At 41.1% G+C, this 242,329-nt stretch overlaps 1 protein-coding gene, 1 long non-coding RNA gene, 1 other non-coding gene and 1 pseudogene across 6 annotated transcripts; 2 read left to right on the top strand and 2 right to left on the bottom strand.

Moving 5' to 3' along the window:
• The first annotated feature begins 77,992 nt into the window (after positions 1 to 77,992).
• Positions 77,993 to 83,165, top strand: LOC114206950 (uncharacterized). The gene is made up of 3 exons (XR_003608762.2): positions 77,993 to 78,274; positions 79,853 to 80,055; positions 82,146 to 83,165. It is a non-coding gene; the product is annotated as an uncharacterized LOC114206950 (long non-coding RNA).
• Positions 83,166 to 90,650: 7,485 nt separating this feature from the next.
• GNG2 (G protein subunit gamma 2) lies at positions 90,651 to 211,617 on the top strand. Of its 4 annotated transcripts, none has more exons than XM_028109399.2 (5): positions 90,651 to 90,946; positions 106,501 to 106,542; positions 160,079 to 160,152; positions 182,372 to 182,487; positions 210,774 to 210,871. In XM_028109399.2, the coding sequence occupies exons 1-4, from the start codon at positions 90,686 to 90,688 to the stop codon at positions 182,478 to 182,480; spliced, it is 486 nt and encodes a 161-aa protein (XP_027965200.2). In that variant the 5' UTR covers positions 90,651 to 90,685; the 3' UTR covers positions 182,481 to 182,487; positions 210,774 to 210,871. The 4 variants fall into 4 exon arrangements, with proteins under 4 accessions (XP_027965200.2, XP_087880712.1, XP_087880713.1 ...); XM_088024586.1 differs by lacking the exon at positions 210,774 to 210,871 and adding an exon at positions 184,607 to 187,667; XM_088024587.1 differs by lacking the exons at positions 160,079 to 160,152; positions 210,774 to 210,871 and having other exon boundaries at positions 182,372 to 182,489.
• Positions 211,618 to 230,351: 18,734 nt separating this feature from the next.
• LOC114205340 (prostaglandin reductase 1 pseudogene) lies at positions 230,352 to 231,512 on the bottom strand (annotated as a pseudogene).
• Positions 231,513 to 239,058: 7,546 nt separating this feature from the next.
• On the bottom strand, positions 239,059 to 239,131 carry TRNAK-CUU (transfer RNA lysine (anticodon CUU)). Its single transcript has one exon. It is a non-coding gene; the product is annotated as a tRNA-Lys (tRNA).
• Positions 239,132 to 242,329: the final 3,198 nt, after the last annotated feature.

Genomic DNA, 242,329 nt, shown 5'->3' with positions numbered 1-242,329 from the left:
TTCAGTAAAATACTCAAACATCTCCTCCCTGTCACTTTTATTTGCTTCGTCATTTCTCTGATGCTTTATATAAGTTGATCGCTACAGAGAATAATGAATAAAAGTAAGCTAACTTCCACTTAGCCCTTTGATTCTTAAGATATTTATTTGAGTTAATGGAGGAGCCTGACCTCTGAAAAGTCCTGCTCAGATGCCATGAGACATTGTGGGTGATGGAGTTATATACTCTCGAGATTAATCGAAGGTCTACAAACAGGGCACAGCTATGATTAACCAACTCATTACTTAAGATGGGTGTTTACCCATCTGGTGTCAACGGTAGTCAGTTAAGGTCTCCTTATGTTATTACTGTCATTATGGCAAGAGATGGATTTCATAAACACAGTTCCCAACTTAGAAAGGAATTATGTTCCAAGTTTGCTTTTAAATTTGTTGCTTGGTATTTACAACACAACCTCCCCAGCTTCCCTAACTAGCCCACAAATACCTATTCATCCCAGAGATACTATTGGAGACGATTTTTTTCTACGAATTAGTAACCCTCAACAAAGAGGCCCAGAGTATAAATAAGGTAGACAGAGTGACCCCACAACCAGATACAGAAGACCAGTAATTCAATCTTCAGGTTTTACTTCTCAGAGTATATCCATGCCCAAGTGTAGATAGAAAAAGCAGTTTGCCTGGGTGGCTCAGTCGGTTAAGCGGCCAACTCTTGATTTCAGCTCAGGTCTTGATCTCAGGGTCGTAAGTTCAAGCCCCAAGTTGGGCTCCACTCTGGGTGTGGAGCCTATTTAAAAAAAAAAAAAAAAAGTAGAAAAAAGCTTCAGGCAAGCCATGTCAAAATAAAGCCGCTCTCAGTCAGTTTCGACCTTGGGGTTCCTTGAGGGATGCTTCTAGGGTTTTCCCAATCACACGCCCAGGCCCCAGTCCGGAGCTGCCCAGCCCTGCTCTGCCATCATGAAAGAGTCAGCAAGAACGAAGCCAGCCCCAAAGGTCAAGTCACAGGCCCTCTTCTGATCCACAGGTGGGAGGGAGAGGATGGGTCTAGGAGATACTTGCAGAAGCAGAAGCCCCAGGGGCTTATTTAGACTCTATCCCTGTGTTGTTATAGAGTATAAATAAGATGCGAAGAAAAAAGTGAAGGAGGCTCTACAGGGGCCTTTAAATGCAACAGCTAAGTGAATGTGGAAGACCACAAAAGCCGCTGGAGAAATTAAAAGGCGGCCTAAATTAATACCCCCATGTTCCTAAAAGGAAAGACTCAATAAGATCAATTTTTCCCCATCAATTTCAATCAAAATCCCAACAATGAAACATCTTAACCAGGATGGAGTAAGAGGACAAGTTTTACCCTCTCACCTTACTTCAACAATAGACAGTGCAGTAGAGTCAGCCCCCCACCCCCACCCCCCGCCCCAGCACCAAAGACAAATAAGGTGAGCCTTGCCATTGTCCCAGTTTACTGCCTGGAGAGTTTCCAGGCCACCAAGGGAGGAGGGACCCAGGCAGATCCCAGTGGTCTCCCAGAACTGAGGAAGCAGGGTGGGTAATTGGGGAGGCCAACGTAGCTAGAGTTCACAGGACTGAGTACCGGACGAGAGAGCGCTGCCCCGAGCAGTGAGGAGAAGCGGGAGAGGGCGAGCGATGGAGAGCGCGCGCATGCGCTCTGGGGGTCTGCAGGAGTTTCTCCCCGTCCTGGGCTGAGCGCTCAGTACACAGACTGCTCCATTCTTCGCCTGTCATCTGGGCCGCTTTCCAGCTGCGGAGTGGACTAGTCACAACAGAGCCATAGGGCCTGCAGAGCCCAGTCTATTTATTCTTTGGCCCTTTATAGAAAAAAAAGCGCCAATTCTTCATCACTGTCCTTAATAACAGGAATTCTATGGTGTTTTTTTTTTTTGCCTCTGGAAAAAATGTTCTTACTGGGTCTGTATTTCAAAAAATGCTGGGCTATTCCTTGTAAATAAATGTCTTCGGTGAATTCTTCACTGAATTGATTATTGATATGAGTGGGTTTAAATGTACCAACATCCTGTTTGATTTTACTTGTCCTCTTTTCTGTTCCTTTTTTCCTCTTTGTCTTCTTTGGGCTTAATGATTTTTATTTCATTTTCTCTCTTATGCTTCTTTGTTTTGTTTATTTATAGTGGTTGCTTTAAAGTTTATAGTATACATCTTTAAGCTCTCATAATCCACCTTCAAATAATATTACACCACTTTAAATATAGTATAAGAAACTTACAACAGAATACTTATATTTCCCTTTCCTGGTCTTTTTGCAGTTGCAGTACATTTGACTTTTTACATATGTTATAAACTTCAAAACACACTGCTTTTATTCTTGCTTTAAACAGTTATTTTTAAAAAGAGATTTAAAATATGAAAAAATGTGTTTTATATTTACCCACATATTTGCCACTTCTGGAACTCTTCCTTCTTTGTGCAAATACAGTGTTTCATTTGGTATTTTCTTTTTGCCTGAAAGATTTCCATTGACATTTCTTATACAGATCTCCTGGTGTTGAATTGTTTCAGCTTTTGTAGGCCTACAAAAGTTTTTATTTCAGTTCTAATGCTGAAACCTCATTTTGGAAAGGAACGCAAATGTGTAATTTACATGTTGAAACATAGGTGTATGGTTATCTGTTTAATTTCAAAGTTTAGTTTACTTTCACTCCTGCCACAGGAATATTCTGGTGTCCATAAATCTAAAAATAAAATTATTGCCAAGCTTTTAAAAAAAAGTTTTCATTTCATTTTTGTTTTTGAAAGAGGTCTTTGCTGGGTATAGTACTGAACAGCACTTCTCTTTCAATATTTAAAAGACTTGCTAAAATTAAGCTCTGTTAGGACCAGAGAACCTTTAGTCCTAGAAGAGAGAGAATGAATGCATGTACCAAGTGGTTATCTTATCTTCCATAATAGGAAGCTGGCAGATAATATTGCAAATTGAAAAAGCACTATACAAATATTATGAGACTGTTACTTGAAAATATGAGGCAAATACTTTTCTTCTAGAACCACCTCAAGAACTGAAAGTGTTAGCATCTGGGGAGGGAAGAGGAAAGTGCTCTTTTTTTTTTTTTTTTGTTAGAGGCTTTATAGATCTATTGCTTTAAAAATTTAAAAATTCTTTTTAAGAAAATAAAACTGATTTCAGTCACTAGCAAAGAACCCTGGGTCCCCAGAGACCATAAAGAGAAAATGATCAGCACATGGAAGCAAGTGGGGTAGGGAGTCAGGCTTCCTTTTGAGGAGTGGGCTGTTAAGTTTGCCTCCAATGAACACAGTGTGGGCATAAGCCCAGGAGGTAGAAGGGAAGAGGGAGGCTGTTCCTTTGGGCTTGGACTCTTCCTGACAATGCCTGCAGGCTATTCTGGGAGGTGTTGGGCTATTAATGAAAAAGACTTCCCACGGCCACATGGGAGTTTGTAGTGAAAGCACCAGAAGGCGGGATGAATCTCCCTTTCTCCCTGCACATTGGGACATGTGGGGTTGATGCCCAGTGAAAGTGATCTGGCTCCCGTTTCCTTGGTGAGAACAGTCAGCAGATGGGTGTCTGGTAACTCAAAGCCTTTATTGAACCGGCGCAAGTCAATTGCTCCACCTGGCATGGGGTTGGGGCTTACTCAGGTTTCAGCCGCCCGCCTTGGTGGAGGGCGGCTAAGACAAAAAAAGTCGGGCAGAAGACAGAACCTGAGGCAGGGCATGCAGAGGGAGTGGGTGGAGACACAGACGAGGCCAGCATCGGAGATGACTATAAGTAGGAGACTGTTGATCAGTCTATGCCCTCGGTTAAGTGTTCACAAACCTGAATGAGTCTCAGGAGCTCCCAAGAAGCTTTTTTTAAAACATAGATTTATTTCCAGGCCTCACAGCCCACCAGCGCATCAGAACCTGCAGGGGTGAGGCCCAGGATTCGGCTGTGCCTGCTCATTCCTCTACCGCCGCCCCCTGGAAGCCCTGCTCTGCGGGTTCCAGACAATTCCAGACCACTCCTGCCTGGGGCCCCAAGGCAGTCCTCTCCTACTTTAGCTTTCTCTTCTTCCTTCTTTAGTAGCAATTCAGATGCAGTAGAAACTTTCTGAAACCCAGGGGTAAAACTCTGCTTTTTGCCAGGGGGGTGGACAGCATCTGGCAGTTACAAATTCGTGCTATAGGAGAAGCGGGGGCTTCCTGGGAAGGGTGGGAGCAAAGCTCTCCTATAGATTGTTGCCACTTCTGTACCATCGTTCATCTTCAGTGAGAAACTCAGAAAGGCCCCTGAGGGGTTCAAACACAAACCGTTCTTTCCCCTTTGACAGCCTCCAAGGTTGGGCAGGCCCGGCCATTGCGCTTCTGCTCAGCACCAATAGAGGGCGCCCAAAATGACAAGGCCGGAATGGGCTGGATTCAGTTATGGAAGATAGGAGCTCTGCTTTGGCAACCCAATTCGTCTTCTTACCCAGAACTGGCGAGATGGGATGGTATGAAGAGTATGCTAGAGAGCAAAGGAAAGCTTCCTTCCCTCCAGAATGGGCAGGCTGTGATGGCTGGATTTTTTTTTTTTTTAATCTGTGCCACCAGACATCACATTTAGGTTCTTGGGACTTCCACAGATGATTCCCCCGCTGGATTTTGGTGTTTGTAGTCACAAAGGCCTCCCCAGCAGAGCCACACTAATCCAAAAGCTAAAATAAATCTTCTATGATGAAGGTTAATGGTAAACTTAGAAACTGAGCATCAGCAGAGACTTATCTTTAAGAATTGCACCAGGTTATCAATTTTAGGAGGGCAGAAACCATGTCATTCTTGCTCACACCTGCATCCTCACCAACTAGTGTCACGTGACTCAAAAAAGTTGTTTGAAAATGTTGAGTTAAGCAACAAGAGGAAGTTTGGTCGCTGTGGGCCAAGGTGCGGGATGGACTTGGTTGAAACTACAAGAAAATACTCTCTACCTGGAACATTCCACCTCAGGTCCTTCTCTTCATTCCAACCTCAATTCCATGACCCCTCCTCAGAAAGTTCTTCCCTGAACACCCAACTGAAATTGGCCCCTCCATTGCATCTCTGCCCTATTACCCTATTTATTTCTTTAATAGTACCGGTCACAATCTCCAACTCTCTGATTCACTAATTCAATTATTATGCTGTCATTTCTTGACTCCTATACCATAGTAGCAGCACTATGAGGGACACAACATTATGAATCTGGCTCACCCCTCCCAGCAGGCTCTTGGCACAGAAGGTACTCTGTGAATCTGAGTTGAGTGAATAAAGTAAGAATCGATTAGGAGAAGAAGAAACCTTCCTCTATTCTAAAACACATTTTGTATTGATTCTGGAACTGGGCTGCATCTTACAACGGATGAGCATATTTGATGCCGTATTTCACTCCCACTTCTCCCTGAAAAGCTGTTAGTACATCAGGGTGCTCGTGTGGTAAATTTTGTCTTAGCACCAATGAAGGACAACAAACACCATCCTAAGCAGAGAGCTTAGCTGCCTCTAATCCAGAATGCTTTTTCAGAGCAGTGAGGAGGAGGGAGGGACGTCAAAGAGGATGACATAAGGAAACCAGTGCCCAGAAATGATTAGAAGGAACACAGCGCATGAAGGACATCAGGAGGGGGTTGGGTCAGCCGCAGTGGTCTTCATCTGGCACCAGGGAGTATCATCCCCACCATGGTTATTCACGTGGCCAGAGACCACACATCTGATGCCTCATCCCATGGCCTGCTTAAGTCCTGGGCTAGACACAAAGCCAAATCCCTCCACGTACGGATTGCCCTGGTTTGAACTGCTTAAAGCGTTGTGTTGTCAAAGTGTGTTCCTGCACTACCTGCCTCAAAACCCTCAAAGAGTTCGCACACGATGCAGATTCTTGGGCCCAAACCCCCGACCCGGAGAGTCTGCCCCCAGAATCAGGCCCCAGAATAAGCGCCGCCTCCCCCACCCCTACGTGATTCTTAGGTGCGTGGTTCTCCAACTTAATGGAAATGAGGGAATGATTCCCTCGCGGGCCTAACTCAACTCGGGGCAGCTTCTGTGACAAATGGGAAAGGAATCCCACACGCAGTGCTGGACACGCTTGGTTGGCTGAGTCTGGGTGCGCGGTCAAGCCGGCCGGCAGGCGGGCGGGCGGGCGGGAGGAAGGGAGGGAGAGCGGGGGCGGAGCTCAGCCTTGGGGTGTCCCTGCCTGTTCTCAGCCGCAGCCTGACCCCTGGCGGTCCCAGCGACTGGCTCGGCAGGAAGGACCCAGGGCTTGGGTGTTGTTGAGATTCCGGGAGAAGTTACCCTCCACCTCTTGGCGCTCTCGCCAAGACTGGGAGGCTTTGAGGAGGGGGTGATACGCAGTTAATGGATTTTCCGAATTTCTGTATTACCGCCGTTGCTTACTCATCTTGCCTCCCCCACCCCCAACGTCTGCAGGCAGCTTCTTAGCTGCATATCTTATCCGAAGGAGGAGGGACAGAGAGAGAGAGAGAGAGAGATGGACAGGAAGCTGGGTGTTTTTACAATCATTTTTTTAAAGGTTGGGAAGGGGACCAAGGTTTAAAAATCGCGACCAGGCACAGGTGTGCTCCGGCGCTGCTTTTCCCTGGTTAGCGTCCCGGGCGCCGGGCCTCTCCCCGCGCCGCGCCCCTCCCCGCGCCGCGCCCCTCCCCGCGCAGCGCCCGGGAGCCCACTGAGCGTGCAGCCAGCTGGCCCCGCCGCTGCTGCCCCCCTCCCTCCGCTCTTTGGGGCTCCCGGCGGCTTACCCAGCCCTCGGGCCCTGCACCTGTTGAACTGGCAGAAGTTCGATCCCTCCCGGGTTGCCGGTGGTCCTAAAAACAGGTAATTCAAAAAGTCTCTCACACAATCGCTCTTTCTCTCCTTTTCCTTTTTTTTTTTTAAAGATTTTATTTATTTATTTGAGAGAGAGACAGAGATAGCCAGAGAGCGAGCACGAGGTAGGGAGGGGCAGAGGAAGAAGCAGGCCCCCCGCTGAGCAGGGAACCCGACGCAGGGCTCGATCCCAGTACCCCGGGATCCTGACCTGAGCCCAAGACAGACACAAGTGACTGAGACACCCAGGTGCCCCTCTCCTTTTCCTTTTTAATTCTCGGTAATGTGTAAACCAACAGAAATAGATCACTTGACTTTTTAATAGTGAATAATAATAATATGCTTTTGCATTTTCAGAACTGAATTATAGAGCCCAATTGGAGAAATCATTATTCTTTTGTCTGGTGGTCCTAGAGAAGGATTAGTGTAGCAGGCTAGCAAACACAGAAGTGAGAGGCTCCCCCTGAGGGATGGCGTGGTGGAAGGAGAAGGCAGCCCAAGTGTCAAGGAGTCTGAACTCTTGTCCGGTTGACTGCAACCCATTTATTCGGTCATTTCCCAAACTTTACTGAGAGCTCTCTAGGAGGAAGGCATTGAACAGGATGCTAGCAAGACAAAGAAAAGTAAGAAATATGGCTCCTACCCTCAAGTTACTTTCAGTCTTGTGGGAGGCTGTAGAAAGACATATAAACCAAAAATTAGCCAGCTGTTTGGACCATGAGTTTCTCTGGCATATTTAATTCTTTGATTTGCTGTGTGACCATTTTCGTTGCCACTCTCCATTCATAGCATGCATAGAAACTTACTCAATTCTCACGATAACCCTGTAAGGGAGGGCCTATTATTATCCCCATTTTATGAATGAGGACACCGAGTACTTGGGGGGATCAGATCACGTGCCCAAGGTCACATAGCTGGTGAGTGGTGGTACCAGAATCCAGAGCAGCGTGACTCCGGAGCCCAGGCTGCTAATGATAATGTTCCCCAGGGCCTTCTACTTCTCATCTTGTTTCTGCTGCTTTGTTGCTTAGAGTCAACTTCTTAAACTCTCCCTGACAGCTTATCTCTACCCACTTCTCCATCCTGACATTCTTTCCTCCAGTGGCAGAGAATAAGGTGCACATCCTGCTGCCAAAGCTCATGCCGCCCCCATCTTCCTTCCTTCTCCTCCAGACCACATCCACTCATCTCCTTTCTTCTAGACCTTCAATTCATTATCTCTGCTCATTCCTTCCCCTCAGCGCATAAACTTGTCAGAGGCTCACATTTGCTAGCAAACCTACAAACAAATAAAACACAATGCAATAAAAGCGTCCTATAGCATACACCTATTAGAAATGCTAAAATAAAAAATATCGACAATACCAAATGCTGGTGAGAATATGGAACAATTGGATTGCTCATAAATTGCTAGTGGGAATGCAAAATGATACAGTTCTCTGGAAAATAATTGGTAGTTTCCTATAAAAGTAGACATACACTTACCATATGATACAAAAATGGCAAATATGCCAGAGAAATGTAAACGAACATCACAAAAACTTCTACCCTACTGCTACACAATGTCCATAGCACCTTTCTGTGTAGGAGCCCCAAACTGAAAACAACCCAAATGTCTTTCAAAGAGGTGAATGGCTGAACTGTGTGGTATTTCCATGTAATGGGATACTCTCCGGTAATAAAAAAAAAAACCCCAAACTCTTAATACCTGCAACAACACTGATGGTCTCAAGGCTGAGTGAACAAAAGCCCATCTCTAAATGTTAAATACTCTGTGGTGCCATTTCTATCATATTTTCAAAATGACAATTGTAGTGATTTGTGGTCACCAGGGGTTGGGGCCCTAGGAGGGAGCTCTTTGTGGTGATGGAATAGTTCTGTATTTGATTGTGGTGGCACAAATCGAGGCCGATGATAAAGTTACAAAGAACTATTCAAACACACATAAGTGCCTGTAAGAACTGTCGAAATTTGAATAGGTCTATAGGTTGTAGCAATGTCCATTTCCTGGTTTTGAGACTATCGACTATGGCAATGTAAGATATTACTCGTGGGTGAAGCAGAACCTCTTTGTACTGTTTTTGCAACTTCCTGTGAATCTATAATGATTTTTTTGAAAAAAGTAAAAAAAAAATGCGTATACTTTAAAATCAAACAAATAACAAGGTTTTTTTTTACCCTATATCCCGTTCAGCCCTGCTGGCTCCTCACTCTGCGGGCACCACTCCGTCGCCCACCTCTCTCCTCCCCTTCTCAGCCTGTGCCACCCAAAAGGCGATCTGTTCTTGTTGTCTCCACTCTCTCAGCTTCCCTTGGCTCTGCAGTCCACCGCCCTCAGCCTGCTGCAACCTCCCCGTCACCAAGCAGTATGGAGAGGCCACAGTCTTGATCTTGCTGGGTCTCTCTGCTGCATTAGCACCATCGACTCCTTCGTTCTAATCATTTGGCGTCTATGGCAAAGCACTCTCCTGCTTCGACTTACACCTCCCTGGCCATTCCTTGTCTGTCTCCTGTGTGGATTTCTCTTTCCAGTAGCTTCTCCTGTACTTCTTATCCCTTCACTGTCAATGTTAAAGGAATCAACGCTGACCCGCTCCTTGACTCTATTCCGGGACCATCTCGTCTACTGTCCTGGTTTTAACCACACTTATCCGTTGCTGTCTCCCAAATAAATACTACTGCTCCAGACCCTTGATCAGGTTCCGGCTGTAACTACCTGCCTGCTGGTCATCTCTAGCTGCATGTCCTCTGAGCACTCCAGACTCAGCATGCCCAAATCCTATTTTGTCACCTTCCTTCCAAATCAGCCCTTCCTCCTGACGCCACAGCTCCTTACTCTTGTAAGCCGGACACTTAGGAGTTGCCCTGATCCCTGACTTTCAGTTGGTTGATGGGGCCCTCTTGCGTGAGCCTTCTCAGTGCTCCTCTCTACGCCTTCACCACTGTCCTGGCTCAGGCCACATCATCTCCCGCCTGAGTTACTTCAATCGCATCCCAACTGGTTTCCCAGGATACAGGACTATCTTTCCTTAATCTGTCCTTCCCCTTAGGGGTAGAGCGATTTATTTAAATCATAAACCGTCTTCATCAAACTTCAGGCGTTCAGTCCATCCCTTAGAGCCAGAGGCCCAGCTCCCTGTCACAGCGCTGCTTCCTCAGTGGCTCTCTGCGTTTCGGTCTCTCGTGCCCCAGAACGGTCTGTGCATGTAGCTTGCCTCTGCCGTCCCCCACCTCTGGCCTGCACGTATTGTGTCTGTGGAGGACGTTTTTCCTCATGCCAGCCTCACTCCTCTGCCCACCTAGGACTAGCTAACTCCCACTCAGCCTTTGGAGATCATCTCTAACCTGCCCTCCCCTCAGGTTTATGTTGCAGTGATTTGTCTGTGTGTCTGGACCACGTTTCCTCACGATTTCCTAGGAAACATGATGACACCGGATTTAAGTGCAGGCCTTCTCATCACTTTAGGCAATGGGAATATTCTCTTCTCTGCGAGTGAGATGCATGAGCTGCTGGGGAGGTATTACAAATGCTTTAGTCTCCATGATATGCCTTTCGCCAGCTGGTAGATTGTAAGTGAGGAGGAAGGATCAGGAAGGAAGACGGTGGCCCTGTCAGCAGAGGGCTGTATGGAGCCGCGGCTCACAGGAGGGGCAGGACCACTGCAGCCCAGGCCTGGGCCTATTCCAGGTGAGATACAGAATAAAATGGACTCCCAGATCCAGGTGCTGGCATCGCAACCACAGCAAGTAATGTCTGAAGTGGATGCTCAGCAGCAGAGAACATGGGGGGTGGGGGGGGTGGGGAGAACGTGAGAAACCCGTCCTTGCCGTCATGGGAAAAGAGATAAGGAACACGGGTCTCTATGGGAGTAGAAGAGGAACTCAGGAACGTTACACTCTGGTCAAGGCTCGAGTAGACCCTCAGGGTCCCCGATAGCCCATTCTGGAGTGGGGAGCTCTGACAAGAATATGAGCGAGGAGGGAGGCAGCAGGACCAAGGGCGGACACCAAGAAGGCTCGTCCCACCACTTCCGCTCCGGGTGCCCCCAACACAGCCTTTCTCCCGTCACCTCTCAGGCGAGCAGAATCTCCTTCCATGCTCTTTGCTTTGTCCTGAGCATTTTTAAGAGTGAAGGAGGCAACTTTTTAAAAATAAATGCATCTTCTGATTAGAAATATGCCTGATTTCAGACTTGCACTGCGGCGTTCCCTTCCCGAAAAAAGAGGGTTGTGTGCCATCTTGTGGTTGAGGGGCATCACGACAGCGGTTCTGCCCCCGGAGCATCCTTTCTAGTCCAGCACTGGCCTTACCTGCTGTAAAGCTCTGGAAAGGGTTCTGGTTCACGGGTAGGAGCAATCAGAGAATGCACCCCTAGAGAGACACTGGGGACTGAACTGGTAATGAATGGCATCGGAGTACGGTCCAAAGGGATTTTTCCTGCAACCGGTATGATTTTATCTCTCTAGGTGCCCTTCTCCATAATTAATAAATGAACTCCAAAAAAATGACCTTGCACGGTGGCAAGAACGCCAGACCGAGAGCTAAGATACCTGGTATCTAATTGCCCCTCTGCCACAGACTAGCCACGGGAACCAGCAGCAGAGAATAGTGTAGAAAGAGTACTGAACTGGGGCCAGGAGCTTGCTACTTAAGAGCTACCACAATCTAGTGTGTTAACACTTTGAGCACCTTCGTGTGCCAAGTGCTGTCCAAGGTACTTTTTATGTTTCTTCCTCATAGCCATGCGGATAGTGGGTCTAGAAGTCAGGAAACTGAGGCTCAGCAAGAGTGAGTGAGGTGTCCAAAGTCACAGACTCAGTGAGTGACAAGTCAGAATCTGATCAGAAGACTGACTCCAAAGCATATGATCTTCATTTTTTAAGTTTATTGTATTGTTATGATTTTTTGTCACATGAATGTGGGGAAGTTAGTGGGGGGGGGTCACACAGAGGCCAGATGGTTTGAGTTTATTGTGTCCCTTGATGATCGGGCAAGTGTGATTTCCACCTGAGTGCTCTCTTAGTCGCCTGTGTGTTCTCGCCCCTCCCCATCCGACTTAGTTTATAAAGGCATTTTTAAAAGATTGAACTACCTCGGCTTCAAAAATCAAGTCCTTTGATTTCTGAAGATAACAGCTACAACCTAGAGAGAGAACACTGTCTGTGGGATGCATAGTAAAATCAGGTTCTTTACAGGGAGGACGAGATGCTGTACCTGCCACTGGTGTGGTACTTGTCTCAGGAGTGTCACTGCAGGGTCTCAGCTGTGACATGCTTGTTATTACTGTCCCCTGAGGGGACAAGAAACTTGTTCAAGATCAAAGAACTAGGACTTGAACACAGGCTTTTTAAAAACAACTTTATTGAAATATAACTGAACTATAATAGACTGCACATATGTAAAGTAAAACTTGGCAAGTTTTTACGTGTATAAAATGGTGAAACCATCACCGTAGTCAAGATAATGAATATATCTGTTATCCCCATAAATTTCCTCAGCAGCTTGGGAATCCCTCCCCCTGTGCTACCCCCTCTCCTCTCCAACCCCACACTACCATCTCCAGGCAAGCTTTGATCTGCCTTCTGTCACTACGGTCTTCATTTTATTCTTAAAGATTTTATTTATTTTTGCACGGGCACCCGAGAGAGAGAGAGAGAGAGAGAGAGAGAGAGATAGCGCACGAGTGGCGGGGAGGGGCAGAGGGGGAAGCAGGCTCCCCACGGAGCAGGGAGCCTGATGCAGGACTCGATCCCAGGACCCCAGGATCATGACCTGAGCCGAAGGCAGATACTTAACCGACTGAATCACCCAGGTGCCCCTGGTTTTCATTTTATACAATTTTATATAAATGGAAGCATACAGCACACACTCTTTTTTGTCTGGCTATATTCATTCATCATACTTTCCCTGAGATTCATTCATTTTGTGTGCATCAGCAGTTAATTTTTTTATAGCTGATGAATATTCCTTTATATGGATATACCACAATTTGTTTATCCATTCCCTGGCGATGGGAATATAGATTATTTCTATTTGGGGGCTACTCTGAATAAAGCTGTTATAAACATTAATGTACAAGTCCCTGCCATGGACATAGGCTTTCATGTCTTTTAGGTAAATAGCTAGAAATGGAATATCTGGGTTATATGATAGGTACACGTTTAACTTTTAGGAAACAGTGGAACGGTTTTCCAAACTAGTTATACATTTTACATATCAGTGGTTCCAGAGTTTCAGTTTCTCCACATCTTTGCCAACACTCGCCGTGGTCAGTCTTTTCATTTTATACATTCCGGTAAGTATGTAGTAATATCTCACTGTGCTCTTAATTTGCATTTCCTTGATGACTAATGATTTTAAGTATCTCTTCATGTGCTTATTAGCCATTCATATATCTTCTTTAGTGAAGTATCTATCCAAATCTTTTGCCCATTTTAAAAATTAGGTTGTTTGCTTTTTGAGATTTATGAGTTCTTTATATATTTTGGATATGAATATCAGATATGTGATTTTTCAAATACTTTTCTCATTCTGTAGATTGTCTTTTAATTCTCCCAGTAATGTCTTTTGAAGAGTGGATGTTTAAATTTTGACAAGGTCAAATTTATAAAATTTGTCTTTTATAGATCATGGTTTGGGTGCCGTATCTAAGAAGTCTTTGCCTAACCCAGGTCACAAGGATTTTTTTCTAAGTCTTCTAGAAGTTCTGTGATTTGCGGTTTTACTTTTGGTCTTTGATCCATTTTGGTTCATTTTTACATGATGTGAGAGTGTATTGAATTTCTTATTTGTGTGCTTGTTTGCAAATGGAAATCCAGTTGTTCTGGCACCATTTATTGAAAAGGCTATCCTTTCTCCATTGAATTTTCTTTGCATCTTTTTTGAATATCAATTGGCCAGATATATGTAACAATATTTCTAGAATCTCTGTTCTGTTCCACTAGTCTATTTGTTTATCTTTATGCCAATACCATACTGTCTGATTACTATAGCTTTGTAATGAGTCTTGAAATCAGGTAGCATAAACCCTCCAAATTTGCTCTTCTTTTTCAAACTTGTTTTGACTATTCTTGTTTTTTTTGTTTTGTTTTTGTTTTTTTGTTTTTTGTTTTTTTTTTACATTTCCATACGAATTTTAGAATCAGCTTTTCAATTTCTACAGAAAAGACTGCTGAAATTTTGTTAAGGATTGCATTGACTTTACACAGGTTTTAAGACTCACCTCATTTGTAAGAAATGTCTCAAGAGTCACAGTCCTTTGTTTTCTAATGTTCATATTTTTGAAAACCTTCCTTTCTTCCTTTTTCTTTCTTTCCTTCATGGTTTCAGGTGGGAATTGTAAATCTCACCCCTGTTATTCCATCTTGACTGGAAATGGCAGATGAGCAAACCAAGGTCTTTGACCCCAAATCCTGTGCTCTTCCCTTAAGAAGCCTGATGGAAGAGCAGCTGGGTATAGTCTTACTTTAAAATAAACAAACAAAAAAGATTTTTATAAAAAGTTAAATTTTATTCCTGTTATGACCTTCGATAAATGTTTAAAACCCTGTCCCCCACTCCCTGATGTGACTGGGTTACTACACATCAATTTTTAAAATCCCAAATTTTGATTCTCATACATTAAATCTATTCTTTTTGTTCAATTTTTTGTGTGGAAAGTCACAAAAAACCCTAATATTGGAGTAAATTTACTGACTTGGAGGAGACACTATTTCCTCTGTAATTCTGATAGTTAAATGCTACAGGACATAGCCATTTAGTATGAAAAGGGGGACTGGTTTTTCTGATAAATCTCATCCTGTCGTGAAAGAGCAGAATCCAGGACTATGGGATATTGGTGGTTCCAGGCAGAAACCCTAATGATCTGCTATACATACTTAGCTTTTGACTTCATTAACCTGGAAATGAAACTGTTGGGGAAGCTAATCTAATGTCATCCATTAAATAAGAAAAATAGAAATTAGATCATTAAAGTGAATGTGGCTGGTGCCAAGGTGAACATAATGAAAAATACTTTATTACTCTCCCTTATTTCAAAGCAGTCCTTTAATTAAGATTTCTTCCCCCAGCGAAACTAATTTCATAAGTTTATACAGCCAGCACATTTCAATTTGCACCTCCAGAAAGTAACCCTTTTGCATTATAGGGAATTTATGTTTATTATCCAGGAAGGAAATGAGGCTGGGAGGCAAGAGAGACACCTCCGCGTGGTGGGGTGATGATTGTCCTGTCCAACCTTGGCACGCACGGCCAACAGTTACATTTCCAATTCCTCAGACTAAATTGAGCCTTATCTACTTTTCACATCAACAGCCAGTCTAAGAAATATTGCTGGAGATAGCAGGCTGTCTCTGGATTTTATCCCTCCTTGAATTTGTTGATGAAAGTGGAAGCCTGAATAGCAGTATCATTCTAGTTGCTGGTTTCCATGAAGATGGGGCAGCATAAATTCAATAACTGTTCAGAATATTAATTTAAGCTTCAGCCTGACAGCCAATGATCACTGGAATATATAGTACTGACCCAGCTGCTCAGCTCTTTTAAAATGACTTAATTACACAGTCGGAACAGCTGCTAGCACCAGCCAAAGACACAAGGAGAAAAAAAACAACAGTTTAAAGGAGAAACAAGAGAGGATTAATTTGTGGTCTAACTCATTAAGACCTCCTGCTGTCACCCTTTGCCAAGCCACTGAGCCTTCACTTCTTAGAAAATGATCACACCTCCAGCTACTCTTATTAGTTCCCTTGATTTTGCAGAAATCATCACAACACCCAGGAGTCATGAGAAGCACCTGGAGCATGTAATCTGTTCCAAATGGGAAAAGCCTTCCCAGGGGCACCAGGGATGGTCCGCAGAGCCTCTACCCTTCCCTCTGTGGTGGAAAATCTCCCTCTCGATGTAACTACGCAAGCCCAGGGTGACTCACGTTTTTTCCATTCTCCCCCTCCTCCTTCCTCTCATCTTTCTTCCTCCCTCTTTCCATCCTTCTTTCTCCCTTCCCTCGTCACCCTCTGGCTGCTGGATTGAGGCAGAAGATGGGGTGTCAGACACAGTCAGATGTGGAGCTGCTGCCAATGCACCTGCCCAACAATCTGCATTCCCCACTCATTCAATCCTTACAAAAACCTCAAGAACAGGCACTTCTCCCCATGACACAGGGAGAGGAATTGAGGCTAAGAGCTTCTGTCATTCCTGTAAGGCCATTGTACTGATTAGTAAGTGATTTCTTTCTGTTTCAGAACCAATCTTTTCTGTGATGCTGAGGCCTGGACTCTGCAAACCAAATTTCTGCTTTATCACTGGCTCTTCGTTGGCAGGCTAGCAGGAAACTGTCGTGCTGGGCAAGGGAGAAGGGACTGCTGCTTCCTATTTGCTTCCCAGTAAGGTCAGCATCTCGCCCGTAGTGGTTTTCACCTCTGCGGCAGTAACTTCCCGCATCCCCAGACCGGGCCCTCAAAAATATCCGCGTCAGTCAACTCAGAGGTCCGGGTCCCAGTTATAAAGGGCTCTGCTCCGAGCTTTGAGGTTCTAATGTCCTCCGCCTCTTCTCTTTGCCCTGCTAGCCCTTGGGGCAGTCGCTGCTTTCTAAAGTCACCATCTGTCTGTGCCTCAGTGGCCTCTTTTTTTTTTTTTAACCTTTTTGCATCTCCAGCACCCATTGAACCAATTCCTCTGTTAAAGTCTTTTCTGTTAAAGTTACTGGCTTAGTTTCTGTTTTCCTAATACACAGAGCATTAGGATTCAAAACCAAATTATGTTTGACTCTAAATCCAGGCCCTTGATCCCTACTCTGGGCTATTCCCACCTGCTCCCTTTTGCTACCTGTGGCAAAGATACATTGCTTTGATCAAACTGTACTCAACCTCCTAATCCTTCTCCTAGGCCCGTCTGTGCACCACCTTATAAAAACCTAGTTTTGTCAAGAACCCTGCTGAGTCAGTTTAACTAGAACCTTCCGCCCTCGATATCTGATCAGGCTCCCCATGCTCCACTACCCACCCCCCCCCCCCCCGCCAGGTGATGTCTGCTCACCGTGACCTGTCTTCAGCAAGAATTCAGCTGGGTCAGTTTCACCAAACCCCCCTCACCCCAGATGTTTCCTCTCAGTAATTTTCTATCTACTGACCCTCACCGTGCTCCTTGCCTATAAATTCCCACTTGCCCATCCTGTATTCCGAGTTTAGCCCCGTCTCTCCTCCCCCCATGGTCCCCATACATTCATGATGGTCCTGAATAAAGTCTGCCTCACCATCTTCAACAAATATCGTTAAAAACATTTTTTTTCATTAACAGTGGCATTCAAAAAACACTTTGAATCAAGTATCATTAGGAACTCAAGTTACAGTCTTTGGGTGCATTCTTTGGGGAAAGTCCTAAACATTGTCATATTGATGACTGAAGATTCCATGCACTGTTAAATGGTTTGGAAAGCACCTAGCATAACATAAGTGAATATAATAGCCTCAGCTAAACAAAATGGAGCTCTGATTAATATATTCCTAAAAAGATCACAGAATTGACACATTTGCAAGTCATAGCAGTAATGGGAACTTACCAGCCCTCTGAGTTTCAACTGGAAATCTCATTTCTCTAAAAGCAGAACATATGGTATACTTCTGACCTTGTCTTGCTGATAATTTCATTTTGCAGAGGAAGAGAAAGAAACACAAGGAACTTCTCTCCTAGATTTAATTCTGACCTTGGAGGAAGAAGTAAAAACTAGTTATTGAAGCAGAAGTGTAGGAAGCTGGGGAGGTGGGGTCGGGAATCTTTCACATGAGGGGTTAACATGCCCAAGAAAAACCATTCAGGGGAGGCTCTGACATGGATCCTAAAGTCAGCACACAGATCTCAGAAGCTCGGAGGAAAGTGCAGTCTGATCCCATAGCCAGATAATTTGAAAGAAGAAACAGTATAAGAGGGATGACAGGATCTCAAAAATGAAAATCTGAGGAGAGACCTTGACAAGGAGTGAAAGGGACTAGCCTCCCTAAATGCCAATATACCTACACAGCAGTTTAATGAGCTTAATTTATCAAAGGGTTTGACAAAAGATGGGAGAGGTGTATAGCAGATGGTGATCTGTAGATGCCTCTTTGTTACAGGTACCATCTAGAAGTGAGCTATCCAGGTCATTGCCTTCAAGATACTTACCTCCCAGGGAAGAGACAAATAATAAGCCTAAAAATAAGCAATAAAACCATAAATACATAAAGGATAACGGGTAAGTACAATAATGTTATGTGTGTGTGTTAAACTAATTGAAATTGACAATATTCTATTTCATTTTTGACCTACAATGATGGCCATTTCAGATGGTGCAACCTACCATATTGTTGAGGGGTGGGGGTGACATTCCGCATAAGGTCATGAGAAGATGCCTCTCAGAGAAGGTGGCAGATGAGCAGAGACCTGAATACAGAGAGGGAATGAGCCATGTCAGAACAGAAGAATGTTCCAAACTTAGGGGAAAACAAGGTTCAAGATTTTGAGGTGGGAATGCTGGGTGCGTGTGAGGAATGTCTGGAAGTCCAGTGTAGATAAAATAGAGGGATAGGGCAAAAGCAGGAGGACATAGGATGAAAGTGGCAGCCAGAGACAGATCATAGAGGGCCTTATGTGGCCCCCGCGTCGTGACAAAGACTTTGAGTTTTGTTCTGGGAATAAAATGAGAAGCCCTTAGAGGTATGAGAACAGAGATGATGTGATGAATGATCAATCTTGGGAACCCTGTGGAGGGGCAAGCATGGAAGCAGGGGGACTGGTTGGGAGGCAGTGAAGGAGGTGAGAACGGATAGACATTAGGATGTAAAAGTGGCAGGATTTGCAGATTGAATTACAAGTAACAGCTGAGAATGAAAAGCTGAAGATGACAAGAATGTTGTCCTGAGCTCCTGGGTAAGTGGAGCCATTTAGTGCACTAGGAAAGAGAGAAGGTAAAAATTGACTTGGGTGGAAAAAATGAAGAGTTTGATTTTAGATACATTCAATTTAACATTTGTCTCAGATATCCAATTTGAGATAACTATATAAGAAGTTGGATAAACAAATTTAGAGTTTTAGGAATAGGACAAAATGGGAGTTATTAGCATAATGATCTGTTTAATGCAAGGGACTGGCAGAAATCACGTAGGGAATGGCTGTAGGTAGAACAGAGAAGAGGTCTAAGTCAGAGGTCCGGGCACTTCTTTGGAGGCTGTGAGGAAGGGGATCCGGCATAGGAGACTCAGCAGCAGTTGTCGGCGAGGAGAGACGACAAACATACACACAGTCACTCAAATTCCCAGTCCTTGCCACAGCCCTGTTTGGAAGAGGGACCTTTCAGAAGGCATAAGGAAAGCTAGAGAAGGATCCATAGGAGAATCCTCAGGCACCATCAGTTCAAATAAATGTGAGGGTGACACTCCAGGGACTCCCTCCCTCCCATGAGAATGAGCCTCTGTGCGCCCCCTTCTGCCACCCCCTTCGTAACCCCAAGTGAAAAAAGTCCGGTCCACATATTTCAGGTATAAAAACCTCTCTTGCCTTTCCAATGGTCACAACATTTATAACTCACAAATCCTCATCAAAATGCAGTCACTTTCTAGAAGTCCATCAGAAAGCAACTTCCTGCCTAGGGTGTGAAAGATCTGGGTCCAAGGAAGGCCAGAGGAATTCTCAGACACGTATTGGCAAAAATACTAAAAGGCTAAAGATTAAATTAATTAGAAGACTAGACAAAGGAACCAGAGGAGAATCCAACAAGATGATCACAGATAAAGTAAATCGTAAACAGAACCAGTCTGGGCAGTGTTCTTTGGAGACCACCTCTAGAATACAGTCACAGACCTGCCGAAAAGCCTTCTGGAAGAGGCCAGGTCTCTGTCACTTAGGACAACTGGGTCACCGGGACTTGCCCAGCAGTGCTTATCTACCTGCGCATACCCACATCCCTCGGGTAGTCAGAAGAAAAGAGACTCCCAGCAAGAGAGGAGCCAGACCAGTACACACCAATCAGAACCGCCTCCGGATTCAGGGCGCCTCCACCGGTTGCGAAGTAAAATTTTTATTCTAAGTATCTCTGTAAATAAGTCAACAGACAAATGCTGGTCTTGAGAGCGCAAGACTTTTACTAAAGGTATTCAGAAGCATGAATTTAGAAAGGAGTGTTCATCTTGTGCGTTGCTGCGGAGGTAAAATGATGCGACCGCTGTGGAAACCACCTGGCAGTGCCTCATCAAAATGAAACACAGAATCACCGCATGATCCAGTACTGCCACTCTGGGGATTCTTTTACATCTTTCAAAAAAGTGAGGACAGGGCTCCAGCAGATATTTGTACACTCATGTTCATAGCAACGTCACTCACAATAGCTGAAAGGCAGAAGCCATCTAAGTGTCTATCAACAGATGAATGAATAAAAAAATACGGTATCTGCATACAGGGGAATATTATTCAGTCTACAAAAGGAGGAAATTCTGACACCAGCTACAGCATGGATGAAACTTGAAGATACTCTGCTGAGTGAATTAAGCCAATCACAAAAAGACAAATATCGTAGGCTTCTACTTGTGGGAGATACCTAGAGTAGTCAAATTCATAGAGACCGGAAGTAGAAAGCTGGCTGCCAGGTGCAGGGAGGGAGGGAGGTCATGGGGAATTATTGTTTAAGGGGGACAGAGTTTCAGTTTAGGACAATGAAAAGGTTCTGGAGGTGGATGATGTGAATATACTTAATGTCATTGAGTTGTACACTTAAAAATGGGTAAAATGGTAAAAACAAAATTGCAAGGTTCCAAGAGTATAAGGTTAAAAGGTGATTGTTCATTAGGCAGATGTGTGTCAAAAGACTTATCAACATTGCTCAGCTGGAACAAAAGTCTCACTGTTAGTATTAAAGAACCCATTTTACAATATGTGGGAAGTATGTGCATGCAAAACTTGGTGTATATTGTCAGCATATAATGGTTTTGTGTGGCTCACCTTCAAGATTCTTTCCCTTCTCTTCGTGTATGTGAGAGCTATAAATTCATCATTGAAAAATTACAGATCTCAGTATAATTCTGATAGCTGGGGGATAGTGTATTGTCAGGTGTACTGGAGAAAAAAGAACTGGACTTTAAATAATTAAGCCAAATTGATTGCATTAATTAACTTATATCCTTAATCACTAATTTCATTTTTTATATTTCCCCTGACTTTTGGGGGAGGAATAGTCTGTCTCAAAAGCAGACTTTAGTGACCTAACGATTTGAAAAGCAACCAGAGATAACGAGGCAAATATATTTAAATGGAAACATGCCAGCAATTATTAGTTAATTGAAAGTTTTTATGATTTTGGCCTGAGGTCAGTGCTTTTCCTGCTAGGCTATAATGTGGGCAGAGGAGAGTAACAACTTTGTTTCCTTTTTTTTTTTTTTTTAATGAAAGTACTGATGAGTAATTTTGAAGCTTTTATTAAATTAAAAATTAAGAGATAGTAAAAATAGTCTAACAATTTTAAAAATCTGTTATAGCTCAGTTGAGAGATTTTCTTTTTAAATTTTTTTAAATTGAGATGTAATTGACATGTAATATTGTATTAGTTTCAGGTGTACAACAAAGTGATCAACATATGGGTAGGTAGTGAGAGGATCACCGCAATAAGGTTAATTAACATACGTCACTACACATAGTTACAAATTTGTTTTCTTGTGGTTACCACTTCTGAGATCTACCTCCTTAGCAACTTTCAAATGTATAATACAGCCTTGTTAACTATAGTCACCATGCTATTTCATCCCCAGAAATTATTTGTTTTGTAATTGGAAGTTTATAACTTTTGACCTCCTTCACCCATTTCGCACCGCACCCCCTGCCTGTGGCAACCATGAGGGGAATATTATCCAGTCTATGTATCTATGAGTTCGGCTTTTTTTTTTTTTTTTTTTTTAGATTCCACGTTATCAGTGAGATCATACAGTATTTGTCTTTCTCTGCCTGACTTATTTCATTTATGTTCATCTGTGTTGTTGCAGATGGCAGGATTTCCTTCCTTTTTATGGCTGATTAAGATTATATTGTGTGTGTGTGTGTGTATATATATACACACCACATCTTCTTGGTCCATTCATCCATTGGTGGACACTTAGATTGTTTCCATGTCTTGGCTATTGTTGATAATGCTGCAATGAACATGAGGGTGCAGATAATCTCTTTAAGATAGTGGTTTAATTTCCTTTGGCTATATACCCAGAAGTGGAATTTCTGAATCATATGCTACTTCTATTCTATGGTACTTCCTCAACATTTTTGAGGACCCTCCATACTGTTTTCCACAGTGGCTGCACCAGTTTGCGTTCCAACCGACAGTGCCTGAGGGTTCCCTTTTTTCCACATTTTCACCAACACTTGTTACTTCTTGTCTTTTTTTTAATAATTGCTATTCTAACAGGTGTGAGGTAATATCTCACTGTGGTTTTGATTTGCATTTCACTGATGATTAGGGATGTTGAGCATATTTTCATATATCTGTTGGCCATCTGTATGTCTTCTTTTGAGAAATGTTTATTCATGTCCTTTGCCTATTTTTAAATCAAATTGTCTGTTTTCTATCGACTTATATGAGCTCTTTATATATTTTGGAAATTAACCCCTTATCACATATACAGTTTGCAAATATTTACTCCCGTTCCATAGGTTGCCCTTTCATTTTGCTGATGGTTTCCATTGCTTTAAAGAAGCTGTTTAGATTGATAATAATCCACTTGTTTGTTTTTGCTTTCAGTGTCAAATCCAAAAAATTGTTGCCAAGACGGAGAACAAGGGGCTTTCCCCCTATGTTTTCTTTATGGAGTTTTATGGTTTCAGGTCTCATGTTCAAGTCTTTAATCCATTTTGAGTTGATTTTTGTGTGTGGTGTAGGTAATGGTCCAGTTTCTCTATTTTGCATGTAGCTGTCCAGTTTTTCCAACACTACTGACAAGACCATCCTTTCCCCATTGTAAATTATTGGTTCCTTTGTCATAAATCAATTGACCATATATGTGTAATTTTATTTCTGGGTTCACTACGAGGGATTTTTAAAGATAAGTCCATGTGAGATTGGGACTACATTTCTACTGGCAAACTTCATTGGTGGTAGCTATACAATCCCCACAGGATGTATAATTGAGTGGGGGCAGTTCCAGGCACAGTATATTATCATGATGCAGAAAATGTAGATGCTTAATATCAAAACAATACAACCTTTCTCTGTTTGAACCTTATACAAAATATCTGAGAGTATTAAAAAATTGTGTGCAAAAATATTAATAAAAATTGAGCTAATGTAATAATGAAGGTGGAATTTTAACTGAAATGTGCTTTAATTTACCTACATAAATATTTTTAAAAGATTTTATCTATTTATTCATGTATTTATTTGAGAGCAAGAGTGAGCAGGGGGAGGGGCAGAGGGAGGGAGAGGGAGAGAATCTCAAGCAAACTCCTGGCTGAGCATGGGACCCAATGTGGAGCTCCATCTCTTGACCCCGAGACCATGACCCGAGCCAAAATCAAGGGTCAGATGCTTAACTAACTGAGCCACCCAAGTGCCCCTACGTGTGTGCTTTTTATAATCAGTATTTATGAACTCAGACCACCTTGTGAGTAAGAACGTAACCTTGTATTCTGTAATCTTGAATGTATTTTACTAAAAAAAATCTTGATATGCACTTTAACCACATTTTCAATTAATCAAATTAAAGGTTTAGCAGAAAGCCCTCAATATTACAGATTTCTCTGGCACTGGTTTGGTCTAAAGTTAAAATACCTGCCAAAAAGCAGAACTCATGAGCAGGACTTGCTTTGCTTAATAGGTTATACCTCTACATTTTAAGTTTCTGAAGAAATGAAGTCCTTTATTTTATATCTTTAGTATACTAACAACTGATCATTAAAATAAAATAAAATGCTCCTCATTAAGAAAAAGGAACAAGGAGTGAATTAGCACAAGCTCAAAAATAAGATGGAAGAATGTTCCCTTAAAAATTCAAATGTTATAATGACTCCCCAGGGCAAGGGTTGGGAGAAAGTCCTTACACAAGAAGAGAAATAAAATAGAACAAGGAAGATAATACCGTAAGATTTTAAAAATAAAAAATAGAGAACTGACATCTCACAAAAGATGATATCCAAATGGCCAACCAGTATATGGAAGGTATTTTGTTGCCTTCATCATAGGGAAAATGCAAATTGAAGCCGCGTTGCAATACCACTGAGCACCCACCAGAATGGTTAAAAAGGAAAATACAGAAAATATCAAGTTTTGGTGATAATGTGGAGCAAATGGAACCCTTTTACACTAATGATGGATGTGTAAATTGGCACAACCACTTTGGAAACCTGTTCGGCATTATATACTAAAGTTAAACATGTGCGTATTTATGACCCAAAAATGCCACTCCTAGGAACCAATAGCAATGCATATGTGTGTTACATATGTTCCCCAAAAGACATTGAAAAGAATGTTTATAACAGCAGTATTTCAAATAGACCGCAAATAAAATCTGCACAAAAGTTCATCAACGGTCAGATGGATGAAGTGTAAAATATTTGCACACTGTAATGCTGTACAGCAGTAGGAATGAGGGATCTAGTAACTAACCCACAATAGTGTACATGGATCTCACAAAAACACTGTTGGGTGGCAGAAACCAGACACAAATGAGTACATACTTGTGATTTGATTTATTTAAATTATAAAAATTGGTAAAACTAGTCTATACTGTTAGAAACTAAAAAACGACTGGGTTGGGAGGTGGGGTAATAACTGAAAGGGAATGCAAGGGGATTTCTGGCTGCTAGTCGCGGTTAGTGTCTCCCTCTAGGCGCTAGTTATACAGGTGTGATCAGGGTTTTAAAATCCATCAAGTTGCACAGTTATGATACGTGCACTTTCCCGTATGTATGCTATATTTCAAAAAATGTTTAAAAATATGGAGGGAGTGAGGGGCGCCTGGCTGGTTCAGTCCGTAGAGCGTGTGACTCTTGATCTCGGGGTTGTGAGTTCAAGCCCCACATTGGATGTAGAGATTAGTCTAAAAAAATTTAAAATCCTTAAAAAAAAGATATAAATAAATAAGGAGGGAATGAAAATGGCACTATTAACCAGAAAATATAAAAATGGATTCCAAAACAGGGCTTCTACTTGTCATGCTAGGGGCTGCATGCCCTTAAGATCCCCCTGAGGAATGGTCCTCTTGAGGGAGGTTGGGTTTTGCTTTTCTTCTCTGATGGCTGGTGCTACTCTGATAATACCAACCAGCAGATCATAGACTCTGCACTATTTGGAACCAGTTCCCAGATTTTGAACGAAGAGCTGAGAAGGAAGGAAGAAAAAAAAAAAAAAAAAGCATGGCCACCACACTTTCCCATAACGTTTCTACTTATGTATTCTTTTTGTAAATCACATCAGTCCCCCTAAAACCTAAAATGCAGCTACTAGAGCACCATAAATGCTCTTACATGGGGAGTGGGGATAGTATCTGCTGTTCTGGGCAGCACTTTAATTCAAATACAGGACTTTGGTGTGATAATATTTAACACAAAATGTCAATTTGAAAGGGATATATTTTTTACATTATATATATATATATATATATATGGTACATATGTATGTGTGTGTGTAAGTATGCACAAAAGGGTTGGAAACTTACTGATATATATGATATTTCAAAAACAAAGGGAGGGAGCTAGAGCAGGTGAATTGAAAGCATCAACACGAGCTAGTGCTTTATGGCAAGGTTTCTCAACCTCAACACTATTGACACTTGGAGCCCGATAATTCTTGTGGCGGTAGCTGTCCTGCATATTATAGGATATTTAGCAGTATCCCTGGCCATCTAGTGTGTAGATACTAGATGCCAGTAGCAAGTCTCCTCTCCCCAGTCACGACAAGTAAAAATGTCCCAAACTTTGCCAAATGTCTTGTGGGGGACAAATTTGCCTGGTTGAGAACCATGCTTTATGGTACACATTGTGCCTTTGGTTCTGTCATTCCTGCAGCCAAAGTCACAGTCATGTCCGGAGTGCAATATAGACTCCATATTCCAACCCGCCTCACTATTTGCCATGAAAATGAGCCAGAGGTCCTTGGCGGATATTGGAACCAGTCTTAGAGAAAAAGCAAGATAGGCTGACAATATTCCAATACTGTCAGAAAGTAAGAATACTTTGAGAAAGTTCTAGATTAGCGTTAAAATAAAAGAGGATTCCCACTGTTAAGGTAGAAAAAACTAAAGAAGTTTATAATAATAATAGTAATAATAGTAGTAGTAGAGTCCGCTGGAATAAATTATGTCTATCAAAAGCATTATGATATAAAAGTAGGTCATATAAAAGGTATATACAAGGAAGTTTGTGGTACACACAACAGTTTATAGTACTGTTACCAACCCTTTCGCCGCCTAATAAAGCTGTTTATTAATCCATTTAAACTAATACAATTTCTGTTCTAGTTTTAGACAACAACACCTAATATACCAGCCACAACTGATAAATAGAAATAGGAAGGAAACCATTTTTAGGATTGCTCATACAAATCTTACAATTTCAGAGTTGCTTGCAAATCTTAAGTAGGCCAGTTCTAGGACATATGTTGACCATTTAGAGTAGAAGACGTTTTGTTTTGGTACAATTCTGCCCAGCATCAGTGTTGGCGTAGAAGACCCCTGAATTTCCTAATGGATAACATTAAGGAAGAACCAGTCCTAACAAAAGGTGGCCGGGAGATTGTCTGGAGGACCTAAATGGGAACCACAGAGTTGTTCTACTAACCCCACCACCACGGCAAGTACAGTCAGTGATGAGGCTTCTCAAGAGTATGTGTATAAAGGATAGCTATTAAGGAAGCTAGCCTAACCTCACAGCTGCAGAAAGAGGTGAATGCCTATTAATTGGGAAATTAATAGAATTCAGCCAATTCATCTCCAAGTTGGCGGAAGGAGACCTGAACACAAGAGTGAGCATGCACTCCAAACCAACCCTCCGTCGCCTCCAAGATTCCCCCAACTTCTGCCCCTGAGCATACCCTCCATTACCCTGATACTAAGACAAGGAGGAAGAAGACAACAAAACAAACATTGCAAGGACCCTTTGAGGTTCAGGCCAGACTCCCTGGGACAACCTGTCTTGACCGGAGGGCTGTAACATGCCTTCTGAAATGGTTTTTGATAACTATAGAGTGTACTGCTCCATAGTACATGGTATTAAGGGTTAGCCATGATTACTCTGTGGAGAACATTCATTTGATTTTCCTTTGGGAAATTCACTCACATTTGTAATCACATATTTTGGTAAAATGACCTAGTCTTCAGAGCTAACGGACAGGCTTAAGCCAGTCAGGGATGAGTGCGTGACCCAGTTCAGACCAGTGAGATAGAGAAAATACCAGGATTTGTACGGAATGGACCAGAAGGTGGTGGCAAAGTGTGTGGAGGGGGTGAAGTTCTGAGGCCAGAAACAGCTGCCGCCATGTTGCTGTCATGAAGGCAATGGGCCTGATGATGAAGGAACAGCTAAGAGGTGTGAAAAATTGACTACCTGAAGCCAGGACTAACTCCGGACTATTCAGCTCTGGAAATCAGTAATCCCCACGTTCTTTTTAAAATTGAAGCTAGCATATGAAGAGTTTTCAGTGACTTGCAACATAAAGTATCTTAACAAATATGGTATATTCCAAAAATTTTTAGAATACACGCAAAACATGAAACTCAACAGTACAGTTACCTCTGTGGAGGGGCACTGGGAGTCTAGGTTAGGAGAAGGCTTACTTTCCATTGTGTATGCAAATGAACTGCTTTTATGTTCTCTTTGCTTCTTACTGTGTGTGTCTTTCAATGGAAAAAAAGTAGCTAAAATTTTTAGTAAACATGTCCTAAATCTTTGGTTGTCAAACTTAGGACTAGTTGCATCCAGATCATTCTAGGAGCTAGTTCAAACCACAGGTTTTCCCTTGAAGACTCTGATTCAGCAGGTCTGGGATAGGACCCAAGAACCTATATCTTCTACAATTCTCCCACTGATTCCAATAGCCAGCCAAGTGAGGACATCATTCAAATTCGTGGTTCTCAGCCCTGACTGCACATTGGAATAACCTGGGAGAACTTCCAAAAGTACTGATGTGTGAATGCTGCTTGAGAAGAATTATATAAGTCTCTCTGTGGATGGTATCTTATAAAGCTCCCTAGGCTAAACTTTTAAAAATCGAGTAATATTAGCTGTTGGAGAAGACATAGAGCACCTGGAATTCTCATTTATTGCTGGTAGGAATATAAATTAATATAACTGGGGCGCCTGGGTGGCTCAGCTGGTTAAGCGTCCAACTCTGGGTTTTTGGCTCAAGTCATGTTCTCAGGGTGATGAGATCGAGCCCCACCTTGGGCTCCATGTTGGGTGTGGAGCCTGCTTAAGGTTCTCTCTCTCTCCCTCTCCTTCTGCCCTTCCCCACCTGCTTTCTCGCTCTCTCTCTCTCTAAAAAAAAAAAAAAAAAAAAAAAATTTAGTTAATACAACCATCTTGGAAAATGCTTGACAGTATCTACTAAAGCTAAACATATGCCTTCCTTTCAACCCAGCAATTCCACCCCTAGCCATATGCCCAAGAGAATTTGGTGTCTGTGGCACCAAAAAATAGGTACAAGATTATTCACAGACGCTTTATTCATAATCACCCAAAACTGGGAACGGTCCAAATATCCATCAGTGGTAGAGTGAATTTTCAGAATTGAAACATAAGAAAGACTTAATTTTAAATAAAATGTTTAATTACTTAAATTTATGTATTATCTATAGCAGATACACTGGACAGAATCAAAAGCTAAAAAAAATCAAAAGAGAGAGCTGAATGTGGAAAGCAAATTTCTGTCTCATCCCTGCCCTGTAGTCACTCAGTTTCCCTTCCCAGAGCAAGTATGAACAGTTTCTTCCAGAGATATTTCATGCACACAAAAACAGATCTTTTTGCTTCACCCTGAAAAAAAAGCAAACAGTAGAATGAATAAACTGATATATTCTTATGTTGGAATACTACATAGCATATTATATACATATATATATATATATAAAATGTTACATGTAATATAAAAGAGCAAACTATACAAGCAACAACATAGACGAATCACATAGACATTCTATTCAGTTAAGAAAAAAAACCCAGATGCATAAGAATGCATATTGTATGATCTTATTTATATGAAGTTTAAGAGCAGACAAAATTTGTTCATGGTGATGGGAGTCAGAAGACTGGTTACCTCTGGGGAGGCTTCTGGTGTCCTAGAAATATTTTGATCTGATAGTATACACAGGTAGATGCCATTGTAAAAATTCATCAAGCTGCATGCTTAAGATTAGTGAACTTCACTGTGAACATATGTCATATTTTAATAAAAAGTAAAAATAAAAACAAGCAGGAAAAAATAAAATGTAATGGGCAGCCAGGGTTGAAAGCCACTATTCTGTAGCCTCCAGCCTGAAAATGGCATTTAACAAATAGGTCACACTCTGTTTTGTTAGTGAGATTTACCTTGTACCTCTTATTTCTCTAAAACCCCTCTTTCAGTTGACCCCACTGAAATTTGCCTTCTCATTGTTAATTCCCACTGGCCTGGGCGTTAGTGGGAAGGAGTGAACTAAATACTATAAATGTTAAACTATTTCTCTAAACCTCTATTTTGACTTATAAGAATTTCTTATACAATGATAGCACTGGAAAGGATAACTGAAACCCAAAATTGATCTGGATATTTTCCTCTCCTGTGATATTTTCTAAACTGCAATATGGATTATGAGTTGGTTTTTAAATATGGTACACTGAAGAGGTTTCTTGGCATTGTAGGCTGAGAGTGCAATTGATGTGAAAATATCTATCCCTGCTTTCAAATTCTGCTCACAGCTATCTGACTAGGAAACCAATCGCATTAATAGCGTTACAGCGCCAGCTCTGGCACATTCTTGTTTTTTTGGCACATTCTTAATAGAGCACCATACCTCAGGAGGAAACCAGGCTGGCTGAGGCTTCTCACTTCTGCCCAATTCCAGCATCTGAAATGAAAACAAGCAGTCACATTTTTTACTTCAAGCTAAAGATGCCCATTCAGTTTCTGGAATGAATAGAAATCCTGTTCAGATTAGGATTATGAAATTCTTAGGACTTCCACTATTTAAGGTTGGAACCTTCTTTTCCAAGTAGGGGGCTTATCACTCGCCCTAGAAAATACTCTCTTTCTTATTTCAACAATAATCATGAGAAGCTACTCGGTGTAAAGGGCTGTGGTCAGAATACAAAGCAAATGAGGCCAAGCCTTAACCCTGATGGGGTTTATTAGAGGCGCATCACATGTGCAAAAGGAAACATACTCTGTCACAGACAGAGCAAGAGTTAAAAAAACCTAGTTCAGACCGAGTGGCCCAAGGGTTCAGATGTGGCTGAGATCACTTCAGATTAAGAGGAAATAACAGGAAGCCCCTCTTGACAGTCTCCACCCCATGTCACCTTTAAAGAAAGAGCAGTTAGAGGGCAAGAATAATCGAAAAACAATTCAAACCCCACCAGAACCTCTTGAAGAATGTCAAAGGGAACACAAGAGATCACACAAGAGTAAATCCTGTGTCCCCCTCCATTTCTTTCTATTTGCCACACACTGTGGCTCCAGGAGCCGAGTGAACAAAAAGATGGAGCGTGGGAGAGACTGTGACAACCCCATGCTAATTATTCTTGTCCAGTAACAGATGGCTTATATCATCTTCTACAATAAGCCTTTGAAGTTGCTCTTCCTTCCTCTGTGCCCTTCAAAACAATAAGAAACTATACATCTAGCACTTGAATGACACTAGTGATGTGGTTAGCCTAAGTATTTTTAATTCACTTAATTTTTACAACTACCCTCTGAGGTAGATGTCACTCATGTCCATTTTACATGAAGAAACCAAGGCACAGAGGAGTCAAGTAGCTTGCCAGAGTCACACAGCTGGTACATGCGAAAGCCAGACCTGAATCTGGACCCTGAGCCCATGCTTCTTAACCTCTAGCTGATACTCAAATTCTAGGGCACTACTTCTTGGGAAAGTGTTCCATGACAACAGGACCTCACATTCACAATCCACACTCTCATTTAGCCTCAAAGTATTTCTTAATGTCAATATGTTGCCTTCAGCTAAAGCAATCCTGAGGGAGAAGGACAAAGCTGGCGGCATTATACTGCCTGATTCAAAATACACTACAGAGCTGTAGTGATCGAAACAATATGATACTGACGGTAAAAACAGACATTTAGACCGATGGGACAAAATGGGGGACACAGAAATAAATACATCCATGTATAGTCAACTGATCTTTGACAAGGTGCCATAAACAAACAATTAGGAAAGGATGATCTTTTCAACGAATGGTATTGGGAAAACTGGATATCCATGTGCAGAAGAATGAAATTGAACGCTTATTCTCATGCTATATACAAAAACCAACTCAAAATGGATTAAAGACTTAAACACAAGACCTAAGATTATAAAACTACTAGGAGAAAACATAAGGGAACAGCTTCTTGACATTGGTCTGGGCAGTGATTTTTTTGGATACAACCCCAAAATGGGTCAACAAAACAAAAATAGACAGAGGGGACTGCATCAAACTAAAAAGTTTCCGCACAGCAGAGGAAACAATCGATAGAGTGAAGACAACATACAGAATGGGAGAAAATATTTGCAAACCATACAATCTCATAAGGGGTTAATATCCAAAATATTATGAGCAACTCAACTCAAAGCGGGAAAATAACTTGATTTTTAAAAACGGTTAAAGAATCTGAATAGACATTTCCCAAAGGAAGACATACAAATGGACAAGTATATGAAAGGTGCTCAACATGACTCATCATCAGGGAAATACAAATTAAACTACAATGAGATATTACCTCAGAATTGTTACGTTGGCTGTTAACCAGAAAAACAAAAGAGAAGTATTGAGGGTGTGGAGAAAAGGGAACCTTTGTACACTGTTGGTACAGTCATTATGGAAAGAAGTATGGAGGTTCCTCAAAATTTAAAAATAGAACCATATGTTCCAAAGAAATTAAATCACAATGCTGAAGCAATATCTGCTCTCCTATATTCATTACAACATTATTCACAATAGCCAAGATACCGGAACAACCTAAGCATCCATTGATGGATGAATGGATAAAGAAGATGTAACACACATGCACGTGTGTGCACGTGAGCACACACACACACCACACACACACGCAGTGGAATATTATTCAGCCTTCAAAAGGAAGGAAATCTTACCATTTGCAACAACGTGAATGAGCCTTATGTTAAGGTAAATAAGTTAGACACGGAAAGAGCTACTACATGATGTCACTTATAGGTGGAACCTACAGAAGTCAAACTCTTAGAAGCAGAGTAGAATGGTGGTTGCCAGGGGCTAAGGGGTGAGGGAAATGAGCAAATAGTCATCAAAGGGTATAAAGTTTCAGATATTCTGGATGAATACATTCTGAAAAGCTAGTGTGCTGTGCGGTAACTCTAGTTAACAATAGTGTATGGTATACCTGAAATTTGCCAAGAGAACAGGTTTTAATTGTTCTTACAAAAAAATAGTAATAGTGAGGTGATGGATATATTAATTAGCTTAATTAGTTAATTAGTTAATATGTTAATTGTTTAAACATTTCAAGATGTACACATTACATCAAAACATCACATCGGGGGCACCTGGGTGGCTCAGTTGGTTAAGCGACTGCCTTCGGCTCAGGTCATGATCCTGGAGTCCCGGGATCGAGTCCCACATCGGGCTCCCTGCTCAGCAGGAAGTCTGCTTCTCCCTCTGACCCTCCCCCCTCTCATGCTCTCTCTCTCAAATAAATAAATGAAGCCTTTAAAAAAATAACATCGTACACTTTAAGTATATGTAATTTTCATTTGTCAATTATACCTTAATAAAGCTGGAAAAAAATGTTACCCATTTTTGTCAGTTCATGCCATCTCCACGTCTACATTATAAGCTATTGAGGACAGACTGTGACTCCCAGGGCCCATTAGAAATCCCATATCATCAGGGTGCCTTGACCAGAGTATGGGCTCAGTAACATCTGATTCTCTTTTCCTGTATCCCACCCCCTTGTTAGTGCGTAGCACAAGGCTATATCCATACTTGGTAATCCGAAAATATTCCTAGACGACAATAAAGACACTAACTAAATTTATTTCAGAATTTTAGGCATAAGTTCTACATACCACTTTCATCTCTCAGACTACACTTTGCATATTTTGTGCTATAAAACAAATAATAAATAACATCAGGAAAGCTTATTACATAAGTTTCAGATGAATTATGGCAGACTAATAGCAATCTTGCCCCAAAATAACAACTGAACTAATGCATTAGTATGATTACTCTCAGCCTCCGAGTGAATTTAAATCATTTTTCTTCTTCCCCTCTCTCTTAGAAAGAGCAATGATTAACCTGTTTGTGAAAGATTGGAACTGGAAAAATAAGACTGACAACCACAGAGCATGACTAATGGTCAGAGAGAGGGGCTAGCAATACCCACAGAGGTCTGCCCTTGGCTCCCAATTTATTCTCGTAGCTCTACCCCACTCCTTTTGCCACATGGTCTATGTGCTTTGGGCTCTGTGTTCTGTCATATGTGTAGTGGGAGCTGCTGGATTTCCTGCCCAGACTCTGCAGCTGTAAATCATGGCTGCTCAGGGCTGAGTGTGTTGTGTGCTGACATTGGAACTGCCAATATTTAGAATCCTGCTGACAAGCTTCTGCTGAAGGCGTCTCCTTTGGATCTGGAAAGTGCCCTTGTGAAAAAAGGTATTGAAATACTGGGAGTCTAAGTCTTAATAGGATGAATTTTGAAGCTCTGTTAAGTTAGGAAAACTGAACTTCGTTGATTTTTGAGATACCTTTTAAGATGTGGATTTCCAGCTTCATAGAATTAGGGGTTTTATCTTAGGGGTAACACTTTGAGAAGCTGAGAAAGAAGCATTTAGATACCTTCCCCTAAATATCCCTCCTGTAATCTTGCCTAAGTCAAGGCAATTTGAGCAAGGATGACTCCTTAGGGATTATATATATATATATATATATATATATATTGCTGCTTCTAACACCCTCTGCCCTGGAGCCTAAACCCCAGGCCTAGCCTGACTCCTTTGTGTTCTGGACCAACTAAGAAGAACTAGATGCACTAAACACCAACAAGAGATCACATTTATGAAGGCTTACTAAAGCCAGACACTTCAATGCATTGTATTCACTCATTTAATTTTCACAACAACCCAATGATGTAGGATTTCTCTCTCCCTTCTACTCCATTTATGGTTGAACAAACTGAGGCACAGAGAGGTCTAGTAATTCACTCAAGCTCACGTTGTAGATAGGGGGCAGAGCAGGGATTCAAACATAGCCCTCCCCTCCCCGCCCCCGCAAACACTGGGATGTGGCTCTTCCACGGAGGAACACTGGGTAGTGATGGGGGCAATAAGAGGAGGAGGGCGTAGGAGAAATAAGATGGCACAGGAAATCAAAGAAGGCCACAGGTTCTCTGCCACTTCTCCCTTCAGGAGATGGAGTCTGTCAGGGCTGGCCCTGTGATTTCTTTGACCAGCAGAACGTGGCACAAGGGACATTGTATAGGATACCGGCCTAAGTTTTAAGAGGTCCAGCAGCTTCTGCCTTTCTCCTGTTGGAAGCCAGATGTAGGGAAGCCCAGAGTATCCCACTGGAGAGAGACGTCATGTGGAGAAGACTGGAGAACGAGACATCCCCCTGCTTATGTGCTTGGAGGGAGACCATGGAGGAAGAGGAGCGAGGCACCCCAGCTGACAGCACCAAGCCCCCCCGAGGCCTGTGAGAAAGGCCTTCATGGACTTCAAGTCCAGCCCCGCTGCTAGCCAAATGGAGTCATGTGACAGACCCCAAGTGACACTGACAGAAGAACCACCCAGTCAACCCATGAAAGAGTAAGAAATGATAAATCTTGTTCTAAGACACAAAGTTTTAGGATGGTTTGTCACATAGCAATAGTTAACTGATACAGATGGTTATTGAATTACTTGAACTTCAAGTTCCTTCTTGCCCTGAAAGTTGATGGCTCACGAGGTGGGATAAACATATTTGGGTAGAGCAGAGTGCTAGCGTAGGACAAGATTGGAAGGTAAGTTAAGACCAGATGAGGTGGGCCTTCGGGGCCAAGCTGAGGAATTTGACCTTTAGCTGGTAGATTCTGGAGATTTCTGAAGAGGGAAGTGCCATGAGAAGATTGTTTTTTAGGAAGACGAACGTAACAGCAGCATATAGAACAGACATGAGCATACAGAACACATGTGAGAGGGAAGAAGGCAGAAAGACCTGACTGCTGAACCAAAGACTAAAAATGACTGAGCAAGAAGCCACAAAATGCAGAATCAAATATTCTGTCTTTAAAGCACAGATGTTTTCTGCCTTAACTGCAGACTACTCACTCTTTATCTTTTCCAACTGTGCATGCTCTTATTTCAGAAATCCATGGAAAGATACATGGGTTTTGGAATAAGAAAACTTTGGTTTCAAGTCTGTTCTCTGCCACCTTCTAGCTGTGTGACTCTGAGCAAGTTACTGAACCTTGCTGTATCTTATCTTCCTCGTCTGTAAAGTGGACATAATGAAAATGCCTCACACACTCTGATGGTTGTTTTTCTTCCACAGAACAGCCCATGACGGAAGTTTCAGAATGGTGGGTTGTTCTTCTTTTTTGTTTTTTGTTTTGTTTTGTTTTTCCCTTTCACCTATTTCACCCACCCCCCCCACCACCTCCCCTCTGCTATCCATCTGTTGTTCTCTAGAGTTAAGCTTGTTCTGGTCATGACCATTCCAAGCAGGAGGGAGGAGAGAAAATATGGAGGAGCACACGGAAGAAGTTTTATGAGGCTGACCCAGAAATGGCACACACTTCTACTCCTATTCCACTGGCAAGGACTTAGGTGTACAGCTCCAAAGAGGCCTGGAAAAATCCCAGCTACAGTTCCATTCGGTGGGAGACAGAAGGGGAGAGAAGACCTGGGTATTAGTTAACATGACAGAACTACTAAACCAGCCTCAACATCTACCCCCAAACTGCACCCATCTCTTGGGTTGCAGACTGAGCATCAGGATTTTAACAATTTCCTCAAGTGACTCTAATGTACGGCAAAGTTTGAGAACCACTGGCTTAAGCCACCACTACTGCGGTTTGCTATGACTTGCAGCTGAAAGTATTTCTAACTCATAGGTTTTCTGGGGCAGCACTTCTCAACCTTTTGTGTACATTAGAATTAACCTGGCGGGGGGAAGGGGGCTTTAAAATTTTTCGGGGCCTGGGGTGCATTCCAGACCAAGAATATCTGAATTTCTGGGAGTGGGCCTCAGCTACCGGTAGTGTTGAAACCTCCCCAGGTGATTCCAATGTGGAGGCAAGATGGAGAATGACACTCAGAGGAAGAAAATTATTACAGATTTGTCTCTTGTGTACTTCTCTGTCTCATGGGTTAAGCCCACACTTCTCAAAATTTCATGAGCATAGATATCACCTGGGGTCCTTGTTAAAATGCAGACTTTGATTCAGTGGGTCTGGGGTAGGACCCAAGAGTCTGTATTTCTAACAAGTTCCCAGGTGAGGCTGACCTACTCGTTTATGGACCACACTTCAGGCAGCAAAGGGTTAAGCAACCATATCAAGTTCTGGAACTCTATGTTACAATTTAGCAGTTAGTTCTAGGAATAAAGATTTTTGATAATTAGTGAAGACCAGTATATAGTTTATTATTCTTTCCTTCAAGGGAACTATCATCCCATAAAAATACAATGAATACTTTCATATTTCAAAGTTGCTAGAGGGCTGTTTCAAATTATCCCAGGAGACATTCCAAAAAGGGAATATTTGATAGATATCCTCTCTTTGAGAAAAAATGATTTCACCTTTTGTCCAAGGAAGTTAGAAAACTGTGGGAAGAGAAAGTTTGAGTGTTATCATCTTTTATTTTATTTTTTTAAAGATTTTATTTATTTACTTGGCAGAGAGAGACACAGTGAGAGAGGTAGCACAAGCAGGGGGAGTAGGAGAGGGAGAAGCAGGCTTCCCGCCGAGCAGGGAGCCCGATGCGGGGCTCGATCCCAGGACCCTGGGATCATGACCTGAGCCGAAGGCAGATGCTTAATGACACCCAGGCGCCCCATCATCTTTTATGTTAAAATAAAGTTTTCATTTTAACAAACTTAAAGTAATAGGAAAGCATGGACAATAATTTTAGAGAAATACGTAGGAATGGTCTCTTAAAGAGGACACAAAATAAAGAAAGACCACAAAGGAAATGGGTAAATTTGCCCTGGAATTAAAATTTCTATATATCAAAACCCACTAAAACAGTGAACACAGGAGCTACCTCCGTCTCTTCCTCCTCCCATTCTTTCTTGCACTTCCTCCACTTAGGCTCCCCCAGAACTACCATTCCCCAATCTACACTCACCAACCTCTGATCGCCTGCCCTTGGAGAAACCCAATGTTCATTGCTCAAACCTCAGCGAACTCAACTTTATTCCCCAGAGATTATGTTCACTTGATTACAGAATGCCTATATTTTGCTCTTTTTAAATTAATGTTTTAAAATAAATATTATGTGTATGTACTTAACAATTATTTTGTACTTAAGCGTTTATAAGTAAAAAAACCAAAACCCATCATCCCACTCCTTCCCTCTCTTGATTCCTGTTCCCCAATGGCAACGATTTTCACCTCTTTAGCTCTTTCTTTTAATATTTAGGTGGAATAATATTCTTAAATTGCTATCTTGATTTATTAATTTTAGCTCTTACCTATTGACTTCCCACCATTATATAGTAGATTAAAACTGGCTCATCTTCTTCCAGCCCCCCACCTCCCCTCCAAACATACACACACACACACACACACACACTCATGTATGCACACATCCATTTTTTAATTTTATTTTAAAGATTTTATTTATTTATTTGAGAGAGAGAGAATGAGAGACAGAGAGCACAAGAGGGAAGAGGGTCAGAGGGAGAAGCAGACTCCCCGCTGAGCGGGGAGCCCGACGCAGGACTTGATCCCGGGACTCCGGGATCATGACCTGAGCCGAAGGCAGTCACCCAACCAACTGAGCCACCCAGGCGCCCGCACACATCCATTTTCAAGTATATCAGATAACTCTTAATTCCATCCCGAGATTTCGTCTCTCTCCCTTCACCATCTCACTTCACCATCAGCCTGGGAAGTCCCTCTGTCTCTCTTCCATGATGGCCCTCCTATTTCCTAGGATTCATGTTGTCTTCTTCAGTGGTCAACTCCCTTGCAGATCATCCTCATACTGATTGACACGTTGTCTAGATGAAGAATTCCATCTGAAAACGATTTCTCTGGGACATTTTCAGGTACTGCTCCATTTCCTTTTAGTGCAGAACACTACTTACTTCTTTTCCTACTTCAACAGCCCTTCCTTCTTAACTGGTTTTAGTTTGTTTGGTTTCATTTTTTTTTGTTTTGTATTATTCTGTTTTGTTGTTGTTTGAGTTTCTCTTCTTCCTGATGATGTCTACATGTTGATATGCCTCATGGATAAATTCTCCAGACATCTTTTCACCTTATCTGCGCTCACTGTATAGCTGATCTCAATCAGTTCCAAATGTGTTCGATACTCTCTCTTTGTGGATGACTTGCAGATTTCTATCTCCAACCTAGAGGTCTCCCCTGGTGCCATGCTCAGATAAGCAAGTGCCTACTAAACATCCCGAATGTGTGATAGCCATGTCAGACTTTACATATCCAGAGCCAACCTCTTGATTCTTCACGCCTCCCCACAGTGTGCTCTTCTCACAGTCTTTTCATTTTAAGAAATGGTCAATCCTGTCCTTTCAGTTGCCCAGGCCAAAAACCAGGTCAAGTCTTTCCTGACCCCTCTTTTTCTCTCACATTCCACATATAATCTGTCCGCAAATCCTGTTTGTTTGTTTTTTTAATGTTTCCTAATGCTAGTCACTTCCCACTATTTCCGCTGATTACCATCCACGTTCAAGTCACCATCATCTCATTCTTAGACATTAGCAAGAGTCTCCTAACTAGTCTCTCTATTTCTACCCTGGTCCCCCCATGGTCTCTTCTGGACACAGCACCCAGAAAAGGAGTCTAACTTAAGTCAGATCATGTCATTCCTCTGCTCAAAATGCTCCAGTGCCTTCCAGTCTTCAAGGTCTGGCAACATCTATTGTCCCTTGTCCTCAGCTCTCTGATTTCATCTCCTATTTCTCTTTCTTTACTGCAGTCATTCACACTGCCCTCTTTAGCATTCCTTTAATACCCCAAGCATGGGCCTTCCTGGACACTTTCTGTTCTCTCCTTCCAGAATGTGTTCTCCCCAAATAGCCCTGTGGCTCACTCCCTTGCTCTCTTGTTCTTTTCTCAAGTACCAGTGTATGAATGTGACCTCCCTGACTGCCTGGATTGGTTTCCCGTGACTCCTGTAACAAATTACCACAACTAGATGGCTTAAGTCAACAGACCTTTATTGTCTCATAAATCTGGAGGACATAAATCTGAAATCAGTATCACTAGGCCAAAATCAAGATGTCAGCAGTGCTGTGTATCATCTAGGGGCTTCAGGGGAGAATTGGTTCCTTGCCCTTTACAGCTTCTGGAACTACCAGCATTCCTTGACTTGGAGCCACATCACTGCCCCTCTCTGTCTCTGTGCCTACACTGCCTCTTCCTCTTCCCTATGTAATTGTCTTTCCCTCTCGCTTATATAGACACTTATAATTGGATATAAGGCCCCCTGGATAATCCAAGATATTCTCCCTATGTTAAGGTCCTTAATCACATCTTCAAAGACTTTATTTTCAAACAAGTTAAAATTAACCAGTTCCGGGAATTAGGATGTGAATCTGTGGGGCAGGGGAAGCATTTTTTAGTCTACAACACTTTGCCCTCGGGCCCCCAAAGATTCATGTGTCTCCCACATGCAAAATACATTCACCCAATTCCTATATTTACAAATCTCAACCCATTAAAACATCAATTCAAGACCAAAATCTCATCTAAACTTTATCAACTCCCGAGTCTCATATCACATTATCTAAATTATCTAAGCCAGGAATGGGGGATACTCTGGGTATGATCTTTCCTGGTACAAAATTCCCCTCCATGTGACCCATGAAACTAGAAAAGTTATCTGCTTCCAGAATACAATGATGGGACAGTTATAGACATTACTATTACAAGAGAGAGAAAATGGAAGGTAGAAGGGAGTCACAGGTCTCAAGCAATATTAAAATCCAGTAAGGTTTCAAGGCCTGGGAATAATCTTCTGTGGCTCAAGGTGGGCCCGTGGCTCTCCACACACCCCACCCCCCAAGCTTACCACACCACCCTGACTAAAATAGCACTCCCAATCTCTTTCTGTCTTACCCTGCTTTCTTTCTTTTTTTTTTTCCTTTGGTAACACAACCACCTGACACACATATTTGTTTGTTGTTTGTCTTCCTCTTCTCCCAACCATTACTCTTAAAACCTAAGTATCATATGACCTCACTGATATGAGGAATTCTTAATCTCAGGAAACAAACTGAGCGTTGCTGGAGTGGTGGGGCGTGGGAGGGATGGGGTGGCTGGGTGATAGGCATTGGGGAGGGTATGTGCTATGGTGAGTGCCGTGAATTGTGCAAGACTGTTGAATCACAGATCTGTACTTCTGAAACAAATAATGCAACATATGTTAAGAAAAAAGAAAAAGAAGAAGATAGCAGGAGGGGAAGAATGAAGGGGAGTAAGTCGGAGGGGGAGACGAACCATGAGAGACGATGGACTCTGAGAAACAAACTGAGGGTTCTAGAGGGGAGGCGGGTGGGGGGATGGGTGAGCCTGGTGATGGGTATTAAAGAGGGCACATTCTGCGTGCAGCACTGGGTGTTATGCACAAACAATGAATCATGGAACACTACATCAAAAACTAATGATGTAATGTATGGTGATTAACATAACAATAAAAAATAAAAAAAAAAACCTAAGTTCACTGAAGGCAAGGACTGTGTTTTGTTTGTTAGTGTGTTTTCAGTATCGAGGACAGTACCTAGTATAAGGTAGTTGCTCAATAAAGACTTGTTGACTGAATAAATAAATGAGAGAATGAATGATGGAAAAGAAATAGGAACTCTCACTTGTTTCATCTCATGGAGATAAAATTAGCTCCCTCTGGAGAATCCTTTGGTAATATCCAGTAAGCCTGAAGATGTACATACATGTCATCCAGCAAAGCAACTCTTAGGAGTAATGCATTAGAGGAGCTCTTGCACAAATGCCTACGAATATATGTACAAGAACTTTCACTGCTACATTATTTTGTAATAGTGAATAATTGGGAACAACTGACTACCCACTAATATGCTTACTGAGGGCACTAATCACAGGCATCTGAGCCATGCTAAGTGAGGAGCCCTACTGGCTGAGAGTCACAGTGAGGAATACAGCTGGTGATTCTGGTAGAACTAACCCAAAAGAGACTTTGTAGCAAAGGCAGGCAAATTCTTTAATATTTAAGGGGTAAATGTCAAACAGATACAAAAGCTTAAGTGATAGTGGTATCTGTATATTTTTCTAGTTTCAGCAATAGTGCTATTACCATATTCTCTCTCTCTCTCTCTGTCTCTCTCAACCACCCTTCAAATCCATACACACAAACACACACATATGTGTTATAGCACTTGCAGATAAATACAGACATCATAATACTTAATGTCTAAATATTTCAGCTGTATCTCTTAAGAATAAGGACATTTTTTAGGTTCAACCAAAATACCATGTCTGAGGAATGATTAATTCTCCCAGTATCATCCATTATCCTGTCCATATTAAAATTTCCCCAATTATACCAAGAATGTCTTTTATATCCCCCTTTTTAAAAAAAAAAAAATTGGGATCTAATGTAAGTTCATGTGTTACTATATTTGATCACTTTTCGGAGTAATCCCAGCTTAAATGCATATGGCTAAGTGAAAGAAGCCAGTCCGAAAAGGCTACATAGTGTATGATCCCAACTCTGTGACATTCTGGCGAAGGCAAAACTATGGAGACAGTAAAAAGATCATTGGTTGCCAAGGAGTGAAGGGGTTGGGAGAGGGATGAATAGGTGGAGTGCAGAGGGTTCTTTTGGGCAGCGAAGCTTACTCTGTATGATGCTATAATGGCAGATGCATGACATTATACACTTGTCAAAACCCACAGACTGTACAATGCAAATAGTGAACCCTAATGTAAACTATGGATATGATTAGCTAATGATAATGTATTAATATTGGTTAATCAATTGCAACAAATATAAGAAATTAATGCCAGACGCTAATAGTAAAAGAAATTGCAGGGGTTGGGAGAGGGTATATGAGAATTCTGTGCTTTGTGTACAATTTTTCTGTAAACCTAAAACGGCTCTAAAAAAACCAAGGTATATTAAATACAAAAAGAAGGGCAATCCTACTCTTTTTATTACACCATTGTTTTGAAGAATCTAAGACAATTGTCTTACAAGGTATATCACATTCTGAATCTGTCTTATTGTTTGCTCATGGTATTATTGACTTGTTTCTCTTTCTCCTCAGTTCAAGTCTAGAGGCTTGATCAGATTCAGGTTAAATATTTTTGCCAAGAGTACATCAGAGATGTGAACTTCATGTTGTATCGTATCAGAAAGCACATGCTGTCAGATTGCTCCACTTTTGGTGATGTGAGGTTGGAACTTTTGGCTAAGGTAAGATCTGCCAAATCTCTTCCTTGCTAAGGGAACATCTTTCTCTTTGCAATAAATAAACGGTCTGTACAGTGACATTATCTAATTCCCCAGCAAGTTTCACCTGATAGTTTTAACATCTGTTGATCATTCTTGCCTTAATCAAAGATTACATTGGGGGTTGCAAAATGGTTATGTTAGTAATTATCATTATGATAGCCTTTCTTATCTTGCAAGTCTCTTCTTTCTTTTCCCTTTCTCTTTTTTTCTATCACTGTTATTCAGTGTGTTGCCATTAGTGATACTCATTATTTCTGATGCTCTAATTGTTCTGACTTTGACTAGTGGGAGTCATTTGGTCTGGTTCTTGAAACCTTTTGACACAATCCCATTAGCCTTTGAGCATTTTCTTTCTTTCTGAAACAGTATGTCAAGACTCACCTTGTACTTTTCCTGCCTTAGCCGTGGACTCAGATATTTCCCTCAAAGTGCCTTAGTTTCTTTTACTGGAGAATGCTTTTGTACTGTTGTTTTCTGATTATGAAAGCAACGCATGTCATTGTAGAAAATCTGGAAAATAAAGTATAAAGAAGAAAATGAAAAACACTATTACTCTATCATCTAGAGCTAACCCCCCTCTTGACATTTATTGTACTTATTTCCAGGTTTTTAAAATATGTATCTATAGGTGAATATTTTAAATTTAAATTATGGGTGGATATTATATATTTGGTATTATATCATGCTTTCATTAACTATATCCCCATGCCGTTAGCTATTCTTTAAAATCATGATTTTAATGTTTTTTATAGAAACCATGTCTTAAGTTTTTTAATCTTTCCCAGAGCATCACAATACCTATTCTGATGAAACTAAAACTATTCCATAGCCAAGCTACATCGTGAAGCTCCGTTGAGGGATTAGGGTATTAGTCAAGTACCGAAAAGAATAAGGATGGCATAGAATGAATACATGCCTTGAAAACAGAAATTTCCAAAAGGTGGTTTGTTCATGTGAGAATTACCCAAATAGTTACTAGAGTTAGAGTGGGTGCATTTCCTGGAATCTAGGTACTCTAGTGTCTTGAAGACAATCACCTGAGACTAAAATAAATAAATACCACACCAGGGACTATTTTAAGTGTCCCAAAGTCAAATCGATTTTTAAAAAAATATGGTTGACCAACAGGTAAAAAGAGATAACTCTTCTACTACTTCCTTGCTATGTGACCATTGGATGTTATTTAACTGCTCTGTGACTTGGTTTTCTCATCAGTAGACTAGCAGGAGTTCCTTTATTGTGGCAGTTAAGTAATATTTGAAGTGTTTATCACAGAGCCTGGCATACCGTAAGGGCTCAGTAAGTGTTAACAGTTGGAATTGTCACTGTGGCCTGGAATGGTGAGGAGGTCTGAGCTAACATTAATGAAGAGCAGGATTTAGGCTGATGGTGGTGGCACTGAAGGGCCCTCTGGGGGTAAGAGGAAACTCCAACACACAGTTTAAGACACACAAGTTCTGGAGTGAAGCTGTGGAGCAGGATGGGCATCCATGTTATGAAGATTAAACAAGATTGCCCTCGTGATAGCACTGTCATTCAGAGTAAGCATTTACCTCCCCGTTCTTCTTCCTTGGCGTTTTTCTTCATACACAAGTCTAGTGTTACCAATGAGTAGGATTAAAGCATTAGAGGTATTTTTTATAGGGAAAGAGTTGAAAATTTCTCGTTGGAAGTGGACAAAATATCAGCCAAACCCATGCCAAGATGGGTTTTAGTAGTGCCCAAAGAGTTCTTTATAGCTTTGAAATGTTTTTAGTGTCCATCTGAGTGAAAATTCTCTCCATTCTTGCAGCCTCTTTCAGATCAAATCAGTTTCTTAGAGGTACCCTGGCCCCCCAGTGGGCAAAGCACATGCATAGACCACTTCTGGCCATGTGACTACAGGATAATTGCTTAATCCCCTGGGTCCTGACTTTCCTTATCTACAGAATAAGAATTACAACCACGGTATCTACTATACAAAGTCATTGTAAGAATAAAACGTAATGTCACATATGTAGCACCTAATACGATGACAATAACTCACATATATAGGATAAACAACAAATGTAGTATTTATTTATGATGATATAAGGTGGAAAACCCTCTAGTTTCAACATTCAGATCCTCCCATTACAGTGTTTCTTATCCAATTTGTCAGCTAGACCATCTGCCAGAAACAAAGAATGCAATATATGTTAAAAAAAAAGAAGAAGAAGAAGAAGAAGAAGATAGCAGGAGGGGAAGAATGAAGCGGAGGGTGGGGAGGATACATTGCTTTAAATGTGAGGTACTGGGTACCTGGGTGGCTCAGTCAGTTAAGTGCCTGCCTTTGGCTCAGATCATGATCCCAGGGTCCTGGGATCGAGCCCCGCATCAGGCTCCCTGCTCAATGAGGAGCCTGCTTCCCCCTCTCCCTCTGCCCCTGCTCCTCTTCTCTCTCTCTAATAAATAAATAAAATCTTCTAAAAAATTAAAAAAAAAAATAAATGTGAGGTACTTAGATATCAGGAAAGAATCTCCTATGTCTATTCCCTCTCTCGTTATCCATGAAATTTATTCATTAATTCTACAAATTGTATTGAGCACTAAGCTAGGTTTCACTATGATGGATCATGGGCATTCACAGAAGGTACATATATATAAGAATAGGTGAAACTATTCAGCCCCTGTGAGATCATTCAGGGTTGAAATTGGGAATACATGTCTGGTTATAATGCTGCTTAGTAAGCAAGTGTAATATAGGTATCTCCTCTCTTTGAAAGGTCACCTTACTCCACTTTGCTGTTACTAAAGACCTGTATTAGCACCTGTTCTCACTAAGTGAAAGAAATCCAAAGAGGATTTTCATTAAAAAAAAAAAAAAAAAAGGCAGGGGCGCCTGGGTGGCTCAGTCGTTAAGGGTCTGCCTTCGGCTCAGGTCGTGATCCCAGGATCCTGGGATGGAGCCCCGCATAGGGCTCTCTGCTCAGCAGGAAGCCTGCTTCTCCCTCTCCCATTCCCCCGGCTTGTGTTCCCTCTCTCGCTGTCTCTCTCTCTCTCTGTCAAATAAATAAATAAAATCTTTTAAAAAAAAAAAGGCAGGGTAAAAAGTGAAAACAGCATGTTCGGTGATTGTTTTCCAGCCCGTTACAGAGACAGAGGTGCCCCAAGCAGGGAGAGGGGCCCCGCCCAGCTCCTTCCCTGAGAACTACACTCAACATCTCGGCATCAGGCCGCCAGTTTCGAACTGTGCCTCTGAGCATCTGGACTTTATCTCAATTTGCTTTGTGAGTCAGTTAGCGAGACGTACCCTAAGGTATCAGAAATGCCTAAGAGAGGTTCTTTCTGGGGTCTGGAATGCTCAAAAAATTTTTCATGTAAATTAATGGGAATTGCTTCTTCGCTTACTCCATTTCTGCTTACGAAAGCTTTCATAGGAATGCTCTACTTTCGGATAGCGCGGGAAACCTGCATTTGAAAAACTGTAAGATCTAAGCCTTTTAAGAAAACACATCTTCCAAAGAGCCTCAAAAGCAAGGTGGACATTTGATATTTTGTCTGGGAACACAGTCTTGGGATTATCACCGTGAGTGGGTAAAGGACATGGCTATATCCCTGGAACGTTCCAAGTTCCTTTTTGAAGGCTTTGTCATGGCAATAGTGACAGACTCAGGCAACCATGCTCTCAGAAGAGCACGGCAGACTTGGGGACTGGAGCCAGCAATGTGTGCTTAAATCCTGGGTGCCCTGGCAATATTTTGGGAAGGGCTTTCCTCTGGCCCACAGCTTCTAAAAATGTTCTGGGGTTAAAGTTTTGGCCCAGGAGTTGAGGCAGTGTGCTGTAGAAGGCTTCTGGAATAGCTCAGTGACCTCAGACAGGCGACTCCAAGTCCCCCTAAACCACCTGCATAGTTCAGCTATGTTCAGCAATGAACATCTAAACAAGACAAAGAGGACAATTTACTGGACTAATGTGGTAGGGGGAGGGGAAACTATAGAAATGGTCCCACCTGTCTTAGTTTCCCTCATTCATCCATTTACACGTCGTGTCAAGTGCCTTTTATGTAGCAAGCATTGTGTCAGCTGTATGAACCTTGTAGGTTTCAAGGCATTCCTCCCCTTGGGATGAAATGACTCCGAGACATAGTATTACTTATTCGTATTAATTAATTAGTACTGACCGCACCAACCACAGATCATTCACTGGGGTCCCCATCTTTGTAATCCCAGAAGGGACTGAAATGTTAAGGGTCAGGTAAATGCCATCTGCACCAGCCCCAGCTCCTATGATGAGAGAATCACTGGTCTCTCTTCCTCAAGTCTTATCAGAAGTGAGAGTGTTATTTCTCATTGGCTCATCCCCTCCCCCCCCACCCGCCGAAAACCCTATCAGTGAAGATAGTCTAGTATTGGCTCGATTTCTCGCTCTTCCTTAGAGACATAAATTTAATAAATCAGAGCACTCTTCTGGCTGGGTCAGGTTGACCAGGATAAAATTAACATTTGCTTCAGGACACATGTTGAGCTAAACCCTTGTCTGTATCTAAAGTTTTTACCTTCAGGAGGGAGGAAATGAATACTAGTCAGCATTGGAAAATGCTAAATACACAGGCTGATGCTTGATGTACTTTTTCTTATAAAAAGCTGGAGTTGGATCGTCACAAAAACAAAACTTTAAAAAATACCCTCATTATCTGCAAAGGTGCTTTCAGGGGAAGTAACAAACCCCCCAACTCAAACTACATGAGAGAATAAAGAAATTTACATCGTGACAGCACAGGAAGCTCAAGGGTTAGGCGGCCTTCCAAGCCAGTTGATTCAGGGGGGCAACAAAGTCCACAAAGACCAAGGTTATCTTTGTCTCTTCACCCCACAATCTTTTGTGTTGGCATCATCCTCAGGGGAACGGCAAGGTGCCTGCAATAGTTCAAGATATCAAACCTGGACACAGCAACATCCTCTGGAAGGGGAGAGACAGACTCTTCTTACTGATCTGTCGTAGGAGCCTTTCCTCAGAAGCCCCAAACAGATTTCAGCCCTTCCCCCACCCCGTGCCTCACTGATTCCTTAACGCTGGCAAGGGGAATGGGATTACACTTGGCCGATCAGTGCCACCCCCGGAACCCGAGCTGGAATCAGTATCACCTGAGCACCTAGCTGAGTGGAGGGGGAGGGATATCTGAATGAAGTCAGGATTCTGCTCGTGAGGAAGTGGGAGGTTGGATGCTGGGTAAATGACATACAGTTGCAGGAACCAGAACTCAATTTACAAGTGGCTTGGGCCAAAAAGCATTTTTCTCTCATAACATAAATTATTATATTAGCTGGCTGCTCGCATTGATTCAGAAGCTTGATGATGTCATGGTTAGAAACTCGGTGATGCTCTTGACCTTTCCCTTGTGTTTGGTCACCTCTTGGTCCCAAGATCACCCTTCCCACTCCATACATCATGTCCAGGTTCAAAGCAGAAAGAAAGGGGGAAGGGGCACGGGCTGCACAAAGTACCGAGCACTGGAGTCTGTGGGGCATAAGAAAAACTAGACTTCATCTCCCAATTTTACAAGGTTCTACAGTTCACATGGGGAGACAAAACATACCCTAGAAAGCACAAAACAATGTCAGGACCAAGAGGAGCATGCCAGCAACTAGGTAGCTTGCACCCCTGAAGGCAGAAGATCTGTGCCTACTTGTCCTTTGAATAGACATGGCTTTTCTGTGGGGACAGATAAATGTATCAGAGGCTCTTGGATGACAATATTGCCCTGGCAGGGATTCAGGGTGGCTGGAAATAGAGAGAATTTAATGAGTCTAGCAGCAGAACCGTTGAAGTGCAACTGAATGTAACAGAGGACAAGAACCTCTTTGGCGATGACATTGTCTGAGCTTGGTTGGGCTCTCACTCAGGTTTCAGATGGGCAGGGCTGTATTGCTGAGAGCCATTTAACTGACATATTAGATTCTGTAACCATGAGTCAAGTTTGGAAGAAGTTTAAGAAAAGTAGTTATTCTTTAGCTAGTCTTTTGGGTGTTGCCTGTCTCCCATAACATCTTAAATTCAGTAAGGGCAGGGATATATATCTTACTTGCCTTTATACCAAGACCCTAACGTCTGGCACGTGTGGGTTTCCTCTGGATGTTAGTAACATACTTCTGGACCTTAATAATGCCTGAACAGCACTATTACTCCCCAGCTCCCATCTTCTCGCCCATCTTCCCAGCTTCTCTTCCTACCTTGCTCTCCCTTTGTTTACAGATTGGACAGAAGGTCTGGCTCCAGCCGTGGCTCTTGAGCTCTCATTCATTGGCACTCTCTGTAGCACTCAGCACCTCTAACCATAGCTCTCTCCCACTTGGCTTCTGGACTTCACTCTCTCTTGGTTTTTGTTTCTTGAGGGATTCTTCTCAGGTGCCTCTTTAAATGTGTGTGTTCCTCTGAGCCCTGTCCCAGATTCTTGGCTTCATTTCTCACTTTCTACATCCTCCCTGGGTTCTTCACCCAGATTCACACAACTAAGATCTTTGCTTCCGTCTCCCAAACCCTTACCTATTACAAGACACCTCCATTAGTATAGCCCACAGGTACACTGAACTCAACACGACCAAGACTGGGGACAGCATCTTGCCACCAAACAATATTCCTGTCTTATTAAAGGATATCAGCACCTTTAAGCCAGAAGCCTGCAGGTCATCCTAGACTCCTCCTTTGAAAGCATTTCACATGACAGTCACCCTGATTAAGATATTGCCATCTGAATACATGACAAATTACACCACCTCTTCAAACCGTCCATTATGGCAACTCATTATTTTGTGACCCTCGTGTGAAATTTGCCCCCGATGACTCTTCTTCTCCAAGTCAGTCTGAATTAGTTGCCCTACTTCTGGGATCCAAAAGCACCAATAGTAGCCAGTCCCTTCTTCTGTTATAGAATTTACGATTAGGTATTTTTTTAAGGATTTTATTTATTTGTTTGAGATAAGGAAAGAGAGAGTATGAGTGGGGTGGAACAGAGGCAGAGGGGGAGAAGCAGACTCCCAGCAGAGCAGGGAACATGACACAGGGCTCCATCCCAGGACCCTGGGATCATGACCTGAACCAAAGGCAGACGTTTAACGACTGAGTCGCCCAGGCGCCCCGTGATCAGATATTTGAATCATGTGTTTTCTTCTTCATCTTATTCTTGTCTCTATACAAGGCCGTGATTTCCTTCAGGGCAAAAACTTTGTCATAACAATTTTGGAATCTCCAGCAACTGGCATGCACAGGGCCTGGCACACAGGAGTTAGGAAATCAATGTTTGTTGTATGAATTATTTGACAAATGGCTGACAACATTTTTAAACTATAAAAATTCATCAATACATTTTGATCCAAATGGAAAAGAGAAAAAAGCCACCTGTGGTCTCACCACCCAAAATGAACTACAGTCACATTTAGGGTTGTTTGGTTGGTTGGTTTGTTTTTTGAGAGAAAAAGAGAGAGTGAGGGAGGGCAGAGGTAGAGAGTGATAGAGAGAATCTCAAGCAGGCTCCACACATAGCGTGGAACCCGACGTGTGACTCAATCTCAGCTAAGATCATGACCTGAGCTGAAATCAAGAGCCAGATGCTTAACTGACTGAGCCACCCAGGTACCTCTCCTTTAAGTAATTTTTATCTTTACTCCTATGGATGAGATTTATTTTTACCTAAGCATAAACATACTGTATTTAATATTTTGAATTCTGCTTTTCCACTAAGATTATCATAATTTTTTCATATTGTTAAATATTTTTTTCCAGCTTTATTGAAATAGAATTGACATATAACATTGAGTAAGGTTAGGATGTACAATGTGATGATTGGATATACATATATATTGCAAAAATGGTTACCACAATAAGGTTAGCATTTAATACCTCCATCACCTCACACAATTACATTGTGTGAATGTGGTGAGAATATTTAAGATCTACTTTTTTAGCAACTTCCAAGTACACAATACAGTTTTGTTAACTATAGTCATCATGTTGTACATTAGGTCCCTAGAACGTCTTCATCTTCTAACTGGAAGTTTATATCCTCTGACCAACATTTTTCTCATTTCCCCCATCTCCCAGCCCCTGGCAATCAGTGTTCTACTTTCTGTTTCTATGAGCTTGACTTTTTTAGATTCTCTATACAAATGACATCAGTTAGAATTTGTCTTTTTCTGTTTGACTTATTTCACTTAGCATAATTCCCTCCAAGTCCATCCCTGTTGTTTTAAGTGGCAGTATTTCCTTCTTTTTTGTGGCTCATCAATATTCCAGTGTGTGTGTGTGTGTGTGTGTGTGTGTGTGTGTGTGTGTGTGTGTGTGTGTGTGTGTCTTGGGGAACCTCCATACTGTTTTCCATAGTGGCTGTATTAATTTACATTCTCACCAACAGTGCACAAAGGTTCCCCTTCTTCTACATCCTTATCAACACTTGTTATCTCTTATCTTTTTGGTAACAGTCACTCTGACAGGTGTGATGTGATATGTCATTGTAGTTTTGACTTGCATTTCCCTGATAATGAGTGATGTTGGGCATCTTTTCATGTGTCTGTTGGCCATTTGTTTTTTTTTAATTTTTTATTGTTAGGTTACTCACCATACATTACATCATTAGTTCTTGATATAGTGTTCCATGATTCATTGTTTGTGCATAACACCCAGTGCTCCACGCCGAACGTGCCCTCCTTAATACCCATCACCAGGCTAACCCATCCCCCCAGCTGCCTACCCTCTAGAACCCTCAGTTTGTTTTTCAGACTCCATCGTCTCTCATGGTTCGTCTCCCCCTCCAACTTACTCCCCTTCATTCTTCCCCTCCTGCTATCTTCTTCTTTTTCTTTTTTCTTAACATATGTTGCATTATTTGTTTCAGAAGTACAGATCTGTGCTTCAACAGTCTTGCACAATTCACAGCGCTCACCATAGCACATACCCTCCCCAATGCCTATCACCCAGCCACCCCATCCCTCCCACCCCCCACCACTCCAGCAACGCTCAGTTTGTTTCCTGAGATTAAGAATTCCTCATATCAGTGAGGTCATATGATACATGTCTTTCTCTGATTGACTTATTTCACTCAGCATAACACCCTCCAGTTCCATCCACGTCGTTGCAAATGGCAAGATCTGTTGGCCATTTGTATATCTTCTTTGGAAAAATGTCTGTTCAGATCCTCTGCCCATTTTAAAATCAGATTATTTGTTTTTATTAAATTGTAGGAATTCTTTAAATATTTTAGATATTAACCCCTTATCACATATATGGCTTGCAAATATTTTCTCTTATTCTATAGGTTGCCTTTTGTTTTGTTGATTCTTTCACTGAGCAGAACCATTTTTAGTTTGAGGTAATCATATCATAGGATGTTGAATATCATAATTTTTTATATTATTATTCATGGTATCATGAAAAAACATTTTTCTTTCTTATTAAAAGCTGATGCCTACTATGGTAGATAATTTTATAAGTTCAGAAAGTATAAAGAACAAAAACAATCAACCATAATCCCACTACTCAAAAGTACAGTAAATATTTTACATGTTTTATTATATTCACTAAAAAGGAATTTTCCATGGCTGAACTACATTTTATACTGCTGCAGTTTCCTTTTACTATTATGAAGTCAAGAACATTTTCCTGTGTCATCTGAAATATTTCCCAAATATTTTTTAATGACTGCATAATAGTTTATTATATGGTTGCTCCCTAATTTCCTTAACTACGCCACTAATGTTGGACCTAAAGGCTACTTGTGATTTGTTAGAAATTATTGTAAATAACATAGCATTCTCCTACATACATTTGTGTGTGGTTCATAATGTAAATTCCTAGCAGATGAATTAATCTGTCAAAACATATGAATATTTTAAAGGCATTTGATACATCTTGTCAAAATGTCTTCCTGTTGAATGAACTGTTTTGGCCAGTTCATTCTCTCACAAATAAGAAGGCATTTCTTGCTGCCTCTCCCCCAACACTAGGCGGCTATTCCCCATCAGATTGACAAATCTTTAAAAAAAAAAAAAATCAGATTTTACTATTGCCTAAATTCTTATTACTTCCATTGCTGAGGGTGAAACTTGAACATTTTTAAATAGCCATTTATAGGGGGAGGCTATGAATGTTGGGGGGCAGTGCAAATATGGGAACTCTCTGTACTTCTTAATTTTGTTGTAAACCTAAAATTCCTCTAAAAAATAAATCTTTAAATATGAAAAAAAGACAAAAATAAATAAAATGGCCATTTATAAATTGGTTTCTTTTACAAATTGCTTATTCATATTTTGAGGATATTAGTTTTTTATAGAAATATTATAATTTTCCTATTGATTTAAATAAGTTTTCTATATAAAAATATTAGTGTTTATTGATATTTTCACAACTCTTTTTAGTTTCTTGCTTACTCATTAATTTCATTAATAATTTCACATACATATAGATTTTGTTGTTTATGTAGTCAATTCAATATTTTCCTTTATGATTTTTTCAGTTGATTTTAACCTTTTCTAGCAAGGGCTTTCCTAGCCATAAATCAGATAAATCTTTAGCTATCTTTCCTTCTAGTATTTTTATGTTTTTGATGGACTCATATTTAATGCTTTTATCCACTTGAATCTATTTTGGCATGTCATGTGAAATAAAGGTCTAACGTGATTTTTTTCTCCCAAGAGTTAAGCAGTTGGGTAAGCATCATTTTCAATAATATAATATTCTGCATTGTATTGCATTTCAAGACAAGATTGTTAAAATGAAGTCGGGATAATGTTTCTGATGAAATAAGACCTCATAATGTAATTTGGAATATGAGTGAAGGGTATGGCATTCTAAGAGGTGGGGGCAGGTTGAGGCTAAGTATGAGACACGCCTTGGAAGCAGGAAGAGTCTCATTTCTGGAAGTATCTTCAGGCTGGTGCAGGTACAAATAGAAAAAGCAGGAATGTACTTTATAGAACTTTCCACCCCAGGAACATTCACACATAAAAGGATTACTTGAGCAATGCCTAGGTATGTTGCCATTTCCATTCCTGCGGAGGTCTATAAATACAATGAGATGGGAATAAAAGCAGATGGGAAAGATATTATTTTAATTTGCATTATTTCATACCCCAACCTCAATCCTGACCTTATGCTAAACAATGACTCCTATCTCTACAACTTGCTAAATGTATTAAAAACTATAGGAATGCTGTATAAACTGAATGCAGATTTGTCTGCAAAAATCTAGGCTGTTATTATTAATATGCACATTTCACATGTATATTCAAAAGTTGGGATGACTTTCTAATAGGAAAGGAATCACTAATGAGGCCATTCCCTTCACCACAGAAGAGGATCAAGAGTATCAGTACAGATGATGGTGGTCTGCCTTCACTTAACAGATCTGGATTTTGCTGGGAAACTGAGGGAAAACACTTAGCATCACTTGCGAAGGACCTCTGTGTGGTTTGGAAGGCCAAGTAAACTAACATGCCCATGCACAGTACTGGGAAATTTGCCCTGTGCCCTTTTTAGTCATCATAACAGAAAGACTACTTCTTATAATATCAGCATTGTCATTTTGCAGGACTGAGTGCATCAGCAAAAAAAAGAGAGAGAGAGAAAATTTGCAACTGCGTAGATGAGAGCACGCACATACATGTTTGGCTCAACCTTACTGATGAGATCTTGACTTGGAAATGAAACAATTTTGTAATTCATACAATTTAAAAAACAGACCAGAAAACATCACTAAATAAGTAGTTGTCACAGAAACATAACAAACCCTTAAGTTACCCAGCCACAGCCTATATATGAGCTATCCAGACTTTTCTCAAAAAAAAAAAAAAAAATGACAGAATGTTCAAGCAGTACAGAATTCAAACCATATTGTAGTGCAACATTTTGAGGTTTTTACCTTGATTTTACGGTGCTTTTTATCATTTACTAATTGTCTACTAATAAGCATTTCTTAGCTTTCTTTCCCAGCCAGGTTACAGATTCTTGGAGCGCAAAGGCTGCATCATCTTCGTTGTGTGGCTCTCCAGCTTACATGCCCAATGAGTGAAAGATGCTCAGTGAATGTTGGAGATGGTCCTGGTGCTTCACCCACACCTTTCAGTACAGTCCCAGACCAGAAAATGCTACAAGTGCATTTATTCCATGCTGTCGAACAGCCCGAAAGGATGAACAAGACAAGCTTTAACCATAGTTAATATATAATGATGGCAAAAATAACTGGTATCTGGCAAAAAAAAAAATGATTTGACTATCTTAGCATTCAATAATCATGATCTAATTTGTAGATTATCCAGACTCCTTGCTTTTCTCTCCTTTGTGAAGGGAAGTGAGAACAGAGGAGTGCAAACTTTTCAGTCTGGGTGTTAATGGCCAACTCCTCCTATCAGTCTGGTCAGATGCAGGGTTGACCATCTTCATGAACTAGAAGCTCCCAGAAGCCTCTTCTCTGTGTGTACCAAATGACTGAGGCTGGGGTTGGGGGGATGGGTAGTTATTTTTTACATCATATTTGAATGCATTTACTCATGTTTTATTTCTAGCAATTAAAAATGGAAATTTGGTGCAGTGGTAATTTAAAGAACTATGAATTGGTCACTTCTTTAAAATACAGCTGTATCAAGGTAAAATAATCTCATTTTAGAGCATTTCCATCACCTCAAAAACTTCCCTCATGCCCATTTACAGTTAATCACAGCTCTCATCCCCCAACGCTAGGCAACAGCTGATCTGCTTTTGTTTCTATAAATTTGCCTTTTTTAAACACTTCATGTAAATGGAATCAGACATACAATATACAGTCTTCTGCATCTGGCCTTCATCACTTAGGATAATGTTTTCAAGTTTCATCCTTGTTGTAACATAAATCAGTGGTTCTTTCATTTTAATTGTTGAATATTATTCCATTGTATGGATTTACCATATTTTGTTTATTCACCAGTTGATGGATATTTCAAAAGTTTCCATTTGGGGCTATTATGAATAATGCTCCTATAAACATTTATATCTACATCTTTATGCGGACATATGTTTTCATTTCTCTTGTAAAGATTCCTAGGAGTGGAATTGCTGGATCATTTGGTAAGTTTATGTTTGACTTTTTAAGAAACTGCCAAACTGTTTTCCAAAGGGGCTGTATCATTTTACATTCCTGCCAGCAATGTATAGAAGTTCCAATTTCTCCACATCCTCACCAACATGTGGTATTATCTTTTTTTATTATAGTCATTCTAGTGGGTGTGTAATGGTATCTCATTGTGGGTTTAATTTGCATTACCCTAATGACTGATGCTGTTGAGCATCTTTTCATGTTCTTTCCACGGGTACGTATATTCTTTGGTGAAATGTCTATTCACATCTTTTGATTATCTTATTACTGAATTGTAGAAGTTCTTTATATATTCTTGATACAAGCCCTTTACAGGTACATGAGTTGTCAATATTTTCTTCCGGTCTGTGGCTTATATTTTAACTTTCTAAATGGTGTCTTTTGAAACATAGACGTTTTTAATTTGGTAAGGTCCAATTTAGCAGTTTTTTCTTTTAAATATCATGCTTTGGATGTCAACTATTTTTATATTGTGTCAAAATAAGAAATTTATGTAAATGAAACATTTAACATCACATGCATAATATGTCATTTTATATGAATGTACTGTTTGATATTATATTAAGTATATGTTCTGAGGAAAATTAGCACCAGAGCTTTCTTTGCTATCTCTCCTAAATTACTCTGTATTTTGAATAGAAGCAACAGTTGTACTCTGCTATAAATTAGTGGTAAGGTTTTTCACAGCCACGATGAAAGAAATCCCCTATATATCACCTAGCCCTGCAGACCCAGTCTGACACCTGGGCCACAGTACCAATACAGGCACACTTCCTAAGCCAAGGTTTATTTAATTGTATTAGTTGAGCAAACAAAACTACACAGACACTCTTTTGTCTGCCTTGTTGATTTCCTTCCTGGACTGTGCTTCCTGTGTGTGTTTTTGTCATTTTCCTTCTTTTTTGTCTTCCCCTGCCTCTGCTGGAGTTGTCAGCATGTGAATAGGAGACCCTCAAATCCCCAGACAATGGGATTCCCAAAGGGCTGCTGGATCTGTTGTTTCTTCATTGTGCTGACAGGAGCTATGTGCCTGACTTTTGTTGAACGGTGAATATGTGTTGTGCACAAAGGTATCGTTAATATAAAGCTTTATGCTTCTGAGGCATTAGTGCCTCACCTATTGAACAAAGAAGTTGTGTTTTAGAAATAAAGAGAAGTGTGGTGTTGACAGTGTAAGCAGAGTCCCTTGTCACATGGCAAGGCAGGAGGAAAAAAGAAAAAAAATTAAGACCAAGAACTCTGAATACCAAATTCTAAAGCCTCCAAAGGAAGCACGCGGAAGGATTTACTCCTACTTTGGAGTCAGCCATCAGTGGGCAGCAAGGGCTGAGAAATGGTAGCTGGGATGTGTCTGAGAGAGCAATAAGGAAAGGAGGCAGAAGCAGAGTACAGAAAGATGAGGAACTGGAGCAGAGGGTCCAGAGCCGGCAGAGGGGGGAAGGCGAAGGTATACGGAAAGAGGGGTGCATCCTCTGAGATGAAGGGATAAAAGAAAGGGTGTGACTACAGATAAATTTGTTATTTGGATAGAGTGTAAAATTGAAAGAAATCATTTCTGATGGAATCAGTTTTACTTGATGAAGTAGGAGGTCGTCTGAAGAGTTCACAGAGGGATATTGGAATGGTGAAGTTTTGAAATTATTGTTAATTATTAATGATAATTATAGTGAGGGAGATGGAGACTAGAGAGAACCAAGGAGAAGTTAAAAGCCAATGAGTGAGCACAACTAGGGTGAGCCATAGAACGAGAAAGCTATGTGGTTTTCTCCAGCCACACTTGATGGCTAGCATTTAGGAACAATGAGCAGATGGATTGACACAGGTTTCCTGAGGGGAGGAGGCTCACCCAAGGATGCAGGGGAATATCCAGGTGGGAGGTATAGTTTGGGTGATTAACCGTATAGACGAGGATGGGTCGGAGAGCAAGGGGAAGATAGAAGGTCTTGATACCAGCTGTTTCCAAACTTACCTGTACACAGCATCACCTCAGGATCTCTTAAAAACTTCAAAGGCCAAGCTATATTTCAGGTGAATTAAATCAATCTCAGGACATGGGACGCACAAACATCCATGCTTTTCGAAGCTCCCCAGGGAATTCTGATATGAAGGCAATTTGCGAACCACTGGGCACATACATTAGCACAGTGTTCTCAAAGTGTGGCCCCCAAACCAGCACATCAGCATCACCTGGGAATTTGTTAGAATACAAATTCTTGATCCCCATCTCAGACCTACTGAGTCAGGAATTCTGGGGTTGGAGTTCAGCACTCGGGCTTAACAAGTCCTCCAGGTGATTCTCATTTTGTTAAATTTTGACAACTGCTGAATTAGGAGGAAAAGGAATGTTGGTCCTGGTAATCCCTCAAAGAGTGGGTGTAGTGAGAGAGCTAGAAAGACTGGTATCCTTTCCTATCAAGCATTTCCAGGCTGCAACTAGCTCAGCTTTGATGGTAGTGTATTGGATAATCACCCACATATATGTTTAAATACCCCAGAATTATGTCAGATTTGGGCATGGTGAGAAAACTTACGATACAGGCCACATGTCTAGATTTTCAGGGTTTATGGGAGATAGAAAACGGTAACGTCAAGAGGCATAAACTTTGGCAGAGTTTACAAATGGTGGAGAAGGAGCGCCAGGGAGCAGGGTGTGTCCTGACTCCAACCCCTGCCTCCAGACATGCAGGAAAAACAGCAGCCTCCACGGGAGATGGAAGCAAGAGACCGTGCGCCTTTGGGAGAAGGCAGGCTTCAGTTTATGATGGTGGAATAATATTGTAAAGGAAAACTGGAGAAGCATTTTCTGCGGAACGGTGGCTACGGAGGGCATAGTAGGAGGGGTAAAAAGTTTGGAGAAAAGGGTTGAGAGTGGGAGGAGCAGACTAAGGAAGCATAAAGCTACAGAAGACAAAAGAACAATGCAGGAGAGATGTTGGGGTATAGAAGGATGGGGGAAGAAGGCAGGTCCCATTTTCCTTTGAGGCAGTGGCCATGATAATCGGTAGGACAATCTTGGTAAAAACGACTTGGTAAAAACGACTCGCTTCCTCAGCATGAGTTATTGGTGCCTGTGTGGCTGATGGTCCCAAACAGTACTATCATCCCCACCCCCACCCCCAGAGATCTGAGTCAGCATGTGGTGAAAGCCACAGTCCTGGGGAAGGCTGCCTCATAATGGGTGGAGTACTGCAGGCCTCAGGAAGACATGTCACGTTGGATGGGTGGTGGGCGGGCCTGGTCTTCGATTAGCTCTTTCATTTGGGAGACTTTCCACCTTCCCAGAGCTCTGGGTCTTCTACCAGCAGAGATGTGCCCGCCTGAAAATGGTTCCAGGCCCCAGTTGTTATCATAAAGGAAAGCAGAATCAGAAGACCTTGAACACTTTTAGATATAGCTTCTCCTGGCTCTGACTGATAAGGGAAACAGGAGGAGAAAGGGAGGAAGGAATAAATCAAGATGATAACAAAAGCAGAAGAAAACAGATCCTTTTTGCTGGGCTCAGTAGTTTCACTTATGATCTCTCTCTGACTCACAGGCACACAGAATTCTGGAATGAATTATAAGCACATATGAATTAAGTATTCTTACGGCCACAAGAGGTAGCCTACTTTATGGACCAGTACAATTGCTTGGACTGCTCCAAGACTAAATTGTGAAGCTGGTGAAATTTGTTTCTGATTGTGCTCCATTTGGGGGTCTTTTTCCTCTGGAAATCCTTTTTGGGTTTTCCTCACCCTATAGTTCTGTGCTCACCCTTCAGGAACATCCCAGCGGCTCAGGGCTGGAGACAGCATGGAGGGTTACCCTCGTCCTCCCGCCTGATGTTTTGATGTGCAGTCATTACAGATCCTCACTCCCTGAAGCCTCTTAGCCCTTTGTCACACTCCCCAAAGGCTCCTATTACAGTCCTTGGGGACGTCAAGGTCCACGTTGGTGAGACTTTCAATTGCTTGGACTTAGGAATAACCTTCACGTGTGTAACAGCCGATAGGGCCAAGACACTGATCAGCCAGAACAGAACCCACCTCCATGAAGCGGCAGGGTACCTCCTGGCCACCCAGCCTCACAGTCCTCCCAGGGTCTTATCCACCCTGCCTCAGGTGTCCGCTCCCATGGGTATACCCTGCACTTGTCATTGCCATCAGCAGCGACCCCTTCTCCATCCCAGCCACCCTCTGCTGACCTTGCAGTTTCTCTCTCCCACTCTAAACTTCTTTAATTCCAGCAGACCTTTGACACACCTACAGGCTGTGTCCTACCCCCTTTTCTCTATCCCTCCATCCCTCATTCTATCTAGCTCAGATTCCACAGCTCATCATCATCATCACTGGAGCTCTTCTCACTCTCCTCTCTGACTCCAGTGTACTCAGGCGACAGCTCTCAGCCTCGTGAAACCCACCTCATCACACACTACAGACTCACTGTTTGTATAATTATTTCCTACCATCTTAAAAACAAAAACCCTATCTTGATCCCACATCACCCTCCAGCCGCTGAGCCATTCCTCCGCCCCCTTTGGTAGTAAAATCCCTTGAAAGGGTTGTCAGTCTTCACTGTCTGATCTCTTTCCTCTTGTTCTCTGTGGAACTCAGTCTACCAGGATTTCCCCTCCACCATTCCCACAGCACTGCGCTCACCAGGACCACCAGAGACCTCCGCTGCAAAATTCAGTGGACAATTCTCAGTGTTCATCTTATTTGCTCGATAGGTAGCATTTCTTAGCTACTCACTCCCTTTTTCTTGAAGCACTTTCTTCTTTCTGAATTCCAGGATTCCACACTTGCCTGGTTTTTCCCTCCTCTATCATTAGCCATTCCTTCTCAGTGTCCTTTACTGGCTTGTTCCCATCGTAACGACTTCTGAATAGTGCAGCACTTTAGAGCTCAGGCTTTGGACTTCTTCTCTATGTACATCAGTCCCTTACTGAGCTCATTTCTTCTCATGGCTTTAGTTGCCATCTTTTCCTTGATGTTTTCAATTTTATATTTCTAGCAAAGACGTCTCACCTGAACTCCACGCTCGCATGCCAACTGCCTATTGGACATCTCTGCTTGATAGATAACCCGCATCTCATGTTTGACAGGTTCAGAATGGAACTCCTCCTTACCTTCAGATGGTTTCTCCTACAATTCTTCCAGCTCAGTAAACAGCAACTCTAACTACCCTTCCAATTACTCAGGCCAAAAATCATAGAGTCTTCCCTGTATCTTCTTTTTACTCTCAGACCCTACATCTTATCCATCAGCAAACTTCAATATATATCCAGAAGCTAACCACTTCCCATCACTCCAGTTACTTCCACCATGGTCCAGGTTGCCAATGCTTCTTACTTGAGTTATTGCAATAGCTTCTTAATTGGTCTCCTTGCTTTCATTATTGCTCCTCCTCCATTCAAGCTTCAATACCGCAGCCAAAGTGATTCTTTTCAAACATTAGATGGCAAAGTTCCTCCTCTAGAAACTTCCCCAAGGGACCCATTTCACTGAAGGAAGAGCTAAATCCTTAATATGGCTGACAAGGCCCTACAACACCAGGCGTTTCTTTCCCCCTACACTTCTCTGACCTGTGTGCTACTACTCTCTCTTTTGTTCATGCCACGTAGTGGCCTCCTTGTGAGTCCTCAGACGTATCAAGCATGTTCTGGCTTCAAGGACTGTGTACTTGCTTTTCTTTCTGCCTGGAATGCTCATGCTCCAGACATCTGCTTTGCTAGTTCCCCAACTCCTAACATTGTTTAATGCCAACAGCTTTATTGTCATATTCCCAGGAACCACTTGACCTAATATTTAAACTTATCTCCTCACCCTCGGTTCTGGCACTTCTTATTCCTCTTTGCTTTTTAAAAATTTTTCCCAACACCTAACCACCATCCAACACATGTATTTATTCGTTTATTGTATGTGTTCCTCAATAGAATATAATCTCCATTGGGACAGGACAGGAATTGTTACCTTTTTAAATCCCTGCATTGTCCTCAGTACTTAGAAAGTATCTGGGACATATTGTGTGTCCAATAAGTATTTTCTGAATGAAGGGATGAACACAGATGAAGAGAACAATAAGGGCAGCCTTCATCCATAAAACCATCAGTATCAGAAACCACAATCCACAGGGAGAAGTATTATAGTAAAAGGGGTCACAGAAGAGTATCATGTTGCATAAGCAACCAATCCTATGAGAAGGAAGAGAGAAACTAATTTCCTGTTAGCAATCAGATATTATCTGGTGCTTTTTCCTCCTCCTCTCGTGGCCAGTAGGGAGGTGGACTTCAAATGTTAACCTAAACTCAGATTTAACATAAATCTGGAGAAATCCTAATATCATTGAACTACCTCATGGCCAATGCCAACATAGTGTTACATTTCAAAGAAATCAGTCTAATATCTAAAAACTAATTTATACTTTTCTTCCAGTTTTATTGAGATGTAATTGACACACAACACTGTATAAGCTTAAGGTGTGCCGTATAATGATTTGACGTGTGTATATATTGTGAAATGAGTACCACGATAAGGTTTGTTAACATCCATCACCTCATGCAGTTACAAATTCTTTTTCCATGTGATGAGAACTTTTAGGATCTACTCTCTTGGCAACTTTCAAAGATACCGTACAACATTTTTAACAACATTCATCATGTTGTATGTTACCTCCCCAGTACTTATTTATCTTATAACTGGAAGTTTGTACCTTTTGACCACCTTCCCCAACTCCCTCATTCCTCAGCCCTCTGCTTCTGGTAATCACAAATCTGTGTTTTGTATCTATAAGTTCACTTGTTTGTTTTTTAATATTCCACATATAAGTGAAATCATACTGTGTTTGTCTCTGTCTGACTTATCTCATTTAGCATAATGCCCTCAAGTTCTATTCATGTCACAAACGGCAAGATTTCCTTCTTTTTAATAGCTGAATAGTATTGCAGTGTGTGTGTGTGTGTGTGTGTGTGTGTGTGTGTGTGTGTGTGACAACTTATCCACTAACTGGATAAATTTATTGGACATAAATTAATGGAGAGTTAGGTTGTTTCCATGTCTTGGTTATTATAAGTAATGCTACCCTGAACATGAGGATGCAGATATCTCCTTTATGTTGTGGTTTAATTTCCTTCTGATATATACCCAGAAGTGGAATTATTGATCAAATGGTAGTTTTACTTATAATTTTTTGAGGAACTTCCATACTGTTTTCCACAGCGGCTGTACCAATTTACATTCCCACCAACAGTGCACAAAGGTTCCCTTTTTTCCACACCCTTGCCGACATTTGTTATCTCTTATCTTGTTGATGACAGCCATTCTAACAGGTGTAAGGTGATATCTCATTGTGGTTTTGATTTGCATTTCCTTGATGATTAATGATGCCGAACATCTTTTCATGTACCTGTTGGCGATTTGAATATCTTCCTTGGAAAAATCTATTCAGGTTACTTTGTCCATTTTTTAATTGGATTGATATGTTTTGCTGTTGAGCTGTATGAGTTCTTTATATATCTTGGATGTTAAAACCATATCAGATATATGATTTACAAATATTTTCTTTTTATAGGTTGTCTTTTCACTTTGTTGATGGTTTCTTTTGCTGAGCAGAAGCCTTTTAGTTTGATATAGTCCCACTTGTTTATTTTTATTTTATTGCTCATGCTTTAAGTCTCATATCCAAAAAGTCATTGCCAAGATCGATGTCAAGGAGTTTACCCCCTATGTTTTCTTCTAGAATTTTTATAGTGTCAGGTCTTATACTTAAGTCTTCAATATATTTTGAATTAATTTTTGCAAGTGGTGTAAGCCAGAGGTCTAGTTTCATTCTTTTACATGTAAATATCTAATTTTCCCAGGACCATTTATTAAAGAGACTGTCTTTTCTCCATTGAGTATTCTTGGCTTCCTTATCAAATATTAGTTGACTGTATAAGCATGGGTTTATTTCTGGGCTCTTGATTCTGTTCCATTGGTCTATGTATCTTTTTTTTATGCCAGTATCACACTGTTTTGATTACCATAGCTTTATAATATAGTTTGAAATCAGGAAGTATGATGCCTCCAGCTTTGTTCTTATTTCTCAAGAATGTGTTGGCTAGTTGAGGTCTTTTGTGATTCCATTTTCGGATTGTTCCAAAATGTTATTTAAATCTTTACTGAAGTCTCATGAAGAGATACCAAAGTGGAATATACTACACAACATGTGGTATAATTCCTAAAGAATTCTCTACCCTGTTGAAAGCATTATTTTTAAAATTGAAAACACAATTCTTACACAAGTACATAGTGAGTGCATGTCAGAGTTTTATTTTAACTCATTAAAATGTTGATGAAGCCAGTTCAAAGATGATAAGAGGATATAATGTATATGCAGTTAGTGAAAGCAAAAATGAATGAATGCAGGAAGAAGATTGTTAGATACAAAACTAGTTTATTTCATATGGGGCAATAAACCATTATCTTTGGAGTCCTCTTTTCTACTTTCAGAAATAATCTGCCTCTCTACGGGGCAAAAATTATTTTCTATAGGTGTCTTAGTCAACTCAGACTCTCCTAACAAAACATCATAGACTGGGTGGCCTAAACAACAGAAATTTATTCTCTCACAGTCCTAGAAGCTGGGAAGTCCAAGATCAGGGTACCAGTATGATCAGTTTCTGATGCAATCTCTTCCTGACTTGAGGATGGCCACCTTCTCCTCCGTGTATCCTCAGGTGGCAGAGAGAGAGAGAAGGCAAACTCTGCTGTCTTTTCTATTTGCTTGTTTTGCTTTGTTTGGGTTTTTTTTCCCTGGTGTCTCTTCTTATAAGGGCACTAATCATATCATGAGGCACTTCCCCCCCACACACACCATAACCTTACATAAATATAATAACCTCCCAAATGTTTCATCTCCAAATCATACTGGGGGTTAGGGATTTGACATACAAACCGAGGAAGAGCGGAAGGAGGCACAATTCAGTCCATAGCAATAGGCAAAAAACATTTGCATTAGCAGTTTTCTGCGAAGTTGAAAGGCTACCCTTACAAACTGTTAAATGGTCTAATAAATAATTGGTAGTTAGACAACTTTATACCCTTCTGAATTCAGATGACCCTTACCAAGCCCTATTACACAGGGCCCTAGCACAAAAAGGAAGTCATTTCGCCTTTCAGTGTTTGGAAAATTTTTCTTAACATCATTCATTTGCTTCTCTATAGACCCACTCATGACTCAGATTTATGAGGTCTGAAGTTTGTACAGTTGGGGGAGGGGTATTCCCTATGAAGAAGAACATAATATGAGTATGTAAATACGGTCCTTGAGTCCCAGCAACTTAAAAAGGGGTCTGTCCTCGTGAGAACTTCATGGAAAATCCATCTCCAGCCCTTTTGTAACAATTTCCACACCTCCCCCCAAATCTTTCTTCTCTTCTAAACATTCCATAAAAATCTCCATCTTTCACTGATTCTCCTTTCCCCATTCAAAACTCTGTGTGTGTGTGTGTGTGTGTGTGTATTTTATTGTAAATATATGTAACACAAAATTTACCATTTTCATCATGTTTTAGTGTACAACTCTGTGGCATTAAGTACATTCACAATGTCATGCAAGCATCACCAGTATCCATTCCCAGAGCTTTTCATCATCACAAACAGAAACTCTGCATCCATTATACAATAACTCCCACCCGCTTCTGCCCTCGGTCCCTGAGAAATGCTTTTTTACTTTCTGTCTCTATGAACGTGCCTAATCTGGATACCTCATGTAAGTAGAATCATACAATATTTGTACTCTCGTGTCTCGCTTATTTTATTTTATTTAGCGTAATGTTACCTTCCCATTCAAAACTCCTCTCCAGTTTTTCTTGGTCCATGAATTTCTTCGCATGTCTTTCTAAAATAAATCATTGTAACATCTCCAAGCAACTTCTAGTTCTTGCTACCCATTATCTCTTTGGCAAGAGGCAAAAAGAGCCCTTTTTAGAAGAGGATAGGAATTGGATAAGATTGTGAATATGAAGATAGTCATGTGTGCCCCCTTAACACTTTACTCTTTGGGAAAAATCGAATACTTCTTTACACTAATGTGGGAATGAGTAATAAAGCCTAATGTACACCTTTTTAAACAAGAATCAGGAAGCCTTAAATCAAAGGAATGAAAACCACTCTTTGTGGAATTTCAGGTAGAGGGGATGAGGTGTGTGATATTTGAGGGTTATAAAGAATGGCAGTATTGATTCTTTGAAAAGCCACCAGGAACACGGATTCTACAGAATATCACTCACCTGTCCCCATACTGGTTCATCACAGCATCATTCCCGTGTGCCGTCTGCTGGGACGATGAATGAAATCGCCATCCTGTCAGAACAGCCACCACTTCTTGCCACTTCTCCTCTTTTTACAACGATATTGGTGGCTGTCATGGGCAGTATGGGATCCACCGCATTTTCCTAGCTTATGTAGCTGGCTTGAGATGCACTCAACATGAGCAACAGAATGCCTGTAGGTCCCCTTCATCGTGCAATACCAGTTGAGTTAGAAACATGGTCTTATTCTCTGAACAATTACTGAAAGAGACAAAAAAAAATTGGCAAGTAGATTTGCAGAATGTTGACTTCATTCAGAAAGTGCATTAAATAAATAATGCAGTGAGGCTTTTGGAGAAGGTAACTAGGTGAATGCAAATGCCTATTTTTCTATATATAAAAAAAATCCTCCAAAGCATGGCTGGTGCTCAGCATGTCGAATCTGCACAGCAGTGCGGGAGTGCCAGCACTGTGATGGTCTCCATCCTGGGCTTGCCTGGCTTCTGCCTGCCCCAGCTTCCCTGCTGGGGTAAGAGCCACACGGAAGCTAGGCCTTCCCTGGTGACTGAGAACAGAGCTTGTCAACCAGCTGGGAGACAAGAGTCAAATGCTGGGAACAGGTAGCAGATGAAAGCCTGGCAAGGTGCTAATGTTATTCCCTCCAGAGGGTAGCGAGTCAGAAGAAAAGCTTTCCTGCCTTGTGCAACGGGCTTTGTGCTCATGTGCCCTGTGGATGCCAGCGCCACTGGGTCGTGGGTAGGAAAAACTCATGAGGTTGCTAAAGCCACTTTAATTTTCTAGGAGAATCCCTTTTATGGGGAAGAAGGAAAGCATCAGGGACATTGCTTAAGCAGATTCTGGGAACACAATGAGGGCTGTAATGAATGCAAAGTTACTGGGTACATGGCCTGAAGTACTCATTAATAGAATGCAAATGTTCTGGAAATAGATTTTCTTTTCCATTCCCTTTAGGGCATTACATGTATTTCTGCTGTGTCCAAAGAGACCCATTTTCCTTTATGCTCTGAGTTAGAACTCTTTGATCATATGCCTGGTTTAATGCCCACCCAGCTAATGTATAAACGGAGAAGGACAAATTCCGTGCTAAAAAGAGCAGGGGACTCCGATGGTCAGCAGGGTCTTCACCAAAGTAGTGGAATGCAAATGAACAGAAGGCAAACTCTGTAGAATTAGGCTTTAGTGCCTGGAATTATTACCAAGACTCGTTTTTTTTTTTTTTTTTTTTTAATGCCCACTGAGGAATAAGCAAAAGAGGAGACAAAAGAAAGCTTCTAGGCTAATCTGATGTTTATTAATGGCCCCAGGCTCCATGGAAGAGAGTGGAGCTGAGATTCAGTAATTACCATGTGGAGCAGGAAGGAACACTGAGCTAATCATATCAGATAAGAGACATAAAGCCAGAAAATAGGAAGTGAAGAGAAAGACCAAGCATCCAGGTTTCTTATTCTTTCAGCATCCAAACCTACCTTCTTACTCCAGGTCTTTTATCTTGAGAAGGAGAAAAATTACTTTATATTCAGACCTTCAGATCTCCCAGCTCTCTCTCTTTATCTGTAATATTTCAGAGATCCAAGGCTAGATAGATAAATAAGATAGGGGTTTTCAGAGTATGCTCCCTGGTTCCCTCTGCCCTCCCTGCAGGGCCAGAATATCACCCACCACTGGTCTGAGATACACTGACCTGGGCATATCAGCCTCAAACCTGCTCCTTCCCCTGTTCCATGCTCCTTTACAAACACTTAAACAGATGTACCTAAAGAAACAAATCAAGGCAAACTTACAGGATTGTTCACGCCCGCCACTGAACTTACCACTTCCCATTAAGGAAAGACACAAATTTATGAAGCTCCCAAAGTCTCTTCCTTTCAGAATTGGGAATGAATGTTATCATTTAACAAAATAGAAAATCTTAGCTAAAATACTCTGTTTTTCTGTTTCCTACTATTTTGTAAATGTTAGTCTTGCTCCTAATTGTCAGATCTGTCACTGACAGGTGCTTAAAAAGAAGCTCTGATGCTCAAACTTGAATATTGCAGGATGAGATGTTGCTGTGGGGAAGATTATGCTCCAAGTGGATTTGGGGGGTAAAGAGAGGCAGTGTGATGTGACAGGGCAAGCACAAGACTCTGGACTGGTCTCAGCAGTGTCACTAATTCATTCTACTGAGGGACCTTGAACACTTCATACCTCTGTTTTCTTTTATACAAAATGGAAAAATACATTTTATGGTGGTGTTCTGAGAGTCCAATGAGACCATGCATATGAAAAGTTTTTAGAGTTATAAAAAGCCATACAAATACGTGTTTTTATAGTTAACTCCATGTATCAGCTGCCTCCCTGGTACTCCCTCCCTCCCCACAATCCCAGCAAGCACCCAAAAATCACCTGCCATTCGCTTTTGGATAACATGACCAAAATATATCACATCTAACCCACTTCTTCTCATGGTCCATGTTCCTCTACATGCTCTTAAACAGATGCACCTGGAAAAAAAAAAATTATAAGGCACATTTATAGGATTATCCATTCTTGCCCCTAAGCTCCAATTTCCCGACTAAAGAAAGGACTCCAAGCCAGCCTATAGTAAAAATCTTGTTTTTATAAATGCAGTAAAATATTTTAGCATTATTTTTAAAGAATCCTAACATGGATGAAATAAAACATACATTAATTGTAAAACCTGTTATCAGAGAAACACTTCATCTTACATTGTTTTGCATGCCTAGACTTGGAAGAGAGGAAAAAAGTTGGATGAGAATAAGAGCTAAAATTTATTGAACATCACTATGAGCAAAGCACTCTGCTAAGTATTGTCAGATCTAAAGTTAAAAGCATGACTCATTCAAAGGGAGCACGTGCCAAAGACTTTTTAACTCATGAATGAGGGAACCACAAGATGGTTCAAAAAGAATTAGAAAGATGGAAGTATTTATAGAGGCTGAAAAAGAAAGAGGAACACTTGAATAAAACTTGTAGTTTAGGTGTAGATCAGGTTCATGTCCTAAAGGGTGCAGTAACAGGATAATCTTGGAGTTATCTTTCCAATCCAGAAAACAGCTTTATCTCTTCTGGACAAAATTAATTTGCATTTCTCTTTGACAAGAACATTTTGCATCGCTAGCAGTTTTTTGCAAGTTAACTTTTATACTTCTAGAGTTCCAAAATATACTAATTGATAGTAAATAGCAACTCAAACAAAAGTATCCACCTAGAAAATCAGATAATCCACCCAACAGGTCTACACCCAACCCTTGCTCAACACTGAAAAGACTTACAGATTTCCAAATTTATGATGACTGTTTTTAACAGTACTTTATGCATAGTGTATGAGAGCATTTTTGTTATTTTGTGTGATCTACACAATTCTGAAAAGTGGTTATTATTAATTCCATTTACACAGATGAGGAAACTGAAATCAGGGAGACAAAGAAATTTGTTCAAATTCAATATAACAAATGATTACCTAGATCTGTTGAATTATGAAATCCTTGCTTTTCTAGCTACAGTGCCTATATTGGCCAAAGAAAAATGTTTTAATTTTCTTTATTGAGATACAGCATACATATGGTAGAGTGCAGATATGTTAAGTATACAATTTAACGCTTTTTACATATAAGGGGGTGTGTGTGTGTGTGTATGTGTGTCTTTCGCCAAACACATATCACCATGACCCAGATCAAGATGTGGAACATTTCTAGTGCCCCAGAGGTTCTCATGCCTCTTTCTACTCAATAGCTACCAACATGACTAACCCTAGGTAACCATTGTTTTGGACATCTCTCACCATAGATTAGTTTTGTCTGTTTTTCATAAAATGGGTCATACAGTAGCTGCTCTCTTGTGTCTGTTATCTTTTGCTCATAACTATGTCTGTGGCATACACCTATGTTGTTGCATGTGCTAGGATTCTTTTTAAAAAAAACTGTTTGTATTCCATTGTATGAATCTACCCAAACTTATTTATCTGTTCTCTTACTAAAGGGCACTTGAGTTGTTTCCAATTGTTGGTTATAATTTCTAAAGCTGTTAAGAGTATTTTTGTCTATCCTTTCTGTGTGCATGAGCATATATTTTTGTTGGCTGTATACTCAGGAGTGAAATTGTTGGGTTGTAGGTTATATGTATTTTTAGTTTTAGTAGGTACTGCCAAATATTTTTCCAAAGGGGTTGCACCAGCTTACATTCCTACCAGCAGTGTATGAGAATTCCAGTAATTTCACATCCTTAGCAACGCTTGATATTGTCACTCTTTAATTTTAACTATTTTGTGATATGAATAGGTATTCATCTGCACTTAAGTTTGGTACCTTTCCTGTTATAAAAAAAAAGGAAATAATATGATAGTTCTATAAAGCATTAGGTTTGAGAAAGTGAAAGCAAATAATGTTAGCTCTATCTGGAGCGAGTAGATGGAGCCCAGTGCTTCCAATCTGGGGGCTACTTTAATAGGTGAGTGTAACATACTGAAACAAAATTGTGCCTTTCTGATACATTCCCTTCTGTTCATTTTGGGTACCTTGGTCTTGGTGGCATTTACCAATCAAATCTATTTGATAAAAATATTTAGTAATATTAGAGAGCGTCTTTAAATTTAGCACTGTATAAAAAGACTGTTAGGAACCTGATTACTACTGTGTAAAGAACTATGCACCTTTAAATAAATCTAACCATAAATAGAAACAAACTACAATTAATATGGAGAGATCTAACTTCAGAGTGGGTGCCTATACCAAGGAGATAGTGAACACATGGTGCTCAGTAAATGTTTATGAATGATATCGATTGCACACCTCTTCGTTCATTATCTGTTCTGAGTGGAATTTTGCCTTTTTTTGTTGATGTTCAGTGTTTTGTTCTGGCCCATATTAGATCATTTACCTAAATCAAGGCAGACTCACTAATTTACGGAAAATTGGCAGTTTCTGCAGATATCCTGGCTTTACATTTTAAACAATCTACAACTGTATTTCTAAATATGTAGTTATTTTCATTCCTACCACACAAATTAATAGAATTTAGGACCTTAAGGAAGACTGCTTCCTTCAATGGCCAGACTTTGAATTTGCTGTCTCTTCTCTTTATTACCGTGGGTGAGTCTTTGTTGGACAGCTATGATTTGGAGCAGGGGAAAAAAAAAAAAAAAACCCAACAATTAAGCTGCCTGGCTTTAAATCCCATTTCCATTGCTTAACTATGTGACCTTTGGCAAGTAACTTAACCTCTGTGTACTTCAATTCTCTCATCTATACAACAGTCTACAGGTGTTTGTTAAGTAAAATAAATCAAAAATCTTACCTCAAACTCTCTTCACTCAATCACTTGAAAAATTTCTCTTTGGATTCCTGTATGCCCTGTTTGAATGTCCCAGCCTGGATCCATATAACCTCCCACACCAGTGTATACACAACACTCTTAACATCACAAGAGTAAGATGCTCAGCAATGACGGACCCAAAAAACACAGGACGACATGCAGGGATCACCAGTGCATTAAGCTGAGTGAAAGAAGCCAGAGACACAAGAGGCTACATATTGTATGAGTCCATTTATTTGACATGCAGGAAAAGGCAAAACCATTGGGATAAAAACAGATCGGTTGTTGCCAGGGACCAGAGGTCAGGAGAGAAGTTAACTGCAAAGGGGCATGAGGAAATTTGGGGGTGGGGGAGGTGATGCAGCTGTTTAATATCCTGACTGCGCTGGTGGTTAAACAACTGTATGCATTTGTTAAAAGTTACAGAACTATACTTTTTAAGAAGGTACGTTTTGCTATATGCAAATTATACCTTAATTTTTTTAATGGAAAAAAGAACAAAATGTACCACAAAGTGTTTTACCAAAAAAGTCATTCGATTACACATAAGGAGTCCTAGAATATGTGTAGAACCATGTCTAACTTCAGACATGGCCAGTTACTGCAGTTCTAGGACTAGATCTCCAACAATCCCAGAACTTTGGCCAGTTGCAGGGTGATCTTGGAGAATTCATCTTTACTTAACTATCTTGCGGGAAACATTTGCAATGTGCTATCGTTGTTTTACATCAGTTACTTACATCTGGCAATTAGGGGTCTGTTAAGTGCTCAAGAAGGTATAGAAATAGCTATAAGAATGGGCAAGGTGAGTTTCTCATGTCTGATAAAACCGTTACTCCACCTGGTTGGCTTCATCAGTAGCTCTATGTCATTGTCAAAGCCTGGGAATCTGAAGCCTGGACAGGGTCTGAGAGCCTGTCACCTGGCCTTCTGCTTTGCCTGACTCCAAAACTTCATCCTTTATCATTTTAGCATTATGAAACTTCTTATTCCTGTCCTGTGTCTGTTGGCATCTTTCCATCCATCATGCCCCTATGACAGCTATGAAATGTTCCACACCAAAGCCACCTTCAACAGAAAATCAGAAGTAGCTCCTTGAGCCTGTTGGGCTCCTGGAGCTGTCCTTGGGGGCTCCTGTCCCTCCTTAGAGAGCAGAGTCTCAGATCTGTGCTCTAGATGCAGGCCCAACAACTGCCCAGCTCCCAGTCTCTTGAGGGACTCCTTCCTTGGTCCTCCCCCTTCCATTTGTCTCCCAATCTCCTAAAACCCTCTGCATCTTGAAATTTGGGCCTGGGTTGCCATTTATTCCATTGCTTCTGTATTTTTCCTGGAGAGAGCTGAAGAAGGCTTTGGATCCAGTGAACAGATGATGAGCGAAGAAAGCTACGTTTGCCCTTTGGCCCCTCGGTCTAGCACCCAGGAGAAGAGTCTGACTTTTCACACCCCTCTAAGTGACTGCCTTTTGGCGAGACTCCTATGCTTATAGCTAGAAGAGAGCCCTCCCTTCCTTCTCTATAAGTTACATTACATGAGCAAGTCCGCAAAGCCTCTCCTACCTTGCAGTTTTTGGAGCCCTGAAACTAAGTTCAGTCACATGCATGTCTAATGCCAAAAGCCCATTACCTCCCACTGTAGCAAACATGGATGAGTTGGAGCCCTCATGTATCTATCTGATCATTTTTTCTAAGACTAGAGGTCACAGACCCTGACAGGTGGCCAGACATATATAATATGATACCAGTTTAGTAAGAAGATGGGTAGTTCAATAGAGGTCCACCATTGGTAGGCAAATCCACCAAATGCTACAAAATCTGAGATTTGCCATTAGCGGACAACGGGACATGGGGGAAGCTCAAGAGAATAGGGGGGAAGAATAAGGATTGCATCACAGGAGTCGGAGTTTTAAGTTGGGGTTCTTAACGGCCGCTGCATGAATCGGCTGCAACAAGCCCATCTCCAGACAGACTGAATCACAATTTGTGGCAGTGGACCCAGGAATCTGTATTTAAGATATCTCCCCAGGGGATTCTGATGTTTGCCCAGGTCTGGGAACCCCGTGTGCAGAGGCTCTGCCAGGAAAATAGCCCCTCATAGTGCTATGTTCATTCACAGAAAGCTCACAAGGACTCTGGAAGGAAGGTCCTAACACCCCATTTTACAGAGGAGAACACCGAAGCACAGCGGGGAGGTCACACAGCCAGTAGGTGGTGGAGCCAGGATTTGAACCCAGGTAATCTGGCTTCAGACGTCATGATAACATTTCAACAGAATTATTAAAAGGAAATAAAGCAAGCAAAATATGAAGTACATATTAACGTATTTAAGAAAGACATTTAACATGAGTTAACTCTTCACACATTGCACCCAGAAAGTCCCATCAAGGGAAACATGCTAACCTCTGAACATTCCGCCTAAGGAGGTTTTTACTCCACTGCGTTTTATTTTCTCATTGTGTAAAAGGCCTCCTTTTTTGTCTAACCTACATGGACACCATGATGTCATGCTTATTCGCCCTTTTCTGACCTAAACAGTAATGAAATTGAGGTCTTTGGAAAAACTCTCCTATTCAGAGCCAGGACACTAAAAGCTTATTTAGATATGAGACAATTGTCCTGATATTATCTAGTCTAGACACAGGGACTTATGAAAGAAGGTACAATTAGAATCTTTTAGTCTGGAGTTGATGTCTTCAAATAAGTTTCCTAAACCTCTGATTTTAATATGTGTTATTTTTGTAAAGAAAGTGAGGGCAAACCTCTTCCTCAGGTCTTCGCGAGAGCAGTTAACGGTGTTTCTTCTTTCTACATCCTCTAGAGCTGTCAAAGTCAGTAACTGAACCTGTGATTGGCAGGCAGAATTTCTTTTGCATCAGCCACAGAGCTCTGCACACCTAAACAAAATCGCTGAGAAGCGGGCCGCTTACTGTCCCAGCGCAGGAGTGGCATTTCCTGATGTCCCACCAGAATAGTCATGGACCTGTTCGGGGCCCACAATTAATTTATTAAATTTGGCCGATGTTGCCAGACAGATGGCCCCTCTGTGACCCTTTTTCCCAGAGCACAGTTATAGCCAAAACTGAAGACAGACAAAAAAAAAAAAAAATCTTGGTGCCACTAAAGTAACAGACTGAGATGCCATCGCAAGAGACTCATGTTGTTAGAAAGCAGAAGAGACCAACAACACAATTAACTTATAAGTAGCTGAACTATTTCAGGTGATTCCAATCAGTACTATTCTTACTGTGAATCACAGGGAAGGTCTTCAGGACAAAGGGAGGGAAGAGATGTTGTTTTTATACTAATGCAAATCAGTAGTTGTTGAATGGATAGACGAAGGCACAACCATCCACTGTGGTTGTTTTGCTCTTGAGAGTGCTCCTCACCTCCTCTTTCCTGCTCTTCTCCCCCTGTGACCTCCTTCCAAGACATTCTCAGATTTTCGTGCTATGGAAACCACTCAAATATTTTGTGTGTCTGCTCTGCTCTCATCTTCTACCCTACCCCCTTTCAAAGAAGCCTACTCCACATCGTCATGGAATAGATTTTCCAAAATGCAAATCTGGGTTATATCAGTCCTCTGACTAAAATCTTCTGTGGTTCTCATTTTTCCACACTGGTTGAAATGTCATAGAAGGTACTTCCCAAACTGATCCCAGGCAACCTCTGCAATCCACAGAGTACGGCCATTTGCTCCCACTATGCCACACCACAGAGAAATGTCCAAGACCTGCAGTTTCTCCTCCCTGTCTCAGAAACCATTCATGGTTCACAGAATAAGTCATGCTCTTTCCCACCCTCATTCTGAACCGACAGTTACCCCTTTTCTTTTACTGAGCCCTCAGCCACCATCTCAATTGCTAACTTTGTTCTAAAGGTTCTCCTGGTAATCCAGGCAAAATAAATCTCTCTTGTCTCTATGCTTCCTCTTCTCAGTTTCTCCCCTCTGTGCTCCTACATTGTTTACATGGCTGTCCCGGCTACTTGGCCAGTTTGATTGAAGACCCTCAACTTGTTGAGGTAAAAACATGGACCCATTTTATCTTTCCCATGGCTGCTCACCCATTTTGTTCCAGTCGGCTCTCCTTTCCCTCTGGGTAGCAAGCTCCCTTAACAATAGTTCATTCTGTCCCAGAACTCTTCCATCACTTCCGTTTGTTAAGACAATCCGGTCTTGTTAACTATCTCATATTTGGCACAAACCCCTCTCCAGGGCAGACTGGAGAAGGCTGGGTTGGGGGTGCATCTGCTTTCTGGCATGGTCCCCTTCTTCTTCTTTTTTTTCTTAAGATTGATTTATTTGACAGAGGGAGAGAGAGAGAGCATGCAGGAGTGGGGTGGGGCAGAGGGAGAGAATCTCAAGCAGACTCCCCATTGAGCAAGGAGCCAGAAGCAGGGCTCGATCTCACGACCCTGACATCATGACCTGAGCTGAAATCAAGCGTCAAATGCCCAACTGACTGAGCCACCCAGTCACCCCTGACATGGTCCCCTTCTCAAAGGATCAGAGTTAGGAGGAAGCGGAGCAGGAGAAGGTTCCCTTTGTCACTTTTCTCTTTTGTCTTCAGTGGTAATGAGGCCACTGGCAACACTTGTTTCTCACAACTGGTTGGTTGCAGGGGAGGGGAAAGAGTAGTCTTATAAAGAGTCAGTGTGGTCAGATGGAAGCCCCAAAATCCCTATGGAAGGGAACTCAGTCCCAAAAAGTCCCTTAAGCATTGGTGGTTCCTTCCCAAGAGAATCCACAGCAACTCCAGCTGACCTTCCCCCTACCCCCCAGTGGAGGCATCACTCACATCCCTCTTTGCTCCTTGCCAAAACTTTTGCTGAAACAATTGAAAGGTCTTATGGGGCTTATTGTTAAGAGAATTTCACCTGTTATGCCTATAGATGCAACAGTAACATCTTGACAAGAAAAAGATTTGCTCATATGCTCAGGTTCAAAATAAATATTCTAAAAGACACCTAATTTATCCTGGATTCTTCAAAAAAAATTTTTTTTTAAATTTTCTCTTGGCTTTCTTTAGAATCTGTTGGCTAAATTAGGGTATCACATGGAGCCAATCACTTTTTAAAATTTTGTAATTTTAAATCATAAACATTTGTGTATCTTTAAGTTATAATTAGAATTTAAAGAAATATGGCCCAGCATTCTCAAAGTATGCTCTGAAGAATTAGAGGTATTCTGTGACGACATCACTCCATGGTCAGATTCATTTGGGAAACAGCATATTATCTAGAGCCCCTTCCTGAAGAAACACCATAGATACTGGAATATCAAAATCACTGAGAAGCTGTACAGTAAATAAACCCACTTAACATTCTTTAACCTAAGATTTTGCAAAATTATTTGAGCTCTGAATTTCCTGCCCCAACTTTTTACCTTGTGCAACACTTATTGACGCAGTTTGGAACATGCCGGCTTTTGCGATGAGGCAGGGTTGAATGCCAGAAAGAATATTAAGAAGTGCAGTTACTGGGCCTGGCTTTGTCTACTTTGTACCCTGGAGTACCCCAGGCACAGAAATTTATCTCCTGGTGTCACTTCTCTAGCATCTATAAAACATGGGAGGCTTTAGCTCATTGCAGCTCCAACCTTCCCCAAGATAGGCATTCAAAACAATTACCTTGTGATTCAACTGCCAAAAATTAATAGTAAAGCACCAATAGCTCTCTCTATATGTGTTTTTCAGCAAACCTATGGAAATTCTGCCCGATTAGGTTTTGAAAACCTTTATATGAAACATGAGTCAAAGGTAGAAAGATTTTTCTGGAAAAGAAACAACAGATTAATTTTAAACCATTTGGTTCTAAGATATGATGAGAAGTCAAAGAGGTGAGTTATCCACAAATTTAGTTTTTGTATACATAGAGTAATACAAAATATATCACATAGATTTTCATGCCAGTGTTTATTATAGGTATTACTAAACACAATTAACACCCAGGCTATGAAAATCATAGAAATCTGAATTAGTATTTGGCATATTGTTTTATCAGGATGTTACAAAGACATTTAAAAAAAAAGAAAAATTACTGCATTTTATTTCTCCAAAGTTATTGAAGAGAAACCAAAATTCATTGTCAAGCAAATAGTAAATTGAAGCATTTGGAATCTTAATTCTAAAATTATAAAACTCATTCTAAACAATGTTCAAGAGACTTGTTCTTTGTTTTATTTTGTTTTCAATTCAAATTGATTCCTCCACTCTAGTTAAATAGTTCAGATTTCCTCTCTGTGGGACTCAGGCTGATTACTGAGGGGTTCCTGCCACCTGAGAATGGCATCTGTCTTCCTGTCACCATGCCAACTCCACTACAAAGGAGGGATTTCCCCTTCTTTTTCAGTCTTCCCTCCAGTGAGGGAGAGACACACTCCTACCTCAGGAAGAGCACCATTTCGAATTACAACTGTTCCTTTCCTCTGCCTTTGTGTGAGAAAAAGGCTTGCGATGAAACTCTTTGTCTTTTTAAATATGATTTTTGTTTTCTTACTACTCTTACTGACGTCTTTGTGTGGTGCAGTGGCGGGGATCCCACTGCATTTACATGGCAACCAGGAAATCAGTCATTCAGAGTTGTCATAGTAACCAGAGGGGGGGAAGGGAGAAGTCCATTTTATCACAGTAGGCTGTGTCCCTTCCAGGAAGCCTACAGAATTTTTAGCAAGAGGTCATTCTGAATACAACAACAACAATAACAACAAAGACTGCCTGTTGGTATCAGGACAACCGCGCACCAGCATCACAAAGCTCTCTGTAGACAAGGGTGCCAGGGAGCGTGTGGCCAACATTACAAGGAGATAAAGGGCGTTGCCTTCTCCCCTCAGAGCACTGGGTGCTGACTTGGTCTCTTAGCCAGTCCCTACAGGGAAGTCCATCAGCACAAGCTCAGCACGGAATTGCCCAGCTCTTTCTAAAATCTCAGGTCTGCACAGGAAAGGCAGGTAACTGATGTTGTGTAAGCAGGTGAGTGTCTTGTGGGGGTTTGGGGCACAGCTCTGCTTTTATGGTAGAAGAGCCCTGAACGGCGGAAATGGGGCAAAGGGTGCTGTCCCAAGAAGAACGGAAGTGTCTGTTGAGTCTTGTTTCCTGTCACATCTGCTTCTGGGGCTGATGGTAGTCATATTTCAAATTTTTTAAAAAAGAAATCATGTGAGGTTAACCAGTGAGATTATCTTTTACAGACTTAATAATTAGAATCCTCAGCTGCTAGACAGATGGTGTTTTATGACAGATGACAGGCACCCTGGGTCCCGGGAACAGACTCGGCTCCTGGATTTAGTTAGTGTGACCTTTGGGGAGCCAGAACTGACCCATAACTGATCACATTTATAACTAAACCCGAGAACACACTACTTGATTTTTTAAAAAATTTTTCTAATGGCAATACCCTAACAGGCAGGGAAATGGGAAAGTTCCTCTGTAAAGGGAGATCTTCTGTTTTGTAAAGTGAGAAAAAAACCTCTCATCTTCCTTTTTAACAGCAGCATGTTACTCTTTTCCTCTTTTGAAAATGAAATGAACAATGAAGAAACTTGATTTCTGCCCCTCCTTCCTCCAAACTGCCCTCCTCTGCTCCCTGTTTTCATCTCAGTAAGTGGCTCCAGCATTCATCATTCACTTTGGAGTCTTCCTTACTCTTACTTCTCTCACATTCCATTTAGCAGTAGATTCTTACAGTTCTGGCTTCAAAACATATTCTGAATTCAGTCTCTTCTCTCCACCTTTATTACCTATCACACCCACTCTGTCATCTTTCTGAGTTCTAAAGGAGCGTCCTGACTGGTCTCCCTGTTCCCACCCTGGTCTCACAAGGCAAGGCAAGTTAGGTCATGTCATGCCCCTGTTGAGACCCCTCCCAACACACCCCAGGGCTGCGCACAGCACTCAGAATGCAACCATGACCTGATGTGGCCCCTGCCTACCCCTCCATCCTCATACCCTCACAATTTCCCACTTGTGCATTGTAACTCTCTTACGAGGACCTTGCTGTTCTTGAACACACCAAAGATTCCCTCATCTCAAAGTCTTTGCACCTGCTGGACTGCTCTTCCCCACCTGTTAGGAGGCCTGCTTCCCTCACTTCCTTCACGTCTCTAAATGTCCTTACCTACAGGAAGCCTTTTGTATCAGCCTGAGTCTTGGTTGGAAATGAAAGTCACACAAGTTTTAGGAGAATGAAAGGACTTGCTCGCTGTGTGCCGAAATAAGGAAGCCAACGGTGAGATCAGAGGCCATAGCTAGTCTTGAGGGGGCAAAGGGAAGAAATAGTATTGTAGGAACACAAGAGAGCTGAAGACCCTTGGGGCTGCCCAGAACAGAATGCTGAGGAATAAGCCACTGATCTCACTGTCTGTGCATTGGCCAAACACAGCTGGAAACCAGAGTCCAAGGGAGTCTGGGTGACACAGTATTGGGTGCTGTAGAGGTTATCTGTGGTTGTGCAGCAGATTGCTCCAAAATACAGTGGCTTGAAACAGTAAGCCCTCATTATCTCCTTCTGTGGGTCAGGAATTTGGCAGCAGCTTATTTTCCTGTTTCCAGCCCCAGGTCTCACATGAGACTGCATTCAGGATGTCAGTTATTTGAAGACTTGTGTGGGATGAAGGATCCATTTCCAAGATGGCTCACTTACGTGGCTGGTGAATCGTTGCTGGTTGTCAGCCGGAGACCGAAGATCCTCTGCATGTGGGCCTCTCCACAGGGCTGCCTGAGAATGCTCACAACGTGGTGCCTGGCTTCCCCCAGTGAGTGACCCAAGAGGCCAGGGTGGAAGCTACGATGCCCTTTCTGACCTAGCTCGAACATCACATCCAGTCACTCCAGCCCCATACTAGCAGTCCGGAGTCAAGTTGAGAGGAGACCACACAAGGGTGTGCACCAGAAGCCAGTAATAACCGGAACATCTAGGAGATACCACAGCACAGAACACAACAGAGAAGGGTGGAGAATGAATGGAAAAGGATGGGGAAAGGTAGAAATCAGGGAATGGCGAGCAACCCTCTTACTTAAAACACCATATGCCAGGGCTCCTGGGTGGCTCAGTCTGTTAGGCATCTGACTCTTGGTTTCAGCTCAGGTCGTGATCTCAGGGTCATGAGATGGAGCCCTGGGTTGGGCTCTACGCTCCATGTGGAGTCTGCTTGGGATCCTCTCCCTCTGTCCCTCCCCTTGCTCATGCTTGCTCTCGCTCTCTCTAAAATAAATAAAATCTTAAAAAAAACCTGTACGCAGGGCGCCTGGGTGGCTCAGTTGGTTAGACGACTGCCTTCGGCTCAGGTCATGATCCTGGAGTCCCGGGATCGAGTCCCGCATCGGGCTCCCTGCTCGGCAGGGAGTCTGCTTCTCCCTCTGACCCTCTTCCCTCTCGTGCTCTCTATCTCTCATTCTCTCTCTCAAATAAATAAATAAAATCTTTAAAAAAAAAAAAAACCTGTATGCAATCCTGCCACTCTGTTCCCTTTTACTTGGTTTTTATTTTTCTTCACAGGACTTGATGCTGCCTGACATATATTTACTTGGTAACTACAGTGGATCCTTGAACAACATAGGAATTAGGGGCACTGACGCCCCACACAATTAAAAATCCACGCATGACTTTTGACTCCCCCCAAAAACTTTACTACTAGCCTACTGTTGACTGGCAGCCTTACCATAACATAGATAGTCGATTAACACACATTTTGTATATGTATTATATACTGCATTCTTACAATAAAGTGAGCTAGAGAAAAAAATGTTAAGAAAATTGTAAGGAAGAGGAAGTATATTCGTAGTACTGTATGGAGAAAAAAAACCCACGTGGAAGTGGACAGGTGCAGTTTAACCCGTGCTGTTCGAGGGTCACCTGTGTTTTAGTTTTGATTCCCCCACTATCCTATAAACTTCATGAGATGAGATGGAGTCTATTTTGTTTCCTCTAGGCACCTAGCAAGCTTCCAATAAATACTTGTGTATTTAAATGTATAATTTGTATACAATTTTAGATAAAAAGTAAATGTTTTTCAATGAGCAATTCCAGTAACATCCGCACCCTTTTTAAACTAAAAGCTTATCTAGGGCGCCTGGGTGGCTCAGTTGGTTGGACGACTGCCTTCGGCTCAGGTCATGATCCTGGAGTCCCCGGATCGAGCCCCACATCAGGCTCCCTGCTCGGCGGAGAGTCTGCTTCTCCTTCTGACCCTCCTCCCTCTCATGCTCTCTGTCTCTCATTCTCTTTCTCACAAATAAAATCTTAAAAAAAAAAAAAACAAAAAAAAACCGTAAAAGCTTATCCACCCCACCCCACCCATCACCAAGGAGTACCTTACACTACTCAGTGAATTAGAATTTGCCTCTGGGAGCTTTGCAAATGGCACAGTTGCCTCTTAGTCCCGACTCCCTCTTCTGTTAGCTATTCCTTTGAGGTGTAGTTGTCAGTGTTTTCCCTTCATTTTATTTTATTTTTTTATTTTTTTTTAAAGATTTATTTATTTATTTGAGAGAGTGAGAATGAGAGAGAGAGTACGTGAGAGGGGTGAGGGCCAGAGGGAGAAGCAGGCTCCTCGCCGAGCAGGGAGCCCGATGTGGGACTCGATCCCGGGACTCCAGGATCATGACCTGAGCCGAAGGCAGTTGCTTAACCAACTGAGCCACCCAGGCGCCCTTCCCTTCATTTTAAAACCAAGTTTTCACATTTCTCCCTCTTAAAAGTAAATTAAATTGTTTTCTGTTTATCTGGCTCTCAGGTGAGTTCTGTTTTCAGAGGTCTCGTTGGTTTTCGTGAGAAAAAGAAACACTTCCCTCCTAATCTTCCCCTTTTATTTCCCCTCCTCTGCTTCTTCCTGAAATCTGCCAGGAGCACCTGTGGAAATTTCTCGTCCTCTGTGGCACTTCTGAGTTGAAAGAGATTGCTGACCTCTGGTTACCGACAGTCAGAAGAGAACAGAGAGCAAGCAGAAAACATTTCTCCTGGACGCCCAGGGCCACTGTGGAGCCCATGTCTGTGCTGTTTTATCCCAACTGACTGACTGTAAGAAGAAGGCAGGCCTCCAATCTACGGTGAGTGGAAGGAGGTTTCTGCTCCAACAGCCCTAGAGGGTGCGTTATAAATGAACACCTTTCTAGATACAAATCGGGAGAAACGAATCTGTAAGCCGTGAAGCAGGAGTGGAGGACACACACTGGTGTGAAGAGAACACGGTGAGCAGACATGACTTAGTACCACCTGCGTACCCGTGCACCACATGAAATCTACACAGAAGTCTTCGTGATAATTCCTTTTGGTAATGAGGCCTATCTACTCAGAATCCACACTAGAACCAACAGTTTTATCTCTTATTAATATTAAACCTCCTCATATATATGCATTATGAATAGGAATAGTTGAGTTTCTGTTATTCTTGTAATGTTCATTCACTTCACAAAGATTTAGAATTTACTGTGGACCAAGCACCATCAAGGCATGGGCTACTCGAGATAAGCACAGAGTTATCTTCCTAGAAATTTAGGGGTAGAAATGTGTTTTGATTTTCCCATCCCATGATTGTCAGAAATGGTGGGTCTTTGAAGAATTTCCTTAGGCTATTATTCCAGAATAAAATGGGAGTCGGTTTCACTAACAATTAAGCAAATCTATTCATTCTGAACACTTTCACTTCTTCCTTGAAATCGTGTTTCTCTCTAGTGACGTGCCCTCGGTTATGAGCATATACAACTTTTTGTCTCTCTTGACTATATTATTTGAAGTTGTTGCTGCCACTTTCTTCAGATATAAAACCACTGATACATGTAATCCTTAGGTAAGAATACAGGTCATGTAGTTTTCCGCTCTTAAATGTCAGAGTGCCAAGTGTGTTTACTGGGTATTGGTGGGGTTTTTTTTAGTCATATTTATGCTACTACTTTTTAGTTCCTATAAATCCACCTACTTTCTAGATGTAAAATTTGAGGTTGGGGAGTTAGGAAAAATGTACATAAATATTTTAGTAGCAAACAAATGACTTGGCTGTGGTCTGGGTGAATTCGAATATTTTGAGCTGGGAAGGATGCAATGACAATAACTGATCTTGAGCAAGTAACCCATTCTTTTCATTTGAAAACAAAGCCATAAAGGACAATGTACAAAAAATGACAAACTTGCTTACCAACAAGATACTACAGGACTGTGTTAATTTTTTTTAATTACAAATAAATCCATAAATGCTTGGCTTATAATATTCCTCCTTAAATTAATTTGTGTCCCTTACTTGGCACACTTTTGCCTTTATTCATACATGCAACAAATATTTATTGCATACCTACTATGTGATGTGCATTAAGCATCGTGGAAGGTACTAGATATATCACCGAATAAGACATTACCTGTGTATTCCAGAATTCCACATACAGTAGAGGATAGAGAAAGAGAAACACACCATGACAATCAAGTGTGATAACTATAACCAGGAGAAGCAAGAGGTGATTTGTGGAGGAGGCGGTGCTACACCTAATCCCAGTCATTTTCTTTTCTTTCTTTCTTTCTTTTTTTTTTTAAAGATTTATTTATTTATTACCTGAGAGAGAGAGTGAGCGACTGCGGCGGGGGGATGTGGTGTGGGAGGGGCAGAGGGAGAGGGAGAATCCCAAGTAGGCTCCCTGATGAGCGCAGAGCCCAATGTGGGTTCGATCTCATGACCTGAGCCCAAATCAAGAGTTGGATGCTTAACTGATTGAACCACCCAGGCACTCCTAACCCAGCCACTTTCTTTGAGAAAACTTTACATGTGAAAACAGTAATTTCCCAAGGAATTGTATTGTTTATTTTTATCAAGTCAATAATTTGAGATTTCCGCATTTACTATACACCACCCAATTCTTCTCTGTTGAAATTTCCTTGTGTGATACTTAAAGAATGTTGAATAATTTCTTACTACTATAGCTGATATCATTTTTGTAAACATTACATAGGAAGTTACAGCAAATGTTTTGCATTACTGAAGATGCACCTTCCAGTGTACAGATTTGCAAGTAATCAATTGATAAAACTTTATTGGAGCTTTCTACATATGGTGGGACTTCATAGTCATCTGAGCAAATAATGGATTTTCATACTAGTTTAACATTAGTCAGTTGGTAATGTCAGGGTCTGTCCCTTTTTGACATCAGTATCACATTTCCCACCTTGCCATGTCTTCTCATTTTCCGATTTCTAGGGACATTTTGGGTTATATTGTAAGTTGCCACCGTGGTTTGTTTGCTCATTCTCTTAGAATTTTGTAAAATGTATGTTCTTGTGTTTTCACAGTGGTCGGTAGCACTCCTAAATGTCTCCCTAATTGTTTAGGTTGTTTAGATTCAGTTAAAGTCTAATTGTTTAGATTCAGTTAAAGTCAACAAATGTGTCCTGAGTACACACGACATGCCAAATGCTAAGGCAAGGTGCTGAGCACGCAGGGAGGCGCAGCCCTTAGGACTCAGGCTGCTTAGTAGACTGGAGCGGATTCTGCAGGAAAGACAGACTCACCACCCAACACCTCACACCACAGAGCCTTCCTCAATGCCTGTGCTTCTGTTTCTGAAATTCCATCATAGGAAAATTCAAAGTGAGAACCTAGGAGAAAAACAGAGCTGGTGGGGGGGACCAAGGTCATAAGTAAACCTATGAATACTCTTAACAGTAGGGAAATCAACAAAGGAAAGGAAACACCCTTGAGGCCTCCCAACGTCTTCTTTTGTTCTCCAGCCTTTTGTTAACCTATTTACAATCGAAATAGATCACCCTCTCTGGCTGACATATTTGGCCCAGGAAAATCACGTCTTGCCTTTCTGCCTTGCCCGCAAAATGATTGGAGTTCTTACTGTATCGCTTTTCTTTCTTTTTTTTTTTTTTAAAGATTTTATTTATTTATTTGACACAGAGAGACACAGCGAGGGAGGGAACGCAAGCAGGTGGAGCGGAAGAGGGAAAAGCGGGCTTCCCGCGGAGCGGGGAGCCCGATGCGGGGCTCGATCCCACGACCCCGGGATCACGACCGGAGCCGAAGGCAGACGCCTAACGACTGAGCCACCCAGGCGCCCCTCGCTTTTCTTTCAAGACACTTCAGAATGGTTTACTTGTGTGATGTTAATCTCACCGATTCACATCCTTTAATCCCGGTATTCCTTCCAATGGTGGTTTTTCCAAGGCTTTGCTGCGCACCGCGTTCTTTAACCTCTGTCATGCTTCGTTGCCGACTCCCTCTTCTGGATCCTGTTCCTCACTTCCTGTTGCCCCTGGTTTTCTGTGTGGATCTTCAGAGACTTTTTAGAGGGAACAAGTTGTATTTTGCAGAACTGCTGTTTCTGTTTTTATGGTGACAATGCTTTTGGTTTAAGCTCTTTCAACAGCCCGGTCGATGGTCCAGCTCCCGCTTCTGCCACTGGAGGGTCTGGAACATTGTCTTCTTTTGGGGAGACCAGAACTACAGACACGTGGCAGGCAGTGTCCACTCAGGGAGTTTCTAGCCTTCTTCAGCCTGGCCAGGCTCCCCTTGTTTGGCTCCACATCCGGGCCTCTCTGACTTACTTCCAGCTTGGGCTCTGCCTCCCTCCTCATCTCCGGCCCGCTTCCTTCCTGCGTCCCTCCATACTTAGTGTCTTTTCCAGCTTCATAGTCAGCCTCCTCCACTCCCAGCTTCCAGCATCCCTCAGCCTCTGAACCCACCCCCTCCCTTCCCATCAACACTTGGGCTTGTTTTCTCATGAGGTGTTAGGAAAGCGAATTTCTAGAACTCCTTCATCAGTGACAACCTCCCCAGGGCTTTAGGCATGTAACCCATACACATATATATTTGGGTTGATAACCCAAATTGGCTTAGTTTTGGTGACATTTCAGGCAATATCAGAGAAGTATGGGTCGGGGGGAGGGGGTGTGTTTCATGTTATTCCATTTAATCCCCTCATTAGCCCTGCCTGAGCTAAAGGGAAAGCGGAACTCATGCCTTTAACATTTTGTCCCCTAGAGGAAGCCTTGGTCATTCCTCTGCAGATCCCTTATCCTACTAGCTTTTCTCTTTGACCATGAAAGAGGGACTGCCATTTTTCATTAGTGAGAGGCAGCCACTCTCTCTCTTGAGAAAAAGCTACTCTCTGCCTCCCTTACCCTACGACTCTCTTTAAACCAGACATGATTCAGTCTTCTTGACTCCTAACAGCTGGGGGTAGGCTCAGACGTCTGGACAGAGGCAGTGACCCTGTGCCACATAGATCTGAGTGGGACAAGATTTATTAATATGTGAATTCACCTTCTTCCCATTTCACTCTCCTCCCTTTGTGACAGCCACACGTGCACTCCAGGAGTGGCTTTCCTGGTTTATGGCTCCTGTCTGGTACAACAGAACGAGGAAGGACAGACATCAAAACTGAGACATGGACAGAAAAGGAGAGAGCGCTTAGCCAGAGAAGACAAGTCAGTCAAAATAGTAAAGAACTAGTAGGCACGGCGAGGGCGGAGGAGAGAGAGGAACAATATTGTCAAGAGATTGGAGAAGAGTTTGGGGATCTGGCATATGAGAGCCTCTGGGACAGCTGCGAGGTGGCAAAAACTGGAGCATGCAGGAGGGAATGTGAAAAGTGTTTCTGGCTTATAAATTAGTCTCTTTAAAGTTCATCCAGAAATGCAAGTAAAGAACAGCTTTCTTTCCTTTTTTTTGATTTCTTTTTAAAATCTGTTTTTTTAAACTCCCTTTTATTGCCAGATTGTGCTTCTTTATAAGCAATTCTGTGCGGACATAGAACAAGGATTCACCTCTATAACAAAAATTTTGAATGTGGTGCTCCGGTACCACGATTTTCTGCAACTTGCAAAAAAAAAAAAAAATGAGGGATTATTGTTTCTTATCCCATGACCAACCTCTCGTATCAGACCTTTCCCTTTTCTTCCCCAGCTCAGGACCCATAGGAATACAAAGGCAGGTTTGAAATTTCTGCCAACGATGCCTTTTTATTATACAAACATCTGTCCACCACCTGCTCTGTGACAAGCAAAGATGAATGGAACATGGCCCTAATTTTAAGGGGCTCAAATAGCCACAGGTGAGGTGGACATATAACAACTCATCAAAGCCAGGCAGTTCGTGCTGACACAGAGGGAGACTCGAGGCACCGTGAATTCTCCCAGCAGGAAACGCCCGGTGCTGCGTGTGGTGCTTAGAGTAAGCTTCTGAGTGAAGCTGAGTCTGAAGGGATGAGTAGGGGTTGCCAGCGGACCAAATGGAGGGAGGAATAAGGGCGTTTCTGGCAAAAGGAAGAGCATATGCCAAGATGCAGAGGAGAAAAGACCACGGTCCCATGAGAAGCATGCCATGGAGGTGGGCTTGCAACAGGTTGGGTAATAAGGTGGAGTGTAGTCGGGTGACATTCTGCAAGGCCTTGTGTGCCAGGTGAAGGAATTAAGACTTGTGTCCTGTGGGTAATGGGGAGGGGAGATACTGACAAAGTACAGTAGGACAGTGACGGTATCAACTGCTTGTTTTAGCACTGTACTTCTAGCGGGCATAGCTTAGAGACTGGAGGTAGAAGGACAAAGTAAGGAGTCTTGCAGTCATAGGGGAGAGCGAAGCATTTATGTAATAAGACCATGGCAAGGAAATGGGAGGGATTTGGTCAAGGGGATAGTTTGGTGGTGGGAACGAAAGGATGTGGAACTTTCAATTGGACACTGGGTAACAGAGACAAATGGTTTTGATGGTCTTCCTATATTCCTTCTGTGGGCAACTGGTTTGTATTCCTCATTACATGAAATGGAGACTATGGAAAGGAGAACATGCTTTAGTTGAGGCAATATATAAAATTTGGGGAATGTTAACTTCAAGGGACATTCAGCTAGAGTGTGCAGTAATGCAGGAGAGATATCAGGCCAAAACAATGGCCTCTTTATGACCATCAACCTCTTCTACATGGTGGATGTAAGAAATACAAGGTATCAATGCCTACATTTAGGGCCACTGATGAAAGGTGGAGTATTTTACAGGTTTTTGTGTTATGCGTTGATGAAATGCATCAAGGATAGGCTCATATTTAGTTACGAATGGCATGTACTACTAATGGTGAGATGTAATTACATCTCCTAAAAAATGAACACTTTGTAGACTTAGTGTGTACTTACCATGCTTGTGTTAAGAGATCTGTACTGGATTAATTTTCTCTCTTGGCCAAGCTACACCCCCATATTTTTCTTTCTTCTCCAGAAAAAGAGGCTATTAGGACCAGTTGAAAGCAGTGAGATTAATGACAGAAAGAGAAAAAATCTTAAAATCTAGTTTTCAGCTGTGAATGGAGGTTGTGTGGAAGTTCACAGCAATGGCCAGGTGAACCTACTAAGAGTTTTCTAAGGGCCAGACGTAGGAGAGCTAATTAGAAGGCAACAGGCCAAATTCCTGGCGGATTTCATTGTCTGAAAGAGATTTTCCTACGTAGATGTAAAGGTAAGTACCAACCACTCTCTACCGGTTGAGAGAGTATGTGAGAAAGAGAGAGAGAGAAAGGGAGAGAGGATTAAAAAAAAATGAGGGAACTGTTTGAATCCAGAGTTAACGCCAAAATCCACTAGTCTAAAATTAATCAGAGATTTGTTTCCATAATCTTTCCAGTCACCAGTAATTGTGCTTCTCATTTTTTTTAGGCCTTGTATCACATATACTGTATTTAAATTTTTCTTTAAAAGCTCCTGGTAACCTTTGACATGAAGATTTGTGATTTGGTGTTAATTCATGTCTCATTTTCATTGGGTTGCTGGACACAGTGGGCATCTGTGTCCATTCTTTCCCCCTACTACAATTCTGTTTGCTGGTGGTTCAAAAGTAGTTCTTTATTTTTAATCTTAAAAAAATCTATTTTGTAATTTTCTAATGTTAGTTGACATCGGGGTCCTTTTTGATCAAAGATTTCTAGAAAGAAAAGCAAACTCTGTTCATGGAACGTCCATTCAAAACACAGGGTATACTAGGACTGTCTCAGAATATTTCATAGAAATTAAATCCTGTACCTTCCAGGTTAATGTGCTGTGGTCTCAAGGTGGGTTAGGAGTACCTGCTGGAGGGTTAAGGCAAGACTGGATTTAAAAAGGTGGAGTTGGGCTAGGGAGAATTAACTTTCCATGCACTGAAGCCTAGAGAGAGGTTTCTTTACAGCGCTGCCTGGACCTGGAAGGATTTCCCCCCCGCCCCCAGGCCACGTTTAATCTGTAGCTTCCCCAAAGCACCTTGTATTAATATTGAGGGGAGAGTGACTTACAAGCTGAATAAATTGTCACCAAGTGCATGGGGGTTTAGTGGTGAATATACTAACTGCGGGGAATCCAGAAACCAAGGACAGGTCCTGGTGTGACTGCTGACTATCAAAGTCACTTGCTGTCTCTGAGCTTCCACATCTGCTAATACGTACTGAACACTTCTTAAATCCCAGGTACTATTAGCATTTTGTGTACATCTCATTTAATCCTCACATTCTGCTGTGGCATGGGACTATAATCCTCTCCATTTTGCAGATGAGGAAGTCAAGGACCACAGAAGTTAGTTTACCCAAGTGCATATGGTCAGTAATGACAGCTTGGATTCCAATCCTGGTAGACAGACTCCCTTACCCATTAACATTACAATGCGTCCTAAAGTGAGGGCAAAGGACTAGAGGATCGTGAGGGTCCCTAGAGCCCTACCAGTGTGAGTGTGTGGGGGGGGAGTGGGGGGCAGGGGCAGAGATCTATTCCTAGGCTGGGAATACACACCATTCCTTCACAGCCCCGGAGAAACTTTTGGGAATATGTCTTCACTGCTAGGCTACAGGTAGCAGTAGAGGACTTTGTTTGGCTCCCGTGCCCCACAAGGATACTTAAATCAGGGCCATTCCTTCCTGAGCATGTGGGTTAAGTAAGATCTCAGTGGTAGTGGGACCTTGGAGAAATGAAGCGGCTGGAATGTTGGCCACAGAGCGAAATGGTGCAGCTAGAAGCTGCAAGCTGCAGGCTCCCAGCTAGCTGCCTTGTTAGGGACTACAGTAAATCAGGAGCAGCCATTGAAGCTGGTGCTGGATTTCAGGACCCGAACCTGGCCAGGGGCTGTGGACCCCCCAAAACCACCAGCAGCAGCACCATCAACAACTGGCCAGTGCAGGCTAAGAAGCAGCCTGCGTGTGGGGAAGGGGGGCCGGAGAGGCAGTCGCTGGAAGCTGTCGTGGAGGTGAGGGCATGAGAAGGGGAAGGAAGGAACAGAGGCACCAGAGGGACATGGAACAAAGGGGGAGAGGGATTCTGGGCACACTACATGCGAGCAGCGCAGGAGGAGACGAAAGCCCGAGCTTCAACGAGAGGGAAAGAAGAAAGCGGCTAAGAGCTACCAAGAAGAGGAGGAAGTGGGAGATGCGCTGCTTCCTGTAGAAAGCACGATGATTGAAGACAAAGCTGGGTGGGGACCAGTCCCTGGGCTGCAGGCGCCGCTGCTACACACGCACAGCGCACAGCGGCGGCGCTCCGTGGCAGCTCCTACTACGGCTGGGCTGGGCTGGGCTGCGCTGGGCTGGGCTGGGCGGCGCGGCGCTGCGCGGGGCTGGGCGGGCTGCGCTGGGCGGGCTGCGCCGGGGCTCGCCTGCACACTTCTGCTCCCACACAGGACACCAGCCACTCTCCGACCCGCCGCGGGCGCCAAGGTAAAGGGGACGCTTTTCAGCTTGCTCCTTTTTCAGTGAGAAAATGACCACCACCTGCGGTTTTCAGGGCAGATTGCTAAGGGAAGAGAGGGACTTTGCTTCAGGATTGGGGGAAAGGATTAGGATGCGTTCTTTTAGAAGGGCTTTGGAGAATGACCAAATTTGTGGCACATTTGCCTTAAAATATCTTTAGCGCCTAGCTTTGGTCATTCGTCAGGAAAGCATTGCTACATGCAAGGAACCGTTTGCAACCTCTTGGAAGAAAAGCAGGCATCAGTTGAAATCAACTGGAGCTCTGAAGCTGTGGGCTTATCATTTGATCGTTGCAGTCCCCTCATTTTAAGGGTGTAAGTGGCGGAAAATGTTGGTTGCATTGTCTTTCTTACATATTTCACTGAGGTGTCTTCTGTTTTGCAGTATAATGACTGTGACTGAGCTTTTTTTTTGTTTCTTTTTTTTTTTTTTGGTTAAATCCTTTCGTACTCAGAATTTGCCAACAAAGACTGCAATTGCGTATGTGAGGGGCAGTATTTACCGTTTTAAAAAAGGTATCTTCCTCCCTCTGCTCTGTGCCGCTGCTTTTAGGATAGCCTCAGAAATAGCTACCATTTGCCGGTGGGTCTCCTCCTGAAGTTGCATCCTTTCTCAAAGGAGCGTGGCGGGTTTAACTTGTCCAGAATCAGATATGTATGGATTTGATGTTTATATGGATTTTATTCATCTGTAGGTCAAGGTGCATATTAACCTCAGTGAGGGACAAAATGTGAAAGTGGAGCTGGGTTATTTCCTTAACCTGTGTACCCCGTAACCAGAGCCAGATAGTAAAATCAGAATGCAATTTTTGTTCTTTGATTATCTTGAGCAATGGATCCTGTTAATGAGAGTCCATAACCATGACTTGTTCTAATTTATGAATGATATGTAAAAGTCCAATAAATAGGTCCAACAGACTGAAAATGACATTGTGAGATTTCTTTGGCAGGATATGTAGGAGAAAGAGTTTAAGACCCTAGTGAAGCATGATTTAAGAAACTGAGCTTTGTCTCCAACGGAAAGTGTGGGTGAGCAATAAATGGTCATTGATAAAAGGTTTTTTCTTGAATTTTTAGAATGAGAGGAGATAAATTTTCAAAGGAAAGAAAGAATTGCTTATAGTGGAGTAAAAATAGTAAAAAGGTCATATTTAGACCCTCAAATTATTAAAATATAGGTTTTTAAACACTATGCCATTGAGAATGTATATGCTTCCTCCTTTATCACCATTCTCAGTTATGAAGAGCTATAAGGTCTGTTTTTTTAATGCCATCTTTCTGAAATTGATTTGGCGTCTCAAAATTTGTGGTGTAGCGGCACATTTTCAGAGATAAGAATCTTTAGGTACTAAAGAAAAAAATGTCTACTTTTCTGAGGTTACTTATTAAATTAAACTTGTTCTGTGTCTAAGGGGCAAAATATTGCTGGTGTTGAAACCATGGAGTTTCCCTGTGGACTCATTGAATTTAATCAAACCTGTAGGCAAGATAAGTCATTCCATGTATTTCACAGTTGCACTTCCCATTTCCCTCCTAAAGTAAAAAATATGTAAAGATAATCTTCCACAGAGGAGATGGAGGGTAGACCTTGGCTCTAGAATGCTCCTAATTGAAGTTCCATGATCAAGCTGTGGGTCATTAAATGAAGTGGAAAGTTGGGAATCTGGGCTGTATGAAGATGGGGCTCACCCTTGGTACTTACTCACCTACAGGCTGTGGATTCACTAGATCGTGCCAACACCCTGCTTTGTTTGGGGATGTGTAGACAATCTGCGTTATTCTTCCCTGTGTGTTTCACAAAAGAGTAAGAAAATGAAACCTTGGCCCTTAGGCGCAGGAGAGTCAAGAGGGCCCCCTGTTCTCTTTCACAAAACAGCTGAGAGCTGCCTATTTTCTGCAGCACACAAAACATTTCCTTAATTGTTCAATTCCATCTTGAAGCACAACATTAGTGAGTAACAGCTGATCAGTAACTGTGATGGTAGAAGGTTTAGGAAAAAGATAAAAAAGCTCCAGTGCTATAAAATGAGACTCTTTCCACTTGTTCTGGCCATATGGAATATTGAAAGACCTAATACTTTTGCCCAGAGTATTCAGGGGCTTTTGAGGGAGTCGACCTACGCTGAAATTTTAATCGTATGTTTTTTTTCTGCCATATGGCCAATGGCTGAGTGGAAACATGACTCCATTATTTCGTGGCCAGCCCTGGGCCTCATATGGTGGGCACATAGTGAATGTATTTGGTTGACTGACTTGTTTAGCCCACTTCAGAAGGCAGGTCTAACTTTTAAGTATAAAAGCTGTATCGTCAAAGCAGAAAGCCAGTTCAAAAAGACAACTGTGGGTAGAATAAAAGAACATCATGGAGTGAAAAGAACACGGGCTTCCAGAGTCAGGCAGATCTGCCTTTGAATCCTACCACTGGTTTTTACTATTTGCCCCTGTATGTTAACGTATAAACCTTAGTTTCTTCGTTGTAAAGAGGAGTTAATAGTACATAATCAAGGTTTGTTTTTTTTGTTTTTTGTTGTTGTTGTTGTGTTTTGGTTTTGCTTTAGTGTATGACCATGTTGAGTGCCTGGTACGTAGTAGGTACTCAGATGTCAGTTTTCCTTCCCTGGTGGCATAAGGAAAAGTTAGCATATTCTCCACCTTTGCCACTACCTCCAAGGTTCCAGGAGACTTTTTTCTTTAATTGGAGTAAAATATGTATAACATAAAATTTCCCATTTTAACTATTTTTAAATAAACCTTCTGTGGCATGAAGTATATTGACATTGTTGTATAACCATTACTACTTATCCATCTGCAGATCTTTTTCATTTTCTCAAACTGAAACCATTCCCACAAAACAATAACTCCCCATTTGCTCCTCCTGACAACCCCTAACAACCCCCATTCTACTTTCTGTCTCTGAATGTGACTACTCTAGATACCTCATACACGTGGAATCCTACAGTATCTGTCTTTTTGGGCCTGGCTTCATTCATTTACCATAATGTCTTCAGAGTTCATCCATGTTGTAGCAGGTGTCAGGATTTCCTTCTTTTTTTAGGCTGGATAATATTCCATTGTGTGTATATACCACAATTTATTCATTCATCTGTTGGACACTGGGGTTGCTTGCACGTTTTAGTTATAAATAATGCTGCTATGATCATGGGTGTACAATTAATCTGTTTGCGTCCCTGCCTTCACTCTTTTTGGGTACCCAGAATTGAATTGCTGGATCAAATTGTAATTCTATTTAATTTTTTGCGGAATGACCATACTGTTTTCCACAGTAGCTGTACCAGTTTACAATCCCATAGCAGTGCACTGGAGTTCTAGTTTCTCCTCATCCTCACCAACACTTGTTATTTCTCAGGGATTTTTGTTTGTCTGCTCTTGATAGGAGCCATATTAATGGGTATGAATTGGTATTTCTTTGTATTTGTCATTTGCATTTCCCTAAGCATTAGTGATGTTGAACATCTTTTCATGGGTCTATCGGCCATTTGTATATCTTCTTTAGAGAAATGTTTGCTCAAATCCTTTGCTCATTTTTTAATTGGATTGTTTTCAGGGAGACATTTTTAAATGGTGAGATCTCTTAACATAATGTGTCCTAAAGATCCTGATTATAATATTTGTATTTAATCTCCTGCATATACCGGTATTATCCCTGCCCAAGTAAAATACTTCTTTCAGAAGTAACTTTTAAAATCAAAAGGAGAAAGTAAGAAAATCTGCATAGCTCCTGATAATTGGTGATACCAAGAACCTGATAGTGAAATCCAAACTCTTATTGTAGACAGTCACACTAGTGACCCTGCTGGTCACATGTGGACCAGGCTACTACAAAGGAGGCACTAGGGGACTGTTGTTCCCACATCTTTCTAGTTTCCTCTCATTAGCTGGATGAGAAAGAATGCCCAATAGTTGGCAGGGTCAGAAAAAGGGACGAGCATCTAAAATACTAAATTATTTTCCAGCTCTTTATAATGGACAGGATTAACCTATGGAGAAGGGGCTATAGTAGTCAAACAACAATAGATTTCTGAGAGAGGTTTCTACTAACGAAATGTGATTCTAATCTAAATTTCACTTTTGAAAATAGAGAATACTTCTGGGTTTCATTTCCTACTACACATTTCACCCCTGAGTGTGAAACTGGTGAGGCAGTGTGTGGATAAGGCTGAGGGGAGTTGGGCAGCAAGATGAAGGAGGACTCTGTTAAGAGCAACAGTATCTGAGACTTACGGTGTGGGTGTGGAGGTTGACCTTGAATGATTTGAAGAGCTCCTGAATGATCGTACGTGAAATTCTTGTAATGCACTATTTGTGTGTGTTGGTTGGTTGAATAATGAACCCCACTTTGTTTAATTTGCAGATGTTTATTCTGCAATTACTGGGAGGCTCCATGACTGGCTTTACTAGATCCAGGGTGGAGAAGGGAATTACAGAGCTGTGTTAAGACCTAGTCCCTGGCCTGTGACCTCATAAAGTGGTACAACTGAAAATGACCTGGAGATGAGCTTGGCATGTATCAAACTCTCCATGATGGATAATGGAAGAGGCCCAGAATTTAAGTTACCTTTCTAGAGTTGCACAGATGACTAATACCTTACCCCCCAATTCAATCTCCATTTCACCTCCCTCCATATTAGGGCAAATGGGCAGAGAAAGTCTTTACACTTTGTCACTTTTGAAATTGTAAGACTAAATTATTTTCTTTAAAAAGAAGACCGTAATGTTTAAATTTAATATCCTATGTAAGTATGCAGTTTCTGTGTTCAAATTTGTTTAAATGTAAAGATGCCACAGTGGAATTTGAGATTCAGATTTCCAGGTAAGAGCATTAGAGATATATATGTGTTCCCCAAAATTCTTATGTTAAAGAAAATAAGTTGTATTTAATGGGAGTCATTGTTCAGACAGTCTCTAGAAGACTTCATTAAATATTAAAAAGAGGGAGCTCAATCTTAAACTCTAGTGATAACATGTTTCTTAGAAATGGTACCACGGTATGCCAAGGTTTGAGATAAGACAGGATCAGCTCTTTTATCTCTTGGCAAATATATGTAAACAGTCAAGCTCTTACTGGAGAGGCTCGGGAAAACCAGTCCCTTGACCCCTTCCTCCCCGTTCCTTTGGCCTTTCCTTGTCTCCCTGCCAGCCTGGTTGTCAGGGTCAGACCTTCCCACAATCCTCTCCTCAGACACCAGGCACTCAGAGCTAATAAAGAGGGTCTGGAGCTGGGTTCTACTCCACATTCATGGCAACATCAGCAGGGCCATTGCTATTCTTTGAAAACCATTTTCTTTCTTTCTTTCTTTTTTTTAATTTCATATTTTACTATCCCCTATGCATTTTCAATAAATCCATTAAACCCAAGTCCTACCTGTATTTATTACAGGTGACCTCACTTCTGTTTATCTGAGAAGGCATTTATTACAGGCTTCCTCAACCTCATTACTTACCACCTCAAAATTTCTCTCTGTCTCCATTCATTCTCTTCCCTTGTCTTCCTAGGTCAAATTAACACAGCCTTTTGTTCAAGCCAGGAGTAAACTCTCTACTTGGACTCTCCATTCCATTTCCTTTTACTTTGTAGGGGACTATGTTCTGACAATAATTCTGTCTCTTTCCTATGTATTAGGTTTCTTCTCTTTATTGGTCCTTTCCTCTTTGCCTGCAGATATGATTAGTTCACACACATAAATTTAAAATTAAACCTGCTGCCAACAAAGCTTGCCCTTGACTTTTATAACCTCTACTAACCTATTCTCCTTCTACCTGTAGGGGAAGAAAAATAGTTTTCCCACTACCCTTCTAAGTGCTCATCTGGGAACACTGTAACAAAAGGCAGATTAATAAAAGAAAACCAAACAGGTTTATTAACATATATACCTCATGTATACATGGGACATACCCAGGGAAAAGAGAGTAACTCTCAGTGGTGGCTTAGAATTCATGCTGAAATACCAACTGCAGCTAAAGACAGAGAAAGAGGAGTGGAGGAGGCCAGTTATGGGGAGGTGACCAGGAAAAGCATGGTAAATAAGAATAAGATTTTTTATACAGACTTGAGTTCATGCCTGTCTTCTGACTAAGAGTCTAGTGATTTAGTCATCTGTCCCTTTCAGGTAGGAGAGGGAGGCGCCCTTATAACTGGAGATTTCCTTTATAAATGTAAATTTCCCTTACACAAGTGGTAACTTCCAGTCTTTTCAGAATTTCTCCTGTGTCTGCTGTTTCCCAAAATAACCTGCTCAAAATAATCCTTATGTCAAGGAGGCATATTTTGGGGTGGCACATTCTGCCACCCTTCATAGTTTCCTGGAGGCTCCCAACTTCCCCACTGACTCCCAAGTTCTGCTCCCTAAATATGTTTGTACTCAAGATTTGAATTTTCTGCCCCTTAATTTCTCCCTCTCTCTTTATCAAATCCTTTTCTATGATTTCAGTCATTGTCACCATGCAGGTCAGTTCCAAATCTGATCCTTCATCCTGACCACTCATCTACTGTCTAAACTTGTACATCAAGTACCCTGCAAACATTCAGCCCCCTGAAAATGAAACTCACATGTCCAAATCTGTGCTACCATTGCCTTTCCCCACTCAAAACCAGTTCCTACCTGATTCCCCGACTATTAATGACACCCCATTCTCTCAGTTATGAAAACTCAATTTTGGTTTTTCTCAACAAACAGTCCAAGTTGTAGCCAATCCCATAGCTTTTTGCACTGTCATTGGGAATACATCTTGACACTATCTACTCTTTTCCATGTTAATACCTGGTGTCTTAGTTCAGGCCCTCCTAACCTCCAGCTGGGCTGGTTTGTTTGTGTTCTTGCCTCTCCCTAGAATAACTTTTCTACTTCCGCTTCCACACTTCACCCCACAGTCCACAGTCTTACTTCTCTGAATAGCCAAATTCCATTTGTTCTGTAAATGCTTCCTCTTCCATGAAGCCTTCCTTGGTTTCTTCCCTGCCCTCCCCAGTAAGAAACAATCTTTACCTCCCCTGGAATCTTTTGTTCTTTCTTCACAGCAGTTAGCACACTGTAACGTGTATAATGACAATCTGCATTTTTTCCCCTTCGGCCAGCTATTTGAGGACAGTGGCCACACCCAGTTCCATCTTTGTCTTCCTTATAGCACACAAATACAGTTCTATGGGTTTTTTTGTTTGTTTATTTGTTTTTAATTTCAGCTTTGTTGTATAATTGACAAATAAAATGGTAAGATATTTAAAATGTACAATGTGACAATTTGATACACGTATACATTGTGAAAGGATCCCCTCTATTGAGTACATTAACACATCCCTCACTTCACATATCTGTTATTTTGTGTGTGTGTGTGTGAACATTTAAGTTCACAGATGCCCTTTGTTTATAATTCATTTATTTAATGAACTTACTTTCGTCACTTATTTTTTGGTGCAGATTAGGCTAGATACTCTAGGAGCTCTCTAGGAGCTCATAAACTACAGGGGAAACAGGCAAATGCTGACATAATTACAATCCAGTTGGTCAGCATGTCCACAAGTCTTAACCGCATGTCTGAATGTGCCACGTGTCCTTCAAGAGGCCAGGGAGACTTGGATGAATAAAACAGGCCAGTTCTTTGTTTTCTTGGAACTCACATTCTAGTGTTGCGAAGAGATCCAGAAAACACATAAACAAATGGCTTTTAGATCTGGCTGCACATTCAATATTACTAAGGGGTACTTTGAAAAAAATACCCAGGTTCCAACCTCAGCCCAGGCTGATTAGATCATAGCTAAGTTTGGACCCCATCAACAGAAGCACATTATATTAAAAGAAAATATCAGGTAGTGAGAAGTGCTGAGATGGATGAAAATAGAAACAGGTTGAATGATGGGGATCGTGTATAGGATGGTGGTGGTGATGGGAATGTGTAGTCCCTGAAGACCTCTCTGAGGAAGTGACATTTGAATTGAGACGTGGTGAGGAGAATGCCATGTGAGGCTCTGGGGAGAGAGGGTTCCCAAGCAGGTGCAGGTGCCTTCCTGACATGAGGATGGGGTGAAGTTCCAGAGGAAATGTGTCCTTTTCACCTATGTGTGTAATAATCTATGAAATAGGTCTTTCCTCTCCAGAAAGCAGCTTTTCTATTAAACTAGGCAGACTCCAAATGCAGCACACTTGGCTGCTCGGCTGAGTACTTGGTCTGGGTTAAATTTTATTTAGATCAAATTGATTACACAGTCAGGAAGACTGCTTTGTTTAATTATATTTTTCTACACTGCAATCAGCACTACAGGGCTTGTCTGAATTAAATGCCAATGTTATTGTTTAAAATAACCTTAGGAATTTGATATTATCTCTTAGATGAACAAAGTAGAGAAAGCAATGATTTCTGCCCTTAATTCTGTTTGGAGAAGCCAAGGAAAACCTCACAGAGTCATTCAAACCACACAGAGTCAAGCACTCGCTCATGGTTGAATGAGCGAAGATCAACACCTTTCAGCAATCAAGTTGAGAACTAGCATTTGCTGGGCATGCTGTTTGTGCTGCTGTGTGTTGAATACTTTATGTACATTACTGTTTGCCATGAGTTTTAAAAAATCACCCTGTGAGATGAGAAGAGTGTTTTTCAGTTAGGACACTTTTGGCTACTGGTAAAGGAACACCCTACCAAAATGGCTTCAACAGTGGAATTTGCCTCAAGTCATCCTGAAGGAAAGGTAACTCCAGAGTTATTCACCACTGGGCACTGTTCTTAGCAACCTGCGTTCTTTCCTTCCCCCTGTTCTGACATCCTCAGCAGGTTGGTGCACTCTCAGAGGCTGCTCCCCTCCCCATGCTGAGATGGCTGCTTTCAGACTAGCTGCCGGATTTCAGTATCTAGAGGCACAGCGAAGGGACTCATTTCTTTTCATGTACCTCTTATTAGTGTGACAGAAAAGCTGTCTCCAGCTGAATTCCCCCCCACAGTTCACATGCCTTATCTGTAGAGACAAGGCAGATGGAACTGCTGTGATTGGCTCAGGTGTGAGTTTCCTCCTGAGGCCGTGGAGCAGCCCTGCCTCTCTGAAGAGCACAGTCACCAGAGAAAATGTCTGGTTCTGTTAGCAAAGAAGGAGTTAATGATTATCAGGTAGCCAGCCAGTGGAGTCCGACACCATTATTATTCCCAGTTTATAAGTGAAGATGTCAAGGCTCAAAAAGGTTAAAAAACATTAAGATCACACAACTTGGAGTTGAACAGTGTTTCCATGCATTTCCCTTTGAAAAACACACACAGTACAAACAGAGAGCTTGTTTTTGTTAATGGTGGTGACCTAGGTAGACTGGAGAAAGAATCCTGAAAGAAAATACAAAATGGCTAATGTGAGACTTAGTAAAGAATAACCTTCTAAACCTATAATCCCAGAAGAAAATACATCAGGTCCTATAAAGCAATAAGAATGTCATTTAATTTAGACAACATTTAATTTAGTCTTGCATTATTTCCATTGTAAAAACAAACATACATATATATATATATATATAAATTGAGTTTGCCTGACTGATCAGTTAAGTCAATTTGATGTAAATAAAATCCACTCTGGGCCAAGACAGGAGCTAGAAAGGCCAAGGGCTCTGTGTATGGTGTCTGTCAGACTCAAATGAAAGCTTGTTTTCTCTAGAGAGGTGTGTATTTTGTTGATTACAGCACCTGTGAGAGAAGAATGACTAATCTCTGGAATTGCTGATTATGAGTTATTTCGAAAATTGGTTTTCACTTTCCAACTCTGGAGGCAACTTGCACTTCCATTACTGTTGCCTTTTCTTCATGGTTCCTACTTTCCATGGTGGTGGTGGTGTATTTCAGAGGCTCTATATGTAAGGCAGCCCTAGTGGAAAGGGGAAATTTCAAAGTGGAATTGCTAATATTACAGTGTTTTGACCGCTTGTCTTGAGGTGTGCTTTCTTTGCATCCTCATCAGAGCAGACTAAGGATTAATAGTAGGAGTACCTTTTCTGTAATAAATGATGGAGTGCTTCCTACTCATATTTACATTTTTAAACAGGAAAGTGAAGTTAATTTCTAGGCTTTGCCAACAGAGCTCTGCTTAAGAAGAGTACTTATCTGATCTGTACAGAAATGAGAAAAATTGTGAAAAAATTTTAACAGGAAAAAAAAGATCTGTCATTTTAGAGTCTTTTTGGAGAACTGAGCTGATCCTTTGCCATTTTTTAAAAATCTCATAAATGATAGTTGTGTTTAGGGAACATTGCTGTGGATGGACATTAATTTCACTAAGAGAAAGAAAAAAAACCTTGCTATTGAACAGCCTGTAGATTTTCTTTTAATTAAAATAATACAAAAGTTAAGTAAGAAAAGGTGAAAATTTCTAGGTTAAAAAAATTGTTTTTTACTATAAGGCTTAATCCTCAAATACTGTAGTGTAAAGAATAATTTTCTAAGGCTTAATACACAGGCAAGTATAGTAGTTAAAGAACACCAGTTTGGAATCAGAATCTCTTGAGCAAGTTACTTTCTATGCCCCAGTTTCATCATCTATGAAATGGAAATAATAATGACAATACCTACCTCACAGAATTGTCAGGAGAAAATTATATAATGTATTAAAATGTTTATTTAGCATAGTGCGTGACATATAGTAACTATTTAGAGGTATCACTATTCAATTATTGTTGCCACAAACCTGTAGTAGAGCATCTTTTATTCTATCCATGGGATTCTTACCAAATTCTGGCAGAAGTGATTGTTACGGCCCAATATTAGTCACAGGTACAAAGAACTTGGAGGAAGGAATCACCCAAGGAGGACTATTTCTCTGGGGTGGCCAGATGTCACTGTTTTTTTTTTTTTTATTTTAAAATTTTATTTATTTATTTAACTGACAGAGAGAGAGAGAGACAGCGAGAGAGGGAACACAAGCAGGGGGAGGGTCAGAGGGAGAAGCAGGCTTCCTGCTGAGCAGGGAGCCCGACGCGGGGCTCGATCCCAGGACCCTGAGATCATGACCTGAGCCGAAGGCAGTCGCTTAACCAACTGAGCCACCCAGGCGCCCCTGGATGTCACTGTTTTGACTTAAGTGTCCCGTGCACTATTTGTCCAGTAATTTATGCGCTCAGTCATAAATATTTCCAGTTTTCCTTCTGAACTCATGATAGGCTTACTTTACACTTCTCTGTCCACTTTAGGTAAGTGTAGCCACATCTCTTGTATTGGCCAGTGAAATGAGAGTAGAAGTGCTTTTTACCACTTCCGCGAAGAAGCTTCTTAAGAACCAGGATGTGAGTGCAGTCCTTGGCAATTGGCAGTGGCAAAAGCACAGAAATGGGGGCTGCACTCTTGAGCCTGGGTCTTGGAGTAAAGACGGGATGGGCCTATCTACTGACCTGCGATGGACATGGGGTGGGAGTGGGAAGTAAGTTTTGCTGTCCTACACCAAGGTTTTGGGGTTGTTCGTTACCGCACAGTATAACCTAGCCTATCCTGACAGATTCATGCTGGTTACCCCTTCAAACTCTAGAGGAAAAGTATATTATTGGCAATAGTACATAAAATATGTAGCTATTGGGAGACAGTAATTTCTAATGACTATTTTGTGTGTGTGTGTGTGTGTTATATGTTGTGTTATATGTAAACATCAGGAGATAGAGTTTTAAGTTAAATAGATTTATAAGTTTCCATTTACATTTCTTTTAAAGTAACGTTTATATCCAATTCATATGGAGGAAAACTGACATAGCAAAATTGCCAGCCTATTTTTTTTTTTTTTAGAGTCAACCATTTTGCCTAAGTCAGGACTCTGAATTCTAGGCTCAATACTTTCATTGGAAAATGGTCCCTCCCATTGAGAGCTTACTCAGAATGGTGCCTTGTGAAGCAAAGAATCTAAGATAAGATGATAAACTAAGCTACACCCATGGCCTTTGTCTCCAATAAGAAAATGGTCTTCCCTAAGCCCTATGGCACTGTTCCAGTTATAAACAATAACACTACATAGAGGATCTTAAGTAATATGTCTTGAATAAATGAATGGAAGCAGTCCACAGTTTTTCCAAATGCCTGGACTCTTTCATGTTTGCATTTGAAAGATTTATTTATTTATTAGAGAGCACGTGTGCGTGAGTGCCTGCAGGGGGGAGGGGCAGAGGGCTGGGGAGAAAGAATCCCAAGCCGACTGCGCTGAGCAGGAGCCTGACCTGTGGCTCCGGCTTGCAACCCATGAGATCATGACCTGAGCCGAAACCAAGAGTGGGACGCTCAACTGACTGCACCAACCAGGCGCCCCATGTTTGCATTTTAAAATAAACGTCTTTATTTTGGACATTGGTTTAAAAACATCTTGGTACTAAAACTTATATTTATTCTTTCATAACACTTTACATGTGACTGACCGTGTACCCACAGATTTAGGCTATTTTATTTGGATAGTTTTTACTGCCGATTTTGTTTCACTTGATTATTTCATTTGGGTCTCTAAAACTACATTATGAAATACCTTGATTATTTAAATTAGGGAGAGATTAATTATCTCCAGTGTACAAACTCAAATTAATTTCATTATTAACCCAAGTTTTAAATTGATTAATCTTGGAGCGGTTAAGGAACCAAGTGGGTTTTTTTTCATCCTTAAGGAGAAGGGCATATTTGATTTGATGAATCTCTCTCCATCACAGCAGTTATGCTAATAGGAGCAAGAAATTTGCACGAAAACTTTGAATAGCTTTTATAAACCACCCAGAAGCCGGTGTGTCTGGGGCTTCTGGGAGAACAATCTGTGAGTCATTTTAAAAAACAAACACACTCATAATCACAGTGCATGTTGTTACCATGGTAATTAGGCCTGTTGAGTTGGCTTGCTTATGTTCCTGTCAAGAGAAGAGGGGGAGAGAAACCGAGAATTCAGAGCTTGGACTATCAGCTTCTATTTGCCTATTTCAAGAGAGAGTTTAGGGGGTTCTTGAAAACGTACTGGCATAGTCATCCTAAGAGGGAAGTGAGGAAACTCTGGCATCCTGCCTTTGTTATTGAATATAAGTTAGCCATATTAGTGTCGGGTGTTGTGATTCACAGAAGAGAAAAGGACCATTTGGCATTCTCTTGGGGAGAAGGAGGGGGAATAGGTCCTTTATCTGATGTATAATTACATGTAAGTCTCTAGGGTCTACCTGGGGAAGTGTCTTGTGAGCAGGTGCACAGAGCTTTAATGATCTTCTAAAAGGCACCAGATACCACTGGCAAAATGTTATTGCAGATTAAGGGATCTGCATTATAAAGTGCATTATTTTAATATGGGTAGAGACTGGTTTCAGTGAGGCCATTGTTTCAGAGCTGATCCCCAAGTAGATGAGATATCTTTTCTCTATTTTATGGAGTAGATATGACTCTTTTATCTTGGACAGTCATCTTATAATACAGGCCCATGGGCCACAGAGATTAGGGAGGTTATGTGAGCTCTTACAAATCTGTTGCCATTCCAGAGGAAAGTAAAATCAAAATATAATGTTTGTTTGATGGACAGTCAACAGAGTTATTGGGCCAGTGGTTACAGTAGGAGTGAGTCATTATGATTCTATCTGAGGAACAAACAACACCCTTAAATTAAAGGTATGAGTTAGTGCATATAAAGCTGTTTTTTAAGAATGTTTCTAAGTTTACTTTAAGAGGTCTAAGCATCCTTTTAACTGGAGAATTATAATATGTTGACCAGAGTTTTATTTCATTTTTTTAGAGTATTCCTCAAGCAGATATTAAAGCAGATTTTATTTAAAGCTAAAGAACTTTTCTGTATTAAAACTATTTTTCAGAAGGCTTGAAATAAAGTGCCATGAAGTGTGATGAAAAGGTCTTACAAACTCAGGGAGTTGGTGTGTGATTTATGCCCTTGAGAAAATATAATAACTACTTCTTGAAACTGTAGATTTCATTTTTTCTCTCACATATGGACAGAAGGCACATGTTGCTTGAGCTCTATTCTGTGCTATCTTAATTTTCTTAAAATTACTAAACCATGCTTAACTTAATTTTTTTTTCTGGCAAAGTAATTCATGGTGATTATTGAAAATTTGGGGAAAAAATGTGAAGAAATGACCCCTTCTATTAATTAGATTGTTGGTTGAACCGCATGTAACCTATTTCACAGTGGGGCGATAGAAGTTCTTTCTCTTTCACATAATGACCTAGAGGTGGGTGGTCCAGGGGTGAAAAGGTAGCCCTGCTCTACAAGATCATCGAGGGATCTAGGCTTTTTCTATCATGTTCGTCCATCACTTGAGCCTGTTTCTCTTGCTTTTGATCTAAAGTAGCTTGCCCTAAGGATCCCACTTTATGACCAGCAGGAAGGGAGAATGTTGGAAAGGAGAGGGCATGTGTATTTTTCCTCATCATTTAAGGTTTTTATATGCATCATTTCAAAGTTCCATCATGTAGAGTTTTTGTTTACTTAATAAATTATATTACTGATATTCTAACACCTTGGCGATAATTCTTTGTCTACATTTTGGATTTTTTTTTTTTTTATAAAGTCAAGGAGTGTTCTCACTAAGACAATGATTGAGAACATATTTGAGGATCTTGATGAATAGTGCCAAACTATCTCCCTGAGAGGCTGTTAGCACCAGTAATGAGTGAGAGTGCTAGGCACCAAGCACCCTCAGACTGACTTCTTTTGCAAGTCCCACTAATCATTGTTATCCCTAGGGTTCATTCTCTGAAAACAGGTTGTGTTTGGCCCTTGGCTTTTTTTTTTTTTTCTTTGCTGTCATTAATCATGAGATAATGCTTTCCTAACAACTTTGGCTCATTTAAAAGCATATGATCCCTTCTAGTCATCTGGGAATATAATTGGTTGGGCTGAGACTCTAGCACACCCACCAGTCTGAAGTGTCTTTATAGACACAGATGTTCATTTGGTCCTAGGACCCAATGTGAACTTGACATCCTCCGAAGTCCCTGTGGCTAGGGGTGTCAGTGTCTCTACTGCTGAACAGCCTACAGAAACATTAGATACTAAAGATGCCTTTATCATTCCTAAATTGTCCAAATCTACCCTCTTTAAGGGCTAGATACACACAAGTGGAAATCCAGCTCTGTTCATAACTCCTGGAGCAAGAATGTGTTCTGCCTCTGCCCCTTTGCTCCCTGTTGGGAGCAAACCGGGTTAGGTCAGGAAGGAAAAAACTTATTCCTAGTCATCTCATTTAATCATTTCTGTCACCAAGAACTCTGCTTCCCTTGAGGTTCCCAAGCCCACTTTATGTTTCATGTTTTCTTGAAGGCCTTTCTTGTGAAGGGAAGTTCACAAAGAAAGGGACTCTTATTTTCATATCTGTTTCTTAAAAGAAAAAGCGTTAACAGAATGTTTGTTCTTAGCTCAGAAACGTAAGCCTGTGAGACCCTCTGCCCTTACAGCTATTCAGCCATTACCACCAAACCCTATTTATAGAAACACTCATTTGCTTATTCAGCTCTTATGTATCATGTTATTTTTCCTTTTTATAAAAACAACAACAACAACATTCATTTTCCTCTCTGCTTTCTCAACAGCCCAGATCTGCCAGTGAGCCTCAGGCTTTGGGAACTGAAGAGGTAAGAATTAAGGAATATTTTCTCCCAGGAGCTTCTTGAATCTAACCAGAACTTGAAGCAGAAAAGATTATCTTAACTGATCCTGTAGACAAATGCATTTAACATGTGATGTTTATCCATAAGAAATATGCATAGGGGCTTTAGCAAAATTAAACAGGACTTCAGGATTTAAGAAAAAAAGCAGTTATCCTTGAAGATAAAGTCTGATTTCTCACCTAGATTTTCCCATTTTCTTCTAAAAACCTGAGCTGGAGAGCCTTGAGGTCACAACCTGAAAATGTATTCCTATGGTACCATACAGGATTAATCGGTTGCAGCTATTGCAGACATACCCTGTGCAAGACAGACATCATAGTAGATTAGATCAGAGAAGGGTAAGCCCTGTTCTTAATAGATTGGTTATAGACATTGTAGGGGCTTTTCCAGCAGCAACAAACAATAATAACAAAAGGTCAATCTAATGCTGTAGGGGTTTCTTCTTAAAGAAGCTAACTTGGCTTTTGAAAGTAGCTAAAGCCATTTGAATCTGGTTGTAAACTTGAAAGGTCATCATATTGCTGAGACAGGTGATAATGTGTTTGCCCTCCCCGATCTATAGTCAGCAACATGGGTTTTTTTCCCCCTATTTTAAAATTTAACCTCATTAGGAAAAATTTCAAGCTTTTTCCAAAATAGAGTAATATAATGGACTTCCATATCCCCATCACTCAATTTCCACAACTATCAACTCATGGCCAATATTTTTCATTTATCCCACCACCTATTTCTCTTCTTTCCCCATTGGATTATATGTCAGTGATTTGAATTTGGTGGTTGGATTTTTAATTGTTTATTTACATAACTATTTAGTGGTTATAGAAAAGTGCTAATAAAAAATACTACCTACCTATAACCTGATTTAGTTTACTGGAGCTAGTCTTTCATCCATGTATTTATTCAGCAAATATTTAGTATTTGCTAGTATTAGAAACTTAGAATCTCTCGTGTAGAGGGGCGCCTGTGTGGCTTAGTCAGTTGAGCGTCCAACTCTTGGTTTCTGCTCCGCTTATGGTCTCATGGGTTGTGATATCGAGCCCTGCGTCAGGCTCCGCACTTAGTGCGGGGAGTCGGCTTGAAGATTCTCTCCATTTGCCCCTCCCCCATTCTCTCACTCTCTCAAGTAAATAAATAAATTTAAAAAAAGAAAGAATCTGTGATCTAGAGCTTTAAGAAGAAAGGCCTGTGTGAGTATGCTTTTTAAGACCATATATAGCTACCCCATATTGAGGTTCTTTTGGATTTAAGTACTTAATATCTTACAAGTGAGTACAGAGCCATCCCTACATTCTATCAAATACAGTAGTCCCCCCTTATTTGTGGGGGATATGTTCCAAGACTCCCAGTGGATGCCTGAAACGGCACTAGTACTGAACCCTATGTATACTGTGCTTTTTCATATATATATATACATACATATACACACACACACACATATATATTTATACACATGCATACAAACGTATGGTAAAGTTTAATTATAAATTAGGCACAGTAAGAGATGAACAACAATAGAACATTTATAACAATATACTGTAAAAAAAGTTATGTGACTATGGTCTTTCTCTCAAAATACCTTATTGTACTGTACTCACCCTTCTTGTGATGACACGTGATGATAAAATGCCTACATGTGAGAGGAAATGAGGTGAATGACATAGGCATTGTGACAAAGCATTAGGCAGAGGATCACCTGTTTCCTCACAGTTGACCAAGGGCCACTGAAACTGCAGAAAGCAAAACCATGGATAAATGGGGACTACTATATTGCTCATAATGAAGACTGTCTTAGAAGTATTTGATATTCTCTGTCTGATGTTTATGTTGATTTCTTTCATGCTAATGAGTGGACTTTGTTTCAAATCAATCCAGGCAGAGTTTCTCAATGGGAGTTGCTGGCAGGTTGGATGGGACAATTCTTCATTGTAACTCTTTATTATTCCTGTTCTTGGCTCACAAAAGGCCAGTGGCATCTTCCAGTCATTGTGATATCCAGAGCACCCTAAGTAGACATTGAGAACTACTGTGTCTTTGCACACAGTTTTAGAGGGCTTGTCATTTTCCATTCTCACAAGCATTTTTGCTTCATGCAAAATTACTGATTTCAGTTATGCTCAGTGGTTCCTTATATCAGTGGTCATGTGCTAACAAACTAAAGAAAGAAACACAACGAAGCAGACATGTAAAGAAAAATGGTGTTTTGCACTACTGGAGGGATTTTATGCAAATTTTCTCCAGTACCAAATATGTTTTTTTTTAAGTCTATGTAGAGAAGCCAATTAAACACTGGGTAAGAAATGGTCAAATATTAGGGTTTGGAGCAAAATACTACTAAAGCATCAGGCAAATTGAAAAGCAGCAGTGTCAATGAAGGATATATTCATTTTCTGTTTGCTGCCGTAACAAATTATCACAAACTTAGTGGCTCAAAGCAATAAAAATTACAGTTCTGCTGGTCTGGTTCTGTAGGGATTTCACTGGGCTAAAAGCAAAGTATCAACAGAGCTGCCTTTCCTTCTGGAGGCCCTAGGAGAGAATTCTAGAGTCTACCTTTCTTTATCTTCAAAGCCAACAGCATTGCCTCTCTATGTCTTCTACTCTATCTACATCTCTTAACTCTGAAATCTTCTTTGATTTTAAGGCCCCATGTGGTAAGATTTGGCCCACCTGAATAATCCAGGATACTCTCCCCATCTGAAAGTCCTTAATTTAATGTCCCTTTTCCCTTGTAAAGGTTATATATTTACCGGCTCCAGAGATTAGAACAGGGACTTATTTAGGGGCTATTATTCTGTCTGCTACAAAGTGAAAGAGATTAGTTGTTCAGAAAAGCAGAAAGACCTCAGGTGGCAGAGGTAGGAGTATCTAACATTTCATCGTGTAGGGTTGAGCAGGGTTAGGGTTCCCAGATTGCTGAAGCAAGTTCTTGTCTGGACTCTGCAAATCCTGTTTTGTAGATATAGCCCCTGAAGTCTTTTGCTTTTCTTGGAGTATTTGGCATTGGATCCGGTGGGCAGGTTGAAGTCCCACAGCTCCTTTCTTGGCCAGACTTTTTGGTACTATGGGTGTGGCCTCTAGAGAGTGTGCTGCCTTTGGAGTTTCTCTAACTCCGGGGTGTTTGCCCACAACGTGCAGGTTCCAAGGTCTTTGAATAGTACCAAAGAAATTGGAGATTTTTATTTTATGCTCTTATGTCTGCCTGTCATATTATGTTATATGTATTAGGCTCTAAAATGTAGAAATTGGAGGAAAAAATAACATAATATTTTAGAACCTCACTCTAGTGGTATTTATTATAGCTAATTTCAACGGATGGTTTAATTTCCATCATATACCAGGTAGGTCATCCCCACAAAGTAAGAAACCATTTCTTGCCTCATGAGTGAAATAGACCACTGGGTTATTTTTTGAAAATCATCTCTGGAGTAGAATGAGCTGGAAATTTTCGTTGGAGATTTTAAGTTTTTTCAGCTATTTCCGTAGCAAGTCTCCTCTCTATCCACTTCTAGACGTTCCAACAATGCAGATCTGAAGACCAAACCTAGGACTAGCAATAGGGTAAAAAACCATCCTGATTTTTCCAAGACTGGGGGTTTCCTGGGACACAGGACTTTTGGTGCTAAAACTGGGTCAGTCCTGGGCAAATCGGGATGGGTGGTCACCCCCACCAGATGTCTAACAAATGGCTGTAGTGGAAAGTAGCTGTCATGTCCATGAATTGTTAAGATAGAAAATTTTTTTAAAAGATTTTGGTTTTGGGGTGCCTGACTGGCTCAGTCAGAAGAGCATGCGACTCTTGATCTCAGTGTTGTGAGTTTGAGCCCCACATTAGGTGTAGAGATTACTTTAAAAAATTAAAATAAGTAAATAAAGATTTTAAAGTAATCTCTACACACACTGTGGGGCTCGAACTTATAATCCTGAGATCAAGAGTAACTCACTCCACTGACTGAGCCAGCCAGGTGCCCCAAAATGGAAATTTTGATTGAACTAGGTAATGACAACAACCCCCAGCGTTTGGACTGAAGACGGCAGTGACTCCAACTCTTGGAAAATCTGTATCCACATATACATGTTTGCGCAAACCAACTTAAAAAAAAAAACAAAAATCAAAAACCCAAACCCTCAGATTCAGCACTAAGAAGAACCTGTGACATTTAGGAAGTGTTACATTTCATGCCCTACCCTTTCAGTTCTCCAGCGTTACCAGCACCCTCCTACAGGATGCCTTCCGTGAACACATCTTTAATAACTTTGTCACTGAAGTGACCACAGTACCTCACTGCATCTTTTTCAGCATGTCAGCATGTATGGAAAGTATAAAACCTGTTTGGCAAAGCAGCACAGGACTCTGAGTTTGAATCTTGTCTTTTTGTACGACAAAATTGACCTTTCCCCACCTAAGAGGCAGCATAGACTGTCCCGAAAGAGATAAGTATTAGGAAGATGATCTTGAAAGCCTGAGGGGAAGAGATTGGAGTGGATCCTGTCTTAGCATCTTTCGCAGCTCAAGAACTTGGTGCTTCCTAAACCTTCAGCTGTAGAGAGTGAGCTGCTTGCCCAGATCGAAGTAGCTGCGTCTGGGTAGACTCTTGCTTAGTCCTTCCTCCCTGCTTCCATCATACACTGCCCTGTGTTAGCCTCAGCAAGTCAGACCAGGAAAACTGGAATACTGAAGGTCCTAGGGTCTCATTTTTTACATTTCTGTGACCGTTATTTGGATATTTTTGTTCTTTAAGCCACTGGGACAAAGAAGACTGCAAGAACAGTAAATTAGCTTCCCCAGAACAGACTTTTGACTTTCAACACTCTTTTTTGTTTGAATGTATTTTTAGTGTTCCTTGTCTTCCAAACTGCCCTAGTTGGTGGGTACAAGGAATTCTCCTTCAATAACCAGTCCCCACTCCCCCCCCCGCCTTTTTTTTTTTTTTTCCCAAAATAGATTGAGCACTCTCAGTCATGGAGGGTAGGGTCTGGTTTTCTGACAAGAATAGATCTTGGATAGAACCGTGACTTATTTTGATACCTTCTTCAACCCCTTTTTTGGGTTCCTTCCTTCTAGGACAACCAATCCTGATTTCGTTTTGTTAGGACTAGCATCATTTCAGCTTTAGACCTCTGCTATTTTTTTTGTGAATCAAACAAGTTCCAGAAGAAATGAAAGCATACCAAATCATTATGCTGTCATTTAAACCCAGTGTCTTTTATTCTTTGCCAGAGAGCAATTAGAGAGTAAATGTAAATAAGAGGTCCAAATTACTATTCTGGGTACAGGGTTCGTTTGGGGGTAATAGAAATGCCTTGGAACTAGAGAGAGGTGATGGCCACACAACACTGTGGATGTACTAAGTGCTGTTGAATTGTACACTTTAAAATGGTTAATGGTTAATTTTCTGTTACGTGAATTTTACCTAAAACAAAACAAAACTGATTGGATTTCAAGTGGAAAAAGAAAAAAACTGCTTCTCCCTCTCTTTAAATTCTGTAAGAAGTCTTAGCCGTTTTAAGGCGCTCATGTTAAGTTTCTAGACCAAAATTGTTGCTCTATCCTGTCCCATTACTCAGAGAAGATGTTTAGACATAAAAGTGTCTGCAAGGCAGAACTGATGAGGAAGTGCTCCAGGGGGTGAAGGAGGGACATCTCTTGAGAGTTAAGACACTAGTTGTTTATTAAGATGTATAGGTTTTGTCACTAGATTATACACTGGCCTATACTCTGCAAAGCTGATTACAATAGAAATTTATTTTTTAAGTTGAACCATTTAAAACACTGGACAATCTTCTGTCTTTCATGGGATAGACATTGTATCAACTAGGTTGGACAGTTTTTTAATATCCTGTAGTTGCAGACTGCAACTGGATATGATAAAATGGGAAGAGTCCAGATGTGATAACTTTAATGAAATGTGAGCAAGGTAACAAATTTCAGATACCAAAATGCCTTTTATTAAAATATCTCCTTTGACATCCCCAGGGGCTGTCATGTGATCGAAGTCTGATGGGGACTTTTTTTTAAGGGATGCTTACATAAGGACTCACACAATCCTTGGTTTAATTATGAAGCTCTAAGGTTTTTTAATTCCTTCTAGATTTAGAGGCAACCATTTTGACCTTTCTACAGAGATGTAACTAGGCAACCAGTAACCACACTTAGCCAGGGCACAGCTTCCAAACTTCATAGCCATTGCATCATTTAAAAAAAATACCATTTAAATCTGCCTTTTAGCTCTGGCATATGCTGCCATGTAACCTTTAATGTCTTAGAAAATATCATGCCAACCCCCAGCTGTAAAATAGAATGGTTCCTAGAAGCCCAGCATCCTCCGAAGTTAACAGGGAAGTGTGCCTATAAGAACAGCAGTAACAGAGTTGAGAGGCAGCTGCATGCACTGTGCTTTATAGTTGGGAATTAAGAAGGTAGCTTTCATGTCTGGTGTGTGAAGGTGTAAGAGCTTAAAATCATATCCTCAGTGGGTGGCAGTGAACATTCCTCACGATATGATTAATGGAAAACATGTACAGTCACAGAGATGAAAACTGGCTTTTATTCTAGTGAAGTTGATTTTACTTTGCTGAAAGGGTGGTAACTAGAAATACCTAGTTTGATCAGTAAACAAGAACTTACTGAGAGCTTTTTATGCATCAGACACTATACGAGGTATATACTATATTCCTTTCCTGTGATAACCATGCTTTTAATTTAATTAGTTTTTGTACTATGAAAGGAATAGGTGTGTGAGATTTTTAAAATTAAAGCAGTCGAGACAGACATAAATGAAAAATAAAAGTTTCTTTCCAAACACTAATTTCTAGCCCTACTCCCTGGAGGAGCACTGTTAATAGTTTCTTGTGCGTCTTCCAGAAATGTTCATCTTTTGGTTAATCTGTATTGAAAAGGTGAACATGATAAGTGCCACTAAACCATATGTTAGTAATGCTGCTCTTCTGGAATAAATCTTTTAATTTGGAGATGCTACTTGAACTTCCTTTTGAGCTGTGCCTTTTGAAAACTGAAAAAAATGTCAGCACCAAAGTGATGCCAAATGAGCCTGGTGGGAGGGAGGGCCACACGAAGGATGTCACTGTGTAATTTTAGCCTCCCTCAAATTTACATTTACAACTTAAGTAATAAACCTTAAGGGAGTTCTCTATAATTTTCAAAGTCATCTGGAGTACATTATCTCCCTGGATCCTGTTGATGACCCTGTGACGCAGGAATTATTTATTTTATGAAGGAGGGAGCTGTGGTTCTCGGAGGTTAAGTAAGTTGCCCACTAGCACAGCTGACGAGGGACAGGATGAAGACTTGAACCTGAGTCTATTCCAAGTGCTGTTCTTGAGCCAGACTACACTGATAACTGTGAGGAACAAAGAAGCCCATGACACCTTGGTGGCTCCTGCATGACGGGGCTGTGCTGTAAAGCACTCAGAAGATCTGGGTATGAGGCCATTCTGATTCGGCCCTGGGGCAATTTATATAATGCAGTACATACAAATTAGGGTGGCTGGCGCTCTCCTCGCAGTTTCCTCACTGGCTCTGTCTGTTCCCGGTTTGTTTGTTTGTTTGGGTAATACTGGCCACAAGGGTGGGGATTTGACCCAAGCTGGGGAAGCCACAGTATTTCATCCCCAGACCATAGGAGACGGTTCAAAGGGTGGACATGTGACCCAGCGGGGGCCAGTAGGTTCTTCCTCTGGAATATTCCAACCCAAGTTGAGGATGAGGTCCCATCCTTTCTCATCTCAAGGCAGTGAAGTCACATAAGGCCGTGTTTCAGTCTGGTGAGAGAATGAAGCCTGATGCACAGAAGGGAAGCAAACGAGAGAGACAGATAATGGGAAAGGAGAGAGCTCACCAACAGTCGGAGACCATGAATTCAGTTGGTGTGAGTCAATACATTTCCATTTCCATTTTTTACTTAAGCTAATTCAAGTTGCTACAAAGAGTTCTGAATGATATCTCCAGGTCTGTTTTCTCATCTGTAAAATGGGGGTTATGATACTTGCCCTGACTATTTCGGAACTGCTGTAAAGATTAGTTGAGATAATGAATTGGAAAACACGCTGTAAATTGTAAAATTCTGTACAAATGCAAAGGATATTATTCATTGATATGTTGCACTGGCTTAGGAAAAATCAAAAGCATGAATTTACCACTCACTTGGAAAATAAGAAGTGAGAACTTTGTAAGAGCCATCTGGTGTTATGCAAAATTAAATGGAAGCTGCCAGAGTCCTCCAGATTTTTTTTTTTTAATCTTCTTTCAAATACTCTTTGAGTTCTTATAGGCACTCATGATGAATATAAGAATAGAGCTTACCTTGCTGGGCTCAAGTTAATTCAAGAAGTTTCTCTTTTCGATATGTGGCTGTAATCGGTGGCAGACATGCACACACCCACACATGCACGCGTACACACACTCAAACACAAAGCACCATATTAATATTTCAACATTTTAGCTTTTTTACTTAAGAGATTTGTGCTACATGATATTTTGCCTTCATTAGAGAAAAATCATCAAAGAAAATCAGCCTTAAAGTAGTTATGTAGTTATTCTAGTTATAGAATTTTCTTCATTTGGGAATAATACAGTTGGGTTAATTCTGGAGACAGGAGGTTAGTTGTTTTGGGCTTAGATGAGATCAGATCCATCTTTTTCCTTAATGGACTTATATCTTTGATATAAGCTTTCAGTAATCAAAATCTGAGATTATAATTTATGTCTGACACAGGAAGCAGCCCTTCATTTTTATAGCATTTTTTACTATATATGATAATACCTCTCAATGAAGGAAAACAGATGGTACCTCTGAAATCTGCTCTCTTTCTTAGATTTGCCATTTAGGCAGTTTTTATTGTAGCAAACATCTCTTTCTTCATATTGATCGTTAGACTTCCCCAGAAGTGGTTTAAAGTCTCAATCTAAGTAAGTAAGATATGCAGAAATGTGGAAGGCACCATGGAAATATGATTTGTAAGCATGAAGAAGGATGATATAGCAACCTGAAAATGTTTTACGTCTTTCACATTTTAAAATCCAAGAAATGCATCCGCCACCTTTACTGTGCTCGTAAATCTTGTGAATATGTCTTTGCATTACATGATCTCCAGTGCAAAAAGTTTGAATCAGTGGTATTTGAGCTCTCCGTTCCACACCTCACCTAGCCATTGTTTATTTTTGCCTGGGCTTGATATCAACCCCACGAATGTCAGTGTTTTCATATAAATCAAGGACTTGGAGTAAGTTCATTTTCTGAATAAGGCATACTCTTAGCCCTCAGAAAGTGTCCACTGTACTGGAAACAATTGGCATCCTCAAACTGGTTAAACTTAGGAGAGCTTAATAAAGAGCATATTTACGGAGGACATGGGCAGAGTATAGGGAAAGTGCACTTCTCTGGGGCTCCTTTACTATCTAAGGGACTGAAGAGAGGAGGGCTGGGAGGAGAGGCCTCCTGAGAGAAGCTATAGCCTTCAGGAAAGGGGTGGAGCCAGATTCTAATGATCCTGGAGGTAGGGAGTCCCAGGACACCTATACACTGAAATGATCCTTTCTCCCTCTGAAGTGCTTGTGTTCCCCATTGGCCAAACCCACTGGAAGACAAAGAACACAGAAGTCCGCTCCTGAGTTCATACAGTTTAGTTTCCTAGGGCATAGAGCTTGGTGGAATGGGAGGGAGAATGGGTCTGAAGGGGCAAATGAAGATATCTAGCATAGTGGACTTTCCTTGTGAAAGTCTTGCATGAAAGAATGGCATTCCTTCCTCCCCCAAATTTAGCTATCTTACAAAAACAAATGTTGTAACCACCTTACCTTTTTTTCATTAATTTTACTTAATCCCGGTTATAGCCCATGATCAAATGGACCCAAGTACAATGGTAGCATTTGGACAAAGTTCAGCTGTGTATGTGGTAAGATGATCAGGAGGCTGTACAGAGGTGAGGGAGCCGCTCTGGTGCTTGTCCCAAACAGAGGGGGGACAGCAACCTCAACCTAGAGCTCAAGTTTAGTGCTAGGGGTGGCCAAAAGTAGATAGACACCTCAGAGCAACTTGAATAGTCCACATTCTTGGACCTCCCATATTCAAAAGAGGGACCTATCATCCCAATGAAGTATAATGCTCAGCTAGTGAGTTGAATGGCCAGTTTTGTTTTGTCCAGCTTGCTTTTAATCTCAGATGAATAATTTTCACTTCTTTGACCCAGGGACCAGGATTACTTGCCTTGATCTAGCCCAGATTAACTGCTCTGATCCACTGAAAATGAATAAATCAACTGACTCGGACAAATCCCCATAATTGGAGAGGTATTTGTGGCAGCATACCATGATGGGCAAAAGAAAGCAAATGTGGAATACCACAGTGAAGCATGAACCTCTTCTCCAGGCCCGAAAATTCCCTGACTGGGGAAATGCTAGGACTCAGGGATTCCAGAAAAAGGAGTTGAGTCTGTAATAGGAACAGTGAGTGGCAGTGTGGTATAGAGAAAAGAAGGTGGGCTTGTGTGTTAAGATTTAGAGATCTCAGTTTAACATTGATGGCGGCCACCTTGGCAAATTATTGAACTTTCAATCTCAAGTTTCTTTATGTATAAAATAAGAATAATTTGACTTGTTACAAAATTAAAAACCATATATGCAAAACAAAGGCAGTGTTTTCACACAGTAGTCATTCAAATACTTTTTTGGGGGTATACTCACTTTTTAAAAAAGTTTCTTAATAGTTTTATGGAGGTATAATTGACATACAGTAAATGATACATAATTAAAGTTGATGAGTTTTAACTGAATACACCCATGAATCCATCACCACAATCAAGATAATGAACATTTCCATCCCAGAGTTTCCTCATACCCAATAACTATCTTTCCTTTCCATCCCCATCTTCAGGCAGTCACTCATCTGCCTTCTGTCACTCTAGAGGAGTTTGCATTTTCTAGCATTTTACATAAATGCACTCTATATTATGTGTTTTTTTTCCTAGCTTTTTTTGCTCAGCATATTTGCAGGAGACACATCCATGTTGTAAGGATCAGTAGCTTGCTTCTATTATTATGGAGTAGTATTCTGTTGGATTGGTGTGCCACAGTTTGTCTGCTCACCGATTGGAGGATATGTTTTGTTTCCTTTTCCCTTCTTTCTTCATTAATAGTGTAAGAAAAAATTCTCACATATTCCATGTTACCACAGTTGACATTTCCATTGATACCCTCTGGGAGTGGGGTGGCTTACAACAATTGGGTATAAATGCAGATATAACAGTAATTGTGTTTATTAATCCCTGGCATAGGTTGATTCTGAACTGAAGCTCAGTTCCTTCTGCTTCCTTGGCTTTCTTTTGCTCTTTAACAGAAATAAGCAACCTGGAGGTTACAACCCAAATGTCCATCAACCGGTCCCTGGATGAAATTGCGATATATCTATACGATGCAATATTATTTGCATGAAAAAGAATGAAATACAGATTCATGCTTACAATGTGGATAAACCTTGAAAACATTATGCTAAGTAAAAGGAACCAGACACAACAGGCCACATGTTAGATGGTTCCATTTATTGAAATGTCCAGAACAGTCAAATCCTTAGAGACAGAAAGTAGATTAGTGGTTACAGGGGCTGGGGTGGTGGAGGGAGAAATGGGGAGTGACTGCTAATGGGTATGGGATTTTTTGACAGGTTGATAAAAATGTTCTGGAATAATAGTGGTGAAAGATGCATAACTGTGAATATTCTAAAAGTTACTGCACTGTACACTTTAAAAGAGTGAATTATATAGTATGTGTATTATATTACAATGAAGCTGTTATTTTAAAAAGCAGTCTGTAAAGCTTCTTGGAGAAAAAAATCTGCAACAGCAATTAATTTAATTTCCTTTTTTTTTTAATTTGCTAATGGAAAACTTAAGGCTATTTTCCTTATTGATCATGCTGCACCTGCATTTCCAGGTCCTGAGCACCATGTGGAACTTTCTAGCATTAGGAAGTAAAAATGTCACATCTGTAAATAAGTTGTATTTTGGAGGTGGTTCAGTATCATATTGTTTTGGTTTACTTGGGATGATAAGGGGCCTATAGCTACAATGACTTTTTTGTCTTTTCCTTTCCTTTTAAAAATAACATGTATTCAGTTTGTCTAATCACCTTTTCCTCTGGCCTCAGTTAACTAGATGCAGGATATCCTGTCAGTAAAGCATCTTAGCTAAATCAGAGTATTTACCAAACTCCTAACAGCAGTAGACAGAATAGAGTGAGTAAAGTCGAAGTCCAAATATTCAAAATAATCCTTGGAAAGGAAAAGAAGCCGGTAGCTTAGAGTTGGTAGTGAGTCAGTCAGAAGTATAACTTTTATTTCAAGCAGCTGTAGAGGATGGGAATCAAGACAGATTTCCTCCTTTTCTAATTGCCTTCCTTTACCTGGTGAAATACCGCCTTATTTAGAATACCCTTAGCTGCCCCACTACTGTGAATCAGGACCAACACTGTAAAGTCTGGATATAGAACTCCATGTGGTCTGCTCTCAATAAATCAGTGTTTCCTGGGTACTTGCGATTTGTAGTGGATAAAAGTCATTCTTTTCCTACTCTTTGCAATCTTAATAGCCATGGTGTGAGTGCTGGTGTCATTTTAAATCGTAATGGGAATGAAAGGTATGAACCCAGGGTGAAAGTAGAATCCATGGAACTCTACTCAGGAATGTTACCTTTGTTTTTTGCTGTAACTTAGCAAATGAAGTTTTCCGAAGGTGACATGTTGTTTATCTTGGATTTTCTGTGATATTTTGCCCAGCTTCTGGTGCACTACAAAAAAATTGCATAAGAGAAATTTCTGTTTTACCTTGATCCTGGAAGAAGATGGCTCCCGGGGATGTCCATCCATTTATGTAGTATATCCCTCCATTCTAGAAATACATATAGGGATATATTATATACATCCATTCTAGAAATATATATATAGGGATAGATGATATCTATTCATTCTAGAAACATATCCATTCATTTATGTTATAACATCTATAATGCAAAATATGCCGGGAAGATATGTAAGTGACTTCTCCAGTAGTAGGACAGGCTTTGTAGGCATAAGGGGGTGTTGACCTAGATTCTTTCTCTGTGTGTGTGCGTGTGCACGTGTGTGTGAGTGAAACATACCATACATCAGAAGAATACTGCATGTACACACACTAAAGACTACTAATAAAACATGCACACATACATTTCCCCATCTTTTCCCCCCACTAGCTTTATTGATAAGTATCACTTTTAAAGACTCCCATTTTCTTACCGTTGTTCCTTTCCTCCTTTCTCCCCATTCCTAGAAAGCTGTAATCTGGATTTTTATCATTCTCCTGCTTTTTTTTTTAATTGTTTAATTGTTTAGTGTTGCCTGTTTCTGAAATGGAATCATGCCTTTTCTCTCATTTGGAATTTATTCAATATTATGTTTTGATATTCACACAGGTGGATATGTGCAGTTACACTTCATTTATTTTCTTTTTTTATTTTCTTTTTTTATTATGTTATATTAATCACCATACATTGCATCATTAGTTTTTGATGCAGTGTTCCATGATTCATTGTTTGCGTATAACACCCAGCGCTCCATGCAGTACGTGTCCTCTTTAATACCCATCACCAGGCTAACCCATTCCCCTCCCCCCCTCCCCTCTAGAACCCTCAGTTTGTTTTTCAGAGTCCATAATCTCTCATGGTTTGTCTCCCCCTCTGATTTCCCCCCCTTCATTCTTCCCTTCCTGCTATCTTTTTCTTCTTCTTCTTTTTTTTAACATATAATGTATTATTTGTTTCAGAGGTACCGGTCTGTGATTCAACAGTCTTACACAATTCACAGCACTCACCACAGCACATACCCTCCCCAATGTCTATCACCCAGCCACCCCATCCCTCCCAGCCCCCACCACTCCAGCAACCCTCAGTTTGTTTCCTGAGATTAAGAATTCCTCATATCAGTGAGGTCATATGATACATGTCTTTCTCTGATTGACTTATTTCTCTCAGCATAATACCCTCCAGTTCCACCCATGTCATTGCAAATTGCAAGATTGCATTCCTTTTGATGGTGCATAATATTCCCTTGTATATATATACACCACATCTTCTTTATCCATTCATCTGTCGTTGGACATCTTGGCTCTTTCCACAGTTTAGCTATTGTGGACATTGCTGCTATAAACATCGGGGTGCACGTACCCTTCGGATCCCTACATTTGTATCTTTGGGGTAAATACCCAGTAGTGCAATTGCTGGATCGTATGGTAGCTCTATTTTCAACTTTTTGAGGAACCTCCATACTGTTTTCCAGAGTGGCTGCACCAGCTTGCATTCCCACCAACAGTGTAGGAGGGTTCCCCTTTCTCCGCATCCCCGCCAACATCTGTCATTTCCTGACTTGTTAATTTTAGCCATTCTGACTGGTGTGAGGTGGTATCTCATTGAGGTTTTGATTTGGATTTCCCTGACGCTGAGCGATGTTGAGCACTTTTTCATGTGTCTGTTGGCCATTTGGATGTCTTCTTTGGAAAAACGTCTGTTCATGTCTTCTGCCCATTTCTTGATTGGATTATTTGTTCTTTGGGTGTTGAGTTGGATACGTTCTTTATAGATTTTGGATACTAGCCCTTTATCTGATATGTCATTTGCAAATATTTTCTCCCATTCTGTCGGTTGTCTTTTGGTTTTGTGGACTGTTTCTTTTGCTGTGCAAAAGCTTTTTATCTTGATGAAATCCCAATAGTTCATTTTTGCCCTTGCTTCCCTTGCCTTTGGCGGTGTTTCTAGGAAGAAGTTGCTGCGGCTGAGGTCGAAGAGGTTGCTGCCTGTGTTCTCCTTTAGGATTTTGATGGACTCCTGTCTCACGTTTAGGTCTTTCAACCATTTGGAGTCTATTTTTGTGTGTGGTGTAAGGAAATGGTCCAGTTTCATTCTTCTGCATGTGGCTGTCCAATTTTCCCAACACCATTTGTTGAAGAGACTGTCTTTTTTCCATTGGACATTCTTTCCTGCTTTGTCAAAGATGAGTTGACCATAGAGTTGAGCGTCCATTTCTGGGCTCTCTATTCTGTTCCATTGATCTGTGTGTCTGTTTTTGTGCCAGTACCATACTGTCTTGATAATGACAGCTTTGTAATAGAGCTTGAAGTCCAGAATTGTGATGCCACCAACTTTGCTTTTCTTTTTCAAGATTCCTCTGGCTATTCGGGGTCTTTTCTGGTTCCATACAAATTTTAGGATTATTTGTTCCATTTCTTTGAAAAAAGTTGATAGTATTTTGATGGGGATTGCACTGAATGTGTAGATTGCTCTAGGTAGCATTGACATCTTCACAATATTTGTTCTTCTAATCCGTGAGCATGGAACGTTTTTCCATTTCTTTGTGTCTTCCTCAATTTCTTTCATGAGTATTTTACAGTTTTCTGAGTACAGATTCTTTGCCTCTTTGGTTAGGTTTATTCCTAGTTATCTTATGGTTTTGGGTGCAATTGTAAATGGGATTGACTCCTTAATTTCTCTTTCTTCCGTCTTGTTGGTGTATAGGAATGCCACTGATTTCTGTGCACTGATTTTCTATCCTGCCACTTTAGTGAATTCCTGTATGAGTTCTAGCAGTTTTGGGGTGGAGTCTTTTGGGTTTTCCACATAAAGTATCATATCATTTGCAAAGAGTGAGAGTTTGACTTCTTTGCTGATTTGGATGCCTTTTATTTCTTTTTATTGTCTGATTGCTGTGGCTAGGACTTCTAATACTATGTTGAATAGCAGTGGTGATACTGGACATCCCTGCCATGTTCCTGACCTCACGGGGAAAGCTCTGTTTTTCCCCACTGAGAATGATATTCTCTGTGGGTTTTTCATAGATGGCTTTTATGATATTGAGGTAGGTACCCTCTATCCCTATACTCTGAGGAGTTGTGATCAAGAAAGAATGCTGTACTTTGTCAAATGCTTTTTTTGCATCTATTGAGAGGATCATATGGTTCTTGTTCTTTCTTTTATTAATGTATTGTATCACATTGATTGATTTGAGGATGTTGAACCAACCTTGCAGCCCAGGGATAAACCCCACTTGGTCGTGGTGAATAAGCCTTTTAATGTACTGTTGGATCCTCTTGGCTAGTATTTTGGTGAGAATTTTTGCATCCGTGTTCATTAGGGATATTGGTCTGTAATTCTCCTTTTTGATGGGGTCTTTGTCTGGTTTTGGGATCAAGGTAATGGTGGCCTCATAAAATGAGTTTGGAAGGTTTCCTTCCATTTCTTTTTTTGGAACAGTTTCAGAAGAATAGGTATAAATTCTTTAAATGTTTGGTAGAATTCCCCTGAGAAGCCATCTGGCCCTGGGCTTTTGTTGGGGGATTTTTGATTACTGCTTCAATTTCCTTAGTGGTTGTAGGTCTGTTCAGGTTTTCTATTTCTTCCTGGTTCAGTTTTGGTAGTTGATACATCTCTAGGAATGCATCCATTTCTTCCAGGCTATCTAATTTGCTGGCATAGAGTTGCTCATAATATGTTCTTATAATTGTTTGTATTTCTTTGGTGTTGGTTGTGATCTCTCCTCTTTCATTCATGATTTTGTTGATTTGGGTCATTTCTCTTTTCTTTTTGATAAGTCTGGCCAGGGGTTTATGAATCTTGTTAATTCTTTCAAAGAATAAGCTCCTAGTTTCGTTGATCTGTTCTGTTCTTTTGGTTTCTATTTCATTGATTTCTGCTCTGATCTTTATTATTTCTCCTCTCCTGCTGGGTTTAGGCTTTATTTGCTGTTCTTTCTCCAGCTCCTGTAGGTGTAGGGTTAGGTTGTGTATTTGAGACCTTTCTTGTTTCTTGAGAAAGGCTTGTATTGCTATATACTTTCCTCTTAGGACTGCCTTTGCTGCATCCCAAAGATTTTGAACAGTTGTGTTTTCATTTTCATTGGTTTCCAGGAATTTTTTTAATTCTTCTTTAATTTCCTGGTTGACCCATTCATTCTTTAGTAGGATGCTCTTTAGCCTCCATGTATTTGAGTTCTTTCCAACTTTCCTCTTGTGATTGAGTTCTAGTTTCAAAGCATTGTGGTCTGAAAATATGCAGGGAATGATCCTAATCTTTTGGTACCGGTTGAGACCTGATTTGTGACCTAGGATGTGATCTATTCTGGAGAATGTTCCATGGGCACTAGAGAAGAATGTGGTCCCGTTGCTTTGGGATGGAATGTTCTGAATATGTCTGTGAAGTCCATTTGGTACAGTGTGTCATTTAAAGTCTTTATTTCCTTGTTGATCTTTTGCTTAGATGATCTGTCCATTTCCGTGAGGGGGGTGTTAAAGTCCCCCACTATTATTGTATTGTTGTCAATGTGTTTCTTTGCTTTTGTTACTAATTGGTTTATATAATTGGCTGCTCCCATGTTAGGGGCATAGATATTTACAATTGTTAGATCTTCTTGTTGGATAGACCCTTTAAGTAGGATATAGTGTCCTTCCTCATCTCTTATTATAGTCTTTGGTTTAAAATCTAATTTGTCTGATATAAGGATTGCCACCCCAGCTTTCTTTTGTTATCCATTAGCATGGTAAATGGTTTTCCACCCCTTCACTTTCAATCTGGGGGTGTCTTTGAGTCTAAAATGAGTCTCTTGCAGACAGCATATCAGTGGGTCTTGTTTTTTTATCCAGTCTGATAGCCTGTGTCTTTTGATTGGGGCATTTAGCCCATTTACATTCAGGGTAACTATTGAAAGATATGAATTTAGTGCCACTGTATTGCCTGTAAGGTGACTGTTACGGTATATTGTCTGTGTTCCTTTCTGGTCTGTGTTACTTTTAGGCTCTCTCTTTGCTTAGAGGACCCCTTTCAATATTTCTTGTAGGACTGGTTTTGTGTTTGCAAATTCCTTTAGTTTTTGTTTGTCCTGGAAGCTTTTTATCTCTCCTTCAATTTTCAATGACAGCCTAGCTGGATATAGTATTCTTGGCTGCATATTTTTCTCATTTAGTGCTCTGAAGATATCATGCTAGTCCTTTCTGGCCTGCCAGGTCTCTGTGGATGGGTCTGTTGCCAATCTAATGTTTCTACCATTGTAGGTTACCGAACTCTTATCCCGAGCTGCTCTCAGGATTTTCTCTTTGTCTCTGAGACTCTTAAGTTTTACTATTAGATGTTGGGGTGTTGTCCTATTTTTATTGATTGAGGGGGGGTTCTCTGTGCCTCCTGGATTTTGATGCCCGTTTCCTTCCCCAAATTAGGGAAGTTCTCTGCTTTAATTTGCTCCAGTATACCTTCTGCCTCTCTCTCTCTTTCTTCTTCTGGGATCCCAGTTATTTTAATATTGTTTCGTCTAATGGTATCACTTATCTTTTGAATTCTGCCCTCGTGATGCAGTAGTTGTTTATCTCTCTTTTTCTCAACTTCTTTATTTTCCATCATTTGGTCTTCTATATCACTAATTCTCTCTTCTGCCTCATTATCCTAGCACTTAGAGCCTCCATTTTTGATTGCACCTCATTAATAGCCTCTTTGATTTCAACTTGGTTAGATTTTAGTTCTTTATTTCTCCAGAAAGGGTTTCTCTAATATCTTCCATGCTTTTTTCAAGCCCAGCTAGTATCTTTAAAATCATCATTTTCAACTCTAGTTCCCACATCTTACTAATGTCCATATTGATTAGGTCCCTGACAGTTGGTACTGCCTCTTGTTCTTTTTTTTGAGGTGATTTTTTCCATCTTGTCATTTTGTCCAGAGGAGAATAGATGAATGAGAGAACAAAATGCTAACAGGGTAACATGTCCCCAGAAAAATATACACTAAACAAATCAGAAGAGACCTGGAACCAGGGGAAAAGAAAGGGAAAGAATGAAAAATGAAAAAAAAAAAAGAAAGAAAAAGAAAAAAACAAACCAACAAACCAAAAAAACCCAGAATATGATCAAATATGATCAGGCTGGTGCATAGATCAGTGCCACACTCTAGATTTTGGGCGTATTTTGGTCTGTTAGAAGAAAGTGCCTCCCAAAATTTTAAAGAAAGAAAAACTTATACATGTACAAAGATAAGGGTTAATATGATGAAGGGATGGAATATGAATGTAAAGATAAAAATTATAAAAGATTTTATAAAAGGAATTAATAAGAAGTTGGTTGAAAAAAGAAAGAAGAGGATTTAAAAAAAAAAAGGGAGAGAATGTGATCAGGCAGGAGACTGGAACAAAGCCATACACTAGAGATTTAAGGTATATTTCGGTCTGTTAGAAGAAACTATATCCCAAAATGTTAAAGAGAGAACAACTTATATATATATTTATATATATATATAACAAAATAAGATTAACTGCTATGAAGGGATAGAATATGACTCTAAGGATGAAAAATAAAAAAGATTTTTTAAAAGGATTGATAAGATGTTGGTTGAAAAAGGGAAAAAAATTTAAAAAAAAGAAGACTTCATTTATTTTCATCTCTATCAAGTATTAATTAGTATATCATTATTGCTCTTCCACTGTATGACATATACCACACTTGATCCATTCTACCCATTTCGGGTGCTTCCAGCTTCTATCTCTCATGAAAATGCTCTTGTGTACCCTCGGTTCATGTGTCTTAATCTTCAGCCAGGAGTTTTCTAGGACATGTGCTTTGGAGTTCAGTTGCTAGGTCATAGGATATGCAACGTTCAACTTTATTAGGTAATGCCATGGTTTTAAAGTGGTTACACCAATTTATTCTTCATTAGTAGTGTAAAAGTGTTTTTGTTGTTCCCTTGTCATACTTAATGTTCTCTGAATTTTCATTTTTACTAGTCTTTTTGCAAATTATTCTGAAATTCTGTTTTTTAAATAACAAAGAATTGGTTTGAACTAACGTGGTGAAAGAGACAAGGAAATAAATTGGTTTTTGTTTGCTACATTTGATAAAGTTAAATAGATTATTGCTATAGGGGCACTTGGGTGGCTCAGTTTGAGTGTCTGCCTTCGGCTCGGGTCATGATCCCGGGGTCATGGAATCGAGCCCCAGGTGTAGGGTGCCAAGCTCAGTGGGGAGCCTGCTTCTTCCTTTCCCTCTGCTCCTCCCCCTGCTCATGCTCTCTCTTGCTCTGTCTCTCAAATGAACAAATAAAAAAGAAAGAAAAAGAAAATTAAAGACCATTGCTATAGATTTTGCCCCTAGATATAGGTGTTCAAGTAATATCCGGCCTGAGCATCTTAGTTTTTTCTATTTTTTCTTTAATTTTTTTTATTAGATATTTTTAATTTGCATGTTTAACAGGTAAAACAGTGCAGAGATGTATGAAAAGTTGTTTATTTACCGTTTCCTTCCTTATCTCCTCCCTTCTCCAGATAACTAGTGTCAGTACCCTGGGCTGTATCATTTCACATTTTTTTCATGCTCATACGTATGTAATAAACACATGTAGGTTGTGACCTATGAAATTGCCATTTTATTAGATCAGAAGCAGTTGAATATCAGCAATTTTGTATAGCTCCATCACAAACACATATCAGCAATTTCCTACAGTGAAATAACACACACGTGCATACTGTGTTTTTGAAGATTTTTCCAATGTAATTTTACCATCAACTATGTTTTACATGACAAATGTCACATTCACCCAGCTCATTGGTATGGATCTGACTCAGTCATGTTAATGAGTGCATCGTGTTCACTGCATTGTCCCCTGTGAAGAGAAATTAACCTTGTCTCCCTTGGTTGTGGTTGTATATCCCCTGACTAATGTATCTTTATACACTGGTGCTTCACTCTGGTTGAATCCCAGGGTGGAGGTGGGGCATGGGGAGGAGTGTTGTTGAGTCAAAGGGCACATATATCTCAAATTTTAAAATACATTACCAAATTTCTTTCCAAAAAAGTTGTACCAGTTTAGGTTCCCACTAGCAAGTATGAGACTCCTTGTTTCCTGTATTCTGGTGACTACAGGGTATTATTACTCTACTGGGTGAAGAACGCTATTCTATTTTAATTGATATCCCTTGAATTTTGGTGAGGTTGAGCATTTTTTCATATGCTTTTATTGCTCTTTTGCATTTCTTCTGTGAATTTTCATTTCTTATCTTTTGCCCATGTTTCTGTAAAGTTATCTGACTCCTTAATTTATAGGGGACTTTTCATTTATTAGTGATAGTAAGACTTTGCTCTGTGTGTTGTAGTTACTTATTTCCTGGTGTCTCATTTGCCTTCGATTTTGTTTATAGTCTCTTTGCCATACAAAAAAAATATTTTTTATATTTAGTCACGTGTGTATCTTTATGGTTTCTTATCTTGCTTAGGGAGGTTTCCTTTATCTAAGGTAATATAAATATTCTCCTAACTCTTCTTCTAATACTTTTATTGACTTACTTTTTATATGTATATATTAAATCCATCTGGAATATATTTTGTATATGGTGTCAGGTAGGAATATAACTACGTTCTTTCAAATGCGTGTCCAGTCTGATGGCACCATTTATTTTTAAAACCCTCTTTTCTCTATTGAATTGCAATGCCACCGTAGTCCTATATTGTTTCATATATACTTATATCAATTTCTGTACCTTGCATTATAGTTCCTGGCTCAATCTTCTATTCTTGTGTCCATATGATACTGTTTTGATTCAGTAATTTTGTTTTAGGTTGTAATATATAGAAAAGCAACCAAGTCCCATTTTACTCTTCTTTTTCAATATTTCTTGATGTTATTTGGCTTTTTTTTTTCCATATAAACTTTAAGGTCATTTTGTTACAGTCTAAAAAGGGGATAACAACCACTGGAGATTTGGATTAAAACTGCATTAATCATATGCTAATTTGGAAAGGATCAACTTTTTTTGTATTCTTTTTTTCCCCATGTCTCTCTGTTCCAAGTCTTGTTTTGTATCTTTCAAAAATATTTGATAATGGTTTTTAAATAGATACTGAACTTTAAAAAAAAATGTGTTCTTCAGTATATGAGAGTTTTTGTTTCTTTTAGAATTGGTAATTTGGTTAAATGGCTAGATATAAGATAAATATAAAAATATATAACTTTTCTTCTCTTAGTGCTAAAACTTGTTCTTAAACTAAAATACAGAGGAATTCCTAGCTTAGTCCCCAGGGATAGATGTGATAAGCTGACTTAAAGAATATTAAAGAAGAGCTTTGCTGCTATGGGGCAGCATTAATTAATATATCTGAAAGCAGTACTCTGAGCTTGGTTAAGCATGTTATTTCTTCATTTGGTTCTGGATTAGCCAAGACTTTCTTAAAAGTAGGATCTTAACAGAGGAGACTATTTACATTTCAATTTTCTTTGAAACGTAACTTTATCTGTTGAACAGAGCCTCATAAAAACAAAATCTTAAGGTATAAGGTAGATGAGGAATATTACTTATTGTAAGAATTTTATCATCAGTTTAAAAAAATACCTATAGTACTCCTGTATTTACTTTTAAAGAGTAGAATTTACAAGTAAAAATTTTTTAGAAACCAATGGCTTAAGTAGCGGTATAGACAGCCTTCTTCATTGTAAGCTTACTAAAGTGCCAATGAAAATGTCTCAAAAATCTTCAATAAAATAACCTCAGTATCCAAAAATTAAAAAAAAAGTGAAAAAGAATGTTCAAAATAACCCAACTAATTTTTAAATGTTGGAGCTCCAAAGAACAAAATTATAAAAGAATATTAAAAAAATAAACTTTAAAATTGTCTGATACAGAACAACCAAAAAGTCTCAGTTGAAATTCAAGAAAGGACTTAAATATACTCCACATGATAATAAAGAAGATAGAAAACCATGAAACAAAGGCCATGTAGTAAAAATTGCAATACAATTAAGGGCATTTCTAGAAGTAGTAAAGAGTTTACAGAGAGAACTTCCGAATAGTTAATTAGGGAAGTGTGATTATTAACTATAGATTCAAATCTAGCATTAGATGGCTTAAGTAAATATGTATAAATAATGGCAGACCACAGTGACTTATTTCTAGAATTGAGCACAGTGTTTTAACTTAAAAATAATAGAGTAAGTACTTAAGCTAACAGAAGAAATACATTTTAAAGAATCAACAATTGAAGGTAAGAAATGTTTCCAGAATTGATCAGAGGCTTAGACTATACACGGATGTTAACATCTAGAGAAAAATCTCAAGACAATACTTAACAACATTTTCAAACTTTAGTGAAGAAGAAATCTTATAACATCTGGAAGAAAGGCCAGATAATATTCAAAATACTGATTTCAGATGCAGCTGCAATTGAGACCATAAACTCCCCAGGGAAATGAAACATCTGCAGTTCCCTTTATGGAAAAATTATCCAGGCAAGATGTCATTCATTTGGGAAACCTAAAGAAAGATTTTCACATATCTCACCAACCCTAAATAGTCACTGACCTTATGCTTTGGGTCCCAAATAGGAATTTCTTCATACTGTGGCTGCCTTATCAACTCTCAGTACGAGAGACTAGAAACCCTAAGTAGGAAGGATCAATGCTCTGACCACAGGCCTATTGCAGAATAAGACTGTGATTGAAAACTTAAAGGGAACTAATATTTCGAGAGTACTATGTATCAGGTTCTTTAGAATACATCACTTCGTTTAATCTTCACACCTCTGGTGGGAAGATCCCCTTGTTCCAGATGAGAAAACAGTCTTGGATTAAATAACTTGCTTTGTTAAGTAGTAGTCAGAATTTGAATACATGTCTTTCTGACCTGCAAGAAAAATAGAAGTTTCAGAATAACAGTCCAAAGACAGAACGAAATAAGATGGAGAAGGGCTGTCCTTTTTTACTCATTTAAAGAAGCCTAAGAATTTGGGGCTTTATCATGGCTATAACTAGAAATCAACAGAAAAATGAATTTGATGATCGTCATGATTGTGTGCATGTGTGTGTGTTAGTGTACAGATCTGGTTTAAGAAGAAATAGTTTTATTCAATGCTTTCTTCCCAACATATTTCAAAAGAAATGGAAGTATATATTACAGTGTTTAGTTAATACCGGTGGCATGTATTAAGCAAAAGTAAGAAATAGCAAAAATAAGAGGAAATAATGATAGATGATGGTCCAAATATAACAACCATAACATATCACTTATCCCACATGAAAAAAATGCACTTAAAAGGTCATATATTAAAATATAAGGTAGGACTATGATACATTAATTAAACAATAAGGAGACTGAGAATAATGATATCTGAGAACGAATATCACAACAAAATGGCTAAAGGGGAAAAGTGTTACAAACAAAAGGAACAAGCAAATAACACTGACATGCACAAGTGGTGGTATTAGGTTGAGATCTGCTTTGGGTGGCATCATTCCAAGAGTGAAGGTCAACTTATCATGGGGTGTATTCAAAGAGCCCTGAGAGCCAGGGAAGAGCTTTGGCCTCTTGAAATTTAGGAATGAATATTGTATACCTCCTGGTTTACTAACACAGAGTAGAGTTAGACAGTCATGCTTTATCTGCCCTGAGATATAGTGGAGTCACCATTCATTCTCTTACAGTTGGGAAATATATGAGTTTCCTTGGTTTGAACATCTTGGAGACAAAGACACTTCCTGAGGTCAGCCAGCTGTAAAAGAGATTGCTCCAAAGCTGATGAGAATGGAACGGGATTTGGAGGCAGGGTTGCCACATTACACAACTCCAGGGAGAATAAATCTGCGATGCAAAAAGGGTGACATTAGAATTAAGAGGTGTCAGGTGAGCAGATTATACAGTTGGAACCACATTTCTTTAGAATCTGTACTCTGACGGTAACTTCAAGGAGAGATGGATTGAGAAGGTTGATGAAAAAGTTCTTAGGTGGAGGAATTAGTGATCAGCTTTGCTTCCTAGGGACATAAGCCTATCTGTAATGTTGCCTGTCTTTCCCTGAGTAGATTCCCAAATAGTTTGTGATCCCTTCTCACCTGGTTCTGAGACGACAGTCGGTAACTCCTTTGGTGAAAAGCTAGTTGGAAGTGAACCTGGCCCTGCAGACAGAGCATGTGATTGGCTTTACCATGTTTGAGGCCAGAGTCCCATAAGGTTATAACAGCTGCATGTCCCACAATGTGTTGAAGGAATAGTGTTTTAAAGGAAGGTCATGGGAAATAATCTGCATAATAGCAACATTCTTTTCAAGTTCCGCTTTGAAATGAAGCTGTGGGAGGCAGGCCAGTATGAAAGGGGCTCTATCAGCAGAGAGACCCTCTGACTGTAGAGTTAACACTCTTCAGCTCTTCTCTACAAGGTTCTTGCCCTCTGGGTATTGTTTTTCATTTATCCTATTTTCCATCTATGGCTTGGACTCCTCAGGCAAATTGTCTCTGTCCTGTGGTTACATATGTTAGAGACCACAGAGTCTAGTTTACAGATCTCATATTCTGAAAATTTTGGAATGGTATCATTCCAACCATTTCCCCCAAGCTGCCTTTGAAGCTAATATTATTGCTTACAAATGATTGTGAAATATTTAAATTATACAGGAAAGGACTGAGAATTTATTTTTTTTCTTAGCGGTTCTTTTGAATGACTTGCATAGTGAATTTTAATGGGAGAAATAGCTCCTGCATTTAGGTTTTGCTGGGTCTCCCATAGATATGCATTAGAGTAGATACATAGAAATAACACCACAGACCTGGCCAGGAGAAAAGATTGCCCTCATAGTTCTTTTCTTGCTCCCTTATCCCCACTTAATAGAAGTGAAAAAATGCAATACAGTAACATGAAACAAAGATAAAAAGATCACTCATTAAAACAAGAAAGAGAAAATTGTCAAAATAATAGTGCCAGCAAAAGCCCCATGGAACAAACAAAATAGCCACAGAGGACAAAGGAAAGTTCTTTGTCTGAATTAAAAATAACTACAAATGGTAAGATATGCACTGAATACAAATGTGGGGTTCACTGCAGAACCTGTCTGCTCTGTAACTGCGCAGCCCCTGAGATGGGGTGCCTTTGCCACCTTAGGGAACAGCTTCCCAGACAAGTGCCACCAAGTCACTGTCCCCGGCCTTCTTGGATAGACCACTAGAGTACCTGGACATTGTCAGCCCTGCCTTCAAGTTTCCTGCCCCCAAACCATGAGGATTCGGTGGAAATAATATAGGTAGGTGGTCCAGACCAGTATTTAATAAAGACCTGATGTATTTCTTCTTCAGCAGCAGAGAGAGATGGGAAAGAAATGGAAAGAAGGCTATTTGTGATAAAATCTCCATCTCTGATAGTGCCTCCTTAGCTTTCTGGAAACCCATCTCTACTCTGGAATTGACCTTCAAGGACTTGTGTCCCAGCTTGTTTGAGACTCTCCCCTGTCTCTACAGCATACTTCTGGTTCTGACACCTTGCTGACAAATAAGAGTTTACTTCTGGGGTCTTTGGGGGAACTCAGTGTTTTTCCCTGTCCCAGCCCATTTCTGCCCATCTGCTCTTGCATGGCCTTGCCTCTGCCAAGATCCAACCATTCTTGGGCGGAGCCCACAGACTCTGAATGAGTCCCTTCCCTGGGGCTTGGGCCATCCCCAGCCCAGATCTTAGTAGGAACTGAAGCAAGAATGGTACCAACAATAAGGCAGAATTATGATTTACATCAAAATTAAGGGTAGAAAAAGGAAAATAAATATCTTGGGGTTTTTTGAGGTTTTGTTTTTTTTAAATTGTGGTAAAATACACATAACATAAAATTGACCATCTTAACCCTTTCCAAGCGTACAGTTCAGTGGTATTAAGCACATTCTCATTGTGCTACCATCACCGCTAACCATCTCCAGAACACTCTTCATCTTGTAAAACTGAAACTCTGTACCTATTAAATAATAATGTCCCATTCTTCCTTCTCCCCAGCCCCTGGCAACCACCATTCTAATTTCTGTCTCTATGAATTTGACTACTCAAGTACCTCATATAAGTATTTATATACAGTATTTGTCTTTTTGTGACTGGCTTGTTTCACTTAGCTTAATGTCTTCAAGTTTCATCCATGTGTCAGAATTTCCTTTCTTTTGAAGGCTGAATAATCATATTCCACATTTTTTTTTAAAGATTTTATTTATTTATTTGAGAGAGAGAGAATGAGAGATAGAGAGCACGAGAGGGAAGAGGGTCAGAGGGAGAAGCAGACTCCCTGCTGAGCAGGGAGCGGGACTCGATCCCGGGACTCCAGGATCATGACCTGAGCCGAAGGCAGTCGCTTAACCAACTGAGCCACCCAGGCGCCCATATTCCACATTTTGTTTAGCCATTCATTTGCAGATGGACACTTAATTTGCTTCTACCTCTTGGCTATTGGGAATAATGCTGCTAAGAACACGGGTGTACAAATATCTCTTTAAGACCCTGCTTTCGATTCCTTTGGATATATACCCAGAAGTGGAATTGCTGGATCATATAGTAGTTCAATTTTTTATTATTGAGGAACCACCATACTGTTTTCCACAGCAGCTGAACCATTTTAGATTCCCACCAACAGTGCAGGAGGGTTCCCTTTTCTCCACATCCTCACAACACTTGTTATTTCTTGTCTTTTTGATAATAGCCATTCTAACAGATGTGAGGTGATAGCTCCTCGTTTTGATGTGCATTTTTCTGATTATTGAGCATCATCTCAGATGCTTATTGACCATTTGTCTTCTTTGGAGAAAAGTCTGTTCAAGTCCTTTGCCTATTTTTTAATCGGGTTTTTTATAATTAAGTTGTAAAGGAGTTTTTTTTAAAATATATTCTGGATATTAACCCATTATATGATTTGCAGGTATTTTCTCCCATTCCATGGGTTGCCTTTTCATTCTGTTGATTGTGTTCTTATTTGCACATTCGTATCTTTGACATAGTCTAACTTATCTATTTTTTTCTTCTGTTGCCTGTGGAAAACATTTTTTTTCTCAGACACATAGGAAGTTATAAAAATGTATCCTCTACTTGAACGCATGGAAAGTTTCAGTAAGAATTGGGAAATCAGAAATCATATCAGATGTCACATTTTATGACTGTAGTATACCTCACCCCAAAACAGTTATAAGGACAGTACTATATATAAAATAATTAAGTTGTAGATGAGCAGTACCAAGGAAGAAATGTATCACTTTCAGGATTGTTTTATTCTTCATTTATTTCGCCCCTCAAGTAAAGAAAACTAACTGGATAGAGAAGAGAAGGGGTCTACAGTGTTTTAGGATAGGAAGAAGCGGAAGGGCAGTCATGTTTTGGAGAAACTGCAAATGGACAGGTGGTTAGCATATGCTGTTTTATTAATTTCTTACAGCAAGCCTGTGACAGAGGCATGGGTAGTGCCAGTTGACAGGATGAGGCCCCAAGCCACAGTCACTGAGCAGCGGAGCTGGGATGGGAACCAAAATCCTCTTTTTTCCTAACCCATCACCAGGTGAACTAAGTGTGATCTAATTATTAGCAATTTCAGCTGAAATGTTAACACTTGATTGGAGTATAACAAAATTATTCCAAAACTAATTGGTAAAAGTTAACTTTCAAACCATCAAAGAGAAAGAAATAAGGATGATTCAATATGTATTATAATGTCTCATAATTCAAAATAGCATGATATAGAATTAGAAATGGAAATAGATTATTGTGACAGAATAGAAACCTCAAGAATAAGCCTTCATACACTCAGGATTTAATATATAATACTCTGAGCTTAAACAGTTGTCAGGAAAAAGCAAATCATCATTTTATTAAGGCTGAGATTACTATAAATCCACGTTTAGAAAAAGTAATAGACCAGGGGTCCCACACTAGCTACTAGAAGTTTTGTTTGTCCAGAGGTGTGTATGTGAGCATGTGTGTGTGTGTCTGGATTTGAATGCTCCCATGCTGGACATCTAGGCTACAGTTTGCCAAGGAATCTACCATTCCTTATAATTCTCATTTCGTCACAGTTAGATTTCTGTGCCTACCTGGCCCCTCTGCCATTTGAGCTTATGAGTTCTGATGTATACTCTAGGTGTTTCTCACCTAGGATCATAAGGTTGATCAAGCATCAGAATCACAGGGAAGTCTTGTTAAAACACAGATTGCTGGGCCACAGCCCCAGAGTTTCTGATTCAGGAGCCCTGGGATAAGGCCCAAGAATTTGCATTTCTAACAAGTCCCCATATACAGTGTAGTCCCTGGACTTGAGATAAATTGCATAAATTGGAAGTGAGCATTTAGAGACTTTTATACTTTTAAAAGGAACTTCTATATTGCAGAGTAATTTGGATTCAATTGAATCTAGTAATAAAATATGGGCCTATATTTTCTATGACTTTTTAAAATTTTGCTTTTGTGGAAATATATTTTTCCTGAATTTTATGAAAGCCTTGGTCCACAGGGATTGGAAATTTAAAAACCAACAAATGAACAAAGAACATGTCCACAGCCGCAGATTGTCTGAGAAGCACTGTCACCAGAGTTCTGCCCAGCTGGCATTTCCCTTGGTGGAATCACATGATCTGGGGTAGGCCACAGCCGGGAGGCCAGAAACTTGATCTACTAGAAGAACCAGAGTTGACTTAAGTCACAACACAGACACATGCTGTCCATTCCACAAAGAACTGGAATGTAAAACCACACGCCAATGACAGTTTATTAATCTACAGGAACTGCCAGCTGGATGGGTTACTCATATTGGCCTGACCAGTGAATCATTTTCCTGCCTGAGAAACCAACTTACAATCCAAAGGTTACTCAGGGAGCATGAACATGGCAGGAAAAAAGGGCAAGGTAAACGGTTTGTGTGTTCGTGACATCAGGCTGGTTGCCTACTGAAGACGCAGGGATACACCTGCCGAGTGGACCCCGCATCACCCTCGCCCCCACCCCCTGTCATTGCTTTGATAGATGGATGTTTACTTATGAAGCTTCCATTGCTGATCCACCAACTTCCCCTTCCTGACAGGTGATGAAATTAATTCAGTCAAGTTACTGTCGTCAACCTAGCCAGCCGTGTCTGGAAGTAATTCTGTCTCTTTGATGATGCCTTTGCACATCTTCACCGCAGCCTATTGGTTTATGAGTGTCAAAGTCAATTTTGAAAAAGTTGAGAACGTGAATCTCATACACATACATAGTGAGTACATGTCAAGGATTTAATTAACTCGTGAAAGGAAACAAATGAAAAACCTGATTTGAAGAATACAAGAAGTGTATATGGCCAATGAAAGAAGGAATACTGAATATCATCAAGTTCCATACCAAACTGGCTAATATTCTGTTGAGCAATTAAGGCATAAATCTGGGGGTTAGTTTTTCCAATTAAATAATTTGTATTTCTACCAGAAAAAATCATCTGTAATTCATCAGCCTCGTATCAGTGAACATCTAGCTCTATAGAGTCTGCACCCTAATCAGCAGTAAATCAAAAAACCATCCTTCTCCGCAGGGTCAGATGAAGCTGGGCAAGCTTGTTAGACCATGCTCTTGTATCACATTGAAAGGACACACGAATCTTTCTGCCTTATTTCTGAGTTTTGGAAAAATTTTTTGTAGCAGTCTTAATAGTTTTACTCTTGGAGAACAATCTGTTTCCTTGTTCCCAAGTCCTGTGGAAGAGGGTAAGCTGGTCTGAGCGCAGAGCAGAGGGAAGGTTTTCAGTCACTTAACTATCACCTTTCTGAGCTCTTCCCAGCCAGAATGACTTGGCCTCAAAGGAATTTGGATCTACTGATTGTCTAATTGTCAGAAAGAGTAGCTCAGTATTCATAATTGGATAAAAGTGATGGTGTAAATTTACCCAGAGGCGTTTAAATGCTCTCGTTAGATTGACTGTGGGTTTTGTGTGTTTAGGTTAGATATTCAGCCAATGCATGCAAATTTCAAATGTGGAGCATTGAAGGATGATTCCAGTGTGTTCCCATGTTCCCAGCAGGCTGACCACCTAAAGTGTTTAGGAATGCTTAGGATCTGTTATCTAAGCAGATGTCAAATCTGTAGGAATTACATTTCTGAATAATCATTTCATATAAAACTCGTATTTTGGGTTAGCCAGGCCTAATAATCAGCTGGTAGATAGTAGTAGAGCTACATTGGGTGTTAAATCACTGAAATGTTTTCATACTGGTTGGTGAAGAGAAATGATCTCTCCATTGAGATTATGAAGTATCTAATGATGTCTCCCATCAGTTGCCATGGAGGTGGTAAGGGACCTGGGAGGAGCATGACACAGGTACTCACTGCCCCAGCCACTGAGTGGTTTAGGAGGCAACGGTGGAGGGGTGTGCAGCGCCCTGCCTCTGGCCTGTAGCTGCCCAGAATTGGTAAGGGTGGCAAAGTGGGCACAGGCCCTCTGGGGGGCACTGGCATCCAGGTATATACCAGTTGTGAAGAGCCTTCAGCATGTCCAGCTGGAACAAAGATACTGGAGATCTAATGACTGTTAATACAATGGTGAAGTCATTGACATGGTTCTTATGTGGTTTGAACACGGGCATTGCTTAGCTAGATGACAGCTACGTTAAGATTGCACAGCTTGTAAAAATCAACAAGTGATTTGGAAATTCCTAGAAAGTTTTGGTGAATTATTTTCTCCATAAAATATTATTTATGAGTGTTTAAGGGTATAGTTAGTTTAGCAAATAAAGGAATGTTAAATATATTTTGGTTAAATATTTTGGTTTATTACATATTAATTTTATCTTGCCAGTTGTTAAATATTTTGAATATGACTTTTACTTCTGGCTATATAGAAATTAAAGTTATTCAATCAAACTATCAAAACTAAGGAAAAAATGAAATGGGAAGATTTGGTAACATAGGTAAAGATTTATTGTCTAAATTTAAATAGGTGCTTATTCAAAGCTAAAATGATGACACAAGCCTCCAGTAGGCAGACAGTTGAATGTTAGCAGGCAGTTTGTATAAAAGTAAAAACAGGCAGGAGGGAGGTTCCCTAAGGGTAGGGACAGTGTCTGACACTGGCCTGGTCTCCTGGTAGGGATTTGATAAAAGTTCATTGACTAAGTGAATGACTGAATCAATATATGAGAAAGCTTTTCATCCTCACCAGTAATTAAGTAAATGCAACTAAAACATTCATGAGATATAATTTCACACCTATTAATTTAGCAAATTAAAGAAATAAAACCAATGGCAGAGAACCACTGGGGAAACAAGGAAAACTTGTCACCACTTTCTGAAAGGACTTAATTTATTACTAGCAGTCAGGGCTGCTTACTTTCTTCACCCATTTTAGGGATTTATCCTTAGGAAACAATGTTTAAAGGAAATGAAAACTTTCTTTAAAAACATTTATAGTAGAGCTGTTTATAATAGCAAAAATTGGAACCAATCAAAATATACGACAGCTCGGTGAAATAGTATGCACTCATTTGAAATGATACACGCGAGTGTTACATAAGAAGTTTAGAAAAAAATGTTAACTAATATGCACAATCTGTTTGCAGCCGTGTTTGAAAACCACATGACATCTATCTGTGGAATGAAAATCTGAGGGGCAATGGAGAGTATCTAGATGAAAAGCCGTCAGGGTGTAATTTTTATTAAGCTGCTTTTGCTCATGAATGAACAAGAAATCTTAAAACTTTACCTCCTGTACAGATTGCCAATTTAGGATGTCACAAAGATCATTGTTAGCAATTAATATTTAAGTCCAAATGTATTTTCTGAAGGTTATTTTCTCCCTGCAATTTACATTGCTCCTCAAAGATTAATGATACCTAAATTCAGAGTGAGGGGTGTAGTAACAATGTTCAAAAGCAGTTCATGATATCCAGAAAGATTTTTGTGAACAAAGTACAGTCAATCCTCATTATTCACGGATTTCATGTTTGTGAATTTGCCTATTCACTGAAATTTATTCGTAACCCCCCAGTCAGTCCTCATGACACTTCTGTGATAATTTGCAGGCAAAACAGAATGAAAATACTGAGTTGCTCAACACACATACACCCAGCTGAAGTCAAACTAAAGCAACATTCTGCCTTTTTGTTTTAACTCTCATACTGGAAATAAGTGTTCTTTCCACGATCTACTTAGTGCCATGTTTTTCATATTATTGTGCCTTTTTTGTTGTTGATGGTGATTTTACTGTTTAAAATAGCCCCCAAAGCATAGTGTTAAAGTGTTGTTGTTCCCAAGGACAGAAAGTCTGTGTATGAGGTGACTTTTGGAGAAAATATGTGTGCTAGATAAGCCTTGTTTAGGCATGAGTTATAGTGCCATTGGTCCAGTGTTCAGTGTTAATGAATCAGTAATAGAGTGTCTTTCTTTTTTTTTAAGTAAGCTCCACATCCAGTGTGGAGCCCAATGTGGGGCTTGAACTCATGACCCTGAGATCAAGCCCTGAACTGAGATCAAGAGTTGGACGCTTAACCAACTGAGCCAACCCAGGCACCCCTAAAGTGTCAAAAAATAGTCTTAAATAAGGTGTGTTTAAACAGAAATACACATAAAACAAGGTTATATATTGATCATTTGACCAAATATTGTGACCAGAGGTTCCCAGGAACGTAGCCCTGCATTTCCTTTAGATGCAATGCTAATTAACATTCGCTAATTCAGTGTTTGTGGTAACTTTGTAGAACATGTCTACCATGAATAATGAGAATTGACTGTGGTTTTAGTGGGAGCATAAACTTATGTGTTCACATCTGGTCCAATATCATCAAACAAAAGCTTGGGCAAGGCAGAAAAAGACGTCTGTTTTTAGGTTATGGTAAATTGTTTTGCTCTGGTAGTGAACACATATGGTTCTAGACCTTGATGACTTTCAATCCTTTTTTTCCTCTAAGATCAACAAGAACATTATTATTTGAGTAGTGTAGACCTGCGTAATAAATCCTAAGAAGATGGCAGGCACCTTAGTAGATGTATCCAGTATTTTTCTTTCTGTCTCCACAAGATCAGAAACTGACTACTACCACTTCTTTGGGAAGAACTGGTTTGGGAAGAACTCAGATGGGGCCAGGGTGCCTGTGACCTAAATCCTAACTAGAAAGCCCATGCTGGACGTCAAAAGACTCAAGTCTCAGAGAGCTGTGCTCTGTTCCCCAGCTCCACCCACTGTGGCGGTTCTTCGTTACAAGCAGTAGTAACTAACATGGGTGAATTTTACCATAAAAGGAATTTATCAGCAGAATACACAATGCTCGTGGAATCTCTGGGAGAGATGGAGGGTCTTTAGACCCTGTAGCTCCCACAGCTGCCACCACACCCACATCAACCATCCCCAAATCTCCACGTTTCAAGCTTCCATTCTGGAGTCTGGGCAGCAACTTGGGTGATGCACCTGTGCTTTTGCTGCAAGAAAGCCAGGGAAGTGAATTTTAGCCTCTGCCTCAAAATGTCAGAAGAAAGGTAGAAAAAGAAGGGAAAAAGAATGATGAAAGTGTCTTACCGTCCTGCACAGCCTATGTGAGGGGAGTTCACTCTGTTGCTTCTTTCCTCCTCCATAGTTTATTACTTCATATTAAAGTTTTTGGCCTACTGGGAATTATGAGATAGCATATTTTATATGCCAGACTTTATAAGGAGACTACTTTTCTTTTTGTTTAAAATGTATATTCTGAAAATGTAAATCTATACATAAAGCATGGTTTGTTTTAATCAGTGTATGGAATCTTCACATTCAGGGAGTGGGTGAAACGAAATTAGAATGCAGTTACATCTCAGTGGAGAACGAGAAAATTTTTATCTCCCTGATCTCCCTGTAGCATCTCTAGAACAATGATTCTCAACATATCAATTGGAAAAGGCTTTTTTTTTTTTTAAGTAAAATTTTACAAATCTCAGTATATAAGTGGTACTCTTAATATCCATTGGTTAAGAATGCTATTAGTTCAAGGGTACTTTTAAATGAGTTTGCATTTGATGGCTCACACTGGCATCTACTTATACTTGTGAAAATAGAAGAACACGTATGTGTAGAATATATTTTACGTGTACACTCTTTGAGAACTCCTTGTAAGGACTCCATGACTTCATTACTAAGCCACCCTGGAGGCACAGACACACCAGCTCTAGATTTGATTCAGGTTGGCGGCCACTGCCAAGTCTCCTTGGACCAAGCTGAATCAGTGGTGCCTTGGGAGAGATCAGTTCTCCCTGGACATGCTGACTATCCTTCCCTGACCCCTCATTGATTTTTGAGGTGAGGGTTCATACACACATTTTTTTTCAGTTATACAAAAATGTGCAATACATGTCCAAGCCATCTTCAAGCAGAAAATAAAAGCCATTCCTAGAATTATTTGAACAGATGCTAATGGCTGGCTTGAAAACCAAGGGTCTTGAGTGGAAAATCACCAACAGGAGAGCAGAAAAGTCTTCTACGACAATGCAAGCTCATTTCCTTTTCTGCGCTTGGCATTAAGCAGAATTAAACCTACATGTGAAAGGAGTCCATTTCTTCTTTTATCAGAGACCCCACTTAACAAGGAAATAATGGGCAGCTTTTTCAGCTGGTCTGTCCTTTTCTCTTAATTATGGGAATTTTCTTGTGACATTTAATGTGAACCATTGCCTGGATCAATAATGTGATGTTTTGTTTGGATCAGATTTAAAAAAAAAAAAGGCAGAAGTAAAAGCATCGGATTTTAATTTGAAGGTTTGAGACCATATTGGTTCCAGGTTCCTGTGTCTCTCTGGTGACCTCCCTTGGATTCAGTCCACACCCCTCATCATTAGTGATAACCTCCCAAGGACAGGACAAAATGCCCTATACTAACTTTAGTTGCTGGTCTTTACCAATTTGAGGTGGGTGCAAAGCAGGAACCAATGTGAAACCAAGTTTAGAGCACAGAGATGGTAACTTTTAAAAGGCTGTCTGTGTAGATTAGGAAACAGGCACTAAAAATGATATAGCTGATTGGGTCCTGCATTAGTGATCTATGGCTACATAACAAATGAAGCCAAACAGGTGTCTTCAAACGATAGACAAGTATTATCTAATGGTTTCTGGGATCAGGAATCCTGAACTGTCTTAGCTGCAGAGTCTGGCTCAGGTGCTCTCGTGAGGCTGCCACTAAGGTGTCAGCCAGGGCTGCAGTCATCTGAGACTTGACTGGGTCTGGAGGACTGGCTTCAAGCTCATTCATATGGCTGTTGGCAGCAGGCCTCACCTCCTCACCACAGGGGCCTCTCCGTGCAGCTGCTCATGACCTGGCTTCCCCCAGACTGAGTGATCTAGGAGAGAGAGAACTCTAGACCAAAGCCACAGTCTTTTATAACCTAATTTTAGAAGTCACATACCATCAGTTCTGCCACATTCTATTGATTGCACAGGATGTGAGTACCGGGGGCAGGAATTAGTGCAGGTCATCCTGGAGGCTGTCTACCACCGGTTCAAATGGCTAACTTTTCTAGAAATCATGGATTGGATAGTTGCCTTCTTTGTAAGTCTAAGGACAGCCTCTTGATCAAGTTAATAATGACCCATCATACTTTGAAAACAATTTTTATATCTGTTTAAAAGCATAAACATGATTTTTAAGTAAAATGCTGTTATAAAGACTATAAATAATAGACACTAGTGTACAATATAGAAATTTAATGTTTTACATGAACTCCTTATAACCACAATTTATAATATATGTTTATATATCACTGTAAAATATATTTAAAGAAATTCTGAATCTTAACGGGATATTGCTTAAATCTTTCAAAGTCAAAGTATACATTCATTTTGTATAAGTTGCATAATATTCTATGAAAGGACTGTAGCAAATAGGATACCTGTACCAGAATTATCTAACCAGTCCCTACTGTTGGACAGTTGAGTTTTTCCCCCATTTTTTGAAAAATAAGAGTCGTGTTTGTACATATATCTTTGCATGCTGTCTGAGAATCCTTCAGAGCAAATTTTCAAAGTATATTCTTGAGTGAAAAAGGATGTGCATTAAAAATTTACTAGATATTGCAGAACTGTCTGCTAAAAATATTGTGTTTACAATATTTTGTGACAAAAGCGCCCCAAACACCTGCCTTCTAATGTCAGCATTACTTTACTTTGATACTCCTTGCTGTGATTTTGAGGGAGACAATGGCGGTGTGCTCGGCAGAGAGACCTTGGAGACAAAGAAGGGTGGGGGCGGCAGGGAGGCTGCAGTGAGATCAGACAGTCATCAGGGAGACTGGTCCAGAGCTCACACAGCACTAGAGCCCCATTGTGGCTTCTCTACCTTGAGTATGAACACTGGGGATGTTTGCTGCTCATCTCTTAATGGGATGGCTCTGGTGTCTTCAAGTGTCTGTCTTTGCATCAGTGAAGGAAGTAATAGACAGGAGATAGGTGGATCAGAAAAATCCAGCCTCCCCAGTTCTTCCCAACAGCCTCCCACCATTCCTTCCTGAAAATCTCACCATTGCTTTGCCTGACACCTTGGACTCAAGGTCCTTTAAACAGCACACAGATTGTCCGAGAAAAGTGATGTTGATATCAGCCACTAATGTGCAAGCAAGTTACTATTTCACCTTAGTTGAAGAGACTAAGACTCTGAAAGCATGGAATTCATTCATTTATTCATGAGTTCATTCAACAAATAACTATTGAGCACCCACTGTAGGCCAGCAGCTATCATAGGCCCTGGGTATATAATCATGAGCCAAAACAAGTACCCACTTGGAGCTGCCAGTTAGTGGAGAAGGTGGACAATATTCAAATAATCTTGTGATTATATGATATATATATATATGACTTATGATATATATTTACAAACTGTAATGATGTCTAGGAATGAGCAGTATTTAAGGGAGCCAGGAAAGTGGAGATCTAAATGTTGAGTCTGAGGGTTGCTGGAGGGGACGGGGTAGGGGGATGGGGTAACTGGATGATGGGCATTAAGGAGGGCACGTGATGTAATGGGTACTCAGTGTTACATACAACTGATGAATCTCTGAACTCTATCTCTGAAACGAATAATACATTGTATGTTAATTAATTGAATTTAAATATAAATAAGGATGGATGGATGGATGGATGGATGGATGGATGAGTTTGAGGTTAGTAGGAGAGACCCTGGGAGAATCACACTGGGCAGAACACCAAGTAACAGCATGCTTGCAAAGGCCTTGAGGTGGGAAGGAGCTGAGCTGTTTGAGAAACTGAAACAGGTCCGTGGGGCCAGAGGGAGTCATAGCAAGAGATGAAGATGGAGAAAGGGCCCAGAGCCGGATCATGCAGGTCCTACACATTTTGTTAGAAGAAGCAGTTTGAAAAAAAGGAATTCAGGATATGGAAATGTTCATAAAGGCGGATATGGAGGAGAAGGCGGAAAGTGATGGACATGGGGCTGGAAGGGAGACGTGTCAGCTGGATAAGAAGCTCATCTCCTCCATTAGCCATGCACCTCCTGTACCTCAGCATCCACCTGGTCTTCACCGGCACAGTGCTGTTGGGCTGGGACCCGTCATGACACACAGCACATACTCAGGGGCTGAGCAGCCTTGCCAGGACCTACTATTCTCCCCTCATAGACTTAAAAGTCTGTGTCCCACTTTGCCTTTCAGCTGCCTGGGAGGATGCCAACAAAAGTCCACACCTGACTCCATTAATTGAATTACAGAGGGAAGGCCCTAGTGCATTCATCAAACCTTAATCCATCTCCACTGTTACCTTACAATGTTCAATGTTTTAAAAAAGCCCACTGCAGCATGCCTCTAAAGCGGCACTTAATTGACATAATATGGGTCACCTGTCTACATGGAATTAGCTGGCAGAGCTTCCAGAACAACCTACTTTTCCTCCCTTTTGCCTTTAGTTTTTGAACTTCTGCAATGCGTCACTGCTGCTCAAGTCAGTTTTGAGCCATTATTTAATCAATAAAGAGGGGTAGAGTGGAGAGCGGTGCCTCGAGGTGCCAGCATTTGTCAGCGGTGCGGTTGGGGGTAAGAAGGGAATGTGGTCAGGGCCTCAGGAATTGGGCCAGGGACCTGTCAGTGCTGCTCACCAAGCAGGTCAGCTTCAGCGTTTGCAGTCGTGCAAAACGGAAAGTATAACGTGGCTTGACATCATGCTTTTAATGTCAAACACTTTATAAAAACTGTGCACGTGTGTGTGTTTGGAATGGAGAAAATGAGAGTTCTGCTTTGCAGCAGGGAAGGGAATGCTCATCCAGCCCTGTGAGAATGAGATAGTCCCTGAGCACAGCTTGGTGTTCCTGTGTCCTGATCTGGGAAGCCGCAGAGCCAAGTATGTGGCCTTGGAGATGCACCGTCCGAACTCAAATCCTGGCACCTCCCGCCCCCGCTTACTATCTGGGAAACCTCGTAGATTTAATGAACTTAGTTTCATTTTCTTCATCTGTAAGATGGAAATAATGGTACTCCTTTCATGGGGTTTTTGTGAGGATTAAGAGTTGAGGCATGAAAAGGCCTCTGTTTAACATGATTATTTAGTAGATTTAAAATACAGCTAACAGCGCCAGGCACTGTTCTAAGTGCCTTGAATATATTCACATATTTAATCTTCCAAGATCCCAGGAGGTATGCGTGATTATTCTCATCATCCCCACTTTCCAGATGCCCAAGATCGCCTGACTAGGAGATGGCAGAATTGAGACTCAAACTTGGACTGTTGGGCTCAGTCCAAGCTCTTCACTGCCTTGCCACACTGCCTCTCAGCCATATGCAAATATCAGCGGTCGTTATTCTTGGGGAGGGAAGAAAGAATGGGAGAAATACAGTAGATGAGAACACTCAGATTCCTTTGGACCTTGGACCTGACTGTGAGCCCCTCCGCCCTGCATCCACCACCGCTACCCCTTCATCCCCCACTCCCACATCCCTTAAGTCCAGTGTCTCAGACTAAATACTGAGTATGGCCTGAGTGTTAAACACCCTTACTGAAACCTCTTGATCCCACTTAGATGAGAGAGAGGGACAGTCACTTTCTGCTGGTGCTGCAGCTGCCCTCCTGGTTAGTGAAGGCTGGCCAGGGGTCTATCCGGGGTATCTGCCACCATAGCCAGGGCAGATCCCCTCTTGTGGGTTGAGTCCAGTCCACTTTCATTGCTGCCTGGCTTCTTCCGACAAACCAGAAGTCCCTGGGTGAAATTCTCAAAACAGAATTGCATGATTGACCAGATCTGACATTCTAGAGGAGACTTATTCCCTGCAGGGTTACCAGCCTAGATTCTTTCTTCTAATGTGTCAATGATTCTAATATGAGGCCAAAGTCCCCACACTGGGGAATAACATCGTGTGGGCAGTCCTTTACCAAAACCTTACCCCAGACAAGGTATAATCCATATTTCAAATACTGCAATTTGCCTTTCAGTTACCTGGCTTGATTTTGTTTTGTTTCCTTGAAGTGGGAGAGGGTGTGGGAAAAGCTAAAATACGTATTTAGGTAAAACTGCTGAAGTTCACTAACTTTTGCTGGGAGTTATCTTAACCTGTAATCTTATAGTTTTGCTTCCAGAGGGATGGAGTCTAATCATGTCTGCTACCTCGTTTCAAATGGTGGGTGGGGAGACAGGAAGCCGAAGTGATGATGTCACATCTAGGTTGATGGTATATGGGCGTTTATTGTTTTATTTTAACTTTTCTGTGCCTTTGCAATTTTAAAAAATAAATTGGGGGAAAATAAAGGCATTAAAAAATAAGGCTTATGGTGGGGCGCCTGGCTGGCTCAGTCGTTAAGCGTCTGCCTTCGGCTCAGGTCATGATCCCGGGGTCCTGGGATCAAGCCCCGCATCGGGCTCTCTGCTCGGCGGGAAGCCTGCTTCTCCCTCTCCCACTCCCCCTGCTTGTGTTCCCTCTCTCGCTGTGTCTCTCTCTGTCAAATAAATAAAATCTTAAAAAAATAAAAAGAATAAGGCTTATGGGGAAGAAGTAAAAAAAAAAAAAAAAAATTGCTACTTATGGGATCTCTGTACTGTGGGAGGGCATTATGGGATTAGTGGTGTTTTCCTCCAGGTGATCATCCACAGCACCAGCAGGAGAAGTAGAGACATGGAAAGGTTGTAGGGAGGGGCAACAAATGGAAGAGGGGTGCTCCAGATAAGAAATAAATATCATCCTGGCTGTTCATACTGTCATAGAACTCAAAGTTACTGTGGGACTGAAGGTTTCAACCTTTAAACTGTATTCATAAGTCTAATACTAGGATCAAGGTACTCCATATATTCCCTTGAAACCGATCCATCAATAACAACAGAAATGTTGCATATATATCTGGAAAATTTTTTTCATATATGTACTTCATTCTGTAAATGTATTAAAAATAATGGAAAGAATATCCCTAAAAATCTTTAGATAGTAGGATTACAAATGATTTTTATATTTTCTGTATTACCTCTCTGAATTTTATAGACTTTTTTCAAGTGACAGATTATTTTATAATCAGGAAAAAAATCACTATAATATGAAAAAATAAATGTTATATATACAGTATCTCTAAATTACTTGTTTTCTATATCCACCACTATTAACCATGGCATCAGATGGAAATATACTCCTTTAATCTAGAAATTAAAATTAGAAATTTCCAGAGAGTATGTCCTGTATTTTGACAGGAGATAATTAAAAAACCTTTGATGGCTTTATTCATACTTCTGATTTTATGAATTTTGACCACCTAAATAATTTGCCTAATCTTGAGTTTTGCGCATTTACTGTTTTTTAACGGTGCTTTAGCCAATACTTCCACAATTTCACCTTTCCTTTTTTGTTGTTTTTTAAACTCTTGAGTACCATCCTGGTCTGGTAATTTATCTAGATGCAGTTAGTCTGGTCAAGAATGTTGTGTGCATTTACCACTGTTTGATTTAATTGCTCAGACATTTCTCTTTCACAAGATTATTTTCTTTTTAAAGATTTTATTTATTTGAGAGAGAGAGACACAGCGAGAGAGGGAACACAAGCAGGGAGAGTGGAGAGGGAGAAGCAGGCTTCCTGCTGAGCAGGGAGCCCGATGTGGGGCTCAATCCCAGGACCCCTGGGACCATGACCTGAGCCGAAGGCAGACGCTTAACGACTGAGCCACCCAGGAGCCCCCACAAGATTATTTTCAATAGGAATCTTCCCAGTGGCTTCTTCAAGAAAGATCAATGCCAATAATTCATTTAGTTTCGTGACAAACATATTTTCATCTGTAGGCCCATATTGTGTCCATAAGTAAGCAAATTATTTTATTTGCATGAATGAGTTTTATAAAGGATATGCAAAGTTCTTTCTGGCCTAATTTAAAAATTTTTACCCAGTTTGCCGTATTTAGTAGCCCTATTTGAGCTGGGTTTGTAGGAATTTCCACTGGTGTGCTTAATACTGGGACTCACTGTATAAAGTTCAAGGGTTTTTGCTTGCTTGCTTGCTTGCTTGTTTATTTACTTTTGCAGGAGATCTTTAAGCACTTTGTAGTCCTTTCCTTGGCTCCTGTGTAGGTCTGTCACCACTTTTATTCCAGCAACAGGCTGCCATACATGGTAGCGCCATTGCACAGAGTTCATTAGGCAACACGAAATGGACGTCAAGACCAAGGTAAAACGGAAGAAGACCGCCATCTTGGGCAGCTTCATTAAGACCACAGAAATCCTGGTGAAGTAGAGCTGACCACAGTAGCTATAGCTCCTGCTTTAATCCTTTCTTCCTGAATCTTTCTGAAGGATTCTCCCTGCTCAGGTATCCAGGGTGGAGGAGGGGTTAGAATAAATGCTAACGGTTTTGGGAAAAGGTTTGGTAAATCATCTTGTATGCTAAGCTCCTGTGTAACATTATCCGATAGTAAGGAGATGTCAGCAATCTTTAGCTATTTAAAGCTTTAAATAGACCACATAAGTAATGTGCTTCAGGTATTTATCACTAATTAATTAATTCATTTGTAAGTGAAATACCTGATTAAGGCAGTCTAAGGGAGCTCCTGCGCAGCCCTGATGCGGTGGTCCACTAACAGATTTTAGTCAGTGAAACTTGTTGGGCAGGTTCCCATGGGCCAGTTAGCCTGATCAGATTTTATTTGAAGTGTTTTTGTGTGTGGGTATGTATTTTAAGTGTAGTCTGGGTTTGAACTGGTATTTAATATTGGCCAAAGTCACTCACAAATTCTTAGCTTTGGGAGAAACCTGAAGATAATGTGGTTGGGATCCCGTGATAAAATAAGGGAAATGGACGAAAGATATGCGTGACCTGGTGTGATGCCTATTGCCATGTGCACTGCCGTCAGGAGGGGCCAAAGAGCCTGTCACTTCATGACTTCTTCCTTGGCTTTGATTTCAGGGGTAATTTCTTTCTACTTAAAAGTTTGCTTTGCCTTTACCCTGTCAGAAAACTATGTAACCCAAAGTGTTCACCATTTTGCCTCCGCTAGTAAGAAACTTGAGCCATGTTTAGAGCTCAAGTATATTAATCAGTTTAATTATCTGCTCCCTATGCTCCCTTTCATCTTCTTTGTTCTTTTCTTAGAATAAGGACATTGTCCTTAAAGGAAAAGAGCCTTGTAAAGGCAGTTAACTAGCTCATGGATAAGAATGCAATGTGGGGTTGAGAAATTTATATTTAATTGTAGTGTGTCTCTGCTCTGTTATAAGGGAAAAGGACATATTTGAGTGTAATAATTATGACTGACTTATTCTGTGTTTTGTTCCTTATAAATTGTTATTGCCTGAAATAAAACGAATAGAATAAAGAGCATGAACGAATGCACTGGAGATACCTAAGCTGCTCTTAGGATTGATTTAGAGAAGGCAGCAGATTGAACTTAGGATAAATGGAAAATGAGAGGGAAAATGGATATAAATATAACCTATTAGAAGCTACCAGTTCTCTTTTACCAGTAGACTTATCAGTATGGGGTCTGGCTCACACTCCCTTTCAAGCAAACCCCAGGGCTCACTGATGCCTTCCCCTCTAATCAGAGCTAACACGACTTTTCATGAAAAATAACACAAAACAAAAAAACCCTTCCTCTATAAATTTTAGGTCCTTAAAAAATTGTCTCTGCAACAGAAAATGGATATTTTTTCTAAAATGGTTTGTAACAAAATGCTATTTGAAAAAAAAAAAAAGTGGCACTGCCTTAAATTAGTTCTTTGAAAAAAAGCACATACTTAGCATGAAATAATCCTTTTTGCCTACCCACGTGAAGTAAGGGTATGTGCTGAGAACTTTGGAAATAGTTGCTATACTCTTTTCTCAGGCAGAAACACACCAAACACACCACATCCAGGGTTTTTTGTTCTCCTGGGAGTCTGGCAGGAGGTCAAAGGTGCAACAATATTTGTTGTACGGTAAACCTATAATTACTGTCATTTTTAGAGAGGGAGGCATTAGAATAGAAATACAAAGGATACAGTGGGACTCTAAAAGAATATAAAAGTCAACCTTAAAGATAAATTCCTTAAGAACAGGAACCTCTTTCTCTTTATTTCTTTATCCCCTATTGCACAACGTACTACACAGAAGAAGCATCAAATGCATAAAGAATGATTGACTTGGTGGTTGAAATTAGGCATCATTCTATCTACATACTCATTTTATTTCTGTAGGAAATTTCCTTGTGTTGAGTGGTAGCTGATAGTGTCTAAGCAAGGGCTAATTTTAGATGGAAAGTCATATTTTAGATCTTATTATTTAGCCAGAAGAAAACACAGAAATTGAGTGGGTGCTGGAACATATCCATTATTTGCCCCCTGGAGATAAATGGAATAGTTGAGAATAGTGTACCATTGGCAGAACATGGTGGGAAAATTTGCACATTGGCTTCCCACGAGGACCTGTTCTGTGCTGTTATTTCATATTTCAGTCACTGGGATGCCTATGTTATAACATCTTAAAGTGTTAACATTTCACCACCAAAATAATTCTGAAAAAAAGAAATGGAAATTAATCAAATTAAACACACTCTCCTGGGAGAACTGGATTTGTAGCTAGTGCATCTTCATCAGTGGCCAATGAGAGAGGAGGAAGCCAGGAGCAGAAGTGTGGGGCCCCTGGAGACCTAGCTGCGTGCAGTCTGGTGGGGGCAGTACAGGGCCACCTTGGATCACACCCAGGTTGGTGTAGATATCCCAGGTGAGCAGTGTGCTGGACAGGGGATGTCAGGTAGAGAATAGTATAAGGTTCCAGTGTCATCTGCCATCTGCAAAGCTGCCTCCCATTTAATAGTGTTTATTAAGATTCAAGGAGGAAGTTCTGGCCATTGGAGGTCTGGCAGAACACCCAGCCAAATGGGGGCAGAACGTAGGAAACATTACCTGGGTGCCTAGGTGTTCCGCAGTTCTCTGGCTATCAAGCTGTAGGGCTCAAACCTCACCCATTGCTGCAGATTTGATTTTATATATAGTGCCAGGCTTGTTCAGGGCTGGCTTGGGTACCAGGTGAGCAGAGCCTGCTGAAAATACAGCTGTAGCTAGAAAGGAGAGGAGATGGTGGCTAGGAAAGACCTGCCTAATGGACTTGATCTAAACCTTTGGTAGCCCTTTGGCATGGAGGCACATCTCCATCTCCTCCCCCCACCCCTTCCAAATGATATCTCCGTTCTGAAATTTCTTCCATCAAAGTAGAAGCAGTCCCCAAATGCTCTCAGTCACCACACTTCCCAGTGAAACCCAGCTGCTGCTGGTAAGAGGGATGGAGAAGGAGCAGTTTTTGCATAGATGCTCTTGTGCAGCCCCAGGAGGAAAGCACAGGAAAATTGCATCCCGTTTGTCAGACAGCAGTGACATGACTGATTTCCGTCATACTGCAGTCTCCTCTGGAATCTTCCTATAAGATGCAACATCCTCTAGGGGATTAGAGCCAGAACCTTAGCCCATTGCCGAGTTTATTAGAACCATCCTTAGCCCATTGCCGAGTTTATTAGAACCATGTCTTTTTTATTACTTAACATTCAGAAAATGGTATAAATCTTGCACAGGCTGAATTTCCTCTGGTTAAAGGTATTTAGGATTAATCAAGGGAGATTTTTGTTCCCCGAAAGTAAAAATCAGGCTTTTTTTTTTTTTTTTTTGAACCGTACCATTGAGCTATTTTGCCGTGGTTACTTCAATCATAAAAGCAAATCTGAATTTTTTTTATCATTTCCTCATCAAACATCAGAAATACTGTATTATTTTAAAACTAACAAAGAAGCCCCACCTCCCTCTCCAAAAAAAGGGAAAGGGACCAGAGCTACAGGATAAAGAGCCAGAGTGACAGGGGGAAAGCAGTGGGATTCGGTGGCATAGAAGTGATTTTTATTTAACAGTGTCAAAGACACCTGCCGAGGTTGCGCCCTAATAAGATTTGGCCACATCACCAAGATGGAATCATGCGTGTTGCTAAGGAGCGGCGCTGCCCTGCTCAGAGCGGCTTTCTACTCAGTCTGCTTCTTAGTTGTTCTTATGTAGACATAAGTCCCAATGGAGAGCACTTAAAAAAATGAGGTTGACTTTTATCTCCTTCATTTCAAGAAAAGAGCAGATTTTGTAGTTTCATCTTTATAAGATGGGGCTAAGGTTGAACTCAAATTTAAAAACTATCCATCCCAACTTACACAAAAGTCTTTTCTAAAAATAAAAGAGCAGTTGCTCATCTCTGGCGTGGTCCCCGAGAGAGTGCCTATTTACCTTGTTTTGCAGACTCTTTTCAAAATCAGTAAACAAATAAATACGCTAACATCTATAGCACAAAAATAAGACAGCTTTTACTTGGAGCTGGCTGTGGAATAGAAACTAAAGTGTATTGGTTACTTAACACAAAATTAACACTGCTGACTAGAATCTGTTTTCCTGTGAAAGAGTTCAAGACTAGTGTCATTGTTTTTTGGAGATACTCTTATACGTTACCATCAAGGAAACCGAATTTAGAAAACTTTAATTCAGCTAGAGTAAAAAGATTTGTTAATTTAAATTCTATTAATTCACAGTTGGTTTCGTTTCTGACAGTGACTGGATTGACATTTCATTTTACTCAACAGAACTTTTCTTTGTGGATCATAAGGCGAGTGATTAAAATGCAGTAATTTATAAACAAGATTGTAGTGTTTAAAATGTTAAAAGAACGATTTGGTTTTGGACACCTTTGATGTCTTTAGAAATAGCTTTTTACATGTAAATAGCGAACATGCCAAACACAGATTGTTTTTTCTAGTCTTTCAAGCAAGTCGCTAATGAAATACCTTGTAGTACACTCAGATCACATACTTTGGAATTCACCTCAGAACTTAAAAAGTAATACATCTACCCTGAGATATTTCATTATTTAGGGTGTTTTAGATTGGTCTTCCCTTCTGTTTAGTTTGATGACTGAGGTTGAACTAATATAGCCAGCCCCATCGAGGGGGTTCCTGGGCCCTGAATAAAAGGTAGCTTTGTAAGTCAGCTAGACTGCTGCTGATGGTGACTTTGTCTGTTTGAGCATGTTCTGCGCTAGGAACGGATGTGGTCCAGTGATGGGGAGAGGTAATGAGCCCTGAAGAATAGACGTCTTATTTGGCAAAATGTGACACAGCCTAAGATCGTCTTTTATCACTGTGTTACTGAGTCTTTGGGGTAAGCCCATTGAACACATATGAATTGAGTACCTACTCTATACCAGGTTCCAGGTATTTATAGGCAAATAAACCAGATATGGCCTCTGTCCTCATGGAGCTTATAATCTGTCTAGGGAGACAAGAAGTAAACATACACACAACTACACATGCATACACACATACACATACACACACATGCACACTGCAGAAGTACTCCAAAGGATGGGAACGAAGTGCCATGAGATACATACAGTAGGGAAGACTTAGTTTGGGTACAACTTACAAATGCAAAGGTCCAGGTGAGCATCAGAGATTTGAGCTCTTAGAATAGTATCCTTTGAATGGTTCTTAGTCCTTCCTTCCCATTCATCCTCTGTAAACAATGGAAGATGACAGGATTGCCCCAACCGTGAGTTTTAACTATGTTACTACTGATATTGACCATTCTATGCCAAGGCATCATGAATTTATATAGCCCTAAAAATTGCAATTGTTGGGGCCGTGGAATTTGGGAGGCAATGTAGAACAGTAAAAAGCATATTGGGCTCCTTAGGAAGACCTCAATTCTTCTTGGGATGGAGAGGAGAGAAGAGGGCAGAGGTTCTTAAACTCTCTGTGCATCCATTTCCAAAAATGTGAGATGGAGGAGAATATTCGTACCCACTGTATAATGTTGTGAGAATTCAGTGAATCAATTTAGAGTAAAGTACTTAGAACATGCCTGCCTCTGGCAAGTTCTTAGGAAGTGTTACTATTATTACTAGTGTTGCTATTGTTACTAGTGTAATGGTGTTACTACTCTTACTGAAAGGAGGTCACCTCCTTGAAGGATGGGACTCCAACAGAGGCAGAATGCTTAGGACACTGGAGTGAACATATAAACAGAATAGTGTGTGGAAACCAAGACTTACATTTCCACAATTCCTACCATGCTCCCTTTGTTTCCGGCATGTTTTAAAGGGGCAACATTGTATTGCTGGAAGAGGGGCCGTAAACCATGGAGTGCTTTATTTGATACCCGCAGGCACTCTCTTCTTCCTTGGGACAAGGCAGGTGATTATGCCTCTGGGTATGAGGGGTACACAGGATATTAAACTAGTGCTAATTTCATAGTGCTGTCACACCTGCGGCCGGGACAAGACGACCACAGAGATAAATGCCATTCCCGGAGGGGCTTGGATGTGGCTTCTCCTAAGGCAATGAGTTGTTCTTTTTAAGCAACATAATGAGATCTTGGAAATTAAATCTGGGAAGGATTTTTCAAATCATGAATAAATGTATTAGAAAAATATAAGTATTAACTGTAGCTGACTTCTACATAGATATTGTTTTAACGAAGCGAATACAGAATTGCAATAAACAGCGTCATTTTCTCTTCACTTCTTAATGCATACCGATCTCTGAAATCCTGTCATTTTTTTCTTTGTACTGTTTTCCTTAGCATTTCCTATAGAGGTACCACCTGCATCCAGTTATATGATGATAAACTCATTAAATGTTTAACAAATTAAGGAGACTTTATATATCCCCTTTTTTCTGTGTATGTGTGTGCATGTGTGTATGATCATGTGACAAACACGTCAAACGGTATAACTCAGTCCCTTTCCTACGTACTCCTCAGATTTGGGGATGTCCGAAATAGTTTAGGAGATTATGTTTCTTGAGTAAAAGAGAGAGAAACCAGGATAGTATGATGGGAAGGAAATTGCTTGTGAACTCACGAAATATAAAATGTAGCTTTTTAGATAAAAAGAAAAGGAGAAGAAAAAGACAAGAAATGGAGTCTACTCAGAAAAAAAAAAAGAACCTCATTCCCTGGCATTTTTCTGGAGGCCAGTGCACTAGGATCTCTCCTAAATGTTCCTTGTGTGGGTAGATCCCTTTCTTGGGGAGAAGACCCCAAGTGGTTGTGACCAGCCAGTGCCCCTTAGCCCTGACCCCACTCCCTGTCAGCCAGAGACACTGGAGGTTTTACCTCAGAAGTCTGACACTTGGCCTTGCCCCTCCTTTGTCCCTGGCCGAGTAGCATCCCCCATTGAGCCTCCACTCCATCTTCAGTTTCTTCTCCCTCTCCAAAGACTGCTCAGAGGAGGTCAGTTTTCCTAAAGAGTAAGAAACAAAAAAGTCTTTATGTGGAAGTCTGTTTAAGAAATATCCGACTGCTGTTTATAAAGGCCCCTTTCATTCTGTTTGCTGGTATGTGCTTCCTGAGCAGCCGCGGGTGGGACGGCTCAATGGAGTCCAGTCAAAGATTGCCACTGCTAATTTCCAAGGCTGCCCTGGGGGTGGAGGAGAAGGGGAAGTGCTGTGCATGTGGCCATGTAGGTACTACCCACAAGAGTTACTCAGAGGGGCCCCAGGAGCTCAGCCTGAAACAGCCCGACATACGTCGTCTTAGCAGGGCAGGTCTTTCTGCCAAATAACTTTATGCATTCCCGTGTACGGGGTGGTTTTCTTTTTCACAAAAGACCCTTATTTTAAAATAACAACTGAGCAGAGAAAATAACAGGCGTTAAGTAGGAAACAGTTGGAACCCAAGGTTTCTTTCTGCTGCAGGCCTGCAAAGCACTGCCACGGTAAGCCAGTGTGTTGCATTTCCTGTGGAAGCCATCAAGATGGCGCCCAGGGCCAGGCAGAACTGTTCTGCAAGAGTTCCCTGTTGGGTCTTGGGTCTTAAGTTAGAATTACATTGAGATCATCAAGCCTGGAGAAAATCCGAACTGTAGAAGTAAAGAGAGGGTTGGTTTAGTGATTCACAACATTTTTGAAGCTGTGAAATCAAATGGTTACTTTGAGTTTTCCCCATCCATACACAAATATGTATGTAAACACATTTACATTTTTCCATTCTGTACTAGTAAATGTCTGTGTGTGTGTGTGAGTGTGTGTGAGCTTTAGATTTAAGTAAAAAGACACTTGTTTGTGGGACTCTAAATGGATTTCATAGTGCCCTCTTAAGCTGGGAGAATGCAACTGCATACCAGGATTAATCTGGTAAAAAGTTTCACTTTATTTTATTTAAAAATTATTTTATAGTAAAACAAACATGGAATAGAATGAGAAATGGATATGACTTTAAGATAAAAGTGGAATGTAGCCCTTGCTTATGACTGGAAAGGCCCACAGATTCCTGAGGGGCATAGATTTACTCTCTTCTCTCAGCTTTCGCAAATACTCTAAGATGCCTTAGCTAACAGATGGCCATACAGATCCAGCAAGAATGGGCAACAGAAATCAAAAAGATTCTCTGCCTAAAGATACTTAAATTCCCCACTCCCGTTTTTATTCTATAATTATAAATTTATTAGCCTTTCCGGTTTCTCTTTTTAAAAGCATAGGTCTCTTGACGGGTTTAAGCTGTTGGTCATTCACATCTTAGTATGAATTACCATATTAGCTCTATCTGATTAATTACCTAACTTATCTAATTGATTACCTAAATAGCTGTTTCGACTGGCTTCGAAAACCATATCAGAAACTGTGAGTTCCTAATGTAGGGTCACTTAACTGTTTTGTGGACTAGAGCAAGCCAGTTCATTCGTTTGAGCCCCAGTTTCCTGATCTGAAAATAGGAATGCTAGCATCTGCTTTGCCATAAGAGAACAACTATGAAGTCAGGATGACATAATTCACATGGATGACCTTCACAAGTTATGAAGTACTATTTAAAGATCAGTCACCACTCAGTACTTTTAGTTGAGATTAGTGATATATCTTCATGGTTACTAATACAGTTTAGTTGCGATTAGTTAACAGATAAAGAAGAATGGCACAGGAAGAGGTAATTTTGAAATATAAGACATTTGGGAAGATCAGGCTCACAGCATTACCTCACTGAGGGACTTCAGTATTTGAGAGTATTACAAATCAGAGCAGAGAAGGGAGAGAAGAAGGAGGCAAGAAAATGCCAGAACACAGTTCTGGTCTGCAGTTCAGCGTATGAGCCTTGAGGTAGAAACACCCAATGGCCCCAGCTGCTATCCTGGAAAAAGTCGATAGTTGAGATTCATCTTCAATTGTTAGACAACCCCCAAGACACAGTCTATGGAGTTCTGGGTATCATATTTCTCAAAATAAGGATCTGCCAAAAGTATACATAATTTAAGGTGAACACTGGTCCTGCTTAGCTTTCAAAATATGTAATGCTCTTATCTACTTCTGATAATCCTGCCCATTGTCTCTTCTTTGGTGTGCATCATCTAACAATAGCAGCAACCAGGTACTATGTCCTAGGTATGTACTACGTACATGCACTAAGCATGTACTATGAATGGGCAACTATTCTAGCACAAAGAACTAGACACTATAATACTCCCATTTTACAGTTGCCAAAACTGAGGCTGAGTATTTAAACAACTTGACCAGTTGGTATATGGCAGAAGATCTGACTGCAGCGAGGTAGTGTGACTACAGACCTGGACAGATTCTGTCTCTCCTTCTTCCCAACCCATGGCAGAACCATTGTAAGTAACAGTAATTAAAATGTGCAGAAGACAAGAAGCGCTCAGAATCTGCTTCTGTGAAAATCAGAGGACACTCTTCTTTGGAATCTAGTGCTCCAATTCTCTTATACAGGACTTGACTTTGAAGCCTTAAATATACTTGGGGAGGTGAGGATGGAGTAGGGCCCAAAAGGAAAAGGCTCCAAGGAAGTAGTCAGTCGTCTTTTTGTTTTGTTTTTTAAGCTAAATAAGAGTTTGAGAAGAACAGAGGTCTAGGGACATTGAGAATGTAAAGTGTCAGTTTTATAAAGAAGTGCCCCCCCCTTTTTTAAGAAGTAAACTCTCAGATGTGCTGTTAGCCATGATAAGTTACACTGAGTTGTTTTGCTGTCTTGCAAATCTTCTGAAATCATCAGTTTGACATTATGTTTGCTTCTACCTCCCGGCTTCACCAAGGCACATCTAAATTTATTTAGAGAAAAGTCGTGAAGAGCAAAGCAAAATAGTGGACTTTAAGCCTTAACTTTTAAAAATATGCTCTCTTCCCTTCTAAACAAATCATAGAAATTCAAGGCAAAAGTAGATTCATAGGTAAGGAGAAAGGCAGAGGTTTTATGTCTGACTCAAGAATGAGCTCTGGACTAACTTTTGCAGGCACAGAGGGTATGGTGGGCAGAAATGTAGGGCGAAGTTTGATATTTCAGCACCCCACGACCGACCCCAAATCACTGACACAGAATGGTGTTGCCAACACTGTCCTCTGTCACAGATTTCTATTTTTTCTTAATTTGGGTATAGTTGACACACAATGTCACAGTTTCAGGTGTACAGCATAGTGATTGAACAAGTCTATGTATTATGCCATATTACACCACAAGCAGAGCTTCCATCTGTCACCACACAATGCTATTATATCATTGACTATATTCCCTGTGTGGTACTCGATCATTTTTTTTAAGTCAATAAAAAACAGACTACCATTTATAGTCTAGGTATTAAAGTCACCAAAAGATAATCATCTTTTTGAGAAAATACTTGGATATAGGTGCCAGATGTTTGTATTTCTCTATTTTCAGACTCATTCATGTTCAACAGCTTTTTACTTAGGGCCTGATCAATAGTAACTGGAGTGTGTGGAGACCTTTCCTAAGCTCATCATCAATCAGAAAGAGGCAGTTCTTGGAGGCAGATGGGACTGTCTAAATTGAGGCAAGTTGCCAAATACACTTCTATTGGTTCCTTTCCTTGGGCTATTAATTAGAAATGTCTTTCCTCATTCCTGGGCTGTGCTGACTTTCTTGTTTTTTGTCTCCCCTGACCATTAGCAGTTCCGTTTGGTCAGATAATCCCATTTGAGTGCATAGGTAGTCCGGCAACATGGCAAATCATTTTGTCTGGAATCAAATGTCTCCTGTTTATCTGGAACTGATGTCATTTTGAATTACAGTCACTACACATCTTTTCTCTGTTCCCCTTTCCCAGTTTAATAGCATTAAAAGTGTCCAAACTCCGATTTTCGTTTATAATTCAGTGTCTCCAGTTCGATTAAGATCCAGCTGCCACTAGATGAATAACAATAAATAACACCAGACCTGCGAAGTCAGTCAGGTCTGATTCTTTATGTCATTGGCTCATATTGTGATTCCACAATGTCCCTTACACAGAATTGCAAAGCAAGTTCATAGTAGTGCTTATTTTGTTTTCTAGGGGGACTCTTTATGCACCAGATTCTTCTTTTTTCCCTCCAGCTTCATTGAGATAGAATCAGCATATGACATTGTGTAAGTGTAAGATGTGCAATATGATGATTTGATTCATGTATATAGTGCAAAATAATTACCACAATAAGGCTAGTTAACATCCATCACCTTACATAATTAGTGATGGATTAGTCAGGCTCATGACTAATGTGTGTGTGTGTGTGTGTGTGTGTGTGTGTGTGTGTGTGTGTGTGTGTGTGTGGTGAGAGCATTTAAGATCTTTCTCAGCAACTTTCAAGTTCATGATACAGTATTGTTAACTATAGTTACCATGCTGTACATTGTATTCCCAGAACTTATTTATCTTATAACTGAATGTTGTCCCCTTTGACCAATATCTCCCCACTTCCCTTACCCCTCGCCCCTGGCCTCCGGCCCCTGGAAACCACCATTCTACTTATAAAGAAATTCTTATTTAACCTAACTGACCACTATATTTCACATTAGTGCTATAAACTATTTTTTTCTTTCTTTTTCTGGAAAGAAAAATGGTTCAGATACCCCTCTTAGGTGCTTCTGGCACTTGGCCTTTCTCCAGTCTTAGCCCATAAGACACCATGTTGCAACTGCCCACTTATGGGTCAGCCTTTACCTTTAGAGTATAAGCTCCTTGAGCACTGAGCTCATGTCTGCTTCCCTGGATCCCAGCACTGCCTGGCACGTACGTCTCTAGATTACACTGATATTTGATAGAAAAGTAGTGTCAGAGGGCTGGCAAGAGTTTTGTTTAATTGCCCAGTTAGATTAAATAAGGCCACCCAGAAGTTAAGGAAGAATGATCTGTTATGTCAAAGAAAACTGAAAGTTTTTGAAACCAAGTATTCTGGTGTTCTTTGCAAATGATGGTAAGAAATATGAACTGATCCCCTCGTATCATTAGAATCCTAAGGGTTTGTCATGACATCAGAATACTTCATGGAAACCAAGTCTTCTCTGAAGTCCCTGTTGGGTGTTTGCCTTTTTTCAGACTTTGTACAATCACAGTATCTGGTGTGAGCTGAACCATTGTCTCATATAAATCATGTATCCTTTGTTCTCATCAGGCCACATCTTTAGTATTTTAAAAGACTTCTATTAAAGATTCTGTTCTGTCGTTTGTGGATATGTGGAGCTCTTAGGAATAGAAGCATCTCACAAGTGCGATTACTGACATTAGGGTTTTTAGGACCAAATCCTAGGAATTTCAAATGACTCAGTAAGGTCAGAGTATGAATTAGATCTCTGTAAAATGAATTGGGCTCATTTGCTTAATCAGTAGTCACCTGAATGACAGATCCAGGGAGTAAGCTGCCTTAGATACAGGGTTGGTTGTGTGTTGTCTCTTTTCCAGCTATTTTGAATAGCTGCTGTAATGGGACCACTGCCTGTTTCCATTCTTCCCATTCCTATCTACCCCTAGTGGTGGATGAAGTTCCTGTCTGCATTGACCCATCTAACATTTGCTGAAGAAGGGAAAAGCTGGGCGGGTGCTGGGAATCCAGTCACTCATGAAGCAGCCTTTCAAGACACACAGTGTTTCTGAAAATGAGTATCCATAACCCACAGAGTTTTCTAGCAGTTCCAGCAGAATTTCTACTCCCAGAGAGGCAAAACATAAAGAAAGAATACAAGGCATTAGTCATGAATATAAGCTTTGTGTGCCTGGAGCCAAAAGTAATTGGGTGTGGGTGAGGTTAATGAATATCCAAATGTTGAAACGAAAAGTCTGTCTACCTCTCTTTGCTACTACTCGTAATTTGTTTGATTTTCATGGAAATATTCTTTAGGATGAGAGGAGACGACTCCACTGGCCACAGGCACTGCCTTGATCCTTCTGTGCTTGGTAGGGCGGGGTACATAAGGAAGGTGGGGAACTGGCATTGAGAGAAGGGGCTGGCAGGAGTAATTGGTGGGGGTTCCTCTGATGCCAGTTTGGCAGGTAAATGAACATTTTTATAGGCTATTTAATGCCTCTGGAAAACTATTTGCTAGGACGATGTTATCTGTTCTCATCAGCTCAAAGAAAACGTATCATCCTACTTTTAAACTCACCAGTAATGAAAGCATCTATCTCTAGAAATTCCAGAATATGTTTCTATATACAGATGACTCATCACCCCAGAGCCTCAACCTGTAGACTCTGAAGAACCCTTAGCCAAGCAAATAATGATCCAACCAGGCATGAGTGGCTCTTCTGCCTTGTGGGTGTCCTTCCTTTGGCATATTTGTTTAGCACACTGTATAAATATGGTTGGAACATTCTCATTCCTCTTCAGCAGGGTCAGCTTTGTTTTGTTGCAGGACCACAGAAGTGCTTGGTAAATCCCACCCTGGTGATAGGGGACATAGGAGTCATGAGCCTGACTAATCCATCACTACTGTAAGCAAAGTGATTCTGATGTCAGCTCTGTCCTTAGCCCTGCTTTGTGGAGGAGACTAGTCATTTTCACAGGAAAGACCTAGTAAGAAATGGATTCGATTTTCTGGGGCAAGTGAAAGTATTAGTTGTCAGAGACATAAGAATTGGCTTATTGTCACCATCTGTGACCTTGGTCAAGTCACCTGATCTTGCTATTGTTTCTTCATCTGCAAGTCTGTTTCAGGTTTGTCTCAGAGGTGTTTCCCCCAAACAGTGGAAAATACAATAGGAGTTCTTAAAGGTAACCTTCCACTATTATACTTGTCATTCTATATTGATGGCCTAAAATTAAATGGAACAAATAAGCCTCAGGAGTATCTCTGACAAGTTAGCATCAAATCCCCTACAGTTTATAAAGGCAATGTTTAGAGGTTCCAACAGGAAACCTGTTTTAAAGCTAACTTCCTGTAAGGCCTTTTTAAAAATTCCAAAGTGCCCAAGCTCTCAAGGCCCATCTACAAATAATCAATAGAAGCAAACCTCCTTCTGGGAAATGATTCTTTTGACAAAGGCATCATAGGTGCCTCATTCATTCTATAAATAGTTACTGAAAGCCTGCCATGAACCAGACACTGTTCTAGGCACTAGTGATTCAGCGGTGATCAAAACAGACTAATTTTCTGTGCTCATGGAGCTTATACTTTAGTAGGCTATACTAAATAAGTGCAGGCAATACAGGCAATAAAAATAAAAATAAAGATAAAATACGTGAGTTGGTTCCAAGTACCAAAAAAGAACATAAAGTTGGGTAGGGAGCATGAGGAGTGTAAGAAGGGGGAGTACTTTTTTAGACAGGGGAGATCAGGGATGTTTGAACAGACACCTGAATAAAGTGAGGGGGTGAAATATAAGAAGAACAGCCCAAACAGAGGGATCGGGAGGTGCAAAGGCTCTGGGACAGGAGTATGCCTGCCATGTTCAAACAACAGCAAGGAGACACTATCACTGTATTCGAGTGAACAAGAAGAGACTGGTGGAAGGTGAAATTAGAGAGTTACCCATGGACTTTATCACTCAGCTCTTGTAGACCATGTAAAGCCTGAGCTTTTATGCTGAGTGAGGTGGGAAGCTGTTGGAGAGTCATAAGCAGAGGACTGACATCATTCTGACATACGTTTTACTAACATACACTCTAGTTGCTATATGAAGAACATGCTGAAATGGGCAAGGGCAAAATCAGGGAAGACAGGCTGATATTGAAATGTTCAAGCAGGAAATAAAGGTGGCGAGGCCAGACTGGTAGCAGTGGGAGGAGAAGGGGCTGGATTCTGGATATATCTTGAAGGAAGTATTCAGGGATTTGCTGGGAGATTGGAGGTGAGCTATGAGACAAAGAAGCAAGAATGTCAAAGTTTTTAATCTGAGCACCCAGAAGAATGGAGCTGCCATTGACTGCCATGAGGAAGACTGTAGGAAGAGCAGGTTTGGGTGAGAAAATTAAAAATTTGGCTTAGGACATATCAAGTCTGAGATGCCCATTCCTGTGGAGAGGTTGAGTAGGGAGTTGGCTCTAGAGTTCAAAAGCAAGACTGCTAATGGAGATAGAAGCTTGAGAGAGGAAGCCAAGGCCTGGTAATTCAGCCATGGGTCTGAATGAGATCACCTGGTTTGAATGTAAACATAGAAAAGTGCAAACACACTGAGACCTGGGGATCAAGGAGATGAATAAAACCAAGAAGGGAGACTGAGAAGGAACTGACGAGAAAGTAAGATAAGAATCAAGAAAATAACAGAAAATAACAAGTGTTGTGAGGAGGTGGAGAAATTGAAACCCTTGCTTGTGCACTTCACCGTTGGTAGGAACGTAAAATGATGCAACTATTATGAAAAACAGTATGGGGTTTCCTCAAAAAATTAAAAATAGAACTACCCAATGATCTAGCAATCCCACTTCTGGGTGTATATCCTGCAGAATTGAAAGTAGGATCTTGTACATCCATGTTCATAGCATCATTATTCCCAACAGCCGAGAGGTGGAAACAACCCAAGTGTTCTTCAGTGGATGAAGGGATAAACAAAATGTGATATGTATATAATATATGTATTATATGTGTGTATGTGATTATATAAATATATATTTTTAAAGGAATACATATATATATATGTGTATATATATGGAATACTAGCCTTAAAAAAGAAGGAAATCCTGTCACATGCTACAGTGTGGTTAAAATAAGCCAGTTGCAAAAAGACAAGTGTTGTGTGACATCACTTATATGAGGTGTCTGAAGTAGTCAACTCATAGAAACAGAAAGTAGAATTGTGGTTGCCAGGGGCTGGGGAGACAGGGAAATGAGTTGCAGGGGGCATAGAGTTTCAGTTTTGCAGATGAAAAAGTTCTAGAGATCTGTATGATGTGAATATAGTTAACACCACTGTAACGTACACTTAAAAGATGATTAAGATGGTAAATTTTATGTGTCTCCTGCCACAATTATGAATGAATGAATGAATCAAGCAAGCAAGCAAGCAGTGAGTCAATCAGTCAAGCAAAAGCAGCATCCCTGGAGTCAGGTGAAGAAGGTAGGTAAGGAGAAGAAGGCAATGCACTGTGTTAAATGCTGCCAGAAGATGGTAGTAGCTGAATAACGGCCACCGAAGGTATCAGGTCCTAATCCCTGGAATTTGTAAACGTAACCTTATATGGGTAAAGAGTCTTTGCAGATGTGATTAAGTTCTTGACATGGAGTCATTATCCTAGATTACCTTGGTGAGCTCCAAATCCAATGATAAGTATCCTTACAAGAGAGAGGCTGAGGGAGATAACACACAGAAGAGAAAAAGGCAATGTGACCACAGAGGCAGAGCCTGGAGTGATGGAACCACAAGTCAGGGATCTCCAGCAGCCACCAGAAGCTAGAAGAGGCTAGAAATGGGTTCTTCCCTTGAGAGTCCAGGAGAGATCATGGCCCTGATGGCACCTTAATCTCCCTTCAGTGGAACTGATTTTGAATTGCTATCTTCCAGAACTGTGAAAGAATAAATTTCTGTTTTTTTTTTTTTTTTTTTTAAAGATTTTATTTATTTGACAGAGAGAGACAGCGAGAGAGGGAACACAAGCAGGGGGAGGGGGAGAGGGAGAAGCAGGCTTCCCGCTGAGCGGGGAGCCCGATGCGGGGCTCGATCCCAGGACCTTGGGACCATGACCTGAGCCGAAGGCAGCCGCTTAACTGACTGAGCCACCCAGGCGCCCCTAAATCTCTGTTGTTTTAAGCCATTGAGTTTGTGGTAGTGGGTTCCAGCAGCCACAGCAGACTGAAAAATATGTCAAGTAAGGAGAGGACTGAGAAGTCATCATTGGATTTGGAAAACTGGAAGTTGGACCTGCTGCTGCCCTAGACAAATGTAGTTTCTGTAAAGTAAGTGGAAGAGAAGCCATTTGGAGGGGCTACAGGAAAATAATGGAGGAAGGGAAGTGGATACAGCGAGGCTAGACAAGTCTTCCAAGGCATCTGTAAGGGAAAACAGAAAAATGGGATTCTTGCTGGGAGGGCATGCAAGGTCAAGGGACAGGTTTTGTTGTTTTTCTGAAGATGGGAGATGTTTGGCCATGTTTATATGCTGATGGGGTTGCTCCAGTAAAGAGGAAGGAAAACAGATGACGCAGGAGAAAATGAAAGAAAAAGGACAATGCTCAAGGCCTTTAGTAGGAAAGATGGGAGCCAGTGTTGAAGTGAAGGGGCTCCTCACCAAGATATTAAAACGAGAAAAGAAAAGAAAAGAAACCACCACCACCAACAGCAAAAACCAGGGCATGAGCAGTTCATCATCACAAGAGAAGAGAGGGCAGTATTTATGAGCGTAGACGTGCATGTGCCCGTGAGTGGGTGACTTTGGTCATGGGAGGACATGGGCGTGCTCTTCTAGGTACTGCTGGATGCTGTTTTTCAGTGAAATGAGAAGCAAGGTCATCAGCTGAGGTTGAGGATGGGGATTGAGGAGGATTTAGAGGCTTGAGGAGAGAGGAAAAGGTGTGGAAAACATCACTGGAAGTTGACTAAGGAAATGTGGAAGAAAAACTGGACAGCACTAAGGACTTACTTGAAGTTAATATCTGTGGATTTGTGGTTGTGTTTTACTCAGCACTCTTAAACTGCTCAAGGACGGATTGGGAATTGGATTCAATCAGGGTTGGGGTTTTTTAATCAGCTGGTATGATTGAGGGAGAAAGAGGCAGTGTTGTTTTGAGTTTGAAGGGAGTGGACCACATAATGGACCATGGAATCTAAGCCTGGTAAGGTGGCACATGAGGACACGAAGGTTTTGAGGGACGGTGAAAAGGAGGCACGCTCAGCAGGTGGGTGTCCTGAATTTTTATAATCAAGGTCCAGCGGGAGTGATCTGGAAAGATGGAAAATAGAAAGCTTGAAATCTTCCTTTCAACCAGCTGGGGTCCTCTTGGTCTTAGGGCTTTTCTGCATGTTTGTCCACTCTCCTTGGACATTTAATTTTGGAATTTGGGCTGACACTTAACTGTGTTGAAAAAGTCCTAGACCTGTGGGATTCAATGATACACTGACGGGAATGAAACCATATTAGCATCTCTAAAACAACTAACAAGAAGCAATCATTCACCTCAACACTTTCATTTTACAGAAGGGGAAACCAAGGTCCAGAGGGGTTAGAATGACTCATCTGTGATCCCTTGACAAAGTTGATAGTTGAATCCAGACCTCCAGCCTTGGAATTCAGCACTCTGCATTACCCTGATTCCCACATTTTCTTTGTGAACATAGGTTCAGTACCTTGGGGTGCCATGGATGTCAGCTCAGAAAGCATCCTCACAGCTCTCCTGCTTCCATGCCTCTCTGTCTTCCCTTCATGCTCCCATCCAAAGACACCACACATGTTCCAAAGAGATGGCCTCCAGAAACTTCCTTGGAGAGCTACATAAGTTTCTCCTTCTACACAACATTAAACCTATTTTATTAAAGTATAGAGATCGGCTTAGCAAATACCATTTACTCACTAATCAGGGCACCTGGTAGTCAAATTTGCTGGGTATTTACATTCTTACAAAAATAGTACAAAAAAAACATAAGGTGAGAAAAGTAAGCCCAGTGCCTCTAGCCTTAATAGAGCAGACAGTCTCACTGTTGGGTGGTGATCATCATGGCAGGGTGAGGGGTCAGCAGAGAGAGTAGGATTGTATTTTTTCATTTCACCAACTCCCTGCCCCCCCAACCCATCCTCCTGATAGGATTTCTCTGGGGGCGGGGTGGGACTTAGTGAGAAATCTGAAGAAATTTGAACCTCAATAATTCTTCTGATATTAGACATCCTCAGGAAGCAGGTTTAAGTCCTTGGTTCTGACACTAGGTTACAGCTATGTTTTGAAAGCAATTCATTTCACCACTCTGGTCCTTAATTTTGTTGTTGTCGTTGTTGTTTTGTATCTGTGAAGTAAGGTCTTGTTTCAGTGAGTTTCAAATGCCTCGTACTTGGCCTCTCTTTTAGGGTTAGTGGTATACATTTGCAGAGGAGTCATTTTGGAGCAAATTTTTTAACTTGCTCATTCCTATAAAAATCCTCACCCTTCACCCTGGAGAGGCCTTCCTGCCATGAGCCCCCAGGGGCTGCCAGAACAGAACTAAACTTGTTAAATAAAACACAGTGCCAACCACAAGCTCCAGACATTCAGAGGTATTTTCGAAACCTGTGTCACAAGTGATTAAAGTATATTAAATCAGTGAATATAAAAAAAGATTTGTTTTGGATAGATGGTCCTACAAGATAACTTCTGGCTCCTGCCAAGCTCTGAAATTTCATACTTCCGTGAACTCCATGTTAAGGAAGGTCAGTCAAGTTCACAGGCTTTGCTTTCTTGGAACTGCTCTCGGTACCTGGGGACTGATCTCAAAGGTGTGCTTTCTGGGAGGCCAGGCTAGGAAAGGAAGAAAGTGAGCAAAGCAGCTAAGTAGCTCCTGAAAATAGTATGGGCAGTTTGGAGGTGGTTTCAGGATTACACGTACACAGTTGTCAAACCCTTTCATCAGCATGCTAAAAATGGTTGAATTTTAACGTATATGAATTATATCCTGATAAACCTGACTTTAAAAAAAGTATCTGTAAGATGGTCTCCTGGTCAACATGTCAGACAAATCCCTTTGCCTTTCCGAGATGGCAAGTAAACAGCTGTGCTGTGGAGAAGGGTCCCCTTCTTCCCCTTCTTCCCCTTCTGTGACAGTTATAAAATGTGACAGTTGAGTAATGGGGAAACATTAAAATCATTTCATTCTCTTACAGATATGGGGGGAGGGATGGATAAATCTTACAGTGTGCATAATGGGAAAACGTCTCAGAAAGTCAGCATTGATGCAAGGCCCAGAAAATGATTATGTATATTCGTTAATATTATCTTCCCAACATGACACTATACACCCAAAAAGTAAGCATTCCAAATTGGGGAAAGGCGCTTGAAAAATGACTGGCAAGGTTCATTTGGCTGTCTCCTGATGGTAGATTATAGGGGAATTTTGCTTTCTGAATCTCTGCATTTTCCAACTTTCTGATAATGGCTCTGTATTTCTTTTACATATTTAAATATTTTTAAAGTAAAAACAAAAATTCAGTATTTATTTTTTAATATTTTAAAGATAGTTTTAAAAGTCGGTTTGAGACCAATGTGCTCCTTGCTGTCCCTGACACTAAACTAAGAAAAAGGAGCCAAAGCCTTCTGTGCGGCATTTCCAGGGCTGTGGCCTCACGCTGGGTTTCTGCCTGAGCCAGTGGTCACCGCTTGGGTGGAGGTGGGGGGAAGGTGAGGCCAAAGCTACAAAGGAGCTTTCAGCATCAGACTGATGTTTACACTTTCAAACAGTGTGTTTGTGTAACTTTGCAACTGGGAAAAGTTACTGATGATTTATATGTTGCCAAAAACAACCCACAGGGCATGTGGTTACCTGAGGATCTGTCCCTTTCTTGGCAGTAGCCAGGAAATGAAGAGAGGGAAGAAGATACAAGTCACAAGCTTATCTTTTGCCCTAATCATGTGGTAGGATACTTAAAGATCAGATGAGATCAAGGGCCTGGGAGGTGCCCTTTTAGGGAATATGCTCCATAAGCCAATTTGCCACCAAACAAAAACCACCGTTAGCAACCTGTATTGGGGAGCAATGTTTGATCGGGCTGTAGTGAGGAGCATGGATGATTCTGTGTTCCAGGTACTCATCCTCACAAGTAGCAGACATTTACTGAAGCATCTAATACCCATAAGGCTGGGTGCTGAGGGTGCTACATGGAGGACTTTCATTCATTTAACAAATATTTATCGAGTACCTACTGTGCGCACAACAAACTATTTACTCTTAGTTTATATTTAGAGGAGGAGAAAGATGGATGGTATAAAAATTCAGTAACTTCAGATGACAAAAATAAACAGGGTGCTGCGCTGGAAGAACAATGGGCTACACAGGGCACTTTATTAGATAGTGTAACCAGGAGACCTGGCCTTTGAACGTAAGCTCAAAGGAGAAAGCAGCAGCCGTGGGCACTACCAGCCAGAGCAATGCAGCTTGGCAGACAGGGGAAATAGCAAGTGCAAGGGCCCTGGGGTGAAACCTGGCTTGGCCTGTTCAACCAGTGAAGACAGACAAACAGGGCAACTTCGGAGAGAGAAGGATAGGGTATAATAAATATTTATGGGAGGAAGCCTAAACAAAATACTAATAATTGATAATAACAGCATGTAATTTTGTTAAAAAGGCCAGAGAAATAGCTTGGTTTCTACTAGCACAGGCTCCTGGGTTGGTACGAGTTTGAGGGACCGAGGAGGTCACTGTGGTAGGTAGCTGCTGAGGAGGGGTTCTCCGAGGAAGAGAGGCTAGGGCCTGGCTGCAAGATACAGGTGCGCGTGAGGGAAAGAGCGGTGTAGTGAAATCATGCCTGCCTCGGGCATGGGCTGTGTTGGGAGAACAGAGAACAGGCTTTTTTGGCTGAAAGTTAGAGCTAGTGATGTGGGGCGGTAGATTTTGATGGAAAAGCTGCTGTGTGTGTGCACAGATGCTCTGCTGGTCTTTACACACAGGAAATAGACCCGAGGAGGAAGCAGAAGACAATTAGCCTCAGGTGCTTGGCTTGCAAGTTTATTCTCTGCCCACAGGAAACCCTTACAAATGCTGTAGGTGGACGTGAGCCTTTCCCTCCAGAAGATACTAGTGAAAGATAGCAGCGCCTTCTTAGAATTATTGAGGGAGCCCACAGGATTCTCACATCTACTTCGTGGCTGGTTTCCGTAGAAACTTCCTATGTTTAACACATGCACATGCTTCTGAGTCACACACTGTAAGCACTTAATAAATCCTTGTTTACTAATTTTAAATCACAATTGATTTTCAAATAATCACCATCTCTTTAAGAAGTCATCAGTGCGAATTAGAAATTTCAAAATGGGATGTGAAGTGGGACGCCTGGGTAGCTCAGTTGGTTAAGCGACTGCCTTCGGCTCAGGTCATGATCCTGGAGTCCCGGGATCGAGTCCCACATCGGGCTCCCTGCTCAGCGGGGAGTCTGCTTCTCCCTCTGACCCTCCCCCCTCTCATGTACTCTCTCTCTCTCTCTCTCTCATTCTCGTTCTCTCAAATAAATAAACCTTTAAAAAAAAATGGGATGTGAAGATTTACCCACCTCCCCCAGCCAAAAAAAAGGTCCCAGTTAATAGAGGGCACAGTTGGTCATAATCCTGGATTTTTCCCTCTGCCTTTCCTAGTCCCTGATTCCTTTTCCATGTTCCTTGTTGTGAGGATTGGAAATTATGTATGTAATATTTCTAGGTTACAGAGCTTAGTAGTTGCTCCATAAATGGCAGAGGTCATTTCCTGTTTGTGCCTGTTCCTTCTGTAGCACTCTATACTTATGTGTTGTCACAAACATTAGGCACACTTGTGCAGTCCTACGATCCAGCTGAGCTCCTGAGGCCCAGAAAGATGAAGTGATTTTCTCACTAAAAAAACCCAGCTAGGAATGTCAGAATGAACCAAAATTCAGGTCTACCGTCTCCTAGTAACTGTTTTTCTACTCTTGTACCACCTGTCACTTATATCACAGGAAATATCCCTAGACAACACGGTAATAGCAAACTTCAGTGGAGGGGGTACAGTTCTTACTGGAGGGGCTGCATTGAAGAGCTCAGCCAAAGGACTTCAGATGTTACCATTTTGTGAGCCTAAGGGTCCATTTGAGCAGAGGCAAGAAAGCTCAGGCAGGCTAGTCTCCCTGAACTCCAGGGGTTGCCTAAGGCTTGAGATCCACTGAGGATTTAGAATTGAAGCAATGTTTTTTTTTAGAGAAATTAATTAACCAATAAATAATTTCCTACAAGGAGGCAGAAGGCCACTGCCTGTCAGCTCCCCCTTGCCTGCTGTAGAGGAGCAGAAAGTTAACAGAGCCATTTCTATGGAAACAAGCTCATTATTTCTCTTTTGTTGGAACCTTACTGGTTCATGGTCGAGGCTTCCATTTTTTTTTTTTAAAGAAAATCCAGCTTATGCCATACAAAATATGAGTCTTTTTGCCTTCGAGCAATCAAAGCCCATCTAACATCTCAGAATGCCAGCTCCCATTTGTGGACACAGCCCCTTGCATTATCCAGGGCTCAGATAAAAACTCAAGCTCACGTGTCATTTTTAAGTTGCGGCATGGTCTATTCATTTCAGTTTCATTTTACAAAATCTGTGAAACCCATGATTTTGAGCCAGCATTTTTCAAGGGCTATGTTTTTGTCAAGGTGGTTAAAAGCAGCTAACCAGTGATGCTCTTTCCAAGCAGAAGGCTGCATCTCACAGAGATGTTGTTTCAAAAACAGCAGTTTACTGGAAAGCAGAGAGCTGTCATTTCAAATAATGGTTTCTGGCACCCAAGTAAGTCAGGGAAGCCGTGTTGTGTCTTAACTCTCCACCTACACAGCATAGACGGCTCCCATGCTGATTTGAGGGAAATCAGACACAATCTTGTCTTTCTCCCATTTGGTAAGTGGCAACGTCCCAGCAAAACCACATGGAAATAGTCCAGAGTAGAGTTTAAGTTGATATGTTGGTCCCTTGGTTCATGTTCTTCCCCATTGGCCCCGTAGCATTTTTGTTTGGTACAACTTCTGCACTAGATCTCATTCCCATTAGCTCTCTCTCTCTAGCTACAAAGACCGTAAAAATTGCTGTTATGTTTGTGAAACGGCCAAACATATACCACAGCCCCCAGATTAGGCTCAGTCTGCTGCATCTGAAAATGTGAATTGAGAAGGGCTGGAAGAACAGCTTTCCCTGATTGGGCGGGGGGGGGGGGGGGGGCTTGTTTTAGAAACACCTGTCTCTCTAATGTTCTGACTTAATCCAAGCCCTGGTTTCCTTCAGGTAGGGATGCACTTCTTACGTCCCTGGGGTTGTAAGGATGAAACAGGAACTTGGCCCAGAGCCTGGCACATGGCAAGCCCTTGGTTTAGAAGCTAAGACTCATTTTTAGTATGAGTTCCTGGTCCTCTGAGAACGTCCTCTGAGAAAGAACAGAGCTTGTGGGGCCTGTAAAATCAAATTCCCAGAAATGAGAAGCCCTGAAAGATGGGGAGGGGAGAGAGGAGGAGGGGGAAGGTGCTTGGAAGACTCCAGTTTTGTTTTATTTACAAATCCATCCTTAGCCAGCATTGTGCCATCTAGCTGTCTGCATTCTGGGTGCTCATGAGCCCCCTGCATCTCCACAGGGGAGGTTATCTTCCTGTGCCTCTTCTCCCTTCCCCTGACTCCCCTCCCCTTCCTGGCTCTCCCCTCCCCTATTCAAATACCAACCAGCGCCCCCTGGAGTCCAATATCATTTCATACCTTCCATCCCCAAATGCTTCCCGGTCAAAGTCTGTGTGGACATCTGTTATCCTACCCCTTCCCTGACCCCCCCTCCCCATTCTCATCTCTTTTTTATTTGCCACCTGCAGCCTCCACACGGCTGCTCAAAAACGAGCAAAGGCAAGTGAGGAAACCAGGACATTGTGACACCCAAAAGATATCTTTGTGACGGCTCCAGTTGTTGAAACACATGATTAGGAAAGAGTGAGCATGTGAGGTGGATTCCAGCCCTGACACTCTAGGGCTTGAAAGTGTTAAGGGAGAAGCAACAAGCTTCACAAATAAATCCTCTGTTGATTTAAAATATCCCTAGTGGTGGGAGAACCAAAAAGAAATTAGTGTTTGCTGATTAGTAGACATGGAAATGTGCTATTTTGGTATGTTCAGGTCAAAGTGGTCAGCTGGTAATAGGAAAAGATATCTCACAAAAAAAAAAGTACCGTGAAACCGGGCGGGCTGTTTTTACGATTATTATTCAACTCACATTGCAGCCACAACTCAGAAATTCACTTGTGTTCTGACTGTGAAAGCCCTTCCCTGGACTCTGTATCTATACTCTCATCAATTTGATGATGGTGTTCTTACTTGCTACAGAATAAATTAGAGTAGGGATCCAAAAAACAAAACAACAAAAGATGAGTTTGGCAAAATGACCAAGGTAAACTTGTGCTGAGTTATGAACAGTTAACAGAGACATTTACCCAGGTGACTAACTGTAGAGGCGCTGAAGAACTGTAAATTGAAATTGTTAGAAATTAGTCCTCTAATTCAAAAGAAGCTAACAACCGCTCACCAACGATACGGCTCACTGACAAATGAGAATAATAAAGATATCATCAAGTGAGCGGGAGACTGTAAACTTCTGATTTGTTTTCGAGACCTAGAATTGTTTGTTTTATTACCAGTGTCATCCTAACCTGTAAATATATAAAACAAGTAAATCAAGCCCAAGCCCCCTTAGCACCAACTGCAAATATCAAAACACAGTTCTGAGAAACACACAGTTGTAATTAAAATGAAAGGCCAGAACGAAGAATGGATGCCGTGCTTAAAAAACACCATTAGAACCTGAAAAGAATGGCATCCTCCACAATTAGCCTATACTCTCTAACGCAAAGGTCTCATTATCAAAACATTTATTTATCTTTGTGCCTCAGAAATAAGGAGTTGTGTGTTTACTCCCAAGCCTAAATGACAAGAGAATGTATGGTTTCTTAACAGAAAAGTTCCTCCTGAAAGAAATGAAAATGCTGGATGTATTTTTTAGAAAAAGAAAACTCATCTAATGGTTATTATTCTATAACAAGCCTATCTCTCATGTTCAGGGGTAGGGGGAGGGATGCTCCTCTCATCAGTGAAAAGAATAAAATGCCTTCTGTATGATTCTTGGGCTTGGAATTCAGGTGGGATAATTAGAACATTCTCCCAGAGTCCTACCAATCTCTCTCACACAAGCTCTATAATTGTTCTAGGAGCTTTGGTTGTATTCTTTTTGCTCACTGGCAGATATGACCCAGCATATTCTCATTCCACCAGCACACTGCAAGAGATTGTGCTCTCTTTTAAATCAGCAGGGACTAATATCCATAAAGCATAATAATGCTAATGATAATTATGAGCACTTAACATTTATTCATCCCTGGGAAGGTAATAGGGATCCTAAAACATAATATAAAAGCCAATTTACTTGAACCTTTCCTTGTGGAGTACTTTCTTTGAGCAGACTTTTCATGCATGGATCTATGGCTGTTTTTTTCAGTGTCCTTTCTCACTGAGGGGCTGGGAGCAGTGCAGTTCATTGTTGCCTGGCACTCCACAGGGCATTAGAGTTTCTGCCTCCGCTCTCTAAATGCCATTAGCACCCCTAATTACTGTCATAACCCACAGTTATTTGGCCACGCCCACACATTTCCAAATGCTTCCTAAGTGGTAGCACTTCCTCTGGTTGAGAACCGTTGCCAGTGTGTCTAGTGTGGGGCTTGGAGAATAGGTTGAATCCCATTTAGAATTTCCAGAGGGTAGATTGTTCGAATTTTGAAAAGAGATCGTGGCTGTGGAGTTCTGAAAGAATCTGTAGCATTATAGTTCTCCGATTCAAATTCAGAGTTGTGTAACCACCCATTTCAGTACTTGGGAGGGGCTACCAATTGCTGGGCTGAAGATGGCTCGCTGGACTGAAGAGTGTCATGCCAGCACTACCAACCTTTGATCATCACCCTGGCTGAGTCCCAGAGATGTTTTGAGGTTCCAGAAGTGAGCTCAGGAACCCAGACTCTCCCTAGGAGAACCAGGTGCTGACTCTATTTCCCTTTGCCTCACTGATTTCTAGAAGAGTTAGAGTCCACAGCTGGGTGCATCTTTGAGGTGGGCCTCTGATGGTTCCAGGGCGAGGCTGGGCCCCTGCAAAGGTAAACTATGGTATATCGCAAGGCAGTCCAAAGACTAGCTGATAGGGTGAGGGGGAAGCAGTGTATAGAAATTAATCACCCTCTCTTTTTAACTAAAAGTTTTTTGTTGTTTGTTTTTTAAAAGGGGTGTGTGTGTGTGTTTTAAAGCTTTGTCTACGTGATCTTTTCAGCAGAATTTTACTTTTAGCTATTTCAGTGGTTGGTATATTCAAACCATTTCCTTCCCTCTTAAAAAAATGTCTGCCCAATTTCAGTCAGATCTAAAATGAAACAGGAACATTAGCAAAGGATATCTGATATGCATCTATGCTTCTGCCTAAGCACCTAAAAGGACTCTATCAACACCTTCTCTTGGCCTGATAATGCTCACAAGGTGCAGCACTGTTTTCTCGACATTTCTCATTGCATGCAATTGCTGTCAGCTCAGGTAGGGACAAAAGACAAAAGTTTTTGTCTCCCCCATTAGGAATCTGTGATATAGCACTTATATACACTAACAATGAACAATCTGGAAAGGATATTAAGGAAACAATTCCATTTGACAATCGTGTCAAAAATAATAAAATATATAGGGACTTAGAATAGAATTAACCTAGGACTAGAGAGCCCAGAAATAAATGCTCACATACACGGTTAAATGATTTTTCAACAAGGGAGACAAAACCATTCAACTTGGAAAAGACAATCTTTCAACAAATGGTACTACGAAAACTAGATATACGCATGCAAAAGAACGAAGTTGAACCCTTATCCAACACCATATACAAAAATTAACTCAAAGTACATCAAAGACGTAAATGTAAGAGCTAAAACTATAAAACTCTCAGAAGGAAACATAGGGCAGAAACTTCACAACATTGGATTTGGCAGTGATTTCCTGGATATGACACCAGAGGCACAGGCAACAAAAGAAAATTGGACTTTATGAAAATTAAAAACTCTTGTGCATCAAAGCACACTATTAACAGAGTGAAAAGGCAATCTATGGAATGAAAAAAAATGTTTCCAAATCCCATATATTTGAGGAGAGATTAATATCCAGAGTATATAGAGAGCTAAAACTCAACAACAAAAAACCTGATTCAAAAATAAGCAAAGGTGGGGGGAGGGGCGCCTGACTGGCCCAGTTGGTGGGGCATGCTACCCTTGATCTCAGGGTTGTGGGTTTGAGCCCCACATTGGGTGTGGAGATCCCTTAAAAATAATAAAATATTTTTTTTAAATGGGCAAAGGACTTGAATAGATATTTCTCCAAAGGAGATATGCAAATGGTCAATAAGTAAATGAAAAATGCTCAACATCACTAATCATTAGAGAATGTAAATCAAAACCACAATGAGATATCACCTCACACCCATTAAGATGACTACTACCAAAAAACCAACCAAACAAACAAAAAAACCCAAAAATGGAAAATAGTGTTGGGAAGATGAGAAATTGGATCCCTTGTGCACTTTTGGTGAGAATGTGAAATGGCATAGCTGCTACGAAAATCAGGATGGCTATTCCTCAAGAAGTTAAAAATAGATTTACCATATGACCCAGAAATTCCACTTCTACATCTATATCCAAAAAAATTGAAAGTAGGGTCTTGAAGAGATATTTGTACATCCATGTTCATAGGAGTATTATTCACAGTAGCTAAAATGAGGCAATGGAAGTGCCTATCGACAGATGAATGAATAAGCAAAATTTGGTATATACATGTAGTGGAATATTATTCAGCCTTAAAGAGGAAGGAGATTCTGACACACGCTACAGCACAGATGAAACTTGAGGGCATTATGCTCAGTTAAATAAGCCAATCATACAAAGATAAATACTGTAAGATTCCAGTTCGATGAGATACCTAGAGTAGCCAGAATCATAGAAACAGAGAGTAGAAGGTGGTTTCTAGGGCTGAGGGGAGGAAAGAATGGGACTTACATTTATTGGGTACAGAGTTTCAGTTTTATAAGATGAAAAGGGTTCTGAGTGTATGCATGTGTGTGTGCATGTATGTGATGCATTGTCCAAATGCCTCAAGCTTAGAAGACAGGCTAACTTTTCTTATTTACCATAGCCACTTTTTGGGAAAACACATATTTGTTTGGAACACTGGTCTAGGAATCTATGGCACTTTCAGTCTTCAGGAGGAGAATTTTACGGGAAAGCAGCTAGATATGAAAAAGAAGAAAATGCACAAAGTGATTCTAAAAGTTTGGGGCGCCTGGGTGGCACAGTGGGTTAGGTGTCCCACTCTTGGTTTTGGCTCAGGTCATGATCTCAGGGTCCTGGGACTGAGCCCCGAGTCAGGCTCTGTACTCAGCATGGAGTCTGCTTGAGATTCTCCTCTCCTTCTGCCCCTCCCGCTCATGCTTGCCTGCTCGCTCGCTCTCTCTCACACCCTCTTTCTTTCTCTCTTTCTCAAATAAATAAATGAATCTTTTAATAAATCAATAAGTGTGACACTGGACTTTTTTAAAATTTAAATTCAATTAACATATAATGTATTATTAGTTTCAGAGGTAGAGGTCAGCGATTCATCAATCTTATATAATACCCAGTGCTCATTACATCACGTGACCTTCTTAATGTCCATCACCCAGTTACCCTACCCTATCCCCCCACCCCCCTCCCTTCCAGCAACCGTCAGTTTGTTTCCTATGATTAAGAGTCTCTTATGGCTTGTCTTCCTTTCTGGTTTCATTTTGTTTTATTTTTTCCTCTCTTCCCCTATTTTTCCTCTCCCCTATGCTCTGTTTTATTTCTTAAATTCCACATATGAGTGAGATAATAATTGTCTTTCTCTAACTTATTTCGCTTAGCATAATACCGTCTACTTCCATCCACATCATTGCAAATGGCAATAATTTCATTTTTTTTATGGCTGAGTAGTCTTCCATTGTATATATATATATATACCACATCTTCTTTAGCCATTCATCTGTCAATGGAAATCTGGGCTCTTTCCATAGTTTGGCTGTTGTGGACATTGCTGCTATAAACATTGTGGTGCAGGTGCCCCTTCGGATCACCACATTTGTATCTTTGGGGTAAATCCCTAGTAGGTGACATTAGATTCTTTTGGGTCATATAGTAAAACTAGAACATTGAGGATGTATCTTCCTAAAACTAAAACCAAAGCCTGTGTTTACTTTTTCTTACTAAGTCCATTTAGGTTTCAAATGTTTTCTCTCCCCAGCATTTCTAGACTTGCATCCTGCCCCTTTCCTCTTCTTTTACTATCTCAGCCACCATCTCCCCACTTCTCTTTTCTGCCTGTGCAGAGGTCTTCTTCCATGGTAGGTAGAATGAAGTACCCCAAAGATGTCCATGTCTCCATTCCTGGAACGTGTGGCTATGTTGTGTTACATGGCAAAGGGCAATTAAGGTTGCAGATGGAATTAAGGTTGCTAGGCAGCTGACCTAAAGATAGGGAGATTGTCCTGGGTTATCTGAGGGGGCCCGGTAGAGTTGCAAGGTTCTTAAAAGTGGAAGGAGGGAGCAGAGCAAAGTCAGAGGGGGATGTAACTACAGAAGAGGTCAGAGTGATGTGATATAAGAATAACTCAACTCACCTTTCCTGGCTTTGAAAATGAGGAATAGGGCAAGAGCCAAGGAATGCCAGTAGCTCCTAGAAGGTAGGGAGAGGCAAGGAAACAGATTTTCCCTTACAGACTCCAGAAGGAATGCAGTTCTGCTGACACCTTGATTTTAGCCCAGTGAGACCTATTTCAGGTTTCTGACCTCCAGAACTATAAGATAATAAATTCCTAGTATTTAAGCTCCTACATTTGTAGTAATATATCATAGCAATAGAAAACTCATACACTTTCTATCTTAATCTCCTTGGGACAGCCATAGCTTTCCCAGGGAACATGAACAGGCATTAGAACATAGACTTTCCTAGATACTCAAGTGAAAATAATGGGTCATTTACTCAGTTAATGGCAGATCTATTGTCCAATGGCAGAAATACTCTTAATAATGGTGGTATAAGCAAAGTAGGTACTTACTTCTCTTCACGTAGATGATAGCCAGTTCACTACTGGCATGGTGGCTCCACAGTGTCAGTATGCACCCAGATCCTTCCTGCTCACCCTAGAGTGTAAACCTAAAAGTTCAAGGTGGAGCACTATGGTCAACAAGACTGTCTTCCAGGCCAGTATCTGAAGGAAAGGGAGGCAAAGAGCACACCTCCTGCCTTTCAAGGGCACTTCCGCTTATATCTCATTGGCCAAAACTTGGTCATATAACTATACCGACCTGCAAGGGAGGCTGAAGAATGTATATTTCAGTAAAGTATGCCCAGCTAAAATTCAGGTTCTTGTGGTCTCCGTTAAAAAGATAAAAAAAAAGTTATTACTAATGAAAAAGAGGAGATGCGGTATTTGGAGGCAAACTATGGTTTCTGACACAGGTTACTATGTGATCTGCTTTGGATATTCAAGGGCAGATAAATAGCTGGCCAGACTCCCAAAGCTCCCTCAGGCCCAATGAGGATTTGGTAATTCTGTGATAATCTGTATTCTAGTCTGATAAATTCCAGTTTGGAAGAAATGTTAGCATCACAGAACAGTGTCCAGGGTCTTATAGATCACGACTACTTCCAACTTTGGATAAATACCCTTCTGGGTAAGTCACGATTCCATCTTGGTCCTGTAACATTTTGCAAGGGTGTTAGATTTTTGTTCAGTTTGGGGACATGTAATTTTCCTGTGGGGCTGAGATGATTGGGTCCCTAATTATGCTGATGAAATCATAGTTGTTAAAGCCTCTTCTTGTTTTTTTTTGTTTTTACATAAAGATCCCTCTGCTGATCTTCAAGCATATGAAAGTAGAGCTCAGAGATCTTTGTGGCTTCAAAATCCCTTCAGTCTTCCTTTCCATTTTATTGTCTCTGATGCCTTTGAAAATAAGTTGAGGGAACGGTTAATTATCTTCCAATGATACTGTAAATGCTATGCTGTTGGGGTGGCTGATTGTGCGGTATTCTTTATAAAATAACACTCACTATGAAGGGACCTCTTTGTTTACAGAGAGTTATACATAATTTCTTTTTTTGTCTTGAAGAACAAGATACCAAGATATAAGAACCAAAGAAGATAATTTACATATTTATGCTCTTTTGGTGTTAAAAATTAAAAATTGTTTTTTGATTTTACTGAATAAGTAACAGTCTTGTATTGAACTTACTATGGGTTATATTTCCTTCCTCAGGTTTTCTATGTGTCTTCTTTCCTTTTTGAGATGGTAGCCTGATTTTACTTTATCCCTGGATAAAAATATTCCCCAAAGCTAACAGAAGTCATGTTTTTTAATATGTCTTCAGAACAAGATTCGACTGTTGACTGAAGCAAGGCTTTAATGCCTCTCATTTCTTGGGTCATGCACTCTAGCTAAATTGCTGCTCTCAGACATCGCTTCACTGTAGGGTGTCAGTGACCTCAAAGGGCACATTAACACAGACAGTCCTGAAATAGCATATGGCACCTTGACATGGAGCGAGACCCAATCAGAATGTGGAGGAAATGGGCACCAAAAATAAAATAGGGTACTTTCTGAAATGAACAACAAAAATAAACTGAGATAGTGGGTCAAGGAAGAATTAGAAGAGAAATGAAATTGGGATAGGACTTGAAGGGGGTAGGGGAAATGATGGGGAGGAGATCTGGCAAAGCCAGAGGCGAAGAAACCATCTCATAATTTACATAAGTACAGAATTCCACTCTCTAAACATTTGTGTTCCATTTCCATATTTATAAAAGTAATAAGTCCGTTATACTGAATACAGAATTCTGGTGAACTCATTGATGTAATTAACAATTTAGACATGGCAATCCTTCCCCCTTGACATTACAGATGAAGAATTGTGAGTTAAGTAAATAGTTGTGTCTAGCCATATTTCAAATAGAATAGAGAGAAAAGGCTATTCTTTAAAATGCTGGATAAACAACACTGTGGCTGAAAAGCCACACATCCTATGCAGTGTCTCTGCAGTATAATAGACTGAGGTGGTTACAGTTAACTAGAAAGTTGGTGTTGGAGCCCATCAGGAGAACACTGTAAACTTGGTGTCTTTAGTCCTAAAGGATTATTTAATTTACCATTCCTCTCTGCTTGCCTTTCATTCTTCATCATCTGAGGGCACCTAAACAGAGTATCTGACAATAGTAGTACCCGAGAAATAACAGCAGTTATAATACATACTGTCAACCTTACCATTTTGAGCTCATTTCATACATTAAGATAATTTTAGTGACTTGCTTTCTTAATTCAGCAGCACATCTTATTCTAACTGATTTGGTAAACAATTCTTCATTGTTTTTCCCAGAAGAAGGGATGGAAGTGCAGAGGGGTGTGTGTGTGTGTGTGTGTGTGTGTGTGTGTGTGTGTGTGTTGGGGTGAGGTGGGGTGGGGTGGGGGAGTGGTGTTTGGAAAAGCACACCTCATCCCCTGGTCTGCCTGCAATCAGACTCGGTGCTGGATTGGGGATGTAGAGGGCTGAGAGAGCCAGGCCTGACCACAGCCACTCTTTTGAAGTTCCCCCATGATGATGAACCTGCATGTTTGGCAGCTCCTGAATTCTCTGATGCATTCTTTCTTCCTGTGTTCTTTCCCAGTGTATCTGAAAAACCCACCCAGCATTCCAATGGCCAGCAACAACACCGCCAGCATAGCACAAGCCAGGAAGCTGGTAGAACAGCTGAAGATGGAAGCCAACATCGATAGGATAAAGGTGAGGACCGCATAACCCACATAGATCCTCTGGCCTTGATTATAAGGAGCGCGATTTGCAGCCTGACTCCCCTTCTCTAGAGAGTGATGAAAGCAGCGAGGGCAGGAGAGAAACTTAATAATTGGGCAAAAAGTTCATTTTTCTAATGTGTCTTTGCCTTCTCCAGATTTCTCCAGAATAAAATGACAGCATAAATTAAAACTGATTCTTCACGTAGAATTCAAAACAAAACAATAACAGAAAAACAGACAAATGAAAAACAAGCTCATGGTTGAATTCTAGCCAAGGAAATTGGAGAACACACAAAACTTACCAGGCCACCAGTTGACCTCCCTGACTCTGTAGAGACTGTCTTTTCATTTGGGTTTTAGCTTTTCTGTCCTGGTTTAGGTTCTAAGTTGAAGTGTCTATCTGTCATGATTAATCTTTCCCTTCACCACTGCAGGTTGTAATTATCTCTCTCCTTTTTTTTAAAGATTTTATTTATTTGACAGAGAGAGACAGAGCGAGAGAGGGAACACAAGCAGGGGAAGTGGGAGAGGGAGAAGCAGGCTCCCCGCTGAGCAGGGAGCCCGATGCGGGGCTCGATCCCAGGACTCTGGGATCATGATCTGAGCCGAAGGCAGATGCTTAACGACTGAGCTACCCAGGCACCCCTGTAATTATCTCTTTTTAGTAACTTATTGGATTTTTTTTTCCTTCAAAACACAAAAATCACACATGGTCTCCCTAAAAAGTCAAACAGCATAGTAGGTTAATGAAAGTATTTTATCAAATGGAACTCAGAAACATATCTCATTTTATTAAAAGAAAGCTAGAACATTCATCCAAATGCCAAATTCTTTTTAAAACTAGGATATTTTTCCTATTTTCTCCATACCAGAGTTAGCAACCTAAACAACCCACCCAACCTTTGGAGTATGCTTCTAGAGCAAAGGTCAATAAATTAAGGCTCATGAGCCAGACCAGGGTTTTATTAGAACATAGCCGTTCCTATACATACTGTCTATGGCTACTTTCTTACTACAACAGCAAAGCAGAGTAGTTGCAAGAGAGACCATGTGGCCCACAAAACATAAAATATTTACTCTCTGGCCTATTACAGAAAACATTGCTGACCCCCAGTCTAGAACAGTGGTTCTCAGCCCACCTGTACATTCAGATTACCCAGGGAACTCTGGAAAGACCAATTCCAAGACCACACTCTAGACTAATTAAATTAGAATCTCTTGGGGTATGATTCAGGCATCAGGTTTGTGGTTTTTTTGCGTTTTTCTTTAATTATCAGTTAGTTTCAATGTATAGCCAGGGTGAAGAACCTAGGGGAGGGGCACCTGGGTGGCTCAGTGGGGTAACTGTCTGCCTTTGGCTCAGGTCATAATCCCAGGACCCTGGAATCAAGCCCCTCGTTGGGCTCCCTGCTCATCAGTTAGTCTGCTTCTCCCTCTCTCTCTTTCCCTCTGCTCCTCCCCTCCCCCCAACCCCACCCCACCCCACCCCACCCCACTCCCCTGGCTCATGCTTGCTCTCGCTCTCAAATAAATAAAATCTAAGGTTTGCTCCTCCTTTTTTTTTTTTTTAATTTAAGTAGGCTCCACACCTGATGTGAGGCTTGAACTCATGACCCTTATAGATCAAGAGTCACATGCTCTACTAACTGAGCCAGCCAGACACCTGGGTTTGCTCCTTCTAACTCCCATCAGATGCGGGCTAGAGAGTGAAAGGAAAGAGGATCTTCCTTCTTAAATAAGCTGAGCAAATATCCATGGGCATCTATCTGTCCTAATCTTTTTTGAGTTCTGATAATGCGGCCATGTAAACAGCTTCTCTTCTTTCAACAGCTTTAACTCTTCTTATTATTCATGAATGAGATAAATAAGGGGTCCTCCTCGTCTGCCTTGCTCCTTTACAACACCTTCCTCTTTTCCCTTGGCTTCTTCTTTTTCACTCCCTTGCTGAAAAAGTACAAAGTGGAAGGTGGGCACAGAATCTGCTGCAAGAAGTGAGGTGGCTCAAGGACTGTGGCATCAAAGAGTCATTTAGTGCTTCTTTGGGAGGGGTGGGGAGCGAGGAAGCTTCTGCACATGGACCTTCTGGAAAATGTCACTTTGCCTTTCAGAGTGGCCCAACTAAGATACCAAGTATTTCTGAAGCACTCTCGTGGCTGGCGTGTTCTGTTCCTCCTCAGCACCCTCAGACCTGTCTCCTGAAGGAGCATGTGACGGTGTTGGAGGTGATGAGAAGCTGGCAGTGGAAGAAGAGGATGGAAATAGGGCTCTTCAGCCATAAGTCAGACCTCCATCCTCCCTCACCTGAATAACTGAGGGCAGGGGGGCTCCTAGTTGATCCCTGAAATCCATCTCAGCCCTGTCTCCAGCCCTGCCATCAATTACCCTCCATAGTGCTACCAAAGAAAATTTTCTGTAAGAAAATCTCATTAGGTCCCTCTCCCACAGAAAATCTTTTCATGCTTCCCATCACCCGTAAAATAAAATTCAAACTTCTTGGCAGAGTATGCAAGGTCCTTCTGGCCTCTGCCCCTCTTTTTAGCTTCCTCCCCTTCTTTTTGCCCGCCTGCCATACTGAGCCACTTCTGATGCCCTTGATGAAAATTTCAGATGCCTGGAACATTCACTCTCCTCCTTTCTATCCTTCTGCTTTAAACTCTGGTAACTCCGTGAAGACTCAGACCAGTCATTACATCCTTCTCCAAGGCCCCCATCATAAGGCTGGATTTTTACCAATTTTCAGTTGTTCATTTATTCTTTTATCTAATAAGTACTTTATTGACAGCTTTTTAAATGGCCAGACCTTGTTATGTCCTAGAGATACAGAGATGGAGAAAGATGAAGACATGGCTCTTGCCCTCAAGGATCTCCTAGTCTAGGAGGGGGTTACAAAAAATGTGAATAAGACCTATCACTGACATAAATAAGATATCCAAGGAGCATAATCACCAGATGTCATCAGAAAGAATGCAGCAGCATACCCTGACTCCCTTCATATACTACTTCTGAAGGCACCAAAGACATTGCCACTGTAAGAGAGAGAAAGCGTTCATCTAACAAACTGAGTGCTGGGTGGTGATCTTCCTAGGCAATCTCCACATCCAAATCTTTTGGCCCTTGCTACGTACCTCGTTAGGTCTCACGTTGTTGGAAATACAGCAGCAGCTTGTCATTCAGCCTTTGTCCTGCACATCAGAGCCAGGCAGGCATGCTGTGGCGAAGTGTCAGATTATTTTGAGTTCAAGCTGTTGGCTTGAACTGCGACTGTGTTGACAGAGTTGTCAGCTAGCTGGTTTAGGGCTTGGTTATTTGCCTTTAGGAGTCCCTTCAAAGGCTTCTGAGCACTCTGGCTTCTCTACCTACTTTCCCTGCGTAATCCCGTCAGCAAGAAAGGGTTTCTCTCTGAAGATCCCATGTAGGTGCTTCTGCAGTCGGAGTAGTGACCTCTTCAAGCTCTATAGGGCAGCAGTGGGTGTTATGTACATCCGGTAGAGCCCACTGTGACTGAGGCCATGAGAAACGGGGGGCAGGGAGCACCGCTGCCACTGGAGCTTTGAGAGCCCCATCAGCAGGGGTGGCCTTATCCCTCCTGTGGCCTCCAGAATAACTCGGGCTGCAGAGAGAAGCTGTACCGTAAGAGGATCTGAATAGCATATTCATTTTTAAACCTTCTTGTGTCCTATCCTTCTGCATCACAAATCCTGGGAGAATTGAGCTAATGAACCCATTATCTGTTCATAAGCCTCAGGCATATATAAATTATACTCCCAGCCTTTCTCTGTTTCTTTGTTAGCATTTCATTCAAGGACAGAAAGTAAAGAGAAATCAAAGGAAGCTGGGAAGGGATCTGGAGACAGGGACATAGAGGGGCGTGGAGACCGTGACACTCAGATGTATGAGACAGCAATATAGTCACACTGATGGTGAGCAAAGATGAATAAAAGGAAGCTCGTCCTTAGAGCACAAGTTGAGAGAGCATGTCCAAAAGTAAAGGACAGCAGGTTTCAGTAAATCTATTTATTCACCACTCTATTAGGGCTCGTTTGGTTTCTAATAATAGAAGCCTAGCCCAAGTTTGCTTAAGCAGGAAGAAGGGATTGATTATAAAAGATACAGTGTGTCTCAGATTCCAAGAGCAGAAATGTAGCTGGGTAAGCAGTAGAAATAAGAGCTGGAAGACCATCAGAAACCAGGAGAGCTCTGTTCTCTGCCCCTGCCTCACTCTGTGTGTCTGCCTCTTTCTTTTCCCGGGCAAGAATAGATTTCTCAGCTGCCTGCTCCATGCAGCAGACATGATGGCCACTCACAGCTCCATTTCACTTCCAGCTCCATGAAGAAAGAGATAGAGTCAATTCCTTTTAGTCTCAAGTGCATATTGCTAGAATGGCATCTCTGTTCTAGTAAGAGTGAACCATCTGCAGTTCATGCAGTTCAATCAACGGACATTAGAATCAAACCACATTGCACAAACATTGCTCCTAGGAATTAACCCACCCCTATGAAATGGAAAGGTTTGGATAGTTAAGGAGTGAGAATCATTGTAAGCTGGAAAGATGCCCTTTGACGGAGGGCATCGTTAGCATCATGAAGAATAATGTAGATGTAAGAACAAAAGAAAGCCAAGGCCAGGAGCGTGGGTAAAATAATTGCTTCTTAACTAATTGAATGCTCCATAAATTGACCCCCATAAAAATGTCAAATTTATTTCTCATTTCTCCCAAATATTTCTAATAGACATTTCCGGCTTGCTCCCCTTATTATCCCAAGACTATGCTATGTAAATTCCACCTCTCTGGTTACTCTGGGTCCCTCAGTGAGAATGCCCATCCCCTCATTCTTTTCATATCTACTACAGACTGAATGTTTTTCTCCCCCAACCCTCCCAAAAAATTCATTTGTTGAAATCCTAACCCCCAATATAATGGTATTTGGAGGTGGGGCCTTTGGAAGATGATTAGATCAGGAGGGTGAGCCCTCATGAATAGGATTAGTGCCCCTATAAAAGAGACCCCAGGGAGATCCCTCATCCCTGCCACCATGCAAGGTAATAGTGAGAAGATATCTGTGAACCAGGAAGTGACCCCCACCAGACACTGAATCTGCCAGCACCTTGATCTTAGACTTTCCAGTCTCCGTAACTGTTGGAAATAAATTTCTGTTGTTTATTATCTACCCAGTCTGCAATATTTTGTTACAGAAGCCTGAACCAACTAAGACCGTGTCCAAACCTTACTCCCTCATTCGGGGTCAACTCTAGTCCCCACTTGTCCATGAATCTCTTGCCATTCTGACCATATTTACTAATTGGTTTCATTTTCATCAAATAAATTTTTCCAATTAGAGTACACAGTCCTCAAAGTCAAAGACCATGTCATTTACTTCTCTGTATCCTTCAGGGTGCTGGGGTACAGGCATTCAAGAAATTTTTTAGTGGATAGCTTCAAGTTCATGTACTTAGAATGTCATATAACAGGACATCAGGAGCTATATTTCACATGACATTTCCAATGACATTTATGGTTTAGGAAATTGCAAGCATGACTACAACTGGCCAAATAAAACTGTGGTCATAGGGGCACCAGGGTGGCTCAGTTAAGTGTCCAACTCTTGATTTCGGCTTAGATCATAATCTCAGGGTCCTGGGACCAAGCCCCATGTTGGGCTCTGTACTCAGCAGGGAGTCTACTTGAGGATTCTCTCTCCCTTTCTCTCCCTGGAAAAATAAATAAATCTTTAAAAAAAAAAACCTGTGATCATAGGAGAAAATTCATTGAAATACAAAAATGAAGAGAGGACAGGTAAATAGTTTCATGTCTTACGTTTGATTATAAGTAGCCAGCATTTATTGTATACCTTATTTTTATAACAGTTCAACATAAAAACAGACTGATTTTCATAACTGAAAAATATGTATAAATTATTAAACAAACACAAGTGTTTCTAATGACTGAATCATCTTTCTGATGATTGACTCATAAAAGATTGGAATTGAACTTCACAGAAAATGGAACTGAGAAATGGACCAGTTAGACATCATCCTTGGTAGTAGAGAGGGGACATATATCCTAGGTTTGGGACTTTTGAAGTATTTTTCCAGAATTAGAAATGAAAGTTTTAATATCTCTTCCCTAAAATGCTTGCATTTGAGGGGTGCCTGGGTGGCTCAGTCAGTTGAGTAGTCTGACTCTTGGATTCAGCTCAGGTCATGACCTCATGGGTGGTGAGATTGAGCCCTGCATCCAGCTCCATGCTCAGTGGGAAGTCTGCTTGAAGATTCTCTCCCTCTCCTCCTCCTGCCACTCGCACTCTCTCTCTCTCTCTCTCTCTCCTGCTCTCTCTCAAATCAATCAATCAATCAATCAATCAATCAATCTTTTTCCCCAAAATGCTTGCATTTGATTAGGGAGAATGAGATATTATCCTCCTCATAGGCCAGATGAGATTATTTTTAGGGATAATAAAATCAGGATAGTATGTCAAAGGACATAAAGAAGAAAGGGTCGTATTCATAGATGGCCAGTCCTAATTCATCCAATTTGCTGAAAATGAAACAAAAAAATATAAAATTGAATTCACACATACATTAGTAACTAAGCTTGACACTTCATTTTTATGAGAGTTGATATAACTTTGAAAAGTTCCGTGGATATTTATTAAGCACCGTGTACATTCTTAGCTTTATTCATTGTGTCTAGGAGCTATAGCAGTAGTACTGTTAAACCTTGATAATTTGAAATCCCTAGGAAATGAATTCTTCTGAATAGCCCAGTTTTCAGGCCAGATGAAGTCTTCCTTCTTAAAAATGTAACTACTTTGGATGACACTTTGAATGTCTTTCTTTTTTTATTAAATAGAGTAAATTAAACATAAGGTACTTTTTTGATGATTCTTTTGAAGCTATTAATTTCAAAAATATTATTCTGTTTCCTTTTTTAGAAAAATCCTATTGATGTACCATTAGTTTAATAGCACCTTGGAGGAGAGGGGAGGGGAAGACTACTTAGAAGATTCACTCATTATTTTATAAATAAAAAATAGTCACTATTTATTCATACAATTTTACTTCCTCTAGGATCACAATCGAAGTTTGATCCTGGGTGCTCTTCATACCCAGGAAAGATCCTTTAGCAGTGATACAGGCACCATGATGTTGTGAGACATCATGGCGATTTGCTGCCTTTCATTCCTGACATTAGTAATCTTGCTGTCCATAGCACCTCTTATATTTTCAGTATGGCTCCAAGGCATGTCAAAGAATCCTAAGGTTTTTCCTGCATTCCCAAACTAGTGTTTAAGCTGGATGTTTTCATTTTTTCTTACTTGAATTACATATTAATGATCCAAAGAAAAATGAAGACTTTAAAATAGCCAGTTGCTTTTGACCTAAGCAAAAGACCTTTCTAGACAAATGTCAGACCAGTCTCTCCTAGCTTGGAAATTCTATCTTTTCCCAGAGGTTTGGCAGTTTCTTTTGCCTTCAGGTACGTTGCCAAGCCAATGACAGACAATGAACTTCCCATTTCAAGCCTCCATCCCAGCACAGTCTTTGAGGTCTTTTTAAGCAACAAATTAAAGTTCAGTCAACCCTGGGTGGTGCTTTTAATGCAGGCAACTCAACTGAAGGACTTGACTGAATGACTGATGCTTTTAACACACATGTGACTTCCCACACATATAGGCAGTGACCACCCGTCAGTGCTTATTTCTTTGCCTGATGGCTTGCAAGAATTTTGCGACATGAATTTTAAAATGTGTCTTCGTTTCAGAATGTAATGAAGACAGAACTATATCCTTACATACTGTTTAAAATCTTAGGTCTGATTTTTATCCTGACAACTGCTTCTCAGAGCTGTCAGAATGTCTTCCTAGAGTAGGTTCCTGTTTTTTCAGAGCCCAAAATCATAGTTTGGCGGCCTTTATTGGGACTCTCTAGAGTCACCGTTTCTTTACTTCCAGGTTCTCAGGCCCTGTCTAGTTTGGAGAGGTTGCTGGATAGCTGGGTTTCAGCAGTGGTCAATCTGAGGAGATCCACACTCTTGTCAAATGTAATCCCTTCACATGTGCATCAGATATCATCTCCCTAATCCAGGGTTACACTCCACCACCTGTCCATCCTGAATCATCAGTTTGGGTTCTCTATGTCATCATTTCCATCATTGTACAAACGTAGTGTTATTTCTCCATCTTAAATAAAATTTTATTTTTTTTCTCTGAATCGCCCACTTACTCTTCCAGCAACTGCCTCATTTGTTTGCTCTGCTTTTCAGAACTTCTTGAAGAAGTTGTCTGTATTCACTATCTCTGATGTCTCTTTTCCCTTTCTTTTGAAAAATTATTTTTACTCTGGAAATAATCTCAAAGGTACAACAGGGTTGCAAATGCAGTACAAAGAATTTTGTTTTCCCCTGAACCATTTGAAAATAAGTTGTCAACAGTTGCCCCATCACCACCAAATACTTTAGTGTGTGTTTCCTATAAGTGAAAACACTCTTCTACATAATCATAATGCAGTCGTCAGAATTAGGAGGTGAACACTGGTACGTTACTATTTTCTAATCTTCAGACCCCATTTAAGTATTGCAAATCACCCTAGTACTATCCCTTGGAGCAAAAGGACCCAGTTGAGAATCATGTGTTGCATTTAGTTGTCCTGTCCACAGAGGTCCTTGACTTTCATGGCCTTGACCCCTTTGAAGGTTATGGGCCATTCATTTTGGAGAATACCACTCAAGCTGGGTTTGTCAGCTATTTCCTTATGATTAAATTCAGGTAACAAAACGGGAACATTAATATGGAATTGATGGGGATATTTGTCTCATTACATTTTATCAGTAGCATATGATTTCAAATTGTCACTGGTGATGTTAACTTCGATTACTTAATTAAGGTGTTATCTTCCCGTTTTTTCATGTAAAGTTCTTCTTTTGTCTTTTGTTATTAATAAATATTTGGATCTTGGGAGATGGACCTTGAGACTATATTCACTATCCCACTCCTCATCAAACGTTCTATTTTTTAAAAATTTATTTAATTATATTGATTTGGACTCATGGCTTCCTCTTTTATTCGGTGGTTTATAATCTGCTACTATCATCATTTATTTTGATGCTTTAATTGGCACAGACTAAAAAGCTAGCTATCATGTCCTTCTGACATGACTCCATCTTTCTTTGAGTGCTTCCTTAGTGCTTGGCACAAAAAGATCGTGTAGGGTCCTCTTATTATTTCCCTGCCACAACACTGGAATCACCCTTTTCCCTAAGAGCACTAGTTCCTTTGAGAATGGCATTTAGAAATGAAAACCTGGATGCTAGTTGTTCTCATTGCTGAAGTGTTTGAAGTGTTGCTGCTCCAAGTTCCTCTCAGTGGGATAGAGTTAGAGAATGCTATACATGTCTATTTATTTCTTTATCTTTATATCTGTGTATATGTAACCATGAGTTCACACCAATACCACCAGGGCCTGTCCTACACCACAGAGTATATACTAGCTTTCTACTTCCCATATTTGTAACTCCCTTCACTGACAATGAGGATCCTAGCTCCCCTGGTCCTTATTTAGCCAACTCTCCTGTAGGGAACCAAGGTCCCATTCCATGACCTCTCTTCCCAACATGGATGCCTTCACATCCCACTCGGGCTCCTACACTACTCACCCGGCTATCCTCTGTACAGATGCTCTCCTCACCTTGCTCAAGCTCTGACCTCCCACTGTGGGCCCCTGACCTGGTGTGGAGCCCACTTTGCTTAGTCTCACCGAATCCCTTTAAGACTGAATTGTTCATGAAGAAGAAGGAGGAGGAGGAGGCCCCATGTGCTTGTAAACCCATTCCAGTGAGGTTTTCACCCCCACCATTCTATTGAACCTTCTCTCACCAAGGTTGCTAATGACTGCAGATGGCTAAATCTAATAGTCAATTCTCCATTTCATCATACTTGACCTACTGGCAGCATTTATCATGGTTGATGATTCCTTATGCCTTGGAGCATTTTCTTCAGCATTTGGCTCTCAACAGTCCCCACTCTCACAGGTAACTATGTCTAAATTTCCTTTTCCAGCTCCTCTTAGGCTCCCCAGCTACTTACATTGAAACGTTCCAGGGTTCAGTACTTGTCCCTCTCTTTTCTATCTAAATATACTCTCTTGATGATCTTGTTCATTCCCAAGGCTTTATGTACCTTCTATATGTCCTTGATTCCCAAATTTATAGCTCTAGTCTACATCTCTCTCAAACTCCAGCATTGTATATCTCACTAACAGACATTTTAATTTCAAACTTAAACTATATTCCTGGTCTCACCCCCAAAACTTCTCCCTGCAGCTTTCACCAGCTGAAATGAGAACCGTTCTATTTGTTCAGTCCAAAAACTTCGATAGCCTTAATAGTTCTTCATACCCTTTCTCCAGTCCATCATAAAATCCTGGTGATTCTACATTCAAATACTGTTTATCCAGAATTATACCACTTCACACTGCCTCTGAACCACTGCCATCTCTCTCTTGGATTACGACGGTAGCTTCCGGGACAGTCTCTACTTCGACCCTTGACTCCCACAAAGTACTCACTGCTTTCCACACAGCATTCAGAGTGCTCCTTTACAGTGCAAGTCAGTGCCTCCCCTTCATTCTGTAAGTTTTCACCCAAAGATTAATTGCCTTCTCAACTAAGCCTAAGTACTGCAATCTGTTCCCCACCCCCCCCCACCCACACACACATTCTTAATCCCTTTTACCCTGCTCTACTTTTCATTTCCTTATAAAACTTACTACCCTCTGGGGCACCCGGGTGGCTCAGTTGGTTAAGTGTCTTGATTTCAGCTCAGGTCATGATCTCAGGGTTGTGAGATAGAGCCCCATGTTGGGCTCTGCAGGGGGTGTGGAGCCTGCTGGAGATTCTCTCCCTCTCCCTCTGCCCCTCCTGCCCCCTTTCTAAATAAATAAATTAGTTAATTAATTAAATAAAACTTACTACCTTCTAACGTTCTCTATAACTATTATGCTTTCTTTTCTGTTCTCTCCATTCTCCCATTCAAATACTGTATCGGCAATTTGATGATGCTGTACATTGGTGTAGTTTGATTTATGTTTCTTCATTTGGGGTTTGTTTAGTTACTTGAACCTGTGGGTTTGTTTTTTTCATCAACCATTATGTCTTTTTCAGCCACTATGTCTTCAGATATTGTTCCTTCTTCTGCACCCACAACGTTTCTCCTGTCCTTCGGATGCCCCAATTATATCTATATTCAGGCCCTTAAGTTATCTTCTAGCCTAGTGCTCTGTTCATATTTTTTCAGTCTACTTTCTCTCTCTACTTCATTTTGGAGAGTGCCTATTGTTGTCTTCAAGTTCACTCATCTCTTCTTCTGCAATGTCTAAATCTGCTAATTCCGTCCAGCGTTATTATTTATCTCCAGAGATTTGATTTGGGTCTTTTAAATATCTTCCATGTCTCTTTTTATCATGTTTTGCTTTCCTCTACCTTCTTGATTTTACAGACAGTATTTACAATAGCTGTCTTAACAACATCATTATTAATTTTATCATCTGTGTCAATTCTGGGTCTTCCTCTTTGTATTATTTTTTTTCCTTATATGGGAGAGATTTTTTTTTCCCACTTAATTATATGCCTGAGTTTTTTTTATTGGATTCTAGATATTGTGGCATACTGGAATTTTTTGTATTCCTTTTAATATTTGGGGGTTTTGTTCTATAGTGCAATTAAGTTACTTGGAAACATTCTGATCTATTCAAGGCTTACTACTGAACATTGGCAGGTGGGTCCGTAATAGCCTTTAACCTGGGCCAATTTGGCACCACTCCCACAGCAATACCCTTTATAGGACTCTAGTCAACCCCTCAGTGTTATGAGATCTTTCTACTCTGCCAGTAGAAAGGCACAAACTGCTCCAGCCCTGTGTGATCACCAGGGATTGTTCCACTTGATCCTTTCTGAATATTTTTGCACAGCCTCAAGCAGTTTTCTCCCACATATGTGCTGATCAGTGTTCAGCTAAAGACTCAAAAGGAATCCTCTGGAGGCCTCCAGAGCTCACACTTTCTCTCTCCCTCTTTCTGTGTCTGTGTAGCTCTTTCTTCTCTGTTACTCTCTCCTCAATTCAAGGAGATTCCTTAACTCTGTTTTGGTGGCCCCTCCCTGTGCCATGGCCTAAAAACCCTTTTTACACAGTCAGCTGGGACAATCATGGGGCTTATGTTATCTCCCTTCTCTCACTGATCACTGTCCTGTGCTGCCTCTTGCCTAACATTTATAAACTAATTGTTCCTATATTTTTTCCAGCTTAATTAGTGTGTGTTTTATCATCATAGTCTGAATTAGAAGTCTAGAAAATTACACAAGTTCTGCAAGGACAGAAATCTTTGTGTATTTTCTTCCTTTATTATTCCAAGTATCCAGACCTATGCCTGGCTTATTAGGTACTCAGTGAGTATTAGTTGAATAGAATATTCATTGAATAGGATTATGTTTGAGAACTCCTTCAGCAATTATCTGAGTGTCTACCATGTGTCTGGTATTAATCATACAATGGTAGATAAAGCAGACATGGTTTCTGCTTTCCTAGAGTATAGTGCCTAAAGTGAAAGAAAAATATGAAACAGCAAATAAACAATGGTTGTCATTATAAATTGTGAGAAGTGTTCTTCTATAAAGGAAGAGAATGGGATGAAAGAACATAATGAGGGAAGTCATTATTGGAGGAAGTGGTCATTAAAGACTCTGCAAAGAGGCATTATTTCAACTGATTCATAAAGGAAGAGAAGGAGCCAGGCTATTGAGAAAATGGGGAAAAGAATGTTCCGGGGAATTGTATATGTGAAGCTCTGAGGCAGAAAAGAACTTGGAGCTTCCATAACATTAGCTGAGGTGTGTAGGGGGAGGGAAGAATGCCACACATGAAATTGGAAATATGGGCAGGCCCAAAGCATGCAGGACCCACAGGGTGTTTTAAGAGTTTTGGTTTTCTGCAGAGTACAATGGGAAACTATTAGAGGTTTTGAGTAAGAGAGTGGTATGAGCCAATTTATATTTTTAAATTAACTTTCTAGCTGTAGTGTGGAAAATACTACTCTTGGCACAGTAGTGAAAGCCAGGAATTCATTTACAATTGAGATTCTTAAACTTTTTTCTGCCCTAGACCTGTCTGGCAGCCTAGTGAAGCATATGGTCTCCTTCTCAGAGTAATGTTTTCAAATTACAGAGGAAACTAATCATACTGAAATACAGTTTATCAGAATAGTTTTTAGAGAAACATTTGTGATAGAGTTATATATGTACCCCTTTGTTAACTGATAATATAAGATCTAATAGTGGGTCTATAATTATAAAGTGGATGAACATAAATGAAATGTTGAGATGTTTGCAAAAACTTCTAATGTGATGGGAAATATCCAATTTCTATGGCTAACCAAGTCGAGGGACTACTAATGGCTACTGTTGTGTGTTGTCTACATCTGGGAATGTAATGGACAGAAATGCTAAATCTCCATTTGAGGTTAGTGAAGATAAAGATGTAATTTTTATCATTGACATTCACAGACCAGACCACCCCCTGAATTCTATCTGTTGACCCTGTGTTAGTCCATTTGAGCTGCTATAATAGAATACCATACTGGGTGGCTTATAAACAACAGACATTTTTTCTCAAAGTTCTGGAGACTGGGAAATCCAACATCAAGGCACTGGCAGATTCCATGTGTAATGAGAGCCCACTTCCTGGTTAATAGATGGCTGACTCGCACTATGTTCTCTCATGGCAGAAGGGGGTGAGGGAGCTCTGGGATCTCTCGTATAGCACTAATCCCATTCCTGAGAACTCCAAATCCATCACATTGGGAATTAAGTTTTAACATGTAAATTTTGGAGGGCACAAACATTCAATTTATAGCCGACCCCTTGGAAAACCCAAATTAATCACTTTTTATTTAAGAGGTTATTTCCATAAACATGGACAAAGAAGAAGGGTGCTTAAACTTGGGTAGTCACAACAGCAGTGACAATGAGACAAATTTGAGATATTTTTGGAGTAATAAGCAATAGGACCAAAAAGAGAGAGATTGCCTAGGGTTATTGGGGAAATATTAATGGAAGTAGGCCTAGGGATATATAATGTAAAGGACACTGTGTGCAGAACATTAGCAGGGATAGTCAGAAAGAGACTTGCCAGGCAGACTATTGCTGTGACTCATTTAAGACAGGGGACAAGGCTGACACTATGGGTTAGAAAGGAAGACTATTCATAGGATTAAGTCAGGAACACTAGGACTCACCACTCAGCCACTCATGAGCTGTGAGACCTAGGCAAACCCCTTCCTAATGAAGCCTCAAATTCACATATTTAAGATGAGGACAATAATAGCTTGTGACCCATAACATTGTTGTAAGGATTAAATAAGATACTGTATGTAAAGTGGTTAGCACAATTCTGACATATAGCAAGGGCAGATAAATATTAATAGTTATTCTCATTACTGCTAGGATTCTGACCATGTGTTGGATTATCACCCACAGGGAACTGCAATCTGGTTAAGGAAACAAGATAAAACTCAGAAAATATTTTGAGAAAGAAACCATTCGGAATCAAGTGTTCAAATATAAGATATAAGCAACTCTTAAGCTATTAGTTTTGTCCGATATAGCACTTTCTGTATCATAAAAAGACTTTGAAAATTTCTTCCACACACAGGCCTACCATGTTTTATTGTGCTTTGCTTTACTGCACTTCTCAGATACTGCAGTTTCTACATACTGAAGGGTTTTTGGCAACCCTGCATCGAGCAAGTCTATTTGTGTCATTTTGCCAATAGCATTTGCTCCCTTCATATTACTGTGTTGCATTTGGGTATTTCTTCCAATATTTTAAACTTTTTCATGATTTGTTTTGGTGATCTGTGACTACTGATTATGACTTGCTGAAAGCTCAGATGATGGTTAGCATTTTTTAACAGTGCAGTATTTTTTAATGGCATTGCACACCTAATAGACTGCAGTATAGTGTAAACATAACTTTTGTATGCCATAGAGAACCACAAAATTCATTTGACTCGTTTTATTGTGGTATTCACTTTATTCCAGTAGTCTGGAACTGAACCTGCAATATTTCTAAGGTATGCCTGTGTTTGTGTGTGCACATTGCAGAAGAGCAGGGGTGGTGCTGGATCTCTTCTTAACAAGTGAGTTTCAGATATTACTGTTGCCTGGTCTTTGCTGCTTAGTGCTGAGCTCCTGTTTGCAGTAATAATGACTATGGCTCAAGCAAGTAAAAGACACACACACACACACACACACACACACAAAAGTAATTGAGATTCAGTCTGAGAGTCTGTCCTTTGCTTTCATTTAGAGGAGCTAAGACAAGAACAGGCTGTTTCCTTTCATTCCATCATAGTAGCATTTCATAAAGATGTGCAAAGAATTTCAATTTCAACCTTTGGAGCTAGCCCTGCATTTGAGTAGCTCGTATGTAGATATCTGTGGCTTGATGGCAAAGCATCAAGGGTTCAGTTCTTTTTCTGCCAAGTGCTTTGCTATATGACATTGAACAATTCAAGCCATCTGCTGAGCCTTACTTTTTCACTTATGAAAGGAATTTAACACTTCTTACCTCAGGATTATTGTGTAGAGCAAAAGAGAAAACCCAATGTCTGAAACATAATAGGAGCATAATAAAAATATTTTTTATAAGCAATGCAATGTCAATTAAAGAGCAATGCTTTAAGCCAAAAACTGTAACAAGAGACAAAGGTCCTCATATAATGGTAAAGGGATCAATTAATCAAGAGGATATAACCATCATAAGTGGATATACACCCAAAACAAGAACACCTAAACATATTAACCAAATATTAGCAGACCTGGGATGCCTGTGTGGCTCAGTCAGTTGGGCGTTTGCCTTCGGTTCAGGTCATGATCCCAGGATCCTGGGATTAAGTCCCGCATCGGGCTCCTCGCTCGGCGGGGAGCCTGCTTTTCGCTCCACCTGCAGCTCCCCCTGCTTGTGTTCACTCTCTTTCTGACAAATAAATAAATACAATCTTTTTTTTTTAAAGCAAATTATTACCAGACCTGATGAGAGAAATAGACAATAATAAAATAATACAGCAAATTTAATAGTCCACTTTTAACAATGGATAGATCATCCAGACAGAAAATTCATAAGGAAATGTTGGACTTGAACTATACTTTAGACCAAATGGATCTAAAAGACATATACAGAACATTCCATCCAACAGCAGCAGCATATACATTCTTCTCAAGTGTACATGTTATGTTCCCCAGGATAGGACAAATAATAGGCCACAAAATAAGTCGTAGCTAATTCAAGAAGACTGAAATTGTACCAAGAATCTTTTCCAGCCACAGTGGTATGAAACTACAAATCAGTAATAGGAAAACTGGATAATTCACACACATGTGGAAATTATACAACACACCCCTGAACAGCAAACCAATGGATCAAAGAAGAAATTAGAAGGTAAATAAAAAAAATCTGAAAACAAAAAAGTGGAAACACAACATCCTAAACTTATGAGATGCAGCAAAAGCAGTTCCAAGAGGGAAGTTTCCTTTCACCTACATTTAAAAAAAGAAGAAGAAGAAGAAGGGGGAGGGGGAGGAGGAGGAGGATCCTAAATAACCTAACTTTAAACCGTAGGAACTAAAAAAAGAACAAATTAAGCCTGAAGTTAGCAGAAGGAAGAAAATAAAGATAAGAGCAGAAATAAATGAAATAGAGACCAGAAAAATAATAGAAAAGATCAATGAAACCTAGAGCTGGTTTTTGAAAAGATAAACAAAACTGACAAATCCTTAGCTAGGCTAAGAAAAAAAAGAAGACTGAAATAAAATCAGCAATGAAAGAAGACATTGCAGTTGATACTACAGAAACCCAAAGGATCATAAGAAACTACTATGAAAAATTTTATGCCAATAAATTGGATAACCCAGAAGAAATGGATAAATTCCTAGAAGCATGTCACCTTCCAAGACTAAATCATGAAGAAATAGAAAATCTGAACAGAACAAAAAAAGAGTAAAGAGATTGAATCAGTAATCAAAAAGCTCCCAACAAGGAAAAGCCCAAGACCAGATGGTTTCCCTGGTGAATTCTACCAGACATTTAAAAAAGAATTTATGCTAATCCTTCTCAAACTCTTCCAAAATCAAAGAGAAGGGAATACTCCCAAACTCATTATAAAAGGCCAGAATTACCGTGCTACCAAAGCCAGATAAGGATACTACAAGTTAAGAAAACTACAGGCAAATATCCCTGGTGAATAGATGCAAAAATTCTTTACAAAATATTAGCAAACTAAATTCGGCAGCACATTGAAAGGGTCATACACCACAGCTAAGTGGGATTTATCCCTGGGATGCAAAGATGTTGCAACAAATCGATAAATGTGACACATCACATTAGTAGAATGAAAGGTAAAAATCATATAATCATCTCAATAGAGGCAGAAAAAGCATTTAACAAAATACAACATCATTTCACAATAAAAATTCAATAAATTGGGTATAGAAGGAATGTATACCTCAACATGATAAAGGCCATATATGACAAGCCCACAGCTAACATCATCTTCAATTATGAAAGAGTGAAAGCTTTTCTTCTAAGATCAGGAACAAGACAAGGGTCCCCCATTTTCCCATTTTCCCAAGGGTCCCATATTTACCGCTCCTATTCAACATAGTACTAGAAGTCCTAGCCAGAGCAGTCAGGCAAGAAATAGAAATAAAAGGCATCCAAATTAGAAAGGAAGAAGTGAAATTGTCTCTGTTGGAAGATGATATGATCTTACATATAGAAAATTCTAAAGATCCCACAAAAACAAAACAAAACTTAGAACTAATCAACAAGGTAAACTAAGCAGTAAAGTAGCAGGATACAAAATCAGCATCAGACAGCCATTGTGTTTTTATGCATAAAAAATGAAATAGCAGAAAAATAAAATCTCATTCATACTAGCACCAAAAACAATAAAATACTTAGGAATAAATTTACCCAAGAATATGAAAGGGTTGTACACTGAAAACTAGGACTTTGATGAAAGAAATTGAAGACACAAATAAATGGAAAAAATAGTCTATGTTCATAGATCAGAAGAATTAATATTGTTAAAATGTCCATACTACCCAAAACCATCTGTAGATTCACTGCAATCCATATCAAAATTCCAATGGCATTTTTCACAGAAATAGAAAAAAAAAAAATTCATGTGGAACCACAAAAGAACCTGAATAGCCAAAGCAATCCTGAGAAGCACAAAACTGGAGGCCTCACATTTCTTGATTTCAAACTCTATTACAAAGCTATAGTAATCAAAACAGTATGGAATAAAAATAAGACACACAGCCTGAGGTGGAACAGTTGGCGGAGGAGTAGGGGACCCTATTCCCATTGGTCCTCGGAATTGAGCTGGATATCTACCAGACCACTCTGAGCACCCACAAAATCAGCCTGAGATGTAAGAAGATCTGGATCTCTACAAACAAGATCACAGGTGGTTGATTTCAAGGTATGAAGCAGGGAGCCGTGATTCTGCGGGCACATATCGGAGGATAAACGGCAGTGGGAGGGAGCCCAGCCGTAGGGATCCGACACTGCGGGTGAACAATAGCCTCCCGCGCTGGGGACTGCGCACAGACTTGCAGACCGGTAATGGCGGGGAAAGGACCGTAGGGAAGCTCCTGGGACTAAAACCCCCAGCGGTGAGGTTGCACGTGCGAACTGGGGGTGGCTGGTCGTTCTAGAAGCACAAAGGCCAGAGATGTGCCCCATCCTGGAGGCAGGACTGGGAGCGCTGTGGAGGGGCACACAACCCAGGACACTGCAGTTTATAGCAGCACGGACAGAAACGGAGACAGTGTGGCCTGGAGAGCTCACTGAAGAACAGACTGCGATCTCTCTGCTCTGAGGCAGAGGGTGGGAAATGGTCTCTTCTGCTCTGACTCTTGGAAGAGACGCAGGAAGCCGCCAGAGAACAAAAGCCCCCAAATACCGGTTTTCACTGAGCCCATCCCCTGCCACAGGGGGCTGTGCAACTCTGCCTAAACAGGGTTGCCTGAGTAACAGTGTGGCAGGTCCCTCCTCCAGAAGACAGGCTGGGAAAACAAGAGGCCAGCAACCCTAAGGTCCCTAGAAAACATGTGCATCTTGTTTGGGTTGTGGTTAATAATTTGGACTCTGTACATTCCCTCAACCACCCCTCAATAGAATGACTAGGAGGAGGAACCCCCAAAATAGAAAAGACTCAGAGATTATGACTTATGCCACAGATTTACAGATGGATTCAGATATAACCAAGATGTCGGAGATGGAATTCAGGCTATCAATTGTGAAGACAATAGCTAGAATGGAGAAATCAATTAATGGCAACATAGAATCTCTAAGGGCAGAAATGAAAGCTGAATTGGCAGAACTTAAAAATGCTATCAGTGAGATCCAATCTAATCTAGATAATCTAACAGCTAGGGTAAGTGAGGCAGAAGAAGGAATTAGTGACCTGAAAGACCATTTAATAGATAAAAAGGGAAAAGAGGAGGCCAGGGAAAAACAACTCAGAATCCATGAAAATAGAATCAGAAATAAGTGACACCATGAAACATTCCAATGTCAGAATTATTGGAATCCCAGAGGGGGTGGAGAGAGACAGAGGACTAGAAGATATATTTGAGCAAGTTGTAGCTGAAAACTTCCCTAATCTGGGGAATGAAACAAACATTCCTGTCCTAGAGGCAGAGAGGACCCCCCCCATCCAAGATCAAGGAAAACAGGCCAACACCCTGGCATGTAATAGTAAAACTCACAAATCTTAGAACCAAGGAAACCATCTTAAGGGCAGTTAGGGGGAAGAGATTCCTTATGTACAGAGGGAGGAACATCAGAATAACGTCAGACCTGTCCACAGAGACCAGGCAAGCCAAAAAGGGCTGGCAAGACATATTCAGGGTACTAAACAAGAAGAACATGCAGCCAAGAATACTTTATCCGGCAAGGCTGTCATTTAGAATGGATGGAGAGATGCAGAGCTTCCAAGACCAGCAGAAACTGAAAGAATATGTGACCACTAAGCCAGTCCTGCAAGAAATATTAAGGGGGGGGTTTAAAAAGGAGAAAGCCCCCAAGAGTGATATACAACAGAAATTTACAGGGACAATCTATAAAAACAAGGTCTTCACAGGCAAGATGATGACAATAAATTCATATCTTCAATAATCACTCTCAATGTGAACAGCCTAAATGCTCCCATAAAATGGCACAGGGTTGCAGATTGGATAAAAAGATAGGACCCATCCATATGCTGTCTACAAGAGACTCATTTTGAACCTAAATATACATCCAGACTGAAAATGAAAGGATGGAGATCCATCTTCCATCCCAGTGGACCTCAAAAGGAAGCTGGGGTAGCAATTCTTATATCAGACAAATTAGATTTTTAAACTAAAGACTGTAGTTAGAGACACAGAAGGACACTATATCATTCTTAAAGAGTCTATCCAACAAGAAGATCTAAGAATTGTAAATATCTACGCCCCCAACATGGGAGCAGCCATCTACATAAGCCAACTGTTAACCAAAATAAAGTCATATTGATAACAATACGTTAATTGTAGGAGACCTCAATACTCCACTCTCAGCAACAGACAGATCATCTAAGCAGAAAATCAACAAAGAAACAAGAGCTTTGAATGACACACTGGACCAGATGGACCTCATAGATATATACAGAACATTCCACCCTAAAACAACAGAATACTCCTTCTTCTCGAGCACACATGGAACTTTCTTCAGAATAAATCACATACTGGGTCACAAATCAGGTCTCAACCAATACCAAAAGATTGAGATTATTCCCTGCATATTCTCAGACCATAATGCTTTAAAACTGGAACTCCATCACAAGAAAAAATTTGGCAGAAATTCAAACACTTGGAATCTAAAGACCACTCTGCTCAAGAATGTTTGGGTCAACCAGGAAATCAAAGTAGAACTTAAACAATTCATGGAAACCAATGAGAACAAAAACACATCAGTCCAAAACCTATGGGATACTGCAAAGGTGGTCCTAAGGGGGAAATACATAGCCATCCAAGCCTCACTCAAAAAATAGAAAAATCCCGAATTCACCAACTAACTTTACACCTTAAAGAACTAGAGAAAAACAACAGACGATGCCTAAGCCATGCATTGGAAGAGAAGATTAGAGCAAAGATCAATGAATTAGAAACCAGAAACCCAGTAGATCAGATCAACGAAACTAGAAGCTGGTTCTTTGAAAGAATGAGTAAGATCGATAAACCACTGGCCAGACTTATCCAAAAGAAAAGAGAAAGGACCCAAATTAATAAAATTATGAATGAAAGGGGAGAAATCACGACTAACACCAAGGAAATAGAAACAATTATTAGAAATTATTATCACATCTATGCCAATAAACTGAGCAACCTGGAAGAAATGGATGCCTTCCTGGAATCCCATAAACTGCCAAGACTGAAACAGGAAGAAATTGACAACCTGAATAGGTCAATAACCAGTAACAAGAATGAAGCAGTGATCAAAAACCTCCCAAAAAACAAGAGTCCAGAGCTTGATGGATTCCCTGGGGAATTCTACCAAACATTCAAAGAAGAAATAATATCTATTCTCCTGAAGCTGTTTCAAAAAATAGAAACAGAAGGAAAGCTTCCAGACTCATTCTATGAGGTCAGCATTACCTTGATCCCCAAACCAGGCAAAGACCCCATCAAAAAGGAGAATTTCAGACTGATATCCCTGATGAATATGGATTCCAAAATCCTCAACAAAATCCTAGCTAATAGGATCCAACAATACATTAAAAGGATCATCCCCCACGACCAAGTGGGATTTATCCCAGAGATGCAAGGGTGGTTCAACATTAGCAAATCAATCAATGTGATAGAACACATTAATAAGAGGAGAGAGAAGAACCATATGGTCCTCTCAATTGATGCAGAAAAAGCATCTGACAAAATCCAGCATCCTTTCCTAATTAAAACTCTTCAGAGTATAGGGATAGAGGGAACATTCCTCAAGTTCATAAAATCCATCTATGAAAAGCCCACATCGAATATCATTCTGAATGGGGAAAAGCTGAGAGCCTTTCCCTTAAGATCAGGAACACGACAAGGATGCCCACTCTTGTCACTGTTGTTCAACATAGTACTAGAAGTCCTAGCAACAGCAATCAGACGACAAAAAGAAAAGGTATTTAAATTGGCGAAGAAGAAGTCAAACTCTCTCTTTTCACAGATGACATGATACTTTAGGTGGAAAACCGAAAAGACTCCACCCCCAAATTACTAGAACTCATACAGCAATTCAGTAATGTGGCAGCACACAAAATCAACGCACAGAAATCAGTTGCTTTCTTATATACTAACAATGCAACAGTAGAAAGAGAAATTAGAGAAACAGCTCCATTTACAATAACACCAAAAACCATAAGATACCTTGGAATAAACCTAACCAAAGAGGTAAAGGATCTATAGGAACTACAGACCACTCATGAAAGAAATTGAAGAAGACACAAAAAGTTGGAAAAACATTCCATGCCCATGGATCGGAAGAATAAACATTGTTAAAACGTCTATGCTACCCAGAGCAATCTATACCTTCAATGCCATCTGATCAAAATTCCAATGACCTTTGGAACAAACAATCCTAAAATTTGTATGGAATCAGAAAAGATCCCGAATCGCCAAGGAAATGTTGAAAAAGAAAAAGCTGGGGCCATCACATTGCCCAATTTCAAGCTATATTACAAGGCAGTGATCACCAAGACAGTATGGTACTGGCAGAAAAACAGACCTATAGACCAATGGAACAGAATAGAGAGCCCAGATATGGACCCTCAACTCTATGGTCAAATAATCTTCAACAAAGCAGGAAAAAGTATGCAATGGAAAAAAGACAGTCTCTTCAATAAATGGTGCTGGGAAAATTGGACAGTCACATGCAGAAGAATGAAACTTGACCATTCTCTAACCCCATACACAAAGATAAACTCTAGATGGATGAAAGACCTCAATGTGAGACAGGAATTCATCAAAATCCTAGAGGAGAACATAGGCAATAACCTCTTTGACATAGGCCACAGCAACTTCTTTCAAGATACATCTCCAAAGGCTAGTGAAACAAAAGCAAAAATGAACTTTTGGGACTTCATCAAGATAAAAAGCTTCTGCACAGCAAAGGAAACAGTCAACAAAACAAAGAGGCAACCCACAGAATGGGAGAAGATATTTGCAAATGACACTTCAGATAAAGGGCTGGTATCCAAGATCTATAAAGAACTTCTCAAACTCCACACCCAAAACACAAATAATCAAGTCAAAAAATGGGTAGAAGACATGAACAGACACTTCTCTGAAGAAGACATATATAAAGGGCTAACAGACACATGAAAAAATGTTCATCATCATTAGCCATCGGGGAAATTAAAATCAAAACCACATGGAGATACCACCTTACACCAGTTAGAATGGCAACAATTGACAGGGCAAGAAACAACAAATGTTGGAGAGGTTGTGGAGAAAGGGGAACCCTCTTACACTGTTGGTGGAAATGCAAGTTGGTACAGCGACTTTGGAAAACAGTGTAGAGGTGCCTCAAAAAATTAAAAATAGAGCTATCCTATGACCCAGCAATCGCACTCCTGGGTATTTACCCCAAAGACACAGATGTAGTGAAAAGAAGGGCCATATGCACCCCAATGTTCATAGCAGCAAAGTCCACAATAGCCCAACTGTGGAAAGAGCCTTCAACAGTTCAATGGATAAAGAAGATGTGGTCCATATATACAATAGAATATGACTCAGCCATCAGAAAGGATGACTACCCAACTTTTACATCAACATGGATGGAACTGGAGGAGATTATGCTCAGTGAAATAAGTCAACAGAGAAAGTCAATTATCATCTGGTTTCACTTATTTGTGGAACATAAGGAACAGCATGGAGGACATTAGGAGAAGGAAGGGAAAAATGAAGGGGGCGCAAATCAGAGGGAGAGATGAACCATGAGAGACTATGGACCCTGAGAAACAAACTGAGGGTTCTAGAGGGGAGGGGCGTGGGGGGATGGGCTAGCCCGGTGATGGGTATTAAGGAGGGCACGTACTGAATGGAGCACTGGGTGTTATATGAAAACAATGAATCGTGGATCACCACATCAAAAACTAATGATGTATTGTATGGTGACTAACATAACATAATAAAATAAAAAAAAAAATAGACACACAGACCAATGGAACCAAATAAAAGAGCCAATAAATTAACCCTAGTATATACCATCAACTAATATTTGACAAAGGAGCCAAGAATACCTGGTAGGGAAAGGTCATCCTTTCAATAAGTGTGTTGGGATAATTGGATAATCACATGCAAAAGAATGAAACGGGATCTGGGGTGCCTGGGTGGCTCAGTCGTTAAGTGTCTGCCTTTGGCTCAGGTCATGATCCCAGGGTCCTGGGATCGATCCCCACATTGGGCTCCCTGCTCCGCGGGAAGCCTGCTTCTCCCTCTCCCACTCCCCCTGCTTGTGTTCCCTCTCTCGCTATATCTCTCTGTGTCAAATAAATAAATTAAAAAACAAAACAAAACAGGATCCACATCTTACACCACCCACAAAAATTAACTCAAAATGGTTCAAAGGCTTAAATATAAGACCTGAAGCTATAAAACTCCTAGAAGAACACAAAGGGGGTGAGCTCCTTGACATTGGTCTTGGCCATGATTTCTTGAATATGACAGCAAACATACATGCAACAAAAGCAAAAACAAATAAGGGGTCTGCATGAGACTAAAAGGTTCTGCACAGCAAAAGACAATCAACAAAATGAAAAGGCAACCTATGGAAAAGGAGAAAATATTTGCAAACCATATATATGGTAAAGAGTTAATATCCAAAATATATAAAGAACTCATGCAAGGAAAAAAATCTGATTAAAAAATGGGCAGAGTAACTGAGTTGACATGTTTCCAAAGAAGACATATAACTGGCCATCAGGTATGTGAAAAGATGTTCAAAACACTAATTAGTGGAATGCAAATCAAAAGCACGAGATATCACTTCACACCCGTTAGGATGGCTATTATCAAAAAGATAAGTGATAACAAGTGTTGGTGAAGATGTGGAGAAAAGGGAACCCTATGTGCTGTTGGTGGGAATGTATAATGGTGCAACCACTATGGAAAACACTATGCAGGGTCCTCAAAAAGTTAAAAGTAGAACTACCCTATGATCCAGCTATCCCAGTTCTGGATATATGGCCAAGGGAAATCAGAATTTCACAGAGTTATCTCCACCCCCATATTCATTGCAGCATTATTCACAATAGTCAAGATATGGAAACAACCTAAGTGTTCATCTGTAGATGAATGGATAAAGAAGATGTGATATATACATACAATGGAATATTCAGCCATGAAAGAAGGAAATCTGGCCATTTGTGATAATATGATGGACTTGAGGGCACTATGCTATGTGAGATAAGTCAGACAGAGAAAAGCAAATACTGTATGATATCATGTGAAGCCTAAAAAATCCAACTCACAGAAACAGTAGAATGGTGGTTGCCGGGGGCTGGATGGTGAGGAAATGGGGAGAGGTTGGTCAAAGGCTATAAACTACCGGTTATAAGATGAATAAATTCTGGGGATAGAATCCACAGCACGATTACTACAGTTAACAGTACTGTATTATATACTTGCAGATTCCTAAAAGAGTAGATCTTAAATGCTCTCACCATACACATAAAGAAAAAGGTAATTATGTGAGGTGTTAATTAACCTACTGTAGTTATTTCACAATATAGTAGTGTATCAAATCATTGCAATATACACCTTAAAGTTACACACTGTTATCTATCAATTATATCTCAATAAAGCTGGGGAAAAGTAAATAAAAGATTATTTTAAATGCAAAAAGAAAGTGAGGCTGACTGACTTTTACGCAACTATACTGCATTGGACAGTGTCCCCTAAACCTACCTGGAACCTTAGAATGTGATCTTATTTGGAAGTAGGATATTTCTAGATGTAATCAAGTTGAGATGAGCTCATAGTGGATTAGGGTGGGCCCTAATCCAGTGATTTGTAGGTAGGAGATTTGGGCACAGACAAAGAAGAGAATGCCATGAACAGAGACATACAGGACAGAAGGGTATGTAAAGATATGGGCAGAGATTGGTGTGATACATTTACAAGCCAAGGGACACCAAGGATTGCTCGAAACCACCAGGCGCTAGCTAAGAAGCATGGAACAGATTCTCCTTGGGCCTCCAGTGGAAACCAGCCCTGCTGATACCTTGATTTTGAACTTGCAGTCTCTAGCACCAACTGTCAGAGAATAAATTTCTGTTGTTTTAAGTCACCCAGTTTGTGGCAATTTGTTAAGGCAGATCGAAGAAACTAACACACTAATACCTATACCTCTTTACATCAGTCAGAGTAGACTGGATTTTGTTGCAGTAACAAAAGGTCCTCTCCCATTCTTAGGGGCTTACAACAACAAAGTTATACTTCTTATTCCCACTACATGTCCTTTGCAGATCAGCTGCCACTCCACACCATGTCACTTTGAGCAGTGACCCTGGCAGATGCAGCAGCCTCTACCCAGAATATTGCCTCTGTCTGGCCTGTGATGAAAGGAACAGAGAGTCCGAAAATTCAAAGACTTAGGGGGTTAGAAGAGGAAAGCATTAAACCATAAAATTGAAAGGTCTTTTAAGTGACAAAGCTCTAATCAACTCAACCATAAGGCAAGGAACAAATCAAGGGTGTGGCCACTGTGTCTTTTGTTAAAACCTCTGAATCAATTAAGGTGGTTCTCAGTAAATTATTTCAGTTGGACAAATTGGCAGAAAGAGCATTGCAAATGATGTATTGGTTCTTGACGCTTCTGCCCCAAAATGACCCACATCACTTCTCTCACATCTCATTGGCAGAGCAAGTCTGATGTCATTGTGTGGGTATGTGTAATCCACCTGTAGGGTGGGGCAGTGAATTTTTTTTAGCAATGATATCATCCATCCCAATCTTACAGAGGATTATCCTTTCAGTATTCACTTTGAAAGGCTATCCTGGTAGTACAGTGATGTTAAAAACTCTTGGAGTGATCTCCACAGCAAGTATATTGTGTCATGTAAGAAAGTGACTCTTAACTTTATGGTTATTGAGCCCAAATTGACATTCCTCAGGTGGATCATCCACCTAGCCCCCAGATATGGTTATAATTGACCTTCAGTTTATTTTCCCAAATTAAGTCCACCCTCAAGTAGTGAAAATTTGCCATTCTGAAGGCTGGTTGAAGGAAGGTATTCCAGACCATTCCCAAGAAGAAGCTACAGGAATGTGAGAAATAACTGCATCACTGAAATCACTGACCAGCCTCGCAGTGGGACTCCCTAAAGGATACAGTACCAGACTGAAGTAATATGTATTTCAGATGTATAATAAATTATATGTAATGATATAGTATAATATATAAAAACTGAGTCTGGGTGGCTCAGTTGGTTAAGCATCCGCCTTCGGCTCAGGTCGTGATCCAGGGGTCCTGGGATGGAGACACGCCAGGGGCTCCCTGCTCAGCGGGGAGTCTACTTCTCCCTCTCCCTCTGCCCTTGCCCTGCCTGCCCCCCACCCTGCTCCCGCGCGCTCACTCTCTCAAATAAATAAATACAATTTTTAAATACATACATACATAAAAATACATAAATAAAAATAAAAAGGAAATCAACATGGCTTCATGCATTCTGTGTGGAAAACCGACTATGTGCCTAAGCTATTTCCGTGGATTATCTCATTTAACCCTTGCAGCCAGGGCTGGGACTAGGGTGAGGCGAGTAAGGAGGCACACAATTCAAGGAGACCTCCATTGTCAAAGTTGTACAAACGCAGGGTTGATTATCACATGACCCTAACAGTGAGCACCCCATTCCATTTGTGCCCTAAGAGCCTCACTCACCCCGCCCTAGTCCCGGACGTGGGACCTGCCGGAGACAGTCCCGTGAGATCGAGATCACCAACGCCCTTCTTTGCAGATAAGGAAACGGAGGCCCTAAGGAGGTTGAGCGACCCCCTGACTTCCCCGCGAGCTGGTGATACCCGCAGAGCCCCGAGAGGAGCCCAAGTCCTGGGGCGGGACCCAGAGGTCGGCCCTGGCTGCTTGCGCATGCGTCAGTGCTTCCGCAAATGCTTCCTCTTAAGGGCGGGTTGTTTTTGTCCCCTTCTTCAGGTATCCAAGGCTGCCGCAGACTTGATGGCCTACTGCGAGGCGCATGCCAAGGAAGACCCCCTGCTGACCCCCGTCCCGGCTTCAGAAAACCCATTTAGGGAGAAGAAGTTTTTCTGCGCCATCCTTTAAGTCTTCACGAGGAGCCTGAAGAGCCTCAAGGCTCCTGGGACACTGATGTCGAGTTTTTAGCAAAGTGGGCGCCTTTCTAGTCCACAGCATTTAAAGAGAGGGAGGAGAACCATCCTGGAAACTCCAGGCTATGCATGTTTAAAGAACCGGTCCCCTTGATGAGAATGAAAGCCAAACCACATCCCGAGTTAAGAGATCTGATAGCTGCAGAACTGCCTGGAGGAGGGGAATATGTAAAGATAAAAGCCGCCTCATTTCTTTTCTGCTATCCCTCCGCAAACCTTATGTTTCTGCTTCATATTTAAAAAAATAATAATAAAAATAAAAACAGACAGCTGTACTGAACTAAGATATGTATGACCTTCTTGGAATGAATATTGCCTTTAGAATACCCTTTGATAAGCTGAATTGTCCAGTGTAGCTGCGGTTTGGTTTAATGGCATTGATGTTTAGTCTTTGTGCCTTTTTTCTTTTTTCCTTCTCCCCTGCCCCTCCTTCCACCCTTCCCATTAGAGTAGTACAGAGAGAAGGCTGGACTTGTCTGTAAGACTGAACTCCAAGGATGAGCACCCAAATGTTTAGGGAGCTGTTCCCCGTGGTTTGTCTTCATGGTAATAACAAAAAATGCCGGTTGTCTGTGTTCTATTATCACAGTTCCTAACATTTGTACATGATAGCTTTGATTCTGCAAGTAAAAGTAAATCATGTGTTGTGACTGGTGCTTTCATATATTTGTGACAATTTTTGAGTAATACTGCATGAAAATGTCCCTATGTTACATCCATTCAGAAGGTTTGTTGTTTCACTCAAGTTTGGAACAGGAACGAGAGAAAAGAAGCTGGAGAAGAAAAACTCAGTGTCTTGAAAACTGAGATTACTTCAGAGCCTTAGCCATGCCTAAAATACCTCTGAGTTCACAGTGGCATAAACGCCTCTTCAACGTATTTTCCAGAATCCAAAGCATTTTGGTTGTATCCAGGATCCAGGGCAGCACAGGAACCACCAAGCAGGAGAGGGAAGGAAGGATTCACCATCAATGGGGAGGCATTTTTGTCATAGAGTAAGAGCCAATTTCATCTTTCCCTGCATCATGGAAATTCTAGATTGAAAGAACACTTTCTGTTTGTTCAAGTATCAGGAGAAATAAACCAATGGCTCCAGAGAAGACCCATTCTCAGAATCCTAGCTGTTCACCTGCTGGGAGAAGGGGGCAGATGCGCCCCCACCCCCAGCCAGCACCACCAGAAAGGGTTCTGGCTCTCTTTTGCCACTCGGATTGTCTTCGCTTTTCACTCACCAAATTTTGCAATAGAACCTTTTCTGGTTTTGTTCTCCATCTTGTTTGTTAGAGTCTCTCACTCTTTATTTACAACTCTCTCTTTCTAAGAGATGATACTGAAAGTGATTTTTCATTACAGCTCTAGCCTTCATCAGTAATGGAAGGTCCTGGAAACCCGCATCACTTTTTTCTGTGCCATTCCCAGGCAAAAGAGGACTGGTCTTACAGCTTGCTGTTTACTTTGAAATTGCAAAAGACCATTTCCAAATTAATTCTATTCTCTTTCTGTTCTCTTCCTTCTGTTTAAAAAAAAAAATGGATGGGAATAAATGGATCCAAGGCAAAAAAAATGGAGAGGAAGGAAAGGAGAAGATATAAAAGGTTAATATGACAAGGACAGATTTTGAAAGAGTTAATAAATATTTTCCTTAGCTCCTTTTATGGGCATGATGGTAAAAGAATAAATACATCCAAATAAAGCTCACACCTGGGGCAGGGGCAAAGGAATGCTAAGATATTTGCAAAATGTACAAATCTACTTCTATAACAAGATGCTTCTGTTCAAACCTTGGAATGTTGTTACAGTCAGCGAGACACTAATGAAGATTTAGTGGGAAGACCCCGGCAGAGTATTTACTAAACTACATACAGTATTGTACCTTTAGCTTAGTAATACTGTGGAATCAGCTAAAACCGTATCACATTTTTAAAATTAGCCAAAACATGAATTGCATATGTGGTCACATAAAAACAACTGTGAATGAAGCACCTTTTGATGGTGATTAAGGTGTCATTGTAAGATCCCAAGGATTTTCATAATCCACAGCATTTATTTTTCTTAGAGGAATGCTTTATATTTTTTATGTAAATCTAGATCTTTGGAGCAATTAAACTGGAATTAAAACTTGAAGGAAGCACTATAATACAGCTCTGATAGTTAAAAGTTACGGAAGTTCCAAACTTGTGACCTTGTTTACAAAAGAGAAAGAGCAGAAAATGTACAGCCCATCTGAAATTAAGTTTAAGGGAAATGTTTCGGCTTTTTCATAACTTCATGTCCTGTAGTATGGTATTAAAATGCCAGAGTCTTTATATGAGTTTTTGCTTATCGGTATTTTTACTTGTTAAGGGGGAAAGAAATCTTTTGATGACTTATACCTCTAAAGAGCTTTAATTCTGTTAGAAATTCAAGGATCATTTCCACCAGCATAACTTTATCTTAAGGAATAACTAATAGGAAAATTTAACTTAATTATTCAAGGCCCTAATTTCTGTATATAATGTATTGGACGGTAATGGAAATCTGTCATGCAGTTAGTTTAAACTCTAACAATAACCCTCAGTATTAACTCTGATTCATTCATTCATTCATTCCTTTTTCTTTCTTTCTTTCTTTCTTTCTTTCTTTCTTTCTTTCTTTCTTTCTTTCTTTCTTTCTTTCTTTCTTTCTTTCTTTCTTTCTTTCCATTCTTTCTTTCTTTCTTTCTTTCTTTCTTTCTTTCTTTCTTTCTTTCTTTCTTTCTTCTTTCTTTCTTTCTTTCTTCTCTTTCTTTCTTTCTTTCTTTCTTTTCTTTTCTTTTCTTTTCTTTTTCGATTTTAAACCAAGTACTATTTAATTTAAATTAGAGGTTGCAAAACAGTACTTTGATCCGAGGTTAATTTTGATAATAATATTTGAAGCAGATTGCTTACCAAGGAAAAATTAAAAACCATTTCTCCAACGTGCTCCTATTCAGAAATGAGATTTGGGGAAATTGAGCATGCTGCCTTAGTTTTTGTAGTTGTTTCTTTTTTTTTTTTTTTTTTAATATTTGCTTCAAGCTGCTCCTGGCAATGGTGAATTGTTACGTATCATTAATGTTTTCCCAACCCAAGGATTGTTCACCTTTTTCCTATATAAGATCTATGGAGTGTGTCTTTCAAAGAGAGGGAAATACAGGAATGTTAAAGCAGGAAAACCTGAATGTGATGTGCACATTTTCATCCCACATGGACAATGTATTTGTTTTAATAAATGGAATTTTCAAATTCATTTCATATGCAGTCGATTTCATTGTGAGGGCCTGGGGGCCAGCTCACTCATCGATTTCAAGGTTAATTTGAACAGGATGGGTGGGGAAATAGGATAATCCATTCATTTTCTTAGGATTTTGTTAATAGAGGTGCTCTAAGGAAGGATTCACATGAGATTCTTTAAAAGCCTTTCTCCCTGGGTCCCTACATCTTAGAGGCCTATGCCTGGGGACAGAGGAAGCTGATGAGGAAGAGCCTGGGGCTCTGGCAGGCTGGACTGCGAGGACAGAGGAGCTGCGATACAACTCTACTGTGCTGTGAGTGTGCCACGCTGGGATTTTTCCTTCACCAAAAACAAAAACAAAAACAAAAACAACAACAAAAAAACAAACCACAGAGAGTGCTCTTCTCCCTAAGTTGTTCACGATTTAAAAGGAGTACTGGAGAAGACAAAATGCCTAGAATTGTAGATTCAGCAGCTCCTCAGAGATATTCTTCATCAACAAAACCTTCTGTATGTCCCTCAAATGATGCCAGGGAGTGATAGACCCTGTTAGTAAAGAAGGGAGTGCTGGCTCTCCCAGGACTTGTGTCAGGGACAGCAGCATCTCTAAAACTGATAAAGGGGCCACTTGGGAGTTAGTGCACTTGTCCACATACATCACTGTTTCGCAGACAATGGTCCCTGGACCACCTGCTTCAGAATCACGATTAAAGAGGCAGATGATGGGCCCCACTCAGAATTTCTGCACTGGCTCCACTGCAGGCTGTAGCCTGAGGACCACCAACGTCAGTATTTGCTACAGGTAGCTTTTCACAATGCCTAACGAAAGGCACAAACCAATCGTGGGTATGCTCACTCTTATTCCCAGAGCCTCAGGAGGTGCCTGACCAGGAGTAGACATAGAACCTGTGGGTGAAAATGTAGACAGATCCTGGACACGAGACGCTGTTTGGAAGCAGCTGGTGGGTTTTAACTCTGCTCTGTTTTGTTGAGCCCATGTGAAAGGATTGCCTCCAGCTCTGGTTCTTTAATAAGTTGGTCACATTTTAGACAGTACTTACAATGACGTGGGAATTGGAGCTGGGTCAGCTCCAATCCACAAATTGCAAATAATTTGCCAAGGGAAATCCCTTTCCCTTCGGTTCTGCCCCAAATCTACATTTTCTTCTATTTAGAACCAGGAGACTCAGGCAGAATTTATTTTTAATGAAAAGGGTCATGGGCTCCCAGACCTTTCCTCGGTAAGAACTCCTACTGTTTCTCCATGTCCTGGGGGTGCTGGGGGTGGGGATGCACTGCCGTCCTAAGGTGACAGAAAGACGACGCCTGGTGTCTTCATACTGTACCCGTGCAAGAGCCCACCTAGCATGAGCTAGAGAATCAGAACTAGGCTCCAGAGTTCCCCTATGACCTTGGGCAAGTCCTTTAACTTCTCCACACTATAAAATGGGGACAAGAATACCTGCTTCATTTGCTTCAAGTTGTCAAAACCAAATGAAAGAGAGAAGGTATGGAGGCATCACGAAGGAAGAGGTGATAAAGAATCATTAGACGCTGCTTGCACAACTTTTGAAGAGAAGAAAGTCTCGATAGTTCCTTCTCACCACTTGACTCACCTCCTTTCCTTTCGGCCACCATATCCCTCTGGTTCAGACCCTCGGTACCTTACATCTGAATTCCTGCAACACCTGCTGGTGTGGCCACTCTGACTCGTCTCCTTTCACTCTGAGCCATCCCACCCACCCTGGGTATTCGTTAATCAGGACTCCTTTGGTTGCAAGTGGCAGGAACCTAACTGAAACTGAAGAGCTCAGAAATAGGTCCCACTTCAGGCTCAGCTGGATCCAGGAGCTAAGACGATGTCATCAGATGTCTTTCTTTGTCCCTTGGTCCTGCTTCCCCCTGCACTGGTTTAAGTCTCAGACAGACTCTCCCCTGCAGCTTCAGTATAGTATCAGCAATTCCAGGCTTGCTCTCACCGGTTGAGCAATCACAGAAGAAAGATAATAACAGCTCCAGCACAAGTCCCTGGTTATATCCGGGCAACACTTCCTAAGACTCTTATTGGCTGGATCTGGTTTGCGATCCCACCCATCCCTGAACCCGGGCATGGAGGTGGGGTCACTGTACCATAGGGGCAGAACAGTGGGTCTAAGGAGATTGAAGCGCTACCTCTAGAGGAAGAGAGATGGAAGGTTAAAGGCAGAAACAAGTGATGCCAACCCCATCTTTCCAGACTCCTGGAAGCACCCTCCAGTTCCAGCACACTCAGACACCCTGGGTGCACTGCTTTGTGGTGCTCTTACCAATCCAGCAGATCCACACTCGGGCCCTGGGGAGACAAGCCCCACCCTACTAATTCTACCTTGTTTTCTAAACTTTCTTGTGGGTTCATCTTATCTCCCATAAATATAATATTTTCAATCCTACCTCCATGTCTTGGTTTATGGCCCCTGGAATGCCATTACTCAACTCCTCAAGTAAATAATTCCTGCTCATTTTTCAAACCTCATCTGAACTCCATACTGTCGGTGAATGACTTCAGGAAATACTTATCTCTTTCCTCTCGACTCCTATTGCCCTGTCATCAGCCTCAAATAATTTAGTATTTGGCTGTGTATGAGACATGTGCTGGGGTAGACACTGCACCCCTGCCTTCAGGCACTTTGTGGTTTAGTGGCGGAAGGAGACCAGGAAATAGTCAATTTACTAATCGGAAAGAACAGTTGTAGAACACAGGTAGCTGAGGGGAGGAGGGCAGAGGAGGTGATGCTAGAATCCGTGGCTTATTTATATGAAAATCTTGTCTTTCTGGTTAAACCCTAATTTCCTTGGGAGTAGAAAACACCAGTTGAACAGCCCTCAGTGCCTTGCACCGTCCTTGAGAACATTAACGATCATTGCCAAGTACTGTGGGTTCAGCATGGCACACACGCCTGCATAGAGAAATGGGACAAGATAGAGGCACAACTAGTAAACGTTGGTCTTGCGAGCCTTCCAAAGGCAACTAAGAAGGCGGCTCTCTGCCGCACGGTGGTCAGCAATTGGCTCTGTGCACAGAACAATGATCCAAACTGCACTGAGCTTGTGGCCTCTCTTCCTCCAAACTGGCGCCAGCTAGTGTTGCTGGGACTTCATTCTCTTCAGTCAGCAGCTCCTTGAGCCCAGTGATACCACCACCCTCCAAACCAGAAGTGAGATCTAGTGGGCACCTGTGGGCCCAGGGGCCAGGTGAATTACACCACTGGCCGCATCACCTTCATTTTAGCCCCAGGGGCAGGGTCTTTTCCATCATGCACTGGGAACACCATCCTTAAGTGCCCTCTACTGTGTCTACATGTGGATATGTAAACTGAGACAGAAATTAACTAAGAATGGAATAAAAGTAAAAATTCAGTGCCTCAGCCACACTAGCCATATCTCAAGTGTCTTAAGAGCCACATGCAGCTAGTGGCTACCGTATGGGATAGCAGAGAGCTAGAACATTTCCATCACTGTAGAAAGTCCTATTAGACAGAGCTGCTCCAGAGCAACGGTTAGCAGCCTTTTTTCCACCCATATGACTGACAGAATGTGCCTTATCTTCGTGCCCGAATGTGCCCAAATTTTGGCAAAACACGCACGCACAAACAAAAAAGGAGAAAATAAGAGTACTGTGATAATCACAACAACTGGCCCTAGGTCATGGTAAATCATACAGGCTGCGGTACGCAAGAGAGAGGCTGTGGATTGGGTATCATTCCTGGAGTCCCCTAAGCCATCAAGGTACCCCTGTGTCTCTCATTCAAGAAAGTGCAATGATCATAATCATGATGATGACTGCCATAATAGCAGCAACAATCAAGCAAACACTTATTAGGCGCTTAACCATGTGCCTGACACAATGCTCAACATCTTAAGATACCGTTGCGTTTCATGCTCACGGTGACTCTATGACACGGATGTCATCTATCTCCTGTAGCAGATATCTTATGTGTCTCGTGTCACATCCAGTGACCCACTTTGATTTCAGCCACAGTTGTGGTGGAGATTCATTCTTCCCTGGGGAAATTCATTCCCCCCACCACCCCCCATAGGCAATCCTCAAGCAATGAGGGATGAGATTAATGTCTCAGGCACCCACTCTTCAGAAGATAATGCTGGGGTACATTTCATATGGTTTCTCAGAGGGTCTCTGACAGGATTGAGCCTCAATTGTCCAGAATAGTAACCAGCCCAGGAACACACCCTATCGATTTTTTCCCTCGGATCTCAGTTTTTTTTCTTCCTACTTTTCTGCTTTCTGAGATCACCCTCACCATCATTAAACTATGTTCACCCAAGGTCTAGGTCCAGGCTCTGCTTCGGGGGACACTCGAACTAATTCCCCTCCATTTTATAGCTAAGGAATTTGAGATCTGGAAAGGTTGACATTTCCCCCAGGTTCCCATTGCTATGAAGTGGAGATCAAAGATAAGAACCTACATCTGTCTTGATTCCAAAAATTTAACCCTTAATTACTATCTTATCATGGAAATTGGAATGCAAGTACTTGGGAAGTAGGCTATTAGAAAGTTCTGAATCTGTTCTCATTTGTAGAATAAGTAGATTGTTTGTAAACTTCAAACCTCTGGATTGCTTTTCTGGAAGGAAGAAATCAGGGAACTCTTTCTTGTCGATCCTTGCCTCTTCTTCACTGTCGTCATTTGGTACCTAGACAGTGGTCACTTGTACAAGAAATATTTCCTGGTATCGAGGAGCCCGTGCAGGGAAAACCATGAAGGAGGAGTCTGACAGGGAAGGTCTGAAGTGTTTATTTATTTATTTTTTTTCAGGACTTTCAGGAGGGGAAAATCCCTTCCCTTTCCAGTAGCTGTTCTAACAACTGCTTCCCTGTAATCTCAGAGCCCAGTGACCCTCCAAGGGTCAGAAGCAGGGTCTGGGTGGCAGTGGAGGCTTCCAGGGGCTTCATTCCAAAAGCCCTGATTTGAGAAGGGATCAGGAAGAGTCTCAGGACAGAGGCCCTTGCAAATGCAGTTTCAAGAATTCACCCAGAGCTTCTTGGAAAGAGATAAGAATGGTGCTCATTCGGTTTCCCCTCCCCACCCCCACCCCATTCCCTGTTCCGACTCCAGGAATATGCTATATCCCACCAGGGTTTGTCACACAGGATCCCAGCACAGAGCAACGGTTGCTTCTGCATTTGCATAAGTATACACATGAGAAAAAGCTTACTGTTCCAGACTGTTTGCCAAAGGAAACTGTCGCTTTAAGAAAGGGGTCGGCATGATGCCCTGGTACATCCCATCATCAAAAAATCACTGCTTCCACTTGTGGGACATCTTGGTTTACTTTACAACAGCTGGTCTCAAAGAATATTCCAGAACTCCTGAGGGTCCTGAGATCCTTTCTGGGGGTCTGATAGCTCAAAATTATAACAATATGATATTATTTGCCTTTTCTATTCTCATTCTCTCATGAGTGTACAATGGAGCTTCTAGAGCCTACGTAATATTGACGTCACTGCAGATTGAATGCAAATGCACATATGAGAATCCAGCACTTGTATTAAGCCAAGCAATAAAAGGATTTGCCAAAATGTAAAACAATGCAATTTGTCTTACTGTATTTCTTGTTTTAGAACACAGTTATATTTCAGAAAAATGTTATTTATATTAACATGTAATGGTTTTGTTATTGTTACTTCAATGAATTAATAAGTGCATATCTTTAAAAAAAATTCTGTTTTACTTTCCAATGTGATAAATGGCAATAGATATAACCCACAAAAACCAAAGCCTTAATAATTTGAGGGTGTTCTCAATAATTGTAAAAGTAGAAAGGGGTCCTTCAACCACAAAGTTTGAAAACTGCCACTTTATGAACAGTTTCCTCCTTCAACCCCTTATTTTGCAGATGAGGAAATGTGTCATTCTAAGTCTTATAGCTATCGTCAGAGTCCTGAGTAGAACGTAAGAGAAGATGATTCAAAAGGGCAAGACAGAAATATGTTAGGTTGTCCCCTGGGATGCTGTTCAAATGTTTTCTAAAAAGACATTCCTGAATTCAGTTTCACAATTAAATGGTGTGTTAGGAGATAATTTTCCACAAAATAGTTAAAAATCATGCCTCTCACACAGGTGTAAAATAAACACATGTCGAAGATTTTATTTAACTCATTATTGATAAGGAAATCAGGTAAATGTTACAACTGGTTATAAAGCAGAAGTCAAAAAGCCGAGACATTTGCAGATCAGGAATACTGAAATGAATTTGCTAATGGTACAAAACTCTTCTTCCACAAAGGGAGAAAGAAGTCAATTGAACCTCCCCGAGACAGAATTTAGTTGCATATCTAAAGTAAGAAGCATTTCACATGGCTATCAGTTATCTGTAACTCACAGAGTTATAAAATAGCTCAAAGGCAAGAAAAGGTGCAGAGCCCCCATGGGAACCAGATAACCAAGAGGCGTGTGCTCGGAGCAATGCATGGCTTTCCATCAAGGCACAGGTGTTCCCCAACAACTGAGGCCCTCTTTAGGTGCCAGGCACTAAGTGAGTCAGAAAAAGAGGAACTTTGTGTGCGCCCCGCTCTCAAGGATCTTACCATCCATTCGTATTACCATATTCTATACGTGGAATGTTTGTGTCCCCACAAATTCATCTGTTGAAATCTTAACCCCCAATGTGCTGGTATTTGGAGGTGGGGCCTTTAAAAGGTGATTAGGTCATGAGGGTGACTCCTCATGAATGGGATTAGTGCCCTTAGAAAAAAGACTCCAGAACAATCCCTCATTCCTTCCTCTGTGTGAAGACACAGAAAAGACAGCTGTCTGTGAACCAGGAAGCAGGTCCTTACCAGATACCCTGATCTTGGACTTCCCAGCCTGCAAAACTGTAATACATTTCTGTTGTTTATAATCTACCCTGTCTATGGTATCCAGCCCACATGGACTACTATATTCTGTGACAATAGCAGCCCAGATGGACTAAGACACTATATAACCCATTACTAACGTTGGAGCATATGCTGGTTCTCATACACTGATGAAGTATTTCTGAGGGTTCATTTCTATCTTCTGGGTAATAAAAGCTACCGTCCATTTAGTGCCTACTACATTTCAGGTTCTTGGCATCCTCCTTAAAGGCCCTTTGGGTAGAGAATATCATCCCGTCATTTTACAGAGAAAGAAAGAGCAGCTGAAGCAGTTCAGTCACACACATGTCCAAGACCCTGGTGTATCTGGCTTTGCTTACATTCTCTCTGCTAGTTCAGTGCTGACCCAGCAGAGCCTCCCGGGCAAAACATGCATTTTGCAGTAAATAGTCAGACCAGAAAAAGTAGTTAGTTGTGTTGACCCTTGAAAATCATGTGTTTTTATGAATCCCTGAACCCAGTGCAGTATTTTCAACAACTCTTGCTCGGTAACAGTAGGACCTCAAAGAGCTGTTTTGTTTCATCATTTTTGGAGGATATTTCTAGATGGTCTCCGGGAGAAAAATTTACAAAGATATTCTCTCAGGGAGGTGTTACAATTACAGATGGAGTTAAAGGGGGCTGAAGGATGACTTAGAGCAGAAGTTTGGCAAACCACGGGCTATGGGCCAAATCTGGTCTCTGTAATGACCTACAAATTAAAAATGGTTTTTACATTTTTAAATGGTTGGAAAAAATCAAAAGAAGAATGACATTTGTGACCTGTGAAAATTAGACAAAATTTAAAATTTCAGGGTCCATAAATTAAGTTTTGTTAGAAAACAACCACTCCCATACGTTGTGTAATTTTTGTGCCTGCTTTTGAGCTACAACAGCAGACTTGGGAAGTTATGACAGAAATTGCATAGCCTGCAAGCAAAAGTGAAAATACCTATTATTACCGGAAGAAGTTTGCCAACTCCTGGCTTAGGGGGGCTTTCTGCATGAACGTTGAGAATAATTTCTCAGGAACGCCAAAGTAAGTAGTTCTGACTTTAGCGCAACATGAGCTAAATGCGGCAGGTTTCAGAATTACTTGGGGGAAATTTCTCTTATTGAAGGAGTCTTGGTAAGGAGGCAACCCCTACCAGAGGCTTTAAATCCTCATCTGAGCGCCACTTTGGGAAGGTTCTCTGCTGGGTTTCCCGCCGTTGGCACCTCTATCACTCTGTGCCCGTTTTGGTGTATGTCCTGTGGAAGCTCCACCACTTGCATTTACCATTAATTACAATAATTAAAATTAAATGGTGCCTCCTGTGTGGGAATTTTCCAGTCCCCGCAAAGCGGCTTCCAAATAATTCTTTTTTCAAGAGCACCCTCTGCTGGTAAGTTCTCAGAAGGCACCACGTCATCGTGTTTCCATCTGCAGGTGGGTTTTGCTGCCAGGAAGAAGCCGAAGGAAGATTTTGAGCTAGAGACATGAAGCATCATCTCAGTGCCGTGGCCAGGTTTTTCACAGCACACGGACATTACATCTAAAGATAGAGAATTTCTTTGTCGAACTTGGTGAGAGAACCAAACTCCCTTTGAATGCAAACTAACAATCTCCTCTTTAGGTAGGAGAAGCCTAGAGAAGACAAAGCCCATTTGACTGCTGGCTTCCCAAACAACCTGTTAATAAGGCAAAGCTGAGTTTATTGCAAACCACCCTACGGAAGTCTGATCGCGTCTTGATAGGGAAAGGGGAAGGTCTGATTAAGACTTTGAGGTCTGGTTTAAGGTAGGTTTTGGGTTTGCTTGTTTGTTTTAAGATTTTTTTTTATGTTTAAGTAATCTCTACACCGAACGTGGGGCTTGAACTTACAACCTCCAAGATCAAGAGACGCATTCTCTACTGACTGAGCCACCCGCACACCCCTAAGGTAGATCTTTTGAGGTGGGGAGAAGGAGGTTTGGTTAGGATTGGGGAAGGACTGGGGAAGGAAGGATTGGGTGAGGATTTGGTTAGGATTTCGGTAAGGATTGGGTAAGGATTGGGTAAGGATTATAACAGTCTATGACTGGGGGAAACAACAAGGTAAGGCAAATCTAGGATGTAAACTATCTGCTGATGACTTGACAAGACTTTCCAGAATTTCTATAATGAAACAAAGTTTTGCAACTTTGCTTTTCCAAGGTAAGAGTCTCATTATGCTAACGGAGGTGACAGAAGAGTGAGGATGAATTCCTAAAGACAGTATGCTGCAGGGTTTGGGGATAGAGGGTTTGGGTTCTTAGCTTCTTAAGAGGGTGAATGTTGTCTAAGGAGCCTAGTGTGGATGGGATGGCAGCACACCCAGGGCCCTGGTGACTTGAGGCAAAATGTGGGACCTTCCAGATTTGTTAGGAGTTGGAACGTGTTTACAACTCTTCATGTTTAGAGTGGCTATGAGGTAGCCCATGAAGGAAACCAGAATATGTCACCCCAAATTATACCTCTTTGACATAAAAGTTATTTTGAGGTTTCCTGGGTGACTCAGTCAGTTAACCATCCAACTCTTGATTTTGGCTCAGGGTTGAGAGATGGGGGCCTGCGTTGGCTCCTCACTCACCAGGAGTCTGCTTAAGATTCTCTCTGTCCCTCTGCCCCTCCACCACATGCACATGGTCTCTCTCTCTTTCGAAAATAAATCAATAAACTTTGGGCGCCTGGGTGGCTCAGTCAGTTAAGCGCCTGCCTTTGGCTCAGGTCATGATCCCAGGGTCCTGGGATAGAGCCCGCATCCGGCTTCCTGCTCAGCAGGAAGCCTGCTTCTCCCTCTCCCCCTCCCCCTGCTCCTGTGTGTGCGCGCTCGCTCTCTCTCTCTCTCTCTCTCTCTCACTCTCTCAAATAAATAAATAAAATCTTAAGAATAAATAAATAAAAATAAAATAAAGTAAATCAATAAACCTTAAAAAAAAATTGAGCTGAAGGCAGTTAAGGAGCAACAAACCCTGAGGGGAAAACTACCCCTTTTCTGTCCGCGGGAAATAAATTCTTCTTTTACTGGAGTCGGATTCCAATCAGCCCATAGATGGGATCAGAGCAATCTGCAAACAAATCTTATTAAACTAACCCTTATCTTCCAAGGACTACCTAGCCCTAGTTGGATTACTCCTGGCCCAAATCCCTTTGTCTTGTCAATTCTTCACAAATTCACTGTTTCTTTGTCTAAATGGTATGAAAGCTTCCTGTTCTGGTCACCTTTCTCTCTTATGAAGACTCTCAAGTACATGTAAACATTTAAAAAATGTGTATGCTTTTCTCTTGTTCATCTGTCCTCGTCAGCTTAATTTTCAGACTCAGTCAGGAAACCTAACAGGGTAGAGGAGAATGTCCTCCCCAACGCCTGGAAAGGGGTTGATCTCCGTAGGCTGCTGCAATACTTGTTAGTTGTCTGCATTGGTCCCCAGGGGGGCCAAGGCAAATGACAGACCACCATATCCCCTTCTAGTAGGGAGGAGCTCTGCAGGGGCCCTCATTTAGGAGCTACTGCAGATGCACAGTGGATAGGGCCCAGGCTTGGCTGGATGTGGGGAGAAGTCACGGAAATCTCCAGAGTTGACACTAGAGCTGGGATTCATGGGCTGGTGGGAAATCACCAAACTGGGAAAGGAGGGCCCCCGGGGAGGCATCCCAGGCCTGGAGGCAGGAAGGCTCCTGTGTTCTGGGAATGGCAAATGGTTCTGTGTGGTTGGACTCCAGCATGCTTTGGGAACAAAACAGGAAAGAAGTTTGGGATCAGGTGCTCAAGGGCTTGGTTTGCGAGAGTGTTGAACTTTATCCAGGAGGTGGCAGTGGAAAAAGTTTTCATAGGGAAGTGCCAAATGATTTGATTTGTTATTTAAAATCTACTTCAGCTGCCAAGTAGGGGGCAGGTGCAGAAAGGACTGACCAGCTTGGAAACTGTTGTCTCAATGGACATGGCTTTCAGGGTACAAGGAGGAAAGATTCAGGATGAAGGGGCAGAATCCCCACACCTTGCTGACCCACGGAATGTGTATGAGGAAGAGGCAAGGTTTTCTGGCTTGGACGATGCAACAGACTTTGGCTCAATTAACTGAGATGGGAAAGGCAAGAAAATAAGTGGGTTATTGTGGAAGGTGAAGGGTGAGGATTTGTCATCCCCAAATAGGCCCTGTTGGCATAAAGATTGTTTTGAGTTGATTATTTTAAGAAACAGCAGACAGAGGAGAAGCTCTGAAAACAGAGTAGAAGTTACCCTTTTGTAAAGGAAAGTTACATTTATGAAAGAAATCTGCATTTGTGAGGGTTTTTCCCTTCTACACCTGGAAGACAGGGGTGAGCGAATCCTAAAAAAGTCTTACCAGTGGGGAAGCCTCCAACTTAAATCTGCGTAATGAAACTCTGATGGACCAAACTTTCCCTGGTTATCCCCATACACTGACTGGCCTTCCCCATACCCTTTTTGTTTCTAGCTAAAGATGGTATTTCAGCCTGAATTCTAAACCACCTCTTGGAGAGTTTCTCATTTTTCCCCTGGGTGTGTCCCATGTATACATGAGATATACAAGCTAATAAACTTGTTTGTTTTTCTTTTGTGAATCTGTCTTTTGTAGTAGGGGCCCCAACCAAGAATTTAGAAAGGTAGAGGGAAAATTTTTTTCCCCTCCCCTCAAAGGTGATATGTTCTAGCTTTGGACCTGTTGGCTGGGTGTTTCAGAGGATGGGGATAACAATGCAACAGTAGAGCTTCTCTGAGAGGTGGGGGTGGAACAGAGGAGATGGTTAGGCTTCCCTGGCAGGTAGGAAGCTGAAGCATGAAATAGCTGAAATCAGCATAGTTGAGAGCATAGGGGGAGAAGAGATGAAGAAGCTGCCTGCAGGAAACAGTGATATTGAGACAGAGAAACTGAAGGGACCCCAGAAGGGAAAAAGCTGTTTTTTTCCCTTTGCTTCTTTTCTGGCTTCTATTCTTGCCAGGACCTGCGCCCCCACCTCACTCTACACACGCCTTGTAATGCAAAAAGTATATGTCCTCCTTGTAAGGGACAAGGAGTTAATGATTTCTCTAGAATAGATAACATCTAAGGAAGGACCAGCTGAGAAGGACCAGAGGAAGGAAGTTATCCTGCATATTCCGGACCTTTGGTGCTAGAGACATCTTAACATCAAGACCCCTGGCTTCAGGGAATAAGTGACTTATGATGTCCACTTGGATCTTATCCTCATTCTGACAAGTTTCTGGATGTCTGAGAGGACAAGTGCACCAGACAATCATCAGTAAAAACCCCAGAGCCCAAGCAAAGATGAGACTCCCTCTTTTCCTTTCTGAGTGTCCCAGATGCTCTGTCTGTATCTCTCTCTGTATATACCTTCAGTAAACTCTGCTTTCACCTCCTGTTGGCTCACATTTGATTTCTATCCTGCTCGAAGCCAAGGACCCTCTTGACTGGTTCTGTGGGACCCCAGTCTGGGTCCTTGGACTTGTACTGCCAGCATCAATATATATACTGCAGTATCAATGGCTGAGCAAAGCAAGATGGCTTACAAGCTCCTGTGATTCTCCCTTCAGGGATAGTGGTTCTGCTCAGAGGACCAGAGATGCCTCTTAGGGCACCTACACAACATCTGAGGTCCTCATGCCCCCCTGCCCCATGGAGAGGGCCTTGACAATGTAGAAGACCATGCTGAGAAAAAGGAAGGAAAAAGATTACCCCACCTCACAGGACAGAATGAGGAGGACAGAGAAGGTAACTAGTTTTTATGGAACAGAGGATTTGACCTGTTTCTTCCTCTGAATTTAATCAACTCAGTGCCTGAAAGATTGGGAAACAATAAGGTGGGAAGGAAATTGTTCCAATGAAGGCTGTGCTAGCTGCAGGAAAAGCAGGTGCATCTGTGCCGTTGCTCATGTCTCAGTGGCTGAACCGGAATGATGAATGGTCCTGAAGGGAGGCAGGGCTGAGCCAAAGCTGGGGGAAGGGTCTGAATTAGAGACTCCTGGGTAGAGGAAGTCAGCTCATGGGAGTGCACCAAGTTCTCTGACAGCATTGTTAATCTTGAGCGCATCACCTGGGCGGGGGGGGGGGTGGGGTGGGGGAGGTGGGGGGGGTGGGGGGGGTGGTGGTGCTTGTTAAAACACAGATTGCTGGCCCCACCCTCAGTCTGAGAGTCAATAACTCGGGTGGGGCTGGAGAATGGCATTCTTAACAGGTTCCAAGGTGATGCTAATGCTGTTGATCCAGGGAATCCCCCTTTGAGAACGACCCGTGTCTGAGATTTCCCAAAGGGTAATGAGCGTGCCATCACCCAAGATCATTGTAGAAACCACGCAGATGACTATTACACATTGTAACTGTTATAGTTTTTTATGTGTATTCAGAAGTGCCCCTTGCATATCAAATTCATGAATTTAAGAATATTTTTGCTTAGAACAAGGCTAAAGTGGGCATAAATAAAAAGTGATGAATTTAAATAAAAATGTTAAGCCAAAAATTAGTTTAGGTAAAAATGTGAATATAGGACAAATCAGAAAGTGGTATGCAAATGACTAATATTTACGAAATATGAAATGAAAAGGAAAGCAACTTGACATTTGTACCTAACATGTAGCTAGGGGCTAGGGTGGCTGTTTGAAGCTAACAACTAGAAAGGCATGAAGTCAGTCAGAAGGGACACAGCCTGAAGTAGTCCACTCTGCTGCAGAGGTCGATCCAGCTAAATGCCATCGCAGGTAGAGTAGTTAACTGGGGATGAGGAAGTTGAAGTTAAGCAAAGTTGTTTTCCAAGATCACAGTCAAATTAGGGGCAAAGCTATGGCTGAAACCTACAGCACTGCAGAGATAAGAGCAGCAAAATGTACCCAGGGCACTCACCTGCAAAGCTGGCCATAATCCTGCTAACCCTGCCCCCCTCCTCCACCACCCGGGAAATAGAGGGGCTTCTCCCATTGTACCTACCCTATGCCCTCCTTCCCTTCCTGTAGATGGCCCAGGCTCTCCACAGGGGTCATTGGTCTACACTTACATATGTATATATGAGCCCTGCCTGTAGATATTTTTAGATTGCACTTGTTCAACAAATATTTTGTGAGCCCTGCTCTGTACCTAGACACTGTCCTAGATGATGGGCATACCAAAGCAGTAAGACACAAATGCTACCATCAAGGAGTTCACAGTCTAGTGATGGGGACAGATAAGAAATAATTACATGGGGGCGCCTGGGTGGTTCAGATGGTTAAGCATCTGCCTTTGGCTCAGGTCATGATCCCAGGGTCCTGGGATCGAGTCCTGCATCGCTTCTCTCTCTGCCTCTGCCTCTCTCTCTCTCTGACTCTCATGAATAAATAAATAAAACATTATAAAAAAAGAAATAATTACATGGAGTGGCGATATACTGAAGAGAGTTGCCATGTGGAAAGGACACCTAACTGGAGGGAAGGTGATCTAAGGCCACCTAAAGGTGGTGACCTGATCTGAGTCAGGAAGACAGCCAAAGGGAGGGACAATAGGAGGCTATTCTAGGCTGAGAGAGGAGCAAGTGCAAAGGAGCAGAGAAGAGAGGAAACCACTGTTGATTCAGTGTGGTTCAAGCACTGAGCATGAGAAGAAAATAATACAGTGTGTGCTATGTTGCAAGAACTTTATATACACATAAATACATTCCTTGTATATTCATGTATACACATATATGTACATATGAATTAACATACACACAAGCCTGTACACATGTATATATATATAAAACATGCATACTATGTGTATGTCACTGCATACAAATTTGTGTGTACTGTATATACATACATATATGTACATGTATGCATGTAGAATATATGTGCAATATACATTGGTGCATATATTAATTAAATTTTAAACTTCACAAGCCTACCAGGCAAGTGCCATTATTATTCCCATTTAACAGATCCAGAAACTGAGGCATAGAAAGTTTAATAATTTCCCCAGACCTGAGGGTATATGTTTGAGAATAAGCAAACATATGGCAATTAAAACCATGGAAATGAATAAGAATGTTGGGGGATGTTTGACTATACCGGGGGAAATGGCTGCAAATGGTTCCCAAGACAGGCTAAGAGGCAAATATTCAAAATTTGGGGGGCAGAAAGAAGGGAACATCAGCCACAAATAACCTGAACCCCCATATCTTGGCTGAATTCCAAACAGTCTCACAGACTTTTAAGTTCCACGTCAAGCTACATATGCTGTGTGTGTGTGTGTGAGAGAGAGAGAGAGAGAGAGAGAGAGAGAGAGAGAGGGAGAGAAGTCGTGATTTGGTATATTATTAAACAATATATACCACAATTTTTACAAGGCTTTGAGTTCCTTAATTTTCAAAATCAACCTAAAACCTCAAAAACTGGAAATGGTCTAGCCTCTCTCAACTTCAGGGAGGCCCTGAATGGGAAGTCAGGATTTTACATGTGTCCTCAATATTCCTCCCCAGCTGGCTTGTTCCTTCCCTGTTGCAGCCCCGAGAGGTGTTCTTTTCCAAGAACAATCTCTTTGAAGCTGGATGATCTCCCTCTAGCGCCCACCTGAGTAACACTCTTTTGGATCTCTTGATTCTCTTGAGTTCCTCTCCCCATTCCCTTTTTTAAGCCAGAAAAAGAATTAGGAATTCCCATTCTTGGGTGAACACGTACCAAGGTCAAAGAACATGCGAATTCTAATTCTGAGGCTTTTACAGGTACTTCTTCAAGATGTCTGAACATTCATTATAATTCAGGTAAGGTATTCAGACTGCCAAATTTCACTTGGCAACAATAAATAGAGCTGTGGTTTTCTTTTGTTCATCAGATTTTTCTGTGATACTCTATAATAGCCCAAGGTTTTTTGTTTTTATTTTTGCTTCTAAAATTCAGATATGCCATAAAATATCGTGTAATTTAAGGTGTGCAACTGAACCAAATGAGAGTTTGTCTCCCCGATGTGCAGCAAGCCAATAAAAACGGACACTGAGCTTTTGCGGAGAAGAAAGAGAGCTTGTCTATTGGTGTGGCATCATCCAGGGGAACAGGGAGCTGATGCTCAGAAGTCCTGAACTCCCTGATGGCTTGCAAATGGAGGGGTTTTAAGGGCAAAATTTGGGCAGGGGTCTTTTGAGAAAGTGGGTGCTGTTGGTTGGATGCCCATGGTATCATGCTAGCAGGTTCTCTGGTACTGCTTTGTCGGGTCCCTCGAGGTCTTTTCCCTTTCGAGAGACTTGGAATCTGACAAGATTTCTTTATTCTTTTTTTTTTTTTTTTTACATACCACTTACATGTGTTTTATTAGGGAGATCAAACTCATCACAATGACTATTTCTTAGATGATGAAGGTAGTATACATTTTTACTAAATGGTTAAAAAGAAATAATTATCCAAATGATTTCTAGATTCCGTGTGTCATTTTTTTCATACTTTCACTATTGTTTTTCCCAAATTATCTCCTTTCAGCATTCCCATGAATGTAGCTGGCATGTTTTCAAATCCTTTGATGATGTATTCATGGTACTGGATTTTACCCTCTATGACCCATTTCAGCAAGTCTTTCAGAGCCTTCTGGCGGACCTCTCCTTGCCAGCGGGTGACAATGAACCCTTCCATGTGGAGCTGCTGATAGATAATATTCTCCGGGGGTGGGCCTGGGGGAGGAGGGCAAGTACTGTTATATGTAGAGATGGCCCCCCATATAGCAATTCTTCCAAATTTCTTCATCTGGGGGATAACAATGTTTGAAAACTCTCCACCTACATTATCGAAGTAACAATCATAACCATCAGGAGAGGCTTTTTTCAAAGTTTCTTCCAAAGACTCTACTGTTTTGTAGTTAAAGGCAACATCATATCCAAGCTTTTTGAGGTAGGCAAACTTTTCGTCAGACCCTGCTGCTCCAACAACTTTGCAGCCCTTGAGCTTAGCTATCTGCCCCACCACAGAGCCCACTGCTCCTGCTGCTGCATTAACCATCACTGTTTCTCCACCCTTCACACCACAGATGTCAAGTAGGCCAAAGTAGGCTGTTAGCCCTGTCATGCCCACTGTTCCCAGAGCCAAAGACACCGGTAACGTGTCTGGCCATTCTGCGAGTAGCTTTTCCAGATCTTTCCCATCAGAAATAGAGTGCGTCGTCCAGCCTGAAAAAGCCACTACCACAGTTCCTGCTGGGAAGGCTGAGTTTTTACTTTCCACAACTCTGGCCACTTGCTGCCCCATCATCATATCACCCTCCTTCAATCTTTTGGCCGCCACTCTCATATAAGGATCCACGGTAAGGAACAAAGCTTCCAGCAGGACCTCTCCATTTTTTAAGGATGGGAGTTCAACTGTCTTTAACTCAAAGTTACTATGAGTAGGGCTGCCTTCAAAGTGCTTCTTCAGGGTCCAGCTCTTAGCATGAGCCATCCTGAAGTTTCCCAGCCCGCAGGTTCCACTACCTAGACAGAATGTGGTTGCGGTTGTCTCTTTATTCTTTATATTAGAGAATTCATTAGGTACAGTTGGTGATTATATCTCTAAGGTCGTGCTGGTTAACTACTCGTAAGCTAGTGGGGTTGCAATTCCTACAGGTTCCTTGGTCGGTTGGGCTGAGCCTGGGAGTGATAGGACATCTAGTGTTAATGGACGCTGGCTTCAGGTGTAGGACATGTTGGTTTGGTGCATTTATATAATGCAATAGGATTAGCTAACACCTCTATCAAATCACATAATTATCATTTCTTTTTTGTGGTGAGGACAATTAAGATCTAGTCTCTTAGCAACTTTGAAGTTTATGATACAGTATTATTGACTGTATTCACCATTCTGTGCATTAGATCTCCAGAACTAATTTATCTGCTGGCTGTACCCTTAACAACATCTCCCCAATTTCCCCACCCCCAGCCCCAAGTAACCACCATTCTAATTTCCATATATATATGAGTTGGGTTTTTTTAGGTTTCACATGTGAGTGATGTCATACAGTATTTGTTTTTCTCTGTCTGACTTACCTCACTTTTAGGGCTAAATTGGTGAGAATTCATGGTAATTAAACTAAGAGCCCAAAGCACTGAGTTTTGTTCCCACTTTGCCAGTAATACTCTGTGACCAATCCAATGGCTTCCTCGCTTTTTCTTTTTTTTTTTCATTGAAGTACTTCAACCCAGCAACAGTGTGTTGAAAGCTTACTATATACAAGGCTCTGGGTTAGTACCGTGGGAAAGTGCTTGAGCTGAGGAAGTTTAACATCAGGTAGGGGTGTGATGACAGAGCGCACAATTATCCTTATACAATGCCAAGGGGGTGAGAGTCAGTCTGTGCCCAATGGGGGCTCCCAGAGCAGGTAAGATGCCTCCTACCAGAGGCTACATTTGAAAGGGCCTTGAAGGATCAGAAGGTCTTTGGAAGTTGAGCACGATGTGGGGGAGGGAAGGAAGGGAAGGTGGACAGCAAGCACAGCATCCTGGTAGAGGGGAGAACATAAGCAAAGCCACGAAAGCAGAAAAGTCTGGGAATTGTTTAGGGCCATGCTTACAATTGTTATTGATCCACAGTGAGGGCAGTACAGAAACTCAGAGTAAGCGTTTAAAAAGCTTATATAGCAATTTTATAGAGTAATTTTGTTTCTGTTCACACTAAGAATAATAATAAATTGAGCTCGTATTTGTGTGTATCTTTTTAATTTCATTTTTATTATTTTTTTTTTACAAAAGGATTGATTTGTGATAGATTGGAAACTTAAAAATTGGTCCTCCACCACAGAGAGTTGGAGAAACATGGGGTTTAGGGAATGTTGAGTCCTTAGGGCCATACAGTGTTACCTGTGAAGCAGACTTGGAAAAGAAAGCTTGAAGTGGCTGATTGAGGCATGTTGTGGGCAATGATTTTTTTTTAAGGTGATATAAGCCTATTTGTGGGCTCCGAGAACATCAAGAGACAGAAAAGGATGGGAGGAGAATCTGAAATATGTGAAATCTTCTGATTTATGGGATGGCTCTAATTTTTAATTTTTTCATTTAATTTTTTCAGTACCTATCAGACAAGACACATCTGAGGGCCGCATGTGGGCCACCAGGTGCAATCTTCAATATGAGCAGGTAGGGCTGAGTTACTCTGTTTCACAGGCTGTGTCAGGGGATCAATGCTGTGGTGCCGGGGGTTCCAGTGGCCATGGAAATGGTGTTCCTGTCCCTTTGATGGGGCAGGAACCCTGAGGTGTTTCTGAACAACAGAGGGCAGCACGACACAGAGAAGCCGGTGACCTGGTGGTGGGCAAGAGGCAGGCAAAGCGTTGACTTGTGCACCAACAAAGACTGGCCACAAATGAGAACGTCCCAGTGGAGGTCAAGGAGGACACTGAACCAATCTGCCACTTGACACCCACTCCTTGGCTTTAGAGAAGTTGCCCCCAAATTTAAGCTCAACCCCTAGAGAAAGAGACCCTGTGTGTGACTTGGCTTCTACCTCGTGTAGAAAGGAGGTTCAAAGCAGAAAACAGGTTCACAGTTGTGGACTGCTTTTATTTCCCTTTCTCCTGCAATGCTTGGAGTGGACAGGCTGGGACCTACTTTATTTCCCAGGGGCGCTATCAAAGACACCCACATAAAAAAAATTCCAAATATTTGCTGACTCTGAGGCAAGCGTGTGAAAATGACAGCAGCTGCCAGAAAGCTGGGCTCATTGGGAAAATAACTCAAGCCCTCATTAACAACCTCAATTATTTATTCCTATGCAGTCATTAGCGGGACCGATGAAGTCCGGTCTCAGGTTCCAGCAGTGCCATCCGGGAGACTGCCTGATTTCAGCTGGAGAGGAAAGGATGGGAGACACGGCCTGTCCCCTGCACTTGCTAACACCCGTGCCCAGCATGGAATATTAGGTACCGAATGCTAACTTCCCAGGAGGCTGCTTGCTGTTCTCATTTGCCAAAACTAAAAGCAGGAATGACCCAGAGAACATGAAAAACAGAGACTGTATTCAAGTGTTAGAGGAAAAAATTTGCTCTCCGTATCGGATGTCGTAGTGCACTGGCAATATTTTCCAGGAGCTTCGTAAAAGAAAAAGCATACAGGGAAATTACCGTGCTTTTCCTGAGCTGAGGGGAAGAATGGGGACCACCATCTCACTGGAAAATAGGAAAATCTGTTTGAATTAAGAGGCACAGTGGGAGAGCTGGGAAATGTGTGTCCTGACTGATCACAGCTGTATTTCTCCCTTTCTTTCTAATGTTCCTTTCTCTCGGCATTAGAATTTATTTTTCTACATTTGAAAAATTACCCAAATGGCGATCCAGCTCCTCCAGCAATGCTGAGTAATAAATGGGAGAAGTAGGGAAGCAAACAGTTCGTGGGAATGACTCTCACTCACCCAGAGTGATGGCTGAAAGAGAGTAAAGGGTAATTTGCGATAGCTACCTCTTGATAGTTTATGATGTACTCGATAGATACTGTGCATAGCTTGGATGTTCACCCACCCACTGCAGTGGCCTAACTGGCTTCTGACTCTCATTCTTTCCCAGCTACATTCTGTTCTGCATGCAGTAGCCAGAGGGATCTTAAAACCCAAGTCATAGCCCGTTACCCCTGTTTAAACCCTTCATGGACTTTCTGTTACACTGAAAATAAAACCCAGACTTCTGGCCGTGGCCTCGGAGGTCCTGCTGGCCTGAGTCAAAGATAAACAAAGCTGGACGCTAATTCGAGTGGTAAGGACAGATTTTAATCAGTAATAACTATTGCAATAGGAAAAAGGAGTCCATCCTGAACTGAACTCAACCTGGATTTGTAGAGCTGAATGGGCCAACAAGGGAGTAGGGAGAAGGGGCAAATGGGGCCTTAGTACAGTCGGGGAAGTGACAAATTACAGATTACAAAGAGATAGTCAGTATAAATGTGGTTCGGCCAGCTATGTCTGCGAGCCGGCAACTACCCACATTTGGGCTGTGTCCTCCCATGGAACTGAGGGGCAGGGGCCCTGTGCTCAGGTGATTGTTCAGGAACAAACAGTAAAGGTTTTTGACAGCCTTGAGTTTTCTCAGGCAGGTACTTTAAGGTGGGGGCCGGGGGGCTGGAGTCATCTTAGGGACGTGGCTGTGAGCTGTTAGAAGCTGGTCTTTATATACCAGGGTTGAGGGCTAGTCGAGAGAAGAGGGCTCAGAGGACCCAAGGGTCTTTGGCACTTGCCCTTCCCCTGTCCCCCCTCCTCCCTGAACACCCCCTCCCGCTTCCTGCCACTTGGTGTGCCTTCACTTCCACAGTGTCACACCCTTCCTACCAAATGGCCTTTGTGCTTACACTGGTTTGTGTTACTTCCCCTCACTTTTACATCTAGTAACAGCTCATATCTTATGACTTAGCCTGAATGACATCTCCTCCAACAGGCCCCTCTGACCACGCTTATCTAAAGTAGTCCCGTCATGTTCATCTCTATCCCCTCTGTCTGTTGCTGTTGTTTGCAGTCTCCTTGGGCTGTAAACACCATGAAAATGAGCATCAGGTCTGTCTTCATCATTATAATCTCAAGGGTCTAGCATGGTACATAATAGGTGCTCAATAAATAACTGCTGAAAGAATGAATGAGTGTCCTTGACCCTCAGCCAGGTCTGACTTCCTCCTAAACTGCCCTAATTTAACAAAATCCGACCCAACCTGGCTCAGGCACCAAAAGGAGCTCATTGGCTTATGCATTTGAATGTCATTTGAGCACAGAATAATTCTGTGACGCTTTGAAGCAAAAGGGAGAGAATCTTGTGTTCCTGCATCAAAACAGAATTTTCCCTAAAATGTCCTCCTATGTGAGAGCCAGTGTGAGATCTGGGCCTATCTGGAGGAGTTCACCATCCCCTGCCTTCTTTGCAGCTTGCAGGCTGAACTCCAGGGCTGTGGTTTGCGGGGAGGTGCCTGGGAAGTCTGGTCCCAAAGTGAAGCCTGAATTTGGAGCCTACCCAACAGGACAGTGCCTTTTACAAGATGATCGTGGTCCTTTGAGAAACCTGACTTTCCAGCACGACCAGGATCCCTGCAGTAGTAGTCTGGGGCCAACTCCCAGCATCCTGGAGAAAGACCAGTTCTCAGAAATTTGGGAAGAAAGGGAAATGGCCAAGCCTTTGTGGCTGCCTCAGAGTGAGCCAACCCGCCTGAGCGCTCACTGGGGTGATGAGGAGAGGGATGAGGAGTATCAGTGGGAGTCTATAAAGCAGATCATCTAAGTTGGACTGTGTGTTAGTTACTATATGAGATCGTAATCTCTCCCTTATTACCTGCTTTCAAGCCCTCAAAGGTGGCTTTTTAATAACTTTCAGGAGAAGCCTCCACAGAATTCTGTCCCCCAAATGTTAATCTCCATTGTCCTGCCCTGCCTCTCCAAACCCTCTCCTCTCTGCCTTTTGGGACACGATGTATTCCTTGTACCATTTATCCTTCCAACCACTTTCTCATGACAACTTTTCCATGACTCTCTCCTACCCACTTGAATGGGAACACTGGGTTTTCCTGAGATGCAGTTATCACCCCTCTCTTCTTTCCATGGCTTTGCATGGCTCTTTTCTTTCCGGGGAGCTCATCCGAGTGGTTTCAACTACAACTTGACATGGATGGTTCCCCCGCGGACATTTCTAGTCTGGATGACTCACTCTGGCTCAGTGCTGAGTCTCAGGAGTGAGTATGGGTGTACTAGAGAAGACATGATTTTCCCTCTACCCTCCGAGTTCTTGGCTGAGACCCCGGTAACAAAAAGATTAACAGGAGAAAACAGTTCATAGGAATACCTTGTTTTATTGTGCTTCACTTTATTGCACGTCACAGATACTGTGGTTTTGTTGTTGTCGTTGTTTTTTTACAAATTGAAGGTTTGTGGCAACCCAACGTCAAGCAAGTCTATCAGCACCATTTTTCCAACTGCATTTGTTCACTTCACATATCTGTGTCACAGTTTGGTAATTCTCACAATATTTCAAACTTTTTAAATTATATTCATTACGGTGATCTGTGGTCCGTGATCCCTGATGTTGCTAACTGTTTCGGGGCACCACAAGTCGTGCCCACAGAAGACAGCAAACTTAATTGACAATGTTGCTTGTGTTCTGACTGCCCCACCGACCTGCTGTGTTCCTGTCTCTCTCCCCCGTCCTCAGGCCTCCCTATTCCCTGAGAAACAACAATATTGAAATGAGGCCAATAATCACCCCATGATGGCCTCTAAGTGTTCAAGTGAAAGGAAGAGTTGCACGTCTCTCTCTTTAAATCAAAAGGTAGAAATGGTTAAGCTTCACGAAGAAGACATGTTGAAAGCAGAGATGGGCTGAAAGCTAGGCCTCCTGCACCAGTTAGCCAGGTTGCAAATGCAAAGGAATAGCTCTTGAAGGAAATTAAAAGTGCCTCTCCAGTGAACACATGAATGATAAGAAAGCAAAACAGCTTTGTTGCTGATATGGAGACACTTTCAGTGGTCTGGATAGAAGATCAAACCAGCCACAGCATTTCCCTAAGCCAAAGCCTAATCCAGAGCCAGGCCCTCACTCTCTTCAATTCTGGGGAGGCTGAGAGTGGTGAGGAAGCTGCAGAAGAAATGTTTGAAGCTAGCAGAGGGTGGCTGTAATCTACTCCTGGTGGAGAAGTTGTGAAGAAGTTGAAATGATAACACAGGATTTAGAATATGTCATAGACTTAGTTGAAAAAGCAGCAGCAGGGATTGAGAGGACTGACTCCAATTTTGAAAGAAGTTCTAATGTGGATAAAATGCTACCAAACAGCAAGCATGCTACAGAGAAGTCATTCGTGAAAGAGGAGTCAATGTGGCAAACTTCATCACTTATTTTAAGAAGTTGCCACAGCCACCCCAGTCTTCAGCAACCACTGCCTGATCAGTCAGCAGCCATCAGTGCCGAGGCAAGACCTTCCACCAGCAAAAAAAAAGCGACTTGATGGTCACATTCAGTTGGTGGTTAGCATTTTTTAGCAATAAAGTATTTTTTAATTAAGACTATACATTTTTCGGGATGCCTGGGTGGCTCAGTTTGTTAAGCGTCTGCCTTCAGCTCAGGTCATGATCCGGGGGTCCTAGGATAGAGCCCCGCATTGGGCTCCCTGCTCAGCAGGGAGTCTGCTTCTCCCTCTTCTCCTCCCCCCTGCTCATGCACGCGCTTTCTCTCTCAAATAAATAAAATCTTAAAAAAAGATTATACATAATGCTATATAGCATACTCAATAGACTACAGCATAAACATAACTTTTGCATGCACTGGGAAATAAAAAAATTCATTTGCCTCACTTTATTGTGATATTTGCTTTATTGCAGTGGTCTGGAATCAAGCCTTCAATATCTTCGAGGTATGCCTGTATTAATACATGCAGTGCACAACATGCAGCAGAAACCTAAACCAAAAGTAACTCGAAATGAAGGCTTAGAATTCCAGCCCATGTAGCATCTTCAACAAGGAACAATTCATTTGTAAAGAAATGACAGGACAAAGCAGTTTTAGTCTCCAGGGGCAGCAAACCGTGGGAAGGTAAATATATGAGCGGAAACAAATGGAGTTAAGTTTGTTTGCAGATTCCTCTGTTGCGTCTCTGGGCCGGTAAGAGTCTGTCTCTAGTAAAAGGAGAATTTATGCCCTGTCTTTAGGTATAAAAGGGGGAGATTTTGATAGGTTTGCTGCTTCTAATTGCTTTCAGCTCAAAATAATTTTTATGTTATAACAGCATATTTAGAAGTTTCCTACATAGGCAACACCTACCATCACCTCAAATTCAACTTGAACTTGATTCCTGAGCCTGCCCAGCTGGTTCACTTCCACCAGTGTTCCTGTTTCTATGCCTGTACCCACTGTTCTTCAAACCTCTGATGTGCGACACTTCCAAGGTCACCTTTAAGCCATCTATCTCCTTCTCATCCCTCACTGAGTCCCACCAACTCTGTGGATCATCTCTTCTACCTCTTCCTGGAATCTGTCCTCATGTTCGGACTACTTCAGTTTTGTTTTGTTTTAAGATTTTATTATTAAGTAATCTCTATACCCAACGTGGGGCTCGAACTCACAACCCTGAGATCAAGAGTCACATGCTCTACCAACTGAGCCAGTCAGGTGCCCCAGGACTATTTCAGTTGTAAGTGACAAAACCCGACCCAAACCGGCTCAAGCACCAAAAGAACTTTATTGGCACCATATCTGAAAGGCTGGGTCTAGGCCCTCATAAGGCATTTTCAGAAATTGCCTTTCTCCACCTCTTGGGTCTGTTTTCTCTTTGTTGTTTTCATTATCGGGCAAGCTTTTCCCCTGCTGTATCAAATATGGAAGGTGAATGCTTCATGATCCTTGTATGCCCGAGGAAATTCCTATTTATTCCTATTCTGTTTCTACATTTCAAATTGAGCTCTACTGCCTTGCTTTTTGCTTTTCATGCTAAATCATGAAATTCCAGTGCTGGACTTAAATTAAAAAGAAAAAGAAAAAGCAAGTCTTCATAAATAACAAAAAGAGTCTCAGAAAGAGATGAAGGAGATGTTTGCTCTTCAGTAGCCTTCAAGGAAGAAAGACCTCTTTACATTTACAACTTGTTAAAAAAGATCTGATTTAATGGGGTGTTAAACTGATAACATTCATTAGAACATCAGACTTGTTTTTCTGTGCAATATAGAGACTTCTGTGGATATTCCTAAGTGTTACCAACTTGTTCTGTTCACTGTCTTTGGAAGAATAATTCGAACAAAGGGGTCTAGTAAAACAGATAAGACTTTAAGAAATGTTGTGAAAATAACCTTCAAAGAACAACCTGTATCTATGATTTGTTATCTTACTTGATAACGTGTTGGCCTGGTAATAATGGTGAAATGCAGAATAGCTTCTGCATTTATGAAACCATATAAACTCTTACAGATATTTTAGTGTCCGTGCACTAGTTTCTGTTACAACTACTCCACTCAGCCCTTGTAGCACCAAAGCAGCCAATAAGCAAATGGGTGTGGCTGTGGTCCATTACCACTTCATTTAAGGACATTGAAGTTTGAATTTCATACAACTTCCCTGTGTCATTAACTACTATTTTTCAACTATTTAAAAATCTATAAGCCCTTCTTATGGCTCATTTGTACCAAGTGCTTGATCTTGAACTGTCTTCCTCCATTTATTCACGTAGCTAACTCCCTTATCTCCTTCAAGTCTCTGCATTTCCCCTTCTCAATGAGGCCTAACCTGACCATCCTGTTTAGAACCGCAACCTGCATCATTTCCCACTGCCTGCCCCCCACGGTCCCCACCTCTAACCCACACTCCTCTTATTTCATTATGATTTTCCCATAGGACTTACACATTCTAAAATACTAAATACTGTACTTATTTGTAATAATATTGTCTTCCTTTGCCAGATGGCAAGCTGTCTGGGGGCACAGGTTTCTGTGTATAGGTTCACAGGTGCATCCAAAGCGCCTGGAAGACTTCCCGGCACCCAGATGACACTTAACAGCTTTGCTGGATAATTAAACAGATGAATTCATGACCCATCAAACCCTAGATCAACCACTAGGTTGGAGTTCAGGTTATTTGATGGTAAAAGTTGGTTTCTCCTCCTTGAAGCATAGAGGACTTAGTCTTCAGAGATGAAATTGTCTAGGATTCATTTCCCGTTGGACACTTCATTCAAGATAGGCCAAAGGAACTCCTTCCAATGCAGGAAAAAAAGACAAAAGATTTTCTTGTAAAAAAGAGATTGAATGCTTATAACTTATTATACTTCTTTTCCAGAATTAGCTTTATCCCCTACTCAAGTCTGGTGGGTCCCTTCAGCATTCTGTCTGAATCCTCTTTCAACTGCCCCACACCTGGGGGTGGCTGGAGCTGACGACCAGAGACAGTTCCAAATGACTGGAACCTTAGGGCACTGAAATAGACAGTCAGGTGCAAACAACTTAGGTTATTGTTGTTGTTGTTGCTGCTGTTTTGCATTAAAGGGTCAATTGCAGAAAACAAATCTTAACAGATGCTTTTTTCTGCTTGTTAAAGAAATGCATTATCTGCAACTGCATGTAAACATTCCTTTATTATTTTCCCTTCCTTGTCTGGTTCATTTTTTCTTCTTTTTTTTCACTAGTATTTCATTGATTATACAACTAGCATGCACCACAGTATATGCCTATAGCTGCAGCTTTGAGCAAATTTCAGTTGAGGTAAGACACTCTTGAAATTGGTTTTCTTGATTCACTCTTTGAGCAGCTTAGTTGGAAACTATAGATTGTCTCACAGTGCCTCCTTAAAGCTATACAGGTATCCCCTGCTTTTCAAAAGTTTGCATTATGCTACTTCACTTTTACGAAAGACCGCTATCAGCCCCTCTTTTTGCTAACTGTAAGAAATCTGACGGGGATTTTTGCTAGTATAATAAAAGGCGAGAAGCAAAAATAGTTTGCCACTTTTGTTTTGCAGTGAGCCATCCTAGAGACAGTAGCACCCAGAGCAGCAACAGGGGCACAGCCAAGCCCCCTTCCCCAAGAACTACACTTAGCATCTCTGCATCAAGCCTCAGGGCTTTGAAGTCTATCTGTGAGCATCTGTGCTTTATTTTGATTTATTTTGTGCATTCATTAGTGAGATGTGTTTTAAGGTATCAGAAAAGCCTAAGAGAGGTCATTTTTGAGTTCTGGGAACACTTACAATTTTTTTCCATATAAATTAATGGTAATTGCTTCTTAGCTTGCCCCATTTATAGCTTATGAAAGTTTTCATAGGAACGCTCTACTTTCGGATAGCGAGGGAAACCTGTATTTTGATCTAACAGCACACTTTGCATTTTCCATAAATTATTACTTTCTAACTCTAGATTATAAGTATTTTTTTTACGTATCTATCTTTGCTATTAAACTTCCTGAAAATGTCTTATTTTATGCCCCACAAGTGCTAATACAGTATTTAATAATAATCTGTTGAATGAAATGAAACATATAGAATTGGCTTACCCCCAAGAACTTCAGTAGCTCCTCTTTTCATGGCATGAAAGGCTTCTCTTGATCAGGCCCCCGTCTCTGCCCACTGTCATATCAGCTGTCATTCTCTCCTACCTTCCAGATCCCATAAGCCCTAGCCCCTCTGGACCATGCTGCTGCTTACTCCTTGCCTTTGTACATTTGCCTCCCTCAAAACACATTACCCTTTGACTGCCTGGTGAACTCCTGGCCATCTTCAAGCCATAGTTCATACTTATTTATCTGTTTATTGCTTATCTTCCCTTGGTGGTCTTTTAAATGTTATGAAAGTGGGGGCCTGGTCTGTCCTGCTCACTGCTGTCTCACCCA

The sequence above is a fragment of the Eumetopias jubatus genome, unplaced genomic scaffold, assembly GCF_037043125.1.
Source record: "Eumetopias jubatus isolate StellerSeaLion01/CBP00866 unplaced genomic scaffold, mEumJub1_p1.0 scaffold_7, whole genome shotgun sequence".
Lineage (NCBI taxonomy): Eukaryota > Metazoa > Chordata > Mammalia > Carnivora > Otariidae > Eumetopias > Eumetopias jubatus.
This window is presented reverse-complemented; position numbering and strand designations above follow the sequence as displayed.

Bases quoted from the DNA above. Each gene is read 5' to 3' on its own strand.
- GNG2 (XM_028109399.2), top strand. From the start codon at position 90,686: ATGATTGAAGACAAAGCTGGGTGGGGACCAGTCCCTGGGCTGCAGGCG. The intron at 90,947-106,500 runs GTAAAGGGGACG...CTTTCTCAACAG, and splicing joins GACCCGCCGCGGGCGCCAAG to CCCAGATCTGCCAGTGAGCC. The intron at 106,543-160,078 runs GTAAGAATTAAG...TTTGTTTTCTAG, and splicing joins AGGCTTTGGGAACTGAAGAG to GGGGACTCTTTATGCACCAG.